A 288,358-nucleotide genomic window follows, 5' to 3' on the forward strand; every position below is an offset into this window, starting at 1 on the left:
CAGCCTCTTCCCTGGGTCAGGGCTGCTTGTCAGTCTTCCCAGAGCCTGAGCACTACTGCGGCTCCTCTGTAATCTGACACCACTCCTCAGTTCAGGGGCCGGTTTAAGTCTCTGGAAGTACCGGGGTAGTATTGGAAGAGCGGGGCGGGGGAGGGGCCCAGGTATGGAGACTGTGTTCTTTGTCCGCCCCAGGGCCCACTAGCCGCCCTCCCGGAGGGAGAAATCAGCCATGGGATGCAGGGAAAGAGCCCACCTCCTGGTCTCTGTGCTCTCTGTTTCGCCCTGGGATCCCATGCGTGCCCGGAACTGCGGGTGCCACCGTGGTTTTCGCTGCCGCCGCCGCCACCACTGCCGCTGGCCGGGACCCCGCCGCGGGTCCGCGCGTTTTCACTCCGCTCCCTTCCTTCCTTCCCCTGCTCGCCCAATTAGTGCACCTTCAAGTAATCCTTCCACGAGTCTCTTAGCTGTTCTGTGTGATGAGCAAAGAGTTCTTTGATGGGTTATAGGTCCCGTTTGTAATAAGGTCTGGAGGAGAACTGAGAAAGTGCGCCCTGCTGCCGCCATTCCTATATCGATAGATTGTTTTTAAACACTGGTACTCACCATACCACAGTATTTACCACAGGATGATTCTGAATATGTTATTCACTATAGAACTAAATGAAATAATGTGATGTGATGCATAAGGAGAGAAATGTACTCATGGGTCACTAAAATCTGTAACACCACAAGGCAAAATATGTCCCAATGTTAAAATTAAATAATTTATTTTCTTATACTATGTCAATTGCTTCAAATTATACCACATTTTAGATTGCTTCATATTTGAACCTTGACTTTCTTATAAATGTTTATTTCTTTTAATTTCTAATTGTCTTTGTATTTTCCTAAAAGAAGCATATGCATTTACCTTTTCACTAAGGTCCTCTGGTTTCTTAATTATTATTTGTTAAGGTGAATCCACTGCCCTTCTTTGGCATCTTGTTTTAATGTGAATAGGTTGCTTTCCAGGTCCACTGCCTAAACTTCATGATGGTTTAGTCTCTCTTGACCTCATACTTTCTTCTTCCTTGAATTCATTTTAAGTTTTCTTAAAATATATCCTCAATATTGTTTTTCAGAAGGAGAAATAATAGAAAAATCTTCTGAGCTATTCATATCTGAGAATACCTTTATTTTTTCTTCATGTTGGAGTAATGGTGTGGGATGGTACATAACTAGATTAAAATAATCTTTCCTTAGAACTATGAAGTTACCTAGCAATAGGATGGCCACCTAATTACTACCTAAACTGTGGTATTCTTCCTCCCCTCAAACTCTGGTATTCTGAAATTTTTTATCTTGGTTTGAATCTTTTTTCTCCCCATTTATTACTCACTCTCATTAGTTTTCAATTTGAATTAGTTTTCAATTTAAATATTTCTTTATATTTTAGAAATATTCTTGTATTATTTCATGTATTATCTCCTCCCCTTTGTTTTCTCTAGTATCTATTTATGGAACCTCCATTGACCAAATTTTGGGTTGATCTCTCATATATTAGTTATCTATTGTTGCATAACAAATTACCACAAACTCAGCAGATTAAAACAAAACACATTTTCTACTTATGCTTTCTATGGGCCAGGAATCTGGGCATACATAGCACAGTTGAGTCCTCTGCTCAGAGTCTCAAAAGACTTCAATCAAGGTGTCAGCTGGAATGCAGTCTCACTGGAGGTTGACTGGGGAAGAGTGTACTTTGAAGCTTCGCAAAATTCATTTCCTTGCAGCTCTAAAACTGTGTGTCCTTGCAAGAAAGGATCTTGTAATCACAAAAGTGACATTCCATCACCTTGGCCATAGTCCGATTACTAGAGGAAATCATAGGTTCAACCCACACTCAGAGAGAGGGGATCACACCAGAGAGTGAACATCAAGAAGCAGGAATCGTGGAAGAGTTACCTAGCATCTGTCTGCTGCATCCCAGATCTCTTAATCACCCCCCACTCCTCCTCCACGTTTTCATTTTAACATAATTTTTCCTTTAATCTGTATACTGGAAACTTTCCTCTTCTTTATTTGCCCGTTCTGCCTGAGAATAAGAGGCCAATGAAGTAGGAGAAAAGTCACAATAGTGTGATGCCCTGGATGTGTAGTGAACGATATGTTTCAAGGTGGGGAGAGTGGTCAACAACGTTAAAACCGTTTTATTTGTTGATGAGTCAAAAAAGATGAGGACTGATCATTTCCCCCACCCCCATTGTGCTTAGCAACATAGGAACATTGTGACCTTGGCAGGAACCATTTTGGTGGAATGATGGCGATAGAAGCCATTTGGAGTGGGGTTCAAAGGAGAATGGAAAGAGACAAACCAGTCAGCAATTATGGATAATGCTATGGAGAAGTGGGTTTTTCAAGAATTATTTTTTCCAGTTTTATGGAGAAATAATTGGCATACTGGAGGAATTTTTCTATTAAGAGAAACAGCGAATCAGGCAGGAGTTGGGCAAGGATGTTGGATCAAGAGAGAGATTATTTAACATGTGAAAAGTTCTACATGTTTATATGCTGATGCCAGTGATCTAGAAGAGAAGAGCAAAAACTAAAGTGATAGAGGAGAGAAATGGGACAATAGCGAAACAATAGCTGGAACAATAAATTTTAATAGATAAAGGAGAACAGAGTCTGATGTGCAAGTGGAAAGATTGGCCCTAAAAAGGAGCATAGAGAGTTTGTAATAAGAGGAAGAATGATGGTTGGGAAGGGAAAAGTTAATAGGAAAAATATGGCTTTCTCCCACTGAGGGACACAGGAGTAGGTGGTTGACCTTGAAGGGTTGGGGGAAAGGGGGAGAGAGATTGATAGAGAAAGAGAGGTAGAGAAGAGAGAGAAGAGCCTCCAGTTTTCAGGGTGGTCAATTAAGACAACCTAGAGTTACATAACAACCCACACCATTACTCCAACATGAAAGCAAAATAAAGGCATTTTCAGACATGCAGACCTCAGAACATTTTCTACTATTTACCCTTCTGAAAAAAGAAAAAAATACTGAGGATCTACTTCAACAAAACTTAAAATGAATCAGGAAGAAAAAAGTTTCAGGCCAAGATTACTTATGGTAAATGTGGGGACAGAGTCCCAGGGAGCAGTTTCCAGGCTCTCAGCCTCATGTGGAAAGGTGCTGGCTCAGTTATTAGATGGCCATAAGCTGTAAGCAGATGGCCATCCACTGTGGCTGGGTTGCTATCAGCTGTTACCGGTTAGCCATTGGCCACTAATATAACTGTCATGGCTACACTAGGGGGTTGGTTCGTTGGTTGGTTGGCAGAGAAGTGGACAGCAGATCGTGGTTCCTGCTTCCTGTGTCTCCAACCCAGCCACCAGTGAGAATATAATGGTATGACTCCCCTACCTATGGCTCCATGGGTGTTCCTTTTTGGCCTCACCATATTCTGCGTTCTTATGTGGGGAGTGGGACCAGAGACCCTGCAGGACAGTAGGTAAGCCTAGAATTGTAGAGTTATGCTGGGAATGGACAGTACAACATGATACCACATACATTGTTCAGAAACCAACTGATAATCTGAACAAAATGCACTCTAATGAGAAAGAAAGAAACATTTTTTTAAAAGTGGAATCTGACAGATTTGGGCTTCTTTCAAAAGAAATGCCACATCTGTGCCTGGTTCTTTCCTAAAGTCTTTGAATTATCAGTAAAGTTTGATGTTGGATGAGATTTATTATTCAAGGGAGTCTGCTTTGACAATTCAACTGTTCTACTCTGAAGACAGGTAGGTAGGCAGATGTTATTGTGGGAGTGGTGAATACGTTCTTCTCTATTTTTTAAAGAAATTCTCTTGGGTTCCCTGGGCGAACTTTGATTTCTCCATAATTAGTCATTCTGTTTGTTTTTCTTGGTCCTTCTCTTTAGATGACTAATTTTGGGGAATCGTTCTTGGTTACCTGGCAACAAGCTAGCTGAAACTGATGGTTCACACCTCTCAGGGTCAGAGCCTGAAATTTCCTATGTAATCAAGGGCTTCACCTGCCTCCACTGGGAGGGCTGCTACCCAAGTTCAACTTCTCACAGTAGAAAGCACCCTCAGATTTTCTAGAGGTGGACATTTCCTAGGAGGTTCCTTAATAACTGGCACCCAAGCTCAGACTTCTTAGTACCGCAAGCCAAAATGTTTATTTTTCACATCCAAGACCACAGTCATGCTCACTTTATACAAATGAAGAGACACATGAATCAGAATCTCTCTGCTGGAGCCCATCCCCACCGTGTGTACAGCTGCTTCTCAGAGCAAGCATGCCTCTCTACAGAATGTGAGAGACCAGGGTCCTCCCAGCTTCTACCTTGTATATCTTCTGGTGTTTGCCCACATCTCTTGGGAGACCGTCTGGTGATCCTTGATTGTCCTTTGCTGTTTCATGAAGGCATAGATTGATGAATAGAAGTGGTGGGCATGGCTTCCAAAGCCACTGCATTGGTGTATTCTCCCAACAAGAATCTTCCTGAAACCAGCATACTGTTAGGAGAAAAGAATGTGTGTGTGTGTGTGTGTGTGTGTGTGTGTGTGTGTGTGTGTGAGACAGGGTTTACTTTTGGGTGGAAGCCCTGAGGGAGCGCATATGGCAGTTATGAACTTGATCTATAGTACTTGTGAGAAAGATTGTAGTATTCTAAATTTAATACATCAGTCATGTTTTGGAGGTGTCATTAAGGATCTGAAGACTCACATAGCACTCCCAAACACAGAAAGGGCTTCTAGTCTTTACTACTATCACTGCCATCATTGAGAAACCCATCTGTCATATTCTCACGGCTAAGAACTGTGCTTAGCACATCATGAGCAGTTAATTAAAGTCTGTTGAATAAGTAAATAATGCTTGAATGGTTACTCAAAGTGGACAGGAGGATCTGTTACCTTGGTGTCCAAGGCCATGACTCTTAATTGTTGGTTTCTGAAGGGATAAACACACAGCACCCCCTTTCCTCCACTTCTTGAGACCAAGACCAACTGAGAGATGGAGGCAGGAATAGTGCCTATGGAACTGCAAATACCACTTTAGAGAATGGCCAAGTGTTTTGCTAACACTAAATGCTAGAGCTAGACTGGTTCACTCACCCAGCCCAGGCTGCTCTGGACAACTGCAGTCCTCTTTTACTGAGGCAGAGCCTGGAAAACCAACAGCACAGTAGAACAGAGACAAATGGAGACCTGGGATGTGTAGGCCTGGCTCTTTCTCCCAACTTACTCATCAGAGTAGTTGCTTCTCCTCTCCTGAGAGGACTGTTATGGGTGGAGAGAAGTCATGTATTTTTCTTCTATAGAGGTCTCTCCACATGGGAGGAAACATCAAGAAAGAGATTAAGTGCATTCCCCTCGACATCAATTTTCAGTTCTTTTAGCAGTCATGAGCCACCTCATAAGGGATATCTCCTCTTGGGGCACAAGTGCCCACCCATGATGAACCCTAAATTAGCCATTCCTCTTCAGGCTCTGGAACTAACACTCCCTGGATTTTGTCTGGTCAATTCTGGCTCCTTCACTCTCAGTAGGCTATGCTCCCAGAAGAAAGGGTTGGTGGGACAGGGCAGGGCTTATTCTGAGTGCCTTCCGTTTGCTATTCTGCAATAACAATATCCTTGAAGCCCTGGAACACACAGTCAGAATCTAGTGTCTTAGCATGTGAAAGGGGGAAAAATGACTCTCATTCATCAGGTTTTCTACAGAATAAAGAATAAAACGCAAATAAATATTCCAAAAGTTATTCTGCTCACCTCGTTAAAATAAATAGCATTTGCAATTTAAATGATAGGCATTTTGAGTTGATTGGTTCAAAATTCAGCATTGACAAAGGAGGAGAAAGATAACATAAAGTTTAATTCTTCCTTCCCCTCGTGCATCATTGAAGATTTAGCACTGGAGCTCAGTAATTCTATGTTGACAGAAAGAAGTCTTTTTTGGAAAGATGGGACTCTGGCCAGTTATAAAATAGTCAATTCTTAATGTTCCTCTTCTGAGTAGGCTTTCTGGTGGTACAGGCAGCTGCCTGCTGAAAGATAAGTCTGACTCAATATGACTTTCAAAACAGTTCTGCTTTGAAAGGAAGAATCAAAAGACCAGATTAAACTATAACTACAAATAAACCATGGACAGGCATTTTCCCATTTTCCCTTCCCTGTGGATGAAGAAACAGGTCACCCAGATATCATTTGCCACAATCTTGTGAACGCAAAGGGGAGCCAGATTTACACAGAATACTGAGAGAAGACATGCTGGGTTCTTAATGACATCTTTGAACTAGCAAGTCAAACTAATCCTATCCTACCTCTGAAATGTTGAATTATAGAAACCTACAAAACATCTCTCTTATTTGAACAAATAAGTAGATAGAAAACCTTTTTAAAGGAGCAGTAACATCTTTAGCTATTTGTCACCAGGAATCTGACTTTTTAAATGAATTCCTGTACCTCGGTAGACTTTGAAGAAATATAGCACAAAGCAGTTGTGTTATGATAAAAAGGAATGAAAGAAAAAAAAAGGAGGAGGAGGAAAAGGAGGAGGTGGAAAAGGAGAGCAATAAAAGCACAAAGTTGTTTTTAAAGCCAGCCTCTGGACGTGCAAATTTTTACCAGACTAAAACAAAAGGAGAAAAATAAAAACCATCCAGAGAGTTTTTCATGAAGGTAAAAATCACTCGGTTTAAAGGACTTTTCTTTGTTCTGAGATTATGTTCTTCCAACTATGTCCTTCACAAAACATGAATGGTGGTGATAATAGATAATAGCTGAACTAAATTCTCCATTTGAACTAAAAATTGGGCAGCTTTATTATGGCCCACCTTATTAAATTAAAAAAAAAGGGTTACCGGTCCAAAATTTAAGACCTACTTCACTAGAGGAAAAGTCGAAGGCCAAGGGGACATGAGCTCCACAGTACCCATGTTGAGATAATGTAGGAGCAGGCTCAGTCTGAAAGGCAAAGGGATGAGAACACAGGAAAGCTGAGGCAAAAGGATGGCGAGGCCGGTGGAAAGAGCAGAAAGGAGCTGGTAAAAGTGAGAATTCAGGAGGGCCCTTTCCATACCCTTCCTTTACGTGATCTTTGACCACTGAAGTGAAATATATGTTTCATAGTGCCTAGTGCCATGAGGGCTATGTGTTTTCTGTTGTAGGATTAGTAATTAATCCATCCTTATGTCAAAGAAGAAGAAGAAAACTGATATTCAATATTTGATGTTTGATGTCCACTTTCTCATTGGATCCTCACAAACTATCTTTTTAGCCCCACTTTATAGATGAGGAACCTGGGTGTCTGAAAATTTATCTAAGTCCATAGAGCCTGTAAAGGATGAAAACCTAATTTGCATGAAGGACATGTTATTTCACCTACATCACACTGCTCAGCATTACCCTTAATGCTGAGAATATCCAAAACATAAAGCACAAAACCACTTATGTTAACATTTAGATTATATTATGATTTTAAGACTTTCACTGCAGAATATTAACCATCCCGACTGTATTTAATTCAGACAAATGGTAAAATGAATCTATCAATTCTGGGCTCATACACCAAATGTTGGTAAAATATTTAAGGATTGTCCAGAGGGAAGGGGGTGATTAAGGTTAGGGTTTTCAGAATCTTGCTTGTATTTTGAAATTTAAATTTGTTAGCCACAGAAGTATATAGCAGAAGATTATAAAAGAGTTTGGCTTCTCAAAACTCTTTTACAAAATTTCCTTAGAGGGGTGCGGAAGTGGGAGTAGAAGAAAGGGGTTGGATTCAATAGACAAGCTATCATTCTGTATTTACTAAAGTGGTACCAGGTCTTTAATCAGTAATAATGTGAAAGGAATACAACATAAGTGAAGAAGCCTGAGCATTGATTTTTAGATTTTAATAAAGTTCATCCTCACTATACATTTTAAAGGAATACTAAGAACAACTCAACAAAACAATGACTTGACTCTAGAAACAGTGTCTCGTTTATGAATGTTCTTTAATCCTGAACTTTGCCATAGTTCCATGTTGATAAATCTCATGATCAAATCAGAAAATTTTTGTCAAAAATTATATATTTTCATGCAATCTATTGCGGAAACATGATGAAGCATCAGATGCAGCACTTAGTAAGAAAATAAAACTCATTCCGCCATCCCGATTTAGAATAGATTTATATATCCTTTGGCTACTTATAAATCTGGAGCTTTGCAGTTCTTATTTAAGTTCCTCGACAACAACCAAACCCAGCATCTAGCCCTTCATCCTTGCTGAAACACTTGAAAGGAATAATTCTCACCATCACAGTAATTCAGAACTTCTTTCATGAAACAAAAATATTTGGAGCTTTCGAAAACTCCATATATCTGAGGGACAGGTAAACACAGCTCTCTGCCCTTCACTCTCTGTGGAATGAAATTAGCCTTTCTCTTTTTATAAAACAGAGGAATTGATTACTTCATATATTTGGAAAGGACACATTCTAGTTTGTCTTTCTACTGCCAATTCTTAAACTAGGGTAAAGTTGGCTTTTTTTTTGAACAAAAAAAACCTTCACACTGCTCAAAGGAGAGTTGTATAAGAGCTAAATTTGAAGTCTTAAGTAAGTTCCAATACAGAAATAGGGACTGTGTTCTCTGGAAAACCTCCTAATCAGCAACATTTTGGCCATGGTGGAAATCTGGAAATCACAGGTTAAGTTCTGTGACCTGATTTCATCTGCCCTTAATCAAAATGGTAGACTGAGAATGAGAAACGCAGCCCCTGGTTGCAGGGAGCTGGCCTGGAACTATCAATGAGGTCTTGGTTTTGTTAGCACTCACAGCTGGCACTCACAGCTAAGTTTTGTCCTTTTGTGTTGAACAAGAACAGTTTCACAGAACATTAACACCAGACAAGGCCATCTGTGACCGTGATGGATCAGGACAAAAACAAATCCACTCTGTATTCATGCCTGAGAAGAGACCAAAACATAAACGTTCTTCAAACTACAAAAATGACTAAATATCCACCTAGCCTGGCTAGGAGAAGTGACTGTTTGCTTCTTTACCAGTTATAGATTTAGCCTCGTTCTATCCTCTTTCTAGATAAGATTCACTAAGATACCTGTTAGGGATTGAATTGTGCCTCCCCCCTTCATATATTGAAGTCCTAGCTCCTAATATCACAGAATGTGACCTCGATTGGAAATGGTTTGTTGGAAATAGTTACATTGAGATGTGGTCACGCTGAAGTAGGGTGGGCCCCTAATCCAATGTGACTGGTGTCCTTACAGAGAGGAGAAATTTGGACACAGACACAACTACACAGGGAGAACACCATGTGCCGATTAGTATTATGCTGCCACATGCCAAGGAACTACCTGGAAGCCAAGAGAAGGGTCTGAACAGAGACTTCCCTAATACCCTCAGAGGGAGCACTGCCCTGCTGACACCGTGAATTTGAACTTCTAGTCTCCAGAACTGTGAGATCATAAATTTAAGATACCCAGATTTTGCTATATTGTTATGGCAGCCCTAAGAAACTAATAAATACCAATTATAGAATGATTCTTTTTTCTGACAGCATCAAATCCAGAGTGAAATTTTACTTCTTTGAACTCTCCTCAAAATCACCTAACACAGCCCAAATCCTACAAGTCTTTTCTTACTTCCTCTTATCACAGTTCCCCATGCTATGTACTATCCTTGCTGCAACAAGTCAATAAAACCAACTTGTCTAACTGCAAATGTGTTCCTGATGGCCTATGGCTGAAGGGCATTGACACAACTCAGGAAACTTTTTTTTCAATAATGGATATTGTATAATTATTGCTTGAGCTTTCTGCAGGGAACTCTTAAATTCACGTCATGAATGTCTAATCTCAACCACCTCCTCTACATTATAAAAAGACACATACACATCACTGGTAGGACTTTATCCATTATCAAGTGTGCTCTTGATTGCTTTAAATGTGAATTTTTCATGTTTCTGCATTTTTAAAGATCATTTAAAATGTTTCACTATCTTTCTAGTTTCATTATCTTAACATACCTTTTTTTTTTTTTTAATTCAGCTTTTTCTCTCCTTATACTTTATGGTCTTATTTCATATAGACTATGTTATTTTGAGTCTTGTTAAACATTTCAAAGAGTTTTCTCAATTTTTCTTCTGGGTTCTGTAATAAATTATTTTTAGAGGTTCTCTCTTTTATTTTGAGTCTTCAATATCATGAATCTTTTCTGTTGTTTTGTAATACGTTTTCAAAATCTCTGTGATTTTTGTTTGTGTATAGAGTAGATTAGCTTATTGCTAAAAAATATTCACTTCTATGGAGAAATATATGAGTCCAGCCTAGATCAGCCAATCCCTAACTGACCCACAGATCCATGAAAGTATTTATTGCTGTACATCACTAAGATTTTGTGGTTGTTTACTATGCATTAATACACAAGGAATATACCATGTTTTCTCATTTATTTGCTTGCATATTAGCCCATTCATTGATGATGGGCTAAATATCAAGATCCAGAATTTGCCAAGTTGGATGGATAGATGCCCTTGGTTTCACCTTCTGAAAATTGGGTGCTGGCTAAATTTTCTTTTTAGGTCTGTAACTATTTAGTATATTTGGCTCTTAATCCAAATTCTAGCAGCTAACAAATTACATCATCTAACTTTGTTCTGTGGAACACATGGAATTTTGTTCCACCCCCTAACAGTTTTCTGACATTGAACACAAAGAGAATATGAAAATGATTCCCTCCAGAACTGGCACTCTCTGTATACAGCACTTTAGTTTTGGAAATTACTTATCCCCAGATTCAATGCACTCCCTCCTTCTTGTCCAGTTGTCCTTAAATGGGCATGAGAAGAAAGGCTCATAGAAATGGTGGATAGAGGTAGGAATAGCAATGTGACAGTCTAACAAAGCAATAGCCACAGAGGGGAGGGAGAGTGGTCTGGTTTTCTTTTCCGTCTAGGCCTTACATTTCTGGGCCAGGGGCAAATGGTTTGGAAGATATTAGGGTTGTTCAGTTTCCTGTCACAGCACAGTCTAGATGTTTCACACCAAGTCATCCACTAGAGTTAAGAAACATGTCTCTTTGAGTCTTAATTTTCAGTGTTATGTGCTTTGATAGACTTCTTTTTGTCCCATATAATTCTCTTTTCTTAAGAATTTTAATAAGAAGCAGCGAGAGGATGGGTCCAAAGCTTGAGCCTCAGCAGATGGAATTTTAAATTAGGGAATAAATATGAATATAATGTATAATCAGAGTATATGCTCCTTATGGGCAGAGACTCATTTTACATTTCATAACTCATTTATAGCATAGTGTTGGCACATGGCAGTTGTTCAATAAATTTTCTTTGATGGATAAAATCAGGTTGATCTAAACCATATATAATTCCTAATTATTCAGTTAGCATTTCTTGACAACTGTAAAAGAAATTTCATACCCATTTCCAAGGTGAAAATATCCTGCTGCTCAGATACTAAGCCAATTCACTGTTTGCTTGATATAAATTAGTATCAACCTCATAAATTTATAGTGAAGGTTTAAAGACTATTTGTTAAAGCAGTTACTATAATGTTACTATAACAGGAAATGTGTTTTACAATTAATTTAAATATTAGCTTTTATTTCATGCCACTCAGAATATAGTTTCCTTAATAGTAGTGATTTAATAGTTTTCTTCAACCCTGTAACATTAGCATCTAGGTGCTTAATATATATTCATTGAATGAATGGGAATGAATGAATGAATGAGCAAATGAAGTCACACCTAGTCCTAAGTTCTCTGCTTTGGAAGACTAATCAGTAGTTCCTATTACCTATATTAGAAACTGACAAGTCACTTGTTTATCATTTGTTGACACCAACCCAGGTAATGAAAACCCCAGAACGATTAACCTCAACATAGGTACAATCAACTAAAAAGAAATTATTCCTAAGTAAAATAAGATATTTCTTGTCTAAACTTGTTCATGATTAAAGTGATCGTGACAGGCATTAACAGCAGGTAGTTCCATATAAATTCATACTTGCTCACTATACCAAAGCTGCTTAGAGAAGTTTCCTTTAATTATGGTGCAGCAACTCCCTGAAATGTTCAGCATTTATAGCAATGTTGACATGGGTTCATTACAAAGCTGATTTTAGCTACTATTAGTGGAAAACATAGGTTGAACAATGAAACCAAGTACCTTGGAGACCTTAGCAAGTAAATATTTACAAAAATATTTACATTACATAAGACAAATGATTTAAGGAATTTTGTATTAAATGATTTTATTGATCTTATTTTATGGGGCTTCACCTCAGTGAATCAGCAATATAATGAAGAATTTAAAATTTAATTACCATCTAGCTTTTAAATCTTAGGATTTTACAGTTCTTATATCCTGTATTTTGCTTTTCAAGTAAATAAGATAAAAATGAATGTTTTAAGTTTTTGAAATGACATAAAAAGGTACTTTATTTTTATTTTCATGCATGCACTGTTTCTCTCTCATCATGTGAGTACAACCAAAACGGTATTTCAGAAATTTTGTGAATTTAAGGTTTCTATAATTTTCCTTCAGTTTAATTCTAAATTTTGTGTTTGAAGGTTAGAGAGAAATCATAAGACAATAAAGCAACAGCATCACTATGTAAACAAAAGCAAAAATCCTCTTTGAAAAAGCGGCTTGTTTCAGTGCCAGAACTTTCTATAAGGATCATTTGTAGTGCTGCTCAGGCTTTTCCCAGCCAACATTGCCATCTATTGGTAATGTTATTACAGTATCTTACAAAATGAAATTTTGGTTGATAAATGATGAAGGCTTTGTTTACGCTTTTGCTTTGTCTGTTTTGTGAATTTTATTAAAATTTACATGGCTGGAAGGAGGTTTCTTCTACTTCTTGAACAAATGACACAATTTGTTGGGGTGACTAAGAACACTGGCTTTCATGGCTGCACTCTCTCCTACGTGTGTGACCTGGCAAGTTACTTATTGCTTTCTGGGTCTTTGCTTTCTCATCCATAAAATACTTAGAACAGTGCCTGGCACATAATATGTGCTCAATAAATGTAACTATCATTATTACTTTCTTCTTAAGGCAAACATGAACAAAACCTTCTCGATTATTTTCTGGGAACGTTCTTAATTTCTAAGCTATTTCCTATGCATTTGTTTTAATAGCCCTACAATAGCAGAACATGATGGAATGTCTAAAATTGTACTAAAGTTTTATTTTCAACTCAGTGGCTTAAATATATTTAATTGAGAGTCATTTCAGCTTGCAACCTCTTTTTTTTTTAATAAGCAGCACTGGTTTTATTTTGAATTTTTACATTTTTCTATAAACCCAATTTATTATGGTGACAAAATTTGAAAAACGATAACTATGAAAAAATGAAAAATCAGCAATGCTTTTAGAAATGCAGCATATACTTATTAAGAATGGCTTCTAAAATACAAATATTGCAGAAGACCAACAGCTAGGCATTCCCTGCAATCTCAGATAAGAAATTCACTGAGGGCTACTGTGACCTTCCCACGCTGCTTCTTTTCTCCCATCAGCCAATTTGTCCCCTTTCTTCACTTTAAGATGTATTCAGTAGGCTCATGCTCTTTCCAATGTAAATTTGCCTCTCTTTTCTCAACTCCTACCAACTCTCTTCATCGAGTCTCCAGATCAATATGAAAAAGGCCCAGGTACACAGCCGGTGCCTTCAGAATCCTCCTCAGAAGGTCATGGGGAGGAGGCACGGGGACACTTCCATCATAGTATGTGTGACTGGGTCACAGACATCTTTTATAAGTCACAATTAACACACAGTGCAGTTTAAATAATAACCCACATTCCTTCTCACCAGAGACTTGGTAAAACTGCTACCAGCTGTTTTTGCCTCAGTCCTGTGAGGATCCAATTCTTTGGTCATTTGACTTCCTCATTGTCTCCTTTGCTGACTCGCACTCCTGTTAAAGCTGAATGGTCACTTTTCTTTATCAGGACTTTCATACTAATTGCAGAGAACTCCTGCAACACATCCAGATCTAGTGTTTGGATTACCACACAGACTCCTGTCCTACACCAACTGGCTCTGCTTTGTTCTCATCCCATCTTCATAAATGACACCCACCTTTCATCTTATTGCTCAGGTCCAAAGTCTAAGATATACCTTTATTTTCTCTTTTTGTCTTGCATCTCAGTTGCAATTCATAGATAACTCATCAGCTCTACCTTCACAATACATCTTGAATCTGACCTTTTCTAACCTCCTTCACTGCTAACACCCCCAGGTCAAGCAACCCTATTCTCTCCCTGGAGTGCTGAAATGTCTTGGAATTGATCTTTTAAAAATGTAAGCCAGATCATGGCCGTTCTCTGCTTTCACACGTCCATGTTCTCCTATCATATTTAGGATACAATCCACTCCTTACCATGATCTCCAGGCCCTGCAGAAATTGGCCAGGGATGACCTCACTCGTTTTCTTCCAGATTCCTTCTCCCACACTCTGCCTGGGCCTCACTAGTTTTCTGTCTCTCCTCGAACTTTCCAAGTCCATCCCGCCTCGGAGCCTGTGCACTTGTTTCATCCACCTGAAGTACTCTTCCCCCAGATGGTGCAATGATGTGCTCCCTCAGGTCACTCACACCTCTGCTCAAAGGTGGCTTCATACCAAGGCCTCCACTACACATCTAATTAAAGCAGCCGCCCTCTTCCTTATCCCTGTGCCGTTACTCTCATCCCTGAACCAGCTCTATGTTCATTTGGAGCATGAATTGCTCCCTAGAATTCTATATTTATTTATTGGTTGTGGGTCTCCATCCTAAGGTGTATACTTCTGCAAGGTAGGGTCTTTCTGTTGTTCACTGCTATACCCCCAGTGCCTACCATAGGGGAGAACTTTTTAAAAATTGAATTCATGTGAAAATTGAATTCATGTGAAAATTATTCAGTAAATGAAACTTCAGGGTCATATTAAGTATTTCTCAGACATTAAATTTAATTATTAAAAATAATAATTACCACTTAGAGAACTTACCAAGGTACTACACTAGGCACTTCACACATGTTGTCTGATTTAATTTTCACAGTAATGTGAAAAGAATCCTATGTATTGCAGATGGCAAAGAGATGCATGAAAAGGTACTCAACTTCACTAATCATCAGGCAAATGCAGGTAAAAACCACAATGATCTCACCTCACACCTATCAGAATGGCTATCATCAAAAAGTCAAGAAACAAGTGCTGGTGAGAATGTGGAGAAAAGGGAACCCTTGTGCATTGTTGGTGGGATTGTAAATTGACGCAGCCACTAGAAAACAGTATGGAGGTTCCTCAAAAAATTAAAAATATAACTACCATGCAATTCAGCAATTCCAGTTCTGGGCATGTATCCTAAGAAAATGAAAAAAATAATTTGAACAGATAGATGCACTCTTATGTTCACTGCAGCATTATGTACCATAGCCATGATATGGAAGCAACCTAGGTGTCCATCGATAGATGAACGGATAAAGAAGATGTGAGATATATATATATATATATATATATATATATATATATATATGTAATGGAATATTACTTAGACATAAAAAGAATGAAATCTTACTATTTGCAACAACACGGATGGACCAAGAGGGTATTATACTAAGTGAAATAAGTCAGAGAAAGGCAAGTATTTCACTTATATGTGGAATGTAAACTCAACAAATGAACAAAACAAAATAAACAGACTCATAGATACAGAGAACAAACTGATAGTTGCCAGAGGGCTGGGCAGTGGGTGGAATGGACAAAAACGGTGAAGGGGGGGATTAAGAGGTGCAAACTTATAACATAAATAAGTCATGGGGTGTAATGTACAGCCCAGGGAATAAATAATATTGCCATAACTTTGTACAGTGACAGATGGTGACTAGATTTCTTGTGGTGATCACCTTGTAAGGAACATAAATCTCAAATCACTGTATATGAAACTAACATAATATTGTATGTCAACTGTATTTTAATTAAAAAGAGCTTCACATTCTAGAATAAAACAAAAAGAATCTTACGTATTTTCTTTAACTGCCTGATGACCTTGGTTATATATGAATTTTCATAAATTAAGAATGCTATTGATTAATATTGATAAATGGCATAGATTTTCTCAGATATTGTGTAGACATGTTTCTAAAACAAGTCTTACTCCTTGATTTAAGCTGCCTTAAACTAATCTGTCCATTTGAGGTTCTTTTTGGGACATGTCGGTAGTCTCCAGGGACTAACAGGTAGGAAGAGAGTCAGAGGACCCCTACACAACCTTAGTATTAGTATATGTTACAATAAAAGCACGACTCAGATTGAATTATGTCATACAAATAGCTTTTAGCAAGGCAGCACAGTAACAGCTATGCAATCTGTTTTTAAAAGCTCAGTGACGGCCGGGCCCGGTGGCTCAGGAGATTGGAGCTCCATGCTCCTAACTCCGAAGGCTGCCGGTTCGATTCTCACATGGGCCAGTGGGCTCTATGGGCCAGTGGGCTCTCAACCACAAGGTTGTCCGTTAAACTCCTCGAGTCCCTCAAGGGATGGTGGGCTGCACCCCCTGCAACTAAAAATTGAACACGGCACCTTGTGCTGAGCTGCCTCTGAGCTCCCGGATGGCTCAGTTGGTTGGAGCTCATCCTCTCAACTACAAGGTTGCCGGTCAGACTCCCTCCAAGGGATGGTGGGCTGCGTCCCCTGTAACTAGCAACGGTAACTGAACCTGGAGCTGAGCTACGCCCTCCACAACTAAGATCGAAAGGACAACAACTTGACTTGGAAAAAAAGTCCTGGAAGTACACACTGTTCTCCTTCCCCAGTAAAAAAATCTTAAAAAAAAAAAAAAAAAAAAAAAGCTCAGTGACACCTTGCACGAAAGGGTCACTACAGGGTCACTACATGTGACAATATTCCGGCATCAGGATTTAGCTAATGTAGTCAAATCAGGTGATTTTATAAACTGGTGCCACCAGGTCTTATTTGGAGTCTTAGAAAAAGAGTTCTGAAGGATACAGGCAGCAGCTGTCCTCATCAGATTCTTATAGCGCAGTTCATGCAAGGACAAATGTTCCTGTACGATATTTCTAAGCAAATCACGTAACTTGAACATCATTGCTTTTATCAATACAAAATTGACTCTACCAGCTCTTCTGCTGGTGAACAGTCCTTATGGTGTAGATGGAAGTAGTTGAAGTCTGTAGCAGGAGCCTCTGGAATGAGGTCTCCTGATTAAAGTGTTTCCAATGCTAACAAACTACTTAAGGAGTGTGTATTCTTGATTAGGGAAAATACACTTCCACTAGCAAGTAACCTCTCCTCTAATGTTCATACTTGATACACACACCACACTGCCCAAGCTGAAGTATTTCAGGGGAAACTGCACACCATGCAACAGTCTAAACGGGAGGGCCAGTTCTAGGGCTGCCTGAATGGTGGGGCAGGCTGGGCAGACGGCCAGAAGCACCTCCATGACGCCTTGGTGGATAACAAGCAGACGGAATGAAGCCCTCGCAGTTGCTAAAGAAAACCTTCTCTGAAGGGGAGGGCTTTACTGCCATCAACTGTTGGGTGAAGCTATCTTTATGTTATTCCCACGGGGCCTGTGGTACAGTGGGAAGTTAATTTGGGCTTTCATCTGCAACTCTCAGCCTCCTTTGGGAGCTCTGGGAAGCAGGCACCCACTTAGCTAGGAGAGCTGTTTTGGGATTGTGGAAATAAACCAAGACCAACAAAATGAAAAATAGTAAAGATTATTTATTCATAGCTGTGAGGGAGTTAGCCACTGTCAAATGGGCTTTGACAGGACTTAAGGCAAGCAGAGGAGTGGAAAAGCTTTATCATGGAAAAAGAGAAGGCTTCAGGTATGCCCTGACTGGGGACTATTGGAGTGGGGAAGCAGGTGGTGCGATAACTAGAAGTGGGGAATCTCATGTGATTGATTAGGGGTACATATTTGCCTTTCTCTCATTGGTCCTAAGATGAAAGCAGGGACAAAAATTAGAGAAGCTGTCAGTTATTATTCAAGTCCTGGCCATTTGAAGCCAAGTTGTTACAGAATTTATTGTTCAGCTTCCTGGATTGTTACTAGAGATAGCAGTTAGACTTCCTTCAACTCTGACTTCTAGCTGGCTGGATTCCTGCGTGGGTTACTATAAGTTATGGGTCAGAATTCTGTTTTTAAATATGGTCTGGCCATTGTGCTTGGTATAGTCAGTCTCTTGGGGTAGTGGGCAAGTGGGTTGAGATGATTAGCCAGTGCCAGGTTTTTTCATGACCTGTGGTTGCACCTAAGCCTGCCCGTAAGGCTGGGAGCTGTGGGTTCCACTACTAGGGAAAACAGCTCCAATCTTTGTAAATGTCTTCTCACACAGCTACATCTATTGGCCTGTGGCTTCTCTTTGCTACTGTTTCCCCGAAAATAAGACGGGATCTTATATTAATTTTTGCTCCAAAAGACGCATTAGGGCTTATGTTCAGGGGATGTCATCCTGAAAAATCATGGGCTTGTTTTCCGGTTAGGTCTTATTTTTGGGGAAACATGGTAAGTGGTTCATCGGTATAAGTGCATCTGATTTCTGTCTTTTAGGAACTCCTCTAAATTTCTGTTTCATTGATGGTACCCTTCTTTATATATCATTTTCTTATATCTTTCCTGTTGTTTTTATGGCATTTTGGTAGCAAGAGGAGCTAAATTTTTTCATTGAAGGATAATCTATAATGCTTTTTATAGCAGAATAGAAAAAAGAAACTGTATTTTTCTACCCCTATTGCCACTTTTTGGAAAAAAGTCAAGGCTCTGATTTCAGGGGATATTTTCTTTTGCACTGCCCTCCGGGTTTCAACAAACATAAAACTACTTTTAAGCTTCTTTATTTTCTAGGGATTTTGCTGAAGAAAACCCTACCCCGTTTTGTTTGGATAATTAGGCCATCAAAGAATTAAGTTGGAGCTGCCAAAGATATACAGGAGGGTGGAGGTGGGAGGGTGAAGAATGAGATGATAATAATTGTAAAAAATAAATAAATAAATAATAATAATAATAAAGTCATTCTGTATCTTTTATGTAAATCAAGTCAATTAACATAAGATCTAAATTTCATTTGCAGTATTGAGGGACTCAAAGTCACTAGATATAATAAATTTATTATAAAATTATTACACATATTCCTTTCATAGAAAGGAAATTCATTTTGATAGTTTCAACATTTACTTGCTCCAATATCTTTTTCCTGCAGAAATTGTTACTATATTAGATATTCATGTGACATTGTAGATATTATGTCATTTTTGATAAATTTAATTTTGAGGAGCCACATTCTTCATTGCTGACCGATTTTGGCAAAGTTACATATATTCTGTAATATTAAAAGGAAGTTTTCAGAAATGCATGCAGGAAATTCTCTGAAATTTTTGCTATATTACAATAGGACTTAAAATAGATTTTAGGAAAAAAACTTATATGTTGCTACTCATCAATATAACATTCTTTACTATGGTTAGCATTTCATTTCAACTGGAAATTTTACAGAGTTACAATAGTTCTGCAAATCATTTTGGTCATTGAGCATTGGAAAGGCCATAATGTTTTTTTGATATAGTGACTCTTTCTTTTAAAAAATAGTGCTGTTATATTCTATGTAGGAAAATAATTGATTTTGAAATTTGGTTTTGGCTCATAGATGGGACAGACTCTGTGATTTACAGTTGAAATAAGTCTTCTTAATATTTCTAGTGTTTTCTATGTAGATAAATCAGCATTAATATCAATACACTCTTATTTGTTTGGTCTCAATTACACATTTTGCAAAAACACAATTTCTTTTTCTTCAAAACTTTCTTAGTGCTTTTGATGATTTCAAAAGCTTTATGTACACTGAATTTTGTTTTCTGACTTCTTTTGCTTATAACATTAATTTCATTTAAAATATTGCATCAAAATTATAGAGATTAAATAAATTTAATAGCATTTATTTTTCAAAAGTATATTTTTGCTTGTATTCTAGAATGTATTAGTGCATCAATAATTTCTAAAAGAGCATCTCATCTGTTACTGTTTTAGTTGTGTTGACTTTCCAACTGTGTTTTAGATAGGTTTCAAACATATGTTTGTTAAAAGTATTCTTACGTACATTACATTGTTTCAATGTAATCTAAAATTAATAATTTTAAAATATCTCTTATTGAAATCTATTGTTTTGCTATTTACATCTCCAGCATAAATATATGTAAATTTATTTTTATATGTAAATTTATTTTTATATGTAAATTTGTTTTAAATATAAATGTATATATATATGAAAAGAGTTAACATAGATTTGGTTGCTTCCTCTTTACATGCCTTCAAGAGAACCTGGAACCATGATTGACGCTTGGCCAACCCCTGGAATGTAACCCTTGGAATGATCTTTATGTTAGTGATTGACGATTGTTGCTTACATCTGGAGCAATGGCCCATGCTCTACCAACTTGTCAGGTTACTTTGCACAAACATCAAGATTGATAAGGTGCACTTATTTGCATTGTTGGGAGTCTGAGTTTCAGTTACCATGACTGGTTGAATAGCACGATATGCCTACATGATCAGCACCCCATAGAAGCTTGAGACCCTGAGACCTGAACAGGCTTTCCTAGGCATAGATACTCCACACACATCACTGTAGTTCTCTGTCAAACTAGTTCCATGACCTTAAACAAGTTATTCAATGGCTTTAAGACTCACTTTCTAAATCTGTAAAATGAGGCTAAATTTACCTACCTGTATTTAGGTTGTAATGATTAAATGAGAGACAAACATATATAAAATAATTATAATTATCATTATTATTGTTTTATAAAGGAAGTGTTCATTTTATAAAGGAAATGTTTGTGTCAAAGATGACACATTTGATTATTTTAGGTGCTATGCATTAGGTGGTGAATACGAAATTGCCAAGACCCAAAAATATAAAAGATTTGTAAGTGTAGAATAAATGAGATAAAATGAAGTCTTAAAAAAATGAATTAGGCCGGCCCGGTGGCTCAGGCGGTTGGAGCTCCATGCTCCTAACTCCGAAGGCTGCCGGTTCGATTCCCACATGGGCCAGTGGGCTCTCAACCACAAGGTTGCCAGTTCAATTCCTCGAGTCCTGCAAGGGATGGTGGGCTCCGCCCCCTGCAACTAAGATTGAACACGGCACCTTGAGCTGAGCTGCCGCTGAGCTCCCGGATGGCTCAGGCAGTTGGAGCGTGGGCTCTCAACCACAAGGTTGCCAGTTCAATGCCCGCAAGGGATGGTGGACTGCACCCCCTGCAACTAGAAAACGGCAACTGGACCTGGAGCTGAGCTGCGCCCGACACAACTAAGACTGAAAGGACAACAACTTGAAGCTGAACGGCACCCTCCACAACTAAAATTGAAAGGACAACAACTTGACTTGGAAAAACAGGCCTGGAAGTACACACTGTTCCCCCAATAAAGTCCTGTTCCCCTTCCCCAATAAAATCTTAAAAAAAAAAATGAATTAATGCAACATGAAATGGTATGGTTTACCATTCCATCAAACAGGACCACCCTTAAGGCAAAGAGCTAAAAATTTTTTGTTTACCCATCGCCAGCTTTGAATGCTCCCTACACCAGGAATCTAACCAATAATTTCTACATGTGTCTGGCACCAAAGCTCTGCCTGGGCAAGAGTGTCTGCATTACATGGTGACACCCTCAGGCAATTAGAGCCCCTCCTTTGAGGTGCCTGAATGGGAGACATTCCGAATGGACACAGTAAGCTACACAGAAGAGGAAAACACAAAGAATTGCTGTAAGCAGAAACCAAGAGGCGTAGAATCCATGAATAAATAAGACTCGTACTATAGCAGAAAAGACAGAGTTCATCATGAACCACAGGAGCAGGAGAAGCCACCAGAGGAGGAATTTGCTGAAGCAAAACCCTGGCGCAAGAAGCAAAACCCTGGCACAAGAAGCAAATGACAGCAGCTTCTGAAGGGATATCACGTGGAGCTGCAGCTGAGTTCCAGAGAGACCAGGAGAGTTCTGTTGTGTGCTCAACAAAGGCCTCCTTCTCCTGGCATAGCTGTGCAGCTGCTTGCAGGGCTTCTTCTCTCCCTCTCTTCTCAAAGCATCCTTACCACAAGCCCCGGAAACTGAGACACGCTGAATGTGCCTCTGTCTCTCATGAGTTAGAAATGTGTAGTTAACATCCTCTCCTAATTGCACCATGGAGAACTTCAGCTTAAGTGACACAAGGAAGCTCATTCCTATCAGCTAACGCCTCACAGCAGCTCAAGAAAACCCCACTGACTCATGTTTTCTCTACTTTCCCTTACCAGTGTCTCTTTATTTGTGTAAATGTATCATTTTTAAACACTCTCACACTCATTATCTCATTTTATTCTCATGATGATTTGGGTGGGGGTGGGTGGGCAAAAGAGCAATGAACGGATTGCCCTTGTATAGTTGAGGTAGATTTAGAGATGTGCACAAAGTCAAGGGGCTAGTTCCAGATTTCCTAAGTGCAGAAAGTTGTTTATTACAGCAAACCTTCAAGGACAGAGGAAAGCAGTAAGAACACTGGGCCAAACTAATTTCAAGGAGACACCAACCAATGGAGGATGGGATGTTTATATGGCACTTTATGGTCAGTGTAATCAGAGGAGTCCAGGTGAATTCCACTCATGATCATGACAAGAACACATCTCAATTATCCACAGGTCTGAGGCCTCCTGCAGTCCATTCGGTCTAGCATTTGTCCCACCTCCTTTCACTCTCAAAATTGTCCCAATTTGAAGAATAGGCTACATGGTCCACTCTGTATGAATTTGAGGTATTGTTAGTGAACAAGATGAGGAAAGATAAAAATATACTTTTCTTTATAAGTAGGACAGAAAAGCATATTTAGAAAAAGTATCTTTTAGAAAATTGTCAATGATATATGTTTCTAAAACAAAAGATTTCTTTTAAGATTTTAATTAAAAATTTAGTTAGCATAAAATATTACATTGGTTTCAGGTGCACACAATAGTTCTTCAATATTCATATACCTAAAGAAGTGATTACCATAAGTCCAGCAACCATCTGACACTGTTGTATGCTATCACAACATTATTGACTATATTCCCTACGTTGTACATCACATCCCCATGACTTACTTGTTTTATATCTGGAAACTTGGACAACTTATTGCCCTTTGCCTTTCCCCCCTTTTAAATTTTTCAGTTACAGTGGACATTCAATATTATTTTATATTAATTTCAGGTGTACAACATATGGTTGGACACTTACATAATTTAAGAAGTGACCCTCTGACTAGTCTAGTACCCACCTGGCACTATACATAGTTATTACCATGTTATTAACTATATTCCCTATGCTTTACTTTACATCCCCATGATTATTTTGTAACTACCAATTTGTACTTTTTAATCCCTTCATCTCTTACACCCTGCCCCCCAACCCCCTCCCATGTATCACCCTGATAAATCTAGTATCCATCTGACACCATACATAGCTATTACAATATTATTGACTATAATCCTTATGCTATACCCTACATTCCCACAACTACTTTGTAACAAGCAATTTGTACTTCTTAATCACTTACGCTTTTTCTATGTTTGTTTCTATGTATTAGGTGGGGCAGCTATGTCTCCCAGTCTTGCCCAGTGGACTTATGTAGTAGGTACCCTGTGGTGTCCAGTGTCTCAGTCTCTGTGGTCACCTGAGCCAGGTGCTCCAAGAGTGTCCCTTGTGTGGGTTGTGTGTGCCCTCCTGTTATAGTTGAACCTTGATTGCTGTTGGCATGTCAGTGGGTAGTATTGACCCTCAGGGTGTCTGGCTGTGAGGTTTGGCCACATCCAGAGCTCATGGGCTGATGTGCAAGGGACTTATCCCATGCAGCAGGATTACCCCCAGAGGGCTCTGGTGCCTGTGGAGACTGCTGTTTGTGTGTGCCACTTGTGAGGCTAATTGGGTGGTGCTCTGCTGTAGTCTGAAGCCAACCCAGGTATGTTGGTTTTGGGGCATCTTGGGAGGGGCCCTGGTACAGGCCCAGGTCAGCCTGTGACTAGCCAGGGACTATCTGGTAGTAGCTACAAAGTGATTCATGGTTGGTCGCTGCCTGGAGGCAGGTGGAAGAGGCCATGTGCGAACCGAGGACAGCTGCCACTAGTACTGAGTCTGGCGTAGCTCTGCAAAAAGCCAGAACACTCTGAGGCGTGCTACCACCTGCCTGCTCCCATAAGGTTCAGCTGCTGATAAAACCTCCTGTGGTTTGCAAGTTGGGCAAGACAGAGTCTCAGTGAGTCAGAAGGCTGGAGTGGCAGAGCTCACCAGGCCAATCAGATTCAGATATGGCCTGTGGGGGCGGGATCAACACAGGAAAGATGGCGCCCTCCTGCCAGCTGCATAGGAGGAAGGCTCCATACAGGGAAAATGGGGACTGTCCCTCCAGTTCTTGCCCCGAAGTTACACGACTCAGTCTCTCCTCATATGTTGTCGATGCCCCAAGAGTCACTGTTCCTCTGCTGGAGCCCAAGGTGAGTGTCTGCCCAGGCCCTTGAAGAGGATGTCTGGGTTTCCTGTAGCCTTCCATCCCACCTAGATGGTCGGAATCCCCACTGTTTTGTAAAGTCAGAGTTGTGGGGGCTCCTCTTCCTGGCACCAGTACTCTGGGCTGGGGAGACTGGTGTGGGGGTTGGAGTCCCTCTCTCCTATGTGGGGAACCTCTGTGACTAAGATAGCTCTCCTGATTTTCAACTGCCACACATGGGTATGGGACCAGCTCTTTTTGCGTCTCTGCCCCTCCTACCAGTCTCGACGTGGCTTCTTCTTTTTATTCTTGGTTATAAAACTTCTGTGCAGCTAGACTTCAGATGGTTCTCCAGGTTGATTGTTATACTATAATTTATCTGTAATTTTGATGTGTTCACAGGATGAGGCAAGCACAGTGTTTACTCCATCATCTTAGAGCTCCTCTCAAAATGTTTTGTTTTTATTCAAACTTCTTGAGCATTTCAGTCCATGTTTCTGCAGGCTGAGTAAATGAATCCATTGCATTTGTGGTATGGGGTCAAGATTCTGTTCTGACCCAGTCTTTCATATGAGATTGGAACTACTTACAGTTGCTTTTTGTTATTTGGACAATATTTAATCCTGATGTCTTGAACTACTAATATATGTAGAAGGACAATTTTTCAATAGGTGGAGATAAAATAACTTAAAAGTGTGATTTTTTTTTAGCTGCCTAAGTTATACATAAAGGAGTGACTGAGGTTGTATGATTGCATGAACAGATGTTGGTTATGGGCATTGTGGGGACAGAGTCCCAGGGAGCAGTTTCCAGGCTCTCAGCCTCACACGGAAAGGTGCTGGCTCAGTTATTAGACGGCCGTCAGCTGTAATCAGATGGCCATCCACTGTGGCTGGGTGGCCATCAGCTGTTACCAGTTAACCATTAGCCACTAATACAACTGCCATGGCTCCGCCAAGGGGGTTGGTTGGTTGGCAGAGAAGCGGATGGCAGGTTGCGGCTCCTGCTTCCTGTGTCTCCAACTCAGCTGCCAGTGAGAATATAGTGGTATTACTCTCCTGTCTGTGGCTCCGTTGGTGTTCCTTTTTGGCCTCACTGTATCCTGCGTTCTTGTGTGGGGAGTGGGACTGGAGTCCCTGCAGGACAGGCACACATACTCATTTATCTATTTTTACAGAAACACATATTCTCTTCATGTATGTCACAGAATAGAAGTCTAATGTAATCTCTTTTGCCAAGTTGTCTGGTAATTCTACCTATTTCGGAATCAAGTCAGTCCAGAGCCTTATCCATCCCCAGTGTAAACAATTATAGCATCCTAATAATTCTTTCTTCTTCAGTTCATCCTCAAACCAATACATCCTATATATTACCAGAAAGTTAATTTTCCTAGAATACTAGCTTTATTATCACTATATGCTCAAAAACTTTCAGAGCTTCCGCCTACCCCACGTCATTAAAAGAAATTCCACTCACGCCTTTGAATGACTTTCCAAGAGTTCCATTAATCTCATCCTATCATTTCCAGCACTCCTATGGTAGTTTTCATTTTTGCATTTGCTTATATAGCAGTCTTGTACTGACATTTCAATTTATGTTGGTGGTAGATCTCTTTTTCTTAATAGAATTGAAAGGTCCGTGGTCATAATGTCCTTTTTTATCTGTGTCAGGCACAAATAGTTCGCAGCTGAGGTGCTAGACTCTAAGCTTCTTGAGCACAGGAATTAATCACTTTGCCCACAGACTTTAGCAAAGCGTCTGATACCAAATTCATGGTCAATAAATTATTGAACTGAATGCATTTAAGATAGGTTTTTAGTATACGAGTTGAATAATTCACCTTTCTCCCAGCAGATGTCACTAAACCTAAGGCATTTAAGTCTTAGTTTAGCTGTCAAACTAATATTCATATTTTCAAACTGTAAAGTTCTACTGTACGTTATTATAAATTTCTGAAATTTATTTTTCACCACTTTTACATGTAGTTCTTTGACTAGTCTCAAACTGTGCATTTCCTGCTGATTTTTTTTCCATTCATTATTTTTTGTTTGCTGTACTCACAGATGATACTAGTAATAACAATGGCTGACATTTATAGAGTGCTTCTATGTGCCAGGTGCAGGGCTGAGCACTTCACGTGTATTGCCTCTTTTATAAGGCTTCTGCATCTTCTAATAGCATGTGTTTAGAGCGGCCAGGAATTTAAATTTTTTTTTTTTTTTAATGTGTAGAGAGACAGAGCAACTGGTCTACCCCAATGTCTTCAGTGTAGTCATCTAAATAATAACAATAACAACAATCACGGCATCAGCTTTAGCAGCAAGTCATGTAATAACAATGTCATTTAAGAAGGGAATTTTCTGCTTCAGTCTCTTGCTGCTCCTCTCCTGCAGACAGAGGCTGCATCCTTTCTGGCTGGTAGAAGAGCAGTGATGGCCTAAAAGGGAAACCTAAGAGGATTTGCATGAATTTTGTGAACTCAAATTGCAAGCAGCTAAATCCTCTTAGAACACTTCATCTCATGGGAAACTTGTTACCCTCTTTGCTACTGTCGGAATATTAAAAACTTGCCAGAGGATGAAGAAACATTCTCAGCAGCTGCAAGTCAAGAGGAGGATTGTGAAAATGCACTGGCCTATTATAGAAGGAAGCCCTGAGAACAGTAAATGGTCTCTTAAGCGACCACTTGGGAAGCACTGGAAGAATTGAATCGAATTGAATTCCCTTTGAGGTGCAGGGACCAGTTTAAAGTAAGAGTAAGTAATTTTAGTTCAACGGACCGCGACTGTCCTCACTTGGTGGCCCAAAATTACCCTCAGGATCCCCTGAGGACTAGGCACTTTTTTCATCCCATAGAGATGAAAATTTTCATGTCCTGGACTAATTAGGTTTCTCTTCTTTCCAATCTTCCTTCTTCACCCCTCTAAACACAGAAATACGGTAGATACCCTTTCCCAGTCCCTTATAGAAAAAGTGATTGCTGATCTAAATAAATGTTTCCAAAGTTTATTCATTAACAGGTCTCCTCCTGCTCAGGACTTTTCAGGTCTCCCCAACAATCTAGTGCACTGAGGTACTGTTCCCAAGCCTATCTACTAGCCTCCAAGAGCAAATTCATCAAAGAACTGCATACATTTGTTGTGTTCAGATGCAATGTGTTCACAGCTTTTGTATGTTCCTGTTATTTTATTTGCATCATTCTCTCTCCAAGCACTTTTTATTTAAAGAAAACTTATCAGCAAGTTATTTTAAAATATTTGTGATTCTGCCCTAATTACTGTTCTCCTGAAGAGAGAAGTTATCTCCATTATGGGAAAAAAAAAATAATAATAATTCTACTTTTGCACTAAAAACTGGCCAGAAAAGTTATTAAATTAAGAGTTCACAAGTGATCATTAGCATCACTTAAATTAATGTCAAATCCTTCCAGTGGAGCATTTAGCTACTGGAGAACGGTAGTAAAATTTCATTCTAATTTATTTTCATAGTCATGGCAAAGATTCAATTCAAATCACTTGATATTCTTGACTAGAATTCCTTTTTTTTTTTTTTTTTTTTTTTGCCTTTGGAAGATCATGAGGACATTATGTTCGGAATGGGGAGCTGTAGGCCACATCTGTCCTCTGAGATGTGGGCACCCCTCCAGAGAGGCCAGATGTCTTTATACCAGAGGAACATGGTGTATACCTGGTAGAGCAAATAAGATGGTCTCTCTGTGAGGAGCAAGAGGGCACCCAATACATAATACACTGTCTCTCTATCTTATAAACTGTGAATGACTGACCTTCCCATGAATCATGGGGATGGATTGACTTACATTTCTCAGACACTCCATAAACCATTACAAGTGTACTTTCTGAAATACATGGCTTCACATGAATATTTTAGCAGACACAGAAGAGAGTTCTGGAAAACAAGCTGGGGGTGGGATACTAAGAAATACTTGAACAGGAATGTAGCCTGGGAAATGTTGGGAACAGAGCAGTGTGAAAGGAGATAAAGTTACCTTCATGGGAAAACTGAATGTTTATAATAAAGACATCAGGAAGCAAGATTCCAAAAAATCCACAGTGATACAAATAAACTGAATTCTGGATTGCCTGGACTGCCTGGGACTATTGTTGTTATTACTGTTTTAGAAGGTCTATGGGTCTGAAAAAGACACAAGAATTAATTAAATTAATTCAAAATGTGAGAGATCATTTTTAGCTGTAGCTAACTTAAATGTAGCTTTTCTCCCACAACCGAGAGAGAGAGAGAGAGAGAGAGAGAGAGAGAGAGAGAGACAGAGAGAGAGAGAGAGAGAGAGGATTGGGTGCATAGTAGGGGTGTCAGAGCCTGACCATGTATGCAGGTTGTCCACGTGAGGAGTGATATCTTGGTGTGAGTGTTGAGCCAGTGTGAGGCTAGAAGGGTGTCCCTGTAGGAGTGGGGCCCATCTTGGGGCGTCAGTGCCTGAGGAAGGGGAGAAGGACATCCATGCAGGGAAGAGGGCGGCAGGAGCAACAGGAAATAGCTTATGTACAGGAAACTGATCAAAGGAATAAATACTTGAAGGATAAAGAGAGCAGGTCTCTCACTGTTGGAGCAAGCAATTACAATTATGATAAGGAGATAACAAGGATGAAGTGAATTGAAATTAGTGATATTAGTGTAAATTTGTGTTTTAATCTAGATAGGTAGGGGAGAGAGAGAGCGAGAGAGAGAGCGAGAGAGTTTCTGGTTCTGTTTACGGACAGATCCTGGGAGCAGTGACACCTCAAAACCTAGCAAAACAATGAGCACACCTAGCACCCATTCTAGTCTCTAAATACCATGGACTGCCCAGAAGATAAGCAGGAAAGCTTGATTGAAATAGGTTTGATCAGATCTTACAGGTTAAGCACCTGGTTTTAACGACTCAGATCAAGCTCTTCAGTGAGGACAGATTTGCTCTTGCTCTGAGTTGCCTTGGGTTCCCTGCAAAGTTTCTAACCTAAAGTCTTTTCATCTCCTTACCTAATTCTATATCATACAGGTAACAATGGAACGATTTCTCTTTCCTTTATTTTGCCAAGATATGAGACCTGCTTTGCCCAGGCCAGACTGATCGGCCATGATTAGGAAGATAATTTTTCAAACTGAAAAACAAAAAGTCTCCACCTATAGTTTAATAAGATTGGTAAACTCAATCAAAGTAAATAGATTTCCATCTTTTAAGTAGCAAACACACATGAGTTGGAAAATAATAAAGATCATACTACATAAGAAGTAGAGTGTCTTGGATAAGAAAGAGCCCAGAGTCTAGAAGAAGACTTCCAGGGAACAAATCCTGGTCTGTCACTTTCTAGTTACGTGACCTGGGGACAGTTACTCACCCTTGCCATGTCTCAGTGTTTTCATCTGTAAAAATGTTTAAGATTAATACTCCCTTAATAGAGTTAATAAATGTAAAGTGCTTAGAATAGTAACTGGTAGATAGTAACTCTTCAATAAGTATTAACTATTATTAGTATTATCAATTAAAATTAAAAATATCGATACCTTATGATCTAGCAATTCCCCTCTGAGCTTCACCTCAGAGAAACAGAGGAACACCCATGTACAAGAATGTCCATTACAGCAATGTGTATAATGGAGAAAAATGTAATAACTGAAATATCCATAAATCAAAGGTTAGCTAAAACTTAATAACATATTCCTACCATAATTTTTTATACTGAAATTTCAAAAAGTAAAATTGATGCCATATTGTGCAGTGAAAAAGGAAGTTGGTACACACATTATGTTGTGGAAAATACACTAAATAATGCTATATATTTTTGTGGGTCTATATAAATTCATGTAATGCTTTAAAAATATCTGGAAGGATACACAAAAAATTGTTAACCATTTGTTCCCTTTTGGGGGAAGCAACTAGATTAGAGCTATGATCAAAGGAAATTTAGCTTTACCTGTAATCCTAATTTTCTACAAAGAGAACATGTTTGTGTATTATCTATGTAATTAAATGTTGGTAATAAAAATCATGTTACAGTATTCCATGCTAGGGATATAAATCTTTTAAGCACATGATCAATTACTGATTAGCATCATAAAGGGAAGGGACAAAATACTTCACTCCAAAATATTGAGTCAGAGGAAAATTCAACATATTTTACTCTGGGAAATAATAAATGTTATTTGCTTGTTTGTGGAGGGCGCAGCTCAGCTCCAAGCCCAGTTGCTGTTTTCAATCTAGTCGTAGCGGGGCACAGCCCACCCAAGCGGCAGCTCAGTGGCAGCTTGTTGTCTTCAATCTAGTTGTGGAGGGTGCAGCTCACTGGCCCATGTAGGAATCGAACCAGCAACCCTATTGCTAAGAGCTCACCCTCTGACCAACTGAGCCATCCAGCCGCCCCTGCTTGTTTGCTTTTTCTCTAGATGATTTATAGCTCTCTGTTTTATAGAGACTAGGAATAAAAGTTGTCTTCATTTCCTAACTGAATACAAACGGATGATCTCTTGTTCTGCTGGAAAGGGACATTGAAGGGGGTGTGTATATAAAACTGGCTGAAGCTTTAGCTAAAAGGTAACAATTTCTTTCTTGGCTTTTTTGTTTTTGTTGTTGCTGCTGTCACAACCTAAAGTGCTGAGCTAAATGTTTTGTGTCTGTGGTGGTTGCAATGAATGACCTTCGGAAGTGAATAGGTTTGATTTTCTCAGAGAGACTTTCTCTCCCTGTGCTCTTTGTCAAGTGAGTTCGCTTTTTATTATGTGGAGCCAACTTGGGGTCATGAAGGATGAAAGCTCATACCTAGTCATATTTATAGGGTACTCGCACCAGCTGTCCTTGTGCAGATTCTGCACCAACAGCAAGAGTTCACTTATAGCAAAGAAGAGGGGAATGACCTTATTGGTGAGAAGGAGATGGGTAGCCAACACAGACGGCCTCAGGTCCTGGCTTGCCAGACTACTTGCTCTTTAGCTCTAGGACACTTAACCTCTCACTTTTGCCACTTATAAAATAGGAATAATAGCACCAACAAATGTAACCCAATGCCACATTTACACAGCACTTAAGACTCTTGGATAAAAAGCAACTTAGAAAATGCCTCTGCATTACTCATTGGGATAATGGACCGGGAATATGCTTCCTTTGAAAAAGTTAAACTAATAGCATTTTTACTAGTTATTTGATCTCAATATTTGTGGCAAATGCAATGGAGATAATACAATTTCTCATGCTGCTCACATTTTTATTGCTCAGCCATAGAAAAGTTCAAGATCAAACCTCTACTTATTTTTGGAGATGGAGGAAAGCAAAATAAAGCAACCATCTATATATCCGCAATAAAGTCAAAAACTTTGACTTAAAAGAAAATACAATGCTTATATCCATTTAGTCAAATGCCTTTAAATAAGACTGTTTCAAAGGGCATGAAGTTAAGAAGTTGGCAAAAATTTGAGACAGGTAGGATGCCAGATTTCCTGATAAGCTGTAAGGAGAATAGAGGATAGAAGGAGCCAGAAGCCAGAGGCTTCAGTATGAAGCAGAAATAATCCATCCACAATTAGACCTCAGAAAAACAGAGCTTGAGGGACAGCCGCCTGTCTCTTCTGTGGGTCTGGACGTCACACTGTGTCCAGGATCTGCTAGCTCTGCCTCTCCCCGACCCTAAGGAATTATCCTTGATTCCGGGGAATATACATCTGGAAAATTAGCTCCAGGTTTGGATTTGGAAATTAGTTCTCATTAGCTAAGGGTCACTCACAGTTCCTTTTATTTTTTTCTATCTAGAATTTGGGTGTGATTCAGTGCAGTTGGCCTGTAATTTCAGGCAAGCCCAAGGGCCGGCATGAACTGTCTCCAGAAAGGTTATGGCCTTGCCATGTACTCACATGCGAACAGAAGCCTTGCTCTCCGCCTGAGTCTATTAACTGCTCCACATTTGCATCAACACAGATTTGCACCCACAGGGACTTAGTCTATTCTAACAGGGGGATCCTAGATTTGAGTGACTTTTACCTGAGAAACCCTGATGTAGGTGCTAGTCGTAGGTGTGTCCTGGGTGATCTGGATGGCACAAGAGTGACCCTGCCCTCACTGACGGCTTTAAATGGCCCTGAACAAATGAGAACCTATCCTATTTGTTTTCATTATCACTTCTAAGGAAGGATGACATTTGCAGCCCTCAGGTCTCCTTAGTCAGCCTCCCTTTGTCTCAGGTCTCCTTCAAAGTCAGCCTCCCTTCGTTGCCACCTAGTTCTAGTTCTGTCTCGAATACAGCACAGCAAGATAAGGCTAATTCCTCTTCTGTATGATGTATTTGTGGACAGTTATAGCCCTCTTAGGCTAACTACCACCCCCAAACTCCTCCTTTCCCAGCTAGACATTCACAGTTTCGGCTTATGGAAACTGCTTTCAGTACCTTTCCCATCTCATTCATTTTAACTTGAATGGTTTTCTTGGAATATCGTTCCAGAAACAAAACCATCTTCTGCTGATATTGCCTCCCCAGTAAAAACTGGGACTGAACTGGTTTTTTTGGACAGTCTTTCTGTTAATCGGCACATTTGATTTTCATAAGCTTCATTTGCACTTGACTCATATTGAAATTGCAATCATTTATACTGTCTAATTTTCACATGTACTATTGAGCCCAACTTTTTCAATTTTATAGTTGTGAACTTGATTCTTTGGACTTTTTTCTGAAGATATATATATATATATATATATATATATATATATATATATATATTTTTTTTTTTTTTTTAACCAGTTTTCATTTTGTTTGAGTCTTTCAGTAACTTTTTTGAATTCTGACTCTATCATATATCATGTGATAGCTCCTTTTTTAGCCTCAAGTTTTAATTTCAGGCTATTGATTTTTATTTACTTATTTATTTTGTTTATTTATTTTGACTAATTGACCAGTTGACATTGATCCAAATATCACCCTTGCTTTTCTAGCAGAGTTTTTTTTTAATGTCTTGAAAGTATTATACTAGCAATTATTCATTCATTCAACAAAAACGTATCGAGTACTTACAACATAATATACTTGTATGCCAGGTATGTGGGTGCTAGAGATTTAACAGAGATCAGATAAAGTCTTTGCTCTCAGGGAGCTCATATTCTGAGAGGAGACATAAATAAAGAATTGCAGGGTGTAGTGTGATGAAGAAAATAAACATATTGAAGAGACAGAATAATTTATTGAGGAGCTGCTTTAGGGAGGGTGAAGGGAGTATACGTCACCAAAGGTAAAGTAGGTGAAGCAATCTTTCAGGAAGAGGGAATAGCAAATGGAAAGCCCGAGACAGGTGAGAGCTTGACCAGTATGTCTAGCTCCTGAGATGCGTGATATGGTTTGGTTTTTGTCTGTCTGGTTCTGACTCTGACCTTGGACCCCAGCACAGAACTTCTTGGGCTTGCCATAGCTTCACAGACCAGAGCACAGCCTGAGGAAGGATGCTGGTCACTCAGCCTGGCCCTGGCCAGCTCTCACATGGCAAATGTGGGACTCCTCTCTTATGGACCATCTCACAGGGATTGTCATTTGAAAGAGCACATGGAATCAGGAATTACAGGCTGAGCAGGCACAGAAATGATGCAAAGTATGTTCCTTTTTGTCAAAATGTCCCTTTTGACAAATCCCATTTGCCATTAGAATACAGTACGTGTATGCATATGAGTACAAACGCTTGTGCACTATTCCTACCTTACAGTATGTGTGTGTCCTTGCAGGCATAGTCCCTCCACTAACCTACTTTCAATCTTCTAATGTCACACAGTAATGCCAACTCAGCCACAAAGTCATCTGGAAAATTAATATCCAGGTCTAGTGACACCAGCCTCTTACCCAGATTAGCTTGGCTTCCATTTTCCTTTTTCCTGGATCATATTAAATGATGAGACCACGAGCCAAGGAGAAACCATTCAGTAGGCCCTTCTCAGACATCCATCATGCAGGGAGAAAAATTACAAAAATGTGGTCAGAATAAGCTTCAGAATATTTCCCAAAAGCAGAGACGATACGACAACATGCACTTCATTGAACAGACCTGTCTTGATTGTAGGAAAGTTCTGAGAAGGATCTTAACTTCCCTAACTTCCTCTGTAAAAACAAAGAGGTTGACGTTAGCCATCTTCAATTTCCTGATGCCACACAGACGTTTGTGACCGCCATTGACTGGATATCATGAAGAGTGAAATGTATTCAGGTCCGAAAGGAGCATGTTGTGTTTTCATTGGTCAGCCCACTGACTGGGAAGTGATGGAAATATGAGGGCCCCTGGGGTCAGCAAGACATGACATAAATTCTGTCTCTGCCATTCACGACCTCTGTGAAAAAGTTGCTTATCCTTGCTAGCCTCACGGTCTCCTCCATAACTCAGGGACAACAGTCCTCATCCAATTAAATAAGGTAACGTAGCTCAAACTCCGAACACATATGTAGATTTCAACAGATGTTAGCCCTTTACTCTTTCTCTTCTTTCTGAGCTTTTTGAGTTGTGTGTATGCATGTGTATGTGCTTAATAGGACAGAAACTCTTAATATTGGAACAACATTCGATACCTTTCCTTTGCTCATACATAAAAGTGTATTATCTGAAAGACAATCTGCACGGCAAGACTGCCAACAATATTGGAGTCTTTCTGTGAATAATGTTTAGAGAGTCAGAAGTATACATTCGTTTCAATGGTATCTAAAGAGACACAACCTGAAGAGTTAGGAGTCATTGATTTTACATCCACGTCTCCTTTTCAGTAGACATAAAACCTAAGCTAGCCAATTAAACTTTGCTTCCTCCTTCATCTGATCAATTGGTTTTGTAACATCTGCCTTAGTCCAATTCTCAAGGCTAGTAAATGAGAATTTATATATAGTCACTGGATGTCTTTGAAATGTGAATAGCTTGTATTTGCATTCAAACAAAATAATGTCATATACTATAGTCTCAAAACTACTAATTTTCTCTTGTTTTTGATCCACTTTTATATATTTTTTCTCATTGTTTCAAACTTTATGTATCACTTTAGAGGTCAGGGAATATGAGTGATGCATTAAAAATCATGTTACCTTTGATCACATGATGCTTTAGGCAATGTAATTATTAATTACCTATTATATATCATGCACTGTGTCATGACTTTCCCCTTTCATGATAGGCAGTATTATGATTTCTATTTTACAGAAAATAAAACGTGAGTGGCAGGGAGATAAAATTATTTGCTGAACGTCACAAGACTACGAGCATCTGAAGACAAATTAGACTCTTGGTGTTTTGCAAAAAAACAAAAACGAAAACAACAACAACAATTAAAAAAACTCAAAGGAAAAAAAAACAAAACAAGGAAACAAATACTAAGTGATGCAACAACATGTGTGTGCTTACTTAATTATTGTGTATCTCTCTGACTAGATTTGCAAACTCCATAAAGGCAGGGACCACATTTCTATTTGCTCATTATTGTATCTGAAGTATTAGGCACGATGTGTACCAGTGAAAATATGCACTAGATTTTTATTGAAGCAATGATGTATGTATGAATGAGTGAGCGATAACAAGAAAAGTTTCAGATGTGGACTTACCAATTTTAAGTACAATTTGTGGGTGAATCATGAAGGGCACAGACTCCAAAACCACCCCCAGCTGTTCCTCCTGCGTTAAGTAATAGCTGGTTTATAAGACAAACACCTGGGTTGCTATAATGACAAGGATAGCTATATAGGGTGAAGCGTTACAGGTATTAATAAAATGAGTTTGTGCTCTGTAATTAGGCTTTTTTTTTTGGTCATAACTTATGAAAGTAAAATCCAGTGGCAAAACCACATTTAAACAATTTTTATAAATTTAAAATCTGAAAGAAACATACTGAGTGTGAGCAAACGACCTGAGCAACAGATATGTAATACAGGTAATTAACACCACCTGAAAAACGAGAAGACAAATAAAAGTAGCCAGCATTAAATTGTATCCACTGGGTGGCGCTGCAGACCGATGTTGATGTTATTCCACAAATTATTAAGAGTGTCAGGAAATAAAAAAAGTTGGAAGAGTGATTCCTTATATGGAGAAAGATCTTCTTTAGTTTGATTCTCACAACAGCTCTATGAGGAATGTAGAATGTATATTACTACTGTGTTTCCCCGAAAATAAGACCTAACCGGAAAATAAGCCATAGCATGATTTTTCAGGATGCTTATAATATAAAATAAGCCCTGATGCATCTTTTGGAGCAAAAAATAATATAAGACCCGGTCTTATTTTCGGGGAAATACGGTAGGGTTTATTTTATATTATGAGCATCCTGAAAAATCATGCTAGGGCTTATTTTCCGGTTCGATCTTATTTTTGGGGAAACACGGTATTACACACAGACCTTAGACAGCATTAAACAGAAGAAACCACCTCTCAGGAGATTTGTAACAAATTTTAATGGAGCTGTAAAATGGCCCGTTCCCATTTAAGCTGCATATTCCAAAGTTATTTACTGGTGACTTCGGTTTCTTCCTCCAGTTTCAAGTGTCTCTCATGAAAAGGCAATCTGTATGGAAGGGAGCTAAAAATAGCTGGCCTACCCACTCCTGGTGGTGGTTCTTTTGCTCACTGCTCAGTAAATATGCCAGGATGCCCAAAGGAGGCTGTGAAAAGAGTCTCTATTGTCACAAGCAGTGGTTTCAAGTTTGACTCTTCCACTTACTCCTGGGCATCTGTCTGTTCATCAGAGCCTCAATTTTAGCGTATGTAAAAGGGAATGGAAATGTTTTACCCCATCAGCCTCACCCTCCTGGTAAGGAAACTGAGTTAACATGGAGGAGTGTCAAGTGTTCTGTGAATGCAGGTTATTTTCTCTGGGTGCTTACTCTGCAATCATTAAAATCCTTCCCATTACTTTCATCCTGCTCAAATCCACGATCCCCATACAGAAGACTCTCTTAGCCTCTCAAACCAAATGGTGGTCACCAGTTCCTCTCAACTTGATGCACCTGTTCATTAATTAGCTAACCAACAACTTGATATTCTTTAATATTTTCGATTAGCTTTTTAGTTTTACCTTTCATATTTAGGTCTTCAATCTGTTTGACGTTTAAGTGTTGTGTGAAATAGAGATCCAACTTATTGTTCTTCATAATGAGCTAAAGTCCCTAACATGATTTTCTAAATAATCTAGTTTCTCCATTGATTTGTGGTGTCACCGATCTCACATTCTATATGCCATCTCTTCTGTCCCACTTGGTTGTCCATAAGCCAATAGCATGCTGTTCTAATACTGTTTAATATCTTTGTAATATGTTTTAAGATCTGATAGTTCTGGTTTCCCCTCTTTACTCTTCATTTTCTATTATAGTGGATCAATTCCTTCATGTATATTTTATACAAAATATTAGTGGATTTTATTCTTTTACATACACTTTACAATTAATTTTTCAATTCCAACCACCCCAAAAAAATCTTTAAAGATTTTCATTGTAAATTTACTGAAAACTATAGATAAATTTTGGAAGAATCAACATCTTTGCAAAGTTATGACATCCATCCACTAACATAATATATCTTTTCATGCAGTCACTCCTTTTAAAGAGTTAATTTTTTTCTCTACAAAATTCTTGTGCATTCTGTTAACTAATTAGGTTAATTAATTCCTAGATACTTTATAAATTTTGCTTTAACTATAAACAAAATCTTTTTTTCTATTTTTCTGTTATATTTTCTAACATTTATTGATGGGTAGAGGAACATAACTGAATTGTGTAAGTAGATACAGAATGTGGTATCTCATTCTGAACTCCTCAGTTAGGTCTTATAGTTTGTTGATCTCCTTGCTGTTTCTGCATAAATTCTATCATCAGCATCAAAGACAACTTTGTCTTTTCTTTCCTGATACTTCCACCTCTTATTTCTTTTTCTGGTCTTTTTCTGTGGCTGGGACCTCATTCAGTGACAATGATTCATATTTTCAAGGTATCTCTCTTGCTTCTCTCATTCTCTCTTTCTCTGTCACCTACCTCCCTATCTCTCTATCTCTATCTCCAACGTGTGATTTTCATTCAGATGAAGCTTTAAGAATAGTGAAATCATGATTTGGATATTTTTTATTTAGTAATATCTTTTATACCTCATATTTTAAATTGCTTGTTCACATATAAGATTTCATCCGGTTAAGAATTAGCAAGGGGAAAACAATTTTTAATCTCTGCATTTGAACATTTAATTCCTTGAAAAGCTTCCTGCTTTTAAATGGGAAAGAATTTTCAAATTCCATTAAAATAAATATATGCATTGAGATGGATTTAAAAACTGACTTTTACTAGGTGACAAAATTCTCAATAGGGCTATCTTCTAGCTGTTTTAGAAAAGTCATAAATCATTCCTAGAGGCCTCAGGTCTTAAAATAAATAACTGTGTAAATTGGTACCCTTGGATGGATGGTGGTTTTGGGGAAGGATCTGAAACTAGTTGGTCTCTTCCTGGTCAGCAAAGTCCATTCTCATACAATGTCTCTCTTGATGGAACTTTGCATCGGCCTCTGAAGAAAGTAGAATAGTTACTAACATCCCCATTGAAAAACGGATTCACAGAAGACAACAGAGGTAGAACCTGAACCCAAATCTTCTGGTTTATATCCAGATATGCCCCCCAAAACCTTAGGTTTCTTCCACAGATTTGACCATACTGCTGTTAGCAATAATGAAAAAGTAAAGAACAAAGCTTTTGTGAGAGCATCACTCATCCCTTTTCTCTTTAAAGAAAAGGTTAACATGGTGTAACGTCTGACTATTGTAGCCCCTCTGTTTTTGTGTAAATAAAGTAGTACAAGTCACACTTATTTTATGGTGTGTGTTTAAGAAACTTAAAATAAATTTAATTTACTATGCTGCCTCCCTCAACATATCTTTTCTTGGTTTCATGTTCACTGTAACTCAGGATAGCTTGGCCAAGTTGATTCCTTATCCTTTAATGGAAGACAGAAAATTCTTCATATTATTATAAACCATATGTGATCCATTTTCCCTTGTGAGTGAGTGAGAGTTCTGCTAAAAAGAAGGCCTCTTAAATGCTTCTAGATGATACACTAAAAAGGCTCCCTGCTTCCTTTCTAAAACTGGTTATGAAGTTCTGATGTCATTTGGAACCACCAGGTGTGTGAATATGATTAGATACTGGGGACAGTCTCTATCGTCCTGAAGGACTGGGTGTTGTTATCTAATGAAAACTACTGTCCTTGTAAGCCCATTTCTTCCTCACTGTTGCATAGTTAGGAGAAGCATAGCTCTCGATTCTTAGTATTTGTGGTTTTGTTTTTTGTTGTATTGCTCATAGATAAGGACTGGATACGAATGAAAAAGAGAAGGCAGCTCATTAAAATTTACAGAATGGGGTATGAGATGATAGACTTGAAAATTTGCAGGTGTTTCTGGCCATAGACACATTTTACTTGGTCAACATAGTGGGTTTTGTTCTTGATATTATTATTTTAATTTCAATACTTTTAAGAGAAAATGCATTGTCATGACTCCTATTGTCTTATTCAAACATGATTTACAAGTCTGGCTCCTGAAGGCCCTGAGTTTATGACCCCTGGACCTACTGATCTTTCACACCCTGATGTTGTTATGATTCTATGAAACTGGAAACAACAGGATAGTTGTCAGGGAGAGTCACTTAAAGGAATGTCGGAATGGTTGAAAGGGAAAGTATTATTCTCTAATCAGGTAACTTTTGTGAAAACATTCAGGTTTGCCCTAGGTATGAAACAACTAGCTAGTGACAGGAAACTCAAGATGGTTTCCAGGGGTAGTAGAAAGTATGTAGCTAGAACAACATTGCTGAGGTATTAGGTTCTAAAGACTGGGCAAAGCAAAAAGCATACATAGTTGCAAAGGGCACCCTTGAAAGCCAAGTATTATGTCTCAGTGAGTCCACCTGTTTGTTCTGCAACATGAAACCAGATTGTTGTATCTTCATTCAGCAGCAGAGGAAAAAGTTGACATTCAGTATGAGTTATATTGCACCAAAAAACTTTAAATACCAGAGTCACACAAATGAGATTTTAAACTTTTTAAAAATACGAACAATTAAGATAATTTTAAAAAATTAACCAGTACTCAAGAGACCTATTCTGCTCTCTCCATTAAAATTTGAATTCTGTGTTATTGGGAGCCTTTATGCTTATACACACATAATAAATTTCTAAAAGGATACACACAAAAAGCTTTCTATTGGTTATCTCCAGAGAGAAAAAAATGGAGTGGGAAGGGCTCAGTGAGGCAATTGTGAAATTATTACTCATTTTGACTTTTTATGTTTTTATTTATTTATTTTACCATGCACATGTTATCCATTTATAAATAAAAGAAAAATGTAAAGAAACATCATTACTTTTACATTCGTTCCTCCTCTCAGATTATTTCATCTTTTGTTTGTTATGTTTTAAAAGAGTTGTCAAATATATGTTTGGTTTTAAAAATTATATCTTCCATAAATTTATCCCAAATTGTTCATTATTATTAAGTAGCATGTAATTTACTTCAAGCATCACATCATTACTGTGTCTCTTTTTCATGATCTTTTAGAGGTAAACATAATCATTTTCTTCAATTTGGACCCTAAATTGTCTCGTTTATCTTCAATTAATCTAATTAAATAAACTTTGATTTAATTAGTTTTGGTCAAAACAAATAGATCTGTGCTATGCTTTGCTAAAAGCACTGCAACACATTTGGAATCAGAGGATCTGGTCAGAGCGGCAGTGACTTTGGCCTCTGAAATGCTACTATGACTTGACAAATTGCACAATCTAGAAAAAATGGATAAATTCCTAGAAACATACAATCTTTTAAGACTGACTCAGAAAAGTAAAAAACAAAGAAAATCTGAACAGACTAATTACTAGTAACAAAATTGAACCAGTAATAAAAAAACTCCCAACAAACAAAAGTCCAGAACCAGACTTCACAGGTAAGTTCTATCAAACATTTAAAGAAGAATTAATACCTATCCTTCTTAAATTATTTCAAAAAGTTGAAGAGGAAAGAATTATGTCTAAACTCACTCTATGAGGCCAGCATTGCCCTGATAACCAAAACAAAAGACACCAAAAAAAAAAAAAAAAAAAAAAATTACAGACCAATATCTCTGATGAAAATAGTTGCAAAAATTCTCAACAAAATATTAGCAAACAAAATTCCATGATAGATTAAAAGGATCATACACACCATGATCAAGTGGGATTTATTCCAGGAATGCAAGAATGGTTCAATATCCGTAAATTATTTAACATAATATACCCCATCAAAATAAAAGATAAAAATCATATGATCACCTCAATAGATGCAGAAAAAGCATTTGACAGTAGACAATATTCATTGGATAAAAACTCTCAACAAAGTAGAAATAGAGGGAACACATCAAAACATAATAAAGACCATACGTGACAAACCCACAACTAGCATCATACTCAGTGGTGCAAAGCCAAAAAATTTTCCTCTAAGAACAAGAAAAAGGTACCCACTCTACCATTTTTACTTAGCATAGTATTGTAAGTCCTAGCCACAGCAATCAGAAGACAAAAAATTTTGGAAGAGGTAAAGCTACCATTATCTGCAGTTTACATGATGCTCTATATAGAAAACCCTAAAGACTCCATAAAACAATTACAAGTATTAATAAATGAATTCAGTAAAGTTGCAGGATACAAAATTAATATATAGAAATCAATGATGTTTCTATACACTAATAATGAATTATGAGAAAGAGAAATTAAGAAAACAATCCAATTTACAATTGCATCAAAAATTAAAATATTTAGGAATAAATTTAACCAAGGAGACAAAGAACTGTATGCTGAAAACTGTAAGAAGTAGATGAAAGAAATTGAAGAACATGACACAAATATACCATGCTCATGGATTGGAAGAACTAATATCATTAAAATGATATTACTACCCAAAGCAATCTACAGATTTGATGCAATCTCTACCAAAATACCAGTGTCATTTTTCACAGAACAAGAACAAATAATCCTCAAATTTATATGAAACCACAAAGACCTCGAATAGCCAACACAATCTTGAGAGAGAAGAACAAAGCTGGAGGTATCACACTCCCTGATTTCTACAAGCTGTAGTAATCAAAACAGTATGGTACTGGCACAAAAACAGAAACATAGATTAATGGAATAGAATATAAAACCCCCAAATTCAACCAAGCTTATATGGTTAATTAATCTGCAACAAAAGAGGCAGGAATATACAATGGGGGAAAGACAGTCTCTTCAATGTATGGTGTTGGAAAAACTGGACAGATACTTGCAAAAATATAAAGCTGGACCACTTTTTTTTTTTACACCATATAGAAAAATAAACTCAAAATAGATTAAAGACCTAAATGTAAGACCTGAAACCATAAAATTTCTAGAGGAAAATATAGGCAGTAAACTCTTTTAGCAATATTTTTTCTGGGTGTGCCTCCTCAGGCAAAAGTAATAAAACAAAAATAAACAAATGGGACTATATTAAACTGAAAAGCTTTTGTACAGTGAAAGAAACCATCAATAAAAAAAAAGACAGCCTACTGAATGCAAGAAGATATTCACAAATGATATACCCGATAAAAGGTTAATATCTAAAATACATATATACATGTAACTCAATATCACAAAAAACAAACAATCTAATTTAAAAATGAGCAGAGGGTCTGAATAGACATTTCTCCAAACAAGACATACAGAGGGCCAAAAGACTTATGAAAAGATGCTCAACATCACTAATCATCAGGGAAATGCAAATCAAAATCACAATGAGATATCACCTCATACCTGTCAGATGGCTATTATCAAAAAGACAGAAAAAAAAAAGTGTTGGTAAAGATGTGGAGAAAAGGCAATCCTTGTGTACTGGTGGACTTGTGACTTGGTGCTGCTACTATGGTAAAGAGTGTGGAGACTCCTCAAAAAATTAAAAATAGAACTACTATACAATCTAGGAATTCAACTTCTGGGTATTTATCTAAAGAAAACAAAAACACAAATTCAAAAAGACATGGGCACTCTTATGTTTTTTAAAGCATTATTTGCGATAGCCAAGATATGGAAGCAACCTAGGTGTCCATCAATGAATGAAATGAATGGGCAAAGAAGCTGAGGTATATATACATACACACAATGGAATACTATTCAGCCATAAAGAAGAATAAAATCTTGCCATTTGTGACAACATGGATGAGCCTAGAGGATATTGCGCTAGTGAAATAAGTCAGACAGGGAAAGAAAAATACCATATGATTTCACTGATATGCGGAATCTAAACAAATGAAACAAAAGTAATGATCAAATAAAACAAAAGAGAAACAAACTCCTAGATATGGACAACAAACTGATCGCTGCTAGAGGGGAGAAGGGTGGGGGAATGGGTTAAAAATAAATGAAGGGAATAAGAGGTACAACCTCTAGTTATTAAAAAAAGAAAAAAAAAAGTCAGTCACGGTGATGTACCATACAGCATAGGGAAAATTGTCAGTATTATCGTAATAACTTTGTGTGGTGACAGATGGTCACTACACTTACTGTGGTGATCACATTGTAAGGAATATAAATGTCGAGTCACTGTGTTGTACACCTGAAACTAATATAATATTGTATGTCAACTGTACTTTAACTAAAAAAGAGATTCTGTGCCTATCCAAAGAGGCAATAAATTCAGATTGAGCAGAATTGTGTTTAAATCATCTAGGTGTCATGCCGCTCATCTGTTTTATATATGGGATGTAAAGTGATACTTTGTCTTTATGTGTATGACCCTTGGTCTACTGTTCACAAGAAGTGATTGGCCGCATGTATATTTTCTTGTGAACAATCTGTACCTCGTATATTGCTTCAGCAGCATCATCATATGTTCCATGATACCCTAGGTGGAGCACAGAACACACAACACAGAAAAGAGGAAATCAAGAACCCTGCCCATTGAAGTCCATAGTTTCCAAGATCTCCAAATATACAAATACATCTATTGGAACACAATGTGATAGGTAAACACAAATACATGTATTGGAACACAATGTTATAGGTAAACACTAGGTAAACATTGCTCCTAGTCTTGATGCTAAAGTCCTCACAGAAGAGATGTGGAAAGCAGAGAAAACATATATAGATTAAATGTGTTCTTAAATAGCAAGTATGTACTGGCCAAAACAGATCCTCTGTAAGTCACAAGTGAAGTCTAAACAATAGTAATTTAGTTGTTTTTGGTGATTGGTTAACAATTTTCTTGTCATATTAAAAAATACAAAAAAAAATTTTTAATTTCTCAAAGTAGTCTTAATGAAATTGGAGGAGTGTGTTTTTCTTAACAGAAGTGTTGTTCTGATTAACACTATCTTAAGTTTAACATCATTATGCTCCTGTTACAAGGCTCAAGGCATATGGAATAGGATTTTAGGGGCTTTTTGATGGATGAAAGGAGAAATTTCTTAGCAGGATGGGGTAGAGATTGATTACAGTGTGTAACGGTCTTGTGTTGCCAAGAACACTGATTGATTATTGACTGGCTGTTCCGTTATATCCTGGGAATGTTGAAGAAAACTGGTGGATGGTCTTTGTGCTAGATGCTATTACTGTAGCTGTAACAACCACTTCAATAAGTTAAGTCAGTTATTAATACAGTAAAGAAATACACTACATTAAATGTGCTTTGCTTTGGATTCTTCCTTCTTCTCCCTCCATTCCCAATAACTGACTTAACCCCATTGATCAGGGGCTTTCAAACTCTCTTTTCTCTACCCTTGTCTCACTACCACCACTGGGTGACTGTCAGAGTCTCCTAATTGGCTTGTTTTGTTTTTAAATTCCAAAGCTCTCCCCACAATCACAACTCTTGGCAAGAGCTACCAGAATACTCCTTTTGATCACTTCATTTTCCTTATGAAAAAAATCTCCAAGTGCTTCTTTTTGCCACTTTGTAACATCTAAACTTCTCTGTGAGACTTTGAAGAACATCAATGACAAGGTCCATTTCCCTATTCAAAATGATTCGTCACTGCTTTTAATATATTTTTTCTCCTGTAATCCAGTAAAGAGGAGGGGAAATTGAAAAAGGTACTGATGAGGGACAGAAGATATTAGTTAGCGTTCTTTGAATTCCAATTCCTTCTGACCTTGTCTCAGGGATAATTGTGATAAGATAAGCACATGCATTTCTCCATCCCAAAAACTGAAGTTAGGAGAGGTTTGCCCAAGTGACAACTTGCCCAAAGCTAGAAAGCTAATCAGTAGAGCTAGGATTCCAACCTGGGTCTGTCTGAAGCCTTCCTTTTTCCAATATCCCCCTCACTTCCTACCTCTACCAGCAGCACCTGGATTACCCTTCTTTCTACCCCTTTTTCACAATCCAGTTTCATTATATAAAATCACACTAATTTATTCAATTTACAATTGGTAGACATTTGAATCGTTCTCATTTTGGGCTTATTCATATTACTACTACTATGAAATTATTGCATTTTTTAAATTGAATATATATATATATTCAATTTAAATATATATATATATATATATATATATTCCTCGGGGTATAAACCATGGAGTGGAACTAACTGGATAATAAGTTATATGTCTGTTCATCTTTAGTAGATAGTGCCAAACCAATTTCCAAAATGGTGTACTAACTTACACTCCCACTACAATGTACATTTCTAGCTTCTCTTCATCATCAACTAATAGTGTCTATATTATAATTGCAGATTTTTTCTCTCTCTCTTTCTCTAGAATGACACCTGGAATGTATCTTTAGTAAAAGTCTGATGAAATAATAAGTGAATAACTAACAGCACACAATTGTTTGCTTCTATATCCTGTTGTTACCTGTTGGTCAGGATACATAATGGTTATAAGCATAGGCTTTGGGGTCCGAATGTCATGATTTGACCCCTAACTTCAAATTACTTTGCTGTGCTAGTTTCTTTACTTTCACTATCACGGAGTTGTTCTGAAGATTAAATAAATTGAGTATAAAATACTTAGAACAATGTCTGGCATACAGTGAGAGCTCAATAGTCTTTGCTATTACTATTATCTAATCCTCAGGGCCTGCATCCCTTTAGGCTCCCTAGAAATAGAATTGGTTAGCACAAATCTTTGGCATCCCCTCTGCAAAGCCTGCTCTAGGAAGCCAACCCCACAGAGAGCCTCTGGACTTCTGAAGTTCTCTTTACCCCGCATATACCTGTCATATACCATAAGTGAGTGCCTTGTCTCTCCAGGTAGATAGCAAAGTCCCTAAGCAGAGCGATTTGACATATTCCTCATGGTAGCAGTGGTTTCAGATTCTCATTTTAATTTGTGGGGATCTTAGCTCAAATAACTTCATCTGAACCCGTATTTAGGCAGATTCACAGCTGGGGAGCTATGGAGAAAGGGATTATCCCCTTTTGCAACCACCGTGCTCAAATGTAGTTCCAAATGCTGGCAAGAATGTGCACCACTCCTCCAGATAAAAAATACCTCTATGTGAATGCTATCTGACATCACTAGAATCATTTGACATCAGTGCTTAGTAAATATTTGCCCTTTTTTATTGATCGCTTGTCCTTTCTTGACTTCCCTGTTCTTACCTTGTTCCCTTCCACCCACCTGTGTTTGATATAATCTCCTCCCATTTGTGCGACAACATTTGGGACTCCTCTGGCTCCTTTCAGTTTTCAAATAATATGAATAAGTTCTTATATAGTGATTGACTGTAACCCAATAAACCAAATTCCTACTCTTAAAAAAATGAATAAGCTTTGTTCATCCAAAGACTGGTCCCTCTGAGTTATTTATAATCAGATTATAGATTCCCAGCCTGCAAGAACTGTGTTTAAATAAAAATGTGATTTAAGAACTTTTTGTTCAAGGAGGAATTCATAACTGTTATTAAAAATGAGAATGAGAGGGAGATATGCAAATATCTCTGTCAGAGCTAGCATCCATCTTTCCTGGGAAAATGCAGGCTTTAAATTCTCTGTCATGTAGTTGATTTTGGCATTTGGGGTTGGTAGGGGATTTAATCTGGAGCTATTGTCTGTAAGTAGAGCAGCAACTGAAATGCAGACCTTGACCAGGAAGCCACCTTCTGCAAGAAATCATTGATTCATTTTGATCCCATTCCTTCAGTAGATTATGAGGAACAAGGACTAAGTGATCTCCAAACATCGATTCAGCCCTCAGAAGCCTGGGGAGGATGGGGGCAGGATTGAGATATAAAGAGCCATGATGAAAGGGGAAGAGATGACAGCTTTCCCTGGGGAAATCCTTGTGCAAACAGAGAGGTCAGGGTACACGGAGTGCAGTAGGTTTAGAGGTTAAGGCAGCAGCCAGATCAACTGTTAGGGGACTCCTTGTTTGCCGGGAATTTGTGTGAAAAGCCTAGAAAAGTGAAAAAGTCCAAACCATTTGGACGCAAGAGAATAATCTAATATCACGCCACATTCTCTTCCTCCACTGTAAATATTCCATAGGATGAGTTCTAGGATTGGCCTCTGCACACCACACCCAGAGTGTGCTGGGTCTATGCAGTGCTGGGTGCACACGACCAGTTCCAAAGTCTTGTGGCCTAAATCAGGGATGTGCTGCTCCTTGGGGATCCTTCTCTGAGCTGACACCACTCAGTTCAGCTCTGGGTACTCTCAGAAACCGGAAGTCCTGCCAGCTCAGCTTTTTGGGAATATCCATTTATGACAAACGTCCTCAACCTCTTTATTGGCATTCTCCTACACCTGCAGACTGTTATCTTGATTTCCCTTTCAATCAACTGCTTAATTTAAAAAGTCTGTCTTTTCTATCAGGCTCTATGTAGGCAGAGATTTGTCTGCTTTGCTCACTGCTATATTCCCAGCACTCAGAATAGAGCCTCGCCCAAAGTAGGCCCTCAGATGTTGAAAGAATTACCTATTACTTCAGATAAGCTAAATGTCTGGACAAACAACAGTCAACATCATAGGGCAGGCAATAAATATAGGAAACATTACTTCGTGCCTGTCCTTGTGAGACCACTAAATTGAAAAGGATTTGTTTGGATAGATTTATGAATAACTGACATCATAAAATGGAATATAAATAAGTTGCCTTTAAGACCACCCTATACTTCTCTGGAGTCAGAAGCTGCTATTGGAAGCTGGAAATAACAGTCTTTTCCTGGATTTAGATTTTAAACAGACCTTTTATTGCCCCCCTTAACCGAAATATACAAAAGAACACGCATGACACAATTTATGTAAATATTTTTCAAGGTTTTATTGCAAACCAAAATTGGTTTATCACACACAAAAAAAAGTTGTGTGGTGGGGAAGGGTAGCAATTGTACATATTATAACCATGTTAATTACAGTACATTAAAATGGTGGTTTACATTACAAATAAGCCTGTAAGTTTAAATATACTAGTGTTATAACCCAATGTACAGACTTTCTTTATACAATACATACAATTATCAGGAATGCAAAAAAAAAACACACATAAATAATGCCCATTTTACAGGTGACATTTTAAACAATGAAAACATCAGGCTTGACTGACAACTGGGGCATTGGTCCATAAAAACCCTTTCTAAAAATAGAAATATTTGTAGCAGCAATGCTTTCTTTAAGCATCTGGATACAAGTCATTGCAAGACCATTTCAATAAATTTTAGTTATTAACTATATCTTACAAAAAACAGTCTACACATAAATTTATCTTCCAAATATGGAAGAAACAAACAATGTCCCACATTGTAGTGTCCTGCAAGTGTCACATTGATGCTTATAACTAAATCTATCTGTGATCAAGCATACCACACTCATACCACTGTTCGCAGTAAATCCACAAGGAAAAACAAAGAACTGAAACACTGCAATAGGAAAAGCTTTGGAGCTAACACGATCTCATCAGAAAAGGCACATTTCATAAGATTCGTGATCACGGCCCAGACAGACCTTCAGGAGGCGTTCCTTTTTAGAAAAGCAACCTCCGTCTAATCAGACTACTGCATCTGTCTAAGGCGGCACTCTGATGTGCATTTCAGAGATAGCACCACGTTGGAAGGAAGAATAAAAACGAAAACCTCATGAGCTCGTTAAGAAGAGGATGTGCTCTTTGAAAAGCTTCCAGCAAACAGTGTGCAATACGATTGCCAAGAGGTGCAAGCTCCCAGAGGTGTGCAAATTCTCTTTGAAGATGTCCTGTCGGCTGGCAGCTCTGCCAAAAGGCTAACTGAATCATTTAAAAACACACAGAGATTCCTTGGAAACCAACCCTAAGACTGTTCAGAGGAAAGAGTCCACAGGAGGTGCATAGGAAAAGCCTAGGAAGGCCTCGGCAGCTTCCTTGACGCTGGCCGTGAGAAGGATGCTATCCGGAGACCTGCCAATGGAGTTGGGAACTGGCTCTTCAGTAAACTCAGGATCAAAGTGCCTCAGGTCGCTGGGTCCGCTCTACAGCAGGAAGGAAAAATCACACTCGGTCAAGAATTCACACTGTATACAGGGCAAGGAAATCCTCATGTGGGCTTTAAATTCTGGAGCTCAAGTCTTTAGAGCACAATATGGAAACTTCCATAATAATCTTCCATTTCAAGCACAAAACGCAGAGGCCACCCTGAGTTTAAGTGATGAGGATGGTCCATTCTTTATCTTTTGGTATTTTCATTGATAAATGTGCTGAAATATTATGGGAGGTTTGTTGGGACAAAAATTCTACTTTTTTCTAGGTAAAATAATGGTCCATGAACAAAATATCAGCTAATTTGTTCCTTGAGGGCCTTCTTCCTTCCACCACCACCACCAACTCTGACAAAGAAATGCCCTTTGGCCCTCCCTATACTTAGAAGAGAAAAAGACACTCACCACATTTGGGTTAAAAGGGGGAGTAATCTTCTTATTGATAAGATCATCCCAGTTAATCACGGAGAAGAAGACATGATTCTTAATCTCCATCTGTTGAGAAGAAAAACAAGAATAATTTAGACAGGCAGAATGCAAGAAGGGCAATGAGATCCCGTGTACTTCCCGGACAACCCAGGAAAACAGGAAAAAAATGACTCACAAAGTCATCCTTGGCACCCAGCCTCTTTGTCCGGTCCTTCTGCAGGAGGCCCTCCAGGAGGTGTCTGGCAGAATTTGTAATATTTGGCTTCAACTGGAGGGGCTTGTTTAGAATGTTGTCGTACATCTCAGCTGTGTTTCGGCTGTAAAAAGGAGGCTGAAAGAAGAGACAAAATTACTTAGTATTTAATTGGCAGTTTTGTACAGCATATATTACCAAGAGAAAAAGACAAACTGCAATATATTAAGCTGGATTTGAGTCTTTTCCCCTTGATAGGTTTTCTTTGTCCTGGATTTTTAAGTAACTATTTTGCAACTCTTATCGGGGGTAGATGCTAATAAAGCCTCTCACTCACATAGATTAAGTGTGGTCACATTTAGTAAGATGTGAATTTACAAAAGAAAAATCCACTAAGTAAGGGTTTACCCTAAAATACTTATAAAATAAACAATATTCCTCTCGATAGCCTTGCCTAAGCTTACTGATAAAGGGCAAGACACAATAACCAGGTCTGCAATAGGGCCCATCTGCTCAGAAAAGTTTGGATATTAAGAAGATTGCTTTCTACGGAGCATTATCAAACCAGGGGCAATATTTTGTGATTCTCAATGTGCTACTCACCAGGCCATACAGCATCTCATATAAGACGGCCCCCAGGCACCACCAGTCCACGGTCCTGTCATATGGCTGCTTATGAAGCACCTCAGGTGCAAGATACTGAAAGACAGACCAAGAAAACAGAGTTTAGAGTCCATGAAACCGGCCAATACCAAGTCCAGGCATGCACTTCTAAAGGGCTGAGGAGAAACCCTGGGTCTACTTGGAGAATATATTTCTTTAGATTACTTCCTGATAAAGCTGCTGGCCTTGGAGGCTGACTGACCACTTACCTATACTGATAATCAGGAAGCTTCTGGGCACGCAATAGTATCATCCTTAGGGATTTAGAACTCTTTTATGCCATGGATCTTACAAACAACTAGTTTTAATTAAAGCAACATAGGCCTTGGAATAGCTCATGTTGCGTCAAACAGCAAATTTATTTTACTTGCACTAAATTGGACGAAGAAATCTTGCAGAACAGTTGACTCCTTTGGTAGTTAAAAGCATGATTGCACTTATCTCTCCAGGAAGGAGGGGGTAGAGGAGGCACCAAATCAAGAATGCTCTTACCTCTGGTGTGCCACAGAAGGTGGATGTCGTGCCGTTGTGTTCAATGTTCTCCTTGCAGAGCCCAAAGTCAGTAAGGACGATGTGTCCCTGTGAATCCAGCAGAATATTCTCTGGTTTTAAGTCTCTGTAAAAAATGAACAGAAAAATAGTTGCATAAGTTAATTTCACTTCGTAAGACGTCCTCTCTAATAATTGCTGGGGTATGAGAAGCATTTTAAATTCACTGTAGTTGTACAGTGAATACAAAAGGGAGTCCTTGTTCTGCTAACCTATTCTGGATTAGGCACAATCCTAGTTGGCTAGCTCCCTAGTGGCATGGAGACAAGGCAGCTCGCATGTCGGGAGATCTGGTCTTAGGTGACCAACTTATACATAAACAAAGATTATTTTAAGGCCCTGTCAAACGCTAGGACTATGTCTCCTTCCTCCCGAGGGAGGCAGCCTGAAGAACATTTCAGCTCACCTATAGACGATGTTTAGAGAGTGAAGGTAACCCAAGGCACTGGCTATTTCAGCAGCATAGAAACGGGCCCGTGGTTCCAGGAAGCAACGCTCCCTCTGGAGATGATAGAACAACTGCAGGAGACAGAACAAAGTTAATTTGGGTTGCCAAAGCCTGATAACAATGCATTTAATTAGTACTGACTTATATAGCTAAACAGAACAATTGCAGGAAGTGGCCCTAAATAGTCTATTAGCTATTTGAAACCTGGCAGGTTAAAGGAAATGCTAATTCTGGTAACTTTCCCCCCCTAAGTGTCTTTTAAAAACTTTCTTCTCAAACTAAAACCAAGTAGGCAATGCAGACACACCCAAGGTTTGCTCATATTCCCTTCTGCTCACCTCTCCACCGTTAATGTAGTCGAGGACAAAGTACAATTTGTCAGCAGTCTGGAAAGAGAAGTGAAGGCCCACCAGGAAAGGGTGTTTCACATTCTTCAGCAGAACATTCCTTTCTGACATAATATGCTTTTCCTAGGAAAAGGACAATTAAGATTTAGTGGCAAATTTGAATGTGGTACCCAAATCCCAAGGTGAAACTACTGAATGAAAATCTATCTCCAACCTCAACTCATCAAGCACATCTCATACCTCCTTCTTTTTCAGGATGGCTTTCTTCTGTAAAACTTTGACTGCATAAAATGCTTCTTCTGCTTTGTGTCTTGCTAGAAGAACCTGAAATTTCAATTAAAAAAATAAATTTTTGCTATTCACATCCAGGGAGAATGTAAAATGCGTGCATGCACGACTATAAGTGAGGTCTTCAGATTTAAGATTACCTTTCCAAAACTGCCTTTCCCAATCACTTTCAAGAAGTGAAAGTCAGATGGTTTAGCATGAGGATTAGATGATGGGCCAAGGTTGATTTGCTGAGAAGGACTTGGCTGGAAAATAAAATGTTTTCTTTAATATCTTTGTTTCAAAGGAAGACACCAATAATAAAATACAGCCAATGTCAAAGACGTTACATCTGCAAATGACTGAGGCAAGTCATCATACGTCTATAAACACAGTCAAAACTAGTTTTCATGTTAATACATGTTAATATTTCAAATTAGAGTATGAAAACTACACACAGTGTTATTGTAAGCAGATAAAACTTTTATGAAACATACGTTTTAAAATACTCCACTGACTCAGTACTTAAGTGCTTATGTCATGTGTTACGCTCTGAACTAAAGAGGCATTCCTGCCTTGATACTAATTTCTAGAAATGCCAGTTTAATTCATCAATGTAGGAATACTAACTGACTCATTTACAAGATTCCTGCAGAGGTGCACCACAAATAGAGAATACTTACTGGAGGAGAAGGGTTGGCATTCATAAGCTCAGGCTCCTGAGGTTGGGAGATTTTCAAAATGGACTGAACTTCAGGACTGCAAAGAAGAAACGATTTAGAACTTAATTTGCCACCAGGGGGCACATCGACACCAACAGTGAGTTTCTGAATCAACTTTTCCAGAATTTCGTATTTAAACTAAAAACACCCAAATAAATTACCCAGTGAAAGAAAATAATAGCCAAAGACAATAATAAACCCAGCTAAATAGAGATGAGGGATGTTCTTTATGGAGATGGATGAATTAGACAAACATGAAAATTTTATCTTACAGCTCTAGAACACACCAAATCCTCAAATTAATTTTAATGTTTAAAATGTTTTAAATAAATTTTAACATGTAAAAGGATCTCCATCCCCGGGGAAGTCTTCGGCTTCCTGATCAACGCACTGATGAGCCTGTCTTTACCGCTGGTAAACTGAAACTATACTAACTTTTCTTTCCCCAAATACACCCCAAACTTACTGTTTGCATGCATAGGAGTTATTGGCAATCTTCTGAATAAAGTCGTTCAGACCCATCCTCCTCTGCTTCATGAAAGCTGTGAATTAGAGAGGACAAATAAACGTTTAAATGCCTTCATAACATCCAACGCCACACGCACTAATCTGACGCGGGACCTTCAAAAATTTTCCACTTCCCATACCCTAGAAATCCAATCTTCTAAGTACACTCACCGATTAGAATTGCTACCATTCCCCTCATTCTGGAGTAGGTAAGGGTGCCTCTAGCAGCCTCGGTTTTCACTGTCATCGCCTCAGAGAGCACAGAGGAGGCACAGGCGGCAGTTATTGAAAGAGACCCGCTGAGCCAACACTGCTCTAGGGCCGTGCCGCGCGTCTTATAAGCTCTGAGCCGCTGCGGGGGCGGGGCCCGCGCGACAATGAGGACGCCGCGCTGCCAGGCCCCGCCCTCCTCCCTGGCCAGGCCCCACCCCCGGCTGCCGCAGGGCTCCGCAGGCAGCTAAACTACTGGCGGCTGGAGGTTACAGGCCAGCCGGGGGCGGGGGCGCGGGGACCGCCCTGGGGGACCTGGCGCGGGGCGGCAATCTACCTCTCTTGCTCTAGGGCCTGAGAGAGGGGAACCTTAGGCGGAGCGGGTGGGAGGGACGGAGGGACGGAGGGAGGGAGAGCCCGAAGTAATTTTCCACCTTTCTCATTTATTCTGCCCTGCGAGGAAATCAGAGTCGCAGCACCGAGGTGCTTTCCGCCGGGTGCGCGGCGCCCGGGTGGCTTTGTGCCTTCTCTAGTTTCTCAAACCCTGATTTCGGATTCACTCCCGGCCCCGGCGCCTATCCTCTTTCCAAATTCATACGGCAGCCTCCCCTGCCCTCGCCCGGCGGCCGCGCGCCACCAGCAGGGGTTATCTGTCGAGAGCAGAGTGGCCGCGCCGGAGGGGGCCGGGGGACCGCCCCGCGCGCCCTCATCTGCGGGGTCAGCGTGGGGCCAAGGCGCCCGGCCAGTCGCCCCGCTCCCGCCGTCCCCTCCCCGCTACCCAGACCTCATCCGTCCACTCTCAGAACGATCACAAACACCCAGTCCCTCTCGCCGGAGCCGAGCAACTAGTGGGGGAGTGACACAAATACCCGCGTGCCGGTGGCGCTTACCCAGTCCGGTTAGCAGGAAGGACTCGCTCCTTTTCTGCGCCTCGGCCCTCTTTTTGTGGCGGGGCCGGAGCAGGGACTCAAGCCGGGCCCTGGCTAGCGCGCCCTGCATCTCCCCCATGGAAAGCGACGGCGGGGCTCGCAGCCGGCGAGGGCGACAAGAGAACACTGACGTTTCCTTGAAGGAGCCGCCGTGACTCAGGCCGGGCAAGATTTCCTGCCCCGAGTCCCAAAACAAACAAATGGCCCTTGTGCAGTGCCGAGCCGCTTCCGAAAACGCCTTTTTTGTGCTTTTGGCCAAAGCCAAGCAAGGCTGAAAAATCCCAGAACTTGGAAGAGGAGGAAGGAAAGAAAAAGACAAGGGGGAGGGAGAGGTCAGGAATGTGTAGGGGAGGGGGCGGAAATAAAATTCGTCTCTGCACTAAAGGGGGAAAAAGTATAATCTGCATCGCACTTTTTCCCCCCCTAATCTCTGAGAACATTCTGTCCTTTCCGCATGTAGTTTTTTTCCTTGCATTTTTAATCCCCGCCATACAAGAACACGTGAGGAAGTGGCAAATTAGGGGAGCAGTGGCTCCGCGCAAGAGGCCGACCTGGCGTGACCCCACGGCGGTGAGGGCGGCGCGCGATCCGCGTCTTGCGGCATCGTCCACTCGGCCGATTCTTTCTCCCGCTATCCCACCAGAAAACTCTCCCGCTATCCGCAAGGTCACATTACATTGTCTTAAAATGCCCTTAGTTTGTCCTCTTCTTCCCTACTTCTCCCTCGGTTTATTTCAAGGACTGTCCGTGTCTTCTTACAGTTTTACCACCTGGCTCTTTCTCTCAAGTCCCAGATCAACTGTGACTCTTTAGCTCCTGAAAGATTAGCAAGGAGCCTCGGCTCCAGAAAGCAGAGTAAAGAAGGGAGTTCAGCAGAGTAGCGGCTCGGTGCCTTCCCGTAACCCCGTAGCTGTGACATGCCTGGAAACTGCAATCTGACCGCCGGCGCGAGAAGTCGCGCCAGAGCTGGCGGGGGAAGCTGCAAGCAGCGCCACTGGGCAAGGAGCTAGCAGATGGCTGAAAGTTACTAAGATTTGCAGGGCCCGGTACCTGGCACTCCCTGGTGCTGTCGGCAGTGGTGCCCCGCCGTGACCCCTTACTGCTAAGAGCCCTACCGTTTCAGAGTTGCCTACTGACTCCGAAATACCAGCCGTCAAACCAAGAATAGCATTGAAGCGGTTTTCTTTGGTCCTGGACAGGGATTTGTTTTGCAGGAACAACCACCTCACTTGCCCTAATATGATTTGTGGCCTCAATTTTTCTTGGTTTGCTCAGTTACCACAGCCCCACAATGGGAGAAGAGGGCATGCATCATTTCTCCTGGAGATGGGCTGAGAAATTTGGCTCAGTATCCACTCGTAAAAAAAGCGCTTACTTTTGCCTGAAATTGATGCTCCAACCTAAAGCAAGGTTTAGGAAACTCCAAATCATAGTCACTGACCCACTTCTGCTTCCTCTTGCGTGGATTCTTCATATAATGATTTGTTATTGCCAGTGCCCCCGCGTACCATTTCAACTAGCCTAGCCAGCCCAGTCATGCTCCCACACCATTCCTTCCCCTTTTGAGAGAGCAAATTTTGCAAAGACTGCCCCCCAGAAACACCAACTTGCACGAAGATTTCTGCTTGTTTGCTTTTAAAGCGTTAAATTCAGAAATCTTCCATCAGAGACACTTAACCCCCCTATATCCTGTGTCTTCCCCATGCCAAGTAACCCCCAATCCTCTGAATCATCTTTGTTTTATTCATTTCATCCAAATTATAGTAGTAAAAGCAGACAAACCTTTCAAAGGGGATTTTATAGCCTCCTCTTTCATTCTTCAGGTTGCCTAGGATATGAAGGTTGGAGATTACTTCCTGGAGGCTGGAGGTAGTAGGTACAGCTCAGTTAGGGCTGGAGTAGCCTCCTGGTCTGTGCCTGATAAGGCTGGAGGCTGAGATGACATGGGAGCACGAGTCAGAGGCGGCTGTCCCTGCTCTGTTATCAACCCCACTTTATATAAAGGCAATTTACATACAGGAAGGGAGCAAGCTGCAAAGTTCAACCCTGGACCATTTATTCCCTCCATTGCAACATCACCCAGAAAATTATAGTCATCAGCATCCTGGGTTTATTATACCCCCAGCAAGCCACACAAAAAATGTAAGTTGACTGATTATCATCACAAATCAGTCCAGAAAATCAAACACATGCATCGAGTTCATTTTCTCAAAGAAGCTCTGCCGCTCCAGCATGCATTCCAGGAAGAACTTGGAATTTAAGTTACAGAGCTCTAGGTGGAATAGAGAAGAGGCACAACCGTATGATTTGTGGTTGGAACAGAAAAGGACTGTCTGATGTGTTTCCTCCTCCCCCTGCCCTAACGTTCAGCAGTTGGAGACGAATGGTCTGCAAAACTTATCATTTAATGGAGAGAATCAAGTTGTTGAGACTGGCTTTTCTTCCAACCGGATACCTGATGGGTGGAGCAGGCGCCCCCTGTTCTGTCCCAGCAACCTACTAAGACTTCCGAACAGGAAGGTGACACACGGCGGCGGCGGGTGTATGGGGTAGTGGGGAGGTAGGCTGGGGAACTGCGTGTGACGCGAGCCTGTTAACCGCACAGGCTTTAGGTTGCCCTGTGGCCACTATTCAAACGCTTGATCCATTTCTTCCTTCCCGTCGCCAGCCTCTTTCTTTGGTCCAGATTGTCCACCTATGAGGAGGAATCCGTCCCCTTCTCTCTTACTTCCTGGAGGCGAAGCGGCCAGAGTTGCATCACAAAACTCTGCTTGTAAATGCAGCCTAGAGGGCGATCGCGTTCTCTGGGAGAACCACCCCGGAATGCGTGATTATCCCCCTTCTCTCCTGAGGTTTAGTCAGTTCCAGATAATTTCTCTACAACACCTTGTGCAGCCATAGAAAATACAGACGGCTTGACATGAGATAGGTTAATTGCCCCTTCACTCCGCCAAGCCAGTCCTCTCACATTAAGACCTCATACTGGGCAAACTGCAATCAAAACTCTCATATGGAAATGATTCATCAACATGGAAAGTTTGCACTGAAACAAAACATTTTCTAGTGCATGTGTATTTTAATACTTCAGAAAGTCATTTTAGCTCTTCTACTTTATATTTCCTTAATGATGGACTATAAAAACTAAACCCTGAAACTTTTACTAAGATATGACCCTTTTCATTTAATTTAAAGGTTCAGAAAGCAAATAACTGGTATTTCTCAACATATTAGAGGAAATATTTTGAAAAATATTTTTATAAGGACTTAACTATATCCCCACTTGGACTATTCCTTAGCTGTGTTAGTCTCCCTTCCCTAGACACAATACCAGATTGGTAACAGGGCAATACCGCATTTCCCGGAAAATAAGACCTAGCCGGACCATCATCTCTAATGCGTCTTTTGGAGCAAAAATTAATATAAGACCTGGTATTATATTATATTATAGTATATTATAGTATATTATAGTATATTATAGTATATTATAGTATATTTTATGTTATATTATATAAGACCCAGTCTTATATTATATTAAAATAAGACTGGGTCTTATATTAATTTTTGCTCCAAAAGACGCATTAGAGCTGATGGTCTGGCTAGGTCTTATTTTCGGGGAAACACGGTATAATTGTTTTGTATAGCTCAAAGTGTTACACATTCTAGAACAATCCTGTGGAGTTCAGTTTCCCACACTTATTGATTCATTAGTTGATGCTTATAGAATTCTTTCCCTGGCACATCACCAAAAAAGTACACAGAAATGACAGAAAATGTAATTATTACTCTAGAGAGCAACTAAATGGATGTTTTTGTTTGTTTTGTTTTTAATTTTTATTGGGGAATATTGGGGAGCCGTGTGTTTTTCCAGGACCCATTAGCTCCATGTCAAGTCATTCATTGTTTTCACTCTAGTTGTGGAGGGCTCAGTTCACTGGCCCACATGGGAATCGAACCGGTGACCTTGGTGTTAAGAGAACTACACTCTACCCACTGAGACTAAATGGATCTGTTTTTACCGAAGGTTGTCACCAAGTGCATGTTTTTTACAGTATTCATCAAACAGGAAATGATGACAGATGAGTTTATTCAGGATAGCTATTATAGAAAAGTAACTAGCAATGGCAATTAAATAAATAGCTCCTTATAAAACACAGGTTCTTTGGTGATTATTACCTTCCGTATTCATAATTGTTAAAGTTGACATGCATAATAGAGATAAGAATGTGATACAGTAGGCAACTAAGAGAAGAACATGTTATCTAGAATAATAGTGTTAAGAGTTATTTAAACCCACAAAACTATATCCTTTCTATACATTGGGCTTATTTATATTTTCTAAGACAGTAGTTTTGAAAAAACAAGACTATACACATAAGAATTTTGGAATAGGGTTTTGTTAGATAATGTACGAGCACATGTAGCTAGTAAGGCCTCTAGTATGGAGGCCTTATGTTGTTTTCCCTAACTGCATTTTTTAACTATTTTAAGAAATTATTATTTTTTTCTGAGTTGGGCAGATGATAGGTAAAATTGTGATGTAACAAAACTTGCTTTTAGGACCAAATTTATCTTTTTATACCCCTTTTTTGTCACTTTAGTTGACTCCTGTGCCTCTCCCACCTCCCACCCAGAGCCCTGGTACACTGTGCGGTCCCCCACTCTTAACTGTTGCCTCCCACCATACTTCCCACTAATGCCAACCACCTCAAAGCCACACACTCAGCTAATCACTACTGTAGACCTTGACCAGATCTATCCTTCCTCCTTTCCTTCTTTCTTTCCTTCCTTTTTTGCCCTCTTCCTTTCCTTCCTTCCTTCCTTCTTTCCTTCTTCTCTCCCTCTCTTCCTCCTTCCCTCCCTCCCTCCCTCCTTCCCTCCCTCCTTTCCTTCCTTTTTTCCTTCCTTCCTTCCTTTTTTTTCCTTCCTTCTTTTCTTCTTTTCTCCCTCTCACCCTCTTTCCCTCCCTCCTTCTCTTCCTTCCTCCTTCCATTCATTCATGCAAGCATTTAATAAGCACTTTTTAAGTACAAATATTAGGATCAAGGTACATAAATATGAGTAATCCAGTTATCTCACTTCACAGAAGCTCTCATTTTAAGTGGGGATACATACACGTAAATTATGTACATATCCACAACAAGTGTTAAAACAGAAGTTCAGCCAGAGTAGAACAGAGACATTTCTACTGGGGAGAGGCAGCAGGCATGGAATTGTTGAGGAAAGTCTCCACAAAGAAATTACATTTGGGCTGATCTTGGAAAGACCAGCTTGGTACAAAAGAGGAAGGTTTTAAGCAGAGCAGTAACATGAGTACCAAACTCTAAGGTGCTGTACGGCACCTGTGGAATAATTTGGAAATATGTTCCTTACTCAGACCTTACACACAAGCAAAATGTATATGGCCATGTTGCCACTATTGTTGAAGTAAGAAAACAGCACTTTCAAGTGAAATTAAAAATATTTTAGCTGGCACAAATTTGCCTCTCTCTCTCACTGCCCCCCCCCCCAATAAATGTGGAATTCATAATGTCTTAAATATATATCCAGGGGCGGCTGGGTGGCTCAGTTGGTTAGAGCACGAGCTCTGAATGACAGGGTTGCCGGTTTGATTCCCACATGGGCCAGTGAGCTGTGCCCTCCACAACTAGACTCAAGGACAATGACTTGGAGCTGATGGGCCCTGAAGAAACACACTGTTCCCCAATATTCCCCAATAAAATGTACACACACACACACACACACACACACACACACACACACGAAAGAAACAATCGCTTAACAAAAAAAAGATACAGAGATTTCGAAAAGACATTTAAAAAAATATATATCCATCTCAAGGACTGACCATTATTAGCCAGCATGGGCACCTCTGTGTCTGGTACAGCTCTAGTCATGGTTGGAGTTCATTCATCCATTCATCAACAGATTCTTCTAGAACTATGCATCAGACATTGTGCTAGATGCAGGCGATACAGTAATAAACATGAGTTCACAGGATGAGGGGTAGTTGGGGAATAGCCTGTAAAGGTAGATTGAGCCCGAGCATCAAGAGATCTAAAAGCCACCCGAGGAAAATCCCTCCACCAAGGCTGTTAAAGTGATACATTCCAATGTGTTTTGGGGAGTTAATGCAACCCAAAATGTGGTAGATAACTATTAATCTTTCTATTAAGGGTATTTGCTTTTTTTTTAACTACCCCTATCTCATTAAAAATGAACAAATTTACATACACAAACACATAAGGGAGTGTTGGGAGTTGGAATGCGGGAATTTATGTAGTTGGGAAGATGGATGCAAGTTTAGACAAGCACAGGGATTAGCAACTTTTCTGGGGGGATAACTCCAATGTTCTATACCCATCCTTTCTGGAGAATGAGGCCACAGGAAAGTGGGCAGGGTGAGTGAAGACATGGTTTTGTAGTAAATCTTTTATTTCAATCAGGGGATAAATGAAAGAAGGAAGGCCAATGATGTCTCTTGATGTGGGTGGAATGGAAATCTAGCTAGTAACAAACCAATAGGTCTGTGACGGGCTGAAAACTCACCTTATCCTCATCTTTGGAATGTTGTCAATGTCTGATGTAGCATAATCAAATGAACAATAAATACAAATATAACTGACAACTAGAATACAACATGAAGGGTAAGGAATAGCACATATCTGACAGCTTTCTGTTTGGCTCTCAGGATTGACCTGGAAAATGACATCCAGGGAACCTTCTTCATGATTATGAAAAATAATACACAAGCAAAAATTTTTGGAAAAAAATTAAAGGTCAAAATTCAGTATTATTGGTGACTGTCTAAACACAAGAGGACTATGACCTTACTGAAAGTTTTATATATTATTGACATAGATTTAGTGTTCAGCATTTATTGCTAGGCACTTATTTATTATTAGGCATTTGCATTTTAAAAGACCTTTCAGTTCAATTCCAAACAATCACTTTGTAATGACAAAACATCTGGTATTGTAGGAAAGCCAGAGAGCTTTGGAACCAAGGATCCTCTCCCTTCACTCTGTCCAGGGCAAACCCACATGCCCACCTACTTCTTTCCCCTACTAGTCCTGTGGCCCACCATTCAGGCAGCGCAGGGCTTGGAATTTCTTCACAGGCTGAATCCCGGGGACACACATGTTAAAGATGTGACCTACACAAAGACAGTATAAAGAGCTCTTTCACCCTCACTTTATTTACAAAGTGCCAATAGTAAATAAGGAACCTGGATTTCTGGCAGACATCTGTGCCAAACTAAAGTGAAACCTGAAAGATTTAATTGGTTCATTATAAATCTTGCCCCAAATCGCTCCTATTTCTGACCCTATCATCAATCTAGTAAGAAGCAACAGAAGCTCAGGCCACCCCTACGGACTGTTTCCTGTAAACACTGCCTACAAATTGCAGCAACAAAATAAGGGATAGTTGGGGAACCAGTAGTATATTAACCAGTAGTGGGAAAACAGACAGGCAAAAGGTTGATTGGGATCATTTTAATGTAAAGCAACTTAGGGAGTTTCCTTTTGGTTTCAACTCTGAAGATAAGCTACATAAATGTTTATGTCACCCCCCCCCCCAAGCAAGCTCAGGAGTGTCAGTAACAGGCGAAGGTATACTTTAGTCGGATACAGCTGAGGCTCAGTTACCTGAGACATAGACTAGGTATTCTCTAAACCTTAATCTATTCATCTGTATGATGGAGATACTACTACTTAATATAAATTGTGAAAAATAGTTGAAATAAAGAATTTACTAAGGACCACGCTCAAGTTAGAATCTCACGTAGAAAATAAATCTATGTTCGTTAACCCACTGTACACATAGTACCACTACAAGCAGAACGAATCATACAACACAAAGGCTCCAACAAGTCAAAATGGTAATGGTATGTGCTGTGTTTAAAGTGCATCAACACTATAGGCCACTTACTTTGCTGAGCAGGGGATGGACCAAGCAAGGATAAACCTGTGTTCTTCAAACTTCCTTCCTCTCCCTTGGTCTCCCTACAGACAGTGCTCCAGAATGGACTGTATCAAAGAACTAAATGCCATGATAACAGAATAAAGACTTGTTTACCATGTGTTTGAAGTAAAGGCTTAAGTTTGGGGTAAAAAAGGAGAAAGGAAGCCAAAAGCTAACCCAAAGGAATTTGCAATTGCTCATGGTGGATGGGAAACAATGGAATGTAAATGTGGGCCTATTGAAAGGTCAGACTCATTGAAAGAGGGTCAGAGAAGGCCAGCTAGCACAGGAGATGCCTTTTCTAGGTCATTTAGCTTATCTTTCAGTTAGGGAAAGAGGAGCAAGCTCCAAAATAATCTTGGCCTGTTACTTGTAATCATGTAGACCAATATAGAGCTCCTCTTTTGTGCCAGGCACTGCGCTACACCTTGGATGCAACATGGGTAGCTGCGATAGGCTGCAGTCAGGGAGGGCGGGGTCTGTGCTTATTTTGTGACATTGAACAGAACTTTCCCCAAAGGAAAGGGAAGCTTACAGATAGTTACTTTTCCTAAGACCCAGTTATGCCTCAATACCGTTAAAGCACAGCCTTGGGTGTGTTTAACCATTAAGAATATTCACTTTTTCAAATGAGGAATGAGCTGAAGCTGAGTCCACCTACAGCTCTAATATTGTACAGTTCTGTGATATATGGGAAAAGAAATCTAAAAGGAACTTCAGAAAGCCCGGAACCACTTCACGTGGCTTCCTGTAATAATGCCCCACACCCAGATAATCCTTCGGATCCCACCCTGCCTCTCCGCATTGTAACCTTTAGTCAGGGATTTTGTGCTCTCAGTTATTTAAATCTCAGGGGCCTCTCTGAATCTCTAGTTCCTTGAACACCGGACAGCACATTTCATGTTTCTCACTTACCCAACATTCTCCAACTACATCCCTGTACAACTCCCTCTCTTTCCACTCGCCCCTTTGTCCCCCATGCTGGCACCATCTTGGCTCTCTGTTGCATTAGCAGATGAAGCCTGTGTCTCTGCCTTGGGGACTTTGTCGGTGTCGTGCCCTCTACCTGAAAAGCTTTCCTTCTGACACTCATCCGGCTGGATCCTTCCTGACATTCAGATCTCAGAGTAAACATCACTTGCATAGTGGACCTAAAATAATCAGCTGACCATCCTTTGTCACGCACCCTACCTCAATTATCTGCAGATTAGTTTTATTATCTGACATGCTTCTTGGGTTTATTTTTTGGCTCCCAAACTAGAAAGTAGCCTCTGTGAGACAGAGATAAGATCTGTCGTATTCTCCGTAGAATCCCTGGTACCCAGAAGAGTGCCTGGCCCATAGGAAGTGCTTAACAAATGAAAAAGTTTAATATCTCCCCTATATATGTCCAGGCACATAATTGCATCTCAACCAAATGTAGAATGTTCCCCTTCACCTAATTAATAATCAAGGGTACATTTCCTAGCAGTCACTTTACAACTGACTATAAAAAGCAAAACAAGATCAAAGCAAACAAAAACCCCTTGAATTTAGTGATTTTATTTTATGTTACATATTATGCTACTCAATTGCTTCGGAAAACTGAGGGAGTAGATTTTATGAATGATGTATAATGAAAAAAATTGAAATTAAGACTGTTATTTTGGTCCAAAAGGGATTATTAAACAATCATATTGAATGACCATTTTTCAAGAAAACTAATGCTTTTTTCTTTTTTTTCTTTTCTTTCTTTTTTTTTTTTTTTTTACAGACAATGTTTAATGGATAGTTTGCAAGTTCAGCCTTTGTCAAGGCTTTCATTTGCTTGGTTAAAATGCCAAGTTTGCCTCTTGTTTCAAGGACCACAGATAATCTTCTAAAGAGTCAGAAAAAAATGCATCCTTTTTTTCTCTCCTTTTAACATTGCCCCCCAAATTCTCTTTTGCCTCAAATTCCTTGCTGTCTATAAAGCTAGGATTTAAAAATGAGAAGCCCATTAGGTCCCATGATCTTTTACCTCCGTTTTCAGCTGAAGGCCCTCTGACTTGTTCTGTTTATGAACCTCCTCAGTTTTGCAGGTATAGAATGACCCTGCACACAAGGCACTGAGGAGAATTGCCTTTTCTTTAAAGAAAGTGACAGCAAGCTACCTTTCCAGGAGTGTTAGAGTACAGGGAGGCAGCCTTGATGCTTTCAATGTCTCTTCCCAGCATTCTAGGATTGCCTGGCATAGTCTGTAAAAGTATCTGAAGGTAATGTCAGCAAAATGTCACACAGGATTTGCAGACACATAGGAATAAAGGGAGGGAAAACCCTCTTCATTAATGATACCATCTGAGTTTGGTTGGTAGAAAAGAATGCTGCCATAACCTGATTAACTTCTGTCATATACCAACTTTGCCCATGCGCGTCAGAACCTGTCGTCCAGCCTGAAGACACAGGGGATAACATGGCCACTTCACAGAGTATTTTCTTTCTGTCTTGCAATCATAGAGTTCTTCCATAACTTTCATACTGTCAGAAATCCTGAATAAACGTTTAATACAAAACACCTCTACTTTATTTTCTTTTAAAATGTCCTTCTCTATACAATGGTAAGACTTGATAAAAAGAACTCCTATCGTGCAGTGCCTAATGTGTAGTTTAAAGCCATAGCAGAATGACCATTTTGTTGTCAGAAGTGGCAAGAGCCACAGCACATGTGTAGGTGCTGCAAATGCTTACTACCAAGTTGGTGGATAATTGCATTTTTATATCTGTGATTATATATGCATGTGCATGTATTAGTCAGGGTTCTCCAGAGAAACAAAACCAATACTGTGTGTGTGTGTGTGTGTGTGTGTGTGTGTGTGTGTGCGAGCACACGCGCGCAGAGAGAGAGACAGAGAGACAGAAACAGAGAGATATTGTAAGGAATTTGTTCATACAATTATGGAGGCTGTCAAGTCCAAAGTCTGCAGGGTGGGCCTGGAGACGGGACACCCAAGGAAGAACCAATGTTGCAGTTCAAGTCCAAAGGCTATCTGTAGGCAGAATACCTTCTTGCCCACAGTAGATCAGTTTTTGTTCTATTAAGGCCTTCAACTGATTGGATGAGGCCCTTCACATTATGGGGAGCAATCTGCTTTACCCAAAATTCACAAATTTAAATGTTAATCTCATACGAAAAACACCCTCACATAAACATCCAGAATCTCTGGGCACTTTGGCCCAGCCAAATTGATACATAAAATTAATTATCACAAGTCCACCCCTTGTCAACTTGGCACCCATCTGCATCTTCTTATACTTAAGCTTCATATAAAGACAACAACACGCTCATACTTCCAACTAACATGATACAACTTCCACCTTACATGATACAACTGAAAACCTACTAACCCTTTTGCCAGAAGAGGATACAAAATCCTTTTGGGATGTTTACTTTTCTTGATATCCTGTAATTTAAGTACTATGATGTAAAGTTCATAAATCTCAAATATCTTTTATGTTACATGACAAGTGGGTAAAAGAGGAAAGAAAACAAAAATATTTACTTCATTCATACACACAAATGTTCAGTAAATATTGGATGTAGTTGATGAATAGTTCTCTCTGCTGGGCTCACAATAATTTTTTTTTACTTTATTTCTCAGCTTTAAAACCCTCAGATGAACATTAAAAGCCTTGGCCCTTGGCTTGTGACACATTTCAGTGGGAGATGTTTATTCTAGACTAGTTAATAGGAATAAATTAATTTTTGTTTTTATGATTATATCCTGAATTGGAACTTCTCTGATTAGCTGTCATAGCCTAATTTTCTAAGAGCATGTGGTCATACCATCAGACACATATGACAGTATTATTTGCTTTTGAGTTGTGATTATAGAATCCTTTTAACAAATAAGATTAGTTAATGAAAAGAACAGTTTGGTGGTTGGGCTAAGAGTTTCAGATATATCAACAACAACTTCTGTTATTTGTTAGTGTGTGTGATAACACCAACCTTGTTTCATCATCACCATTTCACATAAGATATAAATGAAATCTAAAAGAATGCAAATAAGCTTTTGTATAAGACCACAAGAAAATTAAAGAGAGGAAATTAAACAGATGTGAACGAAAGATAGGGGTCATGCCTCACTTTCTAAACTAAATAAATATGGTCACTTTAAAGAAGTTACTACAATGATGTTCATAAAAGTTTATGTTTAAAATTGAAAGGAGACTAACTATCCTTAGTATCTACAATGATTCTATTTCACAATTCATAAAATGTTGCTTAAAAATCTAAAGCCTTAGATCACAAATCATAAATCATCAGGATAGTCCTATTTGAAATTCATTCTTCAAATCATGTTGTTTATATACATTTTTATATACCAATATAAATCCAGTTTGGCAAGTTCTGTTTAATAAGCCTTGAATTTACCTTTTAAAAGCAAAATAATTTTCTTTTTCTCTTTACCACATTGTAAATACTGTACTTTTATGTCCACAAGCTGTTCTTGTAAGCATCACTATGGTCCACTGCCTTCTGCCGTTTCTTTTTATAATGAGAACAAATAACCAAAGGGCAGAAATAAGTCCAACAAACATAGTTTCCATCTAAGCCCCATTTGCCACTCTCCTCTTCCTCCTTCTTCCTATTTTTTCACAGTTCCCAGTTACCATTTTCTTTTCTTAGGATTTTTTCATTTTCTTTAGGATTATTCGTTTTTGTAAGGATGACAGGAACCTCGTAAGACTTCCCAGGACTGCTATTCCTTTTCCATATTCCTTTTCTTAAAACAGTTACAGAAAATTAGAATTAATATTACACACATTATATTATGTGCATATATACATTATATGTAATATGCATTACATATTACATATTATTAAAATATCAATATTGAAAAAACATTAGAAAGCACATTTACATAAAAATTGTCAAAGAGGAACGAATACACTAGACATAATTAGATTACTTCCAAGAATAATAGTAAAAGTGTCTAACACAGGTAGCCTTGTTAGAACATGCTACTTCTGGATCTAACATCTTATGTACCGCATATGAGACAATTATTTTTCCTTATAGAGCCATCCTTTTGATTTTCAGATGGCTTTCTGACAATTTGCTTCACAAAGAGACTGGGTGAAGGCGTGTGGCTGGATCATTGTAGACTCATTGCCATTTCTAAAAATAATTCAACAGCTCACCTCAGACAGTCCATAGACCGTGCACTAAATGCCCTTTTCTCTTTGTTTTAAAGTTTGAAGCTATTGTATATACATGAAAGTTTTTTTTGGGGGGGAGGGTGGTTTTGAACAGCACTGCCAGCCTTCCTTCATGTTTTTCATAAAATTGTGAACAGATTCTATTAGTGTTAAAAGAACTTTAGGAACTATGAACCTCCTTACAATATTCCTGATGACCATTTATTGAGTTCTTTCTTTAATTTTTCACTAAAATCACCTCTACTTCCAAGGTTATCTCTAGCATTTCCAATTAGCATCAGTTGGTGAAGTTCTTCCTGAGACCGTATTCAAATATCCTCATGAAGGTTTTTAAGGAATAGCATTTCTGCACATTCCAAAGCCAGGCACAGTGGTGATGCTGAGAACACACTGATCAGCAAAGGAGCTGTTTCTCTCTGTAACAGCCACAGTTCAGTGCATCTATCATAATAGCTAACATCTGAATAAGTGGCAGACACTATGCACTAGTGCTTTTTATGCAATAATTTTTCTTCAGATTTTGAAAATGATGTTTATATGTGACCAAATAAAATACTTCTGTTATTAAGGGCAAAAAATCTAAAATTTCTTTTTTCACATTTAAATTTTTCATTTAATCTTCATAATGACCTTATTAAAAACTGTTACTATCTCCTTACATATTCTTAAGATCTGAGGCTTAAAAAGGTAAACAGTTGTGTGAGACAACATAGTTAGTAATGGCAAAACCAGAATGTAAATCTAGGTTTTTCCCACATCAAAACCTCTGCTTTTCACCAGTAAAACAATTTGCCTCTCCATCTGTTCCAAATGACAGTCCTTCACATATCTGTAGGCAGCAATCTTTATTTTAACTTAAATTTACACTATTTTATTCATGTCTATTTGTGTTTTTCCAGTTTATCTCCCTGAGTTTTCAATGGCAAAAACTTGTCTCTTCCATAGAACACTGAGCAAAAAGGGACACAATATATCTCACACCTATAAAACAAACCCTTCATTTGCCTCAATGTCCTCCTTTTCCCACCTCCCTCTGCCTAATGGCAAGACCACACCTCAATTTGAATCTCATCCTTTACTTACTGCTTGTTCTTTCCCTAAACAATTGTGTCCACATTCAAGCTACTTTCATTGCAAAGCTTTACTCTTAGCTTTTTGAAACTGTAGAAAGAGAACTGGAGGAGTTTCCAGGAAATCTGACTTCATTTCTGTGGATTAGCTTTTGTAACTCATTATGTGTCTTTGGGCAAAGCACTTAACACTTTCGAGTATCCTGAGGGTTAACAACCATTTTGTTAATCTAAAACCCGCAGGGCATTTTGAAAAGATCAGATAAGACGAGATATGGGAGAATAATTTGAGAACTCACGTGTGTTATGTAATTAAATACCTATAAGAACAGTGCAGCTGAACTATTAATATAAAATTGTCCTCTAAAAGCTAAAATTTTAATCAGGGGGAAGAGCTAATTGCTGCATATTTCTGAAGAGGGAGGGTCCGGATTCCCAGAGCTACACTTCTGGTAGCAGTCTGTACCAAAGGCTTCAGCTCACCCTGAGATAATTTTATTTTTTTTTCTAAATCCTTTTAATTTTCTTTTTACAGTCAATGTACACCTTCATAGAAAAAGCGAGTTTCAGAATAAGAATCTTAGAGTTGATTTACTTCAAGGAACTCTTATTTTACAAATGGGTTTGCTGGGGGTTCCCTGCCCTATATTTGAATTCTGTTCTGTCTCTGAGTCTCCCAGGTTTGCTAGGACCTCCATCTCCCTATGCTCCTCCTACCCTCATTCATCCCACCCCTCCATTTCTAATTCCTCACTTTCTATCCTGCCCCTGCCTCTCTCGGTGTGACATTTCATTCTTGGGATAGCATTTTTATTATTAATCATTGGCTTATTCTACCTATTATGTAGTTTACAATTTTAAACTTGTAAAATAATTTTTTTTCCAGAGTTTGAAAATTATGTTTATATGTGACCAGATAAAATACTTCTGTTATTAAGGGCAAAAATCCACAACTATTTTTTTCATTTACTTTTCCTATGATAGACATATAACCTCCTGAAATATTGTCTTATGTATTATGCATCATGTATTATGGGCAAAAAGAAAGCTGTCAAAGGCTGAATATTTCAGCACCTTTAAAATAATAAAAGTGCATTCTGACATTAGCTGCAACTAAAAGCCACTGCGTTTAAAAAAAATCTGCTGTCCTATTAGTCTGAGGTAAACTAATAAAATGACAAAAGATTTATTAAAATACGAGAAAAATAACTTTTTAAAAATTACGAGGTTGTGTTTAATCTATTTTCCTTGTATTTTTTATTTTAAGTGAGAAATTTTCCTTTTACCATTTTAACCATAATAAAATGTCCTTTAATACTCTGGAAATCAAAGATCTTAGACATGAAATGAATGATTTGGATAAAATGGGTAGAAGGAAATACTCTGAAAATATTTTAAAAGAACCCCAGGGAATCAGAAAAATCAGGCATTGTGAAACACTGTTAGTTTAGCCTTGAGTAAAACAGCAGAAATAACAAGTAATTTTGGTCATAACATAGAGAAAGAGAAATTTTTGAGTTCAACAAAGGCAGAAACAGATTTTGCTCCAACTCTAAAGCTGAACTCTGAATTTACACGATCTGAGGGAAATAGAGGGGGCTTCTCTGCGCTGAGCTAAACTGAGTCTGTAGTCACACATTCACACACTTGGGAGCCAGACAATCAGGATTGGATTTGACAAACTCTGCTGTCAAACACACTTAAATGCTACATGAGCATGACTCAGATTCTTTAAACAGAGGAGTTTTGAAATGACATTTTGCTACTCACTGAAATAAATACCTATCCATGAATTTGGAAACCTCTGAAGCATTGTAATGGTTAAAGCCATGTAAAACTTTATGATCTTTGTTTAAGAAGGCGATATTTTATCTATATGACTAGGCAATTTCTTAAGTTCTCTCTAGCTTGAGGATATTATGTCCAGTCATATGTCTATTTTCCAGGAAGCTTATCAGTCTTGTGTCTGGAGACTGAGACAACAGAAGACAGAGAATGCTGAGCTTCATGGTTCAGAGAGAAAAAAAACAACAAGCTATAGATCTGGTAAAGTATGAAATAATCACAGTATAAAATAAAATGTGTTATTCTTTCAACCTGTAGTTTGTAAACCTATTATAAGGCAGAAGGATCTGTTCAGGCTTGTATAAATGATATAATTCTTTCTCCAGGTAAAAAGAACTAACAAAAACTGACCACTAACTATACGCCAGATATAGTTCTAAGCACCTTTACCAGTATTATCTCCTTTAATCCTCACAAACCTCTATGACCTATTATACATATTCCATTTTTGCAGGTGAGAGAGATGGAAGCACAGAAGGGTGAAATCATTTATCCAAAGTGACACAGGTAATAAGCATTGAAGCTTGTGGCAAAATCAGGCATCCTTGACTCAAGAGTTCACAGCACTAACCACAACAGATGGTAAACTGTTGAGCACTTCCTGCTGCTCCATCGAGGACTCACTGGGAAGCATGGCCAAATGGAAGGCTGGTCAGCTGTGAGGTGAGTCCACGTTACTGCAAAAGATGTGGTTCAGGAAACTGAGGATGATTGTGGCTACCTGATCTAAGATGGAGGGAATGAATACCAAATTCTATTTTGAACAGTGAGTTGGAGAGATAGGGGAAGTCAAAAGCAGCATGAGTACATTGTTCTTAGGATTGTGTCCTGTCCTTTCCAAAGCCTACCTTCATTCTGGCAGCATTATGTGATCTTTGGAATTCTTCATTGTGGGTAAGGTGATTTTTATTACTGAGATAGTTATCTTTTCTTTCAGTTAGAACCTGAGTAAATGAGGCCAGTCCACTTAAAAGATTTTCATGTATCCATTGGTTTTTAATAAATGGTTTATCTCTGATAGCAAGAGGCAAAGTCTGCAGTGGCCACCATATATCAGATGAAAAATTTCCGTGTAAGCAGATTGTGTTTACCTTTCATAAAAGTTTTCTTTTTGGTTAGATAACGACATACTTTGTGGGGTGAAGCAACTGTTTTCTAGATATAAATATGTGAGTGTTTTTGCTTTTTAAGGAAAAAAAAAATCTAGAAATTGTTTTTTTTCACGTAAAAAAATCTATATAATGAAGTCCTTCCTTTCCTTATTAATTTGGTGATATAATTTTATATATTGTCTAAAGTACTAAAATATTTCTGGGGCCCATATGCTTTCAAACTGTGAATCATTTCATTTCTACATTTTGTACATAAACTATTACTGCTCCTAAATAAATATGATTCTATATTTAATATCACTTTATATGTTTATTTAATACTTCTTTATAGTGATTTCTACCTCTCCAGAAATTTTTGCTGAATTTTAAAATGTGATGAATCATTAGAAAATATAAAGAAATAATGCATAATCCTGAAAATATAAGGGGAAATTAAATTTTCTCTGTGGGAATAAATTTGCACAATAATGATTCTTTCTCTTTAATTTTTGCTTGAAAGAAATCTAGACATTTTGAACATCCCAAGGTATGGCAAAATGAGTGCCCGGTTAAAATCATGGCCCTTGCAAAGAAAATCTTTATTGTTTAACCACTTCATTATCTGACTTCCTTTAAGCAAAGAACACTATCTGTGTCACCAATAATAGTACTGGGGAAAACACACATTCTGAAAGCATAGGTAAACTCATCCGACTTTGAAATTCTAATTTAATAGGATGTTACAGACCACCGTAGGACCAGCAATGGAAAAACGAAGGTGTGCAAAAACAACTCAAGTATCAAAACCGGAAAGAAAAGATAATAGAAAAGAGCCTAAACTTGTACAATTTCTTTGCTTATTGTCAGAACAAATGCTGGGAGTGCATGAGAGAGTCAAGTCCAGTGAAAAAAATGGATGGGTGGCAGGGTTATGGGTGATTAATTTTCTTCCCTTCTCTATTTTCATTTCTTTCCTATGATGAACATAGGCTACTTTTATATTATGTTCAGAAAAAGCTTTTTAAAAATTACTTTCGTTCCTCCAACTATCCATATCTATCCAACTGAGCATGGTAGTCCTGTCCTCTGGTTGTAATGCAAAAAGACAGCAAATATGAAAATCTAGGCATTCTCACTAGATTCAGGGTGAGCTAACCCTCAGTGATTCCTTACATCAAAACAAAATAACTTTTAAATTTAAATTCCATTTCTATCAAGTAAAATTGCTTAGTTACGCCTAATATCTAACACTTCTTAAGCTATATATCAAGAGACGACATACATTAGATAAAATAAGTAAAATGCACTGAGGATGTCTGGCTTTGAATGAAAATATTCGATTCACTGAAATGTATTTTCCATGGGAAATTATGGAATAATTTTATCACAATTATTTCAGGAATTGGTAAAGGTTACCATAATAAAATTCATACTGTGACAAGAATATTGCCTTTGCAAAGAATCCATTTCCAGGCTCATAAATTTGCATGTTGCACAAGGATGCTTTAGCTTGTGTTTATACTTAACAGAATGGAAGGCATTTAGAATAAATTTTAGTCTGAGTGCTGACATTCTGAAGAAGAAAGGGCACAGTGCAGGGCAGAAACAATTGCATCCCTCAGATTCAAATTCTAAGAAAGCTACTAATAGACTAGAAGAATGTTTAACTTCCTAAACATCTTAAAGTACATAGATTATAGTCTAGACACATCATAGTCAAGCTGATAAAAACCAAAGATTAAAAAAAATAATAAAACTGCCAGTGAACAGCAACACATTACATTCAGGATAGCAATAATTTAAATAATCACTGATTTCTCTTAGAAACTGTAGAGACCAGAACACCATGGACCAACATCTTTAAAGTGATGAAAGAAAGAAAGAAAAAAAGAAAGAAAGAAAGAAAGAAAGGAAGGAAGGAAGGAAGGAAGGAAGGAAGGAAGGAAGGAAGGAAGGAAGAAAGGAAGGAAGGAAGGAAGGAAGAAAAGAAAGAAAGAAAGAAGGAAAGACAAAACAAAACACATTCACTCAGAATTCCATATCTAGGAAGAATATCATTCAAGAATGAAATAAAGATATTTTCATTCACAAAGGCATATCATGAAAATAAAAGAGAACCAAAAGATATCACTGCCAAGAATCACTGCATTATAAGAAATGTTAAAAGAAGATTTTCCAGGGCTGGCCCAGTGGCTCAGGCGGTTAGAGCTCCATGCTCCTAACTCCGAAGTTTGCCGGAATCGATTCCTACATGGGCCAAGTGGGCTCTCAACCACGAGGTTGCCAGTTCAATTCCTTGAGTCCCACAAGGGATGGTGGGCAGCGCCCCCTGCAACTAAAATTGAACACAGCACCTTGAGCTGAGCTGCAGCTGAGCTCCTGGATGGCTCAGTTGGTTGGAGTGCGTCCTCTCAACAACAACAACAAAAAAAGAAGACTTTCCAGGCTAAAAGAAAATTATCCATGAGGGAAACTTGGATCTTCAAGAAGAAAAGAGGAACATCATAGATGGTAAACATCAAGGTGATCATAAAAGATTTTTTTTCAAAATACATTGCACTTGTAGGCTTTATTTCACATGTAGAAGTAATATTTTTGACAACCATAATGTAAAGGAAGGGAGGGGCAGTGGGGAAAATAGAATTATACTATTTCAAGATTTCTACATTGGCCAGTGAAAATTTAAAAGTTATTTTTTGTAATCCCTAGAGCCATCACTATCAACAGATAAATTAATATTGAATTCTAAAAAATATTCAAATAATCCTAGAGAAGTCAGTTAAGGAAGAATGGGCAAAAAAAAAAAAAAAAAAAGAAGAGAAGGCACATGAGGAAAATAAATAGCCAGGTGGTATAGTTTTATCTAATCAGATCAATAATTACATTAAGTGTAAGTGGTCTAAACATTCCAGATAAAAAACAGAGATTGTCACTTAGACTTTAAAAGGAAAACCTAACTATGTGAGGTCTGTAAGAGAAGCACTTTAACTGCAAGACACAGGTAGGTTGAAAGTAACTGGATAGAAAGGATGTACCATGGGAAGAGTAGACATAAGAAGGCTGGCTTAGCTATATTAATACAAGAAAAAAGTGACTTCACAGACTTGCACCAAGATAAAGAGGGACATTTTGTAATGATAAAGTGATCGATTCATCAGGAAATCATAACAATTATAAAAGTATATGTGCTTGATGTCAGAACTGCAAAATACATGAAGCGAAAATTGACTGAATTAAAAGAAGGAAAAGAGAATTTCTCTACCATAGGTGGAGATTTTAATACTCCTGTCTCAGTAATTGATTGGACCCCTAGCCCCTCCTCTCACCAAAAAAAGTCACAAGACATAGACCTTACTCAGTCTAGGAGGCTCCTTATTAGATGAGCTGCTGCAGGAGGGATCCTATATCTTTGTAACCTCATTGATGACACACAAATAATTTTTAAAACATTTTTTAAATGCGTAGATCTGAAGCATTCCTGTTCCTTTTTCTCTGCATGTTCTGCATTAATTTTTCTTATAACATAATTTCTCCAGCTCTGTAAAGAAACTGAGTCACTCTCTAGACCTGTCCTGTACTGATTCCCCTCCCATTCTGTTCTCATTACGTAACTTCGAGAATCTTTTATTTTTCAATTGTAATATTTTGTGCTACATAGTCTCTTCACAATATATGAGCAGCAGGTCTTAATAGCAGTCTTAGCTTGTGGATGGCTTGTTTATTTTGTGGTTGTCCTACTAATGGACCAAAATGATAGTATAAATAGGCCAATTCACTTTCATGTTTTTTCATCTTTCTTCAAAAGACATAAAACAAGACAGAACAATTTTTTTTGACGGATGAAATTTATAATAAGTTTAGACCACAAACTTGGCCTTTGAAAACTAGGCATCAGAGAGGTTTTCACTCCCCTTCTGAACCCCTCCCGCTTCTGCTAATAGGCATGGTCTCTGAGTCTCTTTTATAAAGAAAAGATTAAAGCACAGATTTAGCCCACGCTGCTTCTTCTTCCTAGGAAGTGAGATATAGAACTGGGCATGCAGGCTCTCCATCCAACTCCCAGCCCTAGTATTTTCTGGTCGTGAGTTTTTAATAAGTCAGCTAACCTCTTTCATTTTCTGATCTCATCTCTCACACAGCGAGAGGGAGAACAGGCTTCCCCTCCTCTTTCAGGGTGTTGCCACAAACACTAAATTAGATTTTTGTGAATGCACTTTGTAAAGCCATAAGGCCTAATACAAATATGAGGTGTCATCACTGATTCTCTATTTAATTAGAAAAGGTGAAAGCTCTAGTAGCACTCTTTTCATTTCCAATGTCTTTACTTGGTACAATTAGACCTCATGGCTCAATGTGTTTGTGGAAAAGAATGAAAAGATATCTTCTATTTTTCTTTAAGAATATACCCAACCTTTGTCTGAGTGTAATTATATAGCCTGAAGCATATTCTCTGATCTGGGACAGCGACATTCCTCTGACTCTGATTAGATTTATATACATGGATGAATAGAAAAAAATCATACCTGCCCTCCAGGAAGCATTCTGAAGTATGACTCGCCTTGGGTCTTTTAATCCCTTAGTTCCACTGGAAAAGAAACTGGGGCCAGTGTACTTGCTCCCCTTATCCTGCTCCTCTGTCATCCACTCCAGAAATAGACTCATTTCTCTCTACCACCCAATACTTTCATATACTTCACAATCCAGAAAGCTGCACCTAATGGTATATATGCTTTAGCTACTGAAAGAGAAGATATCATAAAGTGACTTGTATTATTTTTTAAAAAATGATTGTGAAGTATATTCAAGGGTTGGACTAAGTATAAACAAGCAAAACCAAAAATTTACCCTAAACTTTGTCTTGTGTAAGGCTTTACTACAGAATGCTTTCTGTACATCAGAGGGCCAAAGTGCATTTTTCCAATAATACCTGAATCATCATTAGTCCAGAATGTTCTTGAATCAGGCTTGGTCAGGATGTTGGCAGGATTACATGGCTCTTTCACCTTGAAAATATAAGAAAAAAAAATGATAACGTGAAAGTGGCTTCACCATTTCAGCTGTTTCAGGTGTACAGTTCTCTAGGCAGGATTCCAAGGATGACACTAGCACATCTGGCACATCTGTACCCTAAGTAGGACGACCAACCATCCCAGTTAGTCCAGGATGGAGAGATTTCATAGGCCTCACTCAGTTTCACTGCTAGGGCTAATGGCTTTGTAAGTAGATGGAATGGAGTTCAGCCCCCACTCATTCCCTCATTCCGTGCTTTTTTACAACCTGCAAACTGCACAGCTATCTGCAGAGGCTCTGAAGAATTAGCAAACTGATCAGTGTAAGAACACTCATCACATGAAAAAGATGTTTTGGACTTCTACCTAAGAAACATTGTACTTTTAGTATATATGCTTGGAAAAATACATATTAAGGAAGAGCTACTTTTAATTAAGTAGCACTTTAAAATGAATTCTTATTTTATAATCATAACAGGATTTATATTTTTAAATATAGCACATGCATATATGCAATATGTATTATTTATTCAACCTAAAGCTCTGCCTAGTGCATATCCAACTAATAGATTCCTTACAGTAAGTTCCTGGGAACAGTGATGATCCTTTTTTTGGTCTTCCTCCCACTGGAGAAAATACAAATCTTAGTGTTAAAAAGGACATTCCATTTAGTGTGATAATTTAATTACTATGAAGTCTCTAGTATTTACTATTTAATGAATGAATTCCTTTCATTGTAGTGTATAGTCAAAATACTCAAAAATGTCACTAAGTGCATTGTTTAGCCCCAATGACATTTTTTTCCCCCATAACAAGTCTTAATTGATGAAAGAAGCAGTGCTTTGATTTACAACCTGGCACAAACTCTTTCTCTTCTGACCTAGTATCCAAGGATATGTGGAAATCAGGAAATAAAAGAGTTATTTGCAACCTCATGTTCACTGCAGCATTATTCACAATGGCTAAGATGAAGAAACAACTTAAATGTTTCTGGACAGATGAATGGATAAGTAAAACATGGCATATATATAACAATGAAATATTATTCTGCCTTAACAAAGAAAATCTTGACATGCAAGAACATGGATGAACCTTGAGGAATTATGCTAAGTGAAATAAGCCAGAATGACAGATATTGCATGGTACTACTTACAGAGGTATCTAAAGTAGTTAAACACTTAGATGCAGGGGCTGGGGAAGGAGGAAGTGGGGGGTTGCTGTTCAGTAAGTATGAAGTTTCAGTTATGCAAGACAAGTAAGTTCTAGAGATCTGCTGAACAACATTGTACCTATAGTTAGTTAGCAGTGCTGTATTGTACACTTAAGAATTTGTTAAGACAATAGATCTCATGTTAAGTGTTCTGACCACAATTAAAAGAATCCTATGTCTGTTAAAATATTAGATAAACACATAAAATATTTCATACATAGATATGTAAGTGGTCTACATTTTATTAGTGGAATTTTCTGGTAATGTAATATGTTTTTAATCTATAGGAAACATGATTTTCGAAGTAAAACTGTGGTTTAAAAAAATCATTTTTACCAGAGGGTAAGGGGGGTGGGGGGTAGGAGATGAGGGTAAGGGGGATCAAATATATGGTGATGGAAGGAGAACTGACTCTGGGCGGTGAACACACAGTGGGATTTATAGATGATGAAATACCGAATTGTATACCTGAAATCTATGTAATTTTACTAACAATTGTCACCCCAATAAAAAAAATCATTAAAATGTAAATCTGGAGGAAAAAAAAATACAACAACGGTGTGTGGGCCAGCACCATTCTGTGAATGACATTTTGAGCAGCTCTGCAAAACCTCTCTCAAACTCCACTGGATAGCCTCACTATAAATGCTTTCAAAGGATTTTTCTATTTCACTAAAGTATTGCTCCCATCGTTAGAAAGCTCTTTGTCAGTTGAACTGAAATCTGGATCCTTGAAACTTTCCTCACGGATTCTATCCAGTTCACTCTTGAGTTACATAGACTAGATCTACTCTCTCTTTTATACTATAAAATGATATCTCTAATATTTGAAAGTAGCCATTTTGTGTCCCCTTAGCTGTCCTTTCCCAGGTTAGCTGGCCCCCTTCTCTTTCATTGTTCCTTCTGGAATGGTTTTAAGTCTTTTTACTGAGATCACTGTGCCCCAGAAGACATCTTCTCTTCTCTGGCATGTGAGCTAATCCCCTGGGAGCTCCCAGACCAGCATCGGCTAATAGTCACTGAAATAAGGAATTGGCTTTGAGAGACAACTCTTGGGGAGGATGATAAGCATTATTTCCAGATGTGAGTAATTAAAATGTTTCCAAGAACCTATAAATAGTTCTCTATTATTTAGCTGCTTTTTAAATACTTTTTATTCCAAAAAGTTCTAATTGATTTTATAACTATAGACACATTTGGAAAATTGCTGCGTACGAGCATTCTTTCTGCTTTAAGCTCTAATTACCTTGTGTCTTTGTGGTGTTTGTGTCAAACAAATATTATTCCTCTAAATCTCATCTACTTATGAATGATTCTTTATCACTATTTGTTTGAAAAACAACAAAAATAATTCCTTCTTGCTCTTTGTGTTATTATCATTCAATAGAACGTGCGATTTTTCATGACCCCCAAGCACAAAAGTAGCCACAGCAAATTATCTACAGAGCGCACACAGTGTATTGTTAGCACAAGTTTATACAAATCCATTAGTAACTATATATATACTGCAACAATTTGTACGCAATGCCCTAAAACCCACTCCTGTAGTGTCAGGTGCTTCACAGAAATGAGAAAGTTCATTATCAGATGTCAATCCTGCTGAGTCTTCATGAGACCCCTGTGGCTGAAAAGTGACCAGCACCTTGAGTTTGACCCATGGCTGAATCCACAATGGCCTCTGGTTCTTTCCTTCTTTCCCTGGGATAGGATATGCAGTAGGATATGCACCTTGGATGTGTGACTGAAGAGGCGTGAAGAGGTTATATTACAACAAGAATAGTGGAATATTATGGAGGTTTTAAACATTTTATTATGGAAAAATTTCAAGCATACACAGGAGTAAACAGTATCATAAACCTGTATGTACCTATCATCCAATTTTAACAGTTATCAACATTGGGCCAATCTTATTTAGTCTATCCTACTTTTTTAGGCTGGAATATTTTAAAGCACATCCCAGACATTTCATCTATAATTTCTTGAGAATGTGTTTCTAACTGATGACATTGTTTTCGTATAACCATCATGCCATTACTACAACCAACAATTTCAACAATAATTGGATTTATTAAACTTTAATGAGGGTTATTAAAGTTTATTTAATAAATGACAGCATGTACACTCTGAAAAACAGAATGAGTACTTGCACTATCTTGCATACAGAGGAATTTGTAACTGATGATTAAAAAAGAGATCGTTTAAAACTGTGATCTCTACAGAGTCAATAGATCTTTTCACTTATTTAAATCCTTCTAGGTTTTTTTTTTTAGGGGGGGTGGAGGAGGTCATCATAAAATGACATTTTTCTAATAGAAGCAGTATTGTCTTTCAACTTATTTTCAATGCATCCCTGGGGAGAAAGGAGAGAAAATTTCCCTGACTGATGGAATTGAAAGTGTTGGAGTGTGAAGGTGAAGGGAAGAGGAAGGTCATTGCTGAATGCTTAATCCCTATAGTTTTGAAATCTATAAGTGCTTTTGTAAGTTACTATTAACATTAGGCCATTAGAAAGATAGGGGCATTTGAATGAAAGAAAGTCTTGAATATTAGAAGATAGCACGGTGTATGAGGATATCACATTTAGGGAGATGTCAGATGTTCAGAAATTTTGGACAAGCTCTGGGGAATGAACCTGGGAATAAATCATTACAAGTTCCACTGACGTGAGCAAAGAGCCAGTCTTAATTCTATAAAATGTCTCCAATTAATGGCAAGTTGGAATATTGGTAGGATTACTAGAAAAGAAACAGTTATGGTCATCTTTCTTCCTTCCCTCTCATCCTGATTTAAAGAATATTGGTCCCAAATAAGTAAATGCATATAGTGTGCAAATAAGTATATGCATAGATGCAGTTATAAATAATTTAAAAATTACCTGTGATGCTGATACAAGAAAAATAAATTAGAACATACAGATTTCTCCCTGATTTACTTTTGACTTATTCATAATAATTTGTAATGTCTTTCTACAAGTCATTTTAACAATGTATGCTAAAGTCATTAGTTCTTCCTCAAATACAAACAGAAATTCTCAAAATACTTGTCTCTCATTAGCCAAGGAATTTGGTTCTCTCCCATCTCAGGTTACCCGATGTTCAAAAGTAAGCAAGAACACTTTATATCTAGGGAAATGAAATTTTGCCTCTTAAGTGGCCTCAGTGAGGCTTTAGAAAATGTCTCCTGAACCCTATTACAGAATGTAAAGCCATCCTGCAAATACTAATTTTGAATTCAGTTCTGTGTATCCAGGAGGAAGAAAAGTCTTCCTTGATGGTTTCTTTTGGATGGATTTATTACATCCAAAACAAGTATTTATGGAGCCTTTGTCTAGTTTCAAGATGCTGCCCTGGTTGTTACTCAGGATTTGGGAGCAGGACACACATCCACAAAGCAATATGAAACCTGATATTAAGTACCTCTACACTCAGTCTGAAGAATGTTGCATAGCTCTTAAATTTTGTAAGCATTTAAAGGAGGAGGCAATACTGTGGGCAGAGTTGTCGAGTGAGGTTTCAAGGAGGAGAGAGGAGGTGAACAGGTTTTTAACACTGACAACATTTGGCTTGGTGGGCAGGCAGGAGAAAGGTATCTGAGGTGGGCGGGACAATACAAACAAAGGCGTGGAAGCAAAATTTAACAAGGCATGGTTAGGCAACTGCTGATTGAACAATTTCCTGGGAAAAAAAGGCTCATGGGAGTAATGATTGGGAACTGGGGAGAAGCCAGATGGTGGAAGGCTTTGAACGTCAATGGGTCATTGTTTATTCTGAGGGAATTCAAGAGCCTTGGCAGTTGGTATGAAAGACCGGGAGTCAGAAAATACCCAAACTGAAGAGAAACGGAGGCTGCTGTACCAGCAGACAAAAGTTGATGAGAGCACGATGGGGACTGTGAAAATGGAAAGAAAGGAATGGTGTGAATGGTAGCTGGAATGATTTGATAAGATTTGACAAATGATTGAAAATGAGGGAGATTGGAAGAGTACAAAAATTTCAGAGCTTTGAAACTTGCCGACGAGGAGGATGGTCAAATGCGGTCACAGCTGTCTGTAGTCTCTGGCAGGGAAAGGGACCACCCTGTATGGTGCTTAAACTAGCATGGCAGGCCGGTCGTGCACACGTGGGCCTTTTTAAATGTGCTGGGCCTGCGGTTCTCCTGGGAGCCCTTGCTGCATCTCTGACCTCCCCAGACATATCACCGTTGGAAACTTAGTGGTGAGGCTTCACTCACACACCCACAGGCAGGTGGGTTTCTCTAGCCTCTGCCTCTGGGCTACAATCTTCCACTTCACACACGGCAGGATGAGAATCCATCCACACTGCTTCATTACAGCAAACGTCCCCCAGTTTTTGTATCTGGTATCACTAACCTCTACCCTCAGAAAGAGGGCAGTTTGAATAGGGACAGCAGGAGTCTGATGAAGAGGTTAGTGAAAGAATCTTATCAGAGATGACAGGTCTTGTTTTGGCCCTGCAAGCTGATGATGTATCCTCATTCATGTGCCTTCCATAAATTGCACCCATATGACATGGAGCAGAGGGACCATTCCGTGATCTCACGCAACTAGACACATGTTCTTCCTTTTGTGGCTTTATTTTGTTTGCATTCTTGTTCGTTTTTGATATTTTTCAGTTTTGCCCTTGTAATTGTGAATTGCTTAAGGCAATTTGCTACGCAACCACTTTACTTATTCATGTTTCTTGCCTGGCCCAGCAAGAGTTTCTGTTTCAACCTCTGGTCTACATAAAGTCATGATATCCAGGTTAAACCTTTATTAAATCAAATGTTTTCTATATTCTTCACCAATACTGCAGTTTAGAGGATCAGAAATTTGGGGAGCTGGAGAAGATCTTTTCTCATCTCCCTGCTTGCTTTATGGATAAGGAACCTGAAGACCAGAGAGTCACGTAGCTCAGAACCTGAAGACTGATTGAGGGCTAGTGTCCAAGTTTGACCGACTCATTTCAAGATGTCAGCTGAAAACTGGTATTGGTTTCTTAACACTTGGATTTATCCTCAATTTTGAAATTAATTCAGTTATATATTTCACTCAACAAATATTTGTAGATAGTTGATTGTACTGGAGGCACAGTGATAGCTAGAATCCACAGGCATGGGTGGGAATGAGGATAGATGGGTCCCTGCCCTCATAGAAATTATTTCTAGTGCTGATGGTTGAGTGGTATGGAGACAATAAATAGAGTGACACGAGTAGGGAGTGAGGTGGTATGTGGTCATTTTAGATGCATTCAAGGAGTCCATCGTCTTACATACTTTTTTAATAGTATCACCAGAATCAATGATCACACATTTGCATTTGTAAGTTAAAACACAAAGCAAAGTAAGCACATGGAGTTGGTTTGATTCGAATGCAGGTCAAACCTTTATATATTCTATACCAAAGCATATAATTAAATTCTTAAAACTTATTTTGTGACATAGTGGTTTTAGATTGTACTTGGCTCAGAAAAGTTAATATGTGTTTATTGACTACATCATTGGTTTGATGGAACTCAAAAGATTAAAGTGGCCAATGTTAATATATCACAGAAGAATAGTGTTTTGTGGGTAGAATGGATTTAACAGATGACTTAGTTCAGTCTTCTTGTTTAATAAATGGGAACGATTCTGAAAGAGGTAACACGACTTACAGAAGCTCACACAGAGAGTCAGAAATTATTTGTTTTTTTATAATACATTCACCATGGTGAAGAGATGACTCCTTGCATTTATTTTAGAGCAAAGTTGGTAGAAATAATTAGATATAGCTCTTTAGACATAGCTTTGGGGTCAGACAGACCTGGAATAAAATATGGCAACACGATACTTGAGTGTGGCCCTGGGCAAGTTACGTAGTAATAGTTTTTAGACTTAGTCTTCTTGTTGAAAAAATTGGCAAAGTTAGAGTTAGGGTTAAGGCTAAGGTTAGGGTCAGCTTACTCAGAGTTCAATACTTGGTAGGAGTTATTCTTATTTATAGTCGTACAATCAAACAGGGTAACAGGAGTATAATGACTTAGAATGGAGGCTAGAAGACACAGAATCTTTTGATAGAAAAGTTTGCCCTATTAATTGAATTATCTATATACAAATAATATTGGCAAAAGTAAAAAAAGACTTCTTTGCAGGCATTGTGCCTGCTGAGCACTCAGGCTGGAACTTCCTTTGCTCAGATACCTGCATAACTCTCATCTCTTTCAGGTATCTGCTCAAATGTCAGCTTCTCAGTGAAGCTTTTCCTGACACTCTGAAATGGAAGCGTCTTTCCCACTTCCTGCTTTAGATTTCTTCATGGCACTGAACATCTCTTCATATATAATTGTCTTATTCAATTTTTAATGGTCTCCTGTAAATTTCATGAGTCCTAAAGGGGTGCTTGGCACATATTAGGCATTCCATAAACATTTGCTGAATGATTGAATTATTAATCCCTAAGCAATTAAAAATGAAGACTATAAATCCCACTCAATTCAAGCTATTAGCACGAAAGGAGAGAGTCATATGCCAAAATGTTGTGGTTTAACACATGTGTCTTCCTTTCTTCTGGTGTTTTAACCCTCCTGAATTCTTGGCATTAGGGTGATGAAGTGATTTAGAGTGGGGTTAATTTAGAGTTGTTGATGACTCTATAAATGATTGGGAGTGAAAGTCACTACCCCCAACCAAGCAGTAAGGCTGGGACCTGGCCTGCTGTTAAGCTCCTGACATTGCCATTCAATCTGCCCCCTGCCCCCGCTTTTTTGCATGAAGATGTAGAAACCTGTTTACATTATACTCTGATACCAAATATATTCAATAGAAACAATTATTAATGATTAGCCATTTTAATCTTTCAGACTATTGTTTATAACTATAACCCAATATGTTGCTGGAGAAAAATAAGCTTTGAAACTGTTTGCATAGATTCAAGCTCAGTTCAATAAATCATTTGGATTTATCCATAACTATGTCTAGGTCCCCCTCCCCCCCATCTAAGATACATTGCTTTTGAGTGGTTCTCAATTATGGCTACACATTCCAATGAGGAAACTTAAACAATAAATTCCAGTGCCAGGAGAAGGGAGAAGGGACTGGGGAATCAGTATATTTTTAAGCTCCCCAGGAATCTCTTGTTTAAACCAACTGTGCTAAACAGAAGTAATATGGGTTAAGTGATATTTATCCAGTGGGTACAGAGGCAAAATGAAGTATGACCATTTCAGGGTCATTGTACTGTATAAGGGTAATACAAGAAGTGATTCCCAGACCTAAGTCAGACCTTCAACAAACATCCTCTCGTTGGCTTTATGGGAAAAAGAGAAATGTTCAAATATCTCTAATTGGAAATGACAATATATTCCTTAGTATTATTCTCCATGAGCTTACCTCCAACACATATTTGACAAGAGGAGAAAAAAATGGAAATTTGAATCTGGATTTTACGTGAGGTTCTAGGAGAAGTGTTCCTACAGCTTCCCTGTACAGAAGCTATGTCAGATTCAAGGCAAGTGTGTTCTCTCAATGACTCAATTGTAACAGCCATTGTAACTTAATTCGCTCTAAGCTATAATTCTTGATGTTTAATTTTCTGTTAATAAAAAGTCTGATAGTCAATCTTCCAATAACAATTTAGCCATAGAGTCTAAATTGTCAAGTACAATTGCCAACAAATGCATGGTTTCTTTTTCTCCTTCTGTGAATGGACCTAGACATCTCCATTTAAATTCCTGCTGTTTTTCTCATGTGGTAGACTAACTGTACAGTATTTAATGGTTTACAGGTCTAAAAATATTTCTTATATGCCTTGGCTTGCACAGAGTGCTTCTGCAAAACGAGTTAATAATCTGGTCATCCCAGGAGTCCACAATGTTGAGTTAATTTTTTACAGAGGTTCCCAGATGTGCTGGAAGAATCACTCATAGCAGATCCGGCCAATATTTTTTTTTCAGATTTCATGTGACCTCTCTTGTATCTGATATGAAACACATGTTGAAAACAATACCTGACCATTATGAAATATATTTTTTGCATAAGCAAACCCATCATGAATACATCTTTTACAAAGTTTTCAATGGCAGAGATGGAAGGTTTTCATTGCGTAACTGTTTTAGCATTTAGCCAAGTTAATCATACAGCTTGACAATGATTCTTTATCCAACAATCTCTTTGGTATTCAGTGGGTAGGTCATCAGACTCATGGAGAAATAAGTGGGAGAATGTCCAGGGAATAAAAAACATCTATATAACATGTGGCGAAGTGGATAGTTTTACTAAGTACTGAATTTCAGCTTTAAGAGCTGCAGGTTCTGATCCCAGCCAGATCGCTTGAGCTCCTAACTTCCGGGAAGTAAGCAGAATAACAATACGAGTCTATGAGTTCCCAGAAGACCCTGCATTAGTTGTTTCCCTTTGCAGGTATTTTCCATATGAGGTTTTACTTTTGCCTTTTCTTTCTGTCTATGCTTTCTTTTCTATTTGTGTTTCAGTGGGCTGTAGGTAATCCTTACATGAATGGAGTTTGCCTTTTATCATGTCTTACAGAGATTCTATAATATTTGTGAAATATACTGTGGATTTAGAGTTCAGTCAAGGGTCGGACAGACAGTCTAGATATTTAAAGGCAAGAGACTGCTACTGAGGAACGAATGAGCTGCTTTCAGGGGTCTTAAGAAAGGAAGTAGATGTCACTGTAATCTAGTACTAAAGATTTTCCTAGACCTACAATATTAAGCATTTCAAGTCACACTAAATTTCAGCACAATAATGGAGGGTTCACAATGGGTCAGGCACATTTATTGTATCATTAGTTAATCCTCAGAACAACCTCTGGGCACTCTTCTTGTCCCTTTTTTTGGGGGGAGGGGAAGTATGGAGAAGTTAACCTTTAAAATCTTATCTATTAGGTGACATCAGCAAAACAGCAAAATAGGCATCTCCAAGCTCTTGTCCCCAGACAGAAACATCAAAAAGCAAGCAGAAGCGGTCAGAACCAAATTTGTTAAAACTCTGAAAAACAGTTGAAAGTTTACAGGAAGCCTGAATAAAAAACCCAATGAATAAATAATGGCAGGGGAAATCTAAAAATGATAGGAAGGCTCTGTGTTGTTTTTACTTGCTCTCACCACATCCCTTCCTCAGCTCAGTGGTAGTCTTGAAGAGTCAGTCCCCCGCCATTCTCAGTCTCTGGTTCCTGGTCCTGGAATGTATGTCTCTTTGAACCTGTTTGATGCAAGGGGCTTATCATCACTCAGCCAGACCAGAAAAGCAGAAAGCATTACTGGAAAACCTGTAACGCAATAAACAAGCTGCAGCTTTCTCGGGCAAAAAACTATGCCTACAGCCACAGGAAGAAAAGCATGCTGTTCTATGTGCTTCCTGTTTACTAACTCACTTTATGCTCACAACATCCCTATGAGGAAGGTATTATCATCATTATCCCCATTTCACAGATGAGGAAACTGAGGTAACTTGGAAAAGGTAAATGCAGCTAGCAAGCCCAGGCTTTTATTCTACATCACAGTGCTTCCAAATATATACACATTTAAAGTGAAATGACTTAGATAAAAACTATTAAACATGAGTATATTAATAAAATCTCATTTGAAATTTATTCTTTTGATTTTTAGGGCTTATTTAGGCCTTTATGGTTTATTTAACCTGTTTGAAAGAGAAGAACAAATGGAACTCATTCTTGATAGCTTCAGGGTTCACTTTCTTCTTAGATAGTGCAAAATGTATTACTGTTTTAAGTATTAATCTGTTGTGGAAAAATAAAGATGATAAAAATAGGATGTCTTTCACAAAGCAATGGTTAAAAATTAATTAGGGACAAATCTCCATTTCTAGCAAATAGAAATAAAAAAAGGGGGAGAGTGTAGAAAAAATACAAAAATATGTACTTCCTGAATAAAACAAAACCTTTCTATTGTTATGTATAATTTAGACATTCCTAGACTATAAGCTCTGTGGAAGAAGAGACTGTGGCCTAAATTATCAGCAGTCAATTTCCAGTGTCTCAGCAGCATGGCAGTATGTTGGTGTCAGCCATAGTAGTTGATAAATAAATATTTGTCAAATGAATGAATGAAAACCATGGCTTTACTTTTATACGTATCTATATATATCTTACTATTCAGTTCTGCTCAAAATCTGGTGTCCTAAGTAAACAGATACAAGTGATTGCTTATGTTACCTTATTTTCAATGTATCCCAAGGTCTCCCAGCAGCGTTCTAAATACTGTTTACAAAGAGTATGCATTTGTATCTTATGCCTGCTTTGGTGGTTGCTACAAATCACAGGGCTGCAGAAGGGAGCCACTAGGGAATAGATTTTGTGGCAAAGCTTTGTCTCAGTATATACTGTGCTCGTAAGTTACCTCTGGTTGGTTCCCAAACCTCCGTCACTCTTTCCTTCGAATATTTTAACCTAATAAGAATAAGCCCGGAGCACTCAAGTGCATAAAGAAAAATGAATTTGAACCATCTATTACTTAAACATCTGCTAAAGTCACTCCAACCTGTTAACATTTACTCTATAACCATACAAAAGCGTCAGTTTCACTTATATTGGTCACTTATGCTTAGTTTCTTAAAGGAAATGGAAGAATATCTTTTCTGAACATTCATGGAAGTGATCCATTCCGTGAATGTTCAGAAAAGATATTGTTTTTTGATTACTGAGGGGAAAGGTAATTTCTGATTGCCTGATGAAGTGCCTGGAGAAGAGAAGATCCGTCCCCAGTCTCACATACCAGTAATCACCAACAACAGTTTCTTGTGGGTTCTTCCAGAAAATGCTCATATATATATATACGTGTATATATATATATATATATATATATATATATATATATATATTTATACACATCCACAATGATTTCTTCTGTGTGCGTGTGTGTGTTTGCATGCATATGCATGCTTGCACATACATCTCTGGGCTTTATTTGCTGTGGAGAATAATAAGAATGAAACTTCAGGGGCAGGAAGAGGGAATCAGGTAAAAAGGAAAAGGCTTGCTTAGAATCTTTGTAATTTCTTTTTCTTGAACTCAACACTTCTTTTATCAATACCTTGCTTCCCAATTAAAGCCACTAAAAATTCTAGTGTAAAATGACATTTAGTTCAATCCAGAAAAGTTTGTTGTGATAATGAACAGAACTTGACCTTGCAATATAGCTGTGGAGTAAGGCTGGAAGATTAGTAGCTCGGAACACAAGGGTTTATGTAACTCCTTGAGGTGAGATAGGCTTTAACCCTTAATGCTATGGAAAATCTGCCTCAGAGATTATCGCAGCAGATCATAACTAAGATGGTACACTGGTTTATCACAAATAATCCAAGCTACTCATTGAAAACCGAAGTGGAAAATGCTTTGCTTATATGTTTCAAATAATACATATTTGACTCTTTTCCCCATGTAAAAATATAAGGTTAGCAATGATGGTATTTGGTTGAAATATTCACGTTTAAAAAGAAAATGATAGTTACAGTAATATACAGAACTAATTTTTAAAATGGCAATATTCAACTCTGGCAAGGGTTCACTAAAACTGGCATTCTCATAGATTGATCATTGCATTTTAATATTTAAAACATTTTCTGAAAGTGATTATAGTATAGTTTAAGAGTTTTAAGATGTTTCAATACTTTTATCCCATTTATCTTATTTTAGGTAATTAATAAATCCTAAACAAATAATTCATAAATCTATATGCACAAAACTGTCTTAACATTATTCATAAATGCAAACCACTGAAAGCAAACCAACATGGGGAAATAATTGTGTAAAACATGGCACAACCATGATTCACATGGTACTTCTTAAGTGTTTTTAGCCGTGAGAGACATGTTACCCATATTATGTTAAATAAAAGAAATCACAATGTAAAATCGTGTTTCAATTATATATAGAAGGACAGATAAGTCAATGCATGAATCAATGTTTATTGTTTATTGTAGTGAGATGATGGATGCTTTTCTTGTTTCCTATGTCTTAAATTTTAATAATTTTTTATATTATCTTCATAATTAAAAAGTTATCTAGCATCTATATTATCTATACCTATCTATCTATCTATCTATCTATCTATCTATCTATCTATCTATCTATCTACCTACCTATCATCTATTTATCATCTATCATCTATCTTCTGTCTATCATCTATCTACCTTGCAAACAGAGCAGCTTTGTCCATATCAAAGAAATGGAATGGGGAGGTAAATGTCCTAATGATTGGTAAAGGTCCTGATATTAAAGTATTACTATAAAAAAATGATATGCATTTTGAGGCTACAATGTCATACTTCTTTCAGCACAGAATTATTGATGACTTTGAATAAATGTGTACCCTACCTTCAGTCTTCTAGTTTGGTGTTTTCAAGTTTCTTTGGACTTGTGCAAGACAAGACTTTCTAGTACTAGTCCATGCCAGGTTTATGTTATGTCACTAGGAAAAGGGGGACAGGGAGTATTCCCCTGCAAATACTTTCCTTTTAGTCTCATGGGCTCCAATCATTATTTCCACTGCCTGGGTTCCACATGGACTCAGTTCTTTCCCAAGGTAAATGAAAATCTACATGCCAGGGCAGTACTTTGTTGAACTTCCCAAGACAATACTGAAATGCCATACAGGGTTACACTTTCTGAAGGCCTGGATCTTCAGAGGGATTAATGAAATTAACAAACCACAAGTTCATACTTCCACATACTGCAATCATTTTCAGTCTGCCTCTCCCCACCCCCCAAAAAAGAAAAGAAAAGACAAACAAACAAACAAAAAAACAATTAACCTGGGATTCAAACATAATTTATTCAGAAATAGTCCAAAACATTCCTAAAGGTTCTAAATTTGTTCATCATCACACTGATGCCAAACTAAATTGGCATAGTTATTATACTAGTATTATGCAGCTAGTTCCTGATTCTTTTTCCTTTTTTTGGCCAGAAACTTGCTGGAAATTTTATCTAAGATTAAATACAGGAAAAAATATTAGAAAAAATATTAAGTAGAGAAACAAAAAAATTATTTTAGCTATAGTTATAATTTCTATAAATGCTTTCTGGAGAAATCTTACATGTGTATCAGTGTTGCATTGAAATGTCTACTCTGTACAGACACCCTTATCCAAAACCAATCAGTTACATTAAAAAGTCCAAATCTAGACAAAAAAATATTTTTAATACTCGGAAACTTAAAAAGACCAATATAAACATAAATGTAGAATGAGACTATGATGAGAAGGAACTGTTAGATAATCTCAATTTAGTATTATTCTGAAATGTTTACCCCTAGAGTCCATATTTGAAGAATGATTAGAGAACTTGGAAATTATTTAGAAGGCAACCACAAAGATGGCAAAATGATTCAAGTGTTGGAAAATAAGACCATTGAGGAGAGGGAAATGGAACTGTTAGTCATTTTCTTGGAGAGAAGGCCAGATGGCAACTGAATGCATTCTTTGGGTGTATGGAGAGCTTTTTATAAGAAGATGGTTGGCTATCTGCATTGAATAAAAAACAAGGGACAACATGCTGGGTTTGAAGTACAAAGGCTTTGGTTAGACAGAGTAAGAGTATTTAAATGTCAAAATGAGATTCAGGTTGAATTTCAATGAAAAATAATAGAGCCATGAAAAATAATTTTGTGTGGCATCTTCTTTGGATGGTTCTGCTTAAAAATCAGGGATGTGTTATGTAAACTTTCATGTCTCTTCTAGGTCTAAGATTCAGGTTCTTGGAGAATATCTTCTTAAAGTCAGGGACTTAATATAAACTCTGAAATCACATTAACTGAACCTAGTTAAAAAAAAAAAAAAAAGGAGAGAATGCAAGTATGACCAAGGTGAAAAATGTAGCTCCAAATACTTTTTAGAAAAAAGACAATAAAAAATTACTTAAAAAATAGTAAAATTCATCACAAAAAAAACGTTTAGACATGTTTTGACAGGAAGGAAGTAGAAAAATAAGCATTTTAAATAAAGAACACGACCGAGTGTTAAAGGATAAAGTAGGCATTTCTAATCAACTCATTCCCCCAGTCAGCATTAGGAAACATACCTTCAAAGCACAGGCAGTTAGGTCAGCCTCAAATTGGAGGCCAACTGCTCACTGTTAGCACAAGGCCACATTGTCAGTCTTATCTGATTATTCCGTTAGCCTTCAACTTCTGTATGAATTTTAATGTATAGTGAAAGAGTTGTAGTACTGGCCAATTTGTCCCAAAATAGATTGTGACTCAGCTATGAAGGAGGGATTTCAGGAACTAGAATTTAATTTACATTTATATATATATATGACTCAGTTCCAACACGTTTTATATACTACTGGGTACTTTCACTTCCTATCATTGCTTCATCCCTAGAGTCTGTTCTTTCCATCAATAGCTCTAGACAAGTGATTTAAAAAAAAGTCATTAGGAGATGACTATTTTGGGTTAACTTGGCAGCAACTCAAATATCTGAAATAGCCTTATTCTAAGCATTGAATGTTAAAGGTTTTTTTTTTTTAAAGATAATTATATTAATTGTGGAATGGAAAGGTTGGCTACCTGTTGAGTTCCAACTTTCTCCTTCTCAAAAATCAGGAAGCTATTAACACCCAAGTATTAATGGAATTCGGGTAGAAGCCACTGCTGCTATTTTCAGTTTCCCTACACCTCCCCCCAATATTACAGCTGAACAACAAGGCGTCCACAGCAAGCATCTCCAATACTACTACTATATTATTTATAAACAAATTCGTTGTTGAGTGAATACATTCAACTTGTGGAATTCATTTTCATTGACCTAATTTTTATAAAATAAACTCAATTTCATTTATATATACATTTTTAGGTAGGTGTTTTTCCAGTTTTGCTTTTTACTGCGGTAGCTTTTTTTTTCCTGTCCTATTGCACAGTTTCAGTCTACTGAAATAGCTTGCTACCAAAATATTCTCTTCTCTCAAGCAAAGCTCTACTCAAGGGAGTAAATAAGTTATGTGTTTACAATTCCAGGGGATCTAATTTAGAATAAACTTGCCATTGAGAATGATATACTATAAATAATTCACATGACTCACAAAATTTGGCACCAGTAAAAGTTTGAATAGAAATCTCACTCCACCATATGATAGCCTCTTCAGTTAATATGACTTAATAATCTTTTTTAGAGTATAATTGTTCTGGAATCTATACATTTTTAAAAGAGATTATCTGTATCTCTGGGAAAGGACTGCTTTCCAGCTGGAAAAATAATGTTTCTTTCATTCTCCCACCTTTTGCATAGAAAAGTAAATGACCGACTTTCTGCCTAAGCACACCTGGATTGTTCCTCATGAGAGCAAGAAATGGGTTGATTTATAAATTAGGAAAGTGACTATAGGTCTTAGAGAATTACTGGTATTAGAGGTAAGAAGGATTTTGAAAATCTGTTTTAACTCCTTTATAAACGACAAGAATTAGATTCAGAACAAAAAACAAACATAAAAAAACAAGAGCCCTGCTTTTGAGAAGCCTATTAGCATCAAGAGTGAGGTAAGTCTCTTTTCAGCATTAACTGCTATATAAAGGAAGGGGATTCTGGCAACTATTTCCCATTTGACACAAATCCAGAACAGATCTGAAACCAAAGAAGTAGGACTGAAAGTCAAATGCACTGACATAAAAAAACTTTTTTAAAAATTGGGGTTAAAGAATATTAATTTTCTCACTTGATTCCCAAAGTCAGTCAGTTTTTTTTTTTTTTTTTTTTTTTTTTAATTCTCTCAAAACTTTCATGCATCAAAAGATGGTCCTGGGATACTAGCATGGAAATAATTAGTACTTTTAATTAGTACAACTGGGAAATAAGGCAGACCAGCTTTAATAAAGGTCTTGAATCTGGAGCACATTAAAGTAAAAACATTTTTTTTTCTAATATCAAAGTATATCCTACTGACGGACACACAGAATGAGTTATTTAGCAAAATGGAAACAGTATAATTGGATTCAGAACAAGTTCAATGTATGAAAAAAGGAGACGCCTTGGAACTCTGGGACCTGGGAATTAGACTGTCTCAGATGTACACTAACGTATTTCTAGAACACACATTTCATACAGAATGGGTTTTAACTACTTAAACCCTAAATATCTTTAAATACTGCATAATGCCTATTTTGAGGATTCAAAATTAAAAATGAAAACTATCAAATCTATTAGGAGCCTGCCAAACAACATATCTGAATACAGTCTCACAGCTGAACACATACTTGGCAAGAAGAGTGCTATAGTCGCATTACCCCAGATAGACAGTAGCAGGCACATCTGGAATCCTAATGATCCCAGGAGCTTTGGGCCTTTGGGGGACAACCATCTGGTGCAGAGGAAACCTGGACAAATTGTCCCACCCAACAGAAAGAAACTCATTGTGCTGCTCTGGAAACCAGTCGGCCCTACTTCCCTTTTGATAACACAAAAGCTTCTCAACTGGTGAGTGATCAAGAGACATCTATGTGCACAGTGTTTACTAACAGACTTGGAGCTACAACCTGGCAGAGAAGAAGTAGTCAGGAATATAGTCTTGAAATAAATCCCTTTGTGAAAGGAAATAGGCAAATTCGATTACCTTTATTTAATCTTCTAGCAATTTCTGTGGATAATGTTGGTTTATGGGCTTCTCCAGACCCCAGTTTTTTATCTGTAAAATTAAGGGGTTGAGCTGTCTACATTTTATGGCCCCCTTCTAATCCTAATATCCCAGGGGTTTGGGATTTTGCAGAATACAGTCGTATCTGGGCAGCAAGACAAAGGAATACTGAAGAATAAGGAATTTAAAGCTGGTTCTGAGAAAGCTTGTTACGGGATGTCATCAGATCATTGGGGGAAAAGACCACACTCAAAGATGACCTTGAAGATGATTACAAATATGTTTTATAATCCTGCAAGCAAATTAACGGCGTGTCATCTTTGCTCTAAGCTCTCTGCAAACTAGGTACAGTTTGTGGGATCCACCCCGTATTAAAACACACTACAGAAATCTCCAGTAGATAAAGCGAGGACCAGCAGCTTCAGCAGATCATCGTGGCATCTACATGATGAAAAGCAGCAGTACAAGGAAAGTGACTGGAGGGCCTGATGAAGGAGAAGGGTAGGCAATGACAGTCAGGGAGGAGATCAGAGGGCAGAAAGCCGTAGTCTAGAGCAAACTGCAGAGTTGAAAAACTTGGGGAAGGGGCAGTTTAGGATAATCATTAGATCCAACAAATGGCCGTGCCTGTAGATTGATGAAAGAGTGGAGCTAGAGAGGTATGGTCAAAGAGTTTGAATAACTGTAATGCAGGAAGAGACATTTAGGGTCAGCTATATATGGCTCTGAATCTTGGCTTTGCCACTTAATATGCTGCATATCCTTGGACTTGTTACATAATGCATTTTCCTCATCAGCAAATTGGAAGTAATGATACCTCTTTCTTACAGTGGTTGTGGAGATTAAATGAGATAACGCAAGTGTTAAAGGTACTCTTTGGTGCACAGCAGACATTCAAAAATGATACATGAATTATCATTATTACTACTATTATTATTATTAGTTAAATTACGAGTGTGAATATTGAATTTTCCCAGAATGAATGCTCATGAAGGAGTAGAGAGGAAAATTGCTACATCAGGTACCAAAGTGATTAAAAGATACAGAGAAGTGTCTAGGAGGTTAGTAGATGATGATTAAAGGCCGTGGTGAAGTTCTCAAAGGCTAAGTTAGGGAGTACCTGCCAAGCACTATGTCTCCAGGCAGAGGAGGCTGGAGAAGAAGCCACTTCCGCCTGAGGATGTTGGAGAAGATGTGTGATACCGTTTAGAGAGCCAAACCTTAAATAAGGCAGCACTTTCCTGAAGATGTTTCTTTGAAAGAGCTTTTTGGTCCAACGTATCTGGGGAATTGCTCAAGCTCTTTCTTCTTAGGGATCTACAGAGTAAATTGCCAAATGAAGGCTCTGAGAAGTATACCCTGGCTCTTTGAAAACATACTTGGCCAGCAAACCCTGTTTAACACATGGCACATATTAACGATTTTGCTTAACAAGATGAGAGAGGGCTGAGGGAGAGTTTTGAGGAAAAGTTTAATGATTTAATGGGATTTACTGACAACAGCCTCAGAAGATATTGTAGAAAGGGGAAGAAGCAATGGGATTAATGGTGTTGCTGAGTGAGAAAAATGATAGACCAGAGATGCGTGGGATTAAACCTGTGAGAAGGAGAGAGTGAGCTGAAGTGATTGCTGTGGGGCCGGGAGTTGGAGTCACAGAGATGAAGAAGAGCAGTTTAAGGAACAAGGTGGCAGAGATCCAGATGAAAGTTTGAAAGAAGGAAGAGTGAAGGAGGTAGGTGGTCTGGGCCAGTGGCGAAGCTCTTTTGAACACGTGAAATTTATCAAATGTTGGTTTATAACCATTTGAATGTTTAGATTTTTTTTTTTTTTTTTAGTCTTTAAAACAATAATCTGTCGTCGAGTGTGAACTAAATTATACAGTGACAGTCTGAATAGGTATTTCAACTAGTGATTTAAAAAAGAAAAGAAACACGTTAAAAAGATACATATGTCTTCCAAAGAAAAAATACTTAAAAGCGTTGTCTATGATACGTTTCCCTGTTTAGCTTTTGCCTTCTGGTACGAGAAATCCAGAATCAACAATAATGGATTCACATGAGAATAATAAAGAATATATGCCATCTTTAATATACTAATGATTTTAGTTTTATTTCTAAATTACCTGAATGGAGGTATATTAAAATTAAATTATAAAAGTATAACAGGGGTAATTCATTATATACCAAGTTATGACGCTAAGTTAGGGAGTACCTGCCAAGCACTTGTTATTTTCATTGAAATTTACAGTTTTAAAGTGATTCAAAGAAATTCAATTGCTGGCGGTTTTCCTCTCTTTTTTCTTTTTTCGGTTTTTCAATCTATATTATTTATTAATCCTGCCCAAAAGAATTGTGCTGCCTGGCTTATGTTCAGAAAGCTCAAGATACTGCTCGTCAGTGTACAGATAATTGTTGTTTGTGTTTTTAAAACTCTATTGCCTTTTTGTCTTTATAGGTGAAGGCAAATTAAGTCCTGATGAGGTTAAAGTTTAAAATAATAAAATTGAGTCTGAACAAATGTTAAAGAACAATAAAATCTCCTAGGAGTTGTGGTTTTACTTATGTTTTTAGGCCCTAGTAGCTTAGTCTTCCAGGCAGCAATCATCTCCTAGAGTTAAAGATAAAGACATAACTGCCTGAGATCCTGAGATGCCTGTCCTGAGATTATATAGAGAACATGCCCTTATGGAGGGGCTGTCCCATTGGAGTCAAATGGGACAAAACCCCAGTGGAATTCTCTTTCTGTGAGTACATTTCAGGTCACAATGAGGGTTGGGCAAATAAATTGTGTAGTTTTTGTCAATAATAGGTATTTAGGGGAGAGTTAATGTTCAAAATTGGGGGCAAGAATCCTAAAAATTTTACCCTAGAGAAAAGCAAACTTGAAGATCTTTTCTCTAATTTTCCTACTGATTTAGCACAGGAGATTCACAAAGGAGACATAATAATTGAGATGAGAAGTTGACAAACTCCTTGACTGGTAAAAAACTCCTTGTTCTACAAGTTACACTGACACAAGCTCATTTAATAATGTACTTGCTTTGCTATCTCTACTTCCTCTTTTAATTCTCTTTTTGCTGAACAAAAAGACACAGGACTTGTACACCTGAAACTAATAAAAAGTAAAAAATAAAAAAAATAGAAAAAAGACACAGGACATAGACTTATGATTAATAAGGATCGTATCCAGTGGACACAAATTACAAGGTGAAGAGAAGTAGTAGGTCGGGTACATTAAACATAGATAGTTCATAATCACCATATAATTTTCATTGTGTAGACCTATTTGATTTCTTTTAAGCTTGGGAAACTAGGGTGGGGTTTGGGGGAGGACAGAATCAGAGACAAATGAAATAAACGTCCATATACTCTCTTGTTTAAATCTTACAGCAGCCCTGTTTAGTTTGTATTATTATCCATTTTATAGATGGGGAAACTCAAGTACACAGCTGGTAAGTGTCAGAGCTAGGCTTTGAATGGAGATCTAACACCAAAACCATGCTTGATCCATAGGTGGGCCAGTGATTATTATTACTTTTTTTACTATAGGGTAATATAAAGTAGCATGCCCAGAGACACGATGTGCAAACCAGAGTGTTCACGGGGTCTTGTTGTTACTGCCCCCTTAAACGCCAACGCACAAACTCCCCTTCATTCCCTATCCCCACCCAATCCCACCCCCCAATATAGTCAACCATGCCAGGGCAAACTGTTAACTGTTTTTAGAATATTTTTGTACTGTAGACTTGAGGAAGGGGAAGAAAGTCATGTTGTTCCAGAGCAGAGGGGAAATCCCTCTTTTGATGAAACATCCTGTATGGCAACTTCGAAGCTTGGATTTCCCCAAAGTGAGGTTAAGGCAGCATGCTGCTGTTAGTCACATGGACCCAGTTCAAAGTCACATGTGCTGTGGCCTTTTGTAAAATTTACCTATATATGGCTCACACAAAGACACAAACACAAAACCCAAAATGGCATTCACTTCTGAGATACTCACCAGAAAGAAACAGCACTGTTTTTATGAATTAGGTGCATGTAAGTGCCATGAGAAGGATATGAATCTTATTAGCTTAAATTTGCACATCCTCTCAATACTGAAAGATTAATTTTGGTGGCTAAGGTTAATAATACTACTATGAGTGTCTGGATATGAATGCAACATGACTGATTGGGAAAGCAGGTGCTGGATTGATGCACCATGCCTGAGACCCATGAGTCATGTCACTGATTTATAAGCTGTTCTTACCATGAAAATGAAAGCCAGAACCAAGTCTGTGTCATACAATTTATGTCATTCACTGAAATTATAGATAATTTCAGCCTGTGCCTTTGCAAAATAGGCTATGTCATTTTTTGCTTTAAACATCTTTTGTACTGGGTAGTTCTGACTCATCTAAATAAATATTATCATCCATAATAACCACTACCAATCCATTATGAGATTTCATGAAAGTACATACAGCTTTTTGACTTTACCCATGAAATAAAGCCTATAACTTCTGCTTGTGTCTTGATAAACAGTTGAGTTCTCACAGATGTTATGGTTTCAATGATGAAGAAAATTGGAACTTTTGCATTCTTCAGTGGCTAAAAATCACTCAAGACAAACAGTTCTTCAAATTCTGTTATTTTTTTTTCTCATAGGTATCACAAATCATCAGTATGATTAGTGTAGTTGATTTAGAGCATTGTGCAAAGAGGTCAAGACGCCTAGTTTAAGCCCAGGAAAAGTCAGTTAGATTAACCCTCCAAGTCTATTGAATATTTGCTCGAATAGTCTTCGGTGAGATTAGGCAAGAGAGAATAAACAGAGCAGTACAAATCCAGTCTTTAACGCTAGGAAACACACTAAACATTGATACGGGTTCAACAACAGCATCTTCCCACACAAAGACTGATGACATTCATACAGAGGCATTTTCGAAATATCCACTCTCCTCTGCCTTTACAGCTTTATGCTTACTTATATACAACCAATCCTAACAGCGAGAACCCTCTGACTCTGATCCAGGTAGGCTCTGCCTCTCCCAGAGGCTTGGAGATTTCTCAAGTCAAACACAAAATGGCATATAGCCTGTAGTCATTCATATCCCAACCAAAGTGTTTCCTACCTCTTTTGCCTTGCTCCCCTCCCCTCTTCCTCCCAACTGCTATCCTCTTGGTAGCTTTTCAATTCTCCCACATCTTAATCTTACTTTCTTTTTTGTTTTGTTTTGTTTTGTTTTTATTATTTTTTAAATTTATTGGGGTGACAATTGTTAGTAAAATTACATAGATTTCAGGTGTGCAATTCTGTATCACATCATCTATAAATTACGTTGTGTGTTCACCACCCAGAGTCAGTTCTCCTTCCATCACCATATATTTGATCCCCCCTTACCCTCATCTCCCTTAATCTTACCTTTTTTCGTCAGTCACTAAATAATGACAAACTTAGCAAATGACAAAGTTTGTTTATGGTTTCAGACTCTTCTTTTGAATCATTTTCTCCCCCTCCATCTCGGTAACAAGAGCTCTTTGGTTAATGCTACCCTTTCCCAAATCTAGAATCCTTGTTTCTCATTGCACAACAAGAATGAAGTATATTATATTAAATCTCAAACATATTTATCTTTAACAAGGTCAGAGCCATAAAACTTAATCCAAAGTCATAAATCTTTAATGGAAGAATTTCTAGAATTTGGCCCTCTCCTATCCATTCCTTAGGCTTAATGATAACACTGTTGTGATGGAAACATTTAAATGGAACTTTGTTTCCTGGGGATAGTATATATACTATTTAAATGCCTTGTGAAAAGCCTTAATGACCTGAACTCTTGTTCCTCAGTTCAGCTTTATTTTTCTTGCTTCAAATTTACTGTCATTTCAGTCATCCAGACCTTTGGTTGTTTTCCCCATCTGCCTGGGCTTCTCTTCCCCACCTTTCCCGACGTCACTAATTTATTCATTTTTTCACTTCTTAGTTTAGATTTCTATTCTGCTGAAGCCTTCATTGACCCCAAACTATGGGGCCCTCTTATGTGCAGTTTATACCTTCTCCTATGGTAGCATGTATCATAGCGTATTATAATTACTTGGTTGCTCGTCAGAATTTCCCTCTTTCCTGGGTACTTACTGCCTTGCTATCATAGAAACTAGTTGAGAGAACAAACCCAGCCTCTGTGGTGGGCTGGAAGGGGCCTCGGCATTCTGATGTCCCTGTCACCATTTTGTATAGGTGGTCACCACCTGAAACGTCTGCCTTCTTGCTGGTATTAGATTGCTTGTTTTAAAAGTATGTCAGTGCTGCTTATACATGCAATTCTAAGCCAGGAAGAGAACTGTAATGGTCATTAATTTCTTCCTTTTCTTTTTTTTTGGTACAACCAAGTCAATGCACTTAACATTTTCTCTCTACAAAGACTATTAACCTCTGATCCTTGTCGTTGCCTGACAAGGGAGACACCTGTCAGCTTCTTATCTAACCCAGCCAGAAGTGTTGAATTCTTGCATTTCCCCCCAAGTAGAAATCTAGGTGAATCTCTTGCAATGAACATTTAAAAAACTCAATAGGAAAACAACCTAACAGCATAAGAGGGAAGAAGGAATTGAGAATAGAATTGGGTATGTATAATTATCAAGGCTGATGGACATTGGAAAAGTAAACTAAAATGACGATAGCAAGCTGTGGAGTTTGGCTTGACTTCACAAGGAGTTTTAACATGTTCTTTCACTAATGTCTGCTACTCAAGGTGGGTAAGGAAAGTTTAATCTTCTTATGGAATAGAGCTGAGTCACATTGTATCGGTGGACTTCTCTGGTCCTGATGATTCCCTCAAGAGATGATGTCACTCAAACTGCGCTTCGCTAGAATCTTGCCTAGAAATAGATTAATTGATTTACTAGCTCACAAAGACAAGGGGATCTAACATCAGTGAAAAGTGAAAACAGAATAATTTATTTATCCTGAACACCATAGACAAAGTGTGTCTTGGCACACTTAGGTGTTTTTCCAAGGCTCTCTCCACAGCAGAATGAACAATAAGCATTTTACTCTATAGAATTGGAAATATCAAGGTGATATGAATCATTTTTACTCCTTTTTCTTTAGATGACTTATAAGAAGAGTCATTTCAGTTCTCCAAATCAAATATTAGAATTAAATTACATACAGTTGTAAGAAATAATCATAAAATATGTTCCAAAATTATTCATATTTTTGTGTACCTTGTTTTTTATGGAGTAGTTTACACTTTAGGAATGCTACTTAATAAATTCTATCATTTCAATAAGCAATCCAAGGAAAAATATATAACTTCAAACTTTAAGAAAAAGAAATAATGGCAAAAAATCAAATGGCGTACAATTAATTTGCTTTATACCTTCAATTCTGTTCTTGCTTGTAAATTTTTAGTAGTTTGTAAAAATTCTTCTTTAAAATTTTTCAAAGTCTCAGAACTACTAAGAAGGGATATTATTTTAGTGGAAAATAGCCATATGGTTTCTGGGAAGGACTACACTAAAAGGAATAAGTTTAATTAGAAGCAGGAAAGATTTGGTTACATACAAGAGCCAAAGAAATGTGTTCCAACCCAAGGATAAGCGTAACCACGGACTAGAGATTTCCAGGAGAAGACAGGGAGTAACTTTCCCGGAATATTTTATGTTCTAAATAGCCTGGATGGATTCCCTTATCCCTTTTCAGACTTATCGCCTAGGAAGGAGGCATACTGGTGAGATGTAACACATAGGAGAGCTTAGGTAATAAAATATAAAGTGAACTATGAGTGCAGACATAAACTTGTTTTACTCCAAAGTCTTGACTCTAAAATTTGATTTTTGTGACTTGAACCATGTCTGTTAAATACAGCAGAAGCATATGGTAAGTTGTGGATAAAGCAACCCTTTGGTCAGTCTCAAGAGGGGAGAGCAAGTGACCTGGAGTCACACTGCCTCCTCCGGTGCCCCACATTCCAGGCCGTCACCTCTGGAAGAGAAGGGCAGCCCTGAATCAAATGAAGGTGGCCTCCTGGCACTAAGAGCCCTGGAAACAGACTGGAAACATGGAACTACTCCTAGAAGAGAAGGAGCCAGTTTCCTGGTTATCAAGCTGTCTGGCCAGATAGAAAAATGCATGTGGCACAGACAGAAAGCCGTAACCACTCGGGACCTGGCATTCTTTCACATGCAACCCTTCTGTTGGCAACAGGACTGTTTTGGATGGGAGACAGTGTGCTGCGTTTAGCTTTAAGCTAAGATAGATATCCTCTCTCTAATAGTACTAAAAGTAGACCTGGTTTGTTTTTGAGCATGTAATAACCAAGACTCAGATTGGGGAAAAAAATCTGCCATCGACAGGATTGAAATAGAATTTAAATCTACATAGAAATAATTCATTTAAATTGAAAAAACTAAACGCAGAATTCCAACATACAAAGAGGCAAGGATAGAAAAAAACAATTCCCATGAGGAATTACATGTAATAAATTAAAAAATGGAAAAATTCCTTAACTTTTTTGCTAATCAAAGAAATATCACATCACTGAAGTATCATTTAATTAAATTAACACAAATTAAAACATGTTGTGAACTTCAAGGGATGAAGTGCTAGAATAGTAGGTTTATTTATACAAGGTTGGTAACATTTTTATTGATTTGACTTTCTAAATGGGTCTTGATTATGGTGAGAACCATAATTATCTTCAAACTTTACTCCACTACTGGGGATTTATACTGTTTCAATTTATTGTAAGATTATTGAAACTGAGGGAAAAAAACTATTTGCAACCTTATCAAGAAGAGAAAAAAATTAATAAAATGAAAGTGTTAATAGTAGGTATTGGTTACATAAAATGATATCAATTTCATGCAATGTTAACTACAATGATAATTAGTAAATTTATGTCACAACATATAAATGTTTCCAATAAATGTTAAGTGAAAAAAAGGCAGTTTCAATATCACACATACACTATGACAACAGTCATGTACAAAGTAAGTAAGTGCACGTGGGGAGAAAATTGAAAGAATGCAAAAAAAGTAAAAAAACAAAAACCAGTTGGTATGTAAAGAAAATGGCATTATTTATTTTCAAACATCTCAATAATGCCATTATGATAATTCTTACATAATTTTTGAAAATCGTGGAGCCAGGAAGGAGGTAGATTTGTATTAAAAGACATATGAAATCTAAACGTAGAAATTTTAGCTGACCAATAGCTCTTAGCAGGCGTTGTAAGATAACAAGGTAATCTTTCCTCAACCTCTTAGCCAAAGATAATGGCTGCAATTGAAAGTTACTGAGGACATTTCAAATTACTGTAGAACAAAGGAAAAAATATTGAAAACTTCAAGAAGAAACCAGTAGAGTTTCCTCTATTTTACATTCTCCTGCCTGAAATAAACATTTCTTTTTTTAATACTGTCCTTCTAGGAAAAAGAATTGTAAGGTTTTTGGGGTAAAAGTATCTTTTTTTTCCCAATTCTGCCTCAGTATCAGAATAATAATATTCAGATAAATAATGACATAGTAATTATAGGGATTTTCACTATCCTAAAAGGGCAATTTAGTAAGTTATTTTTAATGTTTCCCAAGACGTTTTATTTTCCAGGTAGTATTCTTTCTTTCTTTATTATTATTATTATTATTATTATTATTATTATTATTATTATTATTTTAATTAAGAAAGCTTAGAAATGTGATGAATGTTTTGCTTAAGGCTGATTTCCTTACTTTAAAGTCTTTTCAGCTTTTCATCCCCTTAGATGTGTTTGACAACTAATAATATTTATGGTTATTTTTTAAAGAGCTTCCACATGTTCCCTGTCATTTGATCGTCAGCCAGGTGAGGTGGTTCAGCACTGTATTCTTCATGATTTTCAGGTGAGCCCCAGATCAGATAACAGTGTAAGGTCACATGACCCACCAGCAGCTGAGCGGGGTGAAGAACCCAGGTTTTCTTCTGGGTAAGCCATCCCTACATCCCATTCTAAAAAGAAAAGAGCATTTTCTTATCTCCCGGCCCTCTTAGTAGTCTGATCTTTCATTTTATGTAATAAGTGCTTCCTCAGTGATTGCATGGCTTAAAATTTGGTGCAGAACAAGGAAAATTGTGGGTGATAAGCTTCGAAATCAGCAGACATCCCCCAGAGACCCTAAAACATAATGTCAAGAGCAGAAAACTGGGGGAAGAAGGTAATTTGAAGCAATATTATTTTATTCCCTATAGCTTTCATAAAAAACATTTTTACTAAGTAAATTGAAAGGAGCCAGAAATCTATAAAGGCATCTGGCTGATTTAAGTATATTTTTTATAGCCTCTTCTTAAGAAAGATCAGAAAAACTCAAGACAATATGAAAGTAAGTCAATATGGAAACTATTCCTCAGCTGACCACTTTACAACCGAGCTTCCTGGGGTTCAAAGGACCGGCTCAACAACTTTGAGAAGAAATATAAAAGTAATGGTGTACCTCCTTCGACTGAGGGAGCCTAACAGGTGGAGGGAAGGCATTTGGAACACAATAAGCCGTGAGGGGCAGACTCTCTCCCAGAATTGTGAAGTCGGCTTCATCAGTTATTGTCTTTGGTGATGTGCTGAGGTGCAAGAAGAGGCAGTAACCTTATATTTAGTCACGTCAAAGACTCCATGTTAGCCTTTCTGTTTGTAGTACTGTGGTCACTAACCTCTCCAAGTTGCATGGCTCCATCCAGGAGCTTGACTTCACTAGGCCTTAAAAACAGCACACCGTGCTCTGGCTTCAGCCGAGTCGCTGACTAAGCACCTTTTTAGCTGTCTTGAATGGAAAGACAGAGAAGTCCGAGGAAACCCTCTCTCAGCCAAATCTATCCCATATGAGAGAACAAACTTAATGACAATCAGAAGTGAGCTCTCGGCATGCAGAGCAGCTGGAATGCATGTGATTTACAGCCATCATGGGCTGCAGAGTTTACTGTCTCAGTCTCTCCTTTTCATGTTAATTTCTTTTTCTCGTAAGAAAATTTCAATTTTAGCTAACAAAGGCAAAGAGAAAAAGAGCACATGAACTCTATAGCGTGTATGCAAAGCCCGGGGAGGAGATAGGAAAATAAGCACATTCGATTTAATGACTGCTGAGGCTTAGAGAATAAATGGCTATGCACATGAACAAACATCACACAGGGTGGGGCAAAATAATTGACAGACAGAAGTATGAGCAAGGTGCAGTGGGAACATACATGTTGTGTATTTTCCATATTTCTCCAGAAGCCTTTCTTTGTAGTGATGGAATGGTCTCAAGGTGTGAAACCATCTTTTGCCTAATTTTCTACCAGTAGGATTGAGTTGTAACTATTCACTTTCTGCAAGAGAGTCTCCTGATGGACATGGTGTTTTCCCCAAACCCACAGGCTTTAGACACAGGTTATAGACAAAGTGAAAGTCCTTCTTGACTACTCCCTCCTACCTCATAACCTCTCAATTCTAATCCCTTGAAGGTGGTAATCACCATTTCAGTTTGATGTACATGCTTCCAGATCTTTTTATTTGAATTTATGCTCACACACGAACATGTGAACACACACACTCATAGATACAAATACACATACCCTAACAAGGAGAGAGAAATATAAAGTTTTAAAAATATAAATATGATAATGCCAGATACATATTCATCTTCAACTTGCTTTCCTAATTAATGTATCTTGGGATATGTCAGTACATACCGACCTCATTTTTAATGGGATTCTATAGTATGAATATGCCATAATTAACAATCCCTATGAGTTTACTTTGTTATCCACTGATGTTACTATTTTATCACCATCTCCAATATTGCAATGGATATCGTTGTACCCATTCTCTTTATCACATAAATAACTTTGTAGGCATAGATTTGCTAAATTAAAGGTATGAAATTTTAAAAAATTTTAATAGAGGAACATTGCCAAGAAACTCTTCCACCAATAGTGTTTTAGCCCATACTTTTACCAATATGATATTATTAATATTTTTGACCTTTGACAATCTGACGGATTAAAAACAAATGGCATTTCATTGTTTCAATTTGCATTTTCCTGTTGGTGATGTAAACACTTAAAATAGTTTTTAATTTCCTTTTTTATTTTCTATGTAAGCCCAGAATTATTAAGAAGGATGTTTGTGGATTCCAGGTGGATGGATTGTCTGGGTATGGTGGTTGGCTCTTATATTGTTTTTAGTTTCTAATTTTATCAAATTGTAGTCAGCTAATGCGGTCTGTGTGATTTCTGCATTTTGGAATTTGATGAGATATGCTTTGTGATCTAATACTTGGTCAGTTTTTGTAACTGTTCCATGCATGCTTAAAATAATGTGTATTCTTTGTTTATTAGATAGAAATGTCTACATCAATCATATTTAGTTAATTGTTTTATTAAAATCCTCTACCCTTCATATTTTCAATCTGGCAATTTCTGGGAGAAGTGTGATTAAAAACTTCCCTCTATGATCTGAATTTGCCAAGTTTTTTTTTTTGTATTTCTATTAGTTGTTGCTGTAAAGATTTCCATGTTATGTTGTTAAATGCATAAAGATTTGTGAATGCTTTATCGTCTTCGTAGGTATCTTTCATTAGTATGAAATATTTCTTTTCTCCCTTCCATTTTTTTTTTGGTTTGTTTTACGTAGTATTTTGTCTGAAATTTATATTGCTAAAACTAACTTTCTTTTTGTTAGGCCTTGCCTAAAATATCTTTATTTCTCAACTTACTGGATCTTATTGAATACATAAGCTTGCAGTGTCCCCATCTGTTGTAGAAGTTCTTTGATGGGATCATTTTGGACTGTGGTTTCCACATCAACCTCATAATTCTACCTGCCTTCTATTTTTCAGAGATTCTTACTTACCCCTTATGCTATGTTCAGGCTGCCATCTCGATCCAATCTTTTGCTTTCCTTAACACTAGATTTCCTTTCCCACTTCTCTAAAACACTCTTTTCCTTCCCTTCCAACTTGGTTGATCTGGACATTGTAGGTGATGTGAGAGATATGGTGCAGAACACTTTGTGAATATGTTTAATCATCATGCACCCATTGAAAAACTACTTTGGATTCCATCTCTTTATGGACTAAAAGTTGATTTCAGAGTGAATACTACAAGTTGAGTTCCACTGGCATGCATTATTCAGTAACAGCTGTTGTCTTTCCATCTCATTTCCAGAAAGGTCTGTTTAATTTATAAAGAGTCCATTTCAGACGGCACTACTACTAACATCACAATATCGCTATTCTTCTGGGTAACTAATTGGCAATATGTATATTCTAGTTTCTTCCATGGGAGCAACATGTTTAAAAGCCACTGACTAGACTATTGTCAAAGCCTGGCACAAACTATGGTTGGTGCAAAAGTAATTGCGGTTTAAAAGGTTAAAAATTGCAAAAGCTGCAATTACTTTTGCACCAACCTAATAAATTCAGTATAACTTTGGGCATTTAAGGTAGCATTTAAAATGTACTATTTTTAGAATTAGGGGGGAAAAGAACCCCCACAATTATTCATAAAGGACTAGAACTTTATTTGCTTTCTTATTTTATTTAAAACATTCTTACCTCATTTTCTATAATATTTTTTATCTTTACACATCAAATACAGAGTTTACTTTCATTTATAGGTCATCGAAATCCAACTATAGGATTCCAGACTAAAAAGAGGTTTACAGTTAATTAGGTTAGGCCCATTATATCATGTTTAAGAGGTTTTGACTTGTTCAAGTTCACATATTGACCTTGTGGCAGAGCAGGCACCAGACTGTTGCCTGATCATCCAGCACTCTATTTACACATACATTTCCATTTACAAGATTTTAACAAACCCATCTCATCTGCAAATTACTAAAAATCTCCAAGAAAGAAACTGGATGGTAAGCACGAACCATCTCAATTTTCATAGGAGGAAACATTGAGAGGGTAGGATGAATTAATGACCTGCTTAAAAGAATCCACATCAAGAGTTGTCAAGGAACAGCTTGGAGTTTAGTACTGCATCTAACAGTCTCTGTATCTTCTCATCACACAACTCCACTTCATAAAAGGACTGAGGTGACTTCTCAAGGAACTATTTCATGATTTAACCCCTACAGGAACACAAAATATAGATTTGTTCTTAAATTCTTAAAATAGAAATGTCTACTTGAATTGTGGTGACCTTAAGGGAAAAAACAAAATAAACCAGCAAAGTCAGAACCAGGTAAGCCACTGTCAATTGAAAAACGATTCACCTATTATCCCAGATAAAGTAGAAGAAAGAATCACAATGTTGCTTTAAATTCCTTCCAGCTGTTTGTTTATTGTTTCCCCTTGTGTGGCATTCCATTTATTCATTAATCTATCCCCAGCTCCTAACAAAGGGGGGAGCATACAGCAGGCTCTCAAGTAAATGTTTAGTCCTAGGCATTTGTTCTCTGTATAGGATTTTGTGGAGACCTCTCTCTTTCTCTAATTCGTGAATAGTTCTTTACACTCTAAAGAGTTGGCAAACTATTTTAGACTCTAAGAGTCTGCAAACTATGGCTGGTGGGCTGGTGGGCCAGCCACACGTTTTTGTAAATAAATTTTATTAGAGCACAGTCAGCCCTATTCATTTGGATATTATCTATGGCTGCTTTCCATACAAGTACAGAGCTGAATAGAAGTGACAGAGATTGTATGGCCTGCAGAGTCTAAAGCATGTATTATCTGGCCCTTTACAGAAAAAACGTTTGTCAATCCTTGCCTTTAGAATCTCTTTATTGCCTTTTATGGCCATCCTGGAGTTGAGCCAGTGTCTGGCTATACAATAAATGTACCATGATAGATGTTCATCAATCAGCAAAATGCTAACCTAGTCACGGAAGTCTATTGTAGTGTTACAGATTGATAGGCTTAGCTAATAAGTAAATCAGCAAATGTAAGTAATAATGATTTATATTCGCATGGCACTTTATAGATTATGAACTATTTCATATGTGTTATCTCATTTGATCTTTCCAGTAACACTAGAAAGTAGGCAGACAGGTATTAATTTTTCACAAGGGAACAGATTCTGTGACATTGGATATCCCAGTGTAAAAAGGAATTCAGACTCAAGGGTTTTCAATCTTTTCTTTTAGCAGCTAAAGTGATTTCTTTATCTCTGGAAAGCACCCATGTGAAATTAAAGGAGGGAGGGAGCTATTTATATTTATCATCTTATGATGCACTGACTTGAAATAATATATCAGAAGACAACTTGCAATTATTCTACTTTGTAGTAACAAGTTCTGTCTTCTGAATGTTGTCCTTTTATTTTAATAAGACACTAAAAATGACATAAACATGTACTTGATTGGTTTAAAAAATCAAAATAAATATGAACCTAATTGAGTTATAAGTTAAAAATACAACTGTCAATTTTTGAAATCTTAGAACTTACAAGGTAAGTCAGTTATCTGGCTTTCTTAGATTAGCAAAGTTAAAAGAAAACAACAAGAAAAATTCTTGGAATAGCAGAGAAAAATGAGTTTAAGTAAAAATATGGGAAGTATATATGGGAATTTATGGGAGTATATATGGGAATTTATGAAAGGTTGACACAGTGCTCTGTTATTGGTCAAATCGTTTTGAGCTAAATATTTCACTGGAAGCTACAAACCTGCAGATAACTGTTATGATATATTTCTTACATCATGCAGTAATGGATCTCTGTGTGATCAAACAACTAATGAAGGTCTCTAGCTGACCAAAACATTGCTGACTCAGTCTTGACAGCCTAAAAAATTAGTACAACATGCTATATGATTCCAACCATATGGCAACTGGAAAAGGCAAAACTATGGAAACAGTAAAAAGATCAGTTACTGCCAGGGCTTGAGGAAAGTGAGGGATGAATAGGTGGCACAGAAAGGATTTTAGCTCAGTGAAACTGCCCTGTATGATACTTTAATGATGGATACATGTCATTATACATACCCAAACTCATAGACTGTACAACACCAAGAGTTAAGAGTGAACCCTAATGGAAACTATGGATTTTGGGTGATGATGTGTCGATGTAGATTGATTTCTTGTAACAAATGTACCACTCCTGTGGGGCCTGTCGATAGTGGAGGAGGCTATGCTAGGGGGTACAAAGGAAATCTCTATACCTTTCTCTTAATTTCATTGTGGACCTGAAACTGCTCTAAAGAATAAAGTCTATTTTTGTCTTTCTCTTTCTGACTTATTTCATTTAGCATGATACCCTTCTCTAGGCTTATCCATGTTGTCAATAAAATGGTAAGATTTTACTCTTTTTTATGGCCAAATAATATTCCATTGTGTATATGTACCACTTTTTCTTTATACAATTGTCTACTGATGGACACTTAAGTTGCTTCCATTTGTTGGCTATTGTAAATAATGGTGCGATGAACATAAGCACATATATATCTTTTTGAATTAGTGTGGGATCTAAAGAACAAAGTGAATGAACAACACCACTACCAAAAAATACAGAAAAAGACTCATCTATATGGAGAACAAACTGATGGTTGCCAGATGGGAGGGAGGTTGGGGGGCTGTGTGAAAAAGGTGAAGGGTTGGGGTGGTTGGTTAGCTCAGTTGGTTAGAGCGTGGTGCTGGTAGCACCAAGGTTGCCGGTTCAATCCCCGCATGGGCCATTGTGAGTTGTGCCCTTCTTAAAAAAAAAAGTGAAGGTTTTAAGAAACATAATTAGTAGTTACATAATAGTCATGGGGATGTAAAGTAAAGCATAGGGAATATAGTCAATAATATAATAACTACGTGTAGTGCCAGGTGGGTGCTAGACCAAACTGAGGGAATCACTTTGTAAATTATGTTAATGTCTAACCATTATGCCAAATACCTGAAAGTAGTATAAAATAACATTGGATGTCAACTGTAATTGAAAAACAAAATGAATTCAAAAATATATTTTAGAAAATTAGTGCAATCGGCTAACAAAGGCCACAATTCTGTATCCTCCTCAGAAGATTTATAAATGCACATTATAAAAAATTTTTTTTTTGCATACTGTGTCATAAATACAAGAAAAACAAAGGCCTAGAATCCTTGTAGGAGAACAGATCCAGAGCAAAAGTAAACTTACTTCACATCCAGATTGAGTTCCCCATGAACACGACTCCTCATGAGGGAGAATCCCTCTTTGGAAAGCATGGTCTCCCAGGCACGTCTGACACAAGGGAGGCTCAAAGTCAGGCTCCCCGGGGGGCATGTGCACAACTGAGGGACCCGTGTACTTCAGGCTGGGACTCGGATGCTTGTCCACACTGACCATTGGGCTCTTGATCCATCTTCGTACCTATGACGTACAAAAGAAGAAAAACAAAAAACAAATGCATTTGACCTCCTTTGATGTTTAATGGGGCTTTAGTGGGAAATTTGGTGGATGGATACTCATGAAGGGAGAAATCAGTCTCACAACTTCTCCTTCTTTCAAGTCTAAACACAACCAATGACTTTCCAGGAGTATATATTTTTTGACTGGTCATTTCATCTTGCTGAGTCTGTCTCCCTATCTGTAAGATTGGGGTAATACTGTTTCCTTCCAGGTGGTTGTGAAGATTTTACAAAGTTTTTAAATGTCCAAATGTTTTGTCTGGCATATAGTGTTCAGTAGATGGTGTCTATTTTACTTTTACTATTATAATTATGCTGAGATAATGATAGTTCACCAATCTCTAATGTAGATTGCTAGTTATTCTAATTAGAAAAAAATGCATGAAATTGTTTCTGGCTAAGGAATTATCTTGTTTGTTTTTAAAATTCTGTAACTCAACACTTGTCTTGCTTGCATGTAGAATGCCTGGAAGGTACAGAAAAAATATAAAACTATTCTAATATTAAAAGAAATAATATTTATATAGCACTTTAGATATAGAAGGTCCTGTTCTAAGTATTTGACATGCATAACCAATGACTTATCCTCAGAACAGTCTTACATGATAGGTACTACTACTTATTGCATTTTACAGATGAGAAAAGAGAGGCACAGAGAGATGAAGCAAATTCCCATAAGATATGCTGGTATTGAGCAAAGGCAGGATCCAGGCACCTTGAATCCAGAGTTTACTCATTTACAAGCATGCAATTTAACAAGCATTAGAGTGCTATAAGACTTGTGGTCATCAAATGCCTGAAATTTATCTAGATTTAATATATCTTTCCATGCTCTTTGAAACTTCTGAGAACTCTTTTATAGTCAACTAATTTATGAAATTAGCATATACTAGAAGGAGGAAGAAATAAAATCACAGTACTGAATTTTACTTAGTAATGCTACAATTAAATTAAAACAACAACAACAACACTGAGAAATAAACTAAAATGGCAATAGCGAAAGAATGGTTAAGCAATTTGATAGAATAATATGCCATCACTAAAAATAAATATCGTGAGGACTCTGGCAATATGCAAAATGTTCGGAACATAAATGCAAGTATATGAAAAAATATCAAATGCAGAATTGTTCAATCACTATAATTACAAACATAAAATATATATGTACTATCTATAGACAAAGCAAGGGAGTAACAGGGCAAATAGAAACTGTTGTATTCATGTTAAGATTATGACTGTTTTAGTTTTCTCTCTTTTTACAATGTCCTGTCCTTTCATTTTTTTAAAGAATAATTTCTGTAAAATTTTATAAGAATCTCAAGCAATTAAAATTATCATATTTCTTTTTTATATGTTACATATGTGTCTTTTAATTGTTTTATTTGCTTTATATGTATTATTTTCGATATCTATTTAAAATATCTTTCTTTTCTATTTATTTTTTGATTGGGGAATATGGGGGAACAGTGTGTTTCTCCAGAGCCCATCAATCGTTGTCCTTCAATCTAGTTGTGGAGGGCGCAACTCAGCTCCAAGTCCAGTCTCCGTTTTCAATCTTAGTTGCAGGGGGTGCAGCCCACCATCCCATGTGGGAATTGAACCAGCAGCCTTGTTGTTAACCAACTGAGCTCTAACCAACTGAGCCATCGGGCTGCCGCTAAGTTAACTATCCTAATATTAACATTTGAGATGTTAACATGTGGGAGGTTTCCATCAGTACTTCTTGCACTCTAGGGCCCCATAAGCATATTAGTAGGTGCATTCAAAGTACTTGATTCATTAATGAAAGTCTAAATGAAACACTACAAGCTTGAGGCTACAATAGAATCTCTCTTCCTCATGTTAGGATCATATGTGTTTCTGATCAATCTAAAAATGTGCTAAATTGCATTACCGATAGAAAATGTTTTTTATTATTTTTATTCAGAGGATTTTTAGCTTGAAGTTTGGTAATCATTCCTGATTAGTTGCCAACATTGTATTTTGAAATCAATCTTTTATTCTGGCTTACTTTCAATATTTCTTTTGCCAAGTAGATTTAACTTAGGGGTTATTATGAATAGAATTTTAAACAGACTTCTCTTGGAATCAATTTGTATGGCCCGATTGAATAAGAATCTTGGTATATTGAAATGTAAATCTTATATCTATGGACCACTATATTTAGAGTAAATCTCATGCAATTTCATTTTACAATTATTCAATTTATAACAGAAGAATATACCTGTGACTGAATCTAAACTTCATTAGGTTATAGACTGGTTTTATCAAAAGACAGGAATTTAGAGACATTATATCTCACTTCAAAGTATACAAATGATCTATAAACTTAAATGATCTGTTGGATTTTAGAAACCATAAGGATTAAGAATCACATAAAGAATTATCATTTAATTTGATGTCCAGTTAAGAAGTCTCAGAATAGTTCAGATGACCTTGAGCATAGGCTGTCAAACCACCAATAGATGTTATACAATTTCAGAGTCAGAAGAGACCCAAAGATGTTAGTAATTTGCCCCTAGTCGCTCTGTAAATTATTATGTGGTCAAAATTACACCTATTGGTTTAAACAAATCGTTGAGCTACCGTGTTTCCCTGAAAATAAGACCTAGCCGGACCATCAGCTCTAATGAGTCTTTTGGAGCAAAAATTAATATAAGAACCGGTCTTATTTTAATATAATATGAGACAGGGTCCTAATAATATAATATAAGATCGGGTCTTATGTTAATATAAGACCCGGTATCATATCATATCATATCATATCATATCATATCATATCATATCATATCATCATATCATATCATACCAGGTCTTATATAATAGAATAGAATATAAGACCGGGTCTTATATTAATGTTTGCTCCAAAAGATGCATTAGAGCTGATGGTCTGGCTAGGTCTTATTTTTGGGAAAACATGATAGTTTTTACTTGGGTATAAGCTGGCAAACTCAATACCTTCAGATGCTGGCAGGAAATGTAAGTGTGTAAAGCCCTAAGACCAGTGTATAAACATAGGGAGTATAAACATGGTGAGGACTGTGTGTGGCAAACTGGGAGTGTATGCTTGCTAAGGGCATTTAAATTTAAATTAAAGAGCAAAACAAACAACCAAACCAAAAAAAATGAAGCAAACAAATAAGATTGACCAAACAAAACCCCAGTCAAGTTTACTCCACACCTTCAAGGGTCACCACTTGAACCTTGAAGTTATATTATCAGGTAGAATTCTATAAAGTAGAAATAAAATGACTTGATATCCTATAACTTTTTTTAAAACAACAATCTAATGCTTTCAATATTGTACCTACCATCCACTCATCATTCATTATTGAAGACCAACTATATGTCAGGGATAATCTAGGCATCAAGAATACAACAGTTAACAAAACAGATCCCTCCTGGAGCTTGAGTTATGTCTAAGGGAATACATTTATTTATTAAGGGAATACATTATTTATTTAATAAAATAAGTAAATTGTAATATGTAAGGAAGAAAATAAAGCAGAGACAAATGATCAGGATCATTGCGAGTGGGAGGGTTTGGTTTTAATTGTATGAGAAAGAAGTCCTCCCTGAGAAGGTGGCTTTTCAGTAACGACCTGAGAGGTGATAAGGCTATAAGACATCCAACAGTGACACTGGATCCAGCAGGATCCAGTTATCCAACAGGACAATGGATCATCAGGTCTGGTTTTCAGGGGAAAGATTCAAGCTGCATATAGGAATTGAACACTTGAAACAAGTAGCAATAGTCTACTCAAGTCTTCCAAGGAAAAAAACCCAGTGACTTGCCTGGATCTACTTGTGAAGTATGTGTCTAGGTGTTATGCTCATATTTCTGGGGCTTTGATTATTAGAATCCATGATATTTCAGCTAAACTTATTGAACTATGTGATTTACTCATGTGTTCAAAATGTAGGTTTGTGTCTTGTGCCTTAACACATTCCCCTGGGGGCAAGGTGTCAGTGGCAGTGATATTTCATTAGAAAGACCCGTGATTTGAAATTACCTTTAACAAATTAACCCTTTCTGAACCTTATGGACATTCCCTCTCTTTCCACAGAGAATGTGGAACATTTAGAAAGAATCCATTTCTCCAGAAGCAGCAGGGAGAAAGGTGTTACAAAAATAGATGCATCCATTTTGCAATGGCACTGTTGCTGGCATTAATTGCATGCTTTGTCTTGAAATGCTTTATCTCTTTTGGCTAAGTCCTCATACTAGTTTCACTATGTCCCTTCCCTGCTATTTCTTTACACGTTTCATTGGCTTTGTAGCTTCCCAAGGGCTTTTTAGGCCGATTAATGACAGGGTTTATGATGTTTACTTGATCTTGGGAGAGGCCAGGTTGTGAGTGAGTGAATACATGGGGCTCTCCCTCTGACCTTCCAGTCAGGCAAGGTGCCCTCCAAAAAACTGCTGAGTGGAGAGATGCTCCCTCTGCCCCCGAGGGAATTCAAGCTACAACTGGCCTATTGTGTGTTCCTTCAGGCAGTGAATTGCTCTGCTGGAGGGAGTAGCTGACTGTGAGTGGCTTTTGGAGTCCCTCAGAGACCAGTCACAATGACTCTCCGAAAGCTGTAGCAGCTGTGTGTGTGAGAAAAATGAATGCCCGGATGCAAGCCTCAGTCCTGGCTCCTCAGCCACCTGGGCCACGCTTTTATTCAGATTTGTGGAGATCATTGTAAACAAACATAGACTGGGGTGAGACATCCTCCTTACCCTGAACAAATCAAGAATTTTTCCCTTGGTTTCCAAACTACACAGACTTAAAAGCCACCAGCTCTCTAGACATTGGAGTGAGAAAGTAAAGCCCTTCATTTAACCATACAGCGACTGTTACTGAACACTGTGTATATAAAATATTTGTCTAATTTCTTTGCTAAGCCCAGTATGCTCTGATTGTATTAATGTATTTAGTTGAAAAGAAAAAGAAAATGAGATAGCCCAAAGCAATAATCCCTCAGACTAGAAAATAGCCATCCTTGATTAAACAGATTGGCCAGCTTCTGGGGATTTTCCAAGTGTGTTTTTTTTCTTCTATTATGTAATAGTAAACAGATATTCCTCTTAATATGTAATGGTTTAGCTATAATACCAACCGATGCAGAAAAATTATAGTGTTCAGGTGCTTATTTGTGAACTCATAAGGCGGTACCTGCTCATCTCACCATTCTTTTTGTTTTCCGGGAGTGAGGAGCTGTTTTTTCCTTAAAATCCAAATGAACTTGATGTTGGACACAGCTTCTTCATTTTCCAGAAGGGCATCTTTTTATCATAGAAAACTGACTTTGTGTATGTGATGCTATAGTAACTTTCAATTCGGATATAGTCAAACCAGTTTTCCAGTGAAATTATTTGGATAATTCAATGGATTATAAAAAGGGACCTCCACACCTACTCCTTTCCAGAGGGTACCTGCTAGCAGGCTGCGGATGATATGAATGTACAGTAATTCAGGAGAAGGCTCCTAGAAGCCAATTTCCCTCACATGGGTGCCTGGGGCAGCTTCATAGCACGGCTCCTAAAATATAACCATGCTGCAATACAAGGTTAGTGATATTAATCTGATCTCTTCACCCATTGCTTATATAAAACCATGAGACTTCTGTGTCACTGGTTGTTATTAGGTCTATGTCATCTTTCCGGCTGGACCATAATGGTAAAGACAGCTTCTTAGATTTTTTTTTAATTCCCCAGAGGCTGGCATATGCATTTACAAATAGTAGGCAATAAAAATGGAAATTGCTTATTTTTGATGATAACTCTTATGTATTCATTTATGGATTTTAACAAGCTTTGCTATCATCACCTATCAAGGTAATAAATATGGTCTATAGTACTACTTCCCTTACACAGCAATGCTTTCCAGGGCAGGCACCTTGATAACTGAGTGTCTTTTGGAATTTCCCATCGAGCCCTGCTGTGGCCCTTGGGATTTCCAGGTCCTTTCCTGTCAGCATTGACCAGGGTACTTGCATCCTGTTCTAGATTGTCAGGGTCTAAACTTGTGTTTCCCCAGACCCAGTCTGGGGGATTGGGTGGTGGGGAGCACTAGAGGGATGAGGGAGGAAGGAGGGAGGGCACATCTCTCCATCTTGTTCTGGTTTTGCTCACAGCGCACAGCACCTCCAACGCCGTCCCCTCACGTAGCTGTCAGCCCTCTCCCCTCCACCACTTTGTGTGGTGAAGATTAAGCAGCAGAAACAGTCCTTGCCCTGTACTTCCAGCTCTGTACGTAGAGAATCCCCTTCTTCTTCTTCCCTACTGAGACACACCCCCCACCCCACCCAGTTTTAAATGAAAAAAGCACCCTCATAGGAATTCACTGACGTAAACCTTCTTTCGGAAATGAAGGTGAAGTTTTCTTGGTGCTTTATGTGTTTAAACTGATCCTTTTAGTTTGAATTTGTCTTTCCTGGATTTAGAACATTTAAAAAGAAAGGGGAAAAAAAAAAAGAGGATGTAGGAGAGAATTCTTTCAGGTAATATCTCTAAGGGACAGTATGTGTTATTTGCTTTTGGAATGGAGAAATAAGGCTCAGGGGAAATAGCAATGCTGGGCTGGTCACTGGGAAAGAACCTGGCCGCGTGTCCACAGCCAATCCACCAGCACTTTGGAACCTTGCCCTCCTGTCTCCTCCAAGAAATCCCCTTTTCCCATTATTTTTAACTCTACCTCTCTTGCTATTATTGTCTCTTAGCACATTTAACATGTTGTTCTTGCAATCTCTCTAAAAAGTGAGCTGACTAAAAGCTTAAGACCCCCTTTTAATCCACAAACTTCCTTGTTTCAGCAAGCCTCTTTCATCACCACCCCAACTCTTGTTCTTCTTAGCTAAGCTTCATGAAAAAATGATCCCTAATTCCTCATCACATATTTACTCCTCAACCCATTGCAATTTATTCATGAAACAATATTTATGGATCACGAAATATTTGCTGGAACTGAAGTGAAGTACGTAACAAAAAGAGTTTCTGTTCAAACGAAATCTCATTGACAAATCCAACGGACCCTTCGCGGTCCCTACCTGGCTTGCATACTAAACAGCTCTTAAAGTTTTCAATATAAGTTCAACTATCTACCTGGCATTATGCTGGGTGGTGGGGACACAAAGAAATGTAATTTCTTCAGTGATTTTGGGTGAGGGTGCTTGCATTTCAGAAAGACTGACCCATGAGCCTGTGGTTTATCATAGCATAGTAAGTATATAAGGTAGCAAACAGTTAAAAGCTACGACAACACTGCCTGGCTGAAAAGCCCAGCACCACTGCGTGGGCAACTGACTGAGCTTTCCCAGTGCTCATTGTCTCTACTGTAAGATGGAAATGATAATACCTCAGAAGGGTTTTGTGAGGACAAAACCAGAGGATGCATGTAAGCCCGGTACTTAGTACTGGATGAACACTTGGTTAATGTTTGTTATTACACTTATGGCTCCATGTCACGAGAGAGTTTTATATCAAGTGTCATGGGAGAAAAGACGGGGGGAGAAATCAGGGAAGGTGTCCTAGAGGAAGTGACAGTTAAACTTAATCTTGAAGGTTGAGTTAAATGAAGCCAGACAAATTAAAATGGGAGAGAAATTTCCAGCAGAGAGGATGACAGAAGCCAAAATATAGAGGCAAGATTCTACATAGGATGCATAGAAAATGAGCCCAAAGAGGAGAGGAGGATTGAAGCTGGAGAGAAAGGTTGGGTCGGGGGTACTAAGTGGTCACTGAAGTGTAAGCAGGAGAGTGGGATTGTCAGATGTGTCTTTCCACGCAGTATGAAGAATGAATTTAAGATGGTCAAGAACAAGAGTAGCTGGATGAGTCTGGAATTGATTGCAAAAGAAATGATAAGGGCCAAGCAAGAAAAGTAGCAGTGGAAATGGAAAGGAAGAACAAATGATCACATCCATCATTTAGGTATCAAGTCTACATCATTTTCTTTGTCCAAGTGTCACCATTTGCTGTCTTTCTTCTGGATTCCTAAAGCCATCCCCAAAATGGCCTCGCCCTGTACTCTCTTCTTACTGAAACCACTTCTTTTTTTTTTTTTTTATCATAATCTTTTTAAATTAAATTTTTTTTCCCCAGGTGTACAAAACAATGCAATAGTTAAGACATTCCACCCCTCACAATCTTTTTAAATACAAAGGTTGTCCCAGCTCTTCAGTGGTTCCCCATCGCCAGCAGCAGTGGCTTTCAAACCTGTTTGATCACAACTGATGAACCGTGAGAATTCCTGTGCACATATATAAGTATAGAGAACTATAACTGGAACAACTGGTTCCACCCCCATATTTACCCTTTTTACATGAAATGCGCTCACATTTTCTATTCTAGTCTATTCCTTTAAAATGCTGATTGCAATCCACTGACTTGATTTCATGACCCACAAACAGATGCCACACAAATTAAAGGACATCTAAATGGTAAAGTCTAAATTCCTTGGCCGGGAATTTGGACTCCTTATCTCCCGTTGGGCACCGAGTGCATCCAAATTCTCCACGATATCATTTCATTTGGCGTTGTCTTCAGTCTTTGTGTACAAACGTTTCCCTCTGACCCACCTTGCCCAGCTGGGAAGGCCTGCTAAGAGTCAAAGAGCTAGGACGGTCCTCCCTGGTCTCACCACCTCTTGACCCATCCTGGTGTTTATTTATTTAAACAGAAACACATTCGTTCTTCTTTACTTGTCTATTTCCCCTATTAGAATGTGAGTTGCCCAGGGACAAAGACACTATTTTCGCTCACATATTCATTAGTGGGACATGTACAAAGTATCTTCTGTGTGTTCCCTCTTCCTAGCCTATCCCCTCCCTATTTCCTGTCTGCCTTCACATTTAGTTGCAGCTCCCAAGGAAAGAAGATCACTGTTATATCCCCAGAGCTTAGTTAGCACAGCTCCCAGAATATAGTAAGTGGTGAAGAAATTTCCGTTGATTGTTTTAAAGCTAGTATGAATTCATCTTTGGGGATAAGTAGGATCAGGCTGGGACGAGGGTGGGATGAGGATAGCGTGTGAAAGGCACGCTCACAGAGAGGGTTGACTGGAGCCACCCTTGGGGCAAGCCAGAAAGGCAAAGCGATAGAGGGGTCAGATTATCAGAGGGACTTGAATGCTTGAATGCTGAAATGTTATCCTTAACTCAGAGGGAGGGAAACCTTAAGAATTTTAAACTTTCGATTGATCCGATCAGATTTGCTGTGCTCTAGGATAAAACACAGTCTGTCCTGGGGAAAGGCAGTCTAGACTGGAGGACGGAGCAGTGTGTACAGAGGGTGTTTCAAGAATGCGTATCTTCTCCATATGGTTCTAAACCCAGGGTAGCTTCTGAAACAGGAAGCCTTACCAGAGGCTTTTCAAGTTTTTAAATTTTATTTTCAAGCTCTATGTGACCTGGATGACAGTCAGAGAAAGTTGAAAGGAACCTGAAATGGAGTCTTGGAGGAAGGATGAGTAGGAGGTCCCTGGCAGACCCAGGAGAGGGCACTGGGAGGGGGTCATCCTGTATAAAATAACAGATTGAAAGGGCCATTCTTTACCCCCTGGGGGGCTCTACAGTCAGGTCCTTCAAAGACCAGCTCCTTCCTTTCTCCATTCTCTCTCACTCCCCAAATCTAATATAGTGTCAGAGCTTTATTATTTCATATGGCTGTTATGTTCTGTAATAATCTATGTATATTATAAATTTAATAGATTTTTGTAGTTAAGGGTAGTGTCGGGTGCTGTGTGTGACAGGTTACTAAGCTGTAGTATATTGTTTTTATGTTATTCTGAGGTTAAGCAGTTACTCTACAAGTGATTTAGATTTCCTCACAATTAATAAGCCGAAAAAAAAACCCCACACATTTAAAATAGAATAATGATTTTCTACAGAAATGAGTAATGAGCTAGATTAAGAGAATTGGATTCTAGTTCTAGCTTCACACCTACCTTGATTGAGCAAGTCACTTAACCCATTTGAACTTCAGTGTCCTTATCTGTAAAATGAACGGCTTGGAATAGGTAAGGCTTGTGATCTTTTCTATCCATGTCACAGATTCAGGGCTATTTATTCACTGGAGTTCTGCTAATATGATTTGGACGCTTCTACTTCTACAGTGGGCAGCCCTCAGCACAGGTTTGTTGAATGAACAAGTGATCGATAACATTTGCTTTACCCAGTACATTTTCTCTCTGCTTGTTATTCCAGTTATATTTTCCCATAACTTTATATTTCTTCCATTAGATAAACTGAAAAAAAAAAAAAGAAAAACCCACAGGGTCTTTAAAATCATCTTATGATCTTAAAGGCAGTGGTCAGAAAATCCGTTCAAATTGTAATGCAAGTCTTATTATCTAAACTGTGTACATTACTAAATTAAAATGAAAGTGCTAAATGAAAGGTAAGGTGATCCAAAATGGGGGCTTATTACTACTCTCTGGTGTTTCTGCTCCTTTGTTGAGTTCTCTTATACAAGAAGCTGTACAGCACACTCAGTTTCAATTTTATGCAAAACCAATTTTCCTCCAAATGATGCTTGTGCTGTTTTGGTAATGGTTTCTAATTTGGTATTCTGTTTTTTTCTCACTTCATATTTTATAAAGAAAATGGTAAGATAATGTTCCCTGAAAACAAGAAGAGAGTCAAAGCTAATAAACAGATATTTACTAAATATCCACTGTGTCCAAGGATTGTGTGAGATTCTAAAAAATGTGGAAGATAGGAGAGTGGATTGAGAATGAATTGCACATGTTTGGTGAACCCACGGAAAATGCTGAAATTGCAAAATTCACTGTGACCTCAGCATAAGTGAGACAGAGGGAATTGACTGTTAACATGAGTCTAAGTAGAGAAGGCAAAACAAGATATTTTTCAGTACAGATGAATTTTTTGTAATATGCAAGATAACAGCAACAATAATAATATTAAAGCTAAAGGGTCAGACTCAGAGAAGGATCCTGGCAACATAATCCGTGGTGACCTCACCCTCTCCAGAAATGGTGTAACCTGCAATGGATATCAACACTGAGCAGCATGAGCTGACTTGTTAAAGAAAAAAAAAAAAAGAAAAGTGGAAATGGGGTACATAATCCAGAAATACGCATTTATTGCATTACATTAATGCAATCCTCATTAAACCCCAAAAGGAAATAGCAAACCCCTCAGCTTTATGGGGAGAACTTCATACATAACATTTTGCATGAAAAGGTGGTTTGTAGAAACTTCTCGTCATCATGCTGTGCCAATCTTTTATTTTAAAACCAACATTCAAACAAGTCAGGGATTGAGTTTACATACAAACTTGGAATCAACAGAGAGATGTTCAGTAAGTACTCTACCACAATCTAGTAAGCAAAAGTATAATTGGCCTTGCTTAAAAAGTCTAGTCTTGGGTACATTCATTATTTTTGTCATCCTGGTACCCTATGCCTCTTTTTATAGTAAAAGCAGCCCCACTCCTGCCCCCACCTCCACTTTCTCATTTGGGAACTACTCATCTCAAAAATTATGATTTTGGGGACCTGCCAAGGACAGTACTTGGACACCTGAACAGGATAGGTTTGTGATTCAGGCAAAGACAATTATAAAACCCCTTGCCTCTCCCAAGTGGCCTCTCTCTGCATAAAGATGTCTCTACCCTCTACACTATACTTCCTAGTACAATTTCATTACCTATATCTTATTCATGGCTATCTTGAGGGCACATAAAAATTTCTAAGTATTTGTTGAATGAAAAGATGGGTAAAGGAATGGATAGATGCCTTGTGGTGATAATTCAACTTCTTCATTTGTGTCCTTTATTAGATTAGATTGTAAATTCTTTATTGATAAAGATTTCACTTTGCAGATTTTTGTGGCACTTGTTACCCCAAGCAATGTTGTGCATGGATCAAGTTCAGTAAATATTGGTTGTATTAGTTGCTAAGTGTGTACCTTTCACCCCATGGGGTCTGAATGAAGTAGCAAACCTAACCTTTGGAAATTTCACAGCCTCATTTTCCTTTCCAACTTCCTTGAATCTAGACCATAACCACATTTTAAAGTCCCTGATCCAACTTTTTCATCCACCTTCCCCTTTCATAGTTTTAGCTTTTGTCCATTTTGGTGTTTATCTCAGTATCTTAGTAGTTAGAAGATGTGATTTCAAGTGTTGTTTCTATCATTTATTAGATGTGGGACTTTGAGCAACTAACTTAACCTCTGAGTGTTTCCTCATTCAGGAAGAGGTAATGATCATATCTAACAAATGATGAGGATTAGAAGATGATTCGATGGTAGATTAGAAGATTTGAGCCCTCTGTAAATATGTAAAAATCAATATACATATATAAAGTTAATTCATTTTGAATTATTCATGGTTAGCTTTCCAAAGATGAAATTGGCTATCAGAAGAGAGAAAGTTTTTAGTCACTAAACTTATTTTAGAAAAAATTTCAGGCACTTGGTAAGTATGGGCAGAGGGAAGTGAAGATCTTTATGATCTTGTTCAATTCTTTTTTTTTTTGTAACTTTTTATTTATTTTAAGTTTGTTTTTCTGGCACCCATCAGATCCAAGTCAAGTGCTTGTTTCAATTTGTGGAGGGAGCAGCTCACAGTGGCCTATGTGGGGATCGAACCCGCAACCTTGTTGTTAAGAGCACAGCGCTCTTACCAACTGAGCTAACCAGCCACCCCGATCTTGTTCAATTCTGACATACTATAATTCCACATATAACTTATATTAGGAAAGTCACTCACATGCTAATAAAGTTTACCTATGTACTTGAGCTTTCTACACTTGAACTATGACAGGTCAACTTACTATTTTCCTTCTAATTGCAGAATAAGAGAGACTGAATTAAAAGCAGTTCAAGTAGACAAAGTCTCATAAATTTTAGTTCACTCTAAGGCCTATTGGAAAAGTCTAATCCATTTTATGAACTACTTGAATGAGGCTATATCAGTAGAAACACTCAGGCCAAAACAAGGGAGGTAGTATACAGACCTCTGTCCTGTTAAATAAAATCTGGGGTACGGGTTTGAGACTTGTTCTGATTTTAATAGGGGTATTGACAAACTAAGGAACACCCAAATAAGAGCAGGGGGGAAGAAGATTGTGATGCTTAGATATATGTATCAACTTGGCTAGGCTATAGTACCTGGTTATTAAATTAAACACTAATCTATGTGTTGCTGTGAGGGAATTTTGTAGAGGTGATTAACATCTACAATCAGTTGACTTTACCTAAAAGAGCTGTCTTCAATAACCTGGGTGAGACTCATCCAATCAGTTGAAAGGACTTATTAAAAAACCTGAGATTTCCCTGAGAAGAAGAAAGTCTGCCTCAAGATTGCAGCATCAACCATCTGGTCTGCTCTATACACTTTAGACTTTGCCATTCCCACAATCACAGGAGCCAACTAATTGAAATAAGTCTCTTCATATAAATATCTCCTAATGGTTCTGTATCTCTGGAGCACTCTAACTGACACCGACATCAACAAAGAAATATAGAGATGCAAAACTTTGGAAGGCCATGACAACAGTTTTCCAGGATTTGAATAACTATTATCTGAAAGTTGAACCAATGGGTGGAGGTACAGCAAGGCATATTTGGGCCTCCCACATACAAAAGTTAAATGGGGCTTTCTTTTAAAGAAGGCAGCTGCACTTCAGAGAGCACATCAAAGACAAAATCTGACCAATCTTTCACTCCGTGAAGGGAAGTACCAAATTAATGCATTTTTTGGTTCTAGGCATTAAATGAGTCTCTTCCTTATGGCCCTTTAGGTTTTTATTTGCCTTGTAACTGTTCTTCCCAGAACTTCACTATGGCTCATATAAACACTATTTCTAGTTTGTGGACTATTGTATTAAGCCCGAAGCTCCTAGACACATATTCATCAACATTCATGCTCTCATACGGTTTTCATTTTATGGAAGATAAAGCTGATGCTTTTCTGGTATCATCCAAGCATTCTGTAACAAATCGGGACTTGGGTAACGTTAGCAAGTTTATGAACTTTTAGCCAGTGGTTTTCTTACCAAACTAGGTAGCATCTCTTAGCCCAATGGCTTTAGCAGTGTAAAATTGCCACAATTTTTTCTGCAAGATTGTAGCCAGTTACACAAATTCTATGCTAGATAAGCATAGAATCAAGAACTGAATATTTAAAAAAGACTATCTTTGAAATGCAATATTATATATTGTAATGCCTAATGCTACTATCTGCATCTCTCAAAACTACTGAGGGAATCTTATGAAAGTTACTTCAAAGCTAGCAAGTGACTTAGAGATCAGACAACCAGGCCCTTGAAATATATACTTTGTGTGCCTTATGCACCCAATTTCAGGTGCCATCATGTAAGCACATACTCATGAAGGGCTTCTTGGAATTTTACCTTCCCTCATATACATTTCATGCAATTGCTTCCTATAATTATTTTTTTACTGTTCAGCAATTTTGGCTGAAATATGGAGCCAATATAAAATATAATTACAATATAATAATCATCTCTTGCCGCTAGAGATAAATATAATGGATTTCCTCATTTGAAGCGAGACACCTTTTAACTCTAATCATTAGTTCTTAGATGGAAATTATACCTGCTGTAAGTGCCTATGTCTAGTTACCTTGAAGGATATTGTATGTGTTTTAATACTGGTTAACATAATCTTGTTTCTGCTTTCTTTTATTTCATTAAAATGTATACAATTATGTTAGTTCAATAGGATGTAGATGTTGACATATTTTAAAAAAGAATTTTTCAAAGGAGAAAGGTATTATTTTATATCAATTTGAGAAGAAATAATAAACTTTAGAATTGAATATATTTTTCACTACTTTCCAGTTCCTAAAATCTCCATGGTGCTCTTAATTATTTGCTCTTTCTTATTTTCCTGGAAATGAAGAAATTTTTAACTAATATATTTAAAAATCTCCAGAGATGGCGTGTGGTAAAAAAATAAAAAGTTTTAGCTCTTTACTAGAAGAAAAGTTCATTCATTTAGAATTTGAAGTTATTCTAAAATTGAAGTTCAATTGATATTAATTTTCTAGTTAACCTAGGTTCTCAAACCTTAGTTTATAATTATATGTATAGATATAGGCCTGGTTTTAAAAAAAACAACATATTTCACAATGGTAATTAAATGACCAATTCAGCTTATAGCATATAAACAGGCAACCAGAAGGATATTAACTTTTTAAATGTTCTTTTTAAAGAGTACATCAAAGTCAATTTTCACAGAATTTCTTGCTTTGTTCTCAAAGACTAGGAGATTTCTGGAAAAAAAAAAAAATGACGGCTTTTTCTCAGCAGGCCAGTAATTTGAACTGGATTCACCTAGGTTGCCTCTAGATAAAACTGTGAGCAGGCGATTTGTCCTGAACACACCTGTAGATGTCAGAGATAGAGCTGGGGGCTGCCTGCGGCCCCAGTCAGGCCATCTAACTCCACCCCACTGCCAGGGGCCCCAGCTCCAACTCCAACCCTGTCCCCAGACAGCTCCCAGAGGTCAACCCTAGGAGAGTTGTGTAAGAGGGCTTGGGGCCATTTGTACGGGAAACCCCAAGTGGGCGCTGGAGGCGGTCTGCAAGAGGCGTAGTCTACAGGCGACCTGTGTCTGGTAGGTGTGGGCCTGGGCTCCATACACCCTGTTTCCTGCTGGTGGTCAGGGCCGACCAAGGAGACGATACATAAACCCGGCCCAGAGGGACCAGTTGCCCTGGTCCTGAGGACAGTACCACTGCTGGAGCTCCCTCCCACCTCATAGGCCGCCCCCAGTTCTCTCAACTTCCTCTAGGCCAGTGGTGCTCAAACTTAAGCCCATTTCAGAATCACATGGAGGGTTTGTTAAAACACAGATTTCTGGACCCCATCTCCAGAGTTTGTGATTCAGTAGGTCTAGGGTGGGGACCAGGCTTTGCATTTCTATCAAGTTTCTAGGTGAAGCTGATGCTGCTATTTCAGGGACCCCACTTTTAAGAGCCACTGCTGTAGGCCTTGCATCGTTCTTGTTTTCCGCCTAGTGACTCTCCTCCTCTTCCCTCAAATCAAGAAGTGGTTTTTTGCAGCCCTGGTATCCTGTTTCCTCACAATGAAAACATTGTTTTTTTCTCTTTTCGATGGGCTAAGTTGCTAGTATACTTTCTAAAGTGACTATTAACTAATCTGATTAGTCCATTCGAATATGTCCCAGTCCTCAAGAGCCTAATGGTGTAAACAAGGTCAGTTTAAAGGTAACAGCCAAATTGTGTGTCTTAGTGACAGACTCCCCTCAGAGTGTCCCAGAAAGAAATCCAGTGGCGTGCATGTTCTTTCACCTCATCTGTGCTTCCAGCCTTGCCTGTGGTTTCTTGGCTCCTCACAGCCACCTTTGCTGGTGACTATCAGGCATCCGTGTGATGCCTTCGCTGCTCTGTGTCGATGCTGGCATGAAAGGGCGATGGTGAGGACAGGTGGGGGTGGGGGTAGAACGCACCCCTCTGCCCAGCTATCTGTCTCATTTGATCATCACTGGAGAGCACCACCCTTCAGTGTCTTGTACTGATATCCTCTTGTCCACCTCTGTGCAAATACATTTCTTGACGTGGACAGGGACATAGGAGCTAGGCAGTTCTCTCCCAGCTCTTCAGTCTCTCCACTCTCAAGAGTCTGTGCCCCTTATTATACTATCACTCCTGTAGAGTGACTTCTTCCTTCAATTCAAACAACCAAAACACGCATGCGTGTCATTTTGCTTCCTGGGCACCCCTCCCCCGATTCCAGAGATGGTTGGAGATTTCCATTTTGGAGTTCAACTGGGACATTGTGCTATACTATCAATGTAGAGTCACTCCTTTGTATGTTCAAACATTCTTGAAGCCTGTTATTTGTTAAGGGCTTGTGACAGCATAAAACATATACAGGTATAGTGAAACAATCATATAGTTATACGATGGTTGGGAATGGGCAGATTGTTGGGAATGAGACTGAATTCTGGCTGGAACATTTGCTGAAACCTTAGTCATGTGACTAATTTTCCTGAAGCTCAAGGTCCTTATTTACTACACGGAAGTATTGCCCAACTGACAGGGCTATTGTAAGGACCAAATGAAATCTCTGACAGTTAATATGCCTGACATGTACATTAGTTTCTTACTTCCTTTCTTTTATCCAGATTGAGGGTTGGAACCAAGAACTTCTGCCTCCTTGGCTTGCACTTTCTTGTATCTGCAACTTCTCTTCCACCTGGTGATATTACCGTTTTTTTTCCCTCTAATCATTGTTATTATCGTCATGATCATTATCATTCTCAGACAGCTGTCTCCAGAACAGAATAGTTATTGTGAGGATTAATTAAGATAGTGTTTGTGATAGCCCTTTGTAATAAGGTTTATACAAATGTACTTTATTACTAAAGACGATACTGATTGGCCACAAGACTGTTGGCTACCAAATCTACTAAAATCCAAATGATTGACTAGGAGGCTGTTTTGTTTTGTTTTCCTTCGATATTTGGTGCCATGTATAATCAATGACTGTGTACAATGTAATAAATTTCTGCATGATGTAATTTCTGAGGTTATAGAACCTGGGTTTGGTGTTTCTCCTCTATTCCAGACTCATAAAGGTTCAGTTCTCCATGAAATAAGGATTCTTATTTCATTAACCATGAAGTCAAATGTCTACCACTGATTCCAACAATAATGTCCCAATATGTTAAATGCAGTCTCTATTAGTGAAGGACTGTTGTGTCCCAGGCTCTGTGCGATTATCATCTCTTATGCAAAGTACTCCACAAGACCAACATTATCACCATTTTATAGATGAAAACTACTAAGGCCCAGAGAAGTCGCTTGACTTTCCTAAAGTCGCACAGCAAGTAAGATGCAGAATCCAGGTCTGGTTCCTTTCAGAGTCCTATCTATTATACTAATTCCTGCTATCTCTCCAAAAAATGTGCTGGACCTCAACAACCAATTTTCAAACACATTTATATCCTAGTGTGCTTGATGTAATTAAATAAATCATTTCTAAAAACAGTTCTCTGGGTTTAAGAATAAACAAAACAACATGACATAAATAGGTATGACACGTGTTGTGGTAGATAGGAGTTCTGGGTGTCTGCCACTCCCTCTGCTCCTTCTGAGGAAAAACCAATGATGTGACTTTGTCATTCTGGTCACAATGAATTGAATCCAAACAAGGCACCTGGCACGGGAGCAAGCTGCTGTAGGCTGCTGCGGCACTTTGAGATGGACCAGTATGAGATTCCTTTCCATACTTAATCTGCAGTAGCAATCTGACAACCTTTTGAGGGAAGTCTGACTGTGAGACATTTACAGAGAACCCTTGGTCAGTAGCAGGATGGAGGTTGAGATGAACATAGATAAGCAGACGGCATTTCAAAGATCAGTAAGGGGACGGGTTTGTTTGAAACAGAGGCTCCTATGGGAGAGTGACAGAAAATGACCCTGAAGAGACGTTTAAAACTAAACATTTTTTCTAGGTATAAGACACAATATCCTTGGAATCAGGTTTTCTAATTGGCAAAGATGTGTCCCCAGCCATCTTATGATTAGAAATACATTTGTTCATCCTCAGTGGTCCCTTAGCAAAAAGGAGTCTTTACTATGGACAAGCTAGTGTGTTTCTTAGTTAGGGGGATAAACATGCATAACTAAATAAACATTCATTATTCAGGAAGCATATAGATTAAAGAGTACTTCCAATAGAAATATAGAATTTTAAATGTGCTACTAGGCACATTAAATAAAGTAAAAAGAAAGATGAAATTAATTTTAATAATACAATTTATTTAACCCAATATAGCTAAAATACTTTTATTTCAACATGTAAATCAATACAAAATTTTCAGTGAGGTATTTTATATATATATATATATATATATATATATATATATATATATATATATATTTGGACTAGGTCTTTAATCTCTGGTATGTACTTTATACTTATCTCAATTCAGACTAGCCACATTTTGGTCAATAATGTAGCTTGTAACTGTCATATTGGGCCCTCACATTTAGTACTTAAAAAGGATAAGGACATAAAATGGCTGAAATAAATGCTCCATTTGGTTTAGGGAGCGAAGGAGATGTTCCATGAAAGAGATAGGATTTGAAATCAGTGTTCTGAAAAATGGTGATGAGTTGGAGAGATGAAGAAAGAGTGTAGTTCATGCCAAAGGAACTGTAGAAGCAACAAATTTGGGGAGGAAAATTACAGGGAATTACAGCTCCATTCAGTAAGTGTGGCTTCTCATTGTGCTTCAAATAACGAATGACGCATCTCCTTAAGGAGGTCTGTGAGTTCTATTGAGTTTTTCTCCTTCACCCATTAAACTTCTCCCCTGCTCTCAGGCTCTCTGCTTGAGCCATGTGGTCTGTATGCCATCATCTTTCATAATCTCCCTTCTTCCCTTCTGGGTCCTGACACAAGCAGTGCCCTGCCTGGAACTTAATCTGGTTTGGCTCATCATTGCTTCCAGCAAGTAACACAGTGCTTAGCAGACAGTCCTCAGTAAGTATATCTGAATGAACAAATGAATGATTGCAGGGAACATGCAGGGAAAAAGAAGATGGGAAGGCGGGAAAGGTCCGATTAAGGTCCTGTTGCTAGGGCCTCAAATGCCAGCTTAAAGGTTTGCAATGAATTCTGTGAGCTAGCCAGTTGCACACCTGTCACTGCGTATTAAATGTGTATCTGTAGCTCAGCTTATGGGGGATGATTTGGAGCGAGGAGAGATAGGTGGTGAAGAGCTCTGTTAGGGGCCTTTTGAAAGAGTCCAGATGAGAATTTATTGGGTCCTGTACTGTAGGAGAGAGGTGGGTGTATGCGTTAGTTACAAATTATAGCAGGAGAGCAAATAATTCCACAGAAATTGTATACTCTTCGAAAAGAACTTTTGCTATTTTACAGATGAGGAAAATGAGACTCAGATAAATTACTGAAAAAGAATTAAGACTTGAAGAGTTCATTGCCCTGCACAAATGGATTTCATTATGAAATAGGAATAGGTTCCATGAAGAAGGGATCATTTTTACAAACATATTAAGTAGTAAAGACAGACAAGTTGGGGAAAAAAAAGATGAAAAGGATCCAAACTGCATTTGAATCATGAAAGAAATGGGTTTAAAAAATTCAATGTTAAACATAACTCACCTTAAAACACAAAAGCTGGTTACATAGTATTCAGTCAAGGGTTCTGATTTAGCAGTCACTTAAATATTTCCATTTTCTGAGAATGTTAGGATTACTACCAATACATCTTCACAATGATCAAAAAGCCAAAGGGTTCCCATTTGACAGAATAAAAAAAAGACCAAAATAGGGAAATTAAATGGCAGCACCATGATCAGGAAAGCTTCTTCTCTAAGTTATAGTTTGTCTTCATAGTTAGATAACTCGTTTCTAGGATGTGTTTTCAGCTAAATTCCATGGTTTTTTTGTTTTGTTTTTGTTTGTCTCAGGTGAGAAGGAGAGATATTTTTAATTTTTGAAGAATTAAGCTCTAGCAATCTATGCTTTAAGATCTAGACAATGTAAGTGGCTTATAATTTTCCAGTTTCTAATAAGCTGTAAAAGTCTTACTATTTCATTGAGAAAGATTTGTAAACTTTTAAAATCTTAAATTGTTATAATTAACTAAGATAACATTACAAAGGAGCATTATACTTAATATTTCATAAGGCTTTGCTGGTTATAGTGTCCCTAAATGGTGGAACCTTTAACTTAGAGGGAAAGAAGAGTATTAGAAGATCTGTGTTTACTTATTGGCCATACAACCTTTTAAAAAAAAAAATTCAGTTGGACTGTACACTTGACATTGTAAAGCCAAACCAGAGTTGAAAGGATAGAAGTTGCACTTTATAACCAGTTGTTTTGATATTATATAGATCAAACTTTAAATCTCCAGATTTGTTAACATTTGCTTTAATAAAAATTTGCATTAAAATGTCAAAAACACAGAAGTCAGACCACTTACTAAAGGATTACAATTAGACTTGGAATCCATATTGACGATCTTTTGTGAGTTAAGAAAAATAAATAGTATAAATTCAGACTCTAGAAAGCATGGATATTAAGGCGATTTATAGACATTAGAGACATAGATCAGATATCACGATCTGATTTTCAAAAACTCGTCATCTTGACCTCCTCAAATGGTCTCATAATTCTTTGATGACGCACGGCAGGGAAGAGCTTATATCAAACCGAAATGTGGACAAGGAAAGACAAATGGTAGGTCTGAGTAACAATGTGAGATACCAATGTTTTTCTTGAGGAGGATTTCCCTCATTGATGGTATGATTTTTCAAGGAAGTCCTGAGAGAATGCCAGGCATCTAGTTCTCAGGAATTTAGCAAGGAATTTAGGTCTTTCTAAATCCTCTTCCAGACACATGGTTGTGCATGTAAGTCAGGTCCTGAGCAAAAACAAGTAAGACATCTCATAGCAGGGAGGTCTCTCCCAGCCTCCTACCTCCCAGCCCTACCTCTCCCCACTTCCCATCTCTGTTTTCCTCTAGCATGTTCCCTGTCTCATATAGTGTGTTTTACTTCTTAAAATTGCGATGAAATATATATAACATAAAATGTACCATTTTGACCATTTTCAAGTGTGTAGTTCAGTACTTTCACATTTTTGTACAACCATCACCAACATCCATTCCAGAACTTTTTTCATCTTCCCCAACTGAAACTTCGTACCCACTAAACACTAACTTCTCATTCCCTACTCCCTTCCAGCCCCTGCAACTACCATTCTACTTTCTGTCTCTATGAATGTGACTACGCTAGGTACCTGATGTAAGTGGAATCACACAGTATTTGTCCCTTTGTGACTGGAGTGTTTTACTTTGCAAATTTTGTTTATTGACTAGCTCACTTCTTGAGAATATAAGCATCTAGGGCAGGTATTTCTATCTGTATTATTCTCTGTTCCATTTCCAGTGGTTAGAAAGTCCCTCGGACCTGGTAACTTCTCCAAAAATATTTGTATGAATGAATAGTTCAGAATGAGCCATACTACTGCAGTGGAGTGCGAATCAGTCCACATTGAACAGAGAGAGGCCTATTGAGCACTCACTATGTGTTGGGCACTGTGGATATAACAGGGGTAAGCCACAGTGCTAGGCTCAAAGAGCTTGTGTTTGTGCTAGAGTCCAATGAGTGAAAGGTAAACATAGTGAAAGGTAAACATAGTGAAATCCATGCCATAACTGAGGAAAGTTCACTGCTAAAGAAACTGACAGGAGGTCTTTCCAGTCTTGGTGGATCAGGGAACAGGACTTTCAAGAGTGTACCTTTAAACCAAGCCCCGAGGGATGAGTGTGTGTTGCTTAGGTCGGGTGTGGAGTTTAAGGTCAGAAGAACATTCTAAGGGAGGAGAATGACTACAGGGGCTCTTGACTTTTTCAAGCCTTGAACCCTTCTGACTGCCTGGTGAAGCCTAGGGATCCCTTCCTGGAACAAGTTTTTCACGAACAAAGTAAAATACATTGGATGACAAAGTCATTCAATTATATTAAAGGACAGTTAGCATAATACCTTTTAAAATGCTTTTAGTACTATATAAACAGTACTATATGTGATTCTTTGTTAATGCATTCAATACCAAGGTCTAGATGAGAACTAATTACTGTAAATATCTCAGTAATGATAAATATACATGATATATCCTTGTACCTTCAACAATTGATATGAAAATATCTGTGACTTCTATTAGTGATATAAAGGTCCTAGTAATACCACCGAAGTTTGTGGGCTACCTTCATAATTGGAAGAAGTTCTAAATTTCAGCTGGAGGTTAATGAAAATAAACATGCAATTTTTTTTCCACCTAGGTTCCTGAATTCCCCCCAGAGACATCTCTCTTCCCTCAAGGGATCTGTAAACCCCAGGTCAAGAGCCCCTGGGCTGGTGGCAGGACAGTGCAACTGGGGAAGAGGAAACTATTCAGCATGTTTGGAGAACAGAGTGCAGTCGATGAGGAAGGGGAAGAAGGAGAAAGGGAAGAGACGAGGGGTGAGAGAGGTAAGCAAGGGCCTTGTCTTGATAAGCTTTATATACAATGCTCAGGAGTTAGGACTTTACTTTGAGAGCTGTGATGAGCCATTGAAATGTTTTAAGCACAAGGGTATCAAGCTCCAGCTTGTGTTTTAAAAAGCCCTTTTAGATTGCAGGTTGATAGGTTCTGTGGGGCAAGACTGGCAGCAGGAGGCCAGTTAGGAGGTGGTGGCAGTTCTCCAGAGAAGGAGGAAGTTCGCCTGAGCTAGGGAAATGGCAGTGCAGACCATAAGTAAGTAGATGGAAGTTAGAGCAGAAGCTATTAAGGAGATAGACTTGACAAAAGTGGATTCCCTTTTACTCCTAAACCAAAGGCTCTGACAATGCTAGCATGAAAACAAGGAACTTCATTTCAATTTTCTGTATTTCCCGCAGCAATAGACCATGAGCATAGAGTGCCTGGTGAAAAAACACAACAGTTGCTGGAGAAGCGAAGTGATGTAATGGAAAGAAAATCTCAAATGTCATCAGTTGACGTGGGCCATCTTATCTGTGTGGCCATGGGGAAGTTACTTAACCTTTCTGATGCCTCGTATCCCTGTTTGTAAAGTAAGGTTAAGGACACCTACATTCCTGAGTTGTGAAACACAAGGGAGAACAAAAAGTCATTGAACAGTTTCTAAATTATGTGCTATGAAAATGCTACTTGTGCTAGTATGTTATAATGAAATGAAGGGTAATTATTACTGTAAGTCAGTATTTACTAAAGGTTGAAGAGGCATTTGAAGGAAGCAGTCTGTGTGATTCCTAGTAGCTGGATGAATGTCGTGGATCACATGGAACTACAACTGGCTCTGGAAACAAATAGAAGTGAGCTAAGTGTGAGCAAGAGGAGGACTTTTCAGGGAGAAGAAGAATAAGAATGAAGCGATGGAGGCCTGGGGTATCCCAGAGATGACAGAGGTGTGGAGTTATGCCAAGGAATGTAGAGGATACGGTTAACTATGCTGGATATGTGCAGAATGTTGAAGGCTTTGAAAACTCTCCAAAGAAGTTGGTTGACATACAATAAAGCCCAGAAAAAGTATGGTTCCTAGCATTATTATTATACTCTGGCTTAATAAACCACTTAAAAAAAAAGATTCCTAATCTGGAAAAAAGATTTCCAATCTGGAAATACTCAGTGTTTGGATATGTCTTGTTTATTCTACTTTCAAAGAAAGAATTAGGCCATTTCCTTCTGGCAGGGTTGGGGAGCCTCTGGTAGCTTTTCCAATCTCTGTGACTTTTTTTTTCTTTCTCTGAGGTAGGTGGGGATGAATAATGCGATTTAAATCAAAGCATGGCATTCGCTCAAGAGGGTCCAAATACCTCAGTTCTTCACAAAATAAAGTGCTTCTTTTCTGCAGAATAAGAAAGTAAATCAAGAAGAGTAAAACAAAACAGTCGCTATCTTGAGAGAATAAAAGAGTTTATTGCCACAAAGAAGGAACCTGGCTTCTAAGTCAAGTCTGCCACTTCTCCAGATGATTCTGAAGAAGCTCCTTCCTCTTTTATGGCCTTGTTTTCTCTGGAAGACCTCACTAATATGGGAAAGCTGTTCATCTGTCTAAAGTGCTGTGATTTCTTCATTGGAAAATCAAGGATATGAAAAGCAGCAAAGAGTAGATGTGGAGAGAGGAATAAAGGGATTCCATTATAAAAAATTCAGCCGAAAGACAATGACGACTTGCACCAAAGCCCTGGATTTTAGAAAAGGGGATTAAAAAAAAAATAAAATCTGTTTTGAAAGTAAACTCAATAAGATGTGTCAAAGAATTGCATGAATTGGAAGAAAAGAAAGAGGACTATTTGTAGATTTCTGGCTCTAACAAATTAGTAAATGACAGTCTCATTTACTGAGCTGGGGAAAATTGGAGATGGAACAAAATTAGGGAGGAAGGAAAATCAGTGTTCAATTTTGGACATGATTAGTTCCAGGTGTCTGTGAGACATTTGAATGGGAATATTAAGTAGACAACTGGAAACAGGCATCTGGCATTCAGAGAACTGATAAATTTATGGAAAATAACATGGGTTGTATTTAAAGGACAAGAATGAATGAACTTGTGTGTTCCTGAGGAGGGGGAAGAGAGAGGAGGCAGAGTGTATGGGAAAGTGAGAAAAGGTGAAGAACCAGAGTGAGAGGGAAAAGCAAGAAAGAGGTGACGAGAGGGAAAGAAGCTAATCAGCCAAGGTTTGAACCTAAACCACTCACATATCAGAGGTGAATAGAGCAGGAGCCTGTAAGGAAACTAAGAAATAGCCCAGAGGTAGGAGGAGAACCTGGAGAGCCATGTGCCAAAGAAGTAATGACTGAGTTTTCGTAGGCGCAGTGGTCCACAGGGAAGCATGCCAAGAAAGAGAAAGTCAAAATGAGGATGGATAAGTGTCCATTAAACAAAAGTGATACAAAACAAAAGAGCTTAATCTTGGAATGAAAGAAAACAGAAGAATGAAATACAAGTTTTTGAGCATTTAAGTAGAAATATTTTCATGAAAGAGGAGCAGTAAAAGGATTTTGAAGATCATTTCAGAGTGTTTATGAGTTACACGGATTATGATTTAGAATTTCTAATAGATTTCAAGTCTTGACAGTACAAGACAAATTAGGAAACCAAACTTGGCGTTAAATTCAGATAGAATCTCATCGATAACTGATTACATGTTGGACATAAGGATTTGGGTATCTGTTATTCTCTCAGTGCCTTGTACACATGTAACTAAAAAAAGTAGAGTAATTTGTTGTCATTTGATTTAATGAGATCCTGTGCAAATTAAATACTATTTCAGCAATGAAGCCAGACCATTGCAGTTGTTCTAGGGACAAGTATCTATAGAAGATAAATTAATTTGTTCACTAGTTCCTAAGCCTCTGGAAACAATGAAATAACTCAGTAAAAGTGTGAACTTGCTGACCATACAGACGTCTTTTGAGAAATGACTCTTAAAAAATAAAATCCAAAAGCATAAAAGTTTTATAGCACTATGTCTACAAATAGACTCACGAGTAAAATCACAGTTTAAAGCATAACAAAAAGGGGAGAAAAGTAGGCTAGAAAGGTAGGTCATAATTTTAAGGTCTGTCTTGATAATATTTAACGTGTTTTGAGTGCTAAGTATGTACTAGGCATTGGGGCTAAATGCTTTACATGTGTTATGTCATTTAATCCAACAGTTCTATGAGGTAAGTGTTGTTATTAAACACATTTCACAGATAAATCAAAAGGCTTAGAACATTAAATAGCTTACCCAATGTTACAAAGCTTATAAGTAGTATAGTTAAGAGGCCAGCTGGGTTTCTCTGATCCCATATTTGGAGTCCTCAATATCTTTCTCCTATATGACTGTGGGTCTTTTTTCTTCTGCTTTTTGATTATAACTAAACATATTTTGATTAAAAAATGTTATAGATAAATTCAGCACAGTTGGGTACCATTTGGAAAATTGTGCTGTTTTAGTGGAACAACTAGAAACATTCAATAGTTTCACTTTGCCACTCTTCCCATTGACAGGTGAAGTTTATCCCTCCTCTTGAATCTGAGCTGGCCCTATGACCCTTTTAATGAATCAAATTCAATGGAAGTGACACTGTATATCCTCCAAAGCTGGGTCTTACCAGATCTGCAGCTTCCCCTGCTCTCTTGAAGCACATTCTCTTAGAAGCCAGCAACCTTCTAAGAAGTTTATCTTAAGACCATAACACTGTAAAGAAGACCATGGTGCATGGAAAGAGAAAGAGGCCAACAGAGAAGCAATGAGGCACCAGATACAAGAGGGAAGTTTTCTTGGGCTTTCTGGCCCAGCTTAGCCAAGACACGGCCCAGCCAACATCACCAGCAGACTATCCTAATGAGTCAACCCAAATTCCTAATTCACAGAATCATGAGATAGAGAGAGAGAGAGAGAGAGAGAGAGAGAGAGAGAGAGAGAGAGAGAGAGAGAGAGGTTGTTTTGATCACTAAGTTTTGGGTCGGTAACATAAATTTAATACTGTTGATACAATTTGGAAAAAACATACTGTTGATATGGTTTGGTGGGACAAACAGAAAAAGTTTTACTTTGAGTCTAATGGGCTTATGCTGTATATCTGAGATAATAAACCTACAGTTTAAAAGTTAGCTCTGGTTCAGTGGTTAATTTCTTCTGGTCTGAAGCAAACATTTTAAAGAAGAAAAGCTAGTAGAGAAGCTCTTCATATTTTAGAGGTAATCTAAAAGAATTGCATTTTTAGAATTGCATTTCTTCCGTTTGTGCTATTTATTATCATAGTAATGCATTAGTATAATAATAATCTACTTTTAGAATTTGGAACTAGACCTTGATAGTTGCTCTTTGCTTTGTTGTTTAATTAAATGCCTCCTATATTACTTCTAAAAATATCTGAGGCCATTTACAATGAGATACAGATTAACAAGAGAGTTAAAATAAAAACAAGATTAAAGTCACATTCACTAACTGAGAAATTTCTAGAGATTTGTCTAATTTGTTCACTGAAATTTACCTTTAAATTTAGCTTTGAGTTTCCTGGCAACTGAGGCAAATGTGTGGGATTATATCATGCTAAATGTGGTTTCTTTCAGAAAAGAAAAGTCTTTAGTTTACTGCTAAATTATAGGTATTTTAGAGGAGTTTATAGAGGAATTTATTATATGGATCTCTTCACAGGGAACAGTAAATGATAGAAAACAATGTCTTCAAAAAATGGTGTAATTTAGAATACAAATATTCCTCAGACATGGAGTCTTAACATATGTCCCTGTTTAAAACAAAACAGAATAAAATTTAAAGGACTTTCAATTTCTATGTATGTTTTTAGGTTACCTCCTTTTTCCTTCTCCCCCTTAGATGAGAATTCCACATTTTCCTATATTTTTATTTGTTTCACCAAAGACTTATTGATAATCCTCAGCAGCCAGACCCTGAGGGTGTAGTTGTAAGCAAAAGAGAGAGAAGAAGGTCCCTGCCCTCACAGGGATCAGAGTCCAGGAGGATATTAATAAACGTTAAGGACATTAATTAAATAGCTATAGCAATATGTGATTACAATTTGACTGGTGCCATAAAAAAAAGTACAAGGAGCTATAAAGAATATATAACAGATGGATGTGATCCAAGTTCCTGGGGATGGCTAGGATGGGAAGAGTGAAAAATATGTAATTTTTCATATCCCCATTCCTACCATAATGCCTGACACATATAGGTGCTCAATTCATGTTGGTTATTGATGATGAGAATAGGAAAAAAAAAAAAAGGAGGGTGTGTTTCAAAACTAATTCTGAACCTACTGTTCGAACGATAATGTCTTTAGAAAGCAAGGTACTGTTAGACATTTTCATTGCTCTAATTTTTGGAAAAAAATAAAGTGTATCACATAAGAGCTAACTGTCAAGATATAAGATGAGAAAAAATTACACATTCTGAGATTCCATCTGATTGAGGTCAGGCCTGAAGTGTTCCTCTCAAAGGCCCAATTTAAGGTGTGGGCCCTTTTACGTAAAAGCTGACTAATAGACAAATAAATTAGATATGACTACTTCACCAAAGCTGATAACTAAGGCCCTGAACACAGTAAGTGCTGGGTCCTAGTTCTTACATTTACTGTTTGAGTTCAAGTAGAAAGAGGAAGCAATTTTATTGATGTTCTTTAGAGAAATTCATTTGCAGATCATTATTAGTTAGTCGTAAGCTCTTAAATGCTATATTAGACATCTTATCATCGTTCTAGCTCTTAAAGCTTTGTTATATAACATTTAGCAGCAATTCTTTTCCTAATTACTATTCACTTCCCACTTCTACCACATTACCTACCATATTTTTCTTTAAATTTACTTTTTAAAAAAACAATTATTTGTGTTTTTCAGTTACAGTTGATACTCAATATTATTTTACATTAGGTTCAGGTGTACAGCATCGTGGTTAGACATTTATATAATTTACACAGTGATTGTCCTGATCAATGTGGTTAGGTCTATCCATGTTGTCGCAAATTGTAAGATTTCATTCTTTTTTATGGCCAAGTAATGCTCCACTGTATATATGTACCATATTTTCTTTATCCAGTCATCTATTGATGGGCACTTAGGTTGCTTCTATATCTTGGCTATTGTAAATAGTGCTGCAGTGAACGTAGGGGTACACATATCTTTCGAATTAGTGTTTTGGGTTTTTCGGATAAATACCCAGAAGTGGAATTCCTGGGTCATAAGGTAGTTCTATTTTTATTTTTTTGAGGAACCTCCAAACTTTTTTTTCATAGTAGCTAAACCACTTTGCAATCCCACTGACAGTGCACGAGGGTTCCCTTTTCTCCGCATCCTTCATCTTTTTTTTTCTTTTAAAATATATTCTTGCCTGCCAAACCTTTCTGTCTTACTTGATATCTTCCAGTGTTACATATTGTCTGCAGTAATGTTTCCCAGAACGTAACCAAGAATTTTAACAAAGTAAAAAATTCTACCTTAGAGCACATCCTATTTGAGAAGCTCCATTTCAGATATAAATGAGGCTTCAATGGTAAGGAAAAAAGCTCTGATATGGACTGAATTGTGTCCCCACCCCAAATTCATACACATTTAACCCTTAAACAAAGTACGGGTGTGGGCACCAATCTCCATGTAGTCAAGAAATCTGCAAATAACTTTTTGATTCCCCTAAAACTTAATTATGAATAGCGTACTGTTGAAGTCTTATCAATAACATAACAACACATATTTTGCACATAACTTTTTGATTCCCCTAAAACTTAATTATGAATAGCGTACTGTGGAAGTCTTATCAATAACATAACAACACATATTTTGTATGTTATATGTATTAAATACTGTAATCTTACAATAAACTAGAGGAAAGAATATGTTATTAAGAAAAATCATAAAGAATAGAAAATAGGTTTACAGTACTGTACATATTTATTGAAAAAAATCCGCATAAAAATGGACTTGTGCAGCTCAAGCCCATTTGTTCAAGGGTCAACTATATTACAGTCCTAACCCCAGAACCTCAGCATGTGAACTTATTTTGAGATTGGATCTTTATAGAGGTAATGAAGTTAACGTGAGGTATGCTGTCATCTAATATGACTGCTGCTCTTACAAGAAGGGGAAATTTGGACAGATATATAGAGAAGAGAGATAATGTGAAGATACAGGGAGAAGACGACCATCTACAAGCCAAGGAGAGGGTTGGGGACAGATCCTTCTCTCACAGATCTCAGAAGGAGCCAACCCTGCTGACACCTTGATCTCAGACTTCCAGCCTAGAGATGCTGTGAGACAAACAGTTTCTGTCATTGAAGTCACCTAGTTTGTGGTACTTTGTTATGGCAGCCCTAACAAACTAGCACAGCCTCTATTTCCCTATAAAAATCAAAAATAGTTTTTGGAAGCTTTTTCCACCTCTCATCCAAAGATAGATTAGATGTTCTGTAATTCTCCTCCATGAGTTAAGTGCCACAGATGTCTTCGACATCTTTTAATTCCTTAAGCTTGCTAAATCCATTAAACATATTCTCCAGTAAACCAATGTTTTCATTAATCTTTTCTTGTTGATCATAATAAAATTGATGTAAAAGGTATAAGTATTTCACAAATCAAGCTCTTCAACTTGTTATAGGATTTTAAAAAAGAGATTCACATCCAGTGTTATAAAAATGCCAAACTAATCATCAGAATAGAATCCAGTTTAGAGTTTATTGCTCAAATCTAGTTTCTACGAAGCCTAACCAAGCAAAAATGTCATTTCATTACCTGTTTTGGAGTACATTAATTCATTAAGGCATTTGTTTCTAATTCTTCCTCACTTTTATTTGTCGGAATGCCAGACAACACTACTGTACTTAGAAGCCGTGGAAATCATGCCAAGATTTTCTTTAAATTCTTACTTCCTCTCTTTATCAATTCCTTCTCTATTTAACCAAGTAATTATTAGGTTGGTGCAAAAATATTTGCGGTTTAAAAGGTTAAAAATAATTGCAAAAACAACAATTACATTTACACCACGGAATTGCACATGACATCTCCTCCCCCAACCCCAGGATTAAATTGTTTTGATTGACTCATTAAACCATATGATTGAGGGTTTATTATGTATAAGGCTCTCAGACAGAGCTGTGAACAAGGTAGGCAAGATCTCTGTTGTCAGGGAGTTTATATTCGAGGTTTCAGAGAAGCTATATGAGGCTGTAAAGGGAGTTCACTTTTAATGTCTTTACTTTCCCACTGTATGTCCACTGTTTTGCTACTAACCTTGATCCAATCTTTTTAACTATCCTGGATGCCATATACTCATGGTTTTCTTTCCCATAATTTTTTCTACATGGTAACCCAAATGAATACAGGTCCAGAAAGATTCTGGCTTCAAAGGAAATATGGTCAATTTTCAAGATCATTCTACGGAAAAGCTTATATTTGTGGCTAATAAACATTGAAAATACATATTCTTCTCTAATTAACTTTATATATTTTTTTTCTCCTCAGTCCTATAAAGACTTGAGTCTTAAAATGTTTCAACTGTTTTGGGAACGTTTTCAACTTGCTATTTCTAGAAACTAAAATCTTTGAGTGGTCAAGGTGTTCTATATTGGACAATTTCACTCTAACCGACTCAGGGATACCAAGATATTCCTGAAGCCACCGGGTTAGAAAAACATGAGTTCTCTGTTTTTTATGGAACATGAGTTTAGGGGTATTTTGCTTCAGACTTTTCTCTCTTTTGCCTTGATGTGAGATTATCCTCCAGAAACAGGAGAGAGAGAGAGAGAGAGAGAGGAGGAGGAGGAGGAGAAATAGAAGGAGGTGGAATAGGAGGAAAAGGGGGAGGAGGGGGAGGAAAAAGAGGAGGAGGAGAATAGAGGAAGAGAGAGAAGAAGAGAAAAGGGGAAGAACCACACACCCAGTTATTCCCCAACCAAATGGAATTTTGGGTGAATGCACTGACGTAGGAAGGGAAAATAGACCAAGGTGACCCCACTGCTATAAAAAATAGTTAAGTGGACTCTTCCCAGAAAAACGTCACAGCAAACTCTGGAAAGCAATTAAAGTAATATTTTGGCATCTTTCACTACCAAGGGGGAAGATTCTCCTACTGCCTTAGTTACAGCCTTGATTTTTATTTCCCTTTGTTTTAAATACTTATGAAATCATTATCGAATGCTAGGAAGAAATAGGTGTGAGAGTAAACAAACGCTGATAGTAATCCTTTTTCCAAATGCCAGAGTAGAAGGAAGACAAGACAATCCATAACGTGCTTTGCTGTGTGCTTCGTCCACTTCCCACCTCCTTCTCTGCTTGCTTCCTTCCACATCATCTTTACAATTTTCCAGCTTCACTGTGTCATCTGCCAGAGAAACCTGGGCACTTGCTGGTACACCTGCCCTTAGAACAAGGACCAGGTTAGGTCCCTGCAACTGCCCTTCATATTTCTGGGCCGGCGGGATGCACTGAAGCTAAGAGCCAAAGCAGTTTGCTTTCCCAGTGGGAAAGACTTGGATCTCCTAGAGGCTGCGCATATTCCTCCAGTTGAAATACTTTGGGGAAAGCTTTTGCATTGTGAACTTAACTTTCTTAAACCCCATGGAAGGGACAAAAGTCCTTATCCCATGGTGGGGAAGACCCAACAATTCCACACTCAGATAAGTTGATAAACTAGGAACTAAGGCTTTAGGTAACAGGCAGGAAATAGGATCCCACGTGTAAGTCTGGAGTCTTTTTATCTGCCAATGTTAAGAATGTTATTTTTACTATTTAATATTTTGGACTTTTAAAAAAAATTAACGTATGAATTTAAATATACCTCCACTTTAAAATATACCTCCACATTATTTCCACTATTGTACTATCTTTAGCTTGATCTACATTTCTAATTAAACTTTTCTATTGCTCCAGCTCCCATTACAATTCTTACCCTTATGCTTTTATAATCAGAAATGTTCAACAGGGGACATGCATTTCAATGGTTCCCCCTGCCCCATTTTAGATTTGCTTTATTTTACAGATCATAAAATACGGGTGAGCTCAGACTATTTCTTCCTCTAGTGTTATATATGGCTTCAACACTTCAGCACCACTTCTTCAAATAACAAACAAACAAACAAACAAACCCCAAACCCAGAAATTTCCAAGAAGTCTGCAGTACTTTACATTCAAAATATTTCCTAAGCACTGTAGCAGAGTGAGAGTGGAAGTATTGTAGGGTTTTTCTGAAGGCTGCTGGGGTGACAAAATATTTACTACATGAGAATGGCTTCTCACTTGCATTTGGGGTGCTAACGTGTAACCCACCAGCACAGACAAACCTACCCAGATAAACTCAGCCCCACTCCAGTACAGACTCTCTGAGACTTAGTGGTTAAGTGGAAAAAGCATCCTGAGTTCAAACTATTTTTTTTTTACACTCAGTGGCTGCTAAGAGCATGTTGAAAATGAGGAAAAACAACAATCAAAAAGATGTTTTTAGAATTCGAGGTGGGAAAATACATAATACAAGACTGTATAGTCCTGATGTCAGTGATTTGTACTAATATAAACTAGAAAGAGATTAATGAATCATTACTACATCTGTTTTATTTGGCCTAACAGGAAATTCATTATAGAAAAGAAGTTGTGATGTGGGCATTGGATCAGCAAACAAACTGAGGTCAAAGTTCCCTAAGTACCAGCCAGCTCTCAAGGGTCGCAACACTTGTTTGTGAACCAGATTTAAGTTATTTTTCAAAGTCTTCATTTACATATTATCCACATACAAACATAAAGAGAACTAAAATACATTACAGTCCTGAGATATTAATCTGTTTCAAAAAGGAAGATGGGGAGGAGGTGGACTAGCCAACGACTTGGGGGCAAGTTACTACAAGGATTCATTCATTCATACTTTCCTCATACTTGCATTTAACAAACGTGGTTTGACCAGTGGGGGACATGGTGAACAGGGTAGGGGGGTTCTGTGTCCTTAAGGACTCTTCAGCACAGCTCATGGCCCCAGTCACACTGCCCTGTAAATTAAGGCTGCTTACTCACCTATAGTTCCCACAGGTGTGCTGTGCTATTGGTGCATACACAGGAGGGACTCAAACAGCTCAGATTTTAGCTACTTCTAAAGAAAGCACAGCAGAAGCCATTGGAGTCTCCATCAAAGCAGAATGATCAAATATATCTTGGAGAAATGTGAGATAGGCCTCTGATTTGTTGGAAAGCATTCCTGTTGCCCTCAGGAGTCACTTGGGAAATGTATCTCTCCATAGCTATAGTCATCCCCCGAGCCCCCACACCCCGCACACACACCCAGTCCTTTCTGGATCATCTTCACGGTAGTTTCCAGTGGGGAGAGCCAACCCTGCAGCTGTGTTGGCATCATCGTAGTGCACTCCAGTGATGCAAATGTAACAACTGGTGGTGCTAAAGCTGACTGCCTGAGTTGGAATTCTGGCTACACCTCTTCCTAGCACTATGACCTTGGACCAGTTACTTAAGCTCTGTGACCTCAGTTTCCTTGGCTGTACGATGGGCATAATGGAGTGACTGTGAGGATTAGACTGGTAAAGTGCTTTGAACAGTGCCTGACCCTTGGTAAACACTCAGTAAATGCTAGAGCCCTCTGAAAAGACATCGAAGTTTTCACATAAAGAAAGGACTTTTGTTATCATTCCAATTCAGATACTTTAAGCAAATATAATAGAACAGTAAAGGGAAATAACTGTAAAGGGATGCTGTTCGTGGAAGAGTTGTGGAGATTAACCACTTCAGAGGAGCTTAATTTCATTTCTCAGCTCTGTTAGAATAAACGTCATAACCAGGCTGAAAACCTTTGCTTGGTTCCCCATCATTGTTAGAGAAAGGAGGAAGCTAGGGCAGTCATACCTTTTCACTTCTCCTCTGAGCACCCTGGATTGTTGAATATCAACAGGCATGAAGTACAGAGGTTATGAATATGGACTCTGGGGTCAGGATGTTTGATCCAAACCCTGCCACTAACTAGCTATGTGATTTAGGCCTAGGTCCTCCACCTCAGTTTCTTCATCTGTGAAATCTAGTATCTACCTTCAGTTTTTTATGTGTGAGAATTTAAATATATAATATATTTAAGCCACTTAGAACAGTGTCCAGGGATATTAGTTCGATATAGGTGATAGTTGTTATAAAAATTGTTGTTAGTAAACAATCATACAAGGCGTTGTTCACAAAATCATGAAATACTGAGTCAACTCAGAAGTGTCTTATCAAAGTTGTGGTCACTAGGCAATTAGCTCTATGAAGACAAGAACTGTATTTTGTTGCTACTGTACTAGTTAAAAAAAAAGAATGTATGAGACATGAAGCACTGGACTAGATTGAGAGCAGAATGAAGAGGAAAGCACATTAGATCTGGAAGTGAAAACGCTACGTGTGAGGGGTGGCTTAGCTCCATTCTAATTTGAGTAGACATGTAATTTCATCTTTAAAACAGAAAGGTCAATGAGAGAATTTCTAAGACTCAATCCAAATCCAAAATTCTATATGGCTAGATACTCTTTAAATTTTTACAAAAGGTACTGACATTATGACTGTTGAAGTCTTTTTTACCTACCTAGTGTAGTTCCAAAATGGGTTATCAAGTTGAAGATAATGGCATTTGTTTGTGTTTTCTGTTACAAAATACAAGAATCTGAATCATGAACAAATCTTTAAATCCATGAAAATAGATTATCTTGAGCACAACTGACTCTTGGATTGTGAGAATAAACTGGTAAGGACATTTCCCCATTCATCTTAAATGAAATTTTAGAGACTCTAAAAATAAAACATAATCCATAGGTATCTAATGCTAACTTATTAACACATAGAGAATGAAAGTAGAACTCTTCCAGAGTTTAGTTTGGCAATTCTCAACTAAATGAAAATAATCTGGTGTTTGAGCTTTTAAAGTCATGTGGGTGGAAAGCATAAGTCCAAAGGAGTTGAGGGAACCACCACCAGGACTGCTTTTCTTCAGACTGTGTTCCTAGAAGCTGGGTTCCCCCGAGCTGCCTCTGCCAGTGTCATTACTGAGGGCTAGAACGGAACTGCGAGAGGCCTGTTGGCCATCACAGTTCTAATAAATCGGGTAGTGGCATAAGGATTTTACATGGGAAAACAGATTCTGTTGTGGGGAAAAAGGGAGAGAAGGTGCTTTGAAGTAAACATCTGAATTAAAAATATGAGCTTTGGGTCAAACAAAGTTTAAATTTTAGCTCTGCTAATTTTTAGCTATGTGAGCTTGGACTGGTTGTTTACTGTCTCTAAGCCACACTTTGCACATTTAATAATTTTTGTTACTTCGGAGGATTACTGTGAGGATTAAATGAGATAATACATGCAAAGCACTTGGCCCATAATGTCCAAAACATAATAAGCACTCAATAAATAGATGGTGGTTATACTTTCCTAAATGAATGGCAGAGGCAGATGATCTATATTCTCTTTTGGCGAGCTTCTTACGCTCCTGTTGGAATGTCTCAGAGATATAGGAAGCACTATTGAAGCCTTCTTCATTCCAAACCTCAGTCTTCTTAGTAAGCCCTAAGAAACTATGGGTTTTTTCCTAAGATTTACTCATGGTTTCATGTGTGCACTGGACAAATGTTCTCTTTATACGACTGTCCATTTAGGTTAAAAATAAAATATGCATTAATGTGTGGAACTTCAACAATAGAATACAGGAAAAATGGATTATTCTTAAGATCATAAGATTTCCAGTATATGAATGTATATGTAAATGCATAGAAAAGGTCTGGAAAGTATGGACACCAACATGGTCTTAACAGTTACCTCTGGGGAAAGGAGGAAGATTGGGGAGGAAGATCAGCTATTTTCTTAATGTTTTACACATTTATTTACATATTAGTTGTGTAAATACAAACAAACAAACTCCCGCAAATAAACAAAAAAGCAAAACCCAAAACAAAGCCATGGTACAAACTGAAATGAACTTTCAGGACAGAGAACTTGAACCCTTAGACAAGAATCAAGGGATTTATCACTGGGGTTATCCATGACTTGACACAAAGTCATATTCTACTTAGTCTGCTGTCCTTGACGAGTAAAGCAGGAGGGGGTTTTTCTGATAGACCCAGGTTCAAAGCAGATGAAGCAGCCTGCCAGACAGCTTGATGTAAACTTCTTTTCTCTTGGCATTTACTCAGATAAGACATCAGTACCCTGGCTAGTTCTTTGCAAAATTCAAGGTCTACAGAGGCATCAACTGAAGGTTATTGGTAAATTATGCATTTAAACAAAAAGAAATCAGATGGTAAACTAGTGTATCTATTAGTACATTTCGATAGCAAAGAAAATAAGAGACAACTTAAAAAAAAATCTGCTTGACAGCTACTTGGTTGATTAAAGATATCTGACTGAGGAGTGTTAAATTATTACCACTCCTCTCACCAATACCACAAAATTAATTAATTAACTAATTAATTAATTAAAAGAGAGTAAAGAGTCTAAGTGTTGAAGTATGGGCTACGGCGGGTTTTAGTAGCAAAATATTTGTTTGCTGTTGGAACTTAGTTTTCACAAAAAGCCCTTTCCTTGGAAAGAAATATATTGGCTGCAGGGAAAACAGGAACAGTGTGGAGCTCTGAGAAGTTGCACTGACTTGCTTTGATTCAGCTTGCTGTCTCCACTAGAGAGGAACCTCGCCTGGCTCTTGGGCTCCAGGAGTACTAGCCAGGACAGGGTGGGTTTGCTTTGGTTTTAATGCTTAGGTTGTGGCCCCTGACGTAAGGGAAGATTTTGCTTTCCTGAGAACTCAGTCAAAGATGTGTAGGAGCTTACACTGGCCCTCTGGCTGGGCCTGACCTGCTGTTTCCAGCCCTGCCCTCCCAGCTTGCCTGTCCATTTAGTGCAGGGAGGTGGTCCAGCCCAGACTGTAATTCACTGTGTTCTGCTGGTGGGTTAATGAAGGGCTGCGTCAGGAGTGGCACAGAAAGAACCTGAATGAAGTAAGAATGAATGGAGAGAGCCATTTTGATGGAATTGCCCTAGGGTATTAAACAGGACCAGGCAGCTGGAGGCTGGAGGACACTTCTGTTGCTTAAGAAACTCTCCATAAGAGTGTCCGTCATCAGTCACTTCACAATTATTAATTTCTTGCCTCCCACTTGCGTATAAATTTGCAGATTTATGTAGACCATCAGTGTGACCATGACAATGAACTGACTTTATTATGAAACACACAAAACAAGAAAAACAATATGTGCTCATTTATAATCAATGTAACATCAATACTGTGAATGAAGGAGCAAGGGATTTAAGACATAAATGTATGCAGCAGCATAACCTCATTTTATCACTTGAATTCAGACGGCCCACTGCCCTCTCTAAAATAGAGAGACGGTCGTATGAAACAAAATTAAAGAGATTTGAAATAGAGGTTTTAAAACGCTGGATTCCATCATTTCTGTAAAAGGTCATTCCAGTCCTTGGCTATTTTTACCATGGATAGAGAGACTCAGCAAGTTATCGGCTGAATGGATTTGGGGAGCCAGGAGCTGCTGCATCTGACAAATGAAGATGATATCGCAGTGAGTAAATGTAAGGGGTGGAAAAAGTTGAAGCCTTCAAAGATAAAACAGAAAGCTACTGCATCACTCCCTGACTACAATTGCTAGCCATAACTGTACCCCGGCCAACTTGCTTTGAAACTGCCAGTAATCTTGAGGCTTTGATTGAGAAATTCCCATTCCCAACTCAAACCCTTCTTAAGGCAGCCCAGCCCAGCCCCCTCCTCCCAAAGCAACTCTTCCCAGGCTCCTCCACCTCCACATTTGCATCAAGGCAGGTATGTTTCCCAGCTGGACCACTGCCACCAGAAGCACAGCTTTGCTTCAGGGTTGGACAGCAAAACCTTGGGCTTACCTCAGGCAAGCAATCAAAAGCGTTTAAGAGAAGAGCAGAAAACAAAAGAAACAAAACCTGTCCTTACCCGCTTCTTAAAAAATTGGAAGGCTGAGCATTTCTTGACTGGGAATCCATTCATGTCTTTGTTTACCATTTTCCACAGTGGGAAGTTCACAGTTATAGATCCAGGGTGGCAGCCGCCCGGTTAGTGAATCTGGTTCCCGGTTTCCCTCCTGGAGACAGTTTAATAAAGACGGAGCGGGATGGAGAATCTAGCGGGGTGCAGGTCCTCACTCACACATTCTGCAGCAGCGGCTACTGCAGCAACCTCTCTCCACTTTCACTTGCCACGGGCAGTGGCTTTTCTCTTCCCATCACTGCTCCGAAACACAGGCATCACCGCTGTGGGACCCCAGGATGCATCGGATTCCGGCGAGATGCTGCTTCTGCCCAGCGAGAGAAGGTCCCCCAATGCGCCCCCGCCCCCACCAGCTACCTGGCTGTTCTGCGGAGGGTGCGGTGAGCTAGTGAGTCGCTCTGCTCCAGGTGATGCGCTTCTGGAGGCTGCTGGAGAGGAGAGCTGTTTTTGATTGTGCAAGTTCCAGTGGGAGCTGTAGTTAAGCAGCTGAGAGAAGGAACAAGAAATAGCAGAAGCCAGAGGGAGGGAGGGAGAGCTGTGCCAGAAAGGCAGAGGAAGAGCGAAAGCGATGCTGGAAGACGCAAGGATTCATGAATATCTGAGCAGCTGATGGAGAGAGGGCACCAGCTCAGGAAGCACTGAAAAGCAGTTGACTCCCCAGGGGAGGGCAACTTTAATAGCTTTTCTCTTTTCTTTTTGTGGTAAGGACCATTTTTAAATCTGTCTCAAACAAAATGCAGACCGTTTTTATTTTATGCTCATTGAAATTCTTTTGACACGTATTTCTGAACAAAAGCCTCTCGATGGAAATTTAATCAAATTTATTCCTGATCTGTCCAAATGTGGAGAAAAATGAAAGAAAGTGCAAGCATAGGCACGACAATGGATGATCTGTCACTATGCAGAACCTCTTCTAGCATTCTCTTCCTACTTGTCATAACACAGTAGCAACAGTGAAGGTAATTGTGTCTTTTTCAGTAAAGAAGCCTGTTGAAAAAGAACACAATAGACATATATGAATTGTTTTATGAAGAAACACAAACAGCATTACCAAAAGGTATTATGAATTCATTTAATGGAGAGGGAGGACTGGTGAATAAGATAGTAAAGCATTCTTAACCAAGCGAAAATCTACCTCCTAAATCCTTACTCATGTTATCTTTGTACATTAAATTCAATTTAAAAAGCCATTTAATTTTTGTGTGGTCTATTTTTTCCACCTTTACTCTTTAATGCTGATATTTTATGGAGACTTAAAAATGAGAGTTGATAGATAAATGAAGAGAGCAAAGAAGAGAGGCATCTGATCAGGCAGTGCTACAACATCAGTGTGTGGCTTTCTGCCAGTCACCTGACCACAGGATGCCTCTCAGAGGGTGCCTCATCCATGAAATGGAGGCAACCATTCATTCATTCATTCATTCATTCATTCATTCATTCATTCACTTCTTTCCTGTGTCATTCCATTTATCCATCAAATCAAATCTAAATATAGCAAGTGTCCCCAGGAGGTAGAGCCTTTTCAGTCATCATAAGGGGATATAATCGATAAATGAGGAAAAGGCACGATGCCCACTTGATAAAACCAAAGACCAGCTCATTAAAAACAAGATACCTAACATTGTTAAAATATTGATATGATATTCTCTGGTAGGAAGAGAAACATATGTTAACTAGGGACGGGATGCATTAATTTCATTGAATTGGAATATAAATCTCTATAGTTGGACCAGGTTTTTTGGAAAAAATACAAAACAATGAACTCTTATGTGCTAAATACTTTGAGGATTCCAAAAGAAATACAGCCAAATGATGGTAGCATGACTGAGGGAAAATAAACTATTCGTTTTGGAGAGATATGTTGTCCAAGATTCAAGGATACATTATTTAATCTGCAACATTGATAAGTTTTGTAGCATTTCTAAAAAGTTCATTTGAAATTCTGGTAATTAAAAAGAGAATTTTTGAGGATAAAAAAAATGTTCTCTGTCATGATTATGATGGTGGTTATATAACTATGCATTTGTCAAAACCCATCAAACTTTATACCTGAAAGAGAAAAATTTTGCTGTATGTAAATCATAGTTCAATAGACCCAATTTCAAAAAACAAAAATCATGACCATTCAAATTCTTCCCTGTTTCTCATTTTGCCTCTCCCCAAGAAGTATTTTAACAGGTATTTATTGAGTTTGAGTGATATGTTCTCTAAGGAGGGCTTCTCTAAGCATCTGGTAGGCAGGAGTGCTAGGGGCTTTGTCCTGATTCCTCACTGGCCCAGCATGCATACTGGTTTTAAGCACTGTATGTATATTTGGGGTGAAGAGAGGATGGCTAATAGAAACTATGAGGGAGGAGCTGAAGATAGTTAAATACTGTCCTTCCTCCCTACTATGCTACCCCTTGGAGATGCTGCCATTGTCACTAGTCTATGCTAGGTCCTATGGAAGTTCCTATGAATACAAACATCAATAGTTTCTGTCACTAAGGAAATCAAAAACTAGTGGAGAAAAACTATATAACTATATAACTACATATATATATTAGTCTGGTGCAAAAGTAATTGCAGTTTTTGCAATGATTTTTAACCTTTTAAACTGCAATTACTTTTGCACCAACCTAATATATATATTATAACATATAATATATATTATTACTTTATATATTATATATAATATTATATATGTAATATAATATTATATACATATTATATATAATATATACTGAGGGTGCCAAAAAAATGTATACACATGACTTGTGTTCATCTTTTGTTATCAGAATATATTGAGTGTTACAATTTTAATACAGTTTTTTCCTTTTTTAAAATGTGTATACATTTTTTTGGCACCCTCTATATATTACATATAATATATAAACATTACCTCACCTTGGTTTAGTGGGGTGGCAGGTGGCTTACAGTGAGTGGGGAAGGCCCAGGAAGTTTTCCTCAAAGGGATAATATTAGTGCAGAGCGTAAAAGAAGGAGTGGAGGTCAGCTAGATGAAGGAGGGAGAAGCATAGAGCAGAGGTTCTGATCAGATCAGGTAGCCTATTATTTTGGACTATATTTTGGTCATTGTAATACTAGAGAAAGGTGTAAGTACATTTTGTTGGCCACTCAGGGAAAAGAAGACATCTCTCATCTCTTACCTCTATTTTCATAAATAAAACTGTCTGCAGATAGGCCCAGAATGACTGCTATTTACTAAATGTCTCCTTTGCCAGGTTTGTTAACACAAAAGAGCACAGACTACTGCTTATGATAAAAGAGAAAATAACCCCTGGACTCTGACAACATCCTGTTTGCATTAAACTTGTTTTAATTTAATTAATTTATCGACTTACCTCCTTTTCTCATTAAACATCTTCATTTTTGTAGCCCCAGCAAACAGTGGACTGACCAGGCTATGCTAGACAATCGATGAATGGTTTTCAAATGAATTAAACAAAAAACTATGTAGCGCTAACATCAATGACCCTGGCACCAGACCATTTGTAGGAATCATTAAATACCTGTGAGATTCTTAAACTATTAAGTAAACTCTCATCATAAACAATTTGCTGAGCTCTAGTAAGAGCAACTGAGCCTCAATCCTCACTATTTCTGCTTTAAGCCTCAAGGACATGGCTACCCTGGGATGGATGACACATCTTTTTTTATGGAAAAATCTAATGTTAAAAAGAATCCCTTGAACCTCTATTTGCTTTTTTTTTGGTAGTAGTATATTCACTTTTCCTCCCAACGATATTGTTTAAACTATAACACAAAGAAAAAAAAAGTAAAGGAGCTAAATAGGAGTAACTACCATTATATATATGAAGTAGATAGAGTGCTAAGTTAATTTGGAAGATACGGTTACTAACCTCTCTTCTCTAATTGTGTGACATTGAACGAGTCCCTTCAGATCCCTGAGATTCAGTTTTTTCATCTGTAAAATAATAATAATAAAATGCATTCCATCTACCTCCTAAAATAATTGTCATTATCAAATGATATGAGAAAGGGTCTTGTGAAACAATAAATAACTACATTTTGGTTTTACTAAAGCAAGAGACATACAGTGCTGTAATACTTTTTTAGAAAGTTTATCTTTCTGTAGACTAAAGTGTTTTTGTGTGATACGACTAGCTGTTGAATGGAATGCAATTTTTTTTTTCTATAGCAACCTAGAAAACACAAAAGATAATAAACAATAAAATATCTGTCTAGTGACAAATGTCCCTAAGGAGAAAGGGACACAAATAGACCACATCATGAGAAATGTTTTGCATTCTTCTTTGGTGAGGATGACTTGATCATATGCTTAAAAATCCAGCCACAATGGGAGTGATGCATGGAATTAGGAATTAGGAAAGCCCATTGGGGATTCTGGGTTTGTTTTTACACATGCCAAAGAAGCCACTCACCCCTCTTTAAATTAGAATCCTTTGGTTTAACCAAATTAGATTTCTTTTCCTTTAATGCATATGTATATCAAAAACAAAGTTATGAAAGAAAAACCAAACCTAAACTATCAGTTCGTTATATTTTTTCTTTGAAAGAAAGAATTGTATACAAATAAAAAGATTCAATAGCAGATGGATTCATGGTATTTTTCAGGAAAGATGCAAGCAGCAATGACTTGTCCTCCCTTTTGCAGCTGAGACTAAAGGCTGCATAATTGGAATTTATTTCTATTATCACTATGCAATTTATAAATATACAACTTCCTTATAGAGTCAATATTTATCAACTGTCTTCGTCTAATTGACAACAGGTCAAAAAGTATTTCCAGTGTTAACTGCTTTGACACTATTTATTGAATGTCAAGCATGTGCTAGTCATTATACTTACAAGAAAAAGAACAAACCAATATAAAGACCTGCATCTGTTTTGGTAAATTCGATCTAATAATAGTATTTAATTCATATTTAAGGCATTCAACTTTATTCCAGGGGTATGGTTTTAGCAAGATCACCAAATAAACTGCACTTATTTATCTCTATTACCTGAAACATTTAAGTAGAATTGCAAAATGTATTCCCTCGGTTCAAGAGAAGCTCTAGCAGCCGATTAAAAATCCACGCTGCCTCCCTATATCTCTGTGTTACTTGCTTTTTCCAGGTCGGCTCACCCACGCTGGCCACCCCCACCCCCCTCCCCTCAGTGCCCCCACACCTTTCTTTCTTTATTTTTCCTCTCCTTAGTTCTATAGAATAAAATGGTACAGACATATTTATGACATAGCCTCTTCTGATACAAACGCATAAAGAAATCCTTTCTTGTGGCTATGTGACAATATGTAGCCTAAGGGGACAAATCAATTTGTTAGTAATTGCTCATTTGAATATTAGTGATAATTCATTCAACATAAAAAGTGAACATTATAGCTCTTCCAGATTGCACATGTATGCATTTATTTCCATTCCCTTGTTTAAATCATACAAAGGATTTAGAATCTGCAAAGATTGTTTAAAGAAAATATATTTTTTTATGCTCCCTTTTGACCTGACCGTCCTTATTATAGGGATCTCTTGTCTCCTCAAGTCAGAATGTTTTCAGTGTTGTAGCAAGACTTTGTCATTGTGTAAACCTACTTACTGGAGACCTGGCAAACATACGAATACACACTTCCACACACAAACACACACGCATACACGATCAGTGAGAATGAGGAAAGCAGGTCAGCAGAGCATTGTACAAAGGCCATTATTATCCATGAATCAGATTGCTTTCTGAATGACTTTGAGAAATGAAGGAGGAACTCTAAATGGTAATGAATTGTATGACCTTTTTGTAAGATGCATTTTTTTATATGTATATATTTTTAGTGATTCTTCTCTTCTTCTTTTTCTTCTTGCTTTTTCTGTTTTTTTTTCAACATTCAACCTTTCAGGTCAGGTTCAATATAATTCCTTAACTGAGACCAGAGATCACATTTTCAACTTGACTTATCCAAACGATGAGCATTAGCTACCTCTCTATGAACAGCACGAAGGGTCAATGGAGTGGAAGGTTGCTCCCATTGGCATCTCCTTCACGTGTACGTGAAGGAACAAGCTATTGTGATTGGTATTGATTGAGCAAACGTTAGAGGGAAATTAGTAGCCCATACCAGAGTCCTGTTTTCTCTAGTCTATAAGCATGATCTTTGGCTTTATCTGTATGTGCACCATGAAATGAAAAGCTGAGTCAGTGTCTCAGATATTTCAAATCCGCTGAGGTTTACAGAGAAGGGAGAGTGAGCGGGGTAGATATGCCCAGAGGCGGGAGCAGCCCCAGCATAGAGACAAAGAACCACCCAGGAGAGTCACATTTTAGAACTGTACACAATACCATGCCTTAAGATTAATTGATCCCTGAACATGATTGGTTTAAATTTGAAACTCATAAAGTTTACCCGGGCTTAATTTACCTGTTTTATAAATTATGCTTATTTAAATTGAACACAATTTCATCTCCTCTGGCTTATTTTATTTTTAAGGGTAATCTACCCTGAATATAGTGTCAACTCAAAATTATTGCAGTGGCAATAATAAGCATTGAAAATAATGGGTTCGTCCCTGAAGTTAATATGGTTTAGTAGAATTAGCATAACTTTGCTATAGATGGATTTGAATCTTGCCTTTATCATTTACTAGTGATGTGACCTTGAGTAAGCTAAAATAGACATAATACTACCTATCTAATTGATTTGTTGTGAGAATTAAAGCATATTTAATATGCACATGTACATATATCTACATCTATTTATATATTTAATTTATGTCTATATGTGGCAGTTTTAAAATATGGCTGTAAATTCTTCAGTTCTCCTCTTATTGACAAATGGGGTTTATGGCCCCTCTGTTTGAATCTGGGTGGGGCTTATGACTGCTTCAACCAACATAGGACAGTGGAAGTGATGCTATGTGACTTCCGAAGCTAGGTCATAAAAAGACAAGTTGCTTCTGCTTTATTCACTGAAAAGGTCTCACGTGGAGCTCTAAGCCAGCATGTAAGAAGTCTGACTGTCAGGAGACTGCCATGGTGTGAGGAAGCCTAAGCTACATGAGGAGACCAGGAGCAGGCGCTCTGCTTGGCAGTCTTCACTGAGCCTAGCCTTCGTGTCATCCCAGCTTGGGGACCGGATGTATGAGTGGAAAAGCCTTCAGATCATTCCAGTCCCAAAGTGTTTGAGTCATCTCAGCTGTTTGAAGTCCCAGCCGAGGTCCCAGACTTCATGCAGCAGAGACAGATTCTGTGAGCATAGTAAATTGTGTTGTTTCATGTAAATAAGTTTCAAGTAGTTTGTGATGCAGCAATAGATATATGTTGCATCCCTACCCTTCCCTCTGGGAACATGTTTCATGCTCTGTAAATGAGAACACAAGGAGATCTTTAATGCCCAAAGAAATGTTCAATTAGAATGGTTAACAATTTATATGGGAAATGTTCAAACAGACATCAATGATTGGTGAGGAAGTTGAAGAATGTTTCTCTCTTTTAGGGAACATTATCTTTGAATTTTGTGTATTGTTATTATCCTAGCTCAGGCTGCTGAAACAAAATATTATAGACTGTGTGGCTTAAACAACAGAAAATTTGTTACCACACAGTTCTGGAGGCTAGAAGCACAAGATCAAGTTGCCAGCATAGTCAGTTTCTGGTAAGATCTCTTATCTTGGCTTTTAGATGGCTGCTATCTTACTGTGTCCTCACATGGCAGGAAGAAGAGAGAGAGAGAGAGAGAGAGAGAGAGAGAGAGAAAGAGAGGGAGAGAGAGAGAAAGAGAGAGAGAGAGAGAGAGAGAACAAACGCTCTCGTGTCTCTTCTTACAAGGGCACTAATCCCATCATAAGGGCCCCACCCTCATGAACTTATCTAAACTTAATTTTCTCCCAAACGCCCCATCTCTAAACACTATCACACTGTGGGTTAGGTCTTCAACATATTTATTTGGGGAACATATAATTCAGTCCATAGCAATTATTTCGTGATGTGAAAATATTTTTGGTACTGGTACACTTGCAATTTCCATGTCAATTCATAAAAAAGAATGTTATTATATTGTTTATTTAGTAAGTAATAGGTAGGGAAAGTTTTCAGAATGCATGTCAATCCATGTGACGACAGGTTGATATAATTTCTATACAAAAAGCTCCTACAAATTTGTAAGAAAAAGACTAATAATGTAATAGAAAAGGTGGTTAGGATATAAAGAGCCAATCAGTAAAGGCATAATGCAAAATAACAAAAACATATGCAAATAAACATATGTAAAGATGCTAAAATTTCTGGTAGTTGGGAAAATAAAATTTTAAATGACAAGATAACTATTTTTCATTTATCAGACTAGAAAATATTAAAAAAAGAAGTTATGTGTTCAAAGCAAGCAAGACTCTGGGGAAATAAGTACTCCCATATAGTTGGGGGAGTCTGTTTTAAAAAATAATTTAGCAATATTTTTACAGAATTTAAATGTGTTTATCCACTGACCTGGTAATTTTACTTCTCAGAATAAACTCTTTGAAAATATATACAACAGTGTGCAAGACTCTATTTATAGGGATACTTGTTACAAGACTGGTTGTAATAGTTAAGACTTTGAAGAAATAGAGACATAATTAAATGTCTTATACAACTATAAGACATTATAGTTAATAATAACTAAAGAATATATAGTTATATATTATATATAGTTAAGAATATATAGTTATATATTATAGACTAAAGAATATATAGTTATATATTATATATAGTTATAGTTATATAATAACTAAAGAATATTATGCAGCTATTAAAAAGTATGAATTTTAAAACTTGTATAGTATATCGTCAAATTAAAAAATTGTAATTCCAGGTTTTATAAAGTAAAAACAACTTATTTTTATATGAGCATAGAGAAAGGAATGGATAATTAAAAGTTGAAATTAGTTAGTTCAGGAGATGGATGGGGGAGACAATTAACTTTCTCTTTACAAACTTCTACAATGTTGTATTTATTACAGCAAGCACTTATTACAGTACAGTTGAAAAACATTTAAAATTCTATGGCTTACCAAGTGTGCCCAGATCATCTCATTTTTACTAGATACTTTACTTCCTTCCTTTGAAAGCTTCCATCCATTGATCTATATACTTCATAGAGTTCAGGTCCTGTACTTGGTGCTAGTACATTTACAAAAAATAGTGTTTGACCACACACAGTACCTAGAATTGTAGAATGTGACATAGAGGTGCAAGGGATCTTAGAGATCTTCTAATCCAGCTTCATTCTATAGATGATGAAATTGAGGCCCAGGGAGAGACTGACTTGCCCAAAATTATATCATAGGTAATGACATTCCAATTCTAGATCTAGCGAATCACAGGTATAGATGAAATCTATAAAAAATAAATAGAATAGTACAATGAAATCGCAATAGTAATAATAAGATAGCAAGTATGTTGACAATCCAATTATTCCTTAGGCACTGGATTCAAAACTAGGTATCTGTTACATTTCTTTAGGCTTTGACTCATTTTCTTTAGACTAAGCCCTTGGCTATCAATGCTGATTTTTATAACGCCTATGTAACAAAATTTGTATGAGGAGTTGTAGTTACTCATTTCGGTGATTATTATTTTTCCCCCACTACTGATTACAAAATCAGTTAAACAGGGTATATGTAACCTTCTTAATCAAAAGAGATAAACTCATCTGACCAGGAATTTGATTGAATTTGTGTCATAAAATTTTCATGAAAGTTTCCATCAGTTCCTAAAATAATGAGATCTGTAAGGAGTTGAAGGAAAAGTTTAGAAGCTTCCAGATGGATTAGGAAATAATTTTTTTTTAGTTAAAAATATAATAACATTCTGAAGAGAAGCTGGCTACTTCAGAAAGTTATGTGCAACTAAAAACCAATTGAACTGTGAAAATTTAGACATTGTAAATGGTTAAACACATTTTAGTGAATGTGTTTCTCATTTGATTTGGCTTTTCCTTGCACACTATCTTGCTGTTGAAGTTCACACTTGACATTTGGAGGGGAGCTGTTGAACAGGATGGGGGAAGACCAATATATTCTAAAATTCTCCTGTTTATTTTTTTGTAATTTAAAATACTTGTTCCTTATCTAGCCTATCATTTTATATTTCTATTTTTAATTTTTAATGTAGGGTTTTACTAGACTTCTGCTTAGAATTCCTTCTCGGCATTGGCTGAACAGAATAATACCAATATTTTAGCTTTTCTGGAGGGCCTTAAAATGTACTTAAAGTGGAATGCTCTCATTTTTACCCAGTATGTGCTATTTTTATAATGAAATGGACCATTGCAAGGCTTTAAAATGTAATATACATTTATGCTTTATTGCAAGATATTCTAGATCGTGCACAAACATGAAATCTTAAAGAAAAAGAAAGGATCTAAAATAAAACTTTTCCTCTCTTTGTAAGGGTCTATGTGCTGAGATGTATTTGTTTAGTCTACTAGGTATATATCACCACTGTTTGGATGAGGAAGGAGAGACAAGCTAAATAAGAGACATGAATTTCACCTCTTCATCTCAAGGATTCAATATGCATGTTTAAATCAATACCAGAATAATGAAACAGCAGGTTACTGCTCTAGAGGCAGTGTGACCTAATGGCTAAGAGTAGTTATGCCTAAGTTTGACTGTATCCACCACTTAGCTATGTGACTTGGGACACATTATTTAAGCCTTCCAAGATTGTTTCCCATCTTTAAAGAAGTGATAATAGCTGTACCTGTGTTTTTGAGTTCACAGAGTTATGAAAATATATAGTATATGTAAGTTGCTTGACAGGGTGCACGGCACACTGCAGGAAATCAGTAAGAGTTGGCTATTCTTAGTATTGGTACCTGAAAACATTTATGGAGAAGGTTCTCATTGAAACCAGTGGCTATGAAAGAGCACACAGTGTGTGGAAGGCAGGAATGCTTTGGGATGTCTGCTGGGTTCTAGATAATATTTTCATAGGGCAGTGGACCTAAATTTCAGAGGGGTCTGATAGTATTGACCCAAAATAGCCACCTGCAAGTAGGAATTTTCTTGAAGTCTTATGTTTTATCTTTTGAAAAATTCATGCACATTTTGTGTTATATTTCATAGTATATGCTGGTAGGTGTTAATGTAAGAGTCATGTGCCTCCTTTTCTCTGGCTTCCAAGTCCTCAAGTACAATTTCTGCTCCTGGGAGCTGAGACCTACTTATTCTGTGGCTTCTGACACTCTGTCCTCTATGCCAGATAGAGAAACACAAAGGGAAGATGAGAAAGGAGTCACATGCAGCCTGGAGCCAAGAGTTTAAGTTGAGTCTGAGGAGAACTTAAAAAAGGATGCTGAGTAAAGTATTCTAATAGCATCTACAACAGTAGGTACTGTATCGTGAGTGTTTTTTAATGGCTAGACACTGGGTGAAGCACTTGATAAACAACTCCTTAACAATTCACAATATCTCTGAGCACAAGCTATTATTACCTGCATTTTCAGAGGAGAAATTACATTGAAAAGATGGGAGTCCAGAGGCAATGACACCATTTAGTAGGATGTGAATTGGTCCAATTCTGACACCGTAGTTTGGTCTAAGAGGGTAGCAATACAAAGTTTAAAAAGCACATGCTTTATTATTTTACTCAACAAACATGTTGAATGTCTGCTATGTACCTCATAATGGTGGATAGGATACTGTCCTTGCTTTAAAGGTAGACAGGAAGGTGTGCTGGCAGTTTCAGGGCTGTGTGATGAGTGTTAAGGTGTTCGCAAGCACAGGGTGTCTGGGAGCCCATAGGCAGCAAAACCAGCCCAACGCTGGGGATCCAGAGTGCCTTTCATAGACGTGGGGAGATGTTTGGAAGAATAGAATTTTTAACTGAGTGGATGCAGGGCATGGATGCACACTGTGGTTGGTAAAAGCGAAGACTCTGGAGTCAGACTACTTGGGTCCAATTCCTTACTCTGCCGCCTACGAGCAATGTGATCTCGGGCAAGTTACTTAACATTCAACCCTTAGTTTCCTCATCTGAAAACGGAGATAAACATTGTACCTCCCTCATAGTGTTGTTGTGTAGAGTGCTATGCGTTAATATATGAATTTTGAAATAGTGCCTGACCCATAATAAATTCTATGCAATTATTTGCTTGTTGCTATGGAAAGTGAAAGGAGAGGAAACTTACCAGTACAAATATGCAAGGAGCCGATGTCACAAGCCTATTGATAAATTAATTGATATTTTGAGGTTCCTCTCACTATTACAGATTTCCCATTGTCCTCCCCAGTGAATGTTTCGGCCAGGTCAAAGACTGAAGACTGATTAAGGACCAAGGGGGCAAAGGAAGTGAGGGAGACAGTCCGGCACTGCCAGGATCTGAGTCGAATAGGGCCCTCTGAAAAGGGCCGCTGCTACTCAGCTCCAACCAATTATTGCCACATGGAAATGTCAGTCCAGTGATGCCAGCACTTCTGACATTTTAGAGAAGCTGCAAAACCAAAACTCTCTATGAGACTAAAAAAATAAATAAATAAAATAAAATTTAAAAAGTCTGTAGGCTTGATCTAGCTTTTTGAGTCCCCTTCTAAGTTCTTGTTGCCTCAAGGAATATATAATGAATTTTTCTTTCAAATTCTCCACAGCAAAGAGAGAGGAAGAAAGTGGCTGCTGGGCTCTAAGGAGCCAATTTCAAATAGGTTGTGGTTTTCTCAAGTCTGGGCCCCTGGACTGTGCAAGCTGGGAAGCTTTGCCATAAACTGTAGCCTGGGGTGGGGTGGGACCTAGACCTGGAACCCTCCTTCTGTGTGTGTGTGTGTGTGTGTGTGTGTGTGTGTGTGTGTGTGTGTAGCTGGTTACTGAATGCCCCACAGATGGTGACATGTATTACACTTAAGTTCCAGGGAATAATTCATATCAGTTACACATGTCAATGACTAGTTTTAGTAGCATTCAGGCTCCTAGTATTTCATCCTGGAACACATTCTACAATATAGGAGAAAAATTTAGTCAAAAGGGGATGACATTTATTGATAACTGCTGCCCAAAGTAACAGCTGAGTCTGTAATTTCAACCAGCATTCGTTCTATACCTATTTATTGAGCATTAGCTACACGCCACTCTCTTCACACTCTTTCATCTGGTCCCCAGTGTGACAAGCAGTGTGAATATGTTGGGGTACAATGAGTGGCACTGAAAGCAAAGGGGCTTGTGTGGATTTTGGGGCATGCCACTCTGTCCTAATGAATTGTGGCTTTATCAAATGATCCAGTCAGCTAAACCTCATTCAGGAAACTGAACACCAAAACTAACTATAATTTTATTACTGTGTTTCAAGCAGAGAATAAAATGAACCACCTAGAGCTTATTATATTTTCCTCGGGTATAAAAAGAAATCAACAACCAAACCAGAATTTTATACTATGTCCTTCAGCTCTTCCTTATTTTGTTGAGTCCTCTAACTCCAGGCATTCGAATTTCTTGGAGAAAAATATCAGGTTAAGTAACAACATTTAATAACCAAGAATAATGACAACACTTTCCTATCCAAATTTACATACTTAATATGTGTTTTGAGGATACATTGTGTTTTACTTTTTCCTACCATAACAAATTCAGCCTTCTGTCTCTCCACGGGCTTGTCCCAGTTCAAGAATTTAATTTACATTCTAAGTAACAGAGTGCTGACATTAGACCATGTGCGACTCATTGACTGAACCCTCTAGATTCAGCAAGCCACAACCAATTTGAGGATGCATAATTCATTTCTACTAGAAATGAGCTGTACCATTCAAGACAGCCATGTGCAGGAACAAAGGAAGACAAATACCTCGACTACCCATAACGGACACTACTACAGTGTTAACAAATATCATAGCACAGCCTTTCTTGTCTTCCATTGGTTTTTTCGTACATAGTCTCTTCAAGTCTTTCACATCTCGGGACTCAAACTGCATAATCCTCTGCTTCGTGATCTAACTGAGTGGAAATCCTTTTCCTTGGTAATGGAGAGCTTAAGAGCACTACAAGAATAATAATAATAAAATTAAAAAAATTAAAAATATACAGATGCTTTTAATACGATGCAATATGCTGTTTCCGTGGGGTGAGTATTAAGACTTTTAATGAGAAATGACACTAACCGGAAAACTTAATCTTTTTTCAATTTCTATGTTGCTCTTTCCTATTGAACCTATTCTTATGTCACACACAAATGTTTTCTGCATGAACATAGATCATGTAGACTATTGTAAGGATTATGCTAGTTCATACATGTAAAGGACCTAGAACAGTATTGGGAACATAGTTAATAGTCAAGTATTTATCATCATCATCGTCATCAATGTAAACTTCCCCCTAGAGTTTTGTCACTTTGTTTCTTGAGGCAGTGTGATTCCTACCTTACATTTTGTGTCAGTATCTCTAGGGACAATTCTCAGGATGAGAGGGTTCCATATCTCAAAGCTTTGGAATACCACTTCACGCCAACCAGTTTCTGTTCTGCTTTAATCACAGGTATCTCATAGATGCTTCCAGACTGGGACTTAATGCATCAGTAGATATCTACTGAATACTTATCATGTGTAAGACACAGTAACTTGTAAAATATCTTTAGGAATTTTCCTTACTCTGAAGGAGCTGATAACAAAAGTAGAAAGACAAAACACTGAATGGAAAACACTGAACGGAAAACACTGAATGGCGAGTGTGATCAAGAGACAAATGAATGGTGTAGACAGGGTGATTTTGAGGAGGCAAAAACCCATCCTATTAGAGTGAGTCTCAGAGTAAAGATGTGGAGGATTTCATTCAGCGTGCAAAAGCATTATAGCTTGAAATATTAATTTGTATATTTTCTAGGCATGCTCTTCTCTGTGGCCATTTCCCCCTCCTTGAGCCACAGTGAAGCAAAAACGAAGGCTAATGGAAAACTCCATCCTAAGTGGGATCCTTTTAGGTGCATGGACCAGAGTTTTATCTCACTCTTTAAATAAAATTGGATCTGGAGAAGAGAGAGGAGAGGACTGATGGACCATAGAAACTGGAGAGGGAGGAGATGGAATAGGGCAGGGAACAAAAGAAGGACCTTCAACCTCTAAGGCCAGGGAGCTGAGCAGAAGCAGATTTGGCACAAGTTATTGTCTAATAAGGATGCCACAGAGCCTTTGAATGATGGCCTACTCTTTTCCCTCCTACTCATTGCCTGTGAATTACCCACCATTTTTTGGTGCTAAACTCCTTTAAGTCCATTTCCTATCTCACCTCCAGTAGAGGTGAAGAGGTCATGTACATCTTATGAGGAGAAGAGGTGTCATGCAAGACCCACAGATCAAAGTAGGACCCAACAGGACCAACTAGGATTTCCCCTTAGAGTGAGGACATTGGTGGCCACAGTGACCCTGATACATCCAAAAAAGAACAGGTATAGGAACTAACCTCTAATGCATTTAGAATAGGTAAATTTGAATAGTTCTTAAGTGCATAAATAGTGCCACTGACAATTGGACTGTTAACCTATATACAGTCTTGTCCATGAGGCAGATATTACGTTCAACCACATAGAATGACTTGAGACCCTCCTTCCCCCTACAGACTCATCTTTAGTCACACTTTAATCCCTTCTTTTACCTAAATCATAAAATACTATTCTTTTATGATTGCCTCAAAGGAATAGTACCACATGGCTGTCCTGGATAAGTGAAGAAATTACCAGGTAGTGAAATTATCAACACAGGATTTCAGAATTGAAATGGTAGTGTTGGCTTGTAAGGCAGGTGGTTTAAAAACTGCCACAAAGAGAGATTGAGGAGCTGAGAAATCAGCTTTTTCTTTATTTACTTCTGGACCTATACTATCTATGTCAGATTCCAGACAACTAAGAAAGTTCATGGGTCTGATGACCATCCATACCTCCACCCATCTACCCATCACTGACCTACCTACCCATCCATTTATTTATCCATTCATCCATTCATCTATCCATCCATCCAACCGTCCATCCATCCATCCATCCACCCATCTATTCATCCATTCATCCATCCATCCATCCAACACATATTTACTGAATGACTACTTTGTACTGAGAATTCATCTAAGTGAAGAGATTTTAGCAGTGGTGGAAAAAAGGAAAACAAATCCCTGGTCTCATGGTGCTTATATTTCAGTGGGGGAAGATAGACATGAAACAAAATAAATAGGTATAAAATAAATAAGATCACAGTGAATAAGAAAACAGGAAAGATGCATGGGAAGCTCCAGAATTGGTGGGTGGAAGGCTTAAATTTACAAATAATGGTTAGGGAATGCCTCTCGGGGAAGGTGACTTTGAGTGAAGGTCTGAAGGAGCCCATGAAGGGAGCCATGTGGATAACAGGGGAAGTGTTGCAGCAGGAGAATCAGCAAGAACAAACGCCCTGAGACAGTTTATGGTAACCTGTGTAAGCAGCAAACTGAAGTTTCCAAAATTTTAATAACTCTAATGGATTTATAACAGCAAACAACACATGATGCGCTTTTGGTCAAAGTATATTTACATCTGCTCTATGTTTAAAATTATTTACTGCCAGAAGATACTTAAGCTAAATATTGACCTAATTTTTTTACATACTATTATGTTCTTTGGAAATAGTATTCTAACTCATTCCAGCAGGATTGGCAGTGTCTCTAATATTGGCATCGAGGAAGCTGGTGGTGATGGCAGTTAGTGACTATAATTCCTGATTGTCTATGGACAAATTAAAACAGAAATTGTCACGACCTGACCTCATTCTAATGTAAATCCTTAACTACCAGAGTAACAAGGAAACTCTTTTCAGTGTCATGCTTTTCTCAATGCCTGTTATTAAATTTACATAGTTTTGCAATCTTTCACAGAGGTCAGCACTCAGCATGCTTTGGCTTTTAAATGGCATCATTGATGAATGTGATATTCATCCAGGCAGAATAGCTACCACACTAGAGCAAGTGGTAGGAACCAACCTTGTTAAGGTGACACTTTTGATGGCAGAATTTATTCATCTCTTATGCACTTTCCTCCCACCACAGGTCTCATGAGATGTCTTGCAAGGGCTATCTTCAAACCCTATTCTCAGCCTCAGTCCTGTTACTGCAATGCAATAATAGCTGGGCCTTCAGACTAAGGATGTTTGAGATCTTCAGATATCTAGAGGCTTCATATCATAGTGCATAGCAAGAAACAATCTGTCTTTATTTGAAGTAACATTCCTGGTGCTAGCAGGGAATTCAGTTTGAGTGCATTTATTTGTGGAGCTAAAATTGCAAACACATTTGTCCTTTCATAATTGTAATCTATACTTTAGAACAAAGTCGGATAGAAACCAGGGCAGAACTCAGTCATCCTTCCTGTGAGCCAATTTGGGGATCTACCAGGCCTCCTAGCTTGTAGTTGAATCATCAGTGAGTGAGTGATCTTATAATTTATTTCTCATGGTGCCTGGAATGTTTATGAAGAACCTGTGTTATGTAAATTATACATCTGGCTCCTCATGAGATCTTTGCCCACCTGCCTCTAATTTTTCAGAAGTGAAGAATTTCTCTGTGTGTGTGTACATGTGCATGTGTGTAAGGGGATGGTGGAGTTCTGAATCAGAACACTGGAATGGCTTCTTTCCCACTCCCACTACACAATTACTGGAGGTGCATTTCTCCATCCTTCACTTAATCTTTCTGTCCCAATTTTCTCAAAAAGAACAGGAGGATACCTTTTCTCTTAAAAGGGTTTATGTTGGGGATAACATGGTATATGTAAAAAACATAGAAACTGTAAGTATTATCACAGTTTCAATATATTTATTAACATGAGTTCATACAGACGCCGCTGCCCCCAAACCCCCGCTCCCAGGTGTTAACCCAACACTGCTTCTCACCAGCTTTGGGAAAGTCATTTCTAAAATCATTGCAGTTACTTCACCTGGGTGAGTAGGGTAGGTATTGTGCAAATATGAAGCACATCACCTGACAACAGCTCACTAAATAGCAGTATTGTGGTTTGCAGGGTATGTGGGGGGTGTGCCAAAGCTTCCAACAAGCCAGAGCCCCAAACAAGCCAGAGCCCCAGCAATCCAACCTTGGGAGACCTTAAGCTGTGCTGAAAGTCTGGGACAAGGGCAGCAGTGTGGCAGTTTCCGGTCCCCAGGGACTGTGTGTCCGGTCGCAGGCTCCGGAGCTGGCAGCCCCGCCCTTTCCTGGCCCAGGCGTGGACACTCTGGTCTCCGTGCTCTTAGGGCAGGCGCCAGGGCGGAACCGGAGCAAGGCTTCTTGAATAACTCCTCCCTGGAAAACGAATTGCAATGTCTAACTGCAGATTTCATTCATCATAACTAAGGACTACTCCTATTCAATTAGATTAAAATAGAACATGGATTTAGGAATTAATCAGCGTAGAGTCATATTTGCCACTCATTCGCGTATGTGAGAAACCTAAGGAATAGGCAGTGATTATTTGCCGAGTAGTGCCTGGAATGCTTTCCCTTCCTCAGGTGTTTCACGGGTGTCTGTGATCAGGGCTCTCAAAATGAGAGGCATGTGTACAATATAAGAACTTTTTTTTTCAAAACCAAGTTGTTTCGTTGTCCAATCTGTGCAAATTTATTGAATAGTACTTAAATGAACTGCACATGGCAAAACTTTTTATTATAATTTGGTAGTAAATCAATGATCAGCATTTTATTTAACCTACTATTGGTCAGACAAGGTGAGATTACACAAAAAAGTAATTATACGTTACGTATGTGACAAAAAAAGGGTTCTACGGAAAGTAACCTCACAGGGTGATCTGACCATAAACTCCTAACTGGGCAGGTCATGGTGGGTGGTCACATCTCAGTCATATAGTGACTTCTTTAGTAAAGGGTTTATCTTTGCCTAAAGCAAGGCCTTCCCTTTTGTCACGCGGGGTGTCATGCGGGGTTTTAGCTCCCGCTCCCCACACAAGGACACAGGATATGGTGAGGCCAAAAAGGAGCACCCACGGAGCCATAGGTAGGGGAGTCATACCACGATAGTCTCACTGGAGGCTGGATTCACACGACGTGCGACCTGCTGTCCGCTTTTCTGCCAGCTGACCGACTCTCTGACTTCCCTCGACTCTCCTCTACTCCCCAGTGTAGCCGTGGCAGTTATATTAGTGGCCAATGGCTCAATGGTTACAGCTGAAGGCCATCTACTACCCGAGCCAGCACCCCTCCACGTGAGGCCGAGAGCCTGGAAACTGCTCTCTGGGTCTCTGTCCCCACACCTTTTTTCTGTGCACCTAGGTTAACACACCTTTGAAACAAGAGTAATCACCCTCAAGAGAGCTCAAAATCTTGTTAACTATCCTGTTAATCCAATCTTTACCTTGCTTTAATCTTCCCTGCATTAATCTTCCCTACTTCTGTCCTTGATCTCAGATGCATAAAATAAACTGCAAAACCATTATTCTCTAGAGCATTTGAGATCTTGCTTCCGGGCAATTGTCGTCAGTTTTGGCTCAAGTAAACTCTTATGAAAATTCTCTACAAATTTGAACATTTCTTACGTCAACAAGTACATTTCTGCAAACATTCATTGAATGGCCTGCTCAGTAACAGGCACAATGCACGGCATTGAGGAGACAAAGCTTGTGAGGCGGTTCGCGTGGAGTAGGTGGGGCACAGCAAACCAATACTTTCAATAGGTAAATGTGCTGGAAGAAAACTCAGGGGACCGTGGAAGCCAAAAGCGGAACTTCCAATCTGGAAGTTCAGAGAAGGCTGCCCGGGGGCCTGAGTCCAGTCTCAGAGGATGAATGGGAGTGGCAAGCAAAATTGACGGAAGGGTGGGGAAGAGAGGGAGGAGTCTGTGGTTGGGTGAATAGCAGGGGCCAGAGCACAGAGATGTGAAACAATATTGTGCCTGCAAATAAATGTACAAGGAAAGCATGAGGCAGAATATGGAGGAAGATGAGCCTGGAGAGAAAGGTAGGCAAACTTGGGCCTCAAGAGGCCTCTGAACATTCTAAAGAATTTAAACTTTACTTTAAGACAGGTGGTGGTTGGAAAATTTAGGAGTGGCTTTCTTCACTTGGCCCCATGCCTAAAAGATCTAGGAATTTTTGAGATAAAGCCCATCAGGCCACCAAGTGCAAAGGAATGTTCTAAAGATCCACACCTAGGAAGTCTGCATTGATCTTAATAGCTGATAAATATTGTGCCTTCTGCTTCCAAACATTGCTAAAGTGCAATGTTTGCTACTACACTTTTCCAAATTTCAACTCCCCATTTTTATAAGTATAGGGCTGGACTATTTTAATGCAGTGCTTTTTAATTTTTACAGATTTTATGTTAAAAGTGATGACAGTCCACACTAGGCAAAAAGATAAAGCTGCTCTCAGCTGAAGAGAACACTACCCTTTACACACCCTTCTCCTGAGGTTCAAGGACAAGGCTGAGGGGAAAAGCTATATCTTGGGTAGAAACCATTTGAGGCAGAGTCAAGACTCTGGTTGGAAGGCTTTGTTTTAACTTCTAAAGTCCTCTGATTCACCAACACAGATATTTAATAAACACATACACATTTTATTTAACAAATATTTATAAAGTACCTACTGTGTTCAGGTATTGGGCTGCGTATCAGGAATGCAATGGGGAGCAAGACAAATTGGGTGTTTTCCTCAAGAAACGCAAAGGCCAGTGATGCTGGCGGTTGGGGAGTGAGGCGGACTCGGAGAATGAATAGGAGTTACTATGAAGCATACCAAACGCGATGATGGGCGCGCTGTATTTGGTAGCACGCAACGAGAGCACAATCCTGGACTGGGCGTCAGAAAAGGCTTCCGTACAGGAAGTGACATTTCATCTGACAGTTGGAGGATGTGCAGGCATGAGCTAAAAAAAACAGAAGAAAGAAGCGTGTCCCAGGCAGGACAGCATAAGGAAGAGTTCCAAAGACAAATGGAAAGTGGCACTTGCCAGAATTCAAAGGAAATCCCTGTGGCCAGAGAGGAGCATGGGGGAGGGGAGCACTTGGAGATGAGGGGAGTAAGGCGGGAAGGAGACTGGGGCTGGGTCCACAAGGGCTTTAGCAGCCACATGAAGCATCCCTTTGTCTGCGGCTGTGACCCAGTGGAGCTTCAAATTCCTTTCCTTTTTTTATATTTGAGGACAGCAACTCATCAAGAAATTACACGGCTTTTTAAAAATCAAATGACTGTAAATTGACAAGGCCACTGTATGTTCTTTTGGTAGCCTCAGAATCAGACCTTGGCACAAAGATTTCATTATTTGGGGGATAAGCTGAGGAAACATCAGCAAGGAAGTGGGCAAAGGAGCAAAAAAGGCAAGCAGCTACTAAAAGGTGCATTAGTGAGCCAGGTAACCACTGGGCATTAATTCCTGGGGAAACTCAACACAAGCCTCAGAGTTACTACTGATGAGGGGGATGGGTGCTATAGACCCCAGCTCTTGTCAGTTTGGGGTTGAAGGCCACAGTAGAGGTGGGAGGGAGATGTTCATTGTCTGGCACGTCCGGTCGGCTACACAGGTAGGCAGGAGGGCTTCGGGGTACATTGAAACCCTCAGGCAAAGAAATGCATTGTACAGACACGGACATTTGGAAGGCTAGTCAGTGTGCACTGAAGTTGCGAGGACGAGGCTGTGGGTTGGGTACCACAATATCTGCTGCACAGTTTGTCATGCAGGGTGGCATGCGGGGGTCTCAGCTCCCACTCCCCGCATAAGAACGCAGGATATGGTGAGGCCAAAAAGGAACACCCATGGACTCATAGATAGGGGAATCATACCTCTGTAGTCTCGCTGGCAGCTGGGTTGGAGACACAGGAAGCAGGAGCTACACGATCCGCAATCCACACTCTGCTGTCTGCTGTCTCTGCCAACCAACCTCACTTGCTAGCTGCAATCCGCCATCCTAACTGCAATCCGCTCTTGCTAGCTCAGCCACCATCTTCCTGCTAGCCCCCATCTACTGCTAGCGTAGTCACGGCATTTACATTAATGGCCAATGGCTCACTGGTTACAGCTGATGGCCAACTAGCCACCGCTGATGGCCATCGAATCACAGTTGATGGCCATTTACTACCCGAGTGAGCACCTTTCCACGTGAGGGCGAGAGCCTGGAAACTGCACTCTGGCTCTGTCCCCACACAGTTCTAGGTCCCCGGACATCTGTGCCCCAATTCTGAGCCCTTACACCACATCACACTGGTTGGATTTCACTTCAGGTCCACCTGACTAGCAGGTGCAAGATGCACAGCTGGCAGTAGATAATATCAGTAAAGCCACAGATCACTTTGGACTCTGTGCTAAGGCCTCAGCAATTCTCAGGCCTGTGGCTCCAGGCCTACATCTCCTAAATCACAGCACAGACTTCCCATAATTCTTTTCTTCACTCTGGAGTCTTGATACTGAGGGAAAATATGCATTTTGAGTGGCATATTAATTGAGCAATGTCAAGTTTAACTAGGGAAATAAATGAGACTCCACAAAATGAGAATTTAGGGAAACATGGGGGCATTAAAAAAGTCAAGCCCTTAGATTGAAACAGCTAGATTAATTAGGGTAAAGTCATTTGGTTTAGGATTTTTTTTGTGACAATCTGACTCACAGTTTTTCCAGAAATGAATGAGTCATAAGTTTGGAAAATCTGATATTTAATGACTTAGTTTTGGGGGCTAAGAAGTTCATAGTAGTTTATACTAATAACAATTTTTCTTAGTGAGAGGCTATGGGACAAAGGGAAGAATAGCTTCTGATCTTTCTTTTTCTTCCTGGTTTTCTGTCCTCATCAAACATTTATTGTGGTAGGAAATGTGATTTAAATGTCAACACCATGGTTCAGGTGCTCAAGGATTGCTGAGTCTAGAAGACAAACAAACAGATAAGAGCAGACTAACTAACAAGCTATGGGAATTGGGACAGTCTGTCAGCCTCTCTGAGTGTCAGCTTCATTGGGTAGGGTCTTAATGGATAAGATCAGTGGTTCTCAACCTTGGTCATCCATTAGAAGCACTTTGGGGAACTTTGAAAGAACAACAATACCTGGCTGGCCCCACTCCCAGAGATTCTGTCTAACCTGCTCTGGGTTAGGGCCCTGGCACTAGTATTTTTTGAAAAACTCCCAAGATGATTCTAACGTGCAGCTGAGGCTGAGCACCACTAGATGAGCACTGTCAAGTTTTTGGTAACTGTAGAACTCTTGCTTTTTTCTGAAAAGAGTTTGCTCACTGTGTAACTCAGCAAAAGGTACCGTGTTTCCCCCAAAATAAGACCTAGTCAGACAATCAGCTCTAACGTGTCTTTTGGAGCTAAAATTAATATGAGACAGGGTCTTATATAATATAAGACCCGGTTTGAGATAATTATATTATCTCATATAATTAATATGAGACCTGGTCTTATATTATAGTAAAATAAGACCGGGTCTTATATTTATTTTTGCTCTAAAAGACACATTAGAACTGATTGTCTGGCTAGGTCTTATTTTCGGGGAAACACGGTAGAAGGTAATAGCTAGAAATCATATTCCCTGGTAAAAACATAGTGTGAGGGCAGTGGAGCTCTGAGTTAGGTAACCACATGTTGGCTAGTACTTGGACTCTGAGTGGATAGCTTACCTCAGTAGGATGCATAGAACTCTCATTCCAGAAACAACATGTGCCTGCAGTGTTTTTTTTTTCCCCTCAGAAGACACATTCACAATGCTAACAACTAATTATACCAAGAAAACAAAACCTGTGAGGGAGAGCAGAGGCGGGTTGGCAGCGCCATTGAGTTGTACAAACCATGACTCACTCTTGTTCTAGGCTGAAGCATCTTCCAAGCATCTCTCTGAGAAGTACCTGGTGGTTGGTTTGCAAAAGAAAGCAGGCAAGGGACTTTGCTGTCAGCTTGAAGGAAAAGGAAAATCATCTGCTATCTCCTGCATCCTCTGGTTGGCTTCAGACAACAGCTCTCAGTGAACTTTCCATGGTAGGAGTAAAGAACAGTTGGCTTTCACATCCCTGTTCTGGCTTGTTCACTACACTAACAACCTCTTCTGTTACGTATAAGGCAATTAAAGGATGAGCTTAGAAGCTGGCATCGTTCCTTTAAAGTAAAAGCCAGAAGCTTGTGTTTTGCTAATGACAGTTTCCTATAAAAACAAATTTCTTATTAGTGATGACATAAGAGCCATTGGAACAGTCTCAGTTCATGGTTAGCTTGGAGTCTGCCCCACACCCTTCTGAGGCCCTCTTTCTGAGATATGGCTGACAAAACCTCTCCCTAAGAGTGCCAACACCAACATAATACCTCACCTTGGAAGAGTCCATAATTGTCTGAAGGGACTGATTCTTCAGAGCATGTTGAGAGGATGATTTGGAGGCATGTATGAATTGCTTGTACTTTTCTTTGCTGGCTGTGAAGCCCGCATTGCTCCATCTAATGGAATGTACAAAAAGCCAAAGGACCTTTATTCATTCATGGCAAATACATTTCCTATTTCATCTTCTACAGCAAATCTTATCTGAGAGAACTTTGGAATGGATATTGACCATTAGGATTATGGGATTAAATTTGTCAATTGGTTACAAAGGGGTCATCAATTTAAAAGATGGAGGCCCATCTTAGCCCAGTGAAGACTTGAGTGTGTTGAAACTTAGAGTGACATAACCCCCCCAAATTAACTTTGTAATTTGCAATGTGGGCAGGTAACAAGGACATTAGATACATTTTTTTAATTTAAATTGTATTATTGTTTTATTTGAAAAGCAATGTATACTTACGTCTATGGAACTACAGAAAATGCAGGAATAAGATTTTAGAAATCACTATATTCTTCCCCAAAATGATGAACAGTGAAGCTTATTATGAAATTTTTTTCTAGTCTTATTTTTTTTTCCAGGCTAGCTATTCTATCATGAAATAAAACTCAAATCTTTTTGAATGGGTTGCCAAATAAAATACAGAATTCCCAGTTAAACTTGAATTTCAGATAAATAACAAGAATTTAAAAAAATATAAGTATGTCCCAAATATTGCATGAAATATATTCATACTTAAATACTATTTGTAGCTTATCTAAAATTCAAATTTAACTTGGCCGTCTGGCAAATCTGGCAACCCCATGAATGAGATGTGAAAAACGGGAGAGGATCTGTATACCCTGACTCATTGATACTAATTTTTTTACGAAAAGAAAGTAATTTTAATTTCTTATGAACAGTCTACCACTTGGTAACAGCTAAGTGAAAATAAAAGTGAAAAATAAATAGAAAGAAATAAGGCAAGAAAAGAAAAACAGCCCCATGGTATTTATAGTCTCAAAAAGGTAAACTGAAGTAATCACGCTGCACCTAACCAAAGTTATTTAAAATGTATAAAGCAACGGAAGGTAGTTATGAGTAGCTATTAGTTTTGAAAGTACTACAGGAAATTCATTTTGGTTTTGCAGATGATCAGCACTGTGTGTGTTTTATGCAGCAGTTCTAGGTTTTTGGGCTTTTCAGATAGAATATGATTACATGGCAGCTCATACCTAAAAAGACTGTTGGGAAATTCAGCTGAGGATTTAGCCAATGGCCAAACCATCTGTTGCCAGTTTCAGGGGCAATGATGGTAACTGGTGAGGAATGGCGACTCCATCCGTAGGCCCCATCTGCAGAAACCTCTCCTGATCATTGGTAGACCAGCGGGGTTCTGAGAGAGCTTCCCCATTGGGCCTTACATAAGAAGGCATTGTGAGACCTCTAAGGTCTGGAAAAACCAAAGAATCATCTGTGAATCATTTGCTGATATCCAGTGTGTGGTACAGAATTTACACGATGGAGGGGCTTCTTAGAGCTGCAGGTGTTTGGGAGCTCAGAGTCATGTCTCGAGGGGGCCATTTTGGAGCAAGCACGATGTCTTTACTTAAAATGCTAGCTGACGGAGCAGGTAAAAAAGGTGTGGGGGTGGTAACCGCCCACCCCACAACACACATACTCTATGTCATTGCTGCTGACATCATTAGCAGTTGGCATGGGGTTTAAAGGATAAGAAGGAAAGAAAGGCTAGTGCTCGTAAATGGGACTTGGAAGATTAAAACACTTTTGGGGAGAAACATTTCTAACCAGACTGTATGGACTACATGCTGTCACCATAGTTTCTCTCATTTTGTTTTCACCCAGAGACATCTATCCAAAATGCAAGTCTGGCCATGTCTCTCCCCCTGCCTGTTAGATCAAAACGGGGCATTGCAGTGGGTGTGGGGAGGCTGATAACCCCCAGCAGTATCTGCCCCCATTATGCCAGGCATCCAATTGCCTCCTCTCACCTTTTCCATCTAACTCGCCAGTAATACTGACTTGAGTTTTATAGGGCAAGGTACTATTTCATGCTTGAATTTGCACCTGCTGTTTTCTTTTCTTCCAATAAAGCCCTGCTCTTCCCCTCCCTCCACTTCCCCTAACGTCTGCCTGGTGACCTCCTGTGTGTCCTTCAGAATCACCTCAGATGTCAGTTTCTGCAGGGCCCTCACTTTAAGACTCCTGACACCCGCATTGTTAAAAGCTTTCTTCTCCTTTATGCTCCTTCTGCATCCTTTTCAAACTTTATGTTATATCGAATTCTTTGTTCTTCGTTTCTTTTTGTTACATGTCCTCTTTCCTTTCATATGCTTATTGAGAGCAGGGTCCATGTTGTTATTCGTCTGTTTCCCCAGTAACTAGACAGAGTTTGGTACGTTATAAACAATTACCATGGATGATTTGTTGAATAAATGAGTCCTCAAGTTTAGGTTTAGCAATTATTCAATATTCAATTAATGTCAATTTATTCAATGAAAATAAATTATTCAATATATTTCAAAAACCTGAACTCCCATCCCTACTGAAGGGATGTCCTTTCCAGGTCCATAGCTTTGAGATCCAAAACAGGGCTGTGCACAATCATTTTAGCTCCTGGCCAGGACTTTCACCCTATAATTTATGGATAATTCTATCTTTTGAATTTTCATTATTTTCTTATTGTAAACGTCTCGGTTTAATCAACTGAAGGAAGCCAACACACTGAAGTCTGATTGAGACCTTTTTGATCTCTTGGGGCTGCTGGTCAGATCAAGAGAGTTCACAGGACAGGGAGGTTTAGTAGAGCACGAGTTTTTCACAGACAGTGTAAGACAACACAGTTAGTGGGGAAACAGAAACCAGAATTTCCGAGGTCAGAGAAGTCCCAGGGCTCACACTAAAGAAAGTTGCTGCTGTCACACTCTCCATCAACACAAGTCTTTCAGTACCTGCTAATATTCTGAGTCAAGTCTTAGTTTGATGTGAAGTGTTAGAATCATCCTCTCTCCTCTGAGCTCATGCATAAATAAATCCTTCCTTAGAAACAGAAGTGGATTGCTTGTAGTACCCTTCAGAGATTTCCCCCAACGGGGAGTGATTCATTCCATGTGGCATAAAGCCTCTGAATAATTTCTCATTGAAGTCTTTCTTGCAAGTGACTGATAGATGGGAAAGTTCCCTAGAGAAAGTCACTTGATTGTTTGTAAGTTTCTCGAGTTTGTGAGAAGAACCTCTGAGTGTTGCTTTTGAATTGCTGTGCTTTTCGTTTTGATCATACATTGTTAATTCAAAAATGGCTTAAAAATGGCCGAAAAGTTTAGGTTTGCTCTGCAACCACAAATGTTAAACAGGAGGACTTCTGCCTTTAAACGAATTTTACAAATCAAGAGGACACCCTGAAATGACGCAGTAGCCTGTAAATTTGTGACTATTTTATGAAAGTCGAAATGGAGTAAATGGAGTTTGCTGTACCTAGAATGTGGTTCCTGGATTGAGACATCTTGGGAACAGGGCTCCTTAGCTGTTGTTGGTATTTTCTTACTTTCCTACCCCATTATGCAGCTCTGCTCCAATTCTGTGCTTAGTACTGCTCTCCCTGGCCGCCCTATTTGGAATAGCACCGTGAGCCTGGTATCTCAGCGTGAGCCTAGTATCTACTTCCCTTAAAAGCACTGACAAAATATATTTTCCTTCTCTCTCTAAGGACCCTAGATGAGACCTCAGAAAAAGGGAGGGATGGGAGCTCTAAGTCATCACTGCTAAAAGGAACCCCCCTACACACACACACACACACACACACACACACACACACACACACACACAACATTTAAATCCATGCCTTCATACTGATACTTTTGTTTCTGGTCCAACATGACACCATTCATTTTATCTAGCCTTCCCCTATCCTAATTTGTAACTCCTTTTATTGACAGTGAGAAGCTTTGCTTTCATTATCCACAGTAGATTTACTTTCCAGTCAATCCTAATAATACACATAAAATAATTTCAGAATTCCTAACACATACCATTGAGAGACAGTTTACTTGAGTATATATTTGTATACAGTTCTTTTTGTCTATAGCCTTTTAGTATATAGACAAAATACTATTTCCAAAAGTTACTCAGGTTAATTGTTTTCTTTCCCACCCCCTTCAGTGCAGTTTTGTTATTCATTTGTAATACAGTGGGGTTCATTTGTTTTTGTTTGTATTCCATTTTGCCCCCCACCCCTCATCACCTGCATTAGAGTGTTAGTTATAGTCGAATTGGGATTATGATCAAATTGAGTCTGACTGATGGGTAAACTCTAGGTTTACTGAAGAAGGTAAATGACTTGTATATACCTATTTTCACTTAACCTGGCCTCTGAAGAGAAGTTGCTTTATGACCACCTAAAATCCACAGCTACGTCATAGTTGCATTTCAATCTCTTCTGTACCATTTTCCTGCCCCCATTTCCTAGTCTTATTTTCATAAGAGTTTCTAATTGAGAGAAAAACTGGTTTTAAGGCTCCTCCCTAATCTTTTTAATTTGGGATGAGATTGAAATGAATAGTCAAAAGGTTCAAAGGTAGGTAGTGGGTGGGGGGAGGAATAGTGGCCAGGTGCAGAAATAATTTTTAAAATATATAATAGAGATTTCAGTAGAATTGATGGTCAGTGGTATTCAGTAGTATTGATGGTCAATAATAATATTAATTTAGCAGTAACAAAATGAAGAAGGGGCGTGTCCTTCTTAACCCTCTGACCTGGGTTACTCGGTGGGGCTCCATCAGTGCCAGGAGACACATCGAGCCCAGATGCCATTGGGATTAGCAGGTTTTCATCTAAGTGAGTCTCAGGGGTTGACACAATCTCATTCCCTATAAAGTTCAGCTACGTGTCCTGTTTCTGCTCATTCTTTAGTGTGTTCATTCCTTTATTTAATTGTCTGTTGACAGACATAGACCTGAGTTCTTACTCCGCATGAAGCACTTTGCAGGAGATGTACAATAGCTGGGTCTCTTCCAGCCACCAAACATCCTACTGCCCAGTGCCGCTGTCTGTTTTGCGACCATCCACAATATAGAAGCATTGACACCAAAATATTTGGGAGCTAAGCAAATAGATGTCATGGAATTATGCTCAGAATCAACCATACAAAGAAAGTAAAAACAAAAAAAAACTCAGGCCTCCTACAGAGGGAGTTGTTTTGAAAATCATGCCATGCATTCTCCCACTATCTAGATTTCAAGGAGAGAGCTACCTGAACTACCTAGATGCCTTGCCTTAGTGCTCTTCCCCCAAAGCGGTTCAAATAGCCCAGCCCAGACACGCATTTGAATTAGTATAAACAGGTTTCTCCAATTAATGGAAAAACAGCTCTGTGTCAATGCTGGGAAACCAAGGGTGATTCATCAGGCAGGTCGCAACAAGGCGAATGCAAATTCTAAAATATGTTTCACTTGAATGCAATTACTAGCATAGTAAACAGGACTACAAAACAATGACGTCAATACTGTAAACAACAAGAAAAATTGCAAGAGTGCCCAAAGTGCAAGTAAGAGAGAGATTATCAAACACCTGTGTCAAGGATTTAAAGCAATGTTGAAGAGTGGGATATTGATAACATCAGTGTGTTACCGTGTTTCCCTGAAACTAAGACCCAACTGGAAAATAAGCCCTGCCATGATTTTTCAGGATGACATGCCCTGAACATAAGCCCTAATGCATCTTTTGGAGCAAAAAATTAATATAAAACCAGTCTTATTTTCAGGGAAACACAATACTAACGTGTATCACTGAAAGAAAGATGCATAACGTCATGGGATGTATGTGCTTTATGTGTTGTATGAATTGGCTATGATCTTTATGGGAGGATCAGGCAGTTTTCATGGCGAACAATGCTCTCTCTCTCTCTCTCTCTCTCTCTCTCTCTCTCTCTCTCCCTTTATTCTGTGTAATACACTGGAGCGAGGAACTCTTTTTGTTTTACCTTAGAGCCTGATCAAAGTTAAAATATTTAATTGTGCCAGGACTGGACAATGAATTTAATAATCCTTTTTCTCAGGGAATAAGACTGAATCCTCTCTGTTTTTGTTGGCAATCTTATTTTCTTCTTTGTTTGACAATTAAACTTAGTATTTGGAACAATATTCCCAATAGGATCGTCATTTGTTATTTCTCAGGGCCTTTCATTTTTTAAAAAAATGTTATTCCAGTCCCTTATTTCAGTATTTCATTCTGGGGAATTCATACCTACCCAGTGGCCTCCAAGGATTAGGAGGAAAGGTGTTTCCAGATGTCCAGATCTTATCTGAGCCTCATCTGAATTATGCAAGGGCTCCGTGTTTATGCATTCATGTTGGCTCTTCGTTAGGGAATAGCTCACAGAAGGTTGTTGGTATTTCCTGCCCCTTTCAGGCCAAAACTACTGTAATAATGGATTTTCTGGCTGGATTCAGGTACCTTTGCTTCCAGCCCAGGCCAGAATCAGGAAATGAAGAGGTGTGTGTGAAAAGGAAAACTACTGGGATGAAGGTTTGGGGGTGGGGAAAGGGGACTTTCTCAATTTTGTCATGGCTTCAGAATGTTCAACATGGATAAGTCATTAAAAAAGAAGAAAAAAAAATACCTGCTCTTAGTGGAAACTACCACTGGTCAGATTCTCCACCGTAACTTCTGATTCTGACACTGCATGAATGGGCTGCATAGATCTGAGAGGCTGCAAGCTTTTCTCAGCTGCGGAGTTAGAATACGTAGTTGCTTTGCAAGTATTCGGAGGCCTTCCACAACTTGGCAAATGTCGTCTTTAAGAAAAATAATAAAAATCAGAAATACAAAATTAGGTATGAAAGTGAATATCGACAATGAGAAAAATATTAAAGATTACAAATTTTAAAAAGCTGGCAAATGCCAAGTATATTACGAAATCCATAAAAACAACACAATATTTTTATGAGCCTGATCACAGTTCTATAATACTCTTTTCCCAGTATTTTTTGGCTGCATACTCTTCAAAAGATAACAATCGTGTAACATTTTCTATAGAGAATGGAATGATAATCCACTCTTTATATATGAAAACTCGTTTCTCTCCCGCTAGACATACCCACATACCTCCAGTACAGGATGCTGTAGGAGAGGCTACAGCCTTTGTGTAAAAGCCAGAGGAGTTGGCATGGGATGTGTGTGTGTATGTGTGTGTGTGTGTGTGTGTGTGTGTGTGTGTGTGTGTGTGAGGGCGAGTAGGGGATAGGAGAGTACATGCTTCAAAGCCAGTCCTACACCAGAGTCTTGCACTAATGTGACTATACACATGAGTGACTTTGGACCACAATAATGGATCTTATCAATTTAAACTATATACAGTAAGTCCTCAATTAACATGATTGATAGATTCTGTAACTTTAAGCGAAATGACATATCATAAAGTCAATTTTACCATGCAACAGGAGAACCCTGATGTTTAACATTCATTAGCTCTACAGTAAATCTACCTGTGGTCCTATATGAACGTGAGCAAGTGACTTAACTCCCCCACCTAAGTTTCTACATCTGTCTATTTCACTGTATTCTTCTGAGGACCAAATAAGATAAGTGCATGTAATAGTCTAAGAAGAACAGACTCATCTATTTTGCAGTTTAATCAGTACAAGCCTCATGCACGTCATCTTCTAGATCTTACTGAAACTTTGCTTTCCCCTCAGGGTATTGATTCTCATGCATCCCTTTCAAGTGGGGGCAGTTTCTCCGTACCCCCTGTACTCCAGGGACTGAAGATGGAGTAGCTGCTTCTTGCTCCTTGTTGCCAATTCTAGATCATTTCTCCCTCTTAATTTCTTCAAAATTCCAGACCTTTGTTCCACATACCCTCCAACTACTCCTTTTGGCTACCAGCCTTCTAGTTTGTCGACCTGACTAGAATGTAGGCTGTATATCAGTGGAAGTTGTCTCCTAGCCTCACTACCTAGCCGTGCCAGGCACCTAACAGACTTTCAATCAATATTTGTTGAAAGAAAGAAGAAACATAAAAAAATGAAAGAGAGAAAAAGATCTGTTTGTGAGGCACCCATCCCCTTTTGCCTCCCTTCAGATCCACACCATCTTGGATCAGAAATGGATTTTCCCACCACAGATCATGTCCACTCCCATTTTCATGTCTTTGTTTTTGTGTTCTGCATAATATAATATGTCAGATCCTGCCGCTCAGCCCTTCTTTATAATTTTCTCTTTTAATGCAGCTCACATCTGATGTCCTTGACAGAGCTTGTATTGGCTGTCGAAGTCAAGCCAACTTTCTTCTTTTGGCTCATATTATACTTGGAGCTAAATATTTCTATACAGTACTCACCATAAGTTTTGTTAATAATTGTACTTTGAGTGTGACAGTAGACTTAGTTATATCCACTCAATTAATGCATATCCACCTTTAGGGCTGAGACCATTCCTTATATCCCTCACCATGCCTAGCCTTGTGCTGGATGCATGGCTTAATAAATATATATTGATCTATTGATAACAATCACATAACAATCAAAAGCAGAATGAGCTTATTTTTAAAGATAGAACATGTGTTCTACCTTTACACACACAAATGAAATACAATTTTATATCCAATCAAACATATCATATAGGTAAATAAGTGCTTGAATTATCTTTACTGTTACAGAAAAATCAACAGAAGGAAGCTCAGTGAATTCTGACTCAGTTTATGTAACATTTGGGGGTGAAGGTCTCCCTATACATATACATATATGTGATGTAGTCTTAGCTCTGGGACCAGAGGCCCTGACTATCCCTAGGGCATGTCCTCGTGTGACAGCTGCCAGGATGACATCAGCACATGCAGTAACCTGTTCCTCTGCTGGCTGAGCCACAGTCCAAAATCTGGCCCTCTTGGGACACCTCAGGTAGTGAGAGCCACTTTCTGTTTCACAAGCTGGATGACTTTAAATAACGTTTCAGTATTTGAGGGCTGTGGCACACAAGAATTAGGAGAAGGAAGGAGACTGAACAGCAATTACAGTTTTAGTTAAAGGATTTAAAAAAGAAACCAAAGTATCTGCTGGGTCATCCTAGAGGGACTGTATCCTCTGAAATGGTTATGGATAATTAAAACCCATGAGACCTTCTAGTTCTGAAGAATCAGCCTTTGGAATTGCTCCCTTTACTTGATTTCTAGGCTTAGGGGTAGGGAAAATATTGGGAATTAAAGTCGACTGTCTTCTGAAAGATTTTTTATGAAGAATTATCTATTTAAAAATGTCTAGCCTCTTTCTGAATGATTACATATATATTATATATATAATATATATACTGACAATACTATAAATATGCTTACAATACTATATATATATATATATATTAAGAAGAAAGGAATAGTGACACTGCTGAATTGAAAAGGAAGAGTAAAGACTTTCTTACCCAGATCTACTCACCCATTACACACCTCTATTCCATGGGACTTACTCTCTTTTCCTTATGGAAAAACATACTCTAATAAAACAAACAAGCCACATTCAAATTCCAAAGAGGGTAAAAACAGTGACCATCAGACATGGTATCTAAAAGTCACTTTAAAATATATATTTAAGATTTTTTCTTTTAAGGGATATCTTTAGAATGCTGTTACATCAGTTGGAAGGAAATTTGTATAATTAGACTTTTTCTAATCAATTATTTTCCTCACCACTCCCTTAGCCTTGTATAATGATGTTTTCAAAGGCAATGGTCTTTGAGCTCCTGTCAACATCCCTATTTTTATCTGTGAGGGCTGTGATAAAAAAAAAAAAGTACTATAAACTAGTTGGCTTAAACAAGAGAAATTTTGTTGTCTCACAGTTCTGAAGTTCAGAAGTTTAAGATCAAGTGGTTGGTTCTATCCAAGGGCTGTGAGCAAAAATCTGTTCCATTCCTCTCTCCTTGCTTCTAGTAGTTTGCTTACACATCACCCTGACTTCTGCCGTCAAATTCACATGTATTCTCCTGATGTGTGAGTCTGTCTTTATGGCCAATATTCCCCTTTTCATAAGGACAGCGGCCATACTGAATTTACAAAGTTCACTTTTATGACCTCATTATAACTTGCTTAAATCTACAAAGACCTTATTTCCAAATAAGGCATGTTCTGAAGTTCTGGGGGTTAGGACTTCCACATGTCTTTTTGGTGGGACATAATTCAACCCATAGCAATCCTTATCTATACCTAGCTAATAATCACATTGAAAGGCAGGGAATGGCTCTCACAGCTGTGGTTCGTGGTATATGTCATCGTCACAGTCTTTTCTATTATCTCAGTTGATGATTGTTGGTTTTCTAAAGAGAGGAAGGTTGAGATGTGTATAAATATGGCCTCCATGTTCAAATGACTGCTGCAGGGTTGACTATTGTTGGAACGGAAATTCATGTACACTTAGTATTATTTGGTGAGTGCATGGGAGAATAAATGTCCCTCGATGTACCTACCATGTGAGTTCCATTCCATTCCATTACTCAGTATGGATGAAAAACAAGAGAAGGAGTGAAAATAACAGAAAAATAGTAATTCTAAGAAATCTTACCTTAAAATGCAAATGCTGTAACTGTGATATCTTTTCAAAACTTTTACCACCAGGTGATTGTTGATCATAAGTTTGCATGGAGAGTTTACCAGTAAAAACATGTGCAACATACAAAGGACTCTTTGTTTTTCTTCTTTGGATTCTGCTCTTGGTTAGTTTCTCACCACTTATCCCTGCCTAAGGCACAGCATCCTTCCAAGTGACTCAGCTTATAATGAGCATCTTACTGGGTACTGTGAAGTGACTCAGAAATGAGCTGAAGATCAATCAAGAATGCTGTTACTGAGGTGTATGCTGGATGAGTCAGCATGGCACGTCTAGGTGCTGAGTGTACTAAACCTGCATTGGAAACTTCTTTCAAATTTGCTGCTGTATGTTTGAAAACTTCTATAATGAAATGTTAGGGGGGGAAAACCACATAAATCCATCCTCAGGGATAACTTATTTAGAGGGAGAGAGCAAAGTGTGTTATCAATCATTTGTTGTAGATTTGGAGAACACTCAGAAATAGAGAAATCAGGGCCAGTTTTAACTCTCGTAGATGGCTGGGAAAACAAACATCATCACTTCAGGTTTTGATATCTATTCTCTCATTTTTAATTATTGGGATGTAGTAATCAGACTTTTGGTCTTGTTTAGTTTTGTTATATATAATTAATAGCTGCCAGAATCCACCAATCTGCACATTTGAAAACCAGCCTATTTTTAAATTGTTTCCATTTATTTGTGCCCCAGATATGATATGAATTTCATAGGAGGGATACAATAAAATGCATGTAAAATAGGGCATTTGTGAGCCATCTTTTCCTCAGTTCTAAAGCAGAGTAGATGAATGTGCAGTTTCTGGAATTAGGTTGCTTAGCTTACTAGAATTTCCGCTCAGTAGTACTTTGGGCAAAATACTTGACCTTTTTGTGCCCTATCTTAAAGTGCAGATAGCACGAGTTCCTGCATCATATAAACTGTTAGTGCTTAGAGTAAGGGCTCAGTAAATTTAGCTATCTCTCTTTTGAAAGCTTTATTTTATTTGCTGTGTTCTCTCTCTCTCTCTCTCTCTCTCTCTCTCTCTCTCTCTTTCTCTCTCTCTCTCTCTCTCTCTCTCTCCTCCCACCACATCTCTATCTCTATACCATTTCTCTATCTATCCAAATCTATCTCCCTCAGACCAGGGATGCACTGAGGGAAGTGGTCTTCCTTCTGTCCTGACAGTGACCCTTGGGTGGCTTTCACGGACCCCATTCTATTCCCTCTCCATTATGAACGGCAGCCTTCTTTGTTTATGGAACACCCTGATCTTCCTGTTTATGTCTATTCCACAAATAACTGTTTCCTGCATGAACATTTTCTTCACCACTCTGACCTTTTCCACAATCCAGTCCTGAACTTCATCTGCAGTCCCTCAGTCTATATCAAGTCCCTTCAGATGGCAGGTGAACATTTAGTCAAATCTCTTACTTGACAAACAATCAATCCACAAATACTCATAGCAGTGTCCTTATGCTGAGACCACCAAAAACTGCATTCCTCTTTTTTCTATAAAACCCACATTTAAAGTCAACTGTGATAATAATAATAATAATAATGATAATAATAATAATAATAATAACAGTAATGATACCCTCCATTAAGTTACACTAGTTTATATGTAGACATAGGTTTTTAAAATGCAAATTACAAAAGGTCTAATCAATGCGTTTGTGACCAATATGTAGGTCAGGGAATCAGTTGAAGATCCAAACGTTAACCACACTAGATACTGCTATAGCTCCCTGTCATATAGTCAGGGAGGATGACAGAAAATGGGGAAGGGGGGAGCGGAGTACAGAGAAAGGAATTTGCAGTGGTAATGGGTGGGCCTCCCTCAGTTGAAGGTAATAATTTTCTTACTGTTTCTTTTATGGACTTAAGCTGGGCTATAATGCCTCAGAAACAGACATATACATATATATATATATATATATTTTTTTTTCTTCTTCTTTTTTTTTCACATTAATAATAAAGTCCTGACTAAAAGAATCCTATTCATTTTCAGGAGACCATTGTCAGAGGTAACTGATACTATCTGTAGTCATTGTCTTTGAGCTCAAAGTGTACAAAGAGAGTCCCTGTGCTCGTCTTCCATCTGTGGGGTCTGAGGACTGTCTACTACTTCATCGGGGGTATACCTTTAAAACACAGATTCAGATACAGGGTGTGATTTTGACACACTGTAGAGAGTAAGAGCCATTGCCTTCTGGACCTTGGGACTGACTAGGGCCTATTTCCCATCTGGGAGGCGTCACAATAAAGTTTGAGTTTCTGAAAAAACGCCATAACAAGGAGATGTTACACATACATCATTAATATTAGTTGACCTTCAGATAGCCTATCATTTCTCAAAATCAGTTTTTATAGTTGTGCTGATGTATAAGATTAATTTTAAAAAGAATTTTCTGGAAATATAAAATGACAGTAAGTCCTCCGCTAAATCCTGTGGGTGTGACAGTTTCCTGGAAGCAGATGAGACCTCATTTGGGACCATATACGCTGTTGGCCACAGTAGAGCTTCCAAAAGTGGAGTCAGCCCAGGGTAAGGAAAGGCCTTAGTCACTTCACTAGAGTATCCTAATGCTCACTGCTTAATTGAGCTCTGTGAACAATGGAAGGAGGATACTGGATAAAGAAATGCATAGTGCCTTGGTATAGATAGCCTCACTTAGTTCTAAAGATTTACTCCTACAGGGTAAAGGAAGGTCTGTCTCTTCCCTGCGAAGTAGCAAGGGACCTTCATGGAACACAGGCCCAGAAACCCCTGCCTCCAATGTGTGTGGATAAGGGAGCCGGGCAGCCTTGCTCCTGGGACCACCTCGAGTCAGTTGTCCCTACCTGCTTTCCTGCCAGGCCTCTCTAGCATTGAGTCCCACCTATACTTTAGAGGTCCCTTTACACTAAGGTCTATTGTGCTATATTATCTAGTCTGCACAAATAAAATGCTTTGGCTCTCTTTTTGTCCCCAAAATGGCAATTTAGAGACATGTACATCTAGGAATTTATTTAAAGTACCTAGGATAGAGGTCGGTTTAGGTAATTAGGAGATTAGTTCAGTTAATTATGCCTTTTTTCTGTTTTCCACACATAACACCTCTTAAATTTGCATTTTAGGCTACATCTTGGTAGTTTTTAACTCTCCCTGCATACTGGAGTCATCTAGGGAGCTTGGAGCTATTTCAACATCCAGTCCCCATCCCAGGAGAATGTGATTAAATTGGTGTAGGGTAGGCCTAAACATGTTTTTCAAAGCTTCTACGTGATTCTAAGTGTAGCTAAAGTTGAGAATCCCTGCTAGCTTTATGATATGACACTTCTAAAAGTCAATTCTATTAAACTCAATCACCCTCATGACCACCAAAACTTGATTTGACAACATCCTAACAGTTGAATAGTTTATGCAAGCATTATTCTCAGCTTGAGATTTTTCTGGGAATTTGACTATACTACACAACTTAAGTGATATAAGTAGAATTTCCGGATTCAGCACCAGAACATGACAACTTCAATCACACAATGGTGAAGCAGTAATAACCCTCAAACTCATATATTTATACTGTTTAGAAGGAGAATTCATTAGGATATTCAGTCAGCAAAATTGCTGGAGAAAGCTCGTTTTCTCAGTTTGCCCATAAAATTTCTAACCTCAAAGCTTTGGAAAATTTAGTCCTTATGAAGTCCAACAAGTGTAACAAAATCAGCTGTGATGTTTTTGCAGTTAGGTTACACTTGATTGATTTCTGGGACTTTAGTTTGGAACAAATCTATGTCCACAGAGCCAGTCAAAGCTTTGAAACCTCCATTTTGCCACGTATGTTTATGTGCTTTCATAAGCAAGGTTAATAACTTTCACGAGAAAGATAGCAAGCAAGAATACATCTGGTTTGGCTTTTGAGAACAGTGACTGACTGAGATAATGAATCCACCAGGTTCCATTCAATGAGAGGGGGTTCCCTGGACACCTGCCCAGTCAGCTAAGAGGAGGGCAGCAGTATGCCCTTTCTAGCTGACATTGGTCCCGTCAATTTGATGGAATGAGTTTTATGAGTTGAATTGCTGGCTTACGATGTTGGTGAAAGATAAGTGTAAAAAATTTATGAGAGTTAAGTTGCTAACCTCTTAGAAAGTATGAGGACCATATATATATATATAAACATTTTCTGGAGGTTCAGGGGACAAGGGGAGCAATTGGGCAAAAAGACCAAAAGGGATCCAGGAGTTTTAAGCACATGCAGTTTGTGTCCTTAGCTAGTGTCTGCCCCTGTGTTGAACTGGAGGCACTTACATTTGGCAGCTGCAATCACTTAATAACTGCCTTTACCATGAAAGCTGGGGGGTTTGCAGGATGCAGAAATTCAATGTAATCATTGCTGACATCCACTTAAAGCCAAAGCCACAGAGGGAAGTAATTGGATTTAGTGGAAATGGAGCTTTAGAATAAAAGTACATGGGATTTGATTTAGTTAATTTAATTAAACATATACTTCAGGTTATCTCATTTAAATGGCCTGTGTTTCCATTTATGCTTTGAATCCCTGGCCCTTATTCAGTAAGCAAAGTTTTCCTAATATGAAGTAATGGAGATCTGTTTACCTCTCCTTCAGGGTTCTGCTGTATCCTTACTGTCAGGCAGAGCCAACTGACCCAGGTTCTTCCAAAGGCAATCTCTTTCGGTGCAGTATTGGTTGTCATAGGAAGTGAACACCTGTAGGGACTTGAAAAGCTCTAGTGTTGTCCCGGTGCTCTCTCCAGCAGCAATGTGAAGGCTCCACTTTCTGAGCCTCTGGCTGTTTCGGTAGCTATGGGAACCTGCATTACTTATTGGATGTAAGTTCTCAAGGGCGCCCAACACTCCCGAAGGCAAAAGCCATGAGGACTTGGCCAGCGCATCAGGTGAGAACTAAATGTCCGTTTCCAGAATGAAAATCAGTCTTGCACAGTCATACAGCGTACTTTATCCCAATCACAAAATCCAGATCAATGAAACCAATTAGTTAGACTTCATGGTTCATTAGGCTGATGTCACAGCGGATTCCTCCTGTCCTGCATCCAAACATCCCTTTGCCTTTGTTGGTGTTTCTTTCCTTTGAAAGTAGGAAGTGTGGCAGAGCAGCCTGTGCTGGTAAGGAAATGCCCAGGGGAAGGGAGGAAGCAGTCCCCCTTATGGTTTCTGTGGAGGCCCCAGGAGAATGGTGAAGAAGGCAGCAGGCCTCCTCATAATCTCTCACTCCTTTGCTCTCAGTAAAGCAGGAATGACTGAAGTCATGCATTTCGTGATAGGATAAAATGCACACAGTTCCATTGCAGGAGCGAATCAGGCTTTCTTGTCTCTCGGCATGTCCACTCTCAGGGGAAGTCTGAAATTACTGTCTTCAAGCCCTCTATTCACCTCATTCTTCTTATTCCTTTGAGATTCTCAAGAAATCTATGCTGTGGTTAATAATGAATAGATTTTTTGTTACCTTTTAGTAAGAGCAATATTATTAGGGATATGTTTTGGTGTTAATTTAAACATACACACACACATCACCATGTATTCCGTGTAGAATAACTGTCTGCTTTCTCTACTTTTGTCATTCTTCGCCAATAACTTGTATACATATACTCAAGTGAACTATTAAATTATGGTTACTTATTCACTCTCAATAGTACAGGCAAGGCAGTCGTACAGACAGTGATGAACTCAATAGGCATTTATTGGGTAAACACTTCATTTAAGGTACTGAGCCCAGGTACTGTGGTTATTACAAAAATGTAGAAGATTTGATCACTCTCCCAGGGGCCTGTAGTCTAATAGAGGAGATTAGCTCACAGGTACAGATAGCTAATTCAAAATAGAAAGTGGCAAATGTGAAATATAAAGAAAGTGCTGTGAGATTTCAGAGCACAATAAGATACTGTGTGACTTGGGATGGGTGAGGCAGGGAATGTTCTGTGGAGGAAATGCTTTCTGCACTGGTCTCTGAAGCAGGTGAAGGTTTGGACAAGTAATGGAGGGTAGGATGGGGTACCCTAAGTAGTGGGAGTACTGAGAGCAAGTGAATGACCCTGGGCCATGCTGAGTACTTCCTAGAGCCATAAATTTAGCTGTTTGGTTGTGATGTAGAGCACACGTCTGAAGGGGGTGAGAAGTAAGTTCTGCTAGAGCAAGATCTGCTAGAGTAAGTTCTGCTGGAGAGTATTTAATGTAAAGCTAAGGAGTTTAAACTTTACCAGTTTATGTGCCCGGGCTCAGAGAGACACCGATCCAAATCTTTCCAGAGATGGGAAATACCCTGGCAGCCTCAGCTTTCCCCAGGTTAGACCTGGTATGTGTGTGGTGATCTCCTAACACCTGGCTGCCCAGGGTCACACCCTGCACAGGCAACCACACGTACTGGCTGGGTGTTCCTGTGGGCCTGCATCTCTACTCTCTACCTTGGTTCCCTGGGATGTGACCTTAGCTTCCATTTAGATCTCGTTCAAGGAAAATGTTCTTGTCCCAGTATCCTATACCCGACCACCAGCTGCTGGCTAGACCTCATGAGTAGAAGATAGGTGTAGGATTCGATCCAGTGCTTCTGGTTCTTTCCACTCTACCACATCTGCTTCACATCTCGTTTACTTTCCTAACAAGATGTTTGTCATTATTAAACGTCTAGGCCTCTAAGAATAGGAAGGAGAACTTTCATCTTAGCAGTACTTCTCAGAACTTTTTTTTTTTTTTTTTTTGCTTTAGAGACATCTAAATAGTCACATCAGAAGTATTTGTTGAAGGACAACTTTGGGGCACTCATTCATGAATACTTTGTTGAATGAATGAATACATCGAATGCTTTGCATATGATAGACACTGCACTCAATCCTATATCTTATTAATAATGCTTTTAAGCTTTAGGATATGGGAAGAAAAAACATGTTTAACATCAAAACAAAACACAGTCCCCTTATGTTACCATATATAGTTGCAAGAATTGGATGAAATAATACATTTAGAAGTCTTGACACACCGCACACAGCAGTCACTAGTTATTATTACCATTAATAACTCTATATACTGTCAACTGTCTAGCCCAAGGATTTTTTAGTGGGATATGATATATTTTGCTTCTCAATTTTAGGCTTTCATGTGTTTTACTATCAAAGGATTGACACATCTTTCTGGAAAAGATCAGAGATTTGTTTTCTTCAAAGTTATGACAATCATTGCAGTGTCCCAGTGTAGATACACTGGTTGCTAAGGACTGTATAAATCAGGGTAAAAAGTGGGCTGGTGACAACTATCAATTTATTTTCTTTTATTTCTGTCACTTGGAAGGAAAAAGCAGTTTGGCAGATGTTTGGGCTGCTATCGCAGACATAGGAGCAGCCTTGTGAAAGTGAATCAGTCAGCATGATGATAGCAACCTTGTTTGACTGACTTCTGGACTGATCTACCGCCCCACAGCTGCTTTTCAATGTTATTCATGGGAGTATGAATGCAAATGTTTGTCTTAAAGAAACTTCCATGTCTTCCGTTCACTATGCAAAGCACTGAGTCTTCTTCCTCCCTAGAGATTGTAGCGTAGAACTCTTCCCTTGATCATGAGCAGAAATAAATAACCTCTGCATGAAAACTGATTCTCCAAAAACACAAGATTTTTGTGTCAATTATCCAAGGATGGAATAGCCATAAATGAAATCTTAATGCAAGCCTAGAGAGTTTTGAATCAAGATTTAGAGACATCAAAAAGAGGAAGGAGGACTTTGTCAAGGAAGGTAATTTTCACTAAGGAAATGACATTTAATCCTAGTGTTTTATTTCCAGCAATAATGCCAAATGAACATGTTTTATACAAAGTTGTAGGGAGAGAAAAAGAGGGAAGAAATTAATTTTGAGTCTAAATAGACCAATGAATAAGTATGTTGAGAAAAAGTGAGTTAATTGTAATATCAGAATGCTCACCCAGTTTGTCTTGTACAATAACAACAAAACACAGATACGTCATGTCAGGCTGTGTATGAAAGTTGCAAGAGCTTGAAATTTCCATTTTTTAAAGGAGAAGGAAATGTGTCTGGCTTACTCAATTTTTTCCTAACTTCAAGTTTTCCCCTTTAAATAAACATTGTGGAAACTTGCTGATTCAAAGCACTTACCTTCTCCTTAGTTCTTTAATAACCCAAAATACTGCTACCAAGAAGAGACAAACTAACAATGAAAGTTACTCGTATGCACAAGTAATATAATTGTATACATTTATGTCTGTTAATTGTCAAAGTCTGCATGAGATCATCCCGAAATAAAAGTTGTTGTTTTTTTTTTGTTTGTTTGTTTTTAATACTAAACTGAATGACAAATCTAGCAAAAGTTTTTAGATTTGCAGGTAAAACCTCACCTGATTTTCTACCTCTGACAGGTTAGGCACATGTTCTTATGCTCCCGTGATACTTAGGATTTACATTAACAATGTTGGCACCAAAGAACTTAATATTTATTGGCTTCAGTATCTTTCTCCCCAATCATGTGAATTTCTTGAAAATAGTGAATGTCTTGCCCATCTTGGTTTCAGTACGTGAACCAAAGACCAGGTCAGCCAGCAGATAGAAGATTCCGTGTAGAGGCTGCTGGGTTTTTACTTCAGATCTTTCCATTCCAGGGTTCACACACTTATAATTTCATTGTCAGAGGCAGGACTAAAAAGACAGTATCCAGCTTGGTCATCCAGAATGAGGAACTTAGGTAAGACTATGTGAAGACAAACACAGTTATGCAAATACTGTAGAGGGAAAATAGAAGGAGAGATGGGGAACCACCACTACAGCTTCCTCACTGTCTGCTTTCAGTCCTTTTCTACATGGCTGCCCAGTGAGCTTTTAAAAATGCAAGTCTAATGAATTCACTTCTCTGCTTAAAACCCTTCAGTGTATCCAAGGGTACTTGGGATAAAGATCAAAGCCCTCACCTGCTGACGAGGCCTTGAGTGACTGGCTCTCTTCCTGCCCGTTGGAGTCACTCTGTCCTTGGGCCTCTGCTCTCTATCACACATGCCCTCTTTCTGCTCATTAAAACAGACGGCTCCCTCCTGCCTCAGGGCCATTGCACCTGCTCTTTCCCCTGCCTGCATCACTGGAGCAGGAGCAGCCTGCCAGCCCTTCTGCTCTCTTTGGCTGCAGACATCTTTCGTTTGGTCAGCCCAGAGATTATTAAAGTGTGACACTGAATGCCTTAAGGCCAGTCAGCTTCCTCCAGTCTGCCTAGAGCCTCAGTGTTTCCTGCAGTCTTCTCCCTGCTAGATGCACTTGTGTTACCTGCTTACCACCCTGAAGGAATCGAAGTTTGCAATCCCTGGACTCATTAATTCCTTCAAATCAACTGGTAATCTGCATGAATGTCACTTCCTCAAGGACGCCTTCACAGCCCCACACTCTCAAAGCTTCCTGTACTTTCCTTTCATAGTACTCATCACAATTGTCATTAAATAATCGATTCTGTAATTAGGTGTTTAAAACCTATTTTCCTGCCAAGGACTCTTGTCTTCTCACCATTGTATCCTCAGTTCTTGACATATATGGATGGATGGATGATAAAACTAGAGTATCCCAAAATTTAATAATATAAATAATTCTCTAAAAGATTTAAAGAGAATTATGAGCAAACATTTTTCTGACAGTTACTTGAGCCTAATCCTTCCAGTAGACACTGCGATCCCCTAACTCTGAGATGAAAATACTGTGTGTGTGAAGCTCATAAGGATAGCAATTTCATACTAATGTACTGTGTTCCAAAGGACAGAAGGAATGGGGAAGCAGAGGGCTCCAAGCTCCCTACACCGAATTAAACTAGAGCACCTCTTCTCTTTTCATTGTTCATCTTCTATCTTTTCTGTAAATATAATGGACTTCTGCCAAAGATTTGTCTAAACAAATCTTTTATCAGTGCTGGGACAATGTCTGTCTTATAGATTGTGATATCAGTAGCCTTCAAAATGGTGCTTGGCACTGAGTATGTAATGAATAAGTATTTGTTGAATAGTATCTATGTATGGTAAACTACTTGTGGGTGAAGATGTGTTTTCAAAGTTAAGATCAAATTTCCATTGTGTTTCAGAATCAGGAAATGGCAAAGCTGTTCTGTTGCAGGTTGTAAGCGTCACCTGCCCCAGTATGCTGAGTGTTTCTGCCATCCGTCCAATCCAATTGCAAAACCAAACCAAATAACCACCCTCTCCCCAAATGATATCAATTCAGACTCTTCAAATACATTTCAAATGCTTCTTTTGTCCGTGGTCCTTCCCTGTGATACATTTTCCTCTCTGCCTATAGTCGCATCCAAAATGCAACAAATTAATTCTTTTCACAAATATTTTACACCTTCTTTGGACACATTCTGATCTATTTGAAATATTTCACTTTCAAATAGATCAGAATGTGTCCAAAGAATGTTCCACTGAAGTGTTTGTTGAAAAAGTTTGATGACTTATTATTATTTGGCCTCAGATTTGAAGCAAACTAAAGTGAAGTAGACAATTTTTCATAGTGATGAGGTATTGTCTTAATGTGGTAATTAGCAGTAAAAAGTGAGATGAAAGAAATTATATGGAAGTGTGTGCTATGTTCACTGTGCCCAGTACCTTCCATTTCCATCCCTCCCACTAGCCACTCTTCACCCTTTTGCACTAAGTTCTCTGCCTCAGAGGCAGATCTGTATAGATTATTTTAACAGGCTCATTTGTCCTCTGGTCTCCAGCTGGGTGTGTTCAATGGGGAGCTCCTGCAGGAGATCAGAGGAAGGGAACACAGTGAGGTCAGGTTCTGTATTTCCTTACTTCCTCCCTGCAGAATGGCTTTGGGCTGGCTGCATAATCACCATCAAAACTCCTTGAGAGGTCTCAGCTCCTCTCAATGTGATTCTTCTCACACTCTCTCACTTATTCCTCTTTTTCCTTTATGCTTTCACGTTATAACACCTGCTTTACTAGCCCAGGCACACTTCATTCTTTTTTGTGGTTTACCATACCTGCTCATACCTCATAAATAATCCCTTCACTAAACCTTTCTGGAGTGTGTCACTTGCTTCCCTTTGGGACCCTGACTGATGCATCTACTAGGGGTTCCATTGCAATCTCTCTTATTTTGTTCAGGAATCAGAGTTAATGGTGATGGGCCTGGTGTCCACTGGTTTAACTACTTGAAGGAAAAAAAAATTCAAATTGTACTCTACCATCTGCCTTTTTAATTAGATCTAAAAATCAAAATTAACAATATTTTACATATGTACTAAAATGTCATTATTGTCTCTTCTCAATACTTTTTTAATGTGCTGTGTATAGTAGCATCTTTTGAAAATTATATAGTCTGTTGGGTATTATTATCTTCTTTTCCTATACTACATTCTGTTCTCTTTGAGTTAATACATGTCTTATATTTTCATTTGCTTAATTTTCGATGTACTAATTATTAATTCAATCACAAACTCTTTGTCATTGTTGAAATCTCTCAAGTCATTCAGACACATCGGGTAATTTATCAATTTTACTTTAATGGAAAAGTCTTCTCTGGAGCATTTGTAACTGATCCAATTTAGATTGGTTGCCATGTCCACTTGCTGTTTCAGCTGTCATCTGGGATCTCCCTTAACCACATCCTATCACAACCCTATCACCTCTATCTTTCATTGGGTGTCATTTCTTGTTTTGTTGATTTAATCCTTTGGTTTGGTGACACAAAAACCTCCAGGGAGCTCTAGAGTAAGGTGCATGAAAAGTAAATTTGAAATCTTACATGTCTGAAAATATCTTTGTTTCATCTTTGCTCTTAACTGATAGTATTGCTGGGTACACAATTCTGGATTGAAGTAATTTCCCTTCACAATCTGGAAAGCATTTCTCCAGTTCCTTGTAACTTCCAGTGTTGCTAGTGGGATCCTTTTACCTAATCTTTTGTATGTGACTTTTTCTGTTCCTCTGGAATCTTATAGAATCTTTTCTTTGTTCCAAGTGTTCTAAATCAATGATGATGAGACTCGATGTAGGTCTATTTTTATATACTGTTTTGATAATTCAGTGAGCCATTTTAATTAAGAAATTCACCTTCTTTAATTCTGGAATTTTTTCTTAATTTTTTGTTAAATATTTTCCTTTGTTTTTTTATTCTCTCCTTTTCTGGAATTTTTTCACTGGGAGGATGAACTTCTTAGACTGGTCCTCTAACTTTCTTATCTTTTCTTTTTTTATTTCTTATCTCTTTTTTATTGTTGTTTTGCTTTCTGTGAGATTCCCATAGCTTTATCTTCTTCTGTTTTTATTAAACTTTAAAATTTTTTCTGCTATTATATTTTAAATTTCCAAGATATATTTTCCGAGTATTTTTTGAATATTCCTTTTTTATAGTATCCTGAACTCATTTCATAGTTGCAATATTATTCTTTTTTATAGTATATCACTTAGAATGTGTATATCTTTTATTCTGTTTGTTCATTTAACACTTACACCAATTATTAAGTTGTTTCTTAGCTTATAATCTACTTGCGGAATTTTTGCTTTCTGTCCCTGTACTTATGAAATGTGCTGGATTGTCAATCCTACTTCTTAAGGGAGGAATACTCCACTGGGAACCCAAAAATAGTTTTGTTGATTTGGAGGAAAAGACTGCTACCTGGCCAGTTTGAAATCTTCATGCCATTTAATCAACATGAAAAGAAGGGGTTTAGTCTACTATCTCGGATCACTTGTCCTAATTATCAAGGTCCTAATTGTCCAAATTGGGTTGCCATTAAATAATTGGAGGCCTGTATGTGGAGTCTCTGGGCTGCCTTTTAGCACTTTCATGTCCATAAATAAAGTTGATGGAAAATTACAGAATCTGAATATGACAGGACCACTGGCAATTCACACCTTTCAGGAATGAAGTTTGGGTCATCCCACCTGATGATAAATCCAATCAACTGAAATTCTAGATGCAAAGAAAATGTGGAATGGATAATGGAAAAGGAAGTGAGAAATGTTATTCTTGGTCATTTATATTTTGTCCATTATATTAATACTTTTTCTTGGTTATAGTTAGAATACTGATAAGCTACTTTAGAGGAACATATGTCTTATAAATAACCACTTCATTGAACTCTCTTAAGACAATTTTCAATTAATTGGGTTTTTCCAGTGAAAATAATCTACAAACAATAACAAATTTATCTCTTCTTTCCAATAATTATATTTTTAATTTTGTTAGACTCTTTTGATTGTGGGTTTTCTAAGTTATAAGAATGATACTTGATCATAGTAAAAATTTGCATGTAAGAACATAAAAGATATTTTTCTCCCAAGCTGATGCCAATTCCACTACTCAAACATAAGCATAATTAATACACTAAACGTGTTCTTCCAAGATTTTCTCTACACATGAACTTCTGTTTGTATATATATTTATTGACCAAAATGAAGCTGCATGTACTCTTTTGTAATTTATTTTTATCTGCCTTAACATGTTTTTATTTTAATAAAATAGTTCTAATTCTTTTAAACAGCTGCATTTTGTACCATATAGAAGTTCTGTGGTGTATTTATCCAATACCCTATTGTTGAATTTTTTTGTTTTTTGTTTTTGTTTGGCAGGGTACATCTTTGAAAATACATCTTTATATATTTGTGTGATTTTTTTTCCCCCTACAAGATTAAGTCCTAAAATATAACTGTTGGGAAAATTACTTTAAAGGATAATACCACTATGCTATTGTGACTAAGGGTGCACTGCATTGAGGAAATTAACTTTTTAAAGATGTTCACTAATGAATTAAGACTTTGTTTTTTGCTTTTTTCTTCCCTAGACTAGATAGCTATAGCGCTTTCCTAGAGTCATATAGCACTTTAAAGCAAAAAAAAAAAAAAAAAAAAAAAAAGAAAGAAAAGAAAAGAAAAGAAACATCTTTAATTCTAGTGGATTTACAGCTGAAAAAATGCTGGCTTAAGAAACAAATACCATATATTTTGAAAATTGCTTTCAATTGCTAGTTCACTGTAAAAGAAGAAAACCTATCAACATCACTGGTAATATATACTTTTTAGATTATAATTGTACAAACACACTAATCACTAATATTAAAAGATTTCTCTGGAATTTATAGACCTCTGAAATTCATCCATGTAATTTCACAAGGAAGAAGAGAACTATTTTCCTAAGTACCTCACATTTACCTAGCATTTCAATTAAATTCAGAGCCCTTCCTTTCTTCAGCTGAGGGTGAAAAGACTGAGCTCCAGACCTCTGAACAGCCACACCTTGCCTACATGGAGCTTTAGGATACCACAATTAAGGACTGATGTCATGCTTATTTAGTCAAGGCCCCTCTTCTTCATCAGCATCTGTCTGAAGCGCAATGGTGAAAGAAAAGGTGGGAAAGCATATTGTCTCAAACTCAGACTCAATGAATCTCAAAATGGCTACTATTCTTTTGGGGCAGCTTGTGTAGTAGGTGGTAAATAATAAATAAGGATTTACTCATCTGGGAGACTTCTCTAAGGTCCTGTTTGTTCTCCAGCAGTTTTCTTCATGATTTATTGAGGATTTTCTGTATGCTTAGCATTAAGTTTGGATTTAGGAATAAAGCACTAAATGAGGAAAGACTGTTTAAATCAGCAGTCTTTAAATTTTTCCTAGTGTACCGCCTGAAGTAATTTTGAAAAAATACATGCCTCCTTGCACATTTTTAAGTTGATATGTTATTTTAAAATCACACTGTTAAATGGTGTCATTTCTACCATTTGTGACCGGGCAACAAATCCATTCTCTGGTATTAAAATGAAACCTGTGATAAGTTTCTTCAAAATATGGAATTTTCTCCCCTAACAACCCCACTAAATTAACATGTATTAATATTATGAATTCTTACCAAGTTCTGATTGAAGAAAAACATATTGAGAATTTCATCTAATAAAACAGAACTATAAAAGGGCTTCTGAAGTCTTATCATTCATCATCTTAACTGCACACAAGTTGAGTCATTTAAAGCTTCTGTTCTTTTAATGCTTGAGTTCAGAGTCATAGGATTGTTAAGTAAAAATTTTATAATTTTAGAAAGAAAGCTTAGGGAATATGTGTTTCAATGTTGTATTCTCCAGGGGAGACAACTGAAACCCAGAGGCAAGGTAACTTGCCAAAGTCATGCAGCTGGGTGGTCAAGTTTGGATCTTTGGTTATCATTTGGTAGTCATTTCCATTATTGTGTGATCAGAATGCTACAACTTCTTTAGTAGGTTTAAGTCAAAATTAATAGGAGTAAATAACAATAGTAGCAACCACAATAATCCTATGTTAGTTACGAATGAGATGAAGTTCCAAATATAATCATTTCTTTTTTAATGGGAGCAAATAACAACAGCAACTACAATAATAAGACTGTATTATTCACGAAAGAGACAAAATCATCAATATAATAATTTCTTTTCACTTTCCCTTTCATTTTTATCATTTAATTTCTTCTATGAAGAAATAGCTTTGAAACCTTTTATTTAAGGTTTTGAATTAGTTTTACAGTTCTATGTGGGACAAATTTGCAAACTCTCCTTTTTTAATTTAATTTAATTTTTTTAACATAAGGGACTTTTTTTTATTAGTTTTAAGTATACAGAACAACATAATGATTAGACATTTACACGCCTCACAAAGTGATAACTCCAAGTCTAGTACCCATCTGACACCATGAATTGCTATTACAATACCATTGACTATATTCCCTATGCTGTACTTCACATCCTGTTACAATCTCTCATTTTGATTTATACATTTGACTTCAATTTCACTGAGAAAAATAGAATACATTCAATTTCATTTTATAGAGGTAAAACCTAGGAAGATTCATTTCATCACTCAGTGTCCTGGGTAATGCAGAGAGTTTGACAAAAAAAGACAGTCTTTACAAATAATTTTAGGATGCACCTATGAGCTAATCAGTGCCAGTTCAATCAAATCAGAAGAAGCTTTTAGACCTAGCTATACTAGTGAAATAATTTACTTCTGTCTAGCTTAATTATTGTCAATACTATGACAGCTTTCTGGTATAGTCAAAACTCAGTTTGGAAAGTAAATAAAGTTTATAAACAACTGTGAACATCCTCCAGGGATACTTACTTTACTGAGTTACTATTCAAATTAAGAGAAAAGACTTCAAACATATTTAGTAACTGTTCCTTTTTGTAATATATATTTTAATATTAGGAATGAGAAAATTAACAAAAAACTAGACTGCAGAACTTTGTAGTTGGCTATTGGTATTGATATCCAAATTTGCTGCTTTTCATGCAGATGTCTTGATCAGGTACAGGCTGTGACATAAAATAAAAACTACTGGTTTTAGTACTACATTTAGTATATATTTTTATGTTTTCCGAGGACAACTGAAGTTAACATTTAAGGTAAATATTCACTGAGAATTAAACTAGATCATACATATATTTTTAATATGAAATGGAATTTGTACTCAGTGTTCCTCACTTGAAGAAAACCTAAAATAAAACATAATCTAATAAAAAATAATATATATATATATATATATTCATAATTCACACTGCAAGTTTGTTTGTTTTTTGCCATGAAATAAGGATGCCCCAAATGTCAAAAAGAGAATTGATTTTGAAAATCCCTTTGAGCATAATATTTGACTAAAGTGAAAGACACCTGTTTTATTTACTTATTTAATTTTTAAAAATTAGATAAACGGTTGTTGGGGCCTTCTCAGTAGCCTGTTCTCTAGAGCTCATCTTACTCTTGTTTTCTCCCTAACTGCACACCCACACACTCCTAATCCCATGACTTTGTTTGTGGATCAGAGAAAAATTCTTACTTTTATATCAAACAAAATTCCGGGTTTATCTTTGTATTACCAATATCCGATGAAAGTGCTCAGCTAAACAAAAAAACAAAAAGACCTTCTATTCTAGGTCCCCATTCTTCAATCCCACAGAAAAATGGCAGAAGCTTGGAAGTTAGAGCTTTTTCATTAAAATCACTTAATTCTAAAGGGGGTTGGTTACCACACAGTCCCTAAAACTGGAAAGGCGGAAGTCTAAAGATGTATTCTTTCTTGCTACAGAGAAATTTCCCCAGGGGTGGAGGGCAGGGGTCACGTGGGGGTTGGGAGAATTCAGTGCACTGAAATTCACTGCATGTGAAATTTAATGAAGCTATGTTTATAAGCTATTTTAAAATAATAGTAACAGTATGAGCTGAGGTATGCTTTAAAATCAGTGCTTTCATTGCATTTTCATAGTCTAACTCTCTGGTATAGAACGATGTTACTTAAGGATAATATCAGAGGTGTGCTGACTTGCAAAAACTGTTAAATTTTCAGAAATTTTGGGAGCCAGTTGTCAAAAATCAGATTATATAAATGTAAAAGTTAAATTATATTCAAAGAAAGATAATGAATACTTAAAAGTCATCATTACATTTTACTGTTATTTATGCATTTGAGGTTATTTATGTCTATAGTATCAATACTAGGATTGCCAGATAAAATCCAGGACTACCTAGTTAAATTTGAATTGCAGATAAACAATGAATAATTTCTTAGCATACATATGTCCCAAGTAACACATGGAAATACTTATATATGTTAAATAATTATTTGTTGTTTACCTGAAATTTAAATTTAATTGGGCATTCTGGCTTTTCATTTGCTGAATCTGGCAGATTCTGTATGGAGGAAATACTATATAATGGTGCATGATGACACATTTCTTCCTAACTTCATGTTCAATGATTTTACTTGATAATTTGCAATCAATCACGGTGGATGTATTTACTCCACAGATATTAGCACACACAGCAAAGCATGGCTGCTACCCCTTAACCATTGTTAAATATTTACCTGTACACTACCGAGTATAAATCTATTTTAATCATTTTAACAATATTGCATGATGCTGTCCAGATTCTTAGAGTGAATTGACTCTTTGATTTTTGGTTACTACGATGAAAATAAATTAGTTCAAACATATGTTCTTATTGTTTTCTCTATGCCCACCATTCCATGAAGAAGGCAATATCATTTGCAGGAAACTTCCAAGGAACAGCTTTTCTCCTGAAATTTTGAGGGAAACTATGTTTTGCTGAACATTAGGGTTCTCCATTGATGGCTACAAAAATAAACACATTTTAAAATATTTCCTCTACAGAAATTCAATTAGATCTCCATATCTGCCAGTATATTCTTTCTTTTCATATACCTATGCACCTTTCAATATGAAGAATTGTAGAAAGAGGATTGAACTGGGGATAAAAGTTTAATTAATGTGAGGACATGTATCAGAAAAGCTATGGTCTCTTTGTTCGCTCATCTCTGTTGTAGCATGTATTGATACTTCTCATTACCATTAATAAGTGCTTTAGAGGATGCAGCAAGCTAAGGACAATTGCCTACAGGTCAATTCATTGAAAATATTTTCTCTTTATTTTCCCCTTCAAATTAAATGAGTGAAATAAGAGAATGGATTAATTAATCATTTTAGTAGCTAGGCTCTGGGTAATCGAGGTCAGTGACCTTAGTGGGCTGATAAATGAATTTGATCCCAGGGAGGATTGGCAAGATTAGGTTTCTGGTTGTCTTGTTTTAATCATTTATGTGTGCCCTATTATTCACAGAGAGAGGTACAGTACTAGCATCTCCAAACTCAAGTTCATTGATATTACACAGCAGATGCAGGTGTTTCCAGGACAGCTAAGACAGAATAGAAATTTTCACTAGAAAATATAAAAACCAAGGTAATTGTCTTCTAAATATGCAACAGGCATGTGAGGTGGCCAGTTAGCTCAGTGGGTTAGAGCACGGTGCTCTAAACAACAAGGTTGCCGGTTCGATCTCCACATGGGCCACTGTGAGCTGTGACTTCCATAGTTGGATTGAGGCAGCTGCTTGACTTGGAGGTGATGGGTCCTGGAAAAACACACTTAAAATAAATAAAAGTTAAAAATAAAATAAAGTAAAGTGAAACTATTCTGAAAAAAGAAAAAAGATAAATAAATAAATAAGCAACAGGAGTGCATATTAGGATTACTGAAGCTAAAATTTTCACCTGACTCATTTGCATCTTTCCATACTTTGAAACAAAATTATTATTCTCCTTCAACTTCTCCTCCTCTCCCCTTTTCTCCTCCTCCTACTTCTTTTTTGATTTTAAAAATAATGAAACCAATACTTTGAAAGCAAGGGCTGTTGTTTTCTTTATGGAGATTTAAGTTAAATGCCTCTTAGATTGAACAAGTCTGGATTTGAGGAATGTTCATATTTTAATCATGCTCATTTTCTTCCACCAAATGATATGTTAAGTTTTGTCTCCACATACAAACTATTGTATAAACAGAAACTGAGTGAATTCTAACAAGAACAACAACAAAAAGCCTGGTTGTTTTGAAAATTGTCATTTGAATGAATGAAATAAAGTAGCCAGTCGATTTTTTTTTTTACCTGAATTGAACTACTTAAAACAATGGGTCTAGAGCTAGCTTAATGCTCAGTTTCCAATGGTTACTGGAAAAGGAACTTTTAAGCACCCATAAGTAGCGGGCGGGTTCAAACCCAAAGAAAACAATATCGAGTTGGCTTTTGGTAATTTCAAATTCTGGTAGGTAATTATGTACCCTCGACCCAGATAACCCTTCAGTTTCCAAATTTCCTAACTAATTTTGGGGACATCACATTTCAAGGATGGGAACTGATAGTCTTACTTTTTTAAAGAGTAGGAAGAATAAGCACAGACTAAGACAGACAATCTTGGCATCGTTTCACCTTCTTTTTCTACATACACACAGGCCTGACGTGAACATTAGCACTGGTCCTTAAAGGAATTATGCTTTGAGAAGTGATCTAAAAAGAGAAAGAAGATGAGAGGACAGGTTCCAAAACAGGAATATGTGTTCAGCTGGAGAGGTATATGACATTACAGCCAAAGCAGAGACATCTATTTGAACTTCCAAAATAGAACTGAGCCTGAAAGCTTGAGATTTAAAGGGACCAGCTACCTGGACATGCAGCACCCTGGAATGATTCTGGTCCCAATACTGTCCTTTTGACTGAGCTTACCTCTAACAGTTAAGAGCATTTTACTTTGATCTAACATTTCATACTTCATATGACACTTTCATAGAATAATTAAAATGTATTCAGGATTGAATGTGTAGTTTTCTCATTTAATTTTCACAGTAATTGCATGACATGGATTCTATTACCCTAAATTTGCGAGCAAAGACAGTGCCACAGACAGATGAAGTAACCTGCTTTTTAGCTCTGCACTCATGCATCGGTTTAGTCCTTCTGACAAGCCGTAAGATATGCACTATCATGCTTGCTGAAGAGAAGAGCAATTGATAATTAGGGAAACTGGAAAATCAGTTCAAGGTCACTCAGCTAGTAAAGAGTAAAACTGGGGCACCAACCTATGCTTCTAAATTCTTTCGAGTTGCATCCAGGGACATCTTTATGCCTAGAAAACAGGGGACAAGCTGGTGAAAATTTAGCTGGCTGACAATAATTTTTGTAGGAACATGAAGTCTTTGAATATAACTGCGAAATTTTGTATACATGAGTGCAATAAATATAATTTAATTTTAACTTTACGTAAGTACATTTTAGGTGTCACTTATAACATTCTACCCTGTCCTTCACTGTTATTGAACTCTTGGAAGGGGCTAGCACCTTGCCTGGCACGTAACATGTGCTCAACATACCATAAATGTTTTATGAATAAATGAATGCACATGCCTGTATAGGAACATGCAGTATATACAAGGCAAGGACAGCTTCTCCCTAAAATGCAGGAGTGGAGATTCAGACTGCCCTTGGATGAGTGTACAAAGTGAAGTGTGAGGGGGACCAATGTTTGGTTCACCTGCCTCGCCACCTTGCCTGTGAAACGGTGTGTACTGCATGAAGCAGCAAGATGGCTGATCAGTTTGCACCCAGAAACAGCAAGCCTGGTGGAAGGCAGAGTCCCAGCTGCTTAGATTTTACCCCTTGCATTTCTCAGAAAATTAGACTTGCAGACCCTATAGAACTCAGGGGCTCCGCCTCACACAAACATGGGTGATTTCACAGAGCAACAGCAGACTATACTCAACTGACAAACAAAAACCTGGGCTGAATTCCAATGGGTCACTTCACATATTTTTCTCCTCTGTAAGATGAAAAGTTCAAACTATATGACCTGTGCATCCCTTCCAGCCCAAAAATTGCAGTCTATTGCCTATGACATACTAGAAAAATATATATCAGGTTATCAGGCTTACTTCTGCCATGCTTTTGCAAACTAGACACTTCATACAGTAATGTCCACACTTTCTTCCTCTGTTATGGTGGAATAATCATGAAACAAAAGAGAGACATGTTCCCTAATGATATCTTGGTTAAATAACTACTTAATATTCCAATTACTTAACAAACAAGCAAAATGTTTGATAACTCTTATGACCTTGGTGGGCTGATAAGTGAATTGGATTCCAGGCCAGATCAAGTCTCTGGTTGCTTAGCTTTAATCATTTATGGGTACCTGTAGGCTGTGTGTGTGTGTGTGTGTGTGTGTGTGTGTGTGTTAAAGACAAGGAATAGATGATGTTTAACTGAATAGCTATTTGTTTTGTTTCCCTGTAAACAATTGACTGTCATCAGGATATTATTTGGAAACTTTTACTCAGGTACAGAAATGGCATATCTGACCTTTTAATTTCTGATAATGGTCTGGTCACTGTACATAGAAAAGGAAATAGAATTTTTCCCACTGCTTTGTGTCCTGTTGTTAAGTTTCTTTTCAATTGATTTTCTTTTGTGGGTTGTTTTTTCTTTCTTCCTTTTTTTTTTTTTTTTAGATTTGGGAGTTATCTTTCACTAAGTATAGTTGTTGATTATGCATTGAATATGTTCCTTGTATTTTCTGAGTGAATAAGAAGTGAATGTCACTGAGTGTTCATCTTGAAAAACACAACATTGATCCTAACAAACATAAAAATTAGAGCAGATTAATTGAGGTAATGGGTAGATTATCTATTGATAAAAAATCTACCCAGAAACTCCACTTTAAGATCGGCATTTAGTAACAAGAGTACCAATTTATCTATGAGCCAATGTTCTATAATTCACTAAGTTGATTCGTGACCCACTAGTGGATAGTGACCTGCAATTTAAAAAATACTACTTGAAGCTAAAATTATACTATCAAGCCCATATTTGTATTATTTACTATAATATATATATTTGTTTGGTCTCAGAATATGTGCATAGTATCAATGAACGATGTTATAATGAAGCAGCTCTACTGTGAGTATTTGCTTTTTAAAATTAGCAGCAATATTGATCATTTTTCATAGTCGTCAATAGGCCAGGAGCCACTATTTTTCCCTGCAAAGACTCTACTGTTTAATATCAGTGGATTCCTCAGGGCCCCAGTGTTTCTGCTGAGAATGAGTTTAACTGATCTGATTTGAGGAAAGAGGAGCGCCCTCCTTCCATACCCCTCCTCCCCAGTGGGCTTTGAGAATTGAAATGAAGTGGAGAAGAATGATGGGAGGAGAATGATGGGACAGTGAGCATAAGCTCCGCTGTGACTGACTAGTTGGCTCGAGACCCTGTGCTAGCCTGGGAAGAAGAAATAGCATTGTGAGGTACCATTGCTGTTCACAGCATGAACTGAATCTCCCAAGGAAGTTCACTGAGAGTCTCCTCCATTGCTGTTTATTGTTTGCACAACATAGACTCAGCTATGGCAGAGATGGCAGTGCTCATCAGTACTCAGGCTCTTCTCTTCTTCCTGAACATAGAGTTTGTCCACCATCCCTGGCAATTAGATGTGGTCATGTGACTGAGTTTTGTTGAAGGTTGTAAGTGGAAGTGATGTGTGTCCCTTCCCGGCCTGCTGCATGTAAGCCTACCCACTACAACCTGGCCCTCTTCCCACACCTGCTGCTAGGTGAACAGAGAGAATTCTTATGGCCTAGAGGAGGGAGAGTCAACCACCAACATATATGGTGCTGTGACATGAGCATAGAATTCTCCTTTATTATGGCAAGTCATTGGAATGTTGCGGTTGCTAGAGCAGTTTTTCTACCCCAAAACATTAATCTCCATCAAGAGTCTCCTAAGTGGTGTGTTTGAATCCACTTTGCTTTCCTTCAATACATTTTTCACAGTGTGGCTTCAATTGTTTCCCCCTATGAAATAATCATGTCAACTCTGCTTCCTCCTTACTATTCCCATCATGCCTGAAATACTAGATTGCTTCAAGGATAAACTAAAACTCCTTAATGTAGCTTACAGATTCTATATGGTTTAAGCCTGCCTACCTTTCTACCTTCAACTTTTACCATATTTACCATCTCTTGCCATCTTTTACCTTATGTTCCCAACTTTGATTACACAGGCCTTCTCATTTGTGGCTACTCTTTGTCCTCTCTCTAGCCACAGAACTTTTGCATATCCCATTCCTTTTGCCTGGAATACACGTCAATAAATTATTTTCTGTAAAGGTCCAGATAGTAAATATTTTAGACTTTACAAACTCTATGGTTTCTGTCCTGACTACTTGAATCAGCCATCTTGGCTCAAAGGTAGCCATAAACAATATGTAAATGAGTGGGTATAGCTGTGATCCAATCAAATTTTACTTATAAATCATGTGATGGGCTTGATTTGGCCCATGGGCCATAATTTGCTGACCCCTGTCTCAGAATGTTCTTTCTACCCTTCTTTTCTAATGAACAGCCCTATACATCTTTTATCTCTTCCCTAAGGAAGCATTCACAGATATCCTGGAATAGATTAATTCCATTGTATGTTCTCATAATACCATGGGAACATATTGTTACACTGGAAATTTTGCATTGTCCATTAGTGATCAGAAGGACCTTGTAAGCCTCTTGCTTATTAGCTGTTACTTATTCACTGTTTTGTACAAAGTTTATATGGACAGTGCAGCATCTGATTCTGATTCTCACAGTACAGCAACTTCTCAAGTCTGGCAGGTGATGTGAAAAGTTCTAGATATTTAGGCTTAGAATGTCAAAAGAAATCTATGAAACTTGCCCAGGTTGAACAGCATGTGGGCAAGGATTAAAGTAGTGAGTATGTCGACAATATATGTATATCATATTTAACCAGCAGTATTCTGCACCTCAAACTGTTGCCTAGTCCATAGGGCAGTGTAAAAAAAGTCATTGATCTAGTGTCTGTGATTCAAAATAGTGTATTCATACATTTGTTAAATTGACAAACATTTATTGAAATTCTATTGAGTTGCAAGGAAGTCTCCAAGGTGTATAAGACATAAAATCACTATTTCAGGTAACTTAGTGGTATTTTTTTCCATTTAAAAAGTGAAGTTAAAAATAGAGGGGAAAACTCAAAAACAGAAGCAATAAAAATAATACTTTTGACACCACGAGTATAATATTCTTATAGGTGGAGTCATTTGATATGCAGAATACTGTCGGTTAAATATGATGCATATGTATTGTTGACATTCCCACGACTTTTCTCCTTGCCCACATGCTGTTCAACCTGGGCAAGTTTCATAGATTTCTTTTGACATTCTAAGCCTAAATAGCTAGAACTTTTCACATCACCTGCCAGACATGAGAAGTTGCTGTACTGTGAGAATCAGAATCAGATGCTGCACTGTCCGTATAAAGTTTGGTCAGAAATAGATGTGCTCACCCAGCCCTCCTGCATCCTCATGTTACATGGCAGCTATTTTCTGGAAAGCAGGCCAGGAAAACCAATACTCTAATAGTTGATGCAGACATAAGAACCAGACTTTCCAGATGCTTTGGGGTGTTTCTGGTTATGTATGTAAGTTTATATGTATGGGGGCTAAGAGTCTCTTAAGCAAGACTTGACATTATTGCCCACTCTTAGCTTAAGAGGGAAGCCATGGCTGAGTAGTGTCAAGCACTGGTAAGCTTCATGCTCTTCTCTGATTTCAACAGGCTAGAAGTGAAAATTATTTTAAAAGCAGAGTTACTTTAAATCAAATGCAAAAAATCGGGTTACTCCCTGTCTTCCCCCAACCAGATGCATCTGGCCCATATATTCATTTGGTTTGGCTTTCGCAGTATTTAAACAACAACAACCAAAAATTGGATTTGTGGAAGTGAGAGATTTCATATAAAAATCTGGATTTCTGGCATCTGAGCAACCTGGCAACCCTGGGTGGCATTCCCATGTGGGCAGGTGGCTGGAGGCTGCCCTGCTCAGGTGAGTCAATGGCTTGCCAGGATGCTGACCCTAACTGATCAATTTCAGTTACTTATTTTACCTTCCTGGCCCATCTATGCCAGAAAGTTTGAATTTGCCCTTGCCAGATAGAAAGGAGGTTCAGTCACAGAAATATTTTTATATTATAAAGAAAACAGCTTTTATTATTAAATGCTACTGTGTTATTTGGATACTTGTATATCACCTTGTATTTTTATAGGTATCTTCACCTCAAGGAACACAAAAGACTATACAGAAGTTCAAGGGTAAAAAAGACACTGACTCCCCTTGGCCAGGTGGATTACAGCGTCCCGAAGAACTTCAGAGTCTGAGGGAATGCCTGATTGGGAGAAATGTGCTTGAGAGGGCATTCTGCCCAACACAAGGGCCTCTCAAGTGCCCTTTGATGGGTGCTGAGCAGGTGAGTCAAATGAGGATAAGCAGACGAGCCAGTAGAAGCAGAAACATCCCCTTCAGCTTACAGGGATTTGTTCAGGGGCCTGGCTACCACCAGGCACTGGGTGGGTCTAGTCCCAGAAGATCTAGCTTTGGAGATGAACTTTATAGGATAAGTAGCAACTTACTAGATGGAGGTGGATTTTAGAGAGCAAATCAGCAGGAACAAAATGAGAAGAAGCTTAGAAATATTTAGAAAAATGTATTGTGTGGGTGGTTGGGAGACTGAAATCATGAGAAACTTTTGTTTTCCTCAATTTACGTCCCCTGTAATAGAGAATCATTTAGACCAGACACAGTGTTAGGCCTAGAGCCCTTTCAGAGTCAGCTGCTAAAAGAGTGGTCCCGGGATCAATCAGTAGCATCAGCATCTCCTGGGACCTTGTCAGAAATGTAGAATCAGGGGAGGGGGAAAAAATTAAAAAAAAAAAAAGAAATGTAGAATCACAGACCCTATTCTAGACCCACTGAGTCAGATGCCCAAAAGATGCGTAAACGCCTTAAAATTTGAGAAGCACAGCTTTTGAGAGTAATAAGGTTTGGGACCAGGTAATGATAGAGTGACTTTTTTCTTTCACTTCCCCACCCCTCATTTATCTAGACACTATTTGACCATGAGATTAACTAGACATGAAACACAAAAATAATGAAAACAATGTTTGATATATATCAAGGTGAGTCGCATAGAGACCCATAGTAAATAATACAATTACTATTTATTAAAAATAGAAAACTAAATCATTCTTTTTCTAAATAGAGAGTTTGCTCATCATTCTTCTTTTTTATTTTTCAAATCACATAGACAGTAGTTACAATGAAGATCATGTAGAAATAGTCTCTTAAAAAAATGGAACCCACTCTTGCCTTTTGGACTCAAACACTAATAAAAGGAATATGGATTATTGAGTTATTTATTACATTCATGAGATTACTTAAATTCCAGTTTATGACAGGAAGCTACCTAAAACTGTTCTTATTGTTTTTTATTTAATGAGTAATAAAGATGATAAATTGACCACTTTGTAAGATAAAGATATCATTATTGAATGTGTACCATGTGCCTGACTTTTTATATACTTCATCTATTCTCCACAATAGGCATCAACAAGACTTAATTTATAAACGGGGAATTGAAGGTCACAAATGTTAAGTTGCTTAGTAAAGTCACACAATTACCTCTTTCCAGTTAATATCTAAACATACACTTGAATCTGAATCCCACAGTACTTTCCTTTCCCTTCAATTACCCTGGACTGAACCTCGGATTTTTTTAACTCTTCTGTGACCTGGCCAGTTTTTTAAAAAAGTTTTTTTATCTTAATCATCAAAATGGAAAGTTCTTTTTCTACTTGATTTTATCTTTTCTATTTAAAGAAAACCACTGGAAAAACAAACAAAAAAACAAACAATGATTATACTTATAGTGACTTTTTTCCTGATTATACAATCAGTCAGGTCCATTTGGTAAACTATGGAAAATAAAAATTTACTTTATTTATTTGGAAAATGAATAAGTAATAGCACTCATAATCCTATTACTCAAAGATAACCCTACCACTCAGAGGTAACGATTATTAACATTACATTACATATGCTTCTTTTGTTAGTGAATTTATATCTATATCAATATGTAACATAAAAAATAAAATTAGATTCATACTCTTGCTGTATATACTGTCTTATAGCAAACATTTCTGTATGTCACTAGATATTGTTTCTACAAGATAATTTTCATGGTTTCATAGACACCATTCTACGTAGCTTAGAAGTATTCTCTCTCTCTCTCTCTCTCTCTCTCTCTCTCTCTCTCTCTCTCTCTCTCTCTTTCTCTCTCTCTCTCTATCTCTCTCTCTCTCTCTCTCACACACACACACACACCCTCATTTTGCATTTGAGGAAACGGAGGCCCAGAGAAGTAATATGGCATTATTTGATTTCGATCACATAGCTATTAAATGGTAAAGTTGGGATTGGAACTCCCATAATCTAGAGCTAGAGCAATGAATGCCCTTAGCCCCTCTGCTCAATAAGTCTAACTGAACCTTCAGGAGTCCTTTTAAAAATAGTGAATGGGTTCTTGTTAAATTCTTCAGTATAGCACAGCCAGAGTCCATTGTTGGAGCAATGTCATGATTTTTTATTCCCTTTATCCTGTCATTTTTAGCAGTAATTATCTTGCCATTAATTGAAACTCTGTGTATAGACATGTACCCTTGCATGTCCTACAGACTCAATAAATGGTAGTGAAGAGGAATTAATCTCCCCCTTCCTTCCTTCCTTCCTTCCTTCCTTCCTTCCTTCCTTCCTTCCTTCCTTCCTTCCTTCCTTCCTTCCTTCTCTCTGCTAACACTTAGTTGCTTGATTTTACTCACCAGGACCAAGTTAGACTAAAACACATACAACATTTTAAGAAAAAGAAGAAGCCTGGTTTCATAGTTCCAATAAAGCTTTCAGGCATCTCAAAATAATATACGTATGTTGTAGCTTCATAGAACAAAGATATTGAAGGGTGAGAATTGAAAAATATCAAAGGGACTTTCAGATGGCTACTTTACAATTTAAAATACATGTTTAATGTAAAAAGCAAAATTTTACAACCTAAGCCGTCTCTTTATACATTCATAAACACCATGGAAATTTTGTAGAAAAATAAGTCCTTACTTCAAAAAAGCACTTGGAAAATTTAAAATATAAGTTGATATTTTGTTCCCCAGAGCTGACACTGAAAAAGTAAACCAGGAATGAAACTGCTGGATGACATTAAGAACAGCAATAATGTTAGCTTTCTGGTATCAGCCTGCTGGAAATCGAAAGTACACACTTCCACAATTGAACTGACAACTTAGAAAACTCAGTGATTTAAATGGTTGATTAGAGCAGCCTGGCTGCTAACATTGCTTCCTAACAAGCAGGTCATAGCACAATAGAGACCAACAGACAAGATGCGAAAACCATCAGCAAGACCTGCCATTGGGCCCCCTGAAGATCTTTCCGTGAGTGCTTGTATTATCACTGAATTTGTACACAGTAGTGCCAAGACCTATGCAATAATTACCATATATTCACTCCACTGGGACTTTTTTTTTGTGCTAATGAGTGATTGAGAAAGAAAAGAGGAAAATAGTTAAAAGTAAAGGATTTGGAACAGTTTGAGGTTTGAATCCCAGCTCTGTCGTGTACTGTTATGGATATCTCATGTTTTTTCAGTCCAGCATCCTTTTCTCCATTTTCTGAAAAATAACACATTCTTTTTCCATTAGGGAACACCTCTTCCCCTATTTTGGTCGAATAATCAAGATCCTTGCCTCTCCCTGAAAAATAGTAAGGCATGTGACCCAAACGGGGCCAATAAGAGTCAACTTCCCAGAAATTCAAATTTTGAGCCTTACCAACAGGAAGTGACCAGAGATGATCATCTCTGTAGTGTTTTCCTGAAGAAACTGGTCTATTAATTCCTGTTACCTAGGTGCTGGGAATTTTTGTATATCTCATTCTTTCAATGATCTATTATAGTTGTTCACCCTTGATTCTGGGAGCTACTCCCTTTCAATATGTTTCATTTTTTACTTGAGTTAACCAGAATATGTTTTTCGTTTTTGTAACCAAAGAATTTGAATAGTTTAAACAAATTAAGTGCATCATAACTCTAACCTTCATGGACTTCAGCAAATGTAAAATATCTGGTTCACCCTAACAGCTTTATAATGATGACTTCAAATTACTTGCCAGTTAAAAAACATATGATTTTGGTAACTGTGAAATATTGTTTAATCTTCCTAAGAAGTTATAGCATATGTAAAATTTTGAAAATAATACCTACTTCCCAGACTTGTGAGAATTAAATGAGAATATGTCTGGAAGATGTCTCGTACCGTACCCCCTAGAAAAAGTGATCTATAGCTATTGACCTTTCTCATTACAGTGTCTGTAAGCTTGAACATCTTAGTCTAAGGCAAGTTCAAACATTAAATGAGTTATGCTAATAGTTTGTCATACAGTAACTTCTCTGAGTTTTTGACAGTTTTTGACAATGCAGAAATGACTGCTAGATAGTTATATTTAGACTGGAAAACTTAGACTAGAAAATGGATCATTTGAATATTGTAATAGAACACTGATCAAATTGGTTTTCAGTTAAAAAACAATAGATCTGATGCACCAAAAAAAAAAAAGGAGGATCTAGTTTCTACAAGAGCATTTAACCAAGTGTTCCACTATGCAAGTGAGTAGTTTTGAATTTCCTCATGAATTTATGGTATTACCTTCTAAATAATGCAGTGGCATAGTGGGGAGGCACTTTCAGGTGTATGTCAACCACATGAAGAACAAACTTAGTCTTTTCTGTGTATTTATTTTAACATACACGGATGCTAACACAGGCACACAATAGAGCCGCTTAAGCTTGCTCTTAAGCTTTTGTGGAATATAGATGTGCAGAGAATTAAAACAAAATCTGAGATGTCCTCAGCCATTTGTTTTAATTGACTCATGTACCTGAATGCTCAGAGGTTTGTACAGCATTAGTCTTACTCTAGTAAGCATTTGGCCTGGCTTGGCCTGGGGATGACCGCACTATAATGACCTCATTGTAATTCAATATAATTTCTATTGAAAAATGTATTTTTAATTTCAAACAGCCTGAAGCAAACAAACTTTTGGAATACAACTTGTTCATAAAGAGAAGTTGTCCTGCAGTATAAGGGGTCATGAACCCCTGGATTCCACTAAAAAATTTTATTTCAGGGGGAAACAGAGATATTCAACATCTGTTGGATAGCACACGAACTATTAGCTCAAGGTAGCTCACAGTCTCAAAATGAGATCACATTACATTTCTTTGATGACATCATATCTTTTTGAAGCTGTTTTTTTGGTAATTGCTGTGATCAAAACTAAGTCCCTCATGAAAGTCAAAGTGGAACCGGAAGTGAGGGTGGTGTTGTATAGTCTGATTTCAGAAACTGCGTAGGGCCCAACAGGTACACATACCCTATTGGTAAGTAATTGTGACTATTTTAGAATAAAATAGCTATTATTTCTTCTCTCAAATTACACATTTTTTTCAAACGGCTAGTAAATTGTTTGGACATAAGTACTTATTAAGTTATTTGGACCTTAACTCCTTAATAAACAGAATTGTTAGGTGTCTCCCTGGGCCTAGGAGCACCAGGACGAAATTACTGAGACACCAGGGGCTCCACAAACTGAGAAATCTTGGCAAGCTCTGAGCTCTGTCCTGGGCAATAAGCACTAGTACTTTAGGCGATTAAAAAACAAAAAACAAACCAAAAGATCAGCTTTATTAATGATAAACCTAGAAAATACGGTTCCACAGCAGGTGGATTTGCTAATTCTTCAGGTCTGAGTTAAACAGATTTGTCTGCTTAGTCACGGAATGCAGCTCGGTACTCCTGGTCTCCCCCAGGAGCAGGCCCCTTGCATAAGACAGGACATGTGCAGTTTGTAGAGAGGTTGGCTCATAAAAACAGGCAAGAGAAAAAGAGTCTGAAGTGGGAAAGCTCAGTTTTTTCAGATAAATCACTCATTCCCCTGCTTAGGGAGGACCGGATGTGAGAAGAAGGTCCGGGGTATCCCTGACGAAAGTCTCTCCATATGGAAACCTTAATCAAGGGAAATGGAAGTCCCTCCTGTACATGGGTAGGGGAAGAGGATTTGGTTTTAAAATGGGTGAGAAGGAGTCTGGACATATAAAGGCAACACAGCTCCCTTATAAGAAACAAATAAAGCTAGTTGTGGTTTAACAGATACATATTAATTTCTTTGCTAGTGATGCTGACACTATTTTTGCAGTTTGGTTATCAGATCACATTAGTTCTTATGTGAATTATCTTTTCCTAATAAGTGTATTTTAAAAAGGCTCTTACAAATGTGCACTGCGGGAAAGGAATATTTGTCATGAAGCTGGGCAGGGAATGGAATGGAGACGAGCTATAGGTGAGGATGGGGAAAACAATCGGTTCCTATCATTTTCACCCATGAGGAAAGCTTTTCTCTGTTAAGTTCAATGTATTCTTGAGAGAGTCTGAGTTTTCTTTTACAAATGCCTCTACGCCCTTAGTCTGCTTTCTTCTTGGTGAACCCGAACCACAGATGAGCTTCCTTCCACATCTGCTTTGCTTTGACTGTACGGAGGAGGTGGGCCTACCAAGAAAATCCCACAAGCAGCAGCACTGGAAGTACTGCACAGTCATGATTACAACCTCAGCTGCGCCCTCAGCACTGCCTTGCAAACTTGCTCAGCTTCTCTAGGAAGCTTGCTCTCATTCTCTGCAACTTCATGCCTTTTCCATTCTCCTCTAAAGAACCACACACACTCCCACACGCCGACCACCCACTCTCAGCAATGAATCATGTATTATGCTGCGGAGAGAAAGCTGAACACGTCAGTCAAGAAGCACCTTACCTCCCCTCCACCATAGCCACAAACTGTCTGCATTTGTACCTGCCCTCTCCTTTCTCCCTGAAAAAAATGAGCAAGCAGCGCTCCTTCTGCCAAAAGTTGATCACAGGTACCTTGAATGTCATCCCTCCCTTCCTTCCTTACTCCCTTCCTTCTTTCCTTTCCTCCATCCCTCATTCCCTCCCTCCCGTCTTCCCACTTTTGTTCCTTCTCAGTATGATGCTCCAACAGAAGCTTCTAACTGCACACATCTGTATTTCAGCATATACACTTCTGCACCATCCTCCAAACCCTCCCCTGGTCCGACCTGACTCTCTCCTGCACCTGGTCTTGCCATTTCCACCAGAGGAAACTCCTCACGAGGGCTTTCTCTTCACAGTTCCATTACCCTATTAGGCTGAAGGTGTGTATTAGGGGCAGAGAACGCTCCCTAGTGTGTTCAGAGGTCTGGAGAAATGGCCCCTAGGCTGATAGGCAGTACGGATTGTATTGGATATCTTTGGGCAGAGGTCCAGGAATCTCCATATTTATCAAATGACCAGGTCACTACTACCATTCCCATGGTAAAGACAGAATGTTCTTCCTCTAATTGTCTGTAAGCAACATTAAAGTAATGAAAGCTTGGTGGTCATCAAGGGTTGGGGAGAGGAGTGAGGTAAAGGGATAGGGCATAACCGCTCAATGTATGCAGGGTTTTCTTTGGGGGTGATGAAAATGTTTTGGAACTAAACAGAGGTGGTATTGGATGTCGTTGTCAATCTATGAAATGCCACTGATCTGTACACTATGCAATGGCCCAAGTTTACATCATGTGAATTTCACCTCAATTTTTAAAATCTACTGAAGGGAAAAAAAACAAAAAACCTTTGTCATCTCTAGCAGAAAATGCTTGAACATATTTTGGATGTGGTGCTCATTAGGGAATAAAATTATAATTAGAGGGAGAGGTGGTTTCTTATATAGATGAATAGTCTAGAAGTTTTCTTGAGAAATAAAATGGTGGACCATGAGGATTCAGTAATACAAACTGTATTTGCACCTAAATTGTCCTGGAGTCTATTATTTGTCCTCATTGGGCCCCTAGGAAGGAAGACAAAGTAATTTTTTTGCGATGTATGAAAAATTTATTATATCCTTTAACCAATTTGCAAACTGTTGTTTGCACATGAGACACTAAGTATTGAAAATTCTGTGCAAGTAAATTATATAAAACATAGAGAGAAAAAAGACTGTAATTATTCAGCAATTCCCAGACTTTTTCTGCTTCAGATTCATGCCACCTCATTTCAAGATAGAGGAGACCTACGCACTGGGGACTAGTTTGCATTAATAACATGCTGTGCCTTAATGGACCCTCTTCAAAAGCCAAGGCTGTGAGTGGGATCAATAGTGCATATTCTTTACTAAGGCTTTTTAATGCATTTAACCACATTTAGGTATTAGTCTTAATAAGCTTTCTGAGCTTTCACTATCATTGCTCCTTAGAGTATTATTAAGAAATACAGAATTGCACATTGTATTCCCATTAAATAAGCAAATTTTATTAGAAATCATTACGAAAACTATATAAGAAAAAGAAAGTCATGCTTTCTTTTGGAGAAATCCTAATATGATCTTCCCAGGATATGAAAAGTACCCTTCAATCCTGGAGCATCTTCTCCAAAGCAATGTCTGAATATGTTTTCCCAATCCAAATCACTCCGTTTGCTTCTCTGCATGAGGGTGAGAGAAACCCCCCTGCCTGCGTGGACTTGATTTTCCTGGAATGGGAGGCCTCCCCAAGGCTGGCAGGGAGACCTACCTGCAAGGCTCGTTAGTGGATTGTTACAGGTTTAGATTCTTTCACTTGATGTTCCCTGTTGCAGTTGCCTTCGATTGCCCACCGGGCACTGGGCACTTTACGTCATTGCTCAGAACTAGCAACCCTGACTTCACCAACAAGAAAAAGGTCCACTCAGTCAGAACGTGGGAGTTAGGTTTCAAACCTGGGTCGGTAAAACGATTAAATCCGTTATTCTCTCTGAGGCACAAACCCCTCTCTGCTGGGAATTAGCAAAAGGTGAAATCCTTTTTCTGCTGCAGGCAGACAGCAGTCAGAGTAGCTTGGCAGCTGACTTCCTGTTTTCTGAATGGTTGGGTAGGTCTATGCGCCGTGATCACTGAGGACCTGAGAGATGGAAGGAAGACTTTGTGATGGCCTCCTTCCTTGGAAGGGTGCTTGATCTTGAAAAGAGGATTTGAGTCTTTAAGTTGGCTCCCTGACACCTTCTGGGAAAGGATAAATATTGCAGTTTTTCATTTAGAGAAATACCAGGGCAGAAGTATTTAAGAAATGGCTCCCATAGTTCGGCAGGTGGGAGGGGAGTGGCAGGAAGCCGAATATAAATTGACTTCTCAGATTTCTTACTCTAATTGCTATGCTATATTTTCACTATATGTTTAAACATTAAAATGTCTCTTAAGCTTTTGGCAAGAAGTTTTTAAACATCAAAACTCAATTCTCTGCCAATTAACAGCCGCTTAATTTAGGAGTACCTAATTGAGTTTTCTGATTTTAAGGTTCCTACGGGCTAGAAACTCATATGCCATATTTTAGCCCAAAGCAAAATTTTTATGGGCAAGTTGTAATCTTTCTAATAGACCTTGAACTGCCGTAACTTTTCCTTGCAGGTATAACTATAATGAGCCTTGATCCCTTGCTTGAGTGAATTCTACACCTGGACTCAAATCCATAATGAATCATCAGCTGGTGTCCAAGTTACCCTCTCAGGAGGACAGCTGGGCGAAAAGGTCAGGGAAAATTGTTCTTCATTTAAAGTGGTTCCAGCAAAAATATCTCATTTAAAATCTGCTGGAGTTGGGCATTTTTTTTATATCAGTGCCTGCACTCTGATGAGCAGACCAGGAGAGAAGCAAACCTTTGTTAACGTACTGGGATCTAAGGACGTAAGAAATCTCAGAAAGCAGAGACAATATATTACATTTGAAATATTAGATTTTATGTTGGATATCATGGGCATGTTTCTGAACTAGTGTGACTTGATATGTAGCCAAGGGACACTTTATATCAATCTGGAAGATGATGAGTCACATTCAAGTTCAAGGTGTACGTATTTTTATGACTAAGCTTCGTCCAAATGTTTCTACAAGAAAGGAACTGTTTCTTATAGTCATACAAGCAGGATTTAAGGTTCCAAAGATGGAAACACTTAAAATGTTTACTACAAAATAGCATGTTTCAACCTTCCTCGTTTTACTGTGGTGACTGGAGAGAGAAAACTATTACATTTAAATGGAGCTCCTGACAGTGTCTTACAGGGAGTCAAGGCTATATACGTGTTTGTTGAACACATGCATGAATATATGAATGAATAATAAAGTGTGACAGAACAAACCAAGTTCCTTCTGTGTCACATTGGCTTTTAAGGTTTTTTTGTTTTCAATTTTTCAATTACAGTTGACATACAATATTATATTAGTTTCAGGTGTACAGCATAGTGATTAGACATTTATATAACTTACAAAGCGATCTCCCCAATAAATCTAGTACCCACCTGACACCATACATACTTGTAGTTATTATAATATTATTGACTATGCTGTACTTTACATCCCTGTGACTGTTTTTATAACTGGCAATTTGTACATCTTAATCCCTTCCCAAAAGGGGTTTTTAAGTTGAGTCCATAAGCGCTCTCAAAGTGAGTATGATTGTGCTATGGAAATAAACCTTGGGCAAAATAAGTTTTCTCTGAAAGAATTCCTGTACAGAAAATTAGTGTGGGTGTCCTCAGAATTTTGTTGGCAGAATCGTAAAGGCATTCTGACAGTAGAGACTCAGCCTGTAGTAGAACATGTGTGAGTAGGTCTCCCCACTTCCGGGTATGACCCTATGAGTGGACAGGAGAAGCCCCCTTCATGAAGGAGTATTTCCATATACAGATGCAGCCAAATACCAGAAATCCTTTTAAAACGATTTCCGCTGGATTGAAGAAGGTATTGTAGAAGCTCTGGATTTCCTGTACAATTGAGTCACTGTGAAGAGATTCGTAGCTGCCTCTAAAGACACTGAGTCCCTAAAACTGAACGTGTGGGTATAATAGAAACCAAACCCTGGGCTTTGAAATCAGAATTTTGGGGTTTAAATAAAAACACAATTACTAACTATGATTCTTACTTGACCTCTTTTGAGACTCAATTTCTTTATGTGTAAAATGAAGGTAATAAAACCTACTCCATAAAATGGTGAAATAATATATAAAAAACGACTAGCATAAAACCATTCTCTTAGCAGTGCTTGATAAATGGTAACTGTTTATATTACTGAACAGATACACATCCTACCTTGAAATGTTCATTAATTGCCCCTATCTCTTTAGACAGTCACATAATGTTTATCGAGCTTCTACTGTAAGCCAGAACGATGCTAGGTATCACACAAAGTGTTGACTAAATAAATATGGCCCTCTGTACTCAAAGAGTTTACAGTCTGGGAGGGAAGATGAACATGAAACCAATAATCCTTAGGTAGAAGAATCAGAAAATGTGAAATGGCCACTGATGACCCAATAATCCAGGCTTTATTATTTTGAACGATTTTAACCTTTTCCTTTCCTCGTCCTCTTCCCATGGACTGTAGGGAATTTCACAAGAAATGTAGTACTACCCATTTCTCTAGTTTTAATAATTTTTAAAGTTACAGCCTTCAAGAAAACTTAAAATGGGCAATTCGATATATTAATCAGTATTCCTATTGAAAAGAGTAAAATTTTCTCTGGCTACCATAAGTAGAATGGTATTTACTAGGGAGTGTTGATAATTTCCAAACTGCTAGGAGATGAGAGGAAGAGAGATCTAGGATTTTTTACCAGGAATGAGCCCCAAACCCACTGTAGAATCAGACCATTAAGAGCGGGCTGTCACTTCTACACTGATCAGGAAGCTATCGAATCAGGATGTTGCCAGGTGCAGATCCCCACCTCTCTGCTCTCGTCTGCACCAGCAAAGTGAATGCCCTGTACGCTGCCTGTCCTGCCACGTGACTCAGTTCTGAGCCAGTCATGTGTGAGTGCATATAATAGGAGGTGCCCAAATCACATATAGAACAGCACTGCAAACCATACCTGGGAAATGCAGTTTTAGCTTTTTAGCCGTAGCACACTTAAAGGGGCCTGGAGTGGGGATAGAGCGAAGTAATCCCCAGTACCCATCATAAAAGCGATTGGTGGGACAAAACCATCAAGTGAACAAGGGCATCTCTTTACAAGAAGGGCAGATTCTCTTGCATCTCCAAGCATTTCATTGGCTCCATGGCAGTGGAGCCACCCTTGTTAGCTGTTTAGTATCCTAATTCAGCTCAACCTATAATAGATAGAACAGATGTTAGGTAATTCTATTGCTCTTATAATCATTTTTTTTTTATGCCTGACCTGGGATAGATTATTCATTAAGAGAACGCTATCAGTGTCTGCTGTCAGTTTCTTGATGTGCTATCGAGTTTCATTATTGGTTTGCCATTTGCTAATCAATGTAACTTGCAGGTGCAGCTGATAAAATGGATCCAGAAATGGAATGGAACATCTGTGACCAATCCAGATCTTTCAACATCCTGATCTGCTTATTAGAAACCAAAGCTGCTAAGTAGAAAGAAGTAAAAAAGAAGAATTCAAAAAGCTAATCATTCATCATAAGTTTGCAAACAAATTGTGTGTATGTGTGCAGATCAAATTAAAAAAAACAATCAGAGTCAGGTGAAGTTGACTGAGGTGATTAACCTTCTAGCTTTGCCCAGGACTCAAGTAGTCTCCTGAAACCTGGGACTTTCCGTGCTAGAACAAGGACTGTCTTGGGCAAATCTGGCTGATTGGTCAGGCTAATGGGTCCTTAGACATAGAGATCTGGTGGCCGGACCTTGCTGCCAGAGATTATAAGAAGTTGTAAATTGCTGGTCCATAGATTCAGCCAATATGGTGTCTAATGAAAAAATAATTGTTCCCAGCATTTAAAAATAGAGATTTTACAAAAAAGAAAATGCTCAACTCTTTTTGGTAATACTCTTGATCATGCTGCATAATCTAGAAATGCTGGCTATTCCCACATGGCATCTGCGCTTTAGTGTGGGGAATGTAGTACCCGGTGGGTCACAATCCCTGTGACTCCCTATTGTCGTCACTGTTACAGGGTTCAGTTTTCAGTTGCCATTTATTATCTTGCTGTTGTGCTTCCTATAACTAAGAAACATGAATTTTTTATACATCTCCACAAAAAGTAAGAAAATGAAATATACACTGAGAAGTCCATACATTTCGAAAGAATGTGGAAGAGTGCCTTTTTCTTTGAGCTGACCTTCTCACATGTCCATCTCCTGCCTGACCTCTGTAGGCACCTGCTTGTGGCTCTTACTCCAAGGAAGAGATGCTCAGTGGACAAAATGATTTTTTCTGATTAGTCTTTTATGGCTATTGTCTTACTTCATAGAGAATGTAAGATGCTCCTTCTCATATGTCCAGTTGTTTGAACAATGTTTTCAAAGAATTTTTATTGACATGAAAACCATTCATTATTATTAAATGAATAAAAGAGGGATATACTTTTGTACTTAAAGAGTCTACATATACCTGCATGTATAGTATAATCTCAGTTAGGTAAGAAATATGTATCTATATGAAAAAATGTGTAAGGAAACACAGTAAATATATATTTTTTAATTGTATTAAATTTATTGGGGTGACATTGGTTAATAATATTATATAGGTTTAAAGTGTACAATTCTATATCATCTCTATATTGCATTGTGTGTTCGCCATCCAAAGTCAAGTCTCCTTCCATCACCATATATTTGACTCCCTTTGCCCTTTTCTACCTCCCCCACTTTTTCCTCTGGTAACCACCATACCATTGGAAGCACAGTAAATATTAACACACCAAAAGGGAAGCCTCTCCTATTTACCTAGCGACCTCATACGTACAAACTGCCATGCTTGCTATAAATAAAAAGCCAAACTTCCCAATGGTCTTTATTAAATTCCTTGTTGTTATCTTCTCCCCATTTATACACCTGAAAAGATGAAAACTCCAAATTTATAGATCAGGCATTGGTAAAGATTTTCTGTATAGAGCCACAGAGTAAATAGTTTTGGTTTTGTGGGCCGTCCCAACTCCTCAGGTCCGCTGTCTTAGTGTGACAGGCAATAAACACAAAATTGTATTCAATTTGTCAGTCCCTACAATCTGCCCCAGACAATACACACAAAAATGAGTAAAGGTGAGTGGGTGCCAATAACCCTTTCTATGGACACTGAAATTTTAATTTTGTATAATGTTGATGTTCACAAAATATTAAAATATATTAAAAACATTTTTTCCCAACAATTAAAAACTGTAAAAACCATTTGTATCTCATGGGCCCTGCAAAAACAGGTGGTGGGCCAGATTTGATCCTCCAGCTCTATCTAGTTTGCTAACCACTGGTACAGATCTTCAGTGGGTCCACCCATTTAGGCTGAAGCTTCACGGATCCTGACAGGCCGTAGGAGTAACCTCTGGGGTGACAGTGTATTATTATGATCTCTTCCATGGAAATAAATGTTACTACATAAGGATGATGCAACCACAAAGCCGGATGCTGACTGTATTTAGATTATACACCAAGTGTCCATGGAGGGAGTAGGTGTGGATTCATCTGTTAAGCACAGTGGCACGTTCACAACTGATTCATCCAAATACTGTCCCATTTAATAGTTAACATTTGCAAGAGTACAAAATAAAAACTCGCTTTGAGGAAAAATTTCTAGTGCCTACACGTAGCAGCGTTAATCATCAGGATGGTATGTCACTGACTAATGCTTTGTATGGACTATGAAATTGATGAGTCTACTTTAATTTTCACTAGCTATAAATTTTTTCATAATAAAGGGCAGGGGGCAGGGTTACGGGTTCTGTGAGTGACTGAGGAAATTTTCTCAGCTTTGTTCCTAGGGATATGAGTTGCTGGGCCTTAAAGATGCCAAGAACTAGGATTGCTTATTTTTACGAAGATACTTTCTATTATGTTTATTTGCAAGGAAAAGACCCTCCTGCAGGTACGAGGAGAACACTGCAGATTTTGCTTCACCTTTTCCAAAGTTTCTGAAAGGAGTCCTATATCAGAAATATCTGTTATAGGGACATCTGACCTCCTCCCCAGAGCTACTGTTCAATCAGGTCTGGGGTAGGCCCCAGGATTCTGACTTTTCAGTAGGTGATTATTAGGCCCACGAGAAACCTCTGGATTAAATGATGCTTTTATTGCCCTGGAATAAAGTGTCCTTCAGGTCCAGGGCTTTGCTTCCTGGTCATATTTGGGGGGCAAAGAACCTTCTCAAGAAGCCAAGTACCCCAAGGCCTGAAGGAAGAGTGGTGACTGTACGTTGGGCCTTCCCCTCAGGGTCCACCCACCTCCCTGGCACTGCCAGGATGCCACTGCTGTGGGTTTTCCTAACTCCACCACATTCTCCTTCTCCCTTCCTGTTGCCTGTAATGGCATTGCCTGTGTCCCACTGCCCTTGCTCCCAGTCTTCTCTGCCCTTCAATAAACTTCAGCTTTCTCAGAGGTCAGACAGAGAGATTGCTTCTGCTCTCAATCCTGCAAAAGCAAGAGCATACCAGGAGCCTGGCTAATGTCTAGGAATAAAGCAAGGAGAAAACATAGAGAATACAACACCAAGTAATATCTGTCTGCAGGGAGTCACGCGGGGTCTCTGGACCCACTCCCCACATAAGAACGCAGGACACGATGAGGCCAAAAAGGAACACCCACGGAGCCATAAATAGGGGAGTCATACCACTATAGTCTCCCTGGCAGCTGGGTTGGAGACACAGGAAGCAGGAGCCACACTATCTGCAACCTGCCGTCCACTTCTCTGCAATCCGCAACCCACGGTGCTAACTGCAGTCTGCTCTTGCCTGCCACCATCTTCTTGCTAGCCCCCCATTTGCTGCTAGTGTAGCCACAGCAGTTATATTCATGGCCAATGGCTCACTGGTTACAGCTGATGGCCAACTAGCCACAGCTGATGGCCATTTACTACCTGAGCCAGTGCCTTTCCACGTGAGGCCCAGAGCCTGGAAACTGCACTCCTGGCTCTGTCCCACAATATCTCAATAAATTATTCTGCCACAAACTGAAACCTAAGAACCACAGGTCTGCATGTGTAAGTTAGTTTGAAAAACAATGAGCCAAATCAGAAAGCCAGCTGGCCAGCGTGTGGCTGGTGTGCAGGGGTGATGGTTAGGTACTGCCTGAAGATTAGGCTGTTGTACTCACTCCCTACTCACAGCCAAAACTTCCAGTTGTCCCCAGAAGAAATAGCTACATTATGGCTCTTAGGGCCAGTCCTATTTGGGGCACAAGGGACTTAGAAAGCCCTGGTCAAATACTCATGTCCCAAACATTGAGTCACTCAGCATGCTTCTCCAGTCCTGATCTTCTGATAATTGAGTTTCACTTCTGATAATTGAGTTTCTAGCTATTTCAGACACCAGGCTGCTGAGGTCCCCAGTTCTCACAAGTGTCCTGCATTTCTTATTTCCGATGCACAGTGCTCTGCTTACTTATTCAGTTAGACCCCAGCACCTGGGATATTGGGGTGCTGCTTTAATTGTACCTTGACTGTATCTGGGGACTGATGTCCTGCTGTGAACCAATTCCCACTCCCTAATGACAGAGTTCCCCAAGCAAGCCTCCTTGTTTCTGAATCCCGCTGCTCCCGAATTCTTTAGTGCTAGATAGGCCAATTGCTTACCTGGACTACTGCGTATTGGCTGTTCCTAGTTCTAGTAACTATCCAGGTCCAGTGGTTCTGACGCTTCAGCATGCATCAGAATCCCCTGGAGGTTCTGTTCAAACAAAGACTGCTGGGCTCCAACTCTGACTGTCTGGTTCTAGAGGTCTGAAGTGGGGCCCAGGGAGTTTACCTAGCATGTTCCCAGGTGATACTGGGATCCACATCTTGAGGACCATCACAAGCCTACTCACTGATTGTTAGAACACATTTTCCTCTTCCAGAAGTTTGGGCTTTCCCCATCCTCCAGGAAGCAAAACCGATTCATGGTCCCAGAGCCTCTGATTTTTCCAGATTCTCTTTCAGCTTAAGAGGTCATATCTAGCCTGATGAAAATTGTTGTTATATAGTGTTATTTGGCTGAAGTTGTTCACAGATTTCCATTTCCAAACCACTTTGCAGATATAGATGCAGAATCACATTTTTGCAGGTTTTCTCCTTTTCTGAACAAGAAGCACGCTGCCTAAAACACATTATGAAGCTGACCACAGAGCTGATTACAGAGCCAGGGAACGTCATCACCAGCTACTGAGCCTCTAGTACATAGCCAGGTGCTCATATAAATATCATCCAGGGTCCTGATAGGAAAGAGACACCAGGCCCACCAGGTAATTTGAGGAGAGTTCAACAAAGGAACTACTTACAAAGTGTGGGCAGAGTTTAAGGAAACCACACAGGATAATAGAGTACCCTGATGACAGGAGTGGGACCCCGATGCTGGAACCCAGAGAGGGTGGTGGTTTGGAGAAGGCTGTCTGATAGGAGTCGTGGGCTTCTGTGTGAGAAGTGCCCAACCCACAGCAATCTGGCAGGGAGGAAACTGGAGCAGTAAACACCTGAATCTCTGTCTCTGCTTACCGCTCATCTCTACTGGTGCCTGCATGGGCACAACTTACAGGAAGTCAGGTAGCCAGTGAGCCTATTGATGTGGTGACTTTGGGTCAAACTCCTAGAGCACAGCTCAGAAGAAAAGCTTAACACATGGATCTACAGGGACTCACACAAGTTGTCTAGTGCAACACAGACCTTCCTAGCAGCCATCTCAGGAAAATGCTGTTTTCCTCATCTCACAGGCTCTGATAGGGTGACGTAGCCTCTAGTCCATTAACATGGCTACTAGATATCAGAGCTGAGGTACAAAACCATGGCGAGTTCCCCTCCACTAGATGAAGAGGATGTAAGAGAAGTTATTCCTCCTTGGAGAGCTGAGAAGTCTCCTGTGTTTCTGCTCATCCTGGAAGTCTTCAGCAGCTTGGAGCAGAGCTTCACATCCTATGCTTCTGCATAGGTGCTGGGGCAAGGTAGTAGTGGTTGCAGGAAGTGCAGATTTGGCAGAAAATTTAACGTTTCGTGTCCAGAATGTCCTCTAATCCTGGAGGGTTCACCAGCACAGACCTCAAGGGAGGGCATAGTCTTTGGGGTCTATAAGAAACAGCAAACAAACCAAGCTTGTATGAAAACTTGCTGCCTTAATGTCACTTCCATCTTTGCCAGTTAAACACTTTATGACTTTGTCTTCCCCTCATCATCAGTCAATTGTCATTTATTAAACGCTCTCATGTTCATGACTCACAGGCAGGCCTCACATTTTTTCATATGAATAATAATGCTTGTGAAACTTACAACCTCCATTTTATCTCAAAATAATTTAGTTGATGCTTGCTGATTATTTTAACACTCTTACATGAAAGGTGCTATATAGCTGTTGTTTTCCTCTTCTAAGACGGGCACAGAAATGAAGAGATATAGAGGTGAAGAAGCAAGATCTCACACAATGATTTTTCCTTTGCAACAATGAACATCTAACCGCTACACACAACGTGAGCATCTTAAAAATAACAATAATAATAATTGTAGAAATTTCAAAAAACATGTTGTTCAGCAATGTGCCTCTGTCAGCTCATGATCTCTGTGCCACGTCTGAAGGTCAGAAGGTAGAACCGTGTTGAGAAAAATGATTTAACTAAGCTCTCTTGTGGAAGGAAGAAACAATATTTAAAACAGGTTTAAATATCTTTGGAGGCAGGACAAGGAAAGGCCATGTGTGAAGGGTCAGGTGGGTAACTAAGAAGACTTCGGACCACAACAGTGCAGGAACCCAAGGGCAACATGAAAACACCCACCCATTGGGAGGGATGGTCTCTCTTCACTGCAGGTGAGTCGTTGCTACTTAGGAGTATGGGCCCCAAATTTCCTAATCTAGTTTCTCTTAAAAAGCCAGGATTTGAAATTTAAATTTTCATTGTTCACCACTAAAAAACAGTGGACTAAATGAAACATGTTTAAAATAAAAATAACATAAAATTAAAACCAGTGGGGAAAAAACCCCACTAAATGAATATAGTATTGTCTGTCTCTCTGAGTCCAAGTCAGAGAATCTAAGAATAGAAACACCTTATTCTAAAAACAAAGAAACTCACGGAATGAACTTTCTCTAGTCTTAAAATGTAAAGCTGATTTTCCAGGGTTAGAGTGGGCTGGGAGAATAAGGCTAAATGTCAAGAACAGCGCTCTTCCAAGCTAACTTTACTCAGGGCTGCTTGCTCTCATCCAACCTTTGTTCTTTTGCTTCCCTTTCTTTATGAAGAGCACAGATACCACCTCCATGTTTGCTTTGAATGTATTTTTGAAGTTCAGACCGAAAAGCAAAAACCCCTTGCCTCCCATTTTCTTAAGTCTGTTAGGCAAAAACAGGTCTCTTTTTCATCACTACTTGCACAAACCATCTTATTAATAATTTACCCCAGTGTTTCACAGCAGAGACAAAGCAGACACCTACATGATCATTATGTGTTCAGGAGCGCTGCAGTACCTTGAATATCCCTGCACCTGCTGTCACCTGCTTGCTCCCTTCTTTCTAAGGTTTGTATTTCCCATTATGCTGCCTCGATAACATTTAGCTTCATGTTGTAAGCAGCCTGCCTGGGTAGGTTCCTACCGACTAGGGAAAGCAAATGGATGCTGCTCGCCATGAACTCTATCTCAGCCCACTCCCGCTTTCACAGGTCCTTGCACCACACAGTGGGGTGGAGAGGACTGGGGCCGTGACAAACCAGGAGACTCCGTGCTTCTCTTGGCTTGGCCACTGACTGGGCTGGAAAAGGAAGCATTCTGGGGTGGTAGTCCCTTATTTAGTAAATGTGGGCATCTGACTTGATTTTAGTTTGCCTTTTCCAGTTCAGAGGGAAAAGCAGGTTCCTTGCCAGACGAATGCTGATGTGTGATGTCCTCAAAACCGTCTTTCTCTACACAAAGACTAGACAGCACTGGACGCAGATCGTGGGAAGCCCAGGACTACTTGTCAGTAAATTCTCTCCCCTTTCTACTAGCACGTCTGACTGGGAACAGTGTCTTCTCTCATCCTCTGCACAAAGGACCCGGCCTCAGATTTTGCTTAGCCTCCGTGAGCAAAGCCTCTCCTTTGAGCAAGTATTTGGTCTTTTTGAGACGTTGGTTCTTCTAGAAATACGATGTGTTAAGCTCTCACATGGATTATATCACTGAATGCAACTTGATGAACTAGAAGGTACTGTTTTCCTTTTGAAAATGTGAACACACAGGCTGAGACAGACGAAGACACAGAGTTGGTAAGGGGCACGGCAGATTTAAAACCTTCTAAGAGCATTATCTGTCATTATAAGATAACATAAAAGGATTTTAAAAGTTTCTCTCTTCTCTCTTTTTCTCATTCTCTCTTTTACTTAGATTCTGTACACACACAGAAAAGTTCTACATCAGTGGATCTTTGAGCACACGAGGACTACGGCAAAATTCACTCTCTCTGACGCCTGTGAATCTAATGGCCACACAGACCCTGAAGGATGGGAAAGAGAAGAGGCAGAGGGAGAGTAGGAATTCCAAATGGTTGTGGAGTCTGCAGTAGAAAGAGGAGGAAAAAGAAATATCCAAAAGTAGAAAGCAAGAAATAAATGAAATGCTTATTGCCACAAGTGTCAGCTTTCCCTTGGCTATTAATCCGATGCAATTTATTATCAGTGTAAGTAGCTTGAAGTACGTGTTTGATTTTTCATGTGGTCACTCTTCAGTTCTTGTTTGGGTATCATATTTATAGCACTCGTTCTTTTGTGTTCTTAGGAAAAAGAGGTCAGGGGGAGGAAGAGTGTTACTATACAGAAGTGAGGTTATAATGATGGAATTTTGGACATCAGCCCTAGATACATATTGAAGATAATTTGGGCAATGGTGTTTTCTTGGAATCATTTACCCTGCTGCTGCCTACTTCATCTGAGGGCACTCATGAAAGATCAGTTGGATTAACTAAAGAGCAATCTAATTTGGTCTGCAAGGAAGCTGAAACCAGGTCAAATCTTTTACAAGAGAGATTTTATCAGAGTTAGGTTTTTTTTTTTTTTTTTCCCCACAATAGTTGCCACTAGTAGAGTGTGATGGTGAAGAGTGAGTCAGACTCAAACCCTGGCTCCCGAGTTCCCAGCTTCCCTTGACAGCTCACCTCTGTGCTTTAGTTGTCTCATGCGTAAGATTGAGGTAAGGACACCACCTATATCCTAGTGTGTGGTTATGAGGTTTAACTCGAGTAACATTTATAGCCTTTAGGACAGCATCTGACAAATGGTAAATGTTGTGTTGTGTGTGTTTGTATGCATTATATTTGCATACATGCATGTATTCATGATTCTGTAGTCAAACATCAGTTTGGAACCATCTAGGGAATGTTCCACAAACACACTAAATCTCTTTAAAAGGCATGTGAAAAATACTACGAGCAAGGCATCTGGGACACTTCTATTTACACAACTGTGGTTTAAAGAATTTGGTTTTTTCAGGTTGCCTTTTAGTGCCACGTTGTGAGGTTGTGATACAATGAAAGCTCCTCAAAGTAGAGCTCCCCACAGCCTGGGGCCCTTGCGCAGTTTAGCTGGAAGGGTTGCCATGGGCCTGCACCTCAGAAAAGGGACCCAAGGAAGTACATAGTGCTTAGTCTACCCCCGGGTCCCCCATTCATTTCCTCTGCAAGGTCCCTACTTGCCTTGATAGTGCCACTGCATGGTCCTGAGTTAGACTGGATGGAATTCCTTAATTGGGACTAATTGAACGCGGGGTGTTGTTCTGACCTAGAAAACACGTTGTATATGGTTCTGATATTCGTCACCAAAAGGCACACAGGAAGAGACTGTAAATCAATTACTACAAAGCTGAGCACTCATAAATGCCACTATGTGTTTGTGATTCCATGGAAAAGGGAGGAGGAAGGAATCGAGTTCATTATCACCCTGAGATCTCAAAGTCCTGGCTGCCACTGCAGGTGGGAGGATTCTTCCGGTGCATTCATGGGTCCCTCAACATTTATTGATTTTTCTGGGCCCCTCCTACCTCTGCTACATCCAGAAACTATCATTTATCTTCTTTCTACTTCAGTTGACCAATCTATAATTAATGGCTGTTATTATTTACTTACTTCTAAGTGTTGTTGTGAGATTTTGAACATGTAAAATGATACACTTGAAAAGCATGCAGAATGTATGGTCATGTTTGAGTATTTAACAAGACTCAAGAGGAAGGGGTGGAACAGTTTTGGACAAATAGCACAAACTAAAGGCACCTGTTACCTGAGCCAGTCATTGAATTAAAAGGGACTTGTTTTTTAAAAGCTGGAGACTAAAGAAAAATGGGTTAAGGGTGGCATGATCCATAGAGGCATATAAGGAAGTGGTTGGATGCCCTGGCTTTGGGCTCAGGCAGACACGAGTTCTACCTCCAGTTCTGCTTACTTGCTAACTGTGTCCCTGGTCAAATCAGCTAAACCTCTGAGTTTAAATTTCCTCATATGGAAAGGGGGATGGTGATACCTATTTTAGAGGGTTGTAAAGGCTAAAACAAATAACATGAACAAAGAACTTAGCTCCATGCGTGGCACATATGTTTTAATCAATACAAGCTGGGTGAACATCTCTCAGAATGAATGACTACACGATGCTAGTTTCATCACTTGAGGATGGCACATGAAAATTAATCTAAAAAACACAGACTTTAGGACAACATTTCTGATTGGACTTTTGATCTCTTCAGATGTAAGACAATGTTGCTTTGTTTATTCTTCTCAATAGTTCATAAATCATCATCATCATCATTATTATTATTATTATTATTATTATTATTATTATTTTACCAGAATCCAGAGGTTCATGACCCCTATGCACCGCAGGAGAATCTCATTTTATGAACAAGTTGTTTCCAAAAGTCTGTTTGCCTGCAGGCTGTTTGAAATTAAAAATACATTTTTCAATTAAAACAATGTTGTAAATAGTGAGGACATCCCCAGGCCAGGCCAAGCCATAACAGCTCATTTAAGATAATGTAGTTGAATTCATGTAGCACTAAGGAGTTGTTTCACTTCATGTCTCCTATAGATACCAGTCTCTAGGCTCAGAAGTATGCTCTGTTTCTTACCTAATAATAGGTTTTGGTTCTCCTTCACTTTCAGGATGATCCAGGCTCTGCCTGATATAAAAATCTAGTCTCTGCATCACATCCCATCACTCCCTCCACTAAGACCACCATGTTTCCTGCCTTCAGCCATTCCAAGACCTGGATTTTTCATTGTTAACAGGAAAAACCTGTGGAAGTAGTAAGAGGAAAGGATTCAACCCTCAAGAAGTCAACATTGCCTAGGTCATCTCATTGAAAAGTGGATGTGTTATGGGGTTGTAAAGCATTCACTCTTTCTTCTTCATTTATTTTTTTCATGCATCTGTTCTGTCTCTGACACTAAATTGTAAAGTCCTGAGAAACAGGGATTTTTGTATCGCCCAATGCACCTAGTATGACACTGGGCCAGTGGGGTGGGAGAGGTATTCAGTAGGTATATTTTTTTATGCTGGTGCTTCAGATCCTTGTATGTACTTTCAAGTTATTTTGTCCCACATAAATCGAAGTGTCCAGGAAAGAAGGAAAACAGTAGTATAATGCAGACATATGTTTTTCCTATCTAATAACAATATAAGAGATCGAAGTACTCAACTCAGAGAAAATAAAAACATTTGTTTTGCTAAACTGATGTGATAATGTGGTTTTACTCTTCATTAAAAAAAAAAAAAAAAATGGAGGCGGCCAGTTGGCGCAGTTGGTCAGAGCGCAGTGCTCATAACACCAAGGTCGCCAGTTGGATTCCCACATGGGCCAGCGAGCTGCACCCTCCACAATTAGATTGAAAAAAAAAAAAAACAACGACTTGACTTGGAGCTGATGGGTCCAAGTAAAACACACTATTCCCAATTTAAAAAAAAAAAGAAATTGAAAAAAAATGGAATTGTTACCATAGTAGTTACCCAAAATCATAGTGATTAAAAACCTCTTAAGGCCACTTTTAACATAGATCTGCTAGTAAATTTGTTCTGTAACTTTATAGAACCAGGGGTTACTTTGTACTAGGGAAGATGTATTTTCTCTGTCTTTCCACCTCTCCCTCCTACCTCCTCATTCCACTGTATTGTTCTTCAAAGAAAAGTCAAATCTTTACCGGGGATTTTGAGCTTATTTCCCAATTATGCTTAGATATCAATACAGATAAATTCTGGGGCGATACCATCTCTAAGAGCTGTGAAAAACAAACCAGAAGCACAGAGAGCTATTTCTAAACACTTCATCATGACCTAAGCTTCCTATCAGATGGAAAAGCCCTCAATGGCAGTGGCAAAAGTTCCTAGCAACTCAAATTCCATTGCAAAATGAAAGCGAGGGAGTGTTCGTTTTTGTGAAAAATGAAAACAAAAAAACAACACCAGCAAGAACCCATATTAGTCACATTTCTGCCTCTCTGACCAGATAGACAAAATGTTCCAGGGTCTATAAATTAGAGTATGATGATGATCATGAGTCAGTGATGTGATGTGAGTCAGCTGGTGAGGTGGTGGTTCAGGGGTCTCTGCACCAACTCAGGTCACTCATGGAAATATTTTTCTTCACTACTCAATTCTATTCTGTGCTCAAAACCCACACAGTAGGTTTTATTTCCTTATAGTGGTGAAATATATATAACGTAAAATATGTCATTTTAATCCCTTTCAAGTGTACAATTCAGTGACATTAATTACACTCACAATATTATGAAACCATCGCCATTATCTATTTCCTAAACTTTTTCTCAGAACAGAAACTCTATATCCATTAAATAACACCTTCTTATTTTCCCCTCCTGACAGCCCCTGGTAATCTCTAATCTACTTTTTGCCTCGATGAATTTGCTTATCCAAGACATTTTGTATAAGTGGAATCACACAATATTTGTCCCTTGTGTCTAGCTGTTTTCACTGAGCATAATGTTTCAGAGTTCATCTATGTTGTAGCATGTATCAGAACCTTATTCCTTTTTATGGAAGAATAATATTCCATTGCACGTAATACCACACTTCATTTACGCATTCATCTGTGGATGGACATTAAAGCTATTGCCACTTTTGGCACAACACGTCTCATAAGTGTGTTTTAAAAAAGAAAGTTTGTTGAACTTGCCTGGAATTCAAAACTTGGCTTAACTGGAGTCAGCATCAGTGTGAGTCATTTGATGCCAAATGATAAGTAAATATGCTAGAAATAAATCACTGAATTTTGTGTCACTGGCATCCTCAGAGATGACTCTAGCGGCCCCAGGCCAAAGTCATAGCTGAACATGTAGTATTCTTCCAGAAAGCCTTGCTGCCGTCATTTGTTTTGGTTTTGTTTTGTTTTGGCACAACTCTTTTAAATCTTACACCCTTGAGTTGTTCCCTTTTTTTCCCCCTTTTGTTATGACTATATTATCATTAATAAACTCAAGTAATTCACTTTTCAATTGCTGTATCTGAATAGCTGTCTTTTGTTTGGGGATCTAAAGGAAGAGCTGTGGAGAAGAGTTACGGAGAAGTGTTTCCCTGGGGCTTAAACAGAGTTAGTCATGAGAGCTGATGTTTGGGGTCTGGAACCTGGGCTGACAACTGCAATGCTGAGCACCCCATCCTGTGTGACAGTCACCATGTGTTCTTCAACAAATGTTTACATTTGTGATATGCAGTTCCCTCTATAACACACAACCCAGCGGGAAGGTCCCTGCTGTTTAAATCTCCAGGAAGTATTGCAAGGAAAGATGAGAGCTTTCATTATAGCTCTGCAAGCAGGGATAGAGGAATAGAGAGTAGGGGATGAGTTCGTAAATAATGACAGAAAGCACAATCTGTAGGATTTATAGTAGGGAGTGAGAAAGAGGAAAAAGTCAGGAGTAATTCCCTCAGGTCTTGTTTCCTTAAAATAATGCTTATATTAAATATTTACACAAGCTAAATCCTCTCAGTGTCATATTGATAACAATACGACTTCGGATTGGTGACGTTAGCCTTGATCTCCTGGCTGAGGCAGTGTTTGTCAGGTTTCTCTACTGCAGGGTTACTCTCCACCCCACCGCTTTTATACATTACCCTTTGGAAGGAAATCACTGTGTGCAACTCAGATGTGAAGGGTTGGGGAGTTATGTTCCAGCTCCTTGGGTGGGGATTAGAACTTCGCAGCACAGAAAGTGACACTTAATGTATGCATTTTTTTTTTTTTTGAGGGTAAAAGGGTACTTTTATTGAGAACAAAGGTATAGCTTCCAAAATTTTCTATGCTGGTAAAAGTGGTTTATTTAATGCAAGCTGTAGATAGAGAAGATCAGAGGTAGAGCTGTATATAGAGAAGACCAAAATAATCAAAATTTTTCCTCACTTACGGTAAAAAAAATAAAAAAATTAAGAGATGTTAACGTGTAAATATTTAACGTAAACTTTATTTATTTAACATAAACTTATTTATTTAAAGGAAATAAATAAGGTTAGTATTTTGTCAACTTGGTGTTGAGTAGTTTTATTCTGAGATAAAATAAGAGATAAGGCAAAAATCAATGTGGTGACAAAGTAGGGAAGAAATGGACTAGGGACCGAGAGCAAAACCCAGGCAGGTATCTAATGAAAGCTAGAGAAGGGAAACGAATTCCAGAGCCATGACAGGATGTCAACTTTACAATAACATATTTTTACTAAGTTTTGAAAGTCATTTTACTTCTTTCTTTGTGATATTTATCATCTTCTTGAAAATGGCAGCAAAAAATTTCTGGTCCTAAGTCCAAGAAGCATCATTATAGTCCCTGCTGCTGACTTTGGAAGGGTGTATGAACAAACGTGTTAGCCTACCTTAGAGTCAGGCTGGGTTGTTAAAAGAGACAAATAACTGCTAACATTCTATCTTTTTTAAAATGTATGCAAATTTAAAAAATCATTTAAGAGATCGGAGGATCCCAGGATGGAAAGCAGGCTATGACAAAATAACGTAACGGTATTACAAATGTATGAAATAATCTTACTGATGAGGATTGGGGAAAGGTTGCCGATCTCTAACGAACTTTGGAAATGAATGGAGACAATAATACTAAAGAGTAAAGAACTGTAGATAAGAAGCACTGCACTCAGTTGGTAAAATTGAGTCTCAAAGAAGCAAGGGTTAATTTTGAAACCATTGTACGTGTGGACTGACTGGAATTGAACAATAGGCAGTCAGTCAATGGACGGTAGACATTAGGAGCCAGATTTCTCACTTTTGGGAGTGGAAGGCTGGAGACAAGCAAAGGGGAAAGGCTAGAATGATCCACGTGGTACTGGATGAGAATGATCCATGTGATATTAAATTGGATATGTGTGTTTATGTTTAGCTTAATACAGATACAAATAAATACATATAGAAATATTTATAGATATGTGTCCATATAATGGTTAGTACACACACAAACATTTCTTTGTCTTGTCAACTGAGTGGGCCTAAAAGCAACAACGTCTCAGTAGCAAGGAAATACTGGTTTCTAACAGCTTTCTCCAATGAAAGGAACCAGACTCTTTAGAGAAATGGCTGATTTCAGGACTGGGCAGGAAACATACAAAATGAACCTGGGACATCTTGGAGGGCCAGAATGTAAGGAAGTGCTCAAAAACAACAACAGCAATAATGGCAAAACCCCCCACAAAGGTGGGGAGACCACAAAGGGACCCAGGAGCCAATGGAAAAAGCTCTTTATGACCAAAGCTGGAACAATTTGAGCACGAAAATGAATAAAGCAGTCTTGGATTATGTCTCAAAGTATACAATAAATCTCCACGTGTCTGTACTGATCTAAAAACAAAATAAACAAATAAATACACAAACAAATAGGAGAGAACAGAAGAATCCTCTGTGCAGAAGAATTCCGAATAATTTTTGTAGCTATCATTTTTATTCTGATAATTCTCATTTCAACATCATATAAAACTACAAGTTATTAAAAATACTATATTTGAAGAGGCATGACTAAGGGATGATAAGGCCATGGAACATCCTTTAACTGAAGTAGGCACACTAAGGCTCATACACAGCCGCCAGTGGGAAGAGTTTTACTTGCTTCACACTTGAGTTTCCTTGACAATGAATTTTATCTAGCAACTACTACTTACTCCTGCTTAGATCTTAAAAGGACACCTCTTTTGAGTCTACCCATACCTACTTGAATTATTTGGTGCGTGTGTCCTTATAAAGAGTACAGTGACTTCCACCCCTACACAACATCAAGAAGGAAAGAAATGTAAAAAATTTTGATTTTGTTTGTAGCTACAACAAGTCTTCAATGTTTACTAGTTTTTGAAAACCACAACAATGATAGGATGTAGCCATCTTCCTGGTCATCCATTACTGGTTGCTCACTGAATGTCAGGACTGCAGTGAGTCAGTGGCAAATACTGCAGACACACACCCCCTGTCCTCATTCATAGGCGGGCGGGCCATGTGACTAAACCCTTGGGACATTTACGGTAAGGTATATGTTGCTCAGAAGTAGGCACCAACAATGACTTGTTTTGAAAAACAAAACAAGCTCCATTATAATGACCACTGAAAATCAGGTTTAATCCCTTCTCTATGAAAGTTTTGACAGTTTGAGGAGATTGAAATTGCGGCAATGCATGTTTAACCCTAGTTATTCTTTCCTGCATAGCCTGTGTCACAGTGTTTGCATCCTGCTCCAGCCTGCCCAGGAAGTTGTGAATGACAGACCTCCCTGGAGAACCTTCTGAATGAGTAGGCATCTCACACGCCCCTCCAATTATCAGAGGAATGGCAAGCCACAGGGAGCATTAATTTATTATGAAGTAACAATCTTGTCTTTAAAATCCTTTGTTCTTCTATTAGGAATATAACAAGTGTTCGGGTAGATAGGAGCCTGAAAGAAGGGCAATTTTTAAGGAGGGCACAGATCACAGTGGCCCATGCAGGGATCAAACCAGCAACCCTGGTGTTATTAGCACTATGCTCTAACTAACTGAGCTAACCGGCCACCCCAAGAAGGGCAATTTTTAAAGAGAAATTCTCAAGAAAACAAAATGAGGCTTAAATATAAATAACAGATGTGCCTTTAAAAATAACTTATCCCATTATAAAATAAGACTGATCAGATCATATAAGATCTATAAAATGTAGGTATATATAAAATGTCACAAGTGAATTCAAAGGCTCCTGTTCTTTATCTTATTCTCTCTTGGAAGTCATCTCCAAACGTACATATAATGATATACCTGAAAAGCACCAATGACAAAGATTTTCAATGGAATTAATTAAGTAAAAGACCCAAAATGCTCACATTTAAGATTTGTTAATCTCATCCCTAGCCAACATTTTATGTTGCTCTGAAATTGTTCAACTATAGCCAAAAAAAAACCCCACCAAAACAAAACAAAAAAAACCCCACAATATTGTAGTTATTCTGTGGGGGTTGGGTACATTATTTTTGTAATTTCTTTTATGTAATGGAAATATTTCCTTTTCCAAGCCCATGTCAACACCTGAAGAAAGGACAAGGTCAGCTTGACAGACTGTAGAGTTTAGATTGGCCACCTAAGCTATTTGAGGTCACACTGTAATCTTGAATGTTTGCACCCGCTGTGAAGTAAACCCATGTCCTTGGGCACCTTACAAAGCTCAGCCTGTGCACACACTGAGAAGAAGGAGGAGGCTGAGAGAGTTAGATCCTTATGAACCCATCAGCCGATTCTCCATCTCTCTCCATGACACTTTGTTTACATCAAAAGTAAAGACACAAGAGTTATCTTCCACTTGTTAGCTACAAACAAAGAAGTGACCTCTGACACCCGCAAGTGTGACTGGTACTTAAATACTGACAAACAGGCCAGGTTCCCAGAGTCCACTCTGCATTCCATGCTACTGTTTGTGATGTGAATTTGGGGGATATTCTCCATATTGGCCTAGAATATGTTAAATGCTGCCCTTTGGCTCCAGTGTTCCCCCTATTGAAATATAAGTGGTGGTTGCTGCCTCTGTTAAGAAGTATGCCATTGTTCCAAATTCTGGAATGAAAGTAAGGCATTAAATATAATCCTGTATTAAAATAATTCCCCTTCTATATTAGATAGCTTATAATTAAGGTAAACAGATTGCCAGAACAGGGAGGGAGAAGAAGTACAGGGAGGAGGGAGGAGAAAGAGTGCTGCAGAGGCAGTACGATCACAAGGAAAGGATATGGGTAAAATAATAATAATAATACAAATAAGGGTTATACCTTCCAAAAGAGTTTTCTTATCACTTTGCAAGGATTGTATAAATGTTACAAGTTACAATCAAAATAAATAGAATATTTACTTAAGGAAATGTGCATCCTTCATGTAATTACTTTATGTAATTGCCAGTCACTCACTATGGTAGGAACTGGGGATTTAGAGAGAGAGCTAATCTCCACTTGTAGCTACATGGAGGTACAGTTTAGCATTAAAGACAAAATAAAAATACTGTTTCTGCACATGTTTGCAAAAAGTGGACAAGTTATGGTTCCCAAGTAACTGAAACAATGAGAAAAAAACTTTTATAAAAATATGGTCATTTTACTGTTTATTTCACTTAAAATGATCTACTCTTCTATGGTTACAATTCTAAAGTAAAAATCAAGAGGCCTACCTGGTACTGCCAATTTTGACATCGATCTCTTAAGAACTTTTATTTCCTCTGTATTTTTGCTTTCCTGTGAAGTTAAAAATGTTTGCCTTATTTCGAAGGTGTCATATAAGCCTTGGAAATCTCCTTCAACTCTTCTGGAGGACGTCTGTTTAGTACATAAAATGCTGTTACATTTTAGAACGAAATCTTGTGTGTATCAATAAGTTATTAATTGAAGCTGGTGGTTATTGCTTTCTTACGTACTCAGGGAGTCAGTCTTTTCTAGTTATTTCACCATAACCTTAGCAGAACTGCAATCGAGAGGGAGTCTGGGTAGGAGGATCAAGTTAGCAAGCTAACAGAGGACAACAAATGTCCTGTGAATATCGACACTTCAAAAAGACTCAAAGGCTCTGAAACTTCAGGAAGGACTGTCTCAGGTTTGCCAGGTATGAAATTGTTAAGCCTTATCAGAGAGTAATGTGGAAAAGTAAACTAAGGCCTATCCAAATTACCCTTTCGAATTATTAATACGTAGCTCAAGATGTCTTGAAAACCACATAACATCTATCAAATTAACTATATTCATGTAGTGTTTTATACTAAATTAAGTATATGCAATCGTGGGCATTCAGAAGAGTTTTTAAAAACTTTCTGATTTCACTCTGGAGCGATAACAATTCAGTGAGGCATTGTGGGACAAAAACTGAAAGAGGAAAGAAGGCAGAGAACTGAAGCTGGCATTGGGGGCTACTTTTCCTTCTAAGATAATTGCCAATTCCAATAATAGATAAGCCCTCATAGAAACTGAACCTCATCTTTGAACCATCTTAATCCATAAATGGATTCATAATGATTTCAGATAGCTAGTGTCTCAAGCCTAGCTACTTGATAGAAGCAAAAGAAACCATCCTTAGAGAGAAATGATATCATTAAGAGCTTAAAATTACTTCCAAAATTTTTCATATATAATGTCCAGCACCCAGTCAAAAATAACAGCTTAAAACAAGACCATAGGGCCAAAAAACAAACAATAATCCATAGAAACAGGCCTATATGCATCTAGATAATGCATCTATCAGACTTTTCTCTTTTCAATAGTATACTTAATATGCTTAAGGAATTAAAAGACAGAACTGAACATTTTGGCAAACAACTATAGAAAAGAACCAAATGGAAATTTTAGAACTGAAAATAAAATACCAGAAATTAGAAGTCAGTGGATGAACATAAAGAAATTTTCTAGGTTTCACTCAGGAAAGGTTACAGACTGGCCTCAACATTTCACCATAATTATGTCTCCATATGTTGAAAGTAATCGAGAAAAACATGTGCATAAAGAAATACTTGGCTTTGGATTCTAGAAAGCCGAATGAATTAATAATGCATGCATTCAACTACAGATGCTCCTCAACTTCTGGGGTTGCATCCCAATAAACCCATCGTAAGTTGAAAATATCGTAAGTCAAAAACATGTTAATGCACCTAACCTACCGAACCTAATAGCTTAGCCTAGCCTACTTTAAACATGCTCAGAATATTTACATTAGCTTACAAATGGGCAAAATCACCCAATAGGAAGCCTATTTTATAATGCTGAGCATCACAACAGAGTATCAGACTGCATATTGCTAGTGAAGGAAAAGATCAAAATTCAAAATTTGAAGTATAGTTTCTACTGAATGCATATCACTTTTGCACCATTGTAAAGTCGAAATAATGTAAGTCAAACCATCCTAAGTCAGGGACCATCTGTATGTATTTCAACAAAACAATTTAGATATTTCAAGGTAAATACAGAACTCATTTATTTTGACATTTTTCTCTCTAAAAGGGTCATTCTAAGTCAATACATAATTTACATTATTTTTATCCTACTCAACTCTGACAATGTAACTTTCCTTTCCCTGAGCCCCAAACTTAGGAATCCTTAAAACTTGGATTATTTTTTCTCATGGGGCAAGTGCTCCAGGAAAATACTTGATTAGGATTTTGGTATCTTGGCTTATTGCCTTATCTTTGCCACTTCCCCTGGCTGACATTTCCTCATGTGGCTCTCATCTCTTCATCTGTAACATGAAGAGAGAGCTAGATAAGTCAAGGTTCAGTCTCCTGCAGCTACAAAAGTAGTTAATAATAATAATATAATAATAATAACAACAGTAACAATAACAATAATTTTTATTAGGCTCTTTGAGGAAGGTAGGATACATGCTTAAAAAAAAAGAGAGAGAAACAGAGATGATAGATAGATAGATAGATAGATAGATAGATAGATAGATAGATAGATAGATGATAGAGAGAAGCAAAAGGATTCCAGAAACAAAGGACAAAATATAATCTTTCCCATGGAAGAAAGTTACAGTTTACTCAGCTTAACTGTGGGAAAATAAAAAGGCAGATACTGACCAATTTTCAATTTTTTTCTGGCAGGAAAGATACATATGCTTTTACACAGTATGAGCTCCTTAAAAGTTGACCTTGTAAATTTCTTTATGTAAAAGCCTACACATAATAATAATTATTTCACTTTGCATCTGTATGGTGCTGTGAGTTCACAAATTCTCCATGCATTTCATCTATTTTGATCTTCATAACAAACCTATTAGGTACAAATTTGGTTCAAAGAGTGTGACTGACAAAAATGTTCTGCCCTCTATTCGGGACTTCAGGACTGCATTGTCATTTAGAGGATGGGTTTCTGTTGAACCTAAACCCTCACTTTTCTCTCTAGTGATCAAAATATTTAAGAAGGTGTTATTGTCAGGAATGTATAATAGAGATAATATTTATTAGAGTCATATTCTAAACCAACTGGATTATCCTATCTTGGATGAAAAATTAAATCATAGATTAAAATAATTTTTTGTATAATGCTGATGTTCAAAAAAAGTAGAGGGGCCGGCCCAGTGGCTCAGGCAGTTGGAGCTCCATGCTCCTAACTCCGAAGGCTGCCGATTTGATTCCCACATGGGCCAGTGGGCTCTCAACCACAAGGTTGCCGGTTCAACTCCTTGAGTCCCGCAAGGGATGGTGGGCTGCACCCCCTGCAACTAAGATTGAACACGGCACCTTGACCTGAGCTGCCTCCAGGATGGCTCAGTTGGCTGGAACATGGGCTTTCAACCACAAGGTTGCCAGTTCGACTCCTCGAGTCCTGCAAGGGATGGTGGGCTGCGCCCCCTGCAACTAGCAACGGCAACTGGACCTGGAGCTGAGCTGCGCCGTCCACAATTAAGACTGAAAGGACAACTTGAAGCTGAATGGCACCCTCCACAACAAAGATTGAAAGGACAACTTGACTTGGAAAAAAAAAAAAGTCCTGGAAGTACACACTGTGCCCCAATAAAGTCCTGTTTCCCTTCCCCCCCCCAAAAAAAATAATTATATAAAAAAAAAGTAGAAGGTTATTTTATATTCCTTATAGTCATATCTGCAATGCTTTGCTCAGAATCTTGCATATAGTAGGTGCTCAATAAATATTTATTGAAATACACTCGAATTAAACTGGCATTCTGTGGGTATCATATTAAACCTATAGGTCTTGCCAGGTAAGCTGAAGACAAACCTTCAAGAAATTTGCAATTTAATGTCCAGATATCCTTAAATGAAGAATTTTGGACTCATTCATGTTAGGTTTTGCTTGTATGTTTTGAATAGATAAGGTCACTTCATAATGACCTGCTTCTAAACCTATTGGTTTAGTTTTGCTAAATGTAGTTTAAGCAGAATTTCTCTGGGTTTTCTTCTTGTCACAAGCTTTTCAGTCAAACTTATCACAAGTGTTTCTCAGCCTATGTAAGTAACACTTAGTAAATATATGTGATGGGAAAAAAATTACACTTTTTCCCCAGGGGAGTTATTGATTGGTGATAACATTTAGGAGAAGCATAGGGAGAATTTTTTATTTTTATTTTTTTTTAATCAGTAAAAAGGATATCTATTAGGGAATGCGACCAGGTAAGAATGGAAATTTAAGAGGAAGAAAACAAGGCTATTTTTAATAGAAATATATATGATAGCTGAACTTCTATGTTGAAAGTACTATTACTTCTATGTTGAAAGTATTATTCTTTTTTTGCCTTTACTTTCATTGTTCATTAATGACATGGGAAAGTAATTATTTTATGCAAGTTATAAGTATTTTTAATGAATACAGGAATAATGTTATGTCTGCACTATTTTTTATGGCTTATGTCTGAACAATGTAAACTTTTTGGTGTATGGATCTAGTTATTGTTCAGTACAGTGGCATCTGTTCTGGATGGCTGTGGAGTCTCACTCTTGTACTGAATAAATTGATAAATATAAAGAAGATATTTTAACAGAGAGTCTTCATTTAAAAAACAAACAAACATAAATTACCCTGTGGCCAGTGGCAAATTAAGTACAGTAACTGCTGCACTGGCATAGGGGACTGTTTGTCTTGTTTTCTCCAGTGAGACTCCTAGCAGAAGTGGTTTCTATCCGGAAAAACAAAACAAATTCCAATGTGATCACATGAAAATAAGACCTATGCTGCAAGAACACAGGAAGCCCTCCAGCGATACTGCTGACTGGAACTGAAAATTAATCCAGTGTTTTTTTTGGTTCCGTTTTGACTAATGAAAGCATCTATCTAGATGCTTGTCCACTTTCAGGTTAATCAGTTCATTTCTTTTGCTTGTTTTCGGTCTCTAAATGTTTTAGTTCTTTTAGAAGCCGAGACTTTCCCCACTATCTTGCCTCTCTTCTTGGTATTAGCTTTCCTAAGACATTTTCGTTGTTAATACACAATCAATTGCACCTTACTAGTTACACCAGAGGTTGACTTATTTAAAAAACAATAGAATTATTTCTTCCCCTAACCCCTAGCAAGGTACAGTAAGTCCTCACATAACGTTGTCGACAGGTTCTGCAACTTCAAGCAGCAAAATAACATACAACAAAAATAATTTTACCATAGGCTAATTGATATAAACAAGAGTTAAGGTTCTATGGCATCTTATCGATGTTATAATAAAACAATGTTGCACGAAGCGATGTCATTCAACGACCTTCTGTACCAACTCCTGGCAGCCTGGCTGGAACGACAGCTGCTGTGTTGGCCTGTGGCCTCAGCTCCTCTGGGTCAGAGGAGAGCTAGATGTGTGGAATGCTAGAACTGGGTCCCACTGGTTCATGGGAGCTGGTAGTGGGCATCTTTTCTGTGTTTAGTAACATAGAAAATAAGTTACAGGCAAGTAACTTCAGATCGGCCACGCTAAGAGTATTTACACCACAGAAATCAGAAAACATTACACCTCAGGGCTTCTTTTCCTTCTACCCCCCATCAAGAGAGCTGGTAGTTAAACATTTACCAGCCCACCTCTGGTTGGATATGAGGTGGACAGAAAAGTTTAAGACAGGTGGAAAATGCGATCACAAACTATTCAAAGGTTCCCTCATAAAACAAGAGAGTGAACCGAAGTGGCTTCATGTTCTGCAGTCCTCATCAACAGCAACAGGTCTCATGGACAGGTGCAGATGGCTCTTTTCTGGAGTCAGTGTAACAGTGCACAGGAGCACTGGTCCTCATGCTGCCACACCACTGCATGTCTGTGTGACCTGGCCACCACTCTCCTTCCCTGTCGTCTCACCTGTAGTACAAAAGGTCAGGGGTGGGTGGCTTAGATTCTTCTTCCTAAAGCGTGGTCCGTGAGTGTCACCAGAAGCTTGTTAAAAAAGTAAAATCTCGGGCCAACCGGACAGCTACTGAAATAGGAACGGCAGTTAAATGAGATCCCTAGTTCTGTCACGTGCACATTTAGAGAAGCCCTGGACTAATTGGATTAGTAGTTCCCAAACCTGGCTGAGTATTTGGAGAGATTGAAAAAAGAAAATATTCCTGGCCTTCATTCCTGATCTATTGGATCAGGATTTCTGGGGATGCATCTCAGATATTGTATTTTTTAACAAGTGCCCCAGAAGATTTAGAAGATCACCCAGTGATGGGATCCCTTAGCCCCAATGTTCCCTTCCAATTTTTAGTCTGTGGAGAATTGCTAGCCTTCCAAATAGGTTATCCTTACCCTGCCCAATCACTGTGCTGACAGTTATAGAAATTGGTGAAAAAGCAACTCTTGAAGGGCATAAGGACTAGGAATTTTTAAACCATCTTTAGTTCATGAAATATGAGAAGGCACTGTAAAAAGATTAGATGTTGGAGTTGATACAATCTCCTCAATATGAAAAAAGAAAATGCCAGCAGAGACAGATTACTTCATAGAGTTGGAAGAGAAACAAAAGGAAAATGAATGACACTGTAAATGTATCTGTCCCTTGAAATTCTAGCTGGCTTATTCAATTCATGGTTGTACACAGGGTGTTAGATGTGCTCATCTGAGATAGTGAGGCTTTAATGGACTAAATGTAGCTGAAAGCTCAGGAAATCTGCTTTTAGCTACAAATTATGAAATGGATATACATAGATCTCTATGTGTGTATATATATATATACACTTATATTCGTCATTCTTTAAGTGAGTAAACTTGCAAGATATGAAGCAATCATTCTTTCATGACATAATCGTGTGCGTGGTTTATCTTAAAATTAGTTTTACCAATTACAACTAAAATATGGGCAACTTCTTCCTGGCCAAATACCCACCTAAGAATATCAATTGGGAGTATGCTCAGCTACAAATAATAGAAAATGTGACTTATAACAAAGAGGAGTTATATTTCCCACATTAAAAAAGAGGACCCAAAGATGTTGAGTCTCGAGATTTTCTGGCCTTTCCTTCATGTTGGAAGATCCTGCTGCAGCTTCAGACATCACACCCATCTTATCTTCCCAGGCAGGAATGAGGGTGAAGAAGGTTGGTGCTGGCTGTGTCTGCCTCTTTGCATTGAGATAAGCAAAGCTTTCTCACTCTGGCACTCAGCAGAATTCTGCTGACTTGTTGGCCATAACTAGATCACATGATCACGTTTAACTGGATGGGATTTGTAGAATAGAGGAGTTTTAAATTTCAAATGACATTTCTAGGGCTTTTTGCTTTCTATTCTTTTACTTTCACTCTTTCTGCACAACTCAAAAGGTATTCTCTTTCTGCTTTGCCAAACTAGATCATATAGTTCCTACAGTGGTCTGATTAGAATTAACTCCATAATTAAATCTACTCAGATTATTTCCCCATAATGATTAGCTCATTTTCTAAGCATCTGTATGCACATTTTATATCACCGCAGCATGTGTCTGTGTTTCTTTTGTTCGCTCATAGCTTATCTCCTGAGCTCCTCAAGAACAAGTTATTCTCTCAATTCCCTCTGCATCTAGAACAGTGCCATGCCTAGTAATTACCTGCCTTAGCTGAACTGAGACAAATGTAGGCTATACCGCTATTTTTTCCCCCGCTACACCGAGTAGCATGTGCAAAGCTCTGTAAGCAGCACAAACCCTAACTATCTTTGGTGCCTTTGTGTAAGCAAGTGAACTCTTTCTGACACTTTGGAAGCTTATGGTTAATACAAATCACAAGGACCACAAATACAAATCATAACTGTGGGCCCTGTAAATTTCCATTATCCCCAGTGAAAGATTGGATTTGAGTGATTTGTACAGCATCCAAGAAATTTTCCCAAGGAAACTTATGATTAGAATGAAGCTACAACATTCATCTCTTAGAAGACTTGCCAGGAAAGGAACATGCTGGCTGCATGAATTACCACTGACAAGCATGAATGAACCTTGAGAGTCAGTGGCCTGGAACTCCGCTGGTGAAATGCTTCAACTGCAGGCACTAGACAAACGCCAGAGTAGGCAGTGACATGGGGGTTAGTGTATGGGGGAGAAAAATCAACAAACTACTTATTATGTATATTTCCTCTCTTTCCCACTCCTCAGCCTTCTGCTTCAAGTTATTTTTGTACTGATCTCCCACTTTCTGTATATTTCAGACATGCATTAATAAATTAGAGAGACAATTTTTATTGACACAATTTTTCTGCAGATAGATACATCCCTGAAACATAGGTATGAAACAGATTAGTTTGAAAATAATCACAAGTGGTGACACGGTGATTCAGGAATTCTTGGGTCCAAAATGAAGGAAACAAGAAAGGAGCAGGGAGAGAGTATTGCAAAATCTACAGGAAAAAAGCTATTATGACACACATGGAAAGTACGAAGTGCTAATTCTAACAGTTAAATTAAGAAGTCAAAAATACAGAGGGTGCCCCCAAAATGTATACAAGTGGACACTTTGGTCAACGTTGCTCAAGCAGTAGTTCACCGTAATCAGAAGTGTCTGGATGCTGATGGCAATCACTTTGAGCACCTCTTACAATTGCAGAAGTCAAACGTGACTTGTATTCATCTTCTGTGATTGGTTTATATCGTGTATTACAATTTTAATACAGTTTTCCTTTCTTAAAATGTGTATACATTTTTTTGGCACCCTATGGATATCCTGCCTCTTTTTTCATGGCATACTTTATCAATGTAGCACATTTCATAGTACACATTCAGTTCTTCAAATCATAGCTATGCCTACAAACAAACTAAACTTGAGGGGAGAGAACTCTACGAACAGTAACACTGAGTTATTATTTTTAAGTGACCTGATGCTAAATGGCCCATGCGACTGAATTTTTCACTTTCGACTAGTTGGTGTGAAGCCGGGTCAGCTGCTACATGGATAAAAAATGGGATGCACATTTTATTAACTAATATTATGGGGTTTATGTGTTTCCCCATTCTTGATTCTTATTCAGAAAGGATGAAGGGTTTTTTGGGGAAAAGAGTATTCACCCGCGCCTGCTAAGTTGCTATGCTCATCTTCTAGGTCATTGTGTAATTTTAATCTTTATGGGCTTATAGTTCCAGGAGGAGATTCATAAATAGCCAAACCACAGCACATTGTCATGTTTCCACTTTGAACGTTTCAGATGTTATTACTTTATATTACTTTTTGGAAGGAAGTATTCTTAAGTACACATTTTGTTTTAGGAAGTGCTCCATAGTGAGTAAGCTGAGAAAATCACCACAGTTAATTTTATCTGCTAATACCTGTTTCACCAACCGATGGATTCTATGGGTTATAGGATATTTTGGTAGCCAAGAGGAGAAGGAGAGACTAGATCAGTTAAATTCCACGCACAGACCATATGGCTTTTTGGTGGAGTGTGGAAACCCAAGATTCAGGCTAACATTTGAAACACCATTTTTTTTAAAGATTCAAGAGATGTAAAAAGATACACTCATAACCAAGCAATTCTACTCCTCCTAGGCATATATCCAGAAGAATTGAAAAATACATATCTACACAAACTCACATGACTACTAATAGCAGCATTTCTCATAATAGCCAAAATGTGGAAACAACCCAAATTTACATCAACTGACGAATGGATAAAAATTATGGTACAATGGAATACTAGGCAGCACAAAAAATGAAGTACTGCTTGATACCACAACATGAATAAACCTTGAAAACATTATTTTAAGTGAAAGAAGTCTGACACAAAAGGCCACATATTGTATGATTTTTTTCTTTATACTTCATGTTCAGAATAGGTAAATCCATAGAAATAAAAAGCAAACTAGTGGTTTCCAGAGGCTGAGAGAAGATTGAAAATGGGGAGTGAAGGCTAATGGATAATAGAATATCTTTTTGGGATGATAAAAATTTTCTGACAGTGGGGATGGTTGTATAACGTTGTGACTACTAAAAACTACTGATTTTAATCATTTAAAAGGGTGAATTTTATGGCTTGTGAATGACATCTCAATAAAAAAATAATAAAAGATATATTTTTGGAATCTAATAGCTTTTAACATGAAAGTTACATTACCACATAAATGACTCTGAGATGTAGCTCCAAAATACTGCCAAAGTTTTTAAAAGAAACCATAAAAGGGCCTGTTTCAATATGGTGAAAATTTTAATTGACTAAAAATGTTTGAGTTTGTTTTTCCTTCCATATAGGTCGCCTCATTTTATGGCCAATTAAAGTAAGTAAACCTAATTGAAAGTAAACAGATTCACAGGGTCGCTGGTGGGCAAGTCTATTAAGAGGACCTGGTTGTCTCAGGCCTTTGTGTCTCCTTTCGGGAACTTTCCTGCCCTTTTGCTTCTAATGCCCTAGAGGTAACCCGTGCCCTTATACCATTCTTTCTCCATGCCTATGGCTGTCCTCCACATGACTTCTGAAAAACCAGAGCTTGAAGTGTAGGGTCCCATATCTCAAGCTGCGATCTGTTCAACCCAAAGAATGATCCTCTATAGGTGAAAGCTCAGCGTGAGGTCTAGACAGGCAAGGAGCTATCCTTAGACAGCAGGCAAACCTCTCGTGCACGTCAATGACAGTATAGAGGGGTAACTCTCAGGGGACCCACTCTTAGTCCTTAGCATATACGAAGTAACTCTGGCCTATCTGGCAGCCTCAGTCAGCCATGCTACTGGAAGAAATCTCCAGATTAGATTACATGTAAATATCCAAGAAGCTTTGAATAGTTCAGTGAGCATTTCTTATGTTAAAGCAAATGCTATTCAATAAGTTTTAGTTTCAATTCAGCTGAGTTTCACATTATTATAAATGATCAATTTAAGGGGTGGATCCAATTCAGTCCTCACCATCGTTCTTTCAGCTACAGAATGAGGCCCCAATATCAGGTCAATGTTATGTCCCTCCCTCCTGCTTTTAAGATGTTTTCTGCCTAGAAGGCTCCTCAGACCTTTATGCATCTGGTCTCCTAGAAGTAGACCCAGCCCTAACAGGGGCAAGGAGGTCCTCATCCCTCCAACCCACAGCCTGCCCCTTTTGTTTTCCTAGTGTCTGCTTAGTCTTGCAATTTAAGAGACCTCATGCACTCTCATAGGTAGGTGACATCCCAGCTCAAACACAGGAGGCCTGCAAAGAGCTGCCCTTTGACCACTGTGATGCTGTGATTTGAAGAAAAGGCCCACACCAGTTTTGGAAGCAGGCTGGGAGATTTAGGAGGAAAATTTCAGGGTTCAAGATATCCAAGGCATGGACTAGAAGGAAGAATGATGCCAGGTGGGCATATTCCTTGGCTCCATGGATTTCTCTCCTCTTAAACTAAAACATGGGCCTCAGGCGAGGGTCCCGTTTGCCTGGTTCTGAGGGTAGATCTAAGGGTAGAGCCTGGAGATCCTATTCCATCAGTTCTCCAGGTAATCACAGCCATGGAGATTCATCTTGCCTCTGACAGTAAGCTGAGAGCAGTCCTAAATCACCTTCCCACCGACACCTTTTTCTTCCCAATGCAGGACACACATTTATATGTGTCTCTGAGGCATGCAAATAAGTAAGAGGATCCTATCTAATTCTCTTGTTTGAGGAAAGGAAGAAGTTCATGTGACTTGAAGTAAAGTAGGCTAAGGTTTAGGTTTTTGAAGTAACCATCTTAGAGCACACACACTCCCCTTCCACATGTAATTACCAAGCTCTTGTTCCCTCTCACTGAGACACTCAGCAGGACTCCGGAGTTTAATGGATTTTTCTCTCTTTATTGAGCATCTAAAGTGTTTTTTAATTCTACAGGAGTAATTTAGAAAGTGTTGTAAAATCTAATTGATTTTTATAAACATGCATAAAGTATATTCTGCACTAAGAAGCATTTGCATTGTGATTTGTTTGTGCATGGGTGCCCTTTACTCCCCAGAATGCTAATGAACAAAGTGTGATAGCATGCTTTCTAAAAAGCACACTTTACTATTTTCTTTTTTTTTTTTAAAAAAATGAACTCTTTTCTCAACAGGAAAACAATATAAAGTTACTGGAAAGATAATTTCTAGGAAGAAAGGTTAACTCAACTCATTTTTATAAATGGTGTTTTTCCTCCCAACATTGTTTCACAAAAACAAAAGAGCTTGTCTGCTAAATCCCCAGTACTTTCTCTATTAGTCCTGGCTTTATAAATACACATATATATAAAGACCATTTAGAATAATTGTTTGTACTGCCTATAATTAAGCAGGGCTGTGTCCTGGTCTATAATCACTAGAGGTTCTCTTCTGGGAAAGTGCTCTTCTTGATGAACCACACACTTGGCTCTGCAGTGTGATGCTTTCATGGGATACACCCTTTCTGGGTAAATTAGTTTTCTCAGACAGACCAGAAATGCCCATTAAGGGAGGAGTCTCTTCCAATAAGTCCTCCCTTTTCATTTATCCCATACATGTCCCTCTATTCCGCCTACCCGTCTAAGTTTTCATCAGGACCAACTCCCAGGGAAAAAACCCTACAGAGTCTCTGCAAAAAGCAGGAAAAACCACTTTCCTTTTCTTCTTTGTCTCTCTCTCTCTCGACCTGTTATGGTGATTTTTATTTGCTATTTGACATTCTGCTCCCTCGAGCATAGAGATATTTACTTGCAGACTGTCCCAGGTTCCAGGGCCGTGGTGTACATGACTTCCACCCTCCCTGTTCCTGTGACCAGGCCCTTGCCTGCCCCAATGGTGGTGGGCTGTGGGCTGACAACCTGTGGAAGGCGGGAAGCAATGGGGGGGATGACCAAGCTCCTCCCTACTCCTTCATCCATTGTCCCTTTGGACTTCACTTACAAAACACAAATTCAAAGATAAAATTATTAAAAATTTCAAGAGGTAACCACAGAGCATTAAGCCCCAAGCACAGGGCCCCTTCTGAACCTGAAGCTGCACCAGTGGTCCTCACTCTTTACCTCTTTGATATCCTCTCTAGGGCCCAGTGTGATGGTGGGCCCAGGATAGACAGTGAATATACACTTTCTGAAAGCAGTTCTTAAACTTGAAATTGCTCTGGTCAGTGGGGTGGGGAGCGTTTGCCACAAGACTGTCTCCTACAGATACGTCTATCACTTATCTGCCAGCTCCCACCGTTGGGCAAATCAGGGGTCCGGTCAAGACCTTTATCTGTAACTTACACCATGACTCTGACGTCAGAAAGTGCCACACCTTCATCACATCTGAAAGATGGACCACTCTCCTGTTATAAAAGAACTCCATCAAAGGCCACTGGGCATAGCTAGGGGATGGGAGAAGAGCAGGGAATTGTTTCTAGCCATGAATTTATCTTGGCCTCCACTCTTCAAGCAGACTTAAGTGCTCTCCCTTTTGAGACATATTTGCTTTGTTCATTCATGTCTTGATTTTATTAATTTTATTTTTCTATTTCTTGTTCACATGTGTCTACATCAGAGTTTTTTAAAATTTTTTTATCCTCAGGTATAAATATAAAGTTCTCACTCCATAGTTCAATGGTATATGCATTATATATTTGGGTTTTGAAATAACAAGACTTTTCTCATAGTGTGTATTGTATTACACACAATGCAGAAAATGTGGAAATTTAGAACAGAAGAAAATAAACCACCAGCCGAATTGCCAGCTTACCATCCAGAGATAATTACTTAGCATTTTAGCATATTTACTCATGGTCTTCTTCATACATACATGTCTATGGTGGCCATATTATTGAGATATTCTAAGTATTTCCTTTTTGATATGCTTTTATCCACTCAATAATATACCATGAATATCTGCCATGTTATTAATTATTAATGTAAAACACAGTTTTCAAACTTTTGGGTGTGTAAAAATAACCTGGGAGCATGTTTGAAATAAAGATTGTAAGGTCCCTCACTCATGGACTGAGCTGTGGGCCATACATCTACATTTTGAAAAGCATCCTAGGTAAATCTCAGTGCTTGCTCTGACAGACACAATCTACAACATGATTTTTAATTGCTGCACTGTGTTCCATTATGTAGATGTGCCAGAATTTATTAAACCAATTCCGTATTGTTTATTTAATTCCAGTTTCGAAATTTTCATTTGCATGATTAATTCCTCAATGAATAACCTACTACATAAATCTTTCTAAATATCTCTGACTATTTCCTCAGGAAAATTTTGCAAAGTGGAATCACTGAGTCAAAAGGAATGCCAACCTGAGAAAAGTAGATGGTATTTGGGGTAGAAAAGCAACTTTGTAAGCTGTAAAGTACTAAATTAATATGGACTATGTAAGAGCTGCCATTTTCTGAGGAATAGTGTGGTTCTCAAAGTTTATTGGGCATCAGAATCACCTAGAAGCCTTGTCAAAACAGACTGCTGCTGCCTCTTCCCTGTCCCCCTCTGATTCATTAGGTCTGGGGTAGGGCTGGGAATTTGCATTTCTAACAAGTTCTCAGGTGATGCTGACGCTGCTGCTCCTCTGGGGACCACACTTTGAGCACCACTGCACTAGACACTATCCTCGGTGTTTTATGTAAGTTATTTAAATGTCACACAGTCCTTTATAATTAAGGACTGAGTCTCAGAGAGGGTCTGAGATCATGAAGTTAATGATGGCAGAGCTGGAAATGGATTCCAACTTTGATAAGTCACAGGCCGATGCTTTCCCCCACAGACAGCCTAGTTACTTATTTCATTTCACTACCCACAAATAAAATATTTTGGATGTTTTCATCACAAGCACCACGGTTTCAGTGTAAACCACCCCCTTTCCAATCTATTAGGGGCAGATGAAGGAGGACAGTGGTTTGGAAATGTTTGGCTGAGAATTTTTTCAGAGGGAACTGGTTCGATGAGTGCTGCTCTACGATTCTGGGAAATCGGAAGGGTCGCTTCCCCACCCTCCAGTGCATTCACTGACATGTGGACATCAAGAGAATCATTTCTCATCAATTATTGCAACTGTGTAATAGTCTTTGCTTGGAAGAGAGTTCTATCTTCTCCAAAAACCACCTCCAGGCTTCCCCACACAATGGCCTAAACAACCTGTTTGTTTAGGCAACTGAGAAAATAAATCGCATCAATGCAAAAATCAAAGAACTCCTGCCAAACCAGTTGGCTAATAATCCCCAGCAGAGCAAACACCCAGGGGATTAACAAAACATGAAGCCAGGTTGGCTTCTACCAGACTCACTTTAGGAGAGGTGAACATTTCCTAATCTACACCCAGAATCAAGTGAATCACACCCATTTCGAAACTAAATAAATTCAAAGACCTAATTATGCAAATTTTTACCTGTTTATTATCTTGGGCTCTTGTCACCCTGCTGCCTTTCATTCTCTATGTTGATGATTGTGTATGTAGATTTTTATTTTTTATTTTTTTTGCATGCAATTCAGTCTTCATTTATTTATCCAGTGGGCTGACAATTCTGTTCAGCACACTACAACGGAATGTTGTCCGTTTAAAACCCATTTTGTGTAGCTTCTTAGTGTAGCTCCAGTGGATGTAGACACCTGAGAACAGTCTATTTCTTACGTTCAATTACATAATGCAGAATGCATTTCTTCCATCTATGTTAAAAATAAATTCAGTCTGAGATGCTCTATCACCTAAGACAAGGCAATACATTCCAATAGCGATTTTGTCCAGAGGTTATAAAGAACCTTGAACAGCCTCTGGCTTTATCATTTTTAATAACTCCCTAACTGGATACGGAAAGCTCTTAGGCAAAGCTTTGGGAAGTCTGTTTGTGGAAGAGAGTGTTCATAAGCTGAGTTGCTTCAGGTGCCAAAACTAGTATCAATTGTTGGCTGTTTGGAGGGCAGAGGGATTATAGAAATTAGAATTGTCTGAGGAAAGAAGGAATATCCCATGACAGAGATGTCTCTACAACTAAAAGAATTAACATTCAGACTGGGCTGTTGCCTGTCAGGAGGGCTGCCAAAGGCGTGTCTCTACTAGGTAAGAAAGTTGATTTAATAGACGCTTAGGGATCTTCAATCTTCTCTCTCTCTCTCTCTCTCTCTCTCTCTCTCTCTCTCTCTCTCTCTCTCTCTCTCTCACATGAGTGGAGCTAAAGGGAGAATTAAAGGGGGTGAGTGAAGGGCAAGAAGACCATATTTGGGTGAGATGTGGGAGAGATGGCAGGAATGTGTATTTCATAAAAGCACTGCCTCCTCTTTTTACAGACAACATTTTCAGTGTTTGTCCTACATTTAATGTTCTTTACTCTAGAGCTTTGTCCAGACCCAACAAATCAAGAATTATGCATTTGTGGAACTGTTTGGAACATCATCGTGTAGCCAGACCTTATTAACTGAAGTCCACTTACCCGGAATCACTTTTAAAATTCTATTATTAAAAACATGAGGAAATTTCCTAAAACAAACCCATACTAATGATTTAATATAAAAAAAGGACATTTTCCAGGACATACCACAGCTTCAATATAAATTCAGCTTAACATATTTTCAAACAATGACTATTGATATTTATAGTGGTTGCACAAGAAATTATTTCATCAATAGAAGACCCCATTACTATTTTTTTATCAAAAGAAGACCCCATTACAAAAGAAGACTTACTAATATATTTCAGAAATATTTTCAGTAATAAAGAGGAAAACAAAACAAGTTTTATATTCATCACTTGCACAGCCAGAACATTTAATTAGCCAGTGTACTCCAGTTGCTTATTGTATATATGGATAATACCACCTACCATGAATACCAAGTACTGTCGTCAAATTAATATTATATAAATCAGAAAATACAGCCCTAAAATTCCCAGATCCTAGTGTGAAATAATTTTTATGTTTTTATGCTTCCCATCTCACCACATATGTGTAAGTAGGAGTGAGTCAAATTTCTTTGGGAATGTCACAGTTATATTTCCAGAAGGCAGTGAAAGCAATGTATTGAAATGCAGACTCCTGTGTCTGGGCTCAGAATCCTTGGGCTCCCCCTGAGTTCACCTCTTGCCAGCTGCATGCCCTTGGCAAATCATTTCTTTGAGAGTTCCCTGGGAAATCAGCAGGAATAGCACCAAGGTTATAGAAATCTGAAGACTCAGGTTGATACACATACATCACGCTTTTCACAGAGCGTCGCACTGAGCAGGCATCAAAAAAGCCTAAGCTATGATTATTACATTTTCATTCAGTTCTTCATGTTATGAAGTTCTGCATTTTTTAAAATTGTGGTAAAATACGCATACCATAACATTTACCATTTTAGCCATTTTTAGCTGTCCTTTTTTTCAGAGGGAAACTATGACCATTTATAGTAAGCGTCTGCATATTAACACTATGCAATTTGCTTTAAAACTAAATATTGAAAAATCGAAACAAAAAATACACATTTGATATGAAGATCAGATCAATACAAAGTTCTCTACAGCTTCAAAAGTTTAAAATGAAGTATATGAAGGCCTAAAATAGCTTCTTCAAAAGGCTCAACAATATTTCAAACACACAGGATTTACTGAAAACATTTTCAGTAAATATAAAAGTGACCTATATACAAACCAGAAATTGAAACCATAGAGAAAGATATAAACTGAAAGGTAAAAGTCTTTCTCACCTTTTAGAAATCTCTTTCCTTCTGATAGTTTGTGCATCCCTCTAGAAATGTTTTATGCACCTGTAAGCATATAAATCTGTGTGTATAGGTTTACAGATGGAATCACACTATATCCACTATTTACCATAAAGATATTTTTAACTTAAAAGTATATCTTAAGATCTTCCTATGCTTTTAAAGAATTCATTCTATTATATAGGTAACGTCACAATTTATTGATAAGGTTTCTAGCTAATGACATTTGACTTCTAGGGCTTTTTTTTTTCCCTCTTAACAAAGAAAACTGGAATAAGAGCCTTTGTACATAAGATGTGTAATTTTATAAATAAAGATAAATTCCTAGCAATGATGACACAGTAGACCATTTTAATAATACTTGAATAACAGAGTTAAAATGCACATTTCATGAGATTATTTGAGACAGATTTTTATGTTGTGTATCTCCCGGATCCTTACTTGACATCATGTCTTCTTAGAGACTAAATTAATGCATATAGCTTTGCAGCTAAGAATTTAGCATGTTGGAATCCCATCATTTGCTAGTAAGACAAGTTACTTAAGCTCTCCAAGCCTAGTCATGGCTAATGGGGCTATTGTAAGAGTCAAATGAGGTGTTAAAAGTAAACATTTTGCACAGTAGCATTTAGCATCGGTAACCTCTCAATAAATGTCAACAATAAATAGTTAATGATTATCTGGTAATAATGATTATTCTTAAGGAACATTAGACGATGGCTTCCCAAATTTCCAATTTTTAATATTCATGTACATGGTGTATATTACCTTCTATGTCTCAAGACTATTAATTCTTCTTTTGAAATTTTTTATACCCAAGTTTCAAATATCTTGTCATTTTTTCACAGAACTATAGTTTTCATCATCTTGCTTCAGGTCTTTGCCTGGTCTGGGGTAGGGCTGGGCACACATGTCTTGTGGAATATGTTCTAGAGCTGGTGGTAGAGAAACAAACGATCTCTTTTAAGAAAATGCTCACTGAGCATTTAGTAAGGAGAAAAGCAATGACTGCAAGAATATCTCAGGATGTTTACCATGTTTGCTGGAGGGCAAGCCCTCCCTAGACTATAGTCTTTTAGGGGGTTTTTGCTCTCAAATCCTCAAGCTAGAAACCAGAGCCCTGAAAGCCAGGCTCCTCTACAGCCTGTGACGGGGCTCTGCCCCTCAGGTGCCCCTTTTTTGAAGAGGGAAGTGAGAAGCAGGAGTGTACGGAATACTTACTTTATTTATATTTTTTCTGGTGAGGGTGACAGTGAGAGCTGGAGCTCCTGGCAGCAAGAGCGGAGCTTCTGGTGTCCAGTGTCAGCCTGGACTTGGGTTGTCTCTGCCCAGTGGCCGTGGCCATGGAGACTTCTTTGGAGCCACGCGTGGTGGTGTTTGGGCTCTGCCCCGAGCTGCACGCTTCCAAGCCTGGCACTTCGGCTCTCCTGCAGCAGCTCTGAGTGCTGTTAAGTTCCTTTGCTGCTTATACAGGCCAAAAGAGTTCTGTTATTTATAACTGAGTGTCTAAAATCCCAATTTTCCCAAAACCCAAACTCCTTCTTTTCCTTGTTTCATTGTGTGACTATTTGGTCCTACCAGTTGCTCAGGCCCCAAATCTTGGCGTTATCCTTGACGTCACTCTCTCTCTCAACAGCGGCATCATTGGCCTTTCTACATATGCTCTGAGCCCCCATGGCTTAGTGCCAACACAGTTACTAGCGTGATCTTTCGAAAAGTAAGTCTGATTATGTCATTCTTCAGAATCCTAAGTGGATGTCTCCCATGTCACCGCGTAAAGTCAAATCCTACCGTTGCCTGTAAGAGGCCATTGTTACCCTGACTTTACCAAGTAGCCATTGCCTTCTTCATTTACTGCCCTCCACACACACTGGCCCGAGGTCTACAATGTCTCAAATGATCCACTGCCTGCTACAGCAGCTCCCATCATACTGCCCTCTTGTTAGTTTCAGAACACACCCAGCTCACTTACCTCAGGGCCTTCTCCTGCCTGGAGGTCCCCTCCCTCTAACATACACACACTCCCAAATTTCCAAATTATTTAAGCCCTTATTTCATTAGATGACTTTCCTAATCTCCCTAAATTTAACTGCCCTCTCCACCCCATCTCACTCAGCTTGTTACTTCTCTTACCCTCTGTTTTTTTCCCCACATTTCTTACCATCCAAAATATACTTATTTGTCTCTTGTGTGTCTCTCTCCCCAGTAGAACATAAGCTCCATGAGGCCAGAGACTTTGGTTCCTGCTATATCCTCAGAGCCTAGAATGTTTCCTAGCTCATAGTAAAAACTCAAAAAATATTTGTTGAATAATTAAATAAATGAATGAATAAGTATGAGTGCATGTGGCATTCTCTACTCTGAGAGTTTATAAAGAGGTTATTACCAGTCTCTCAAAGAACTATTGCAGAAGCAGTCACCTTAATGGAAATCAGTCAGAAGTCTTGAAAAAAATGATTGATTTTTGTCTACATTACGTTATGGAAATGAAATGTCTTATAAGATTTACTAAGATCTCTCTGAAGGCTTTCATCAACTTAGTCAGAGATGTCTATGGCATGATTTAAGGGACATGTTATGGGATTATCTTCCCAAACCAATTATTTTCTCTGGTCTATCATAGTGTCTAAAATTCATAATACCCATTCTTTTATTTATTCCACAAATATGTCAGGCCCTGTTCTAATAAGTTGGAATAAAGCCATCTATAAGTAAAAGTCCTACACTTGTGCAGGTAACATTTTATTTGGGGACAGACAATAAAGAACGAAACACATACACAGCAAGTGTCAGATGGTAATAAGTGCCAAGAACATCAAAACAGGTGAAGGAGAGAGAGTGGTACGGATGGTTGTGTGTGGCTTTTAGATGGGGCAGTTGAAGAAGTCAGTGCTAAGGAGGTGATATGTAGGTAGAGGCCTGAATGAGATATGGGAGGAAGCTCTGCAGACAGTATCCAAGTCAGTCTTGAAAACATCACAATAAAGGGAAAGGGAAGTGACACCTCGCTGTCCTGGAGAAGAAGCCTAGGCATCTGCCAAAATCTTGGAGTTTGTGGTGTTTTAGCCTAAAATCCACGCACAGTGGTTTACTCTACACTATAATGTGTATGCTTTATTTTAAAAATAATTTGTTATCGCCATGAATAAGTTATGTGACCTTGAGGTTCTTGTTATATATATCTCAAAATTGCGAGGATGCACTCTCCAGTGACAATCATTGGTGAAGTTTCCAGTCATGTACGGGCCTGAGCAGGGGCTTGTCCCAGAGTCAATCATTAGAAGTCACGTTTTTAAAATTGCTGTTGTTATACAGAAAATGAAAATGAACAACAGAGGTGTAATTTTTATTTGCCCCTACTTCCAATTTTTTAAGTATTGGATTTTTGGCTGTAGCATTCTGGTTTGATGAAAAGAACCCTGGTTTTAGTTATGTTTTCTCAAAGCCAAATTCAAGTCATACTTCAGGATATTTGGATCATTCTCCTGCCAATAGTTAGCTGGTTGGGTGAATTCTATATTTTCATCTAATGTTTGTGTTTCGTGCAGAAAATTGTGTAGAAGTTACGACTATCAAATGTCTTATTTTATTTTATATTTTATTGTTTAATTTTATTTATATACCAACTGTGTGCCTTTCACTAAACCCTGTAAGTTACTCTGTGTCTCACATATGCAACCTGTGAAATGAGGATAATATCTGATGAGTATCTTCTCTTAGAAATACTCTAAAAGCATAGTTTATGCTCTCAGAGGGAAAAAGACACGTTATATTTAAAGCCTTATTAATCCCATTTTCTAAGCATAGTTTGTATATCTCTATATGCTTCAATGGGTAGGCTAAGATTATGGGAAAATGGGGAATATAGAAAAGTTGTGCTAGGAAGAAACATTTGAGGGAGGAAATGCGTCTTTCTTTTGGCTTTTTTCTTATCTGCTGAGCATAGTCAGTGTGAATGGGGCCATCAGGTAGCATGCCGTGCCATACTAAGGAAGAAAGCAACGTGACCGAAGGACTCTGGATGGTGGACGTGGGGAATCATCCGTGCTTTGCCTGGACTGCCTACCTCAGGTCATCCTTCATATGAGAAATAGATTTTTTTTTTCTTATGTAAACCACAGTCATTTTGGACTTTTCTGTGTTGTAGCCAAACCTAATCCTAACTAATGCACGTCTGTAATTGGAATGTGTTTAGAGCTTATAAAAGTACCATGTATAAGTTATCTCATTTCACTTCTACAACAATCCTATGTACTGTAAGAAACAAGAATTGTCATTTCCATTGTTCAGTCAAAGAAAATGACCTTTTAGGAAGGACTTGCTCATGGTTAAATAACTAGTAAGTAGAGACGCTGGATCAAAGAGTAGTTCAGTATCTTTGGACAACAAATCACTTGTGGAGACGTGCAGACACAGAAACATAGTACACAGTCTTAGAGTAAGACAGACTGACTTCAAATTTGTTTGCCTAGCTCTTTTTGCTTTAGGCAAATTACTTACCTTTTCTGACCCTCATTTCATCATCTGCAAGGTGGATAAACAATACCTCGAGGGATTGAAAATTCCAAATGAGATAAGGTTGGTGAAGTTCCAGGTCTGGGATAGAGAGCTCTTATTGTGGGCAGATGCTTGTTACTTTAAAGAGTATTCAGATATGGGAAGAAAGGAATGGAAGGGAGAGGAGAGACTGGGAAATCTGCTTCATCTTGAAGTTCTATGGATCTGTAAAGAATTTGAAACATTTTTGATTTCTTTCTGATTCAAAAGACGCAGATTAGTGGGCCTGGGAGTGACCAAGTATCTTCTGTCCTCTCAACATCTTAAAGGTATTTTTTCATGTCTTTATTTGGGGAGAAATGTCACAGAAAAATATATTTTGCTTTCAAAATTCTCACAAGGCTCAAGAAGATGGGAAAGTACCCATTTCAAAGCAATTTTTAAATTTCCCTTGAAGACATCGGAGTGGGAAATCCTAGAGTAGCATGTTGAATTTTGTTTCTCAAATACTGTTTGAATGCATGCATAAAGTTTGTGATATCAGGTCGGTGTTGGATAATGGAGATATATGAACTTGTAGAGGGGGCTGAGGTTTATTAATTTCTTGAGCAGCCACTTTAGTCAGGATCAATGAAGCACTGTCCATTGATTCCCCCAATAATTTGAGTGAACACGTTGGTATTATCTGATCCAGATTCTGGTGTACGTTAGGGCCAATCCAGACCATAAATGTGTGAAGGGTCCAAATAATAATGTGAATCTGAATTTGTTGCAGGATGCATGGCATCTGTGAATCCGTCAGCAATAAGTTTTCTTTTGTTTGTTTTCTCTTTTTCAGATTCAACTCGATGAGAAATAATCATTCAAGTCCCTCAGACCTTTATGCAAAGTTATTCTGATGTACACATAGACATGACCTTGTGATAAGTTGATGTTTATTTCATTCCTAGTCTGAAGAATTGGCTAGATCAAGGAGTCACACAATTTATGTATGCTAGTATTAGGCAGTATCTGTTTGATGGGAAGGACTCTGATAATTCAACTTAACATCTCACCACACCTCTCACCATGACACAGCAGAAGAGCCCAGAGCAACAGCTGTTGAAATAACTGCACTCTTCCTGCTCTTCTGACATTTCCAAGGTGAAATTTGATTACAACTAGCAATACAGAATTATGGGCAAAATGATGAAGTGCAGAGACCAGGAAAGATTAAGAGACAAAAATAACAAGATGGTGAGGCAGTCTACATTACATTCCCTTATCAGGCGGTGAGAAGTAGGCTAAGGATCCTGCTGAAAAATACCTCCTTGCTTTCAGGATGTAAAAGATACTTTCAGACCTGGTCACATCAGGATACTTCACAGCCCAGGCGCTGACCTGCGTGATTCCTCTGAAGTGCTTAACCTCACAGGCAGACTCAAATTCAACTACAAGAAATTTTCTGAGAAAATAAAATGAGAAATTCTAAGTGTATGTATCTTTATTTATGTGCCATTTGAGGAATGTTTTGGATACAAGTCATATATCTCCTCCTACAATTCAACTTCTATCACATTTGAACAGTTACTCAAAGTTCAGCATACTCGAATTAGTTTTTTACTTTATTTTAAAGTAGTATTTCTTTCTGAATATATTCCTTCCTCCTATGATTTATTACTAAATTTGTTGTTGCGAGCTATTTTTTTTGATTAACACTCAGAGTAAGTTTCAAGAGTTTCCCTTCTGAAGCCTTAATGCCTAGGGAAAGATAAGCAGTATCACTGATCATAATACATGTATATATGCATATAATATGTGTGTGTATAATGTTGTATAACTTACAAAGCACTGTTCACACACATTGTCTCAATTAATCCTATATACAATAATAACACTCAATCCTCCTTTTCTTCTTCCTATTTATCATGAGGTGGGCACTGTGCTGAGAGGTCCCCATACAGTGTCTCTACAGATGAAAGAGTTAAGAAAGAAAGGCAATTAGGAAATATATTTTGATATATATAGGGGACCATGAAGGGTAGTTGAACAAATGCTAAATTAGGCATGAGGAATGCCCACTCTACTGTTTATATCTACTTATCTGGCTTTGGATAAGTGAGCATCTCTTTGGACCTCAGTTTCCTCATAGGCAAAATTAGATTAACATACACCTGCCTTGACTCCCTCACAGAGTTATTCTGGGAATCAAATTACATGAAATGAGAGAAAATATTTTGTGGTTTGCCAAATGAAGAATAAATCTTTTTACTGATTTTTTTTTTCTTGCACTTGACTTCTGTCAACATTTGTAACATTGACCTAAACAGAAGCCTCAGTCTATTGAAGAATAGAAAAGATAAACATTTTTAGAACTGTATTAGCATGCTCTAATGGTCTCTTGGCCATTTTACTTCTCTAATAATCATTATATACAGTCATTTGTCTGGCAGCCAGATACCTAAATTACAATCCAGTGAAAGCTGAACTCAGAGGAAACCTGGGTCTTACAAGATCTTCTACAAATCAGGGTTTTCTCTATTTATTTTTCTCAAGGTGAAGTCTGCAGACAACTTGCATACAAATCACATGGCATGATTACAAACACATCTGACTTCTGCATGGCACTTTTACCCATTGAATCAGAAGTTGGGGTGGGGGGATGGGGAGGGCAGAAACCTGCCTTCTTAGGAAAGCATGCCAGCAGAGGCTTAGGCCCACTGCAAGAACCCAGAACTTACTGGCTGAAGTTTGCACGGGGTAAGAGAACATTTGTTCTTCATTTGTTTCCAGCAGTAACAAGATATCTCTATCAACATTATATTAAAAACAGATATGTGTCCTTATATGAAATAAAAGCAGCACTCCATTGGTGTGCAAAATGTGACTTCGCTTTCTTGAAAGCACTTTGAACTAATGTTTTCTCAGCTTTCTCTAATTGGATGGTGCATTCATAAGAGAACTTTGGAAAGAGTATTCTATTCCAGTGTTAGTTCTGGCCTCCGCTCAAGAAACAATCTCATAAGCAGTAAAATTGATAACCAACCAGTAATTCTCCAAGTTAGGAGGACACAACTCATTTCAAGCAATATTAAATTTCTTAAGATGTTAGCAATCTGCATTTTATGTAGAAAAAATAAAAGAGGTTTTTCAAAAAATCTGTAGAGGTTTTGCCTTTGGCATTCAATGACTATGGAATAATGTAATGCTATTTCAGAAGCTATACGTATGTCATCAATTAGCTTCATGGAACGTAGAAGTCAAAGAGATTAATTGGTATTTATTCAACATTCATTTACTGAGCAACAACTATGTTCCTGGCACTGGTCGAGGTTTAGGGCTAGAGGAATAAATAAAGCAAAGGTTTTTTAGCATTTATATTCTAGCAGGAAAGGCAAAAAATAAAGAAAAAGCTAATATTTAATGTTGCTCACATATCAAATGGCACATTAAGAAGATGATAAGAACAATGCAAAACGGTTTGCTTTGAATCTACTATGCTGAATTTTAAACTTCTGAAAACTGCAAAATTAGAAAAAAATCCACTTAATCACACACATGTATGATCACCTTTACGATATAGTCAACATACATAGTTACAATTGATCTCTGTGTTTCCCTGAGGCACAATGCTGTCTCCTTGTCATTCCTGACCTTCTTTCAAAACTGCAGTCCTATGTAATGATGCTCAAAAAAGCAGCCAATCAGGAGATTTGTTTTCTGTTCCCTTTTAGCACTTCTAACTCAGGCTACCAAACCAGTTTGAACCGGATAGAGCATCAGAGCCTTCTCTGGATTCCACCCAGAGTCTGTGGATATTCAGTTAGCTTCAAGACTGCAAACTAATACCCATGTGTATCAGCCAAAACAACACCTCTCCCCTCTGTTATGTTATTCATATTTAGAGTTGTAATATGACCCCACCTGAAAGCCCTGTTGCAGAAATTTCTTGAAAAAGAACATGCAGTTTTATCTGTCCCTGTTAGCTTGGGAGGGGTCGATAAAACAAAACCCAAATAATCCATCAACAACTATATATTTTCTTTGCATAACTTGTCATTTTTTTAGACCAAAGTGGGGAGCCATGTATTTTTCAGAAATGTGTCGCAGCAGAGAGGATGTTGCTATCCTGATCAAAATTAGTTTAGTACGTGTGTTTTGGGTTTGATTTAATTTTTCATAGTTGACTTTCTGTTTATAAAAACATTTTTTTGTCTGAGGGAAAAACACATGTGAAAGTTAAACCTCACACGGATTACCTAATTACCTACAAATTGCAGCCTTGAGCAATTTGTAACAAAAGAACACCATCGCTTCATGCTAAACTATGAAAACTGATTCCATTTTCATAATATTAATGTTATTCCACTGAATAGTGCTATTAGAAGAAATCCCAGAAGCAAACACAGTACAAATTGTAGAGCAGTAGTGTAGAAGTGGCTTCTAGTCATAATTGAACATGAGTGGGAAAAAATAAATCGACGAAGAAACTCTCCACTTCTGCTGACCGGAGCTGTCAGTTTTAAAGCCAGATAAATATCAAGTGAGCTGCAAGAGAAGTTGCACAGCAGCTGAGAGAGTGACGGTAAAGCCTACCATGGCTGAAACACTTGGATATACCAGAAGTACAGGAATTTGATTTGGAAATCCAGATTACATATCTGAGACTGTCGGTGTTCCGGACTCTAACTCCTTGGCGGAGATTGGAGCTGAGTGTGCACATCGGATGACAGCAAACAACCTCTGGGCAAGCAACTAACCTCCCAGCTGCAGGCACAGAGCTGCTTCGAAGGGCATGTCATAGGGACAGTGCCTGGGCAGGCAGGCATGATGCTAGCAGAGAGAAAGGGCTGGAGTTTGGGGTTGTCGTCGTCATTGTATGTGTTTTTAATTATAAAAAATGAATTTTTGAAAGTTGATTGGCTTTTCAGCTGAGGTCTCATTATTAGACAGGCAGGCTGGCAGGCTGGCAATCGATGTCATCCTCAGCTTGTGACCCTCGGAAAGTGGAACTGGGGTAAAAATCATCACTTAGCAAAAGTTTCATGTGCTGCTCTTCTCCGTGTCCTTTCTTTGTCCTGAGGCTGCTTTGCCAAACACTCCATCGTCAAACTCTGCTTTTAGGGAGAAGAGGCTCTGCACCTTGTAGAAGGAACAGCTCAGAGGGCAGCTGGGCCTGAGCTACTTTGGAGCCATGCCTCATGGCCCAAATCTGCAAGGTTTAGGTATAGAACAGAGAAGATTCGCTGTACACTTAACACCAATTCCTTGTTGCTACATTATCTGAGTCCAAAAAAATCACTGCTTTCATTAGCCACTTACTCTAAGGAGTGACTTTAATAAGACTGTGCCCTGGGCCTGTAGCTATTTCAAACATGGGGTTTTGTTTCACCCACGTGTAGAAGGCTCAAGAATTGCAGAATCAGAACAGTTGGTGTGTCCCTCTACTGTATGACCTCCATATGTGAATATACTTATCTGCTGTTAAACAAGGAGTCTTACCCAGGCTGAAACCCTAAGCATGTGTCATACTGAAAGAAAATGTTTACAGTCATCTTTCCCTGAGTATCATTTAAAAGAAAATGATTGCCATTATTTTAAGAGGAAATAGAAAATTTTTTCACACTGAGCCATGGTACGAAATATACTTTTGCATCTCAGATTTAAGACTGATGTAAGTTTCTTTGTCTCACTGTTTACTGCCCTGGCATGTACCCTAGATGTTTTTATCCCATCATCCAGTTCAGATCAAGAATGAGGTGCATTCAAGCTGCGCTCCTACTCTGCCAGGAGGATAATCCCCTAATGACCTGTCAGCATTTTCATCTCAGTGAGTTTGACCTTTCAGAAACAGAGGTTGCTTTACATTTGCACAAAATAACCTTGGGGACAAATATAACCCGAGTTTGGGGTGTCATCATTGCCTGCAGTTCCTAGCTTTCCTTTCCTAATGTGGACATTGCAAACACAGCAACTCTTCAAAGTGGTATTTAGTTCTGAAAACATTTTGAGTTAGGGCTATTTTGCATAATTCTATTAAAAAGCTTATAGTTCAGCTTTGAAAAATATTTGAGAAAATGTGATTTGGGGGAGAGAGTCTTATCTTTTGGCCCAGAAGGTGTCTCATGGAACTAAGCTTGTTACTGTTAGGAGTGTATGGAAGCACGAAAAACTGAAAAATCGGGAGACTTGAGGGGCTTCTTTGATCTACGTTCTAGTCCCCAGTGGTCCCAAGTTTAAGATAGAGATGGATTTCCTGTTTCTTTCACTGTATTGCAAACTTAAAACTTGGAGTCCTTATTACAATGATAGGAAACGCAAGTGTGTTTCTCTAGATTTTAAAATGAAATTTATTGGCTCCTTTCAATTGAGAACAGCTCATTTGGGTGTCATTACCGACTTGAGATCTTTCATAGATCAAATGACTCTGTCATCATGCCTGTTTTGATCATATGATGCTGCCATCATTCCCAGGTTGACAGCAGTTTGGCGTACATTTTTCACATTCAGCTTCTGAGATAGTACATAAGGAACCAAACACCTTCCACAGTGTAAATGGTACAAAACCGATTGCAGTTAAAATGCCTCTTAGTGTATGTAGCATAGGTTTCCCTTAAACTGGCTGTGGCCTCAGGAACTGAGGGCTGCACGTGCCGATGGTGGCATGCCGTCAGGAAAGTTTCATGAAGACTGTAACCGCACTGTTGCTGGAGAGTTCACACAGCCTTCAGAAGCAACCATTCTAGAACTTTCCAGATCCTTAAGCGTGCCCTCCTCTATCCGAAACCATGTTTCATCCAGACATACTTGGAGTCAGGGGACCCACCCTGACATGCATCTTCATTTTCATTCCTTATTCACCTGAATTGTTGCCAGGATCAGAATAAGACTCTTAGAGCCTCTAGCTGTTAAGTATATAAACAAAAATACAATTTTATATTTTGAAATAACAACAACAACAAAAATACATATATAAGTATGCTGATAGCATAACAACTTTTGCTTTCTAGATGATTTCTTGATTATAAAATTCTGGGTGAATTCATTAAAGTGGAACTTTCCTGATGTTTATTTATGTCTATAGTTTAATCCAGCAGTGACTATTGTCATAGCATTGAGTTAGTGGCCATTTTTGTCCCCCACAATCTCTTCTGCCCACCAGCATAGTAAGATGACTCATACTTGCTTTTCAATATTGAAGATTTTACTGAGTCCTAATTGTATTTTACATCTAATTAAGGCTTCTTCCAGATAGTTTTGTGATTCTCCTTCTCTAACTGACCTTAGTTTGCATTCATCTTTGCTGACAAATGACCTTCCTTACCACGTTTCTTGCCCATCTTGCTCTCTGACTCCAAATTCCATTAAATCAAATTTTAACTTATTTAGATAAATAACACTTAGGAAAGCTTATATGTTTTTTTTAAAAAAGCAATTTAACTGGTAATGGCTCTGGGAAATTATATACATCTGGCTATCCATACCTAAATGCATATATAGTGCTTTGGTGCATATATATATTACAAGTAAAATTCATATGCTCAAGGTTATTTGGACAGAAGTAGAACTCTGTTAATTAGAGTTGCCTTTTTAGGATTGATGCCTGAGAATTATGTTCTTATTATGAGTTACACAGGCATAGTTATGTTACTGTACCTGACGTGGGGCAAAAATTTATACTGTTCAGCCAAAATTGCCCCCTAAGGATACAGAGAACAAAGCAACAAAAAGTCCTAATCAGATTAGAGTTTAATGAACCAGCCTCAGGCCAGTTGTGAACTCACAAATGCCAAGCCATTCCAATGAATAGACAGTGAAGCAAACCTTATAGAACAAAAAGTCTTCTCAATTATTTGTGTTCTTTTGGTAGCTGTAATTACAGGGTATTTTTCATTGTCTGTTATAGCTTGTCCTCATGCTGGTTATGTTTTTAAGTTGTGGTTTTCTTCTCTGTTGTAAGGTAGTAATGATAATCATTAAAATGGGCAAAATTTCCTTCTGAAATATATAAAGGATAATAGATATGTATGTTTCAACTTAACTAGAATTTTTAGATGAATGGCAGTTCAAGGTTAATTTTTATATAAGTTAGTACAGCCATTACTATACTTAAAATACACCACACACAATATACCACATTATAAATTATATAGTTAATTTAAAAAAATATCGGAAAATCTCATCATTAAAATATTTATATATTTGCCCTTTATTCCTAAGTACAAATTTTTAAGGAACCATTTTTTTTTGTGATAACTAAAACAATATGTGTTTGTTTTAGAAGAGATGGAAAATACACAAAAATAAAAGGACGTCCCTAAGAATGCCCCATAATCTTACAACCCAACGATACCCATTCTGTTAACCAGGAGTGGGTAGTTAACGCTGTTAAATAGGTGCATGGATCCTACTTCTAGTCTTTTTTCTATGCATTTTATTTTTAGAAATCATGTAATACTGTAACTGTTTTATAATTTTAAATATATATGTTTAATTTTGGGGGGCCAGTTACTGTTCTTCCACATTGCATGTTACATAGCTGTATAGTATTTTGTCGTATGGATACTAAAATTTCACAAATGACTCATAGACCTGACAAGAGTTACAGTGGGTATCTAGAGCTTCAGGCCCTAGTTGGTGGATCAGGTTTGTGTTTGGGACTTCAGCATCTTATTTAAACCAGAGCTCTTTTATTATTAATATTTGCTTTAAGTACCTTGGGGTGGTCAGGCTTTTTTCTATTTGTTATGTTCCATGTGGGAGGCCCCACTATTGCCCATTGTTTTATATCAGCCTATTTCATGCATTTCAGTTTCCCACCTCAATTTACCACCTTTGGTGTAGAATGCACACGAGTCAAGGTAAACATTAAAGGAATTTAAAAAATAGTTGAAAATGACTTTTTTGACATGTCGGTCACAGTTTAAGTGGAAGTTACGTTGTTTTTGTTGTTCTTGTTGTCTTTGCCACTAGTAAGCATGGCTGTTTCATCTCGTGTAACTAGCACGATTGGTCCTCTGTGCGGTCAAATAGCTGTATGTGTGTTATTTGGAAAGGAAAGAAAACAAGAAATAAGGAATGTGGGTCCTGATGGGTTGGGCTTAGTTCTCTTGGCAGCACTTTACCTAAAACTCACTGTTTCTGTTTCATCTTAGACAGGGTAGGCCATGCTATAGTAACACATTAATCCTGAAATCTCTGTGCCTCAATATAAAACGTTTATTTGCTGCTCACATAGAGACTGATGGAGACTCACAGGGACTCTCTGTCATCATGACTCAGCAGCACGGGCTCTCTCTATCTTGTGATGATGCTATCTAAAGATGTGGCTTCCAAAGTTGTTGCTATAGGGGAGGAGAGGGATGTAAAGTCACACCAGCTCCTAATGGCCTCAGTCCAGAAATGACATATGTCTCCACTGCTCCCAGCCCCTTGGATAAAACTAGTAGTAACATGAAGGGGAGAAAGGCTAAGAAGTGTCATGAGTGCATGTATATTTGATGAGGACACTCTCTGCCACCTTATCCCATACCAAACCACAGAAACAAAATTAGTACCTTTTCTCAGTGAAGTAGAACAGTGTATCAAAAGAATCATTGAGATCTGAGAATCTTGAGTAATGAATAAGTCCATTAAGAACTGAGAATCAGAACAGTCTGAAGAGTACTAATGGTCAGGGTGGGAACAAACTGAGCAACATAGTTACTGGATGGTGTTAACAGGATAGAATGAGGCCAGATGTGGCCCATGAAGCCACGACTTCATGCCCCTGCCTTGGATTCTTTGGAAGTGCTGTTCCCAAACCTGGTTGCTCAGGAGTAGGGCACTTTAGAAAGACCTTTAGAAAATATGGAGTTCTGGCTGCACCTGAGACCTAATGAATCAGTATCTCCTAAAGAATATCCTATACATATTGTATTTTATAAACTCTTCCTGATTATTTTAACGTAGCCAGGGCTTGAGGGGAAAGAGGTAGAAGATATCCTTAGGAGGGATCAATGAAAGAGTGAAACTTAGAACGGTATTGAGAAGAGCCACATAAAAATGGAGCCCAGTTGGCCGGCCCGGTGGCTCAGGCGATTAGAGCTGCATGCTCCTAACTCCGAAGGCTGCCGGTTCGATTCCCACATGGGCCAGTGGGCTCTCAACCACAAGGTTGCCAGTTCAATTCCTCGAGTCCCGCATGGGATGGTGGGCGGCGCCCCCTGCAACTAAGATTGAACACAGCACCTTGAGCTGAGCTGCCAGCTGAGCTCCCGGATGGCTCAGTTGGTTAGAGCGCATCCTATCAACCACAAAGGTTGCCAGTTTGATTCCTCGACTCCTGCAAGGGATGGTGGGTGCGCCCCCTGCAACTAGGGAAAAAAAAAAAAAAAAAAAACAGCAACTGGACCTGGAGCTGAGCTGCGCCCTCCACAACTAAGATTGAAAGGACAACTTGACTTGGAAAAAAAAGGTCTGGAAGTACACACTGTTCCCCAATAAAGTCCTGTTCCCCTTCCCCAATAAAATCTTTAAAAAAAAAAAAAAAGAATGGAGCCCAGTTTATGGTCCTATGGCTGGGTGATGGTTAACATCACACAGGGAGGTATAATTCAGCTTTGAGTCATGCTTCCTTGAGTAGAACTACCTCAACCTACTATCTGGTCAGATATTGAGTACCTAGCTGGAGACCACCCTTCACAGGTCTAGTCAGCTGCCTCTTGGTCAAGAAATTATTGGGTAGCAGCACTGTTAAATATTCAGAGGTGTCTGGAAAAACCAGTGCAGATACATCTCCCATTCTACACAGAGCACAGAGGAAAATCTCACCTTTGTCTAATGGCTACAGTTTTTACCTCCAGTACCTGTTTTCCATATGGCTTTCTTTAGATATGTCAGTATAGAGCAAGATCAAAACCTGGGATAAGAACTGAAGAAGTAGGAGGTAAATTTTGGATCCCAAATGGAGAGTGGAGGGCAGAGTTTGGGGTGATGTTAAGGTCAATCAATGAATGTCCAAATATAAGATTATACAGCTGAGTGACGGAGGCACTGAATCAGAGTCACGAAATGGGAATCAAACCCAGAACTCGGCAAAGACAGATGAGTTGGCTGGAATCCTGAACTCAGGAAGGCAACATGAACAGCCTAACTTAATTCTAGTGGAAGTTCAGCTGGTTTACAGTTGTTTTTATGTTGCCAGATCATGCCTTCCCACTCCATGTTTTTATAGCTACTGGAAGCACAACTGACAATAGAAGGTGTCCTCTTAGCCTTATTGATTTTTCTAAAAGACCATTTCCATACTTTATACTATTGCTCTGTTAGTTATAGCCACAGTCATAATTCATTAAGACCATGGTAGTAGATTTTGAAAGTAGTTTATCTGTGTTCCTTTTGTTCCATCTCACTCTAGGAGAGAGGAGCAAAGGAGTCCTGCTGGCAGGTCAAGCTGGAGAGAAAGAGTTGGGTGATGTCTGCTTCTGAGCCACATTCCAGAACATGTGGATATTTTTAGGCTAAAGAAAAAAAGTCCAATAGAAGGCAGGCAGGTAGCCTTCTTCATCTACTTGAAGGAACAAACTTTCTCTGTATTGCTCAAAAAGGCCAGGATTTTGAAATTCCAAAGAGGAAGGCTCAAAATAAAACATCCTAAACATTTGAGACATCCAGCACTGACATCGGCTTCCAGGGGTATCATTAAGTTACTTGTGTTCCACCCAGTTCTAAATGTTGGAGCTCCTCAGATTTCAATTTGGGGCTGTCTTTTCATCCTACACATTTTTTTCTTCAGCACCTCATCCAGTTTCATTGTTTTAAATGTCATATACGTGTGTTAATGAAGCCATTACTTCCTCCAGCCAAATATCATCTCTAGCCTTATAGATTCCATTATCTCCATGACCTTTCACTTGAATGCTGCATGAGCATCTCAGACTTAATATGTGAAAAACTCTTCATTCCCTTTCATAATCCCCTATCCCACAGTCTTGTTGTCCTTCTCTGATCTAGCTCAGTCAATAGCACCTGTTACTTAGCCCCAAACTTTTGGCCTCTCTCTGGCTTTCATGCTCAAATCAATTGCCGACAGACTTTGGATGGGAAATATAAGTGTATTATTCATCAGGTTCCCTCAAACCACTAGCATTCAGTAATAAGTATTTGATGAATGAGTAAATGATGAAGAGTGATCATCTGGAAGAAATAATAATGATCCTTCTAATTTATAAAGCATTCACCATGTGCGAGGTGCTTTAAATATAAATTTGTTCCTAATAATTCTTCAAAGTAGGTAGGCATGAAAAAAAAGCTCATAGAACTATGAGTTTTGTATGGTTTGGCTTCTAAGTTTTATTGAGCATTTACTCTGGCTCAGTGCTTTACATGGCATTTATCAAGGAACATATAGGCATAGTGGTAAGTGCTTTATATATATTATGTCATTTAATCTTTACTGATACATCTAGGATAGGTTTTATGCACCATGTTATAGATGAGGAAACTGAGGCTAATAAAAATTAATCAAGTTGACCTAAGTCCAATATCCAGGAAGTGATGGGACTGGTATTTAAGCCCACCAGCTCCATTTGGCTCCTCAGGCTATCTGTAATTTCCTGCTCTATCATAAAGCGATAGCCAACAGGGATACCTTTAAAGTGATGCCAACATTTTATGAACTGTTGCAGTAGACGATCTTTTAAGTTTCTTCTAATCAAAATGTTCATAATTCTATTATTCAAACGGTCCTTTTCTCTACTTTAGATAGCACTTCATTCTCTAGAACTTCAGAAAAAATAAAAATAACTTCTTAAATTTCATAGACAATCTAGAAATGTTTTAAACCCACGCAACTTCCACCTGAGATGATGCTAAAAGTCTCCCTTTTTTTTGGTAAGTTTTGGCACATTTCAAAATAGGATTCTCATCTTTTTAATATCTGGATTAAATTAACCAGCCTGGCAAGGATCCCCAAAGCCACACTGGCAGATGCAGTGCAGGACAACACCCCCAAGACTGACTTACCACACAGACTATCCAGTGACTCGAGGAGTACTGTTCTCAGTGATCCAAATTTACCGAGAGCTACTCTAAGTACCCTTGAACAAAAAAGACACTATTACAATGAGCATATCTTTAAAACAAGAAATGCTAATGCTAAAATTCTCTGCTTACTTGTATATAGTTTGTTTGATTCCTTAATTCTATTCCTTATAGTTACATAATTATATGGAAATCATTTCATGACCACTCTTCTATTCCAAGTCATTTTGAAGAAGGAAATTCAGTCCACTTGACAAACATTTGCAATAGGAAAAGAGCAGTGTGATAGTCAAGTGAAATAATGGGGAGAATTGAAGCAATAGGAAAGCAGTGTCAATTTTCTGAGCAATTCAAGATGCTCAGATGCAATAAGGCTGCGTGTGGAGTCAAGAGATTGAGGCTGCGGAACAAGCACCAATGAGTCTTGACTCCTCTTCTCGCTCAGCACAAATGGTCTTAGAGCTCTTAAGCATAAATGTTACTTTTCCACCTATAAACGTGTACCAGGCTCTAAGCTATTCACTACAGATTGCTCTTTAAATTCACAAAGAAACAGCATTCTGAAACGTTTCCAGAAATTATTTGTCTTTGTGATGATAGCACATACTTAGCCAGTGCTTAGCAGGTGCTGTTCTAACTAGAGTGAGGGTTAGAACCCAGGGAGTCTAGCTCCATCCTGGGCTTTTATCAGTCCCACTGAACTGCCTTCTCCCTGACAGGCTATTTTAATAAGTCCTCCAGTTAGCGGACCCATCTGTTTACAGCTCACACTTGTGGGAAAGTGGAGCTGCAAGTCAGATCAGAAAGCACCATCTCCACCACCACCTAGGGGACCCAGAGTCACTAGCATAACTCCCTGGTCAGTTGAAATCCACAACTTTAGTAAGAATCTCACAGACTTGGCTCATTGCAAGGGTGAAGGCAGGATGCTACAACGAGTAAGATCCTCTCTGTGTGTTAGGGGAGCCTCCATCCCCACGTCCTGAGAGGTGGATGGAATTACAGAGGAGGAATCTCGAGAGGGGTGCAGCTCAAGAGCGGGAGAATTTTAATTTTCCTTCTTCTATTTTAGGCAGTGCTTCTAAAATAATCTTTGATTTTCAAGATGAAGATGTTTGCTCTGAACTGCTCACTGGTGGTTTTGCTGTGTGCCAACTGAATGGATAACATGGCAAGGAAAAGATGGTTTATCCCATCCCATCGTTTCAGTGGTCCCCATGCAGAGACACACATCTGGACTGACTCCAAGCCTGGATGGTATCTGAAGGACCAGAGAAGGGTGGCTAAAAGGGAGAGCTCAGATGAGAGTGAGATACCATTCTGCCTACATCTGCAGGTTAGAGCAGTGTTTCTCCAGCTGCAGTGTGCGTGCAACTCACCCAGGGATCTTGTTAAAATGCAGGCTCTGATTCAGCAGATCTGGAGTAGGGCCTGATACTTTGCATTTCTAACAAGCTCCCCTGGTGATGCCCATCCTGCTCGTCTATAGACCACACGTTTGTAGTAGCAAGAAGTTAGAGAACATATTGACTGGGAGACAGAGGGACCCGTACACCTGGGTTATTCACATCTATATTGTCATTGCTTTTCCCTGTTTATTCTCTCGGTCTCATATCCAATTACTTAGGGGAGAACCACCATTCCTCTGGTTCTATGTTCTGAGGGAACATAAAAATAATACTCCTTGCTTATTTCTGCCTGTCACACTTAAACCACCTAAACCAATTGCCTCCAAACTTGTAGAGTAAACTTAAGTGTATTCCTCATGGTTCCCCTCAAACTACTGGTACATAGACAGGATGGGAAGTGGAGGGACTGTCCTTTGACATCCATCTTCTCTCTGCTGCACAGTTTGAGTCCAATCAGATAGCACATTTATCTGGTCCCAGGGGCATCTGCTGTCAAGCCCTGGGACAGTCAGCTGTATGTTTTGTCAACACCAACGCTGTCCTCCACTGCTGTGAATAATAGAGAATATGGCCTACTACAAGGTGATCTGGGGTCAAAACTGAAGGACTAATGATCGTTAGGTCTCAAACTTTAGTATGCTTGAGCAAGCAGCGTGGGCAGTCCTCCGATCCACATCTCTGAGCATTTATCGAGGGAAATGCTCTAAGTTGCGTCCATAAGCAACTTAACCTCTGATTAGAGGAATCTTTTAAGAATCTTTGCCTCCTTGAAATATCAACAAAGAGCATGATTATTTGCATTGTCCGAACTATTTTCATAAGAAATGCAATGGAATTAGGAAACCTAAATTTGGATTAAGTATAATGGCACCATCTTCCTGAGAGAGAAAAGATAATTAATTATAGAAAGGCCTTTCAAAGAAAAGTGGTGGAAACACTTGCTAATGTTTCCTCTAGTCCCTCACAGGGCCATGTTATAGGGAGAGGAAGCTCATCTGGTTAACTTATTACTTCTTTTCCCGAGGCAATTCCATAACCTGAGAACCACCATAAAGAGCCAAGACAATGAGTGAAATCAGGCCATGTGTGGGTCCAAGATAAACTGGGCCACTGCCCTGACTGTTCTGGATGGCTTGGGGCCCAGCCACCACCCAAGGGAACACTGGCCTCTAGACCCTGCCCCACCTTCCTGACAGGCAAGATTTCCCCCATCTATTATCTTACAGAACCACATCTAGCAGGAAAGAACCTGTGTATGTCACTAGATTACAGCAATCTCACAGCATTTCCTTGGATCTTCTTGAGTTTATGTTCCCTTAAAATTTTTTTGAACATGACTCAGAATCAAAACTATACAAGGAGGTACATAGAGAAGTATTACACTCCTCTGTCCCCATTCAGCACCTTACTCCCTTGCTAACCATAAGTTATTATTGAATTTCTGTTTATTTTATATTATTTCGTTATGAACATATGAACAAATTTTCTAATACTTTTATTTCTTATACAAAAGGTAGAGTTTACTATTCTACACCTTGCTTTTTCTCACTTAATAATATATTATAGAGGTAGCAGCATACAGAAATGCTTCTTGTTCTTTTTGTCAGCTGCATAACATTCCAACATAAGAATGGATTCGACTTTTTTCAACCAGTCCCCTAGCTCCTGGGCTCCTGAGTACTTTCTCTCCTACACTATTGCAAATTGAATCTAGCAATATGTACAAAGGATAATAGTTTATGACCAGATGAGATTTAACATTTGAAAATAAATCAATGTTATTTCACCATTAACAGAGCAAAGACAAAATACCTTATGATTATTTCCATTGATGTAGAAAAAGAATTTCATCAAAATTCAATGCCTATTTATGATAAAAACTCTTAACACGTTAGGAAGAAAAGGTGATGCTCCTAAATCGTGTTTAAGAACATCTATGAATACTTCCACATAACATCATACTCAATATTGAAAGATAGAATGTTTTTCTTAAAGTGAAAATACAAGGCAAGGATGTCCACTTTCACTGTGTCTATTCAACATTTCACTGGAATCTTCACCAGTGCAATAAGCAAGAAAAAGTAATAAAAAGCATATGTATAATAGGTTGGAAAGGAAGAAATAAAATTCTACTTATATATAAAATGATTGTGCACATAGAAAATTCTAAAGAATCTACAAAAAGTTATACTGGAAATAATAAGTGAATATAACAAAATTGCAAGATATAAGGTCAATAAACCAAATCAATTGTATTTCTATATACTAGCAATGAACAATTGGAAATTTTTTTTAAATTTTATTTTTAATAGTATAAGAACACTTGGGGATAAGTTTATTAAATGATAGGTAAGACCTCTATGCTGAAAACTACAAAACCTTGCTAAGAGAGATAAAAACAGACCTAAATAAATGGAGAGATATACATGTTCACAGATTAGAAGATTCCATATTGTGAAGATGGTAATTCTCCCTAAATCGATCTATACTTTCAATGTAATACCAATCAAAGTCCTAATAGGTTCATTTGAAGAAATTAATAATCTGTTTCAGAAATTTAGAAGGAGAAGCAAAGGCATAGAGTAGTAATAATAATTTTGAAAATGGAGGACTCATATTACCAAATTTCAAAATTTACTATAAAACTACAGTATTCAAGACAGTGTGGTTATGGTAAAGATAGGCAACTAGAGCAATGAAACAGAATTCAGACATAGACCCAGGCTTACACAATCAGATGGTTTTCAACAATTGTGCCAAGGTAATTCAATGTGGGAAGGACTGTCTTTTAAACAAAATGTGCTGAAACAATTGTATCTTTATGGATTAAAAAAAAATTAATCTTGACATTACCTCATACTGTAAGCAAAAATGAACTCAAAATGGATCATAGACCTCAATATCAGGGGTTGCATAGATAAAGGCATACAAAAAAATATCTTTGCAATATTGGGTTAATCAAAGATTTCTTAAATAAAACATAGAGAGCACTGCTTATAAAAGATAACATTGATAAAATGAACTTCAGTAACTTTAAAAACTTATTCTCTTACGAAGACACAATGAAGGAAACAAAAAGGCAAGATATAGATGGAGAGAAAATATTTGTAAAACATATGTGTGCCAAGGGGCTTGTGTCCAAAATCTATAAAGAATTCTTAGAATCCCATAGTAAGCAGACAAACTCAACAAAAATTTGCACAAATTCTGGACACAAGGAGATACGTAGACGGCAAATTAGTGTATGAAAATGTACTCAACATTATAGTTAGTCATCAGGGAATACAAATAAAACCACAATGAGTTCCCACTACATGCCTACGAGAATGGCTCAAGTTAAAAAGCCTGGCAATACCAAGTGCTGGTGAGGAATGTGGAGTGACAGGAACACTCGTATGGTTTAAAATGTATGGCACTGTCCTTTAAATCTAAATTTAAGTTTAAATGTACGTTTATCATCTGGCTCACAAATCCCATTCCTAGGCATTGAAGAGAGAAATTAAACATGTGCACACAGAAACTTTTATATGTGCTATAACAGCCTCATTCATAAATCATAAAAGTAGACACCACTGAATGTCCTTCAGTTGATGAATCCATACTCTGAACTACTACTCAGAGCTGCCATGAAGCGCAATATTAATATATGTACCATGAATTAACCTAAAAACATTATACTAAGGAAAATAAGTCAACCCAAAAGACTACATACAGTATGATTTTGTTATCTAGAAAAGACAAAACTCTAGAGTTTTGAAAAAAGAACACTGATATCTGGGACCAAGGATTGAAGCGAGTCACTGACTGCAAAGAGGAACGAGAGGGCTTTCTGGGGTGATGGAAATAGTGTATATTTTGATTCTGGTCGTGGTTACTTATGTGATTATATACAATTGCACAAACTGATCAAACTGTACAATTAAAATGGGTGAATTTTAGTCTTTGTAAATCATATCTCAACAAAGCTGGGGGGAATGTTCTAACTGAATGATAATTAAAACATAACATATCCAAATTTGTTGGTTGAAACTAAAGCAGTACATAGAAGGAAATTTAAAGCTTTGAAGTCTTACACAATAAAGAAGGGAGCTTTAAAATCAATAATCCAAATTTTTATCTTAAAATACTAGAAAAAGAGCAAATTAAACCTAAAGGAAATAAATATGAAAGAAAAAAGCATAAATAAATAAAATAGAAAATAAATATTACAGAAAAGTTTAAAAGCTAAAAGTGGGTTCTTTAAAAAGATTTTTAAAAATTGATAAATCCTTAGCAAGTCTGATCAAGAAAAATACATTGTGAATGAAAGAAGAGATATTACTAGAGATCAACAGCTTGTAAAAGGATCATAATAAAATAGTGTAAACAACTTTATGTCAATATATTTAACATCTTAGGTAAAAATGGTCCAATTCTTTCAAAAATATTTTTACCAAAACGGACACAAGAAGAAATAGAAAATCTAAACTATCCAAAATTGGTTTGAAAATAAAATTTATAATAAAAACCTGCATCTGAAGAAAATGCCAGATCTATATGGTCCCACTTGTTAGAAACTCTTTCCAAAAATAGAAGATGAATCAATAGTTTCAACTCATTTTATAATGCTAGCATAACCTTGATACCAAAACCTTCAGGGACAATATAAGAAAAGAAAACAATAGGCCAATATTTCTCATGGACATAAGCGCAAGATTTTTTTACCAAAATATTACCAAACTGCATGGAGCAATATGTAAAAAGAATAATACATTATAACCAAATAGTGTTTATCCCAGGAATGAGGGATTTGTTCACTATTCAAACCTCAGTTACTATAATTTAGCACATTAACAGAATACAGGAGAAAAATAACATAATTATATTAATCAATACAGAAAAGCATTTGACAAAATTCAACATACTTTCGTGATAAAAACTCACAGCAAAACAGAAGAAATATCCTCAGTCTAATAACAGGATCAGTGAGAAACTACAGTTAATAGCATGCTCAGTGGTAAAATAGCCCTATTCAAATAGAAACTGAATTTATAATTTAAAGATTTCCCATAATAAAATACACAGACTGATAACTTTCCTGGTAATTAAGTTAAACATTTAAGGGAGAAATAACAAGCATAAGGATTGAAAAGGAAGAAGTAAATCTGTCTTTATTTACAGATGACATGTAGAAAATCCTAAGGAAGCTAAAAAAGAAAACAAACAAAAAAACAACTTCTAGGCCTAATAAGGGAACTTAGCCAGTTTACTTAGTAAGAATACAAGCTCAATATACAAAAACCAATGCTATATACTAATAGAAAATAATTGGACAATGAAATTTAAAAAGCAGTCCCATTTATAATAGTATCAAAAAACATAAATAATAAGAATTGAATTTTTCACAATACTAAGTGCAAGGCCATTGTACTAAAAACTACAAAACATTGACAAATAAAAGCAGACCAAAATAAGTAAAGAGATTGACATATCACATTCATGAGCCAGAATCTTGGATTTTATTAAGATTTCAATTTTCCTCAAATTAATCTATAGCATAAATACAAGTATGTCTGTAAAAAGACTGGTACAAGAATGTAGCAGCTTTATTCATAATAGCCCCAAACTGAAAATAAAAGTCCAAATGTCCATTAACAGGACATTTGGGATAAACAAATTGTGATATAGTCATACAAAATGAAGAACTACTCATATACACAATAATATGGATGAATCTCACCGACTAATGTGAAGAAGACACGTGATTCCACTTATATGAAGTTCAACAACAGACAGAGTTATTTATGGTTGTTGTCTATGAGGGAGTTGACTGGAAGAGAGGACAAGAAAACATTTGTGAAACTATTGAAATATTCTATGTCATGACTGGGCTATTGGTTACATGAGTATATAAATTTGTCAAAACTTTCAAATTGTATACATAGGAGTTGCATGTAAATTTTATCTCTATAAAATATAATAAACTATTGTAGGAAGAAAAGGAGAAAGGCAAAATAAGGAGCAGTGGAGACTCAAAGTTAGATTAGAACCCAGTTTTCTTGGACTCTTCATTTTACCCAGTTCAGGTAACACTGCAGAGAAACACTGTAGCACCACTTCTGCCCACCCAAAACTTCATGTTTTTGTTTCCATTTCTTTTTGCTACCATGTTGTTTGTGAGTTCATTAATTCTATAAATCATTAAACAAGGGCTTACTGTATTGAGCACCTGTCTGTGCCCAGAATGTGTTAGGTGTCTGCTGAGGAGTTCAAAGTCTAGTGTAGGGACAGAAAAGAAAATAAATTCTGATATGTACCAGGACAAAGGGAAGTACAGGGTGAGATGGGAGTGACTGACTCTCCAGAAGGATACCTAAAATAGATTACGGGACCAGGAGGCAGGCTGGGGCAGGCAAATCTTGAAAGAGATGAGGCTGCACCACGCCCTTCAGGTGAGATAGCAGGGGGAAGAAGATCCTGCAGAAGGAGCAGGCTATAGGCGTCTTGACAGAATGTGGCCTTTTCTGGAACTGCATGTAATTTTGTTCAATAGGCAGATCCAGTTTCACTGGTGAAGGAATGAAAAATGGAGACTGGAGAGTTAAGGAGGGGTTGACTCATAAAAGGCTCTGCATGCTTGGTTAAGGTCTTTGAATTTTATCCCGAGGCAAGGGCAGGACATTCAAGGATTTTAAGCTCCTTAAGCAAAGGGACTTTAACATATTTGTGTTTTGGAAAGATTGTGGTAGCAGGATTAGGGAGAAAGGAAGAGTCAAGCTGCTGTTGCAATTATGCTGGCGAAACAACGAATGCCTGAAATAAGAGAGCTGCAGTGAAGAAAGATGAGAGGTGGAGAGGATGGAGTTGGCATACCTGCCCACCTTCCAGTTAATGAGAATGAGATTTCTTTCTCTTACCTCCCTTTGCTAGTGTTAAGAAAGTGTAAAGCACTGATGGGTCCCAGGCTTGGGGCTAAGTAACTGGTGGTGGTAATAACAGATGAGACTGCCAGAGGAGCAGGGCTGTGAAATATCCCTTCCTCACCTTGGGTAGAACCTAAAGCATGTGCACTCCAGCTGCTCCCAACAGTACGGTACTTGACAATTATCCAAACTCTTCTTTCACGTGTGATTTTGTTGTTCTTCCACATGCATATACTATACTTTTGTCTTGTTCTTTGATTACACCATTATACACTGATTAAAAACCTCTGATACGAATTTGTGGTCAGGCTACTGGCCAGATGAAATTTCTTGATTCTCCAACCAAAACCATATTTACTGGCCAAACAAATTAAATTAGTTAAACCATTTTTTTTTTAAGAATAGGAAAACATGCATGTACAAAAAACCCAGTCCCTTTTTTTCTCTTTCCCTTTCTTTCCTTTTCTCCTCATCTTTCTCTCTTTTTCCTTTTTCTTCTTCCATTTCTCCATTCTTCTTCATTTCTCCTCTCTCTCTCTTTCTCTCTCTCTCTCTCTCTCTCTCTCTCTCTCTCTCTCTCTCTCTCTCTCCCCCCCCTCCCTCTCTTTCCCCCCTTCCTCCCGTTTTCCCTCCCGCCCTCCTTTGTTAATCTGGGGAAAAATTTTTCTTTAAACTTGAACTGATTCCACTGATTGATTCTAGCACAAACATTATCAACTCAAATCTGGAGTCAGATAGACATGTGATATTGAGTTTGACGTTTCCATGGAGAGTTGCATTAAAAATCTCCTTCTTTCCACCTCCAGTTCTTCACATGACCCATGGTTTAACTTCTGCAGGATGGATTACATTCTATCCCCCAGCTGGTATGCAGATACCACCTCATGGAAAGAAGTTTAAAAATAATTGTAAGCTCATTAGATGTGGCAGTATCGGGTGAAAGGGAGGATACAGGATGAGGCGAGAGTGGACACAGAGATGAGAGAGGGCACATGTTTCCACTTATAAGCGAGGGCTTTAAAACTGTGCCAAGTAAAGCTACTGGTAGACCAATGTAGAGTAAGCACATGGGCATAAGTCACCACCTTTGACTATGACAAAATACTTTGGCTGGAGTAATAAAGCAATTTTAAGGTAACCTTTTTGGAGACTTTCAATCATTGCTCCATTGCAATCAACACATGATATACAAGGCTGATGAAAAGAACAATGTACTGGGAAACCAGCCATGAACTCAAATTATGGGTTTTCCATTAACTTGTTATATAAAAAGACTTTTTAATTCATCTGGCTTTCAATGTCCTGACCCATCAAAAAAATAAAACAATAATTGCTACCTCATAAGATTCTATGAGAATATACTGAAATAACCTTTGTGGAAAATTCCCCAATATAAATGCATTTTATTATTATTATTTGTTATTGTTATTATTATTATTATTATTATTATTATTCTCGAGAAACAATTTTCAGAGATGAAAAGCTTTTTTAAAAAAAGCAAAGATCAAGAAAAATTAATTTGTGGCAAAAATATTTTTGTATAAAATGCTGATCTTCCCATAAAACTTTACATAAAATAGTGAGAATTTTAATCCTTAAGGAGACCATCATTATCAACAATATCTTCCTACACCGAAAATTTTTGGTTTGGTTCTTGTGCAATAAGCATCACATGTAATATCAGTTAATAGAATAAAAGCCAGAGCTATGAAAATAGATTTTAATTTCTTAAAAATATCACAAAAGTCATTTTATACACTGGAATTAACTTCATGGCAGATGTAACGGTATTAGACCTTTGCTGTGATGGAATTAATTACATCAAACATTTAAAATTTTTTGCTTTTTTTTGGAATTTGGTTTTATTTGTAAAGAATGTATTCAATTGCTGAAAGCAATATTACCTAATTTCATCTCAGCTTCTGTAATTCATAAGCAAAAATCATTATGCATATGCAAATTTATGTAAATCAAGAAGGTTATTGGGAATCAAGACCTTTTTATACTTTCTTCACCAAATTGGAGCTTTAGCTATATTCTGTGAATTTGCACAACTTTCAAGTTTCAGGTTTCACTAACAAGGGCTGTTAAACGAACCTAAAACCTTTGAACAAATGCAGTACATTCTAGAACATTACCGTACCTCCAGGCAGGCAAATCTGGTTCATTGGGGATAATGACTTGATCAATGATAAGACAACCATTACACACACACAGTCTATATAACTAGACTCTGAATATAATTATATTCAAATAGTAATGGGGTAAATACCGTGTTTCCCCAAAAATAAGACCTAGCCGGACAATCAGCTCTAATGCATCTTTTGGAGCAAAAATTAATATAAGACCTAGTATTATATTATATTATATTATATTTATTATATTATATTTATTATATTATATAATATTAAAGACCAGGTCTTATAATATAGTAAAATAAGACTGGGTCTTATATTAATTTTTGCTCCAAAAGACACATTAGAGCAGATTGAACGGCTAGGTCTTATTTTGGGGGAAACATGGTATTAAAACATTTCCTTTGAATAATGATGACTAAATCTCAGAAACATAATAAATAACCAGGGTTTAATTTTTTAAAGCTATATGCAGAGATATAGGTTTTTTTTTCATAAGACATAATGTACTTAATGTTCAACTCTCTAGAGAGATTAGTGCCTAATATTGGCAATTCAAACACAGACACACAAGCACACACACAAAGGAAGTACTACAGCTGTTACCCTTTATCACAGTCAGCTAGTTGGAGCAGCAGACAGCTAACTGCAGTCCACTTTACTGGATTTAATTAAAGTTTCTGTAGGAGACACCACACAGTGTGATCTCTACTTTGATTAGCTCAGACGCAGGGAAACCAATTGTCTATTTCATATTGCCATCTACCAACCAGCAGTTCTCATTTAATAATAGTAGGAAAATTATTGTTATGTTAGGGACAAAGATAGTCAATTTTACTACATCTATTATTATGGGTAAACAGTTTCACCATCATAAAAAGAGACACAGCAGCATATGAACAAAGCCTGAAAAAAAAAGAACATGAGAAAAAGAAAAACAGTTGGTGTTGGAGTATTGAAATTGCAAGTGAACTTCTGT

General features: G+C 38.2%; 1 protein-coding gene and 1 long non-coding RNA gene across 5 annotated transcripts; one reads left to right on the plus strand and one right to left on the minus strand.

The window, feature by feature from the left end:
* Positions 1-48,735: 48,735 nt before the first annotated feature.
* SGK1 (serum/glucocorticoid regulated kinase 1) lies at positions 48,736-152,072 on the minus strand. 4 transcript variants are annotated; one of them, XM_033100569.1, is made up of 14 exons: positions 151,424-152,072; positions 112,214-112,426; positions 77,281-77,356; positions 54,025-54,100; positions 53,520-53,595; positions 52,998-53,102; positions 52,810-52,893; positions 52,561-52,692; positions 52,181-52,293; positions 51,718-51,841; positions 51,166-51,261; positions 50,545-50,700; positions 50,346-50,435; positions 48,736-49,934 (listed from the first exon to the last, which is right to left on the minus strand). In XM_033100569.1, exons 1-14 carry the CDS (start codon positions 151,490-151,492, stop codon positions 49,767-49,769), a joined length of 1,578 nt encoding a protein of 525 aa, XP_032956460.1. In that variant the 5' UTR covers positions 151,493-152,072; the 3' UTR covers positions 48,736-49,766. The 4 variants fall into 4 exon arrangements, with proteins under 4 accessions (XP_032956460.1, XP_032956484.1, XP_032956466.1 ...); XM_033100593.1 differs by lacking the exons at positions 77,281-77,356; positions 112,214-112,426; positions 151,424-152,072 and adding an exon at positions 56,987-57,185 and having other exon boundaries at positions 48,738-49,934; XM_033100575.1 differs by lacking the exons at positions 77,281-77,356; positions 112,214-112,426; positions 151,424-152,072 and adding an exon at positions 55,166-56,890 and having other exon boundaries at positions 48,738-49,934.
* A 19,250-nt stretch (positions 152,073-171,322) lies between these two features.
* Positions 171,323-221,153, plus strand: LOC117016275 (uncharacterized). The gene is made up of 4 exons (XR_004421854.1): positions 171,323-171,390; positions 175,230-175,395; positions 211,705-211,905; positions 221,032-221,153. It is a non-coding gene; the product is annotated as an uncharacterized LOC117016275 (long non-coding RNA).
* The last annotated feature ends 67,205 nt before the right edge of the window (positions 221,154-288,358 follow it).

The sequence above is a fragment of the Rhinolophus ferrumequinum genome, chromosome 3, assembly GCF_004115265.2.
Source record: "Rhinolophus ferrumequinum isolate MPI-CBG mRhiFer1 chromosome 3, mRhiFer1_v1.p, whole genome shotgun sequence".
Lineage (NCBI taxonomy): Eukaryota > Metazoa > Chordata > Mammalia > Chiroptera > Rhinolophidae > Rhinolophus > Rhinolophus ferrumequinum.

Excerpts from the sequence above, each read along its gene's own strand:
- SGK1 (XM_033100569.1), bottom strand. The coding sequence starts at position 151,492 with ATGGTAAACAAAGACATGAATGGATTCCCAGTCAAGAAATGCTCAGCC. Across the intron at positions 54,101-77,280 it reads CTGGACTAATGATGATTCAG|CTTTCATGAAGCAGAGGAGG; the intron begins GTATTATTGGAA and ends TCTAATTCACAG. Across the intron at positions 52,894-52,997 it reads GGAAAGGCAGTTTTGGAAAG|GTTCTTCTAGCAAGACACAA; the intron begins GTAATCTTAAAT and ends TTGAAATTTCAG.